The sequence below is a fragment of the Kickxella alabastrina genome (genome assembly GCF_025024165.1).
Source record: "Kickxella alabastrina strain RSA 675 chromosome Unknown BX661scaffold_8, whole genome shotgun sequence".
Classification (NCBI taxonomy): domain Eukaryota; kingdom Fungi; phylum Kickxellomycota; class Kickxellomycetes; order Kickxellales; family Kickxellaceae; genus Kickxella; species Kickxella alabastrina.
The window spans coordinates 262,795-499,325 of record NW_026251479.1 but is presented as its reverse complement, the minus strand read 5'-3'; the positions used below and the strand labels follow the sequence as shown (position 1 = coordinate 499,325).

Genomic DNA, 236,531 nt, shown 5'->3' with positions numbered 1-236,531 from the left:
AGCAGGCATAACAGGATTCCCGCCGATCAGCGTCCGCTGGCCGTTGCTGATTATGGAGGGGGCCGGCTGACTATGCTGAGGGTAGTGCTGGAGATTGGCATGCATAGGGGAAGAAGATGCGGGCTTTGAAAGTGACTGCACTATACCATCGATCTGCGCTGCATGCTGCTTGCCCCCTTTTGTAAGCAGATGGCGGAGGGCTGTGGGGATTCCAACAGAACTTGCGTTGCTAGTAGTGGTATCCATTGAGAGATCGCTTACTTTTAGTTGTTGTTCACCACCAAGTATAGTGGCAATATTGGAGATGAGGGAGTGCGCGCGCGTATATAATAAAATAAGTGTAAAAATAAAAAGTAAAAATACTGCAGCTGTTAATTGGGCCCCTTACCCTCGTGTAGGATCAAAATAGAAAAGAAAAATGCCGGTGATAATGTGAATACCAGGACAAATTGGCAGGGAGATCTCAGAAAAAAGTTAAAAATAAAAACAAGGGAGCGGTGTGGTGCAGTTATATAAAAACAGAATATGGACAAAAACGCGAGCACTTTACTAATGATGTCCGGTTTGTATTAGATATGAGCTGAAATATGTGTTTGTGGATAGGTGTGTTGAGAAGCTGCTTGGCAGTGTAGTGTGCAAGCGTGGGTATGTGCAAATGGCGAAATATAAGAAATTAATAACAAGAATGAGACTGATGGAACAGAAAAGTATGTGCGCGGACACAATGTAAAAAAATAAAAATACGGCGAAAAAATATATAATATATAAAAAATATGATAATACGAGATGCAGCCTTTTCGCAACTGTTCCTCGGCGAGTAGACTATATGTAAAAAAACAAAGAAAATTGATATTTTAAAAGTTAGCAAAACGAAAAACGAAAAATCCTCAAGTGCAGAGATTGAAATTGTATGCAAATCTGTAGACAAGGTATTTGGGAATAGTGAATAGTGATAAAAGAAAACATTGGAGCTCGACAGAAAACCAGCCGTCGTTATTATAGTTTTTTGTTTGGCCAGCAAACATGATTATTTCTGTCCATTGTGTTTTTCAGAGTTCACTCTTATTTTGAACCATTGACAAAAATAAAAATAAAACAAGGTTTGCGCGTGTCAGGCATAGTGGATTTGAACAAAACAAGAAGGCTGTTTCCAAAAAAAGCAATTGTAAAAGAGCCACTGCCTTTTTTCTCACAAAAACTGAACATATTCAAACAAGCACAAACACAATCGCAAATGACTGATTCCCTAGCACAAAAAGAGAACATTTAACGGAGTAAGCGGGAATGTCAAGGCAGTTTGCACAAGCCGACATGCAGACGGAAGAGTAAATAAACATCCAACAGCAATTGCAGCGACACAGCGAAAAAAAACATTGAGATGAAAATGCACCTGCCTCAAACTATAAATGCCAACAAAACGAGGTGCCCTGAGCAAGAGAAAGCAGACCAAAAACACAACAAAATGAAGCAAAATATATCCTAACACGGCATTGTTGTGCACAAGAGCATTCTTGTACGCATGAGTACGCACATGTCAGACGAACCAACAGATCCTAATATGCAACAACGGCAATAGGTGTGCAATTGCAACCGCATTCGTATTCGCTTGTCGCATTGTTCACGGCCTCAATAATTAAGACACTTTACCACCCAGCACGAGCTATGTTCGTATTATGATGCCGGTGGCTTAGTCAACTTTGCAGTTCGGATTATGCAATGGAACGCACTCTTCCTTAATTGCAAGTTGCCAACGTTGGGTGAACAGCGCGGATATGTGTTGTGTCTGGTATGTTCAAGCCACATATGCGGGAGGGAGAGATAATGCAGCTCGGCGTGTAGTATGCTGACTCGTACCTTTTTGGTGGCTAGCCAATTGTGAATAACGCTAGCAATGTTTGCCCTTTTATCAACGGTAATCCGTGTAGTAGGGGAGCCCCGAATGTGCCGCTTTACGACCGACAAGTGTTTTCGAAATCAACAAAAGATGGTTGATGTTAATGCTGATAAAAAATAATGACGATGGTTTAAATGACAAAAAAGATGGCAGTAAACTGTGGCGGTGTCAAGAGATTGTATACGAGTCTGTATGTATGAATAAAATAGAAGACACAAATAAACATGGGGACAGAAGAAGCGGGAGAGAAAATGAAAGCAAAAGTTTGACAAGCCAAATAAAATAAGGGTCTACTTTTTTTAGGGAAAGGGGATCATAAAAAATTAATGAAATATAAAATATCTGCTATAAAAAACAAAGTACTTGAAAAATTTTCAAGCTATTCCCAATTGCGGATACCCCCCATTTGCAGCGCCTAGTCCTATACTCTTTCAGAGGAAAGCCAGCAAGAGTATAGATGGGAGTATAATTTGGCACAATCGATTAGAATGCCAGTCGTGTAAATTGTTCCGCCGCTCGAGCGAGAAAGGCGCCAAAACAGTCAGCTCACTATTTGTTCATACTCTCACTGTCAACCAAGGAGAAAATAAGTGAATCGAGGTAGTACGTGCTTGGAAATAGTGCTAGTTATTAATTTACACTGGATTTGACTCCCTCCCCTTCCCCCAGCCAACATTTTTAAAAAATATTGGATGCTAGGGAGGGAACAAAGCACTGGGGAGGAAAACGGGGGACGCGCTAAGACTCGGCGACAACATTGGGTCCCAGCGCAAGAGGGGAAATAATAAAGCGGATCCACAAGCCCAAAAATCCACTACGCTGCAGGCGCGGCACTTGGTATTATTATTTTTCCTTTGCGTATTTATTTTACACTAGGCAGGAGGAGCGCGATCCTCGCTTTAAAGCACGTCGTCGATCTCGGACAACTTAAAAAGGGTTTTACGCGCCTAAAGAAAGCAGCACAGAAATAACGCGTCAGGCAAAATTTTTATCAATTGAAAATGCTGCATACGAAAATCGCCGGGAAACCTGTAGAAACATATTTTTAAAACAAGGCGCTTTGACGCCTTTGTGAAAAACTATCGTTTGTTGAGAATGACAAACAGCACTTTCATTATTTTTTTACATACACTTTCAGATCATATTGTCGTGTGTTCGAGCTATCTCCATTTTTGAGACCAATTTGCAACTTTAAAAAGCGTACTATACCGCCCGCTTTGCGGGCAAACATTGATGGCAAATTCGTTTTGCCCATTTGGGAGCCTTTGAGGACCAATTCCCACGGCCCAACACTATTTTGCATGCGAATAATGGCAGCAGGGCGCCAATGTTCAGATTTCAATAACAAATATTATTTACAGACACGAGTTTTTTTTGTTTGCTCCGTCATTTACCCTATTCCTTATTTATTGGAACATGATCTGCCTACCAAACTCTCGTGGCCTGATTCCCAAAAAGGATTACTTGCCATGCCCAATATCCGCGCGCAGATCCTCAATGGCACCCTTGGCTCCGAACACGCAGGTGTATACGCCCAACGCGATGACAGCGGCGCTGAGGACCCGCATGTGCCATTTCACATATCCCAGCCTTTCAGCTTCAGGTAGCAAACGATAGGGATCACGCACACCATCAGCGACGTGCTGAACGCGCCAACAAGTGCCATTACGCTACCAAAATACGGAATTCCTAGCGCAACGCCAGTCATCGCTGCAAAGAACATGGTGCGGAAGAGCACGCGATAAACGAGCTCCTTGACGCGGCCCAGCTGCTCACACGTGATTCCCAGCGCGTTTTCCAATTCAAAGGCGAATGATGCGGCGATGATCGGCGCTGCGAGAATTACGTGCAGCGAGATCAACACCTTGGCGGCCTTTGTTGCAGCGTTCTGGGGCAGGTTGTCGAGAAATGGGGACAGAACCTGGTCGCCAAAGGCCCAGTACCCAACTATGCCGACAAGCAGATATGTGCCGGTGACTGTGCCCATTGCGGAACCCAGAACAGCATTCCACTGCTTTGGCCGCCGCATGCTCGACTCAATCGAGGGCATCACTGATACGCCGCAGAATGCAAATGTTATTGTTGCCATTGCAATTGCAACACCAGGGCCATCGGCCACCCGGTGCACTGCCGGGCGGTGCTCCACTGGCACAGCGCCATTGGATCTGTATGGGTACATAAACGACAGGGTCACCGCTATGAGGATCGTGATGATGCTTGTGAGAAAACCAAATAACGACAGCAAAAAGGCCTCAGACATCTGCTTGAGGCTAATGCAGGCCAGCCACATGATTGTGGCGCAAATTACCTTCCACGCAGCCTCGCCGATGTCGTGGCCGCTGTCGCGCGTCAGCTGGTGGAAGTTTTGCCCGGACAATATAATGTAGTCGCCGACCACCCCGACAACGTATATGAGGAGAAATATGTAGATGACTGTGCGCCCGGGCGTGCCGAATGCAGCGTACCCGATCTGATTGAAGTTGCGCAGCTGCCCATTGTTAATCAAGTTGAGCGCCCGGATGACCAGCACGCTGGACAATGTTCCAACAAAGCTTCCAATGCCTATTAGGAGCAGGCCAATCCATCCCGACTGCTGAAGGGTTTTGGGGAGGTTCAGTGCCCCGACGCCGATTATCACGCAGATTATATTGAGATACGCTCCAACTGATGACCCAGTGCGCTTGGGCTGCCCTATCACAGCGATCTGCCCTGATCCATCCCCTCAGTCTTTGCCCTGGTATCTGTATGTAGTTCCTTGTCTGTGATTTTTGATGGCGTACATGACTCGGTGCTGAAAGATCGTGTAATTAGGTGCGACATGCTGGTATGCAGTGTGTGTGTTTATGGCCAAATGATTTAAAAAATAAAGTTGGTTATGTGTATAGAGAATAGTATGCAAATATCAAAAAGTAAAATTAACCTGTCAATTTGACTTTGTCTTTTCTATTTGTACAAATGCGCAAAGCTGGCGCAAATACTAGGGTTCAGCTAACGGCAATGACGAAAGAGGAATTGAAAGAACACGGGGGCGTTTGCTCTACTGGGCAGAAGCGCCTCGACTAAGGCCAATGACGGCAGCAAGACATGTGTGCGTAAAAAGTCACCTTGAAATAAAAAAGCCTCGCGTAGTAATCATGTTTCAGGCGTGGAAGTGTTCATAATTGAATGACGCGCCAACATAGTTCTAGGTCACCTCAACATTAGCGTGGGGAAAATAATACACGGTAGATGTGCATGTGGATTCCTTGAGCAAATTAAGTACACTAGCCGCTACCCCAGAATGCGCGCAAACAATGCCTAGTGTTCATGAATTGAGCAAGCATTGATAACTTGCGTTTACAAGGTGGGTTTCAGAACTTTCAAACAAACCTCGCCCAATGAATTTTACAGGGCACCTGTACCTGTATACCTGTACCTGTGAGATAAATGTGACGTACATTGTCCCTTTTGTGGCGTGGCAGCGGTGACGACAGCGGCTTTTAAAAGTCAAAATAATCATCTGAGCTCTAATTATCTTACCTGTAGCGTGATTCGCCGGAGACCACAGAGTGGCGATTTCGAAGGCATTTTCCATACTATTCGATTTTGATTTCGATCTGCAGGCTGCTGTCCCTTTCTTTTTGGGCCTTGGAAAGGCAGGCTGAGACCGCGTCCGTCTGGGGCGGCAGGCCTGCGCATCACCGCTTGGCAGGATTTCCCTGGCGCACTGTCTTGGCGCTGCTACTGCCATCAAAAGTTTTTTGTGGATGTTTGCGTTTGCGCTTGCGTTTGCGTTTGCAGCCCGACTCAGCCCGGTTTTGACTGCTTTCGCTAAACTGCTGGATTTTAAATTCTAGCCAACGCCGGCGGCATGCGCGCGAGCAGTAAAAAAGGAAACTGCAGCGATTTTCTGTCAAGCTTTGAAGAGTGTGTAAAGTCACATGCATAGCTATCGTGCTAATTTGGCTGTGCTTTATTTTTATTGTTTATTAATCGGAGCGGCCGCCCCCTTTAACATTGAGCTGTGATGCGCGTTTGAGTTTATTCTTGCAATAATTCCGCCATGCCTGTTCGGTTTGGCTTTGCCATTTTCCACCTTTGATTGCTTTGCATCTCGTTCCTCGTCGGTATATTTATCAATCATTGCCTCCCAACACACACCAGACCCTCTAGCCTGCTTGCTTTTTCGCTCTCACTCGTTTTCTTTTATTTATTCATTCGTATTCTATATTTATTTTGCTGCATTATTTTATTACACTTTATATTTGTCCATATCAACTCGCACACGCACACACCCTCTCTCTCTCCGTTCCATTCTCTCCATTTATCCTTCGCACACACACTCACGCGCGCACCCGCTTGTTATTCCCGCCTACGCTGAAGCTCACGCCCCTACCCAACCCCCACACAGTCACTCACACTCACACACTCACAGAATCACCAGCGTACTTGGTCCGAGTTTAGGCGCACTACAACCCCTCGCTTCAGCTTAAAAACACAATTGCCCAGTAGGTAAGATATACCATAATACAGCTCCCAAGAAAGGAACCGGCTCACATATGAGCATAATAAAATAACCAAGTAAAAATAAACACTGCTGGCCCTGGCCCTCCCTCCTCATGTTCCGCAAGTGGTTTGCGCACATATCCAGGCACTACTTTTAATTTTGGTGAATTTGCCTACTGCGCTCACTGCTGGCATATCCAGCTGCATTGTTGTTATTGTTTTAAAAATAAGCAAATGCCCATTGTGCTGGCTGCGCAAAGGGGGATGACTTGCGAATTTAGAGTGTGTTTTAGCTATTGGCCTCGCCGTTCTCTATTTTATCCAGCGCATATACTCAACCGCGGACCCAGCACTCTCGCAAATGTGTTATATGCGGGCTAGTGAAGAGATACTGGTAAATATAAGTAAAACCTCTTTTCAAATGCGTACATCCAGACAAGCCCAGCCCAGCCAAGCCAAGCAGAATACAATGGCATATGCACATATACTATTTCTCCATTTCCTAATTTGGGTGTCCCGCATATGCTCCGAGTACAATTCTTGCGCAAGCATATCGTATTTTGAACAATTCAATTGTCCGAATCACTCTTGTTATTCCTATTTGGCCTTCTTTTTTGCGTTGTTCCAGAAATCTGCTTACACCTCATATCTTCCTTTCTCTAAGCGGTCCCCGGTCCATACAACAAGCCTGTTCTACTACTTTTATGGGCGATAATTGCAGCTAGTGTACATTCATGATCGAGAGGGTGGGCGCCCAAGTTCGCTTGTCTTCCTTTTTCCGCATGTCTTATTTTTTGTTTACGCATTGGCTTTTGCTTTGTGCAGAGATAATACGCTGTCCCTACTTTTTTGAGTTACTTTTCTTTGGTGTCTGCCATCTTTGGCTGTTGTTTCTCTGAGTTCTTTTTTGCCTCTTTGTCTTTGCGAAACAATAGGCGTCGGGTCAGACACTCTTTCACTTTGATAGAGTCGCTTGGCGACACATCTTTATGCATTTACCAAGCGAAGAATCCCATTGATGGGTGTCTCAATACCCGCTCACCCGATCGCTCTACTCATATATTTTTGTTGTTTAATTTACTTTGGTATTTGCATAGCAATCGCGCCCACCAATGGACACCAACATAACCATACCATCAGCTCTGAGACAACTGTTAGCACGCGGAACACAGCAGCAGCAGCAGCAATACAACCCTACCGATAGCATCAGTCATTCTGATGCCATGTATAACACTCACAACCAGCATGTCATGCCCAACAAGCTCACCTCAACAAAAAGCACGAGCAACCTCAAATCTAGCAGCTCGTTGGGCGCGTGGCTGTCCAAATATAGTCTCCGGCCCGGCGGCCGCCAGTCAGCCAAAACGCCAACTGACTCCTCCGCAGCATCGAAGCCAACAGCAATGTTTCTGAAACACTAATGCCAGCGGGCCAACACTCTCGAAGCATCAGCGGCAGTGACCTCGCGTCCGCAGCCTACATCACCAGTGTTGAGACAAGGGAAGCAAACGGCAATGGCGGCTCGGGTGAGTTGCGAGTCGGTGGGCTGCGCATGGGCCGCAAGCGGTTCCTTGTATACCGTATCCAAGTGACCGGGCAAAGAGGCCAGTGGTGGGTTGCACGGCGGTACAGCGAGTTTCATGATCTGTTCCAGACCTTGCGGCGGCTTTTCCCGCAGCAGGCTCACCAGTGGAACGAGCTGTTTCCCAGCAAAAGGCTTATTTTGGGGCTCAGTAGCTCCGCAGACTCGGTCATGCAGCGGCGCGAGCGACTCAACCTCTTTTTGCGCACTCTGACCCAGGAGGGAGTGGTATGCCGGTGCTCGGTCATGCAGCAATTCCTGCACGACGACTCAATTGACGTGGATACGGTCCCACTGGCTGAGCGTGTGATAGCTGAGCGCGAGACACAAAAGCCAGGATTCGTGGGCTTGCAACCGTTGTTCCACACAACCCAGCAACAGCAACAACAAGCGACCAAACGGTCGATCAGCAGTGGCAGCGCACTGCCCGGCATAGACCACTCGGCGCTGTACTCCCAGTGGCATTTGCCGGTTCCTGAGAAGTGGCAAAGCGCAGCTCCAGTATCAGGAAAACGGGCGCGCGAGTCCATTGATCGCATGGTGTCGATGCCTTCATTTAAAGGCGTGACTGCGAGCCAGCCGCGCTTTGACTATTCAATACCAATGCCAACTCAGCCGATCCAGCCGCTCATGGGAAATCATGGCTACTATTCGCTGGGCGCAGCCACAGGTCGCGGAGTCCAACAGCAGAATCCGCCAGCCGCAGATCATATCCACATGCAACGCAAGGTATCCAACCCTCTTGAGTACGCTAGTGCCGAGAAGCGGCCAAATGACAACATGCCCCAGTCCATGCGCAAAAAATATGGTCTGCGCCGCAACCTTCAGTATCGCAGCGACCGAATCGTCACAGCAAATACTTCTGTCAGTGCCGACAGCTCTCACACGCAGTTCACACGCACTCCCAATACGGCGGCAACCTGATTCCCGGTGACAGCGACTATGTGATGGTTGACGACATTGATATTCAAACTGACGCTGAGCGCACCCTACGTGGCGGGAGCGTTGACAGTGACATTGACATGTCAGTTAGCAGGGGTGGCGGTCCAGGAAACGTGCGTGGACGCAGCATGGCGCCCCCCGTAGAGCGCCGCTCGGCGGCATTGGGAAGAATCGCAGAATGCCCAAAGAAGATCTGGCTGTCATTTCTATAAAAAACCAGGCGCGCAGTGGCAAGCGACATAACGCTGCAGCATACAGCCACCCTCAGAAGGACATCACTACCAATGGCACTGCTGATGACGACGACACCATCGACGCCGATGCCGACAGCATTAATCGTTCTTCGCCCGCCAATGGGTCGCATAAGGTCTCTCTTGATGACTTCCAGTTGCTCAGCATTATTGGCAAGGGCAGCTACGGCAAGGTCATGCTTGCCGCTACAAGGACACGGGCAAGGTCATGGCGATCAAGGTTATTTCAAAGTCCAAGCTCCGTGGCCGCCCCAACGAGATCCGTCGCGTCATGTCGGAGCGCAAGGTCCTCGAGCGCACTGTCGAGCACCCTTCCTTGTTGGCCTGCAGTGTGCGTTCCAGACCAAGGAAAAGCTGTTCTTCTGTCTGGACTATGTCAACGGTGGCGAGCTGTTCTTCCACCTGCAGCGCGAGCGCAGATTTGGCGAGAATCGCTCGCGGTTTTATGCAGCTGAGATTGCATCTGCTCTGTCCTATCTCCACAGTATGGACGTTGTCTACCGCGATCTAAAGCCCGAAAACTGTCTTTTGGACGCGCGTGGACATGTCCGCATAGTTGACTTTGGCCTGGCAAAGGAAGTCGGACCGGTGGTCTGGCGCACCGAGGGCTCTGCGTTGTACTCAGTCGAGGAGGGCGGCAAGACCGGTACCTTCTGTGGCACTCCTGAGTATCTTGCACCCGAGGTGCTGCTGCGCCAGCGCTATGGCAAGGAAGTTGACTGGTACTGCCTAGGCGCCGTTATTTACGAGATGCTGACAGGTTTGCCGCCGTTCTATCATCAGGATAATAACACCATGTATCAGCGTGTGCTCAGCGAAAACTTGCGCTTCCCAACATCGCTTCCACCTCCAGCGCCGTGCAACGGTGAAATGCATCCTGGAAGCGGAAATATTGCGAGCAATTCTATTGGCCGGTATGCGCAAGACTTCGTCTTCCAGATAATGAAGCGCGATCCGCAAGACCGACTTGGCCACGGCGTGTTTGGTACTGAAAACGTTAAACGTCATCCCTTCTTCCACGGAATAGACTGGGGCAAGATCTATCGCCAGGAGTACGCGCCGCCATTTGTGCCCAAGGTCAGCTCAATATTTGATCTCAGCAACATTGACCCCGAGTTCCGAAATGAGCCTATCCCCGAGTCCATCCTTGCCGAGGGCCAGATCGACCTTCTCGCTGAAACTGCCGAGGCCGAGCGCCAGACTGAGCTCGCCATGCAGGCAAAGCTAATGGCATTCCCTTCGCCAATGTCTAACCATGCGTCTAACCGCACGCTTGTTGACAACAGGGCCCAGGCCAGCTTGCTGCTAAATAATGAAAACATTATGGCGGCTATGTCTGCCGCTAGGCGCAACGCTGAGATGGACTCGACTATCGATGCCTTCCGAGGATTCTCCTTTGTATCGCCGTGGGTCGATGCTCCAGAGAACGATTAGTCGGAAAAACGTTACCATTTATCATTTTATCCTTTCCATTTTTATTATAAATATTCACATTACAAAGTTTAGTCTTCAACTCAAGTGGTTATAAAAAAGTTGTTCAAGTTGCTTTATTAATCACTTTATGAGGACAATGTAAATGTGGGCGAGGCTGTCTACCACCTAGGCGAAGCTCAGTCTGGACCGAAGTCTGACTCCAACCACATGCAGGAACTACAAAAACTAAAACAGCTAACGTAGCCCCCAGAACCAATAGGCTTTATTGTGTTGGGTTCGACCCTCTATCCTCACTGAACTCTGCCCTCTTCATCTTGCAGCGGTTCCAATTCTGACCAGGTTGTGATACGACTTTCTGAACTCCACAGTCTGTCCATGCATGGTCTGTGGCCACTTGGAGGTTTGTTATGCTAGTTGTTTTCATGTTAGCGGCGCTGGAGATGCCGCTCACTTGCCATAGCTTGTTATGATAATACAATGTATTATTTGATTACGAATAAATTATGTTTAAGGAATGGAAGTATATAGAAAATATATTTTGTTAAATGTGTATGTTCTATGAACAGATAAAAAGAATATAATGCTATGTATTTAATAAGGTGTATACTATGAGTGCTATGCACTGGAGAGGTAAAAAAATAATAACCATATAATGTGTCACTGTGTGACTAAAAGGATAAGCAGTATGGTGCAATTATACCTGGCTGCGCCCAGCTCCAGCAGAGCAACAACATCAATGAAGGCTGGTTGAACAGTTGATCCCAATCAACTAATACATTTCAAGCAAAAGCTAATGCTTGATTTAAGTATGCGCTTAATAATGAATAAACTTTTATTTTTGACATGGAGACAATAATGTTAGTTTGAAAAGACAAGTTCACATAGAAAGGGGTATTTAACCTTTTAAACATGCTGCATCCACTTATTGTAAAGAAAGTTTCACTCCAATTATAAAAGAAAAACAGCTTGGCTTCCTAGTTAAAAATAATAACTATGTATTGCTCATTTATTATAGTGACATAGATTCATTGAACCGATACAATCATTTGTTGCGCAGCCCAGGATATGGAAGTGGATGTTGAGCTTGAGAATCGCGAAACAGGTTTCCATCTGCATGCCGATTGATAGGGTATTGATTGGATTATGCAGGCGTAAATCAGGGAGGCATAATAATGACACCCGAATATGCTCCCATTTCGCGATGAATACGCGCGAGCGCACACATACGAAAGCCACAACATTGACTTGCCAAGATGCCGGTCTGCTCGCAGAAGAACCAGTTTTCGCCAACAGAGTGCACAACTGGCGAAGTGCACAACAAAGGCAACGAGATACATATATAAGATGAGGCCATCCCTAGTTCTACTTTTGATTCCCTTGATAATAAAAACTATAACAAAACCCAACCATACTTTTAATACTAGACAGTTGGTGCCCCCCCTCAAATCACAACAGTCCCAACTTCATTTGGACAAAGTAGTCAATGTTTATGCCATAGCTGATATTTTGAAGCATCTGCCCAATCTCAGACGTTTGGAAATAAAAATTTCAAGTGCCAGCGCCGCAGGAAATCAGAAACGTTTGCGATATACAAACACTGGAAAGCCCAGTCCAGCTCTAGCCACTAATCTTCAGACTCTTGTAATTAATAATTACAGACACTTTGAAGAAGGATATGTGGAAAGAGAATTGAGCATATTGCTTGTCCAGATTAGATCATTGCAATTACTTTGTGTTCCAGTCAATTTTATTGACCAAATGCTCGAACTTACAAAGTACTATGGCCAGGTTTATCCCCATGTAAAATCACTACAGGTTACCGAAACTAAAAATTCAAGCGGACATATTTGCAGACAATATTATGAATCAGATTCTGATGTGCCTTTATATTCCAATTTTAGTGATGATGGTGGTTTTTGATTCTTCTGACAATGATAATTCTAGTTATTAGGACTATGCATCTGTTTTAGGTAGAAAATAATTTAGTTTTTTAGATCGCGTGTATTAATAAATGCGTGTTTTAGACAATTAAAATATTAAAGATATACTTAACTTGTAGGCAAATATTCAGTGCTGGGGAGTTTACGGAATAATATGTGTGAGTTATTCTCATGTGGATGCACTGGGTACTGCTAAAGTTGATTCTGCGTTCTATTATGATTCCGAGACTGGTTTTAATTAGTACCAACACTGTTGGTATTCGTTGTTAAAAATATAATTCAATAAAAAAACCCAACAATTCACATAAATATATTTGCATACAGATTTCCAACGTGAATATAGACAATAAACACCACTACCCTTAAATTTTAATTTGTTCATGCAGCGCACAAAGCCCAGTGTGTATAAATATTTTATATCGTTCAAAAAAAGCTCAATTATTATGTTTCATCTTTTTTTAACTTTGCAAACTTTTGTATTATTCTATTGAATACCAAAAAAGGCGGAGCTGAGTGATGAGCTGAGCAAGTTTATTCCAAAAGATTTTGACAAAAAGAAAAGGCAACCAGCCAGGGTAGCATCAGCAGCGACGACACCAACAAAAAAAGAGACGACAAAATACGTTCAGGTTCACCGGCCCGAGATGAACCAACAATGGGCGCATCATTATCACTAGCAGAAACAGCAGCAGGAGCAGGTGGCCGCAACATGCGTGAATACAATTCTGGCGGTAGAAAAACCTCGCCAAATATTATGCCATGGCTTGCTCCAGTGCATAATGGAAGACTGCCTGCAAACCTTCAGGGCGACGGAACCAAGGTCAAGAATGGCGAAAAAGTATCATCAGCCAGATGAAAGTGGAATCGTGATACGACTGCAGTGCTAAACTTTCGCATAATCCTCAATGCCCTGCTTACAGGCAATCGTCCTCCCCGTTTCTTGCGCAATAATGCATCGCCAGAGTCGGCTGAAGCCGAGTCTACAGCGACACCCGAGACTTTGCTCAAGCCAAAGCCTAAGCCCAAGCGTGTGCACACGAGCCCATCTGCCCCAGCTTCTTCTCTTCAAAAGAAGCAGCGAGCTGGATAATATCGTCAACCATAGTGGTCTATTGCCACTAGTTTCTAAACACCTGTCAGTTGCTATGCAATGATGGCAAGGATGTCGATTTGCAGTATACTTGAAGTCTTATTCTTTTCTTATAGTGTAAATGGACCAGACATCGTCATTTATAGCGCAAGAAAGTGACGCGCATACTACTATCAATTAAGCGTGGTATTTTAATCGGCATGAGTGTGCAATCGCACTAAATTATAGCCTGATCGCGAATCAAGCACGTGTATTATTTTCAACGACGGAATCGGCGTAACCTGAGGCAAACACACATTTGCTTTTGTTTATACGCGCATCGTTTTACAGTGTTCAAGTACGCTTGTATTTTTTTGTGTTTTTCTTTGAAATTTCAACCAATTTATTCACTTTTTTAATACTCTTTTTTTTTTTTTTTTTTTTTTCTCGTTTAAAAAATTTAGAATTACTGAAAGAGTGGCGAGTCTGCCTTTTTTTATAACAAGGTAAGAACGGGCACGACGTACTGAACAAACAAGCCACAAACACTTACCACCCACTTTTTCATTTGTTGGCAAAACTAATTTTTTATTTATTAAATTTGCACTTTGAAGAAACAATTAGAAAATGTCAGACCTTGACGACTTTGAGGCAGACGCGGACGCAAGGCACAGTCCTACTCGGATAGCGACGAGGAGGGGTCCGACACGTTTGACACGCGCAGAAAGCACTACTCGGACGACGAAGAATCTGAAGATTCCGAGGACGACAATGACGACGAGCTGCGCCGCGACGGGTTTCTAGTCGATGACGACGAAGTCGAAGAAAACGTATCCGACGGGGAGGAGCGGCGGCAGCGGAGAAAGAAAAAGAAGCGCAGACACGTCGAGCACCCGGACAGTGACGATTTGCTGGACGACGAGGATCTGGCGCTGGTGGCCGAGAACACCAACCAGAGATACGAGAGTACAAGCCAGGCGCGCGAGAAGGGATCAAAGTTCAAAAGGCTCAAGCGTGGGCGCGGCAGACAGTCCGGTGGCGATGCCGAGGATGAGGATCTGAAGGCCGAGCTCGATGACCTAATTGACAATGGTAGCGACAATGGTGGCGGGTTCGACGAAGACGACGATGTCGATGATCTGGGGCTGTTTGGCAACGACGACAGCAGGCCAGGCAGGCGCAACGAGCGCGGCGGCGGCGGCGGTGGCGGCAGAAATGAAGGCCGCGGCAGAGCTGCGCGCGATATGTCGGACGAGGACGAGGACGACGACAACAACGACGACGCGAGAGGAAGGTCCGGCGGGCGGCGCTACGACGACGTGGTCGATGTGCCGCGGCGGTCGCGCGCAGAGGGCAGCGGCAAACGGCCCGCAACGGCAGCGGCGGGTGCGGCGGGTGCGGCTGGGCGCAGCGACTTTTTTGTCGACAACATCGAGAACATTGACGAGGACACGTGGATGGAGCTGCAGGACATCTTCGGCGATGGCGAAGAGTACGCGTTTGCCATGGACGCGCACCGGCAGCACGAGGAGGACGGGTACCGGGAGAAGACGCTGGCGGAGGTGTTCGAGCCAGCCGAGCTCGAGGCCAAGCTGATGACGCAGAGCGACGAGGACATCCGCACGCTGGACATTCCTGAGCGCATCCAGATGCGGCTGGGGGTCGGGCGCGAGGCGCTGCGGCCGCTGAGCGATGACGAGATTGAGGAGGAGACGCGTGGGTGGTGCGGCGGCTGCACGCGTGGATGTCGCAGCGCAACAGCAGCAGCAGCAGCGCCGACAACGAGGACGACCCGCAGCTGTTCCAGCAGGTCGACTTTGTCAGGGAGGAGTTCCTGGCGTCGGTGCTGTCGGTGCTGCGCCTGATGTCGCAGAACTTCTTCGAGGTGCCGTACATCGCGCGCCACATGCGCGACGCGTTCGTGACGCCCGTCGGGCGCTCGGACGGCTCCGGCGGCGAGGACGAGCGGCGCGAGTGGCTGGCGACCAACGACCTGTGGCGGCTGTCCGACTACGACCAGCAGTTCCGCGGGCTGCTGGCGTCGCGCCGCGCGGCTGAGCGGCTGATCGACCGCCTGGCGCGCGCGGGCCTGCTTGTGCCCGCCGACGAGCAGTACGCGCGCGAGACGCTCGAGGCGCCGGCCAGCGTCGAGGAGGTCAACGACGTCAGCGAGTGGCTGCAGGCGCGCTACGCCGGCGCGATCAGCACGCAGCAGCGGCGGACGCAGGAGGGCGGGCGCGCGCGCAAGCGCGACGGCGCGTGGGAGCAGATCCAGCGCGCGGGGCTCGACGCGTTCGTGGCGGCCAGCGGGCTGAGCGCGCGCCAGGTCGGCGACAACACCGTGCAGCCCGGCAGGCACACGCCGGCGCGCAGCAGCCGGGCGCCGCTGGACGTTGCGCGCTCGCTTGTCGGGCAGCACTTTGCGTCGGCCGAGTCGGCGCTGCGGGCGGGCCGCGCGGCCCTGGCGCAGGCGCTGGCGCTGGACCCGCAGGTGCGGCGCTTCGTGCGCGCATACTGCAGCGAGCACGCGTGCGTCGTGGCGCGCGCGACCGAGCGTGGGCGGCGCGAGATCAGCGACGAGGAGCACCCGGCGTTCGCCGTCAAGTTCCTCAAGCAGAAGCCCGTCGCGGCCTTCAGCGGCTCGGTGCAGTGGCTGGCGCTTGACAAGGCTGTGCGCGGCGGGCTGGTGCGCCGCGAGTTCTCGCTCACCGGCGAGAGCCGCTTCGACGCCCGCGACCCGACGCGCGACGCCGACGTGTTTGCTGCCGACGCCGAGCGCTCGGCGCGCGTGGTCGCCGGGCTGCTGGAGCAGTTTGCCAGCTCGGCCGCCGGCGACGACGCATGGGACGCCGAGCGTCGCGACGCGCTGTTTGCCGCAGTGCGCGACCACGTGCTGCCGCTCATCTGGCGCGAGACTGCGCAGCGGCTGGCGACGCAGGCCTTCGACGTTGTCGCCGACGCGTGCCGCCGCGCGCTGGAGCGCCGCATCGACATGCAGCCGCCGCGCACGCCGGGCATGGCCGAGGGCGCAGGCCCGCGCGTGGCCGTCGTTGCCGGCGGCGGCTTTGACGCGAGCTCGCGCGGCGCGCTGCGCGTCGCGGTGGTCGACGAGAACGGCTGCGTGCGCGCCGAGTTCAGCGCCGACTCGATGCGCGTCGACGGCGCCGGCATTGGCGGCGGGGGCAACGGCGTTGCGGCGCTGATGGACGCCATTTCCACGCACGCGGTCAACGTCGTCGCCGTCGCCGGCATGAGCCTGCAGACCCGCCGCCTGTTCGACGACGTCAACGCCGCCGTCACGGCGCACGGCGCCAATGTGCTTGTGACGTACGCCAGCGACGAGGTCGCGCGGCTGTGGTGCGACACCGCTGCGGCGCGCGAGGAGCTGCCGGCGCTGCGGCGCGAGGAGCGCTACTGCGTGGCTGTTGCGCGCACGCTGCAGGACGCGCCCGCCGCGTACGCGTCTCTGGGCGCGCGTGTGCTCAGCCTGCCGCTGCATTCTGCGCAGCGCGACGTGGACCAGGGCGCGCTGCTCGCCGTGGTCGAGCGCGCGTTCGTCAACGTTGTCAACCGCGTGGGCGTCGACGTCAACCGCGCAGCAGCCCATGCGCACCTGCAGCCGGCACTGGCCTTTGTCGCCGGCCTGGGCCCGCGCAAGGCGCAGGGCATCGTGGCGCGCATTGGCGGCGTCGACCGCGCGCTGGAGTCGCGCAACGATCTGATCATCCGCAACCTTATCACGCGCGACGTCTTTGTCAACTGCGTCGCTTTCCTGCGCGTGCGCCCGGCCACTGAGCCGCTCGATGCGACGCTCATCCACCCGGAGGACTACGACTTGGCCCGCAAGATGGCGCTCGACGCACTGGACATCGAGGATGACGCCGACGACGGCCGCTCCCGCCGCCGCTCCGACGCACCGTCGCGCTACGTCGCCGAGGTGATGCGCCGCGCGCCCGAGAAGCTCGATGAGCTTGAGCTGTCCAAGTACGCCGACGAGATCAACCGCCTGACGAAGACCCAGAAGCTCGAGACCCTCAAGTTCATCCGCAACGAGCTGCAGTCAAAGAACTCCGACCCGCGCCCCGAGTATGTGCAGCCGTCGGACGCCGATGTGCTGCACATGATGACGGGCGAGACCATCGGCGAGACGCTCAAGGAGGACGGCTCCTGCGTTGTGGCTGCCACGGTCATTCGCGTGCAGCCGCGCTTCGCCATTGCGCGCCTGGACTCGGGCCTTGAAGGCTTCATTGGCATCGCCAACGTGTCCGACCAGCGCATCGACGAGGTGTCGAGCGAGCTGGCGCCCGGCCAGGCCGTCGTTGCGCTGGTTAAGCGCATCGATCTTGAGAAGATGTCGCTGGACCTCTCCATTCGGCCGTCGGACGTGTCACAGGCCGTCGGGCGCCTGCGCCAGCCGCTGCCCGACGCCCATGCTGTCGACGTGTACTTTGACATGGATGCCGAGGCCGCCCTGCGCGAGCGCGCCAAGGCGCAGCAGAACAAGGCTTCGGCGCGCACCCGCAACATCCCTCATCCGCTCTTCAAGCCGCTGAATGCCCGCGAGGCCGAGCACTATTTGGCAGCACGTCCGCGCGGCGACTGCGTCATCCGGCCGTCGTCGCGCGGCGTCGACCACATTGCAGTGACGTGGAAGGTTGCCGAGGGGCTTTTCCAGCACATTGATGTGCGCGAGGAGGGCAAGCCCAGCGACGCAGCGCTCGGCCACACTTTTATTGTCGGCGACTCTGCGTACACCGATCTGGACGAGCTTGTAGCGCTGCATGTTGACCCCATTGCGCGCAAGCTGGACGAGGTTAAGCGGAGCCCCAAGTTCTACGACCCCGAGAACGACCCACTCTATGCTGCGGAGCCCGCCGACCATGTCTTGGGCCCCAACGATTTCACCGAGGACTACCGCAACCGCCGCCTGGCACTCTGGGACGCCCGTATCACTCGCCACCTTGACACCCTTGCTCAGAGCACTGGCCGCGGCGCCTACTGCATTTGCCTCAGCCTGTCCAAGCCCGGCGCCCTGCTGCTGGCCTTCAAGCCCACGCCGGCGTATCGCGGCATCACAAAGTGGACTGCGCGCGTTGAGCCTAACGAATACCGCCTGGGCGATCGTGGCCGGTACCCGGATATCAACGGTCTTATCATTGGCTTCAAGACCATGCAGATGAACCCACGGCGTTGCAGAAGAATAGCGCTTCGGCCAATGCGCGCGGTGAGTCATCGTCGCGTCGCGAGTCATCTTACCGCTCTTCTCACAATGCTGGCCCATCTTCGTCTAGTCGCTGGGGAGATAGGGAACAGCGGGATGCAGATGCAGATCGGTACAGAGACCGCGACAGCAGAGACAGAGGTCGTGATTATGACAGGGACCGTGATAGAGACAGGGACAGAGGCAGAGGCAGAGATGGTGATAGGGACAGAGCGAGAGACAGAGGCAGAGACCATGGCAGCAGGGATTACGACAGAGACCGGGACAGGACAGAGACAGAGACAGAGACAGGAACAGAGACAGGGATAGGTCGTCGCGCCACAACCACAATTCTGCTGCCAGTGGAGGTGGTGGAGGCAGTACCGGATGGGACGCTGCCCCTGCTGCGTCATCCTCATCTCACCGCCACTCTTCAAACACAGCATCCGCCAGTGGATGGAACATTTAAATTCATTTCCATATTTTATATTTATACTTTATACTTTATATTGAGTATCAGGCTTTTTTTCATTATATTTTTCATCTTGTTTACATTGAAAAAATTGATACTACTGCTACGATAACACCCAATCCCATCCATGCGTTGGCTTTAGCATTAGCGGATCCGTACATTTCCGGGTCCATTGTTGGAAGCATCGCCTGACCTTTGAGCTCTTTCTCCTCCTTCGATTTGAAGCTGTTTCTCTTCTCTCCCTTTGCCACACTGCTACGGCTTCCCTTATTTTTTGGTTCCACTGACTCCTCATCCGTCTCCACACGCCTTGCGCTCACAGTGTTTGATGCCTTGGGCTTGGCTTCCTTGGCCACTACAGTTGAACTCGCGGCCTCCTTGCCCTTTGGCGAAGACTTTGGCGGCAAAGGCTTTCCTGTGTTGCCACAGCTTTCTTATGTACAACTTCTTCCCTCTGCTCCTGCTTTTCACGTTGGCCGCCTTGCCATCGGATCCGTCCATATCAGCCTCATCCTCTTTTTCAGCCAACCTCTCGTCGATGTAACTGGCACAAACCAGGCGATATCTCTTGAGAGAGTTTCTGTAGGCTACTTTCCATGTGACGGTATTGCCGCAAAGTCCGAGGCATTTGATTTCGGCCTCATGGTAGGCGCAGGCGCGGTTGCCGCTGCTTTTACCAATGTCTTCAGGGATTCGGTTGATGCACATGTTGGTTACGTCGTCTTGGCTGCTGTCGCAGGCCTTGACATATTCGATGCCGTTATTGGAGGAGCCACCACTCTTGCCTTGGATAAAACTAAAGTTCAGAATAAAGATAAACAGAAAAAGTGGGGTTGATAATTGCCAGTACATATTTAAAAAAAAAAAAATTTAGTGCGGTTTATTCTTTGTTGTAGAAAAGAAAGTGTTAGTAAAGCTGTAAAAAATTGTGCTTAGTTATTTGAAAAATGCGTTAATTAAAGAGAAAGAAACTTTTTAAGCGTATGCATTATTTTTTCGTTGAAAATAAAAGTGTTTATGTTTCTAAATGAAAAGATAAACTTGAATGACTTTTTTTAATAATTGAAATTGATTGTACACGTTGAACATTTAGCATGGATTCGTTCCCCCACACATACCCCTTTTAACTTTATTTTAACCACCACCACCACCCTCCCCCCACACACTCTCGTTGTTTAAGTTAATTAGTTATGTTAGCTGGTCCATGCTTGTTTTGGTTTCACAAAGGTGCGTGGGCTAAAATAAGATTAATAAAATATATCATGAAAAGCGTGGCTTTTTTTGACGCACACGCTTTGAGAGAATTCAATATACAATGATGATGTATAATGTATAATTGATTTGATTTAATTTAATTGTTCATAAACATACTAAAGTCGTTACAAATACTTAAAATAACGCGCCAAATGGGTAGATTGCAAAGGCTAAAAAATTAAATTTAAAATAAAAAGTCGGTGTGGTCTTCAAGAAAAACAAGTTGCTGCTTCGTATTATAATAAAACTTTTAGTGTCATAATAAGAGGGTGGTGTGATGAGCACTAGTTGTCTAGTGTTAAAAATGTAGGTGTGATTTTATAAAAGGTTTTATTACTGATGTTTCTAAAATACTACTAGGGCCGGTCTCATCTTATATATTGCCTCGTCGCCTTTGTTGTGCACATTGTCAATTGTCGCTCCGTTGGTGAGAACTGGATCTTCTGCGAGCAGACCGGTATCTTGGCAAGTCAATGTTGTTTTCGTGCGTGTACGCTCATGCGTGTGCATTGCAAAATGGGGAGCATGTTTGAGCATCAATGTAATGCCTCCCTAATTTACGCCTGCATGATCCAATTAGTGTCCTATGATCAGCACGCAGGTGGAAACCTGTTTCGCGATTCTTGGCCTCAACATCCACTTCCATATCTTTAGTCTGTGTAACAATAGATACTGTAAAATAAAACTTGGTGCTTAAGCACAAAACTACACGTTAACTACACTAATTACTTGTATGTTTTAAAAAGGCATGCCTAGCAAATTGGTATGCACATTTATTTATCGTGTTATTGTGATAACATTATAATCCAGCTTGCCCTTAGCAATTGATCAATGGATCAATCATTGGTTGTTTTCTTAGCTGGACATGTGGGCATCACACTGGAATATAAATAGCAGAGTAATACGAGTAATTGGTGCTGTCATTCATTAGCATTGTTTTGGTTAAATAAATACTTCTTTGGTATACCAAACTCATTGCCGAACAAAGAGAGTATGCTACACTTTGAAAATAATTTTGAATTGCAACCAACCTACATTGATGGACTAGCCTGTCCAAGTTTTAATTGAACGTAGTGGTTGGAGTTAGCGGCTTGACTGGGCTTTTTCAGTTTTTCCTAATCTCAAAAACTTGAAAATCAAATGTTTCAAGTGCTAAAGTCGCAAAAAAATAGAGCTGTTTGCTATTAATAAGAAGTTGGATAAGCCAGCGGCACCACTTGCAGCAAACATTTAAACTATTTTAGTTGATAGTTACATACATTTTGAAGAAAATATATGGTGAAAAATTAACCATATTGACTGTCTAGATAAGATCGTTAAAGTTGTGATGCATTCCAATTGATATTGGCCATAACTTGAATAAAACAACAAAACAGTATGTAGGTGCGTTTACTCACAAAATTTTTTGAATAACAACGTCTTACTTTTAAGTGTAATAAAATATAAAATATATTTTATGCTGTTTTCCAATGCATATACATGTTTTTGTCAAAACTTATTTGTGACGTATAAACCATGTTTAGGCAAACAAATATCATTTGCATTATTTAATTAAGTAATTTGCAAACCGACAACGGTGAATGTTATTTTTTTGCATTGAATAAAATATTGATTTGGAAGGTTCATAATAGCAACTTATATACATACAAAGATGTCAAATCACCATGCATGCAATAGACGGATTGTAATTAAATCAACGATTTTTGATTTTTGATTTAATTAAATAGAATGTAAAAGTATTAAATGCGTGCAAAGAAAGTGGAAAAGCTTTTACAGAAAGTCAAGCTGCGGTCACTTAATATAAACAAGTCCTTTTGGTTATTGTAAAATAAAACCTTGGTTTTACATACAAAAAATTGCACATCAACTGCAGTACTCGTTGGTTTTCAAAAAAGCCTAGTAAATTGGTATGTACATTTCTTTTCTCCAGTCATCTTTATTATTCAATATATACTGTACGACTTTTAAAATATATCTACGCTTATTATGTCTATTGCCAACGCCAACGTCATTGCCAGTCGTTTGCTGTCCGATATCTTTGCCTGAGTTATTGCCTACGTTGTCGAGGAGCCTGCTTACTTGAAAATTGGAAATCACTTATTCCAATTTTGGCGGTCTGTCACAATTGGAGAGAAGCAGCAAAATCATTCGTGTATCGCACAGTCTATATTGAATACAAATATACAGCTCGGTATATTTTTAGTACCAATAAACAAAATACAAGCTGCTTTAATGTGTATAGTAACATTAAAGTGGCACATACCACGGGCAACATCAATTTGCAAAATAATTGCGTATCGACTTGGAGGATTTGTCGACAATGAATAACTTTATTAAAAAAGTGAAAACCATATTGCCAGAGAATTGCTTAAATGGTTCAAACATTACATCTCTGTATTACAAAGATAGGGAGCATTTTTTGATATCAAGAAGCATACCAGAATATCAGAAGCAGTCAAACAAGCTATCGCGCTTGTCATAAAAGACCTACCCAATATAACAAAGGTAAACATAGTTTCTAATTCAAAATCAACCTCAAGAACCAATGCCCATCAGTGTTTACATGATAATTATGTGAATCAGCTTGTATCATTCAAATGCAACTCAGGTGTTGACCTTTCTGAATATAGGCTTTCAAATATACTTTCAACTTTGTCTATCAGTTTCAAAAGCATGTCAAATTTGCTTTCAAGCATAAATACCGAAGCTCTCAGGAGATTGCATCTAACTAATATTAAAACCACATATACTTGGTTATACACTGACAGCCAAAATAAAACATACATGCCAAAGTTTCCCAATCTGACGGACTTGTAATTGGATTTTGATAAACGCGATCTTGCCCTAATCTACAATGGTGATGATAATTTCAAGAATTTTATGAATAAAATGTTCTTTTTTACGGATGGGAATGATTTTATCCAGTTACCAATACTTAAAAATTTGTTAGTTAATATTCCTCTAACCCTTCAAAGGATATTTGAAGACAACTTGACTTACCTATTTAAGATAGATAAAGATAAACCATCACGGATAAACATCGGCTGGATTACTCAATTGGCGGCCCAAAATAAAATAATTTATGTTACCAAAGCGTATGGGCCCGGGTGGGTAGACAAAAAATATCGATTTTGGAAAGATACCAAATTATATACCAGATAACAATTTGGTTGATATTAATCCGTATTTTAACAAATATATACTGCAGAATATTGGTGAAAATCTTTTGTTATATCCCAGCAGTATAGATACCTTCAGGTTGTGTGAACTCCAATTAAGTATGGTTGCTAATATTATCGAGATATCCAACATTATACAACATCTGCCAACTCTCACACATCTGGAAATAAGATGTTTCAAGTGCCAACGCCACAGAAAGCCAGAAACATTTGCCATATATGAATCATTAGAAAACCAGTCACATTTCTAGTTACGAAACTTCAACGCTTGACAATTAATTGTTACAGACATTTTGAAGAAAAATATGTGGTGAGATAATTAGGAATATTGGTTATCCAAATTAGATCACTGCAGTCGCTTTGTATTCCTAAAGAATTTATTAGTGGCGTATCTGAATGTGTAGAGCACTATGGTCAGCTTTATCCTTATATCAAGTCCTTAGAGATTACTAAAGTTGATTATAGGTTTGGTTTTGAGCCCGATTTTGAATCCAGATTTGATTCCGATTTGCATTCTGATTTTGAAACCGATAATGAATTCGTTTTTGAATCATATTAAAATTTTAATTTTGATACATTATACATTATACACTATTGGATTTAATATTGGTATTGGTTTTGATGTTGATATCGCTTAATTGACAATTTTAATTGCACGAAAGTGCTGTATTGTGTCAAGCAATGGGTGTTAGTGCAAACCGAGATTTTATTAGTACAGCTATTGCAATGAATTATTCTGTAAGCGCTACCCAGGTCTGGATAATTCCCAAACCCGCCACCCCTGGAATAAATTTTGTTATAGTGGCATGTAGCCAGGTATGAAATAGAGCCCATGACGAGCAAGGTGGCATAGTAGATAATGAGTCTCATTCATAATCTTTAGTATTTGTAATTTACTTGTTTTATATCTTGCAATCTGGGCAAACGAAATAAAAATCGTATTTTGCGCGCATTTCCCTTCACGTCCTCACCACCATCCCTCCCCCCCCCCAAAAAAAAAGTGATGTACCCAACTGCATAACATTTTTTAAAGTGTAAGCAACCGGAGGAGACCCGGCGGAGCAAGGATGCAGGCATTGTTTTTGGGCTTCATCATTATCGCCTTTATTACTTTCGGAATTCTATTTTCAGTAACTTTTCAATCTTTTAGGCTAATTCAGTTTGCACGTAAAATAAAAGTCACACATTTTCAGATACACTATAAGAAAAGAATGAGGCTACAAATATCCTGCAAACCGACATCCTTCCCCCATATAAAGTGTTTAGAACTAGTGGCAATAGACCACTATGGTTGACGATATTATCCAGCTCGCTGCTTCTTTTGAAGAGAAGAAGCTGGGGCAGATGGGCTCGTGTGCACACGCTTGGGCTTGGGCTTTGGCTTGAGCAAAGTCTCGGGTGTCGCTGTAGACTCGGCTCGGCTGACTCTGGCGATGCATTATTGCGCAAGAAACGGGGAGGACGATTGCCTGTAAGCAGGGCATTGAGGATTATGCAAAGTTTAGCACTGCAGTCGTATCACGATTCCACTTTCATCTGGCTGATGATACTTTTTCGCCATTCTTGATCTTGGTTCTGTCGGCCCTGAAGGTTTGCAGGCAGTCTTCCACTATGCACTGGAGCAAGCCATGTCATAATATTTGGCGAGGTTTTTCTACCGCCAGATTGTATTCACGCATGTTGCGGCCACCTGCTCCTGCTGCTGCTGCTGCGCAACCAACCATCGCGTATCCTCTGTCCGATTTTGCGCTCGATCTTGCCTCGCGACCAGCCGCTCAGCCTGACAATGTGCTTGAGATTATCGCAGGCTGGGTATTGATGTACTTGCTCCCGATTTTGCTCAGCTAGCTCATCCCACAGCTGCTGTTTCACCTTGCGGGAAATATTTCGCTTAGACCAGCTCTTTTCCTCCCCCATCACCGGATGGTATCATCAGACTGTGGACGATAGACACGCACTGGTTGCGACTCTGCTGTGCACTTTCTGTAAAAGATGCGGTGTCGGCGCAGTTGTGGTTGCAACAGGATCAGCAGCAGCGGTAGTTTGTTGTGGCTGCGACGGAATTGTATGAATATATTACATCGTCAATCGTCACGCTTAACCAATAGCCAAAGCACCAGTCAGACGCAAGCATTAAACACTTCCTTGCATCTTCAATAAGCTGGGCTTTCTGATATTTTAGGCTAAAACTGGGAGAAAAAAACGGTTTTTGAAAACGCCCCGCTTAAAAATCTGGAATTACGCTATAGATGCCTGGAAATTTCAAAATCCATTTTCAATAGTGCATCTCAAAAGAAGGAACAATTTCCCCCAATAAAAATTTTTAGGCTTGTTTTTTTCTTCATTTTTTTTGCTTCAGTGTACATGCAAGCATCGCCACACGTTTACTGGACTCACCTTTTTTCTTTTGACAACGCATTCAAAAATTTTATTATTTCTCTCTTAGTATCAGCACGTAAAAAAGGCTTAGCTAAAGTTGCAGCCTTCGAATTCAACTAAAATATATCTGCGCCACGTGTTTTAATTCTCCACACGACCTTTTTGAATCCACAAGCTTCTCATTCTGAATTCATAAAACGCAACACGCCCATTGGAATTTCTCATTTGCTTTTCTCTGCTTTTATTTCACATTTTTACTTTCATTTAAGTTATCCACACCACACATCACACACAACACACACAACTCTAAGATGAGCAGTTCTGAATCTGAAGATTGGGAATGTCCCCTCTGCATGGAAGAGATGGACATTGACGATCGCGGTTTCTTCCCTTGCGAATGTGGATATCAAGTAAGTTTTTACAGACTAGCCCGCGTGTAGGATTTACTTTAACAAGCGTTTTGCATTGCTTACGGTTTATTAAATTTGTTTAATGTTTATTTTGTAGATTTGTCGTTTCTGCCACAATCGAATCTCTGAGGACTACGGCGGGCGCTGTCCTGCCTGCCGCCGACTATACGCCGAGCAGACGCCGCGATGGAAACCAATATCACCAGCACAGTAAGTTCCAGCCCCTACAAACCTTGCCACGCGATCCATCAGTTTATTTTGTCAAACTTGTTAGAGGCAAAAAATTTATTTTGTGCTGCCGACTAATGACTTTTTTTACCCTTCTGCAATTCCAAATTCTTGCTGAAAACTTTTGCCTCTCCGTTAACGAAAGTAGGGTTGCCAAAATCAAAAATGAAAAGAAGGCAAAGGAGCGAGAAAAGCGAGAGATTGAGAGCAACAACCGAAGGCATCTGGCCAACGTCCGGGTGGTCCAAAAGAACCTGGTTTATGTCATTGGCCTCCCCACAAGCCTCTCGACCGAGGAGCATCTACGCAGTCAAGACTACTTTGGCCAGTTTGGTCGCATCAACAAGATTGTGATCAATCGCCGACAGACCGGAAGCAACTCGCATCACCCGACTGTCGGCGTGTACGTCACCTATGCTACTAAGGAGGACGCGACAAAGGCTATAAACGCCGTCGATGGGAGCATACTCGAAGGCCGGGTCCTCAGGGCCACCTTTGGGACCACCAAGTACTGCTCGTACTACCTGAGGAGCATACCGTGTCAGAATCCCGGCTGTATGTATTTGCACGAGCCAGGTGAGGAGGCTGACAGTTTTACCAAGGAGGATCTGGCAGCAAAGTAAGTCAACAACCAATTGTAATGCGAAAAAAGCGATCAAAATTTGCACGAAGCATATTTTATTATGGAAGCTCGCGATACCATTTATTAAAATTTTCGACTATTTCTATCCTTTGTCCTCTATTTGTAGCCGCGCCGGATTGCGCGAGGGTCACGAAGACGAGTTTGACCAAGAAGAGGAGCTTCATCAGCCCGTAGTCTGGTTGCCAACCACTCGCCCAACGCGCACCTGAGCACCGGGCGCGTGCAGGCTGTGCCTGCCGGCTCATTCCCAGGCTTCCAAAACAACCGCATACAGGCCACAACCCAACCATCATCATCTGCAGTGTCGTCAACGGCAGCTCCGCCCCTCAACCACCGGCGGCCGCGGCCTCTCGTGTGCGCAAGGCCTCCGAGATCAACGGATTGCGTCCCCGAAGTGTGGAGCCCCACAGCGCCGACAATGAGGCACACACTGGGTCGGCTCTTCCGGCCACGGCGTCCTGGGCTCGCGCGCCATGGCCAAAAAGCCGTCTGCCGAGTCTGCTGCAGACGCCAAGACTCGCAAGAGCGAGTCGAGCGGAGGCACAATGACATTGCGGATGATCCCCGCCTCTCGAGGAAAGTCAGCAAGCTTGTATCCACCTCCAAGCCTACCCCGACCTCAGCACCACCGCTGCTCGCTTCCACTGCCAGTGTATCGGCATCGTCGCTAGTGTCGCCTGTTTCCGGATCAACCGCAGGCCGTGACCGCTTAAAAGCTGGTGCCGCAGCGTCAGAATTGTTGACCTCCGCGTCTAGTACTGCACCGCCTGTGTCGCAGCAGCAGCAGCAGGCCCGCGAGAAGAAGCAGCAGACACGTAACCAACCCGCGCACAGCAGAAAGCAGCAGCAGCAGCAGCAGCTGCTGCTGCAGAGCTCACTGATCCGAGACAACCAGCGAGGAGAAGCCAGAACCGCGGCAAAGCAACCTACTAAGGGTGGCAGTAGCGGCGCAACAACCAGAAAGGCAGCAGCGGCCAATAAAGAGGCTACCAACGAGAAACGCGCGGCATCATCAACCTCTGAACCAAAGTCCAAGTCTGCACAAAAGGCAAGCGAGGCTGCCATGGTCGTGGCTACAACATCAGAGCCATGGCTGAGCAGCTTGAGGCGGAGGCGGAAGTGGCATCGTTAGCGGTAGCAACAGGGGTGCTTCACGAATCGAGGCAGCGGCATCACAGCAGTCAGATAATATCGACGAGCGAGGCCTGCCAACGGCTTAGCAGCAGAACAAGGCGAGAGCGCGCAGGGGGATGTCGTATCTGTGGCTCAAGACGACAACAACGGTGCGACAACGTCGGATTCTCTCAACGCGTTGGACAACGATTCGTCTCAGCTCAGCCACACGAGCAGCGCTCTTTCATTCCAGACCATCACCGACTCCCTATTTGCACAGCTTAATGCCAAGGTTTCAACACCTACAGGCACAACACTGCCGGGGTTTGCTAACGTCAGTAGCAGTGCCTACGATGTGAGCTATACTGGAGCAAGGATCGCCGCTGGGTTCCCCATCTCTGGCACTGATCCACTGCTTTTCCCGCCTTCTGCCGGTGCCGAGTCTGCGTCGTTGGCTGCATATGGGCGGATGAGCGGCAGCGGCGGCCCTCTGGACGCAGCGACGTCGCCCTTCAACTTGTTTGCCAGCAGCCAGTACTCGCAGTCACCACTCTCTGCACTGTTGACAGACCCTGCGTCTCTAGTTGGCGGTTCATCCCGGGACACTCCTATATCGGCGAACATTGGGGCCTCGTCGCGCCAGCGGTCTCGCTGGGACTTTGTTCAGGCTGACGAAGCAAGTGCTCAGGCTGAGCTTCAGTCCGTGCTTGGTCGCGGTGGCAGCAATAGCAACATTGGCCATCCCCAGGCTCAGGCCCCTGGAATGCCGGTCTTTACCTCATCGCGTGACCTGGGCATGTTTTCGACGCCTATCCAGGGCGACTACATGGGTGGACCCTGGGGTGGTCAGCACGCCGACTCTGCCACTGCCAACACAGCGCCGTTCCCGCCGCCGGGCTTTGGCGGAAGGAAGCTTACCGAGAGCAGCTTCCAGGCCGAGTTGCGGGCTCGGTCGCCGTTAATTCCCGGGGCGACGCCTGTTAGCAACGGCATTATTGGGGGGAGTACTGCTTCCAACATGCTGCTGTCGAGGCTGATAGGGTCGGCGGCTCCTGACTCGGGTGGCATGAGTAGCTCTGGAAATGACGATTCTGCGTCACCGTCAACCTTGCTTGGCGGGTACCTGTCTCAGCAGCAGCAGTCTCAGTCACAACAAGATCCTGCTATTCTGTCCTCTTATATGGCGGCTGCTGTCGCGGCTGCAGGGCCTCAGCAACAGCAGCAGCAGCAGCATGGCCAGGTTGGGCGCACCAGGACCGATCCCAATGTGCTCAACAGCCTTCTGGCCCGCTTGCATCTGGGCCAAGGTGATGGCGGCTTGCACTGTCGTCCATGGGCACACCGCAAGGCTCTGCTCTTTCTCACCAGGCATTTGGGTCTCGCGCGGGCCCTGCTCTTGGTGCAGGCTACCAGCAGCAGCAGCAACAACACCAACAGTACCAGCAACATCAGAACCATAATCATCAGCAGGGTGGCTCCATTCTTCCTCCAGGACTTATGCCCATGGGAGCACCTGGACTGGCGACATCGCCAGTGTACGGAGGGGCCAGTTTGGCGGCGGTTCCGGAATGGGTATTGGAATGAACATGAACATGGGCATGTCTATGGGGATGGGAATGGGAGCATCTGAAAGTCATATGATGAATCCGGAAACAACGGCAGTGTCGGCAACCGGTCCCAGCAGCATCAGCAACTACATCATATGCAGCAGCTCCAACAGCTCCAACAGTTGCAGCAACAGCAGCAGCAGTCGCTGATGATGCAGCGGATGTCACAGACGCCCATACTCAACGCAGGTCATCAGCCGAGCAGCAGCACCAGTGGCAACGGGTTTGTCGACCCGGCATCATGAACTTTGGGCGCATGAACGCGCTTAACAACCCTCCCTCGATGAGCAGCGCTATGCCAGGGTCGCCCGTGGGTCCTCCTCCGGGCATTGCTTCGCCGCCGTCTGGCGAGCTTTCTGTTGCAGCACAGCAGCAGATGCACTCGATGATGCTTTCGCGCAGCGCAAATAGCAGCGGGCGCTCGCGGTTCCTCAACCACTTTTCGGCCGAGACTGCCGGGGCCAAGGGTGCCACGGCCAACGCCGAGCAGGAGGCCGATGGCGGTAGCCAGCTCGCGCAAGATGCAGATCGGAAGAGCCAGTGGCTAGCAATGGGCCTGGTATGGCAAACGGCGTGCCACCCGGCCTGCCCACGACCGGTCTGTTCGGCGAGCTGCTTCGGCGGTCCAAGCATGATCTTGTTACAGGTGTTGGCACCACTGAAGCCCGATTCCATACCCGGTGAGCGAGGCGACAGGAGCAGCAAATTTGTCAGTGGGCGGATGATGCTCAGCGACATTGAGCACAGGCTGGATGTGGCCAGACGCGAGGCTCGCGAGCTGCAAGCTCAGCTGAGCACAGTCATTGGGCAGAACCAGTCGGTGATGTGGGCGCTAGCCAACAATGGCAATGCGGGGAGCAATACATCTGCGGGAGATGCAGCCCCATCCCACCATGCCCCTCACCCCTCGCATGGTGTCAGTTATACTGCAGGCAACATGTAGTCCTCCATCAGAGTGCGGGGGGTGAGTGTGGTAGTGGTTTTAGTGTGGGATTGGGATTATGTCTTGCAATGTTTTTGTTTTTCATTGCTGTGTGGGCCAAATAAATATTTTTAGGAATTTTAATTTTTCTTCCCATGTCTTTCTGCGACAATGCAGTGGTTGCTACGCTGGTCAAAAGCACACAAACAATGAAATGATAACGAAAACCAGAATGGAGCCGGAAACGCGCCAAAGGAAATTACTGCAGGTTTTTCTTGTTTACATATTCTCTTGTCAAGTGGTGGCTTTGCTTTTGACCTTGGCCTTTTGGCGCTTCCGATGATGTATCGAGATTAAGGCAACTTGATGCACACAAGCCATTCACTGATGCCAGCGCGGACATTGATAGCAAGCAGATGCAACATTTAAAAGAAAATTTTATAACAATTGTGCACACGTGGTTGTCATCTTTTTTTTGCAGTGGGCAATGTCGTTATTTTATCGTCATTAATGGATGTTGTTATCATCAATTCAGGACAAGGCAAGTGGCAATTCCGCAAATAATCCGAAGAGTGAAAGTTTGTTGGTTTTATTGTTTTTTGTCGCCATTGGTGGCTGATGAATATTTGGATATTTTTGTTTTGATGTTTGGCTATAACATCTGAGAGACCCAAGATGCAAATGCAAATGCGGTCACGAATAACAGTTGCTGCGCTACGGTAACAGCGGCGACGAGAGCAAACGACTGACAGGAATTAAAAAGAAATTAAAACCATGGCTTTCAGCGTACTGCGCGATAATTTTTTTATCTCGCTAAACTCTGGGAGTGGGTAGCTTTATTTTTTTCACACTTGATCATTCATGTGAGCGATGCAGCCAATCGGCAGCCGCAATGTAATTTTTTTTGCATTACATGCGACTCAGATGATACAAGCTGTGATTGGTTGAGCGGTTGGGGGGGGGGGGGGCTGGGCCATTTTTTCTTCTCTAGGACGGGGGCAGCGAATGGCATGGGTGGTGGGGGGGGAGCGACACAGAAAATTGAGTGATAAAAATGTCGACATTTTTTTTATCGAGAGCAAAATTCAACAGAGCTTGTATTAAAACACTCTTTTGCTTCACTTTTGAAATTTCACACTGCTTTTTTTTAACACTTTGAATTTCTCGCATTTTTGACCTCTTTTTCTCAAGTATCACCTTGTGATAATAAAAATTTTCTTTTTTCTATCCCTTCTCGAGATAGACAATAGTTTTAAAGCTTTTTTGTCCTTTCATTTTTCCTATCAAGTATCTCTATCCTCTGCCCTTTTTGAATACGCGTACTTGTGCCTTTTCTTTCTATTCTTACTTTTTAGCTCTTTTATTCTTATTTCTTTTTACCTTCCTCTCTTCTTTTCTTTTGCCTTGCTGCTTTTTGGCGGCAGAAATCTACCCAAGCTTATTAAGCACGGCTCTTTTTTTGGGTCTCCAAATGATCACAGGATCCTTTTTGCACCACCTTACATCCACAAAGCCGCCGTCTTTCACGACGTTATAAAGTCTTTTTTTCTACACTATTTTTCTTTGCCTTGGCACTATAGAAAGCTGCTCTATTTTTGTATTCTTTTTTATTTTATTCTACGTTTCATCCCCCTCCCCCCCTCTTCTCACCCTCCCCCTCTTTGTCTTTCCATCACCAGTCAGCAGCAGCAGCATTTCGTATAAGACATAAAGCAGAGTGCAAAGACGCTTCCTTTTTATTCTTTCTCTTTATATTTCACTATTTTTATATTTTTATTTCTTGTAACACTAGTGTCTACTTTATTACTTTTGACGCTTTCCCCCTCTACTTCTACTTTTCACCTTTTCACAAACCTTTTTTACGCTGCATGATAGATTGCGAGTTTAGCATGTCTCATTCACACCCAGTTCATGCGCCCAGGCGTTCAAATTCGATAGTCTCCATTCCAAAGACAGACTCGGTTGCATCATTCTCTTCACGGGCACCAAACAACAACCATCATCATAACAACGCGAACATTGCACCGCGCAAGGACAATGGCCGCCGGAACCAGCCTCAGAAACAGCATAAGCAAGGCAACCGCGGCAAGCAAAACAACTCCGACCAACGCACCAACACCGAAGACATCAAGTCCGAAGACGAAAGCCAGGTTGTGAGCAAGAGGCCCGGAAAAGGCAACGCTGCTCGCAACAACAACAACAAGCAGCAGGCTAAAGTTGTGATTCTGAACAGGAATGCTCCGCTTAGCGAGCAGCAGGCGTTGTTGGACAAGCTGGCTATGCCTACCCCACCAAGCTCAGCACCGCCGGTTGTGCAGAATGTGCGTACGCCCAGTAAGCGCGGCAATCGTCGTCGTAATAATAGTCCGCCGCATGAGGACGAGGCGATTATTTCGTCTTACTCGATGCCCTCGATGCCGGCTCCGGCTTTGGCTGCGGCGCAGCGCACGCCCCCTCGTCGCCCGAACAACAATAACAACAACAACCGCCAGCAGCAGCAGATGCTTGCGGGCATCAACCTCAACCTGTCGACTATCTATAGCCCGACGCCCCGTGGCGGAGCCAACCAAGGAATGCCTACGGGGGGACCCATGGCCAGCACGCCCACTCGCGGCGGCGGCAGCCCGTCCACCAAGTCCAACCACTACGCCGGCGCTTCCTTCAACAACTCGCCCGCGCCCAACACGCTGCCCCTACCGTCGTCATTCCGCTCTCCCACCAGCGGGCTCAACCCGGTATCCCCCAGCAGCCCATCCGCGGTAGTCGGCGGTACCCGCGACGAGGACGTTTTTGGCATGGGCTCTCCCATGTTTATCAACAGCGGGCCCATGAGTCCCGACCAGCTGCTTGCTCAGCAGCACCGGTATGCTCACTACCAGAGGCAGCAGCAACAGGCCGTTTCCATGTTCCCTGTGCACGGCAATGTCAATGTGGCGCTTAGCGAGCGCTCGCGGCAGCTGGAGAGCATGCTGCTCGGGGGCGATGCCTTTGGCCATGGCGGGGGTATGCAGCAGATGGGTGCGTTCTACGAGAGCCACTCGGCTGTGGACTTGACGCAGCCGGAGACTGATATGGCCAGTATGTTTCAGAAACTGCGCCTGATTAAGGAGATGTCTCAGAACAGGTCTTCGACCGTGTCGCCGCTGCCTAGCAATAGGGCACCGGCGTTCGCGCAGCAGCAGCAGCAACAGCTCACTGCTGTGCACTACGCTTAATTTTTAGTGTCTGCACTTTTTTCTTCCCTTGTTTAGGATGCGTGTGCACTGACTCCAATGACCTTTTATCTGCTTTCAGGGTACATTTCGGAGCTTTTTCTCTCTTTCTCTCTTTCTCTTTCTCTTTCTCTTTCTCTTTCTCTTCTTATTTTTGTTCTACACGCTCTCCTCTTGTGTGTGTAAGTGACGCACCTTGGAGAGCAAAAGGACGGGCGGATTTATTTTTTATTTTTGGCTGGATGTGTTTATTTTCTTTTATATGTTGTCTATGGGTGTATTTTTTGTATTTCTTTATTTTTTGGTTCACTTGACGGTGGAGGAAAAAAAATCAAATAGTGAGTGCGTTTTTTTTGTTGAAGGCTTTCCTTGTATTTTTACTCTGTATTCCTTTACTTCTTCTCTACACTTTTATCTCTCTATCTATCACTTTTTTTCCTCTTTTTTCTATCGTTCTTTAAACCATTATTCTTTTTTTCGACCTTGAAAAATCCACCCTCTTGCCCATTTTACTATTACAAACATTCCTCTCTGGCTCTTTTAAAAATACTTTTCTTTGGCTCTTCCCTCCTTTTCTCTATTTCTTCTTATTTCTTTAGTTCTCAACGCACACGACGCAAATACTTTTCAAAGTCTTTTTGTTTCCAAAGCAAAAGGGGGATTCCCTCCTCCTTTTTTATTGTTCTCTTGACAGGCTGCCATTTTTGTTGTTGTTTTTGGCAGCTTTTTTATCATCATTTTATTTTGCAATGGTTTGAACAAAATAAAAAACTATATGGCAGTGAAATTTTTGTAGTTTCTCGTTATTGTCATTTTAATTTGTTGTTATTATTGTTGTTGTGCGCGCATGCATTACAAAACACCAAAACACGCTATTATATCTAGCTTATATATATATATATATATATTTTAAAAGTAGTAATGTCTTTTTTTCACATTTACTCTTTTCAGTTCTATATTAGTATATCTTTTCAAAAAGTTTTTAAAATAAAATATTTGGGTTTTGACGTGTCTAATTAATGTTTATTGATACATTTAGAGAGATATACATTTGATACAATACATGTAAAAGCCCTTGTTTTTATTAATTCTACTCTGCGGGAACAGCGACTTTTTGAATACCCTGTTTGCTCTCTTCGTTCTCCGCGTCACCGTTGTCGTCTGATAAAGCAGCTCCATGGTTATTCGATTCCACATGCACTTTGGTTCCTTTCGCAGGACTCTTTCTCGTAGACGACGATATGGAGACTGCGCCAAGGGCATCAGCCAGCTCATCAGTCTCCCTCTCGCTCGCCATCAATGCCTCCAGCTCATTCTCCAGCTCATCATCATCCACAGCACCAGCACCAGCAGCATCCGCATCCGCATCCGCATCCATACCCAAGCGGCCATCAGCCAGTGCATCCTCAACCTCCTTAGCGTGCAACGACTCCTGCGCCCACTCAGCAAACACTTCCTCCACGTCCCCCACGTGCATCTCCTGATTCAACCCCCTCAAAGCCCTGGTTCCAGCCTCAAAAGCGGTCAAAATCTGTGCATCCGAATGAGTCTGCTCCAACTGCAGCAGCACGCGCTCCACATTATGCAATGAATCCAGACGTTTCGGCAGAATATCTCCAACAATGTGTCGCCGCAGGCGCAAGTTGGATAAGGCCAGGTTGCGGTGGTTGCGGGCGAGCGATTGGCGCACCTGTAGGTCCAGCTGGTCTACGCGCTCCTGCAGTTGATCAACCTGCTGGGAGAGCATCCGCTGGGTACTCGATACCTGGTAGACGCCACGGTCAGCTTCACTCACGGCAACGGCTTGGGCATGCCGGTGTGCGGCGAATTTTATAAGTATATTCGGCGACCCTCCTCCATGTATAGTGGCGGTGGTAATGTAGTGGAGGTCACGCAGCCGCTTGATCAGAATATCGGCGTCCAGCGCGGTCATTGGCGCAAAGCGAAGGCGGAACTCTTCTAGGCTCATCAGGTTGTCCGCTAGCGAGCCACCGGTGGGCCGCGCATACTGGATGTCCATAACGCGGCGCATAGCGGCCTCGACCAGCTGCGGCACCACCATCCACTGCGGCAGCCGGCCACTGCTGCTGCTGCTGCTGCTGGTGGTGGTGGTGGTGGTGCTGCTGCTGCTGCCAGCCACTGCCTGGTAGATTCTGGGGCCCAGCACCCGGCGCAAGGCCCACGCGGCGATCCTGCGCAAACCCGCCGGCGGCTCAAAAAACTCCGACATCGACACCAGGTCTCCGCGCCGCTGCATCTCGGCGACTATCGTGTCCAGCCCCGACGGGGTGTCCCCGCAGAAGCTGAGGCGCTGCGCCAGCGCACCGGTGTCCAGGCTGAGCGCCGAGGCGCCCGGCGGCGTCGAGAGGAGGCCGGCGCAGTTGGGCGAAAGTTGGGCGCTGCAGGCGAGCGGGAGGAGCGTCGACCAGAAGGCGTAGGCCTCGGCGTAGCTTTCGGGCTGATGCGGGTCGAGGTCCGAGTAGAGGAAGGCGCGGCGGTCGGGCGAATTGAGGTCGGCGAACGAGGCGAGAAACGACTGCATTGCGCAAAAAAGAATGAATGAATGAATGAATGAATGAATGAAACAAATAAATTAAAGAACGAGAAGGGGCGAATATGAAATTCAAAAGAGGAGAGGGGGAAGTTGATTAATTCTAGATTCTGGTGGGGGTTTGCGTTTAGATTTTGAAGGAGGGCGCCCCAGGCGCATGGCCGTCCGGCTGCTGCGTCACCGCTGTGGGCTCGGCAGCCTCGCGATCTGCCTTGCGCGGCGCTGCCGGCGTGTACCGTGCGCTGCGGCCGTGCAGGGCAACGAAGCTGCGCAGGGCGTCCGTGACGGGGTACCCGAGCGCCTGCATTTCCCGCAGGGCAGTCTGTGCGCGGGGGTCGCGGACACGCGCGCAGCGGCGCACCACAGCGGCGTACGTGCGCCAGGCAGGCACCATGGAGTGGGCCTTCATGGACTCCAAGTACACAAAGGCGTCCTCGTAGTTGAACTGGCCGAGGGACACCAGCACCATGGTCTCCAGCACACGCGCCGTCGGCTGCACGCCGGCGTCCAGCATCTGCGCCATGACGGCCTCGGCCACGGTCTTGTTGCTGGGGTGCACGCAGCCGCGCAGCACAGCAACGTACGACGCCGCCGACCGCTCAATGCCGAGCTCCGCATACCACGCGCCCAGCCGCGCCGCGGCCTCGGCCGCATGGCCGCCGAGCGCCAGCGCCAGCACCAGGGCATCCACCGTGACGGCGTCTGCGGCCAGCGGAGCGTCGGCCTCGCGCGCCTCGCGCACCAGCGCAAACACCGCGTCGACGGCGGCCACCGGCTGCGCAGCGAGCGCGCGCGCCAGGCTCCGCAGCGTCGCCGGCGTGCGGCCGACGCCCGACGAGCGCATGGCATGCAGGACGCGCAGCGCCGGCGCCCAGCGCGCGGCAGCCACCAGGGCATCGAGCAGCGGCTCCAGGTGGAACTCGGCCAGCGACAGGCCGCGCGCCTGCATGGCGCGCAGGATGTCCTCGGCCAGCGCCGCGTCGCCAGCACGCGCAGCCACGCGCAGCCCGGCCTCGCAGTCGCCCTCGGGCACCTGCGCGCCCAGGGCCTGCAGCGCGCGCCAGCAGGTGCTGAACGCCTCCAGGTGCAGGCCGCGGCCGGCGGCGTGCAGCAGCGCCAGCAGCGGCAGCGCGCCCAGGGACCCGCCGCGCTGCTGCGCGTCGCGCACGGTTTGGAGCGCCAGCGCGGGCTCGTCAATGTCCGCCAGGGCCTGCACCAGCGCGTCGGTGGCGGCGCGCGACGGCGCCGTGCCGCGGTGCTGCATTTCGCCCAGCACCGCGTATGCGTGCTCGGCCTGGCCGCCGCGCGCCAGCGCACTCACAAGCTGCTCGAAGAACACGTGGAACCGCGCGTCGTCGGCCGCCACGCCGGCACGCCGCATTTCCTCGCCGATGCCGTAGATGGCCGCCGGCTGCCGCGCGCCACCGGCCGCGCGCAGCGCCGTTGTGTATTGCGCCGCGAGCACCGGCGCCCCGGCCTCGCGCATCTGCCGCAGTACGCGGACGCAGGCGCTGCCGTCGTTCAGCTCGCTGAAGCCGGCGAGCAGCGCGCCAAAGTCGTCCGGCGACAGTGTTGCCGCTGCCGTGCCGGCGGTGCTTTCGCTGTGGAGCTGCCGCAGCTGCGCGCGCTGTGTCTCGTGGTGTTCCGTGAGTCAGCGGCCAGCCGCGCGCCGACGTCTTGGCCCTGCATGCGCGCATCCTGCGCCAGGTCTTTGGTGTGCTGGATCCGGTCGTGTGTGCTCGGGTGGATGATGCGGCGGACGCGGGCTGCGATACTGATTTCTCGCTGGCGCCACTGATCCCATCGTCCGTGAGCGTCAGTGGCGCCGCGTAGTGCCGCTGCGCTGTGGCGAGCACTGTGGGAATGCGCCGCGGAAGCCGCTGTGAGAGCCTGGCGAGCATCGGGAGTTTTCAGGGCCCTCGTGTGTTTTTTGTCTTTGGGGGCGTGCGAAAGCGATAGCAGGCGAGCGAGTAGAGAGAGAGATAGCAGGCGAGCGAGAAAGAGAGGCAAAGAGAGGCAAAAGAAAGAGATAACAGGCGAAAGGGGGAGGGAGAGAGAAAAAGAAGGAAAAGAGATCGCAGGCGAGGAGAGAGAGATCGCAGGCGAGAGAGAGAGAGATCGCAGGCAAGAGAGAGAGAGGGACGGAGCCAATCCAAATAAAAATGGGTGGGCAGCTTTTTCTTCTCATTTCCCCCTCCCAAACACACTCCTCCACATCCAAATTCACGCCTCATGCTCACGCTCGTTGTCGCCGCCGCAGCGCTCAACAACGGCATCGGCGTCAACAACGACCTGCCGTGGCGCCTGCCGACGGACCTGGCCTACTTCAACAACGTTACGCGCACAACCACCAGCACCACTGCCATCAACGCCTGCATCATGGGCCGGCGCACCTGGCTCTCGGTCCCGCGGCGCTTCCGGCCACTGGACAACCGCTACAACATCGTCATAACCCGCGACACGCACCTTCTGGACAAGGAGCTGCCGCCGAACTCCATTGCTCTGCCGTCCATTGCCAGCGCCCTCGCCCATATTGAGCAGATCAACAGCGGCCAAGTGCCCCTTGACGGGGGACTGCTGCGCATTGACAAGGTGTTTGTCTGCGGTGGCCGCGCTATCTACGAGGAGGCTATGGGGATGCCCGGGGTGTGCGCGTTTTGCTCACCAGCGTGCACTATGATGGCGCTGGTCGCTGCGATACCTTCTTCCCACCGATTGACCAGGCTGTGTTTGTGCCACAGACACATGCCAGCCTGGAGAAGCTCGTTGGATTCCCAGTGCCTGCTGGGGTGCAGACTGAGAATGGCATTAGCTTTGAGTTTCTGCTGTTCGAGAAGCAAGCCTAATACCAGCTTGATTATAGTAATCCGTAAATTTGCCTGCTCAGTGCAATCAACTATTTTTTCCAATATGATCCGCTGATTTCCCGCTTTAATCCTTTTTTTTACTGGTTGCGCTTGGATCACTGCTGCAAAAAAAAAAATCAAAATCAAAAATTTTTTCTGCCTTGTTGATTCAACATTCTAAATACACTGCTTAAAAAAACTAGCAGAAATAAAAAAAGCCTGGAAAAAATTGAAAAAAAAATTGCCTTGCCTAAAAAAAATACCACTATTTTTCTTTTTTTCTTCTTCTTTCAGTTCACGTTTTTTTTGTTGTTGTTGCTTTTTGTCTTTTTATTCTATTAAACACACCTTTATTAAATTCGATTTTTAAAAAAAAATGTCTGACGTTCTCACACACGTCCTCTACGAGTCGGCCTCGGGCTACGGTCTCTTCGAGGTCCAGCACGCCGAGAAGATCGGTTCCAAGCTGGCCGAGGTCCAGGCGACAATCAAGGATCTGGCAAAGTTTGGCAAGTACATCAAGCCCAAATCCTTTGTACCCTTCAAGAACGCCGCCGACGCACTGGAGAACATCAACGACGTCTCCGAGGGTATCTGCCACAGCAGCCTCGCCGCCTTCCTTCAGCTTAACCTCCCATCGGCTGACCAATCCCTTCTGGGTGTCAGTGACAAGAACCTTGCGGGTGCCATCAAGGCTGCTTCGGGGGTAAAGTGCTCGACGGAGGAGCTTGCGCAGGAGCTGATCCGCGGTGTGCGTCTGCATGCTGAGAAGATGATCACGCAGCTGAAGGTTGGCGATCTGGCGCGGGCGCAGCTCGGTTTGGGCCACGCGTACTCTCGCGCAAAGGTCAAGTTCAACGTTAACCGTTCGGACAACATGATCATCCAGGCTATTTCACTCCTGGATCAGCTCGATAAGGATCTGAACACCTTTGCGATGCGCGTGCGTGAATGGTACGGATGGCATTTCCCAGAGCTGGCCAAGATTGTTAGCGACCATTGCAAGTACGCACGTCTGGCCAAGGCAATCAAGAACAAGGCTACTTTGGGCGATGACTCTATTGATATGCTGACGGCGATTACCGAGGATGAGGTTGTTTCGCGCCAGATCGTCGATGCCGCACGCGCGTCGATGGGAACGGATATCTCGGATATTGATCTGCTCAACATTGAGTCGTTTGCATCCCGCGTTATCTCCCTCCAGGACTACCGCAAGAACCTGCACGAGTACTTGCTCAGCAAGATGAGCGCTGTCGCACCTAACCTTGCCGCTCTCATTGGTGATATTGTCGGTGCTCGTCTGATGCCCATGCTGGTTCCCTGACTAACCTTAGCAAGTACCCGGCGTCAACCGTGCAGATTCTCGGAGCTGAGAAGGCCCTGTTCCGCGCCCTCAAGACTAAGGGTAATACGCCCAAGTATGGTCTTATCTACAACTCTACTTTTATTGGCCGTGCCGGTACGAAGAACAAGGGTCGTATTTCGCGCTTCCTTGCAAACAAGGCGACTATTGCTTCCCGCATTGATTGCTTCTCGGATGCCCCGACGAACAAGTTCGGTGAGGCCTTGAGACTTCAGGTTGAGGATCGTCTGAACTTTTACGAGACTGGCGCCCAGCCGACGAAGAACAGCGACACTATGGAGAAGGTTCTGAAGGCTCTGGCGGATGCTGGTATTAATGATGACGAGATGGAGGTTGACAAGCCCAAGGCGTCCAAGAAGCGGGCAACCGCTGAGGAGACTGCTGAGACCCCCAAGAAGTCCAAGAAGGACAAGAAGGACAAGAAGTCTGACAAGACTGAGAAGAAGGAGAAGAAGGACAAGAAGAAGAAGTAAATTAAATCTTTACTTTCTGGCTTTTTTTTTAGTTTTATATGTTTCAATTTATTTTTATAAAATAACCTCCACCTTTTACACACACAAAAAATTATATATATATATATATCTACGTTTTTTTTACTTTCTACGCTTCATCTCAGGAACAGCCCCAGTGTCGCTTTGGTCTGATCCCGGCTCGCCGCCCTGGGTATCCTTGTTGTACGCAGTTGCAATAAACACTGGCTCCGCTTCCGCCACCCCAGCATATCTCAAGAGAACCTCCCTAGGATCCTCGTCCCTCAGAGTATCCTTCATGATTGACTTCATAAGATGCTGGGTCTCATTCACACCAATACTGCCACCATGACCATGACCATAGACCGGTTCTCCAGGCTTCAGCTTCGCCCTCTGCGCCTCCCGCCGCCGCTTCGCTCCCGCCGCAGACACTGGCGCATCTTCTCTGAAAAGGGGCAAAGCATGCGGTGTGATAATCTGCCCAGCGGCTACCTCGGCGTTATTGCGCCGAGATGAATTAGCCGACGGCCGTTTATTCGCGCACAAAGTCGCTCCGCCCTTAATCCCACCACATTCATCAATGTTGTTGTAGAAAATATGCGTTGATCCGGTGGAGGAGCTGGCGGCAATCTGGTTGAGCCGCGGGTGCCACAGGACATTAATAATGCTGCCCGAGTCTGGCACCGAAACCGTCCTTATAAGATCCAAAGTGCCTGTATCCAACACCGCCAACTTCGCCTCCATCTCCGCCTTCACTGCTCCCTGGCTGCTGCCAGCACTACTGGGCGGCGACCCTAGGCCGACGAGCAGGTGTCGGGCACTGGGGCTCAGTGCCATATCGGAGTCTTCGCCAGCCGCATACATTCCCGGGGCACATGCCAGAGGCTTAACGAGCATCCGCGTGTCCCAGAGTTTCACCATATGGTCGCTCCCACTGCGCGTCAACACACGCCTGGAGTCTGGCAAGAACCTGACCACTGTGGAGTCACCCGGCATATGCGCGGCATCCACCTGCTGCAATGGCCTCGTAGCCGAACCACCCCCTGCGGACCAAAGTGCCAAAGTACCATTAAACGCGGTTCCTAGGATGGCTCCATCCACAGAGTATACGCAGGAACTGACCACCAATCGACCACCAGCGGTGGTGCTTCCGGTTTTGCTCCGGCACACTATAACTTGCTCCTGGCCAGCTGCCACTTCGCTGTTCCACAGGCGCACGGTGGAGTCCGCAGCCGCCGATATGAATTTTGTCGAATCTCTTGGGTTCCAATCCACACAGGTCACGGGCGCCACATGCCCGGTGGTTCTTCGCATATCCCGGACGTACATATCGCCGCGCTTGAACTCCCGCACTTGCCGGCCGCCGCGGTCCAGTAATTTGGCCCTTGCATCTCCGCTGGAACACACCAAAAGGTGGGTGCCTGGGCGGCTGAACCGTGCCATGCGGATCTGCTGCCGCTGGCCTTCCTCATAGGGGTGTACGGTGCCGGTGGGATGCAGGGTGGAGTCCATCGAGGCAAAGTCCCAGAGGTGCAGCTGGCCCTGGTGCGTACCGCTGTAGAGGAGGTCTCCGGTGGAGTCCCAGGCGAGCGTAGAGACTGAGTGCTTGGATGTGGTGCTTGGGGTGAGCTGAATGTGGTGGCGGAGTGGAAGCAGGAGTGATGTGGATGCGTCACGGTCGCCATCAATATCACCGTCCGAGTGGGAGCGGATTGCACGGTGGGGGCGGATAATGCTGGGTTGCTTGCTGCTCCTTCTGTTGCTGCTTCTGCTGTTGGTTCATCTCGGGCTGGTGAACCTGAACGTATTTTGTCGACTCTTTCTTTTGTTGGTATCGCCGCTGCTGATGCTGCCCCGGTTGGTTGCTTTTTCTTTTTGCCAAAATCTTTTGGAATAAACTTGCTCAGTTCATCGCTCAGCCCCATCTTTCTTTTTGGTATTCAAAAGAATAATATAAAGGTTTGTAAAGTTAAAAAAAACAAAGATGAATATAATAATTGGATTGTTTTTAAACACTGAATAAAATATTTATACACACTGGTCTTTGCGCGCTGCATGAACAAATCAAACTTAAAGAGTAATGGGGCTTATAATGTTATATTCACGTGAGGAAAGCATATGCAAACTGAATAACATTTTAATTTCACTTTATTAAACATGTAGCCCAAGAAAAAATCAACACTTTACATAAACATGTAACATAGTAGAAAATCAATACTGACAGCGTTGGTACTAATTAAAACCAGTCTCGGAATCATAATAGAATGCAGAATCAACTTTAGTAGTATCCAGTGCATTCACATGAGAATAACACACCATATTATTCCGTAAACTCCCCAGCACTGAATATTTGCCTACAAATTAAGTATATCTTTAATATTTTAATTGTCTAAAACACGCATTTATTAATACCACGCGATCTAAAAAACTAAATTATTTTCTACCTAAAACCAGATGCATAGTCCTAATAACTAGAATTATCATTGTCAGAAGAATCAAAAACCACCATCATCACTAAAATTGGAATATAAAGGCACATCAGAATCTGATTCATAATATTGTCTGCAAATATGTCCGCTTGGATTTTTAGTTTCGGTAACCTGTAGTGATTTTACATGGGGATAAACCTGGCCATAGTACTTTGTAAGTTCGAGCATTTGGTCAATAAAATTGACTGGAACACAAAGTAATTGCAATGATCTAATCTGGACAAGCAATATGCTCAATTCTCTTTCCACATATCCTTCTTCAAAGTGTCTGTAATTATTAATTACAAGAGTCTGAAGATTAGTGGCTAGAGCTGGTACTGGGCTTTCCAGTGTTTCGTATATCGCAAACGTTTCTGATTTCCTGCGGCGCTGGCACTTGAAAATTTTTATTTCCAAACGTCTGAGATTGGGCAGATGCTTCAAAATATCAGTTATGGCATAAACATTGACTACTTTGTCCAAATAAAGCTCGGACAGACTGCTCCCGCTAATATTGGTTGGATACAATGAGAGGCATTTACCAATATTCCCCATTATTTCTCTGCTTAAGTATGGATTGCTAACAACCAGATGGTTCCCCTCTTTGTAGATAATATTATGTATTATTATTTTGTTTAACCGCCTGAATCCATACGCTATGGTGACAAAAATTATGTCATTCCAAACTTCATGATGGATTGAACCTGTATTTTCTTGTGGTAACACAAATCTAGTTTTGTGAGGTGGATGCAATGAGCTGTCTGCAAATAACTTTTCTAGGGTTACAGGAATATTAACCAGCAACACGTTTTCAAGCATTGGAAGCTGCATAAAATCCTCGCCATCCGTGAAAAAAAATGCTTTGTTTAAATAATTATTGCTAACATCATTCTTAAAATACAGCTTTAAATCTACCAGATTAGGAAATCTTGTTGTTTGTGTCTTATTTTCATTGTTGAAGTATGGCCAAGTAAATGTGTATGAAACGTTTTTTAATTGCAATATCCTGAGCGTATCAGTATTGATGCTTGAAATTACAGTTAATGGTATTTCATTTAAACAAACAGACAGTGTGGTCAGTGCACTTGAGAACTTACATTTGGGCACTTTGACACCAGAATTGCATTTGAATGACACAAGCTGGTTTGAAAATTTGTTAATTAGACATTGATGTACAATGGTTCCCGCTATCGAAGCAATGTTTGAAAATATATTAAGTTTTGTAACATTGGGCACACTTTTAGCAATCAAATCCATTGCTGGTTCAAGCAACTCGTACGTAAATAGCTCAAAAGTATACAAGCTGTCCTTGTAATATAAAGCCGTAATGTTTGACCAAGCATTGTTCTGAGCTGATAGTATTCCCTGCATTTTTTCGACAAAATTTCTCATCGATGACAAACACTCCATCTCGATATGTAATAGTTTTGCATATTTAAAGTTGCCCGTCATGTGTGCCAGTTTAATGTTACTATTCATACCACATACACTTGGTTTGTGTATACCTCCTACCCACATTCCAATTTCAGCGGGGCATTTAGAACTGATATATACAGTGCGATACACGAATGGTCTTGCAGCCTCTCTCCAGTTGTGACAGACCGCCAGATGAGGGAGAAGGGTTTTCCAACTGCTACTTATATCTGAAATTTTGACAAGGTATGGAAAAACTTGGGCAAATATATCTGACGGCAAACGACTAGCAATAATGTTGGCGTTAGCTTTGGTGCTAGACATAATAAGCGTAGGTGTATTTTAAAAGGTGTAAAATATATATTGAATAATAAAGATGACTGGAGAAAAGAAATGTACATACCAATTTGTTAGCCTTTTTTGAAAACCAACGAGTAATGCAATTGCTGTGCAATTTTTTGTATATAAATGCCAAGGTTTTATTTTACAATATCCATAAGGGTTTTATATTAAGTGGCCGTAGCTCGTTTTTTGCAAAGACAGCTCCGCTTTCTTTATATGTATTCATTGCTCTCCTCTCCCTTTTTTGTTGATTTAAATTATTTAATTTTAATGATTTAATTTTAAACTACATTTTTAAAGGTTTATTTTAGTATAGTCGAGGAATTATTTGAAAGGCTTTGTATGCCAGCATGTGCGGATAAGCCTTGCTATAGCGCTCTATAGATTTACTAACAGCATTATGTATGGTTTTTGGAACACTAATTGATTGAAAGCTTCCAATTTGGACAAGCAATATACCCAATTCTCTTGCCACATATCCTTCTTCAAAGTGTCTGTAATAATTAATTTGCAAGCTTTGCATTTTTGTGGGAATAGATGGCACTGGTTTGTCCAATTCTTTATAAATGGCAAATGTCTCAGGCTTTCTGCGGCGCTGGCACTTGAAGCACTTAATTTCAAAGTTGATGAGATTGGGCAGATGTTGCAAAATCTCAATAATTCCAGTGATACCAACTGTGACATCCAAATGAAGTTGGGACATACATCTTTCAAAATATATTTTTGTTATCTGGGATCCAAAGAACATCCCCAAATGCTGCACATTTTTTTTGTTTCGTCTGTGTTTCATATTAAGAAAACTAGGGCTTTTTTGTGGTCGTGGCCTCCCATTTAAACAGTAGTCTCTCCACTTGGGTCCATAGAGAATAGTGACATAAATTTCTATATTCTGAATTTCACGTTGGCCAACCCAGCTTGTGCTTTCATGCGGAAGCTTGAGTTTAACACCTTTGGTTATATATGGTGAATTGTTTTTGAGAACCTTTTCTAGTGTTACAGGATAATTTAGCAATAGTAAATTTTCAAGCTTTGGGAACTGAGGAAATTGAGGGAATCGCCCACTGGATGCAAATATATCATGGCTATATATATTGCTTTTGCCACTGGTATTGTTGTCATCCTCGCCAATTAATAAAGCAAATTTGGTATAATTCAACTCCATGTCAATCAAATTGTTAAAGTTGGTGATAAGTGGTGTGCCTTGGCTGTCAGTGAGGGGCCAAGTAAAATCATGTCGAATGTTCTTCAAATACAGTTTTTTCAAGGCCTCTGTATTTATACCCGAAATTAGAGAAGGGGTCATAATATTAGTATCGATATTCACCACTGTCAGTGAATCAGAAAACCCGCAGTCGGGAGCTTTGACAATAACATTGCACTTGAGCATTTTAAGCTGCTTTGCATATCCGTCGACTAAGCTTTGGTGCGCAAAAGTCGTTTCTGGGGAATTTTGCCGAGAATTTATTGTCAGCTTGGTAATACTGGGTGCACACGTTGTGACCAACAGCATTGCCCGCTTCATTAACCAATATTTAATGCACAGAGGATTGTCCAATTTGTCTTTGTAATACAACGATGTAACGTTTGACCAGTCTAAATGGCGAGTCTGAAATACCTCTTGCGCGTTCATAATTAGGCATCCCATTGATGATACCGTTTCCAAGTCTACGTTAAATTTTCTCACAAATTTAAAGTTATTTGTACTCCGTGCTAATTTAATGTTGCTGCGCATGAACACGATATTGCGATCAGTTTTTAGGTTCCATTCAACATATCGACTTGTTTGTTTGTATCCAATAAATGCTGTGCGATACACGACCGACCTTGCAGCTTCTCTCCATTGGTGACAGACCGCCAAAATTGGAAGGGTGAGCTTCCAACTATAAAAGTGTTTTGAGCAGTCGGCAATGTACGGAAGAATTCTGTCAAATATATCGGACGACACACGGCTGGTATATGAGTTGGCGTTGGCATCAGAGTTGGCATCAGACATAGCAACTATATAAGGATGTTATATAATAAATAAATAAATTGAAGTAGTGAAAAGAAAAATGGTAAGATAAAAAAGGGCTGACTGCAGTATGCTGAAAGAATGCGTGTCACTACAATAAACGAGCAGTGCATAATTATTATTTTATAATTGGAGTAAAACTTTCTTTACAATAAGGGGATGCGGCATGTTTAAAAGGTCACATCCCCCTTTCTATGTGAATTTGTATTGTCTTCTGCCAACTAATAATGTATTGTCCCCATGAAAAATTAAAAAAACGGCTATCAGTGTGCGCATGCTTATATTCTAACTAGTTTTTGCTTACTATTTATTAAATACATGTTCTAATTTCGTATATTTACAGACGTTAACTGGATTGTATACTTTTAAACACATTGTTCTTTGTATTAACCAAGTATTTAAGAATATTATAAATTAGAATTAAAATTAAAAACATGCAATTTTTGCATTAGTATAATTGACAATCTACTTTAGCCACCTCGATAATTTTAATGTGAGGAGACACATCACCATATTGTTTCATGATTATGTTTAAGCCATTAACAATATTGAACGGAACGCAGCACGACTTTAACGATTTTATCCGAACAATCAATGCGCTCAGCTTCTTCGCCACATATTCTTCTTCAAAGTACCTGTAATTATCAATTGAAAGAGTTTGAAGGTTCGATGCAAGTGGTGCCGCTGGTTTATCCAAAGTTTCATTAATAGCAAACAGCTCTGGCTTTTTGCGACTTTGGCACTTGAAACATTTGATTTTCAAGTTTTTGAGATTAGGCAAAAGCTGCAAAAGCTCGGTCAAGCCGCTAACTCCAACCACTACATTCAAGTAAAGCTTGGACAGGCTAGTCTCATCAATGTAGGTCGGTTGCAATCCAAAATTATTTCTAAAGTGCAGCATACTCTCTTTGTTCGGCAATGCGTTGGTTTCGACCATGCAGCTTTCTACATTATCAAGCGCTTCACCAAAGAGAGACCAATCTTTATTCACCCATCTGGGGCCGTACGCCTTGGTGACGCGAATGGGAATACCGCGCACATTAGTTTGGTGAGTCCATAGTGATTGCTCGTGAGGCAACAGATCTTTGATTTTCTTGAACTTTTTGGGAGAGTTGTTTTCGAGTAAAATACCCATGGTCGCAAACATATTTTTCAGCAGTAGGTTTTCAAGCTTTGGCAATCGCACATAGTACTCGCCACTCTTAAACACCGCGTATTTGTTCATATTGTTGATCTCATCGTCGCCATCGTCGTAGAAATGCCCGTTGCTAATAAAGTGAATATTCAGGTCTGTCACATTAGGTAGGTGAATCATTTGGGAGTCACTTTGGTTGTTCATGTTTGTCCACGTAAAGTCGTGCGGGACATCTGTAAAGCATAGTCTTTTGAGCGTTTCAGTGTTTATGCGCGAAATAATGGATGCCGAAGAATCGTTTATTTTAATGGATAGCGCAGTCAGTGCGTTTGAAAAGCCGCATTCGGGCGCCTGGACAACTGAATTACACTTGAAGTGATAAAGCCGACTCGCATACTTGTCGACCAAATGCTGATGAACTATCGTCTCTGCGATAGAATACGGGTTGGAAATTATTGTCAAGTTGGCGATTTGCGGCAAATTGTGTGAAATCCGCATCATTGCTTTTTCCATCGACATAAGCGTAGGGTACGAGCTATTGTTCAGATTGTCCTCGTAATGCAAGGTCGTGACGTTTGACCAGTCATATTTTTCAAACTGCATTATTTCTTGCAGATTATTAACAAAGCAATCCATTGCGTCGGTCGTGCACAGGTTGATTTGCAGCCTTTTGAAGTGTTTGAAGTTGTCCGTCATGTGTGCCAATTTGATGTTGTGAAACGTGTTTTTGATGTCATTTTCGAGCTCCTGGTGCAGTAGGTATGGGGCTTTCAAGGGCGTGTGCCCGATGTATGCAGTGTGGTACGCGGCTGGTATTGCAGCCTCTCTCCAGTTGTGGCAAACTCCCAAAATGGGCACAAGTAGCTTCCAATTTCTGATGTCCTTTGAGCACTCGGTGACATGCCACAAAATCATTTCTATCGCGACGGAAGGTAAACAGCTGATGTTGGCGTTGCTGATGGGTCGGTCTAGTGTAAGCATTTGTGTGGTTTTTGGTTGTTCCTCAAGACACCAATAGTCGTTTTTGATAGCTGAGTGAATAAAAGCAAATGGGTGCCAAAATAAGTGTAAAAAAATATATAGGACGAAAGAAAGAGGAATAGCAATACACCCACCACCACCCCTCATTCCCTCGTGAAAACAAAGCGGCTTTTTGCTTTGCAGGTGCCAAAGGTGAGTACTTCTTCATACTTGTCTGATCAGCAGACAGTTGTAAATATTTATTTTCATAGTATATAATGTCGCATAACCTGCGTAAATTATAAAACAAATAAAGGTGGAAAAATTATGAAAGTGTGTCGGCACCAAAAAAGAGCTTAAAGCTTGGAAGGAGAGCCGTCAACCTTGACGATGGAGTCGTAGCACAGCGTCGTCAAAAAATCATCGTAGCGGGTGCCGGTCATTTGGGAGCCCATGAACTTGACGGCCAGATCAAGTGTGGGATGGGTCTTGGCATCGAGCTTGGCGGCCTCCTCGTGCAGGACCTTGGCGGCATACTCGGGAGTAATAACCGTGCCGTCGGCGGTGCGAGCAGCATGGCGGACCCACTGGTAAAGCTGACTCCGGGAAATCTCCGCAGTGGCGGCATCCTCCATGAGGTTGTGGATGGGCACACAGCCGCTGCCGTTCAGCCAGTTGGCCATGTAGATGAGGCCGACCGAGATGTTGCCGCGGACGCCAGCCTCAGTGATCTTGCCGCCCTCGATGTTGGTGTTGAGCAGATCAGCGGCCTGAACCTGCACCTCCTCGCGGCGGATGTGGAACTGGTTGGACGACGCCATATTCTGGTCAAACTCCTCCAGGGCAATGGTCACCAGCGCCGGGTGCGCAACCCAAGTGCCGTCGTGGCCGGCCAGAACCTCACGGCGCTTGTCCGCACGCACCTTGTCCATGGCAGCCTGATTGGCCACGGCGTCGTTCTTGATCGGAATCTGGGCTGCCATGCCGCCCATGGCGTGGACGCCGCGCAGGTGGCAGGTTTTGATCAAAAGTCGCACGTAGGCATCCATGAAGGGCGACTTCATGGTCACATCCGCGCGGTCGGGCAGGATGAAGCGCGGGTCGTGGCGGAACTTCTTGATGACCGAAAAGATGTAGTCCCATCTGCCGCAGTTGAGGCCCGACGAGTGGTCGCGCAGCTCATAGATAATCTCGTCCATCTGGAATGCGGCGACGATAGTCTCAATGAGCACCGTGGCGCGGATGGTGCCGCGCGGGACGGCCAGCTCGTCCTGGGCGACGTTGAAGATGTCGTTCCATAGGCGCGCCTCAAGGTAGTGCTCCATCTTCGGCAGATAAAAGTACGGCCCGAAGCCAGCGGCGACCGAGGCCTTGGCGTTGTGGAAGAAGTACAGCGCAAAGTCAAAGATCGAGGCCGAGCAGCGCTCGCCGTCGACGAGCAAGTGCGCCTCCTCCATGTGCCAGCCGCGAGGACTAAATCAAGCAGCGTAAAACGCACAGAAAGATGCAAGCTTATCAATCAATAACCAAAAAGCTTATTTGTTCCCAGGATCGGGAGATAAAGGGTTGATGGCGTCACATGCGGTCAGACGTGAGTTTTTTTTATAAAAAGGCCTGTGACAGCGCAGTGGGCGCTGCGGGCGCAGATAAAAGCAAGCTCAACAGCGAAAAGCGTCGCGCACATGTGAAACAGCACACAAAACAATAGACTTACCGGACGATCAAAGTGGCGAGCTTGCCATCCGTGCGCAGCTTATACTCCTTGCCCTGGGCATTCGTGAAGGCAATGGTGCGGCGCACAGCATCGCGCATGTTGATCTGGCCGTCAACGAGATTGAACCAAGTCGGCGAGCTCGAGTCCTCGAAATCAGCCATGAACGTGCGGGCGGCCGAGTTCAGCGCATTGATAACCATCTTGCGGTCAACCGGGCCGGTGATCTCGACACGGCGGTCGACCAGGCCGGGAGCAGGGGCGGCCGCGCGCCATGTCAGGTTGTTGCGGATATGCGCGGTCTCGGGCAAAAAGTCCAGCGAGTCGCCGGCTTGGATGCCGCGGTACCGGTCCTCGCGCGCCTGGAGCAGTTGCTTGCGCGTGGGGTTGAACAGCCGGTGCAGCTTGGCCACGAATGTCAGCGCTTCGGGTGTCAGAATGTCGGCTTGGTCACCGACAACTTTGCCGAGCACCTGCACTCCGGAGACCTTTGACTGGAACATGGCTGAGTTGATTTGGCTGATGGATATGCTGGCTTGTGTTGGGAATAGAGATTTATGGAGAGGCGAATTGAAAAATACAGTGGCTTTTTTATTAGCGTGTGAGAATAAAAATCGATAAAGTGGAGAGAGGAGAGAAAGAAAAAACACCCGCATTCCTTTGGCTTTTTATATACGCGCGCTTCATCGTGGGTTTTCTTTTTCGGCGAACTCGGATTCAGCGGCGGTCGAGATAGCATCAGAAGGGAAAATAAATAACAGTTGACGCTTCTTTTTTTGCTTGACTTGGGCTTCGAGGCCTTCTATCGCTTCGTCTTCGTCTTCCTCACCATATCTATTTTTTCTGTTGCATCACGAGGATCGGGGAAAAAAAACACAGGCATATCAGCAACTGCCAAAAGAAAAAAGCGCATGTGGAAAATGCAATTGCACATGCTTGTTTGATGGTGACGATACTATATTTGTGCAGGCACAATCATATTGTGACTTGTTTTTTTCATTCCCATTTCCACACTTTAAAGGACACGCCAGAGATCGTAAAATCAGGGGGTGTGTGAATTAAAGAAAAAACCAATACTTTGCGGATCCCGCAGAAAAAGACCAATTCCATACACTTTATCGTACATTTCAAGTGCGAAAAAGGTATTATCTTCCTAGGTAGAAAACACTCGAGGTGCCATGTGTTATCTTCTTTTGTTTACCGTTTTTGGAGCTATTAGCGCAACTTTAAAGAAGGGAGGAGGTCTGTGCATTTGACCCGGTGGAACGGAGTTATCACTTGATCTGAGGCGGGGCCCCTTTCCACCGGGCAATGCATGTGATAATATTTCAAAAAATATAGTTGTTTCTAATTTGTATGTCCCTTTCAAAGAGGGTTATATTAGTTTATAATTTTCCTCCTGTACTATTCTGAATATCTACTATGCATTGTTGAATTGGCATAACGCAGATGCTTGCTAGTCTGATCTAAACTTTGGGATGATGTTAATAATACAGATACCATTTTTATAATAAGATAACCAAAATAAAGTTAGCCGCAACCATGGTTACTATATGTTACAAATAAAGTATAATAATCAACGAAGGATATTTATTTCTTCCAAGGAGAACAATAAAACCTTTTCATCGTTACTCTAATTGCCATGCACACAGTCCATTAATGCCAGCAAGGCGACATGTTTGTTTACACAACCTTAATGTGCCTTAACTGTGACATAATAAACATTAAAAATAAATAGAAATAGAAATATGAGAAAAGAGAAAAGAGAGAAAAGAGAGAAAGGGAGAAAAATTAACAACATAAAGTGCTTTTACACACACATGTACATTTATATACTAAAGGCCAGCAAATTCCTCACGCCCGTGATCTCGGCGTAACAGAGTTAGTCGCGCTGGCAGCAGACACTGGCTGCTCCGCGTCCGTAGACAGCGGTACCGGTGATGATGCCAAAGACGACGCCGACACAGGGCTGTTCCCACCAGCATTGCCCTCCTTCGAAGCCAGGTACTTCTCCACCTTGGTAATAAGGTGCTTTCCATACGTGAACTTGCGCAGCATCGCCATATGGTCCTGGATCTTGTCCAAGATTTGGTCACGCTGCTGGCCATCAACGACATCAAGCATCTTTTGCACAACGTAGTTCGCATACTGGTCCTTCATCATATTGACCAGGTTGCTCGTCCCGTCGCGCCGCACTGACATGACCTCCTCGATCAGCGCCTTGCGATCCTTGGGCTCGCCATAAGCGATGCACTTTTCGACGACATTGGAGGCAAACTTGTGCTTGCTCAGGTGCAGGACGTGGCCGCGCACGCGCGAGCACACGAGAATGCGGTCAACCGCCTTGCCGCGCTCCATGACGTGCTGGATAACATAGTTGCCGTACTGGTCCTGCACTAGGTTCGTCGTGAAGCGGTGCAGCTCCTCGAGCAGAGGGCGCGTCTGGCTCTCGCTGCAGTGCTCGAACATCCGCTGGATCACGCGGCAGCCATATGGGTGCGTCGCCAGTGTGTACACTTGTCCATGGAACGAGTCAATGATGAACCGGATTTTGTCGGCCGAGATGCGCTCAATGGCCTTTTGGATGACATGGTTGCCGTTTTGGTCCTTGACGCACTGGAGCACGTGGCCGTGCAGCTCGCGCACGATGCTGAGCTGTTGCTCCACCAAAACGTGCTCGAGGGCCTTTTGCACCACGCGGCACCCGTACATCTGCAGAGACAGCGTCAGAATATGGCCTTCCATCTGGTTCGCCAGCATGTGTCTTTGCGGCTGGCTGCCATGCTCAAACAGCTTTTGGATCACATAGTTTCCAAACACGTCCGTCATGAGCTGCCGCGCGCTCGGCAGTATCTCGCTGAATACCATCTGCGTGTCCTCTGGCGCCGCTGTTTCGAGCTTCAGCTGGATAAACCGCGACCCGTGCTGGTCGCAGCTGAATTCGACGATGTAATCACAGAAGTCCTTGAGTTCGTACTTGCGCGCCTTGTCGACACGGAACTCGTCAAGAATCGTGGTGCGCATGCCGGGCTCCGGCGAGGTGGCCGCCGCTGCAGCCGCAGTGCTATTGGATCCACCGCGGGCTTTCGGCGCGCTTGTTACCGGTTGAGCGCTCATAGTAGACGGAGGGGGCGTATTGTACATCGCTGCATCACGCCCGGCCAGCATATTCTGCTGCTGCTGCTGTTGTTGCTGCTGCTGCTGCTTCTGAGGCAGCGGCTGCTGATGCTGCTGTTGTCTATGTTGGTTAGCATGCGCATGATGGTGCTGCTTCGGATGTTGCTGATGTTGCTGCGGGGTGTGCGTCTGTGATTGGATGCGGTAGCTCGAGTGGTGCTGCTGCTGTTGTCCAGGTGTGTTCTGCCCAGTTCCACCTTGCGATCTATGCGCATTGGCAACTCCAGCGCCAACCAGTCCATTGGCAGTGGGTCTCTGCGCAATAGGCTGAGGCAGCGAATACGCGCTCATGGGGCCAACGCCTCCGCCGCCACCACGCACGTATCTCCCGTTGTCATTGTAAGACTGCGCACGAGCAAACCCATGGGGGGACGCCCCATGGGCCAGCCCAACATTGTGCATCTGCGCTCCAGCCGTGCTGACTGGGCCGCCGCTATACAGCGCGTTGCGGTCCGTGGCAATGTTGTCGACAAAGGGCGAGCCACCAACCGCAGGGCCCATATGCTGGCCATTGTGCAGGCGCAGCTGGGACTGCAGCGGCATGTTACTGTTGTACAGTCTATGCTGCTGTTGCTGAGCCTGTTGCTGCAGCTGTTGAGCCTGCTGCTGGTGATGATGGTACTGAAAATGTTGTTGGTGTTGTTGTTGGTGCTGGTTTGTAAACTCCCAGTGGTCACTGACACTGCTCATCGGACCAGAAGCACGCGCCGAAACAGAGCCATCTGTGTCGCCAAATATATCATGGGTCCCACGAAGCTCAGCGCTGCGGATCCCACGGCTGCTGTCGTCTCCAAGCCGCAGGCTGCGGAGACGGTAGTTGAGATCGTCGGCAGCGCCCATCTGAGCGCCCGACACGCCCAGCGGACCCGCGTTCAAAGACCCAGCGTGGTTATAGGCCATAAAACCATTATCATGAAGGAGTGCCCCAGATGCCTGCTGCTGGTTAGCACCAATATCCATGCCTCCCCATATACCCGAGGCGCCAGTCGCGCCAACGTGGGGGCCAGAGACAGTGGCAGCGGCCGTGGCGGCGTTTCGCGGCGGAGTGGACGAGGCGCGCTGAAGACCGTCCAAACGTGCAGCATGGCGAGCAGCCCAAAGCGACTGGCCTGGCGCACCTGACGGCTGCCCAGGCGGAGAGCCAACTGACATACCAAATATGTCGATCTGCGAGCGGTGACGGCCAAAATCGTCGTCTTCCTCTTGGTCCAACAGTGAGTTGAGAATCATGCCGACATTGTGCAACTGCGTGTTGCTCGAGGGCAGTACAGTACTATGCGAGCGGCTGGGAGGCACTACCGAGGGCAAGCGCACAGGCATCCCAAGAATGCCGGTGTCCGACAGAAGCCCCGAGGGGGAGATGAGCGAGGGGTTTCTGTTGGGCGCAGATGCAGATAGCGTCGAAAAGGCAGAGGCAGAGGCCGGGGTGAGTTGGCCGCTGCCCAAAATGCCGCCCTCGAACGAGTGCGGGGCGCCCACAGTGTTGCTGTCGGTCGACACTTGGCGCTGGAGCGGCGTGTTGGGTGGCCGCACGCGCATGCCCGAGGGGTCGAGAATGGCTGGCGAGGGAGTGCGTGGAAAGTCAGTTTGGATAATGTCAACAAGCTGGCGGCGGGAAAGAGGAATTCCGCCTGAGGTTTCTCCAAAAGACGACGCGCCACCATTGGCATTGCTGCTGCTGTGACCGCCGTTGTCAAGACCCAGCCTTCCCAGAGCCATTGGCTGGTAACCAGCGGGCCTGCCATTGCCAACTGCACTTAAAGATGAGTCGGTCTATAAGGAGGAGAGAAAATAGAAGGTTGTGATAATAGTTAGTACAGATTATGCTGACCATGAGCGCTGTGGCGCATGTGCTGCGCTAGAGCAAAATAACTTAATGGCTGGGCTGCAGCCACGCAATCGTGCATCAGGAAGTGCATCGTCAATCAGGTTGGCCAGATATTAATTAAAAACTGGCATTTTACTATAGCAGTGTCAGCTGCGTCAGCTGTGGCAACAGTGGCACAATTACAATTGAAAGCACCTGTTGGTCGATTTTTTTGTTGACATACCTGCTCCAACAAATTCGACCAGTCGTCGTCAATAGAACTGGCGAAGGTCTGCAGGCCCATGGCCGTGGCGGGCGTTGTCGGCTTGTTACCCGAGACCAGCAAGTCCCAGCTGTAGTCGTAAGATTCGGTGTTTGCAGAGACAGCGGCCGCGGACTGAGAGACGTTGGGCTGATAATGCAGGGCTTGATTCGATAGCCGGATAGGAGCGGCGTCCCAGTGACCTTGGAATCTGCTTTGGCGCTTGTTGCTTCCGCTGCTATTGTCGTTACGCGCCTGATCATTGCTGCCTGTGCTGGCTGTCCCGGAACTCTCGTTTAAACGGGACATCGTGTACTGATATTAAGGATATACCAGGTGAGATACTGATGCGTTGTGTCTTGGATTGTAGAGAAACACGGGCGGGGAGGAGAAAGAAAAAGGCAAAACAACAGAATGTAAACGGACAGAGTAACTAAACGTTTATCGAAGAAAAGAAAAATGAGCTAGGCCAACCTCACGAAATACGTGCGATATAGTTGTGTATAAAAAAAGGCTGCTGCTAAAACAAGTAGAATACAGAGAGTAAAGCCAAATAAAATCTAAAAGAGAATATCACTACAAAGTAGAACGCAGTAGAGAGAAGAGTAGAAAATATTGCGAGATTAGCAAACTTGCAGCTGAACACGAAATTGGGTTAACAATAAAATGAAAATTCCAGTACAAAAATAGGCAAGTAAAGGAGTGTCCACGCAGACAGTATTTCCAGAAGCACATTCGACTTGGGCTGGCGGGAATGTCGAAAGAAGCGCGTAATTTGAACAGATGGGTCTTTGCTATGCAAGTGGGGTGTATGTGTGTATGTGTGATTGTGTGTTTATGTGTTTGTATGCGTAAAAATGGGGCAGTCCAAGATCCTGAATCGTCTGAATTTAAAGTTGTGCAGGTGTGCCGATGCTGCGTGTTTAACTCATAAATTCAAAATGCCGCAGCTGCTGGGCCTGAATGTCCAAGCCAGAGGGCGGGAAGTACCGCAGTAATAGGCAGAGCTGCCCCCGCACTCGAGCCAGCATATTCGTGTCCTTGTCCCTTGCCCTGAAGGCAGGCGCATTTGTGTGTGACGAGTGTCTTACCTTGGGCTTGGTCTTTGAGGAGGTATGTGCTTTGAGTAAGGCTTTTGCTTCTTCAAGAAGCTAAAGTGAAAAAGATATAAAGAAAGTGAAAGGTGCGTAGCTGTGAATCTGCTAAATGCGTCTATGTACAAAAAGAAGAAAATAAAGTGCAAATAAAGATAAAAAACCAATGTCGCAGGAAACGAAGAAGACAATAAAACAAAACCCTAAACTGTCGGTGATGGTCGTTTCAAAACAGAGAATAAATTGAGAGGATGCTTTAGTGTATTATTCAGCGCTCCTAGATTTTAGTCTTTTTGAGAGGGAAAAAAACAGGACATGCAAATGCGTACGCATGCACTCGTGTATTTTAATGGCCAAAAAACGGCTGGGGATTTTTTATGAAAACACAGGTCTCTAGCAAAATTCAGCCGAGCTTGGAAAAGCAGCACTAGATTCAATGCCAACGCTGGGCAAGCAGCACGCCTGCAAGGAGATGGAGTGCAGCGGTGCGCACATTCGTCTTGTTCGCCAGAATCCGGAACGCAAGTGTGGATTTGCAACACCCCCAATCCGAAAGACACATCTGAGCTGAGCTGAGCTGAGCTGAGCCGAGCTTAACTATACTGAGCTAAACTGAGCTAAACTGAGCTAAACTGGACTGAGCTGAGCTGGAAATGTACTTTGAAAAAGGAGAAACATCACAGGCCGATTCTTTGTCCAAAAAATAGCTCTAGAAACAAAGGGGCCGTGATTTTTTGCCATCTCTTTTTGCTACTCAAGCCAAAAGACGTACAAAGCGTGGACAAGAGCCACGCATGATAGTTTTGTAACAAGCTCTTTTGTTTTCAGCTGTGCTCGCTCTTTTTGAACTCATTCCGCGCTTTTGTATTCTTAGTATCATTTCCTCTTTCTTCTGTACATAGACCGCCATTATGCTTCTAGCCCCCTGTATTCTATATCTATAGCTAGCCCAGACAGCAAAATACACGTTCATACTTCACCTCCACACAAACACACCAACACCAACACGGACACCAACACAGACACAGACGCAGACGCAGACACAAACACAAACACAAACACAAATACAAATGTCCAAAAAAATAGAGTGCTACTTTTCCGCTATCGAAACAGCAACGGCAACAGCAGCAGCAACCACAACCGCAACCGCAACGGCAGCTGGAACCGCTTTGCCGTGGGATGTCAGCCTGGCGCACAACATCCTGCGGTCGTGCCATACATTATTCAGGGAGCTCGAGCGGATACAGCTCGGCGTCATGGACGGAACTACGGCAGTATCGGTCTGCGGCACCGAGTGGACTGCTACTGAGGCGCATGTCGACGACATGCTTGCAGTGCTGCAGAGCACGCAGGAGAAACGCGAGGCCCGGCGCCTGGTTCGCGCAAGCCGCCAGACCATCGGGTCGATGCGCGTCTGCGTGCAGACACTGGCGGCCAGCACAGAGCTGCAGGCGGCCAGCGCAAGCGCAGTGCAGGCGACGGTTATGGCACTGAGCGCGGCGGCGGCGCAGATCCACATGAACGAGGCCAGGGAGGAGAAGGGCGAGGCGCAGGCCCAGCCCAACCCGTCTGTTGCCGATGCTGTGCGGGCTGCGGGCTCGCTGGCCGAGCAGCTGCGGATATTCACCCGCGTGTCGCAGCAATCGTGGGCGGCCACGCGTTCGCAGCTGGCGCATGCGCCCTCGATACCGTCGCCGCTGGCCTTGGGCAGTGCGCCGCAGCACCGGCGCTGGGTCTCGGAGGACATCGAGACCGAGACGGACTCGACCCCCAACACATTCGCCGGGACACCCGAGCCGCTGCACTCGCGCAACCGCTCGGACAGCCGCCTGCAAATCGGGAATGCTGTGTTGCCGAGGACCAAGCAGGTGCGCTTCCTGGCGCGCACGCCGCCGAGTGCTGAGCCCGCGCCGGCAATTGACCAGGCGCACTTGGCTGACTTTGCGCTGGCGCTGTCTGCCTTTGAAAAGGCCGTCGCGGCGCTGGCCGAAGAGCGTGGCGACATCGGGCCACATACGCCGGCTGTGCGCGCCCTAGTCACAGCGTTTGTGCAGCTGTCGCGCCTTGCCTCGTCGACCGGCATGGTCCGCCACTTTGACCGTCCAGCGCTGGCGCTGTTCAAGACCACCACTCAGGCTGTCAAGCTGCTCATGCCACAGAAATCATAGTTGATCGCGTGTTTGATTCCTGCTTAATCTGATCCTGGCGCCCTTCCACTTTTGTGTGCTAAAAAAATTTTGTTTATCCCCTCTGCCACCAGTCTGGCGAACAAAAGCGTGGAATTCATGCAGTCACTGCTTGCTCAGTGTATTTTCTCTCCATGCGTGAGCTTGAAGCAAGCGAGCAGGCTGCTGTTTCTGCCACCACCAACAAAAAAATTCAAAGTCTTCAAGCCCTTTTGTCGCAAAAAAAGAGCGAATTTGAGATTTATTGCAAAGCCCAACCATTCGCTTAACCAATTCCTTTCTCTTTTTTTTTCGTACAGCCAGTTGTCTTTTTCTTTTTCTTTTTTTGTCTGCCGATTCTTTAATTTCACTTTTTTATTTATCTGCATCCCTTTTTGTTCATTTCAGAGCACCTATTTGTAATTACGAGGATTTATTAGACGGCTTTTTCACAACGCTCGCCTCTCTCTTTTTCCTAGCCACCCATCTCGCCCCTTTGGATTAAAGCAACAAATAACAAAATGGTAAGGGACAAGCCAATTCGAGCCCATATGGATTCAGCAGATACAAAATTCATCATGCTCGAGTAAGATATATTATTTGACAGCTACCGGACGCTAAATTCAACCTTTCTTTCACTTTTTTCAACCGTTTTATATTGCTTTCTGTAGAGACCTATTCTTCTTCAGGGCCATACACGTGCGCTGACGCAGGTCAAGTACAACCCCGACGGCGACCTGCTCATGACAGTGTCAAAGGACAACGTAGCCAATCTGTGGTACTCGCACAACGGTGAGCTCGTTGGCACCTACGAGGGCCACCAGGGTAGCATCTGGAGCATCGACTGCAACAACGCCACCACGCTGATTGTCACCGGTGCGGCCGACAACACTGCACGGCTGTGGCATGCTGAGACCGGCAAGGAGCTGCACAAATGGGACTTGCCCACGGCCATCAAGCGCATCGAGTTCTCGCACGACGACCGCTACGTGCTGATGGTCACTGAGGAGCGCATGGGTTACAAGAGCGGAATCTATGTGTTTGCCATTGACAATAGCATGCCGGAGCAGAGCAACGAGCCCGTGGTTATCCTCAGGCCATCACCGTCCAAGGCTACTGTGGCCGCATGGAGCTACCTGGACAAGTACATTGTTGCTGGCCACGAGGACGGCTCTCTGACGCTGTACGACTGGGCGAACGAGGAGATTGTGCGCCGTGCATCCGATGCCCACACCGAGCGGGTCACCGATATGCAGATGTGGAAGGACGGCTCGTACTTTATTACCAGCAGCAAGGACAAGACCGCTCGTCTGTTCGAGACCACCACGCTGACCCCCACGAAGGTGTACAAGGCCGATACTGGAATCAACAGCGCTGCCATGACCCCTACCCAGGACCTGGTTGTTCTTGGTGGTGGCCAGGACTCCAGCCAGGTCACAACTACGTCGTCGCGCCAGGGCAAGTTCGAGTCGCGCTTCTACCACAAGATCTTCGAGGACGAGGTCGGTCGCGTCAAGGGTCACTTCGGTCCCATCAACAGTCTGGCTGTCCAGCCTGACGGAAAGGCCTTTGCCTCCGGTGGTGAGGATGGTTATGTGCGCGTGCACCACTTTGATGTCGACTACTTCAAGTTCAAGTACGATTACTGATCTTGTCTTGGTTTCATTTTCTTTACCCCTCCCTGATCCTTCAATCGCCTCGATAGCGGCTTGTAGTAGCATAAGTTGGGCTTTTATTTTATAAAAAAAGAAAGCCAATAAGTAGTCTAACCCAAACTTTCGGACTTGATACAAGAATAAAAAATATTTATTTTCCCCAAAACTTCTCATCTCGATACTCTAGCGAGATGAGAAACAAGTGTTTGTCTTTGTGTATGTGTGGTTATAATTTTGTTATGCTCTCAAGGGCGTGGGGCAAGATACAACGCCGCCACCTGCACTCTTTCTCTTCACATTTTTTATTTTTATTTTCTCTTTTAATATTGTTTTATTCTTTTTTTGCCAAATGACGAACACTAGCGAATTCACCAACGCGAGCCAGGACACCGCCGCTCTGGTTGATGCTATCCCCCACTTTGCCTTCGATGTCAAGCACGACTCGTTGTTCGACGACTCCAAGCTGCTCCTGACAAAAGTATTCCCTGAATGGTCCGCCGACGAGCTGACCTTTAACCAATGCAAGGATGGAATTACCAACAAACGTAAGTTCCAAACAAGAGTGATCAAAACGCAAGTTTTTCCCTCCGTGGCCCTTCTCGATGAAGAAACATTAATCCCCGAAACAATAGCTCTCTTGGCGCAATATGTTGTCACTAACACTGCGGATATAAGCCCGATGCTTTTTTCTTTTTTTCTTTTTCGTTCTACGCCTCCATATAGTGATTCAGTGCACAAACAAGAGCAAGGATATCACTGTACTTATTCGCGCCTACGGCAAACACACTGAAGTCATCATTGACCGCAGCCAGGAGCTCATTGTAAGTGTCTTGAACTGTCCTAAAGTCCATTTGCCATGTTTTGTTATTGTGGCAGTGGTGGGCAGCACACAACTACAAAAAACCCTGGCTTTCACCTTTTTTATTCACACGCCTCTGGGGCACGCTGATTTGAAAGGATGTTTGATTTGTCGTACGTGACACACATGTACAGTCTTTTAATGCCAATTGATACTCAATTTATAACAGCCATATGTTCATTTCCTTTGTTTGCCATATGGCTTGCTGCTCTCCTGATAGAACATGGCTGGGTTGACCCGTCTTGGCATGTGCCCGCCATTGTACGCCCGGTTTAACAACGGCCTGGTCTACGGCTTCATCCCAGGAACTGTCGCGAAGCCCGAGGAAATGGGCAATGATCTGTGGGCGCCGCTTATTGCCAGAAAGCTCGCCGAATGGGGCCAGGTGCAGCTCCCAGGCGACCACTCCCCACAGCTCTTCCCCATCATCCGCCGGTGGATGAATGACATCCCGGCCAATTACGCCAGCGAGCGCGACAATGCAATTTTCCACAAGCATTTCAAAATCCAAGACCTCATTGCCGAATGCGATCAGCTCGACGCTATTCTGACCAAGCTCGATTCCCCAGTGGTGTTCTCCCACAACGATCTCTTGTCTGGAAACGTCATCATGGCCGAGTCTAAAGACGAGGTGTTCTTTATTGACTATGAGTACGCTATGTACAATTACCGCGGCTTTGATATTGCCAATCATTTCAACGAGTATGCTGGTTTTGAGTGCGACTATGGCAGGTATCCGGGGAAGGAGGCACAGCTTGCGTGGTTCAAGACGTATTTGGACCATATTGCGTTGGATTCAGGTTCTGGTGCGCTGGAGGCGATGTACACGGAGGTCAGTCTTTTCCAGCTGGCGTCGCACTTTTATTGGGGTATTTGGGCGCTGGTTCAGGCCGATATCTCGGACATTGACTTTGACTACATGGATTACGCCAGGCTGAGGTTTGAGCAGTACTACAGGGTCAAGACGCGGGTGCTGGTATGATATTATTTTACTTGCACTTTATATTTGTTAGATTTTTTCAATTGCATATTATATTACAAACACGAGATATGCGCAATTGTCATAATTATAACTTTTTAATCGCACATGTGGCTGGATTGTTGTATCACAATGATCAATCATTTTTATTTTGCACATTTAGCATTTCATAGCTATCAATCACTTTCCACAAACAAACAAACAAAAAATACATACCCTCAACATATTTTGTTATTTTATTTTGTATATTGATACAAGATAGCCCAGCTCCATCTCCAAAGCTGAAAACCTCCCACCATCTTTCTTTATATCCTCTCTATGTACCTGTTTTATTGACAAATGGTCGCCATAACAAACTTTGCAGACTTTAACATCTGGGTCAGGATTATGCGGAACTCTTCGAACGCACCCAGCCACAGTTTCGAGCTAGGATCCGGTGCAGTCTACTCGTGGAGTTTTGGCACCAACGACATATGTCTTATTTCATTGTTCATGCGGCACGGCATGTGTGCCCTCGAAGTGGTTGAAACCACCGATGGGGTTGAGGTGTATGGCAAGCACAAAGTGTTGCACAAGAGAAAGAGCAAAATGGGCGCGTACGAGGTGATCAGAAAGCACGTTTTCTCTTTGTGTATGGAGAAGAAACTGCTTTCGTGCTGGAGGCTTGATCCACGCGTGGTTTGGGAATTCGCAATGGACAAGGGCGTTGTGTTATGCATGAAGTGAAATCCAAAGTAAAATAAAAAATACATTATATTTCCTTTTTTACAAAGCCCAAGTTTCAAGTGTCGCGTTAAATTTCCATGGAAAAAAGATACGTAAATAAATGTTTATATACACGAGTAACATGCCAAATATATTTTTTTTAAAAAAATTAATTGAAACTACTCATTAAAACACTCGATGGGCGCCAGATCTGCACATAGCCGATGCCATTGCCCTCGCCAGTCTCCGAAGATCCGATTGTATACCTGTACTCCCACTCCGGATGCCATTCAAAACCCGACACAGTCGTCTGGTGCGCCTGGTGGGTGAACAGAGGGATTTTTTGCGACTCTGGCCTAATTTGGTAAATATGTACATTGCTCCCACTCGAGCAGGAAAACACTTTGGGGTCATGGGGGCACACCCTGATGCGATTAGCAATGGAGCTGGCTGGGACCTTGAACCGATTGATGAAATTCACGGCTTTGTTGCCACCCACAAAGCGGGTATCCATCTGCTCAATATACCCGTCGCTGGTGCCGACCAGGATTCCATGACTGTCCATGGTCTCGATGCTGTGGATTATGCCGCGGTGGGGGGTTGACAGCCGATTGATGAAAGGCAGGCGGAAATCAATCATCGAGAGGCCCTTTGAGGAGTCGCCGACATACACACAGGCATCATTGGGGGCTATTTTCAGCGCCGTAATCGACATATTCATGGTTCCATCCTTTTGCGCATTGTGAAACCTCCGCGTGTCATTATATCGCCACATATAATTGGACGAGCCGGCCTTCCACACCCCGACTTCGCCGTGCATTGAGTTCGCCACAACATAGTCGCGGCCGATGTCAAAAATGCTGTCAATATCGTCGAGCAAAACGAGTGTTGCCTTTTGCTTGTATGAGGCTGCGTCGATCACTATGATATTGTTCATCGAGCACGCAAACAGGATGCGGCCGTGGTCGTGGAGTTTCAGCGAAACTACAGGGCATGCTTGGTCGTCCTTGTTTGCAACAACCAGGACCTTGTTGACCTCGCTGGACTTGAATATGTCGACTGGGGTCTGCATGCATTCCGTGGGCGAGCGTGCTGGAAAATCAATGGGGCACTGGACAATCAGCGATTTCGAAGAGTCCGAGAGCTGTCGTTGGAACTTCCAGTTGTTGATTACGTCCACGGAGCTTCCATTGCCCTGCACCATGTGTAAGTCCAGCCGGCTGCGTTTCTTGCTGGGACACCAGGTCATCGAGAGACAATGTGATCCAAACACTTCTTCAGTAGGGGGTTTCTGTGAGTAAAAGAACTGGTAGCCGAAGGGCGTTTTGGCGCGCCACTCGGGCATAGCCGTAAAGTCCACCACAGGCTCACCTCGGTGCTGTTTCTCTGGGCTGCGTACGGGCACTTTGGGCTTGAATGTCATTTTGCTGCTGTCGCCGCTCTTGCGCAGCGCTGCCAATCTAAAGTCGGTGGGCTGCGGCTTTGGGCGCCCCAGCCCTGCTGATTTGCGCGCCACGCATGTGGTCTTGCGCCGGTCAACCCTGTGATGCGTTGGGCTCAGATCCTGCACAGGGCTTGCGCTGCCAATCGGTCGGCCGTGCTTGCTGTCCGCCCACCGGTTTTCTGACGGCTGCTGCTGCCGCTGCTGCTGCAACGGCGGCGACGCGGATGACCGTGGCATGGGCGATGGCTCCGGCGATATCAACGACGACATCATCGAGGACATCAATGGAGACGAATGCTCCTTCGAGGACAGCGCGTCGAGATACGAATAGGACAAGCCAAGTTTGGTCAACGGCGAGGAGGAGGAGGAGGAGAAGGAGGAGCAGCATCCGGACCATGTGTCTGGGATTACTATTTTGCTCGGTGTAAAGTAAGGTAGCCCTGGGATAAGGCGTTCAGCTGCCACTGCCGCTGCTTCTGCAATTGTTTCTTCTGATGTTAATATTTGCTGCGGAGCAAATAAAGGCGCGCTTGCCAGTTGGTTGTCTGTCTGTGCCGGCAGTAATGTGCACGATTGACCTGTATTTGTCGTACTCAGCACGTATTGTGGCAAGGAAGGCATTGGCTCGGCCGGCGCCCGCGGCTTCGAAACGGGTAATAAAAGTGAAGAGGTTGGTGAAGCCAATAAAGGAGACAGCGGCGGCGACGGTGACGACAAAGTAGCCGGGGCATTATTGACTAACGAAGTGTGTGAATATGTTTGCAACGCCAATTGCACAGGTGCCTGTAACCTGTTGCTGTCAAATACGTTTTCGTTATCATCGCTGTCGCTATCCAAAACAATGATCTCAGTATCTTTGCGCGTGGGATCATTCAGCGCGCGCGTTTCGCGAGCATGCGTTCTTGTTCCAAGTTTTTTACTGCTGCTGTTGTTGTTACTAATTTTGTCGACGGAGTCCTCTGTGTCGCTGTCCAAAACAATAATTTCAATGTTTTCGCTAGTGACGACTGCCGGCAGGCCATTCCTTAGGATGCGGGGTTTGGTCCCTGTTGTGTTGATAGTTTTGTTTGTCATTTGCCGTTTTGTCCGGTTTCGTGACAAGTCGATCGCGTGGAGCTCGGTCGCTTCAGGCGGGAAGCGGCTCCCGTGTAGCAGAATGAAGGAAATTTAAAATAAAAGTTGAGGTTGAAAGAGTAAATAAGGTTAAATTTAACAGAACAAAAAAATAATATAAAGAAATGCAGTAAGAGAAAAATACAAGCGAAATAAGAAGAAAAAGATCAAGTGTATTATAATTTATTTATTCTTTGGTGTCCTGCCATCCGAATTTTGATCAAACGCTGTTTCGGCCCAAATATTGGGATATAAAAATAGGGTTTCTTCCAACCCACCAAGCTGCCTTCTCGGGTAATGTAAACACACGTTTATGTCCCGAAAAGAGAAAAATAAAGAGAGAGAACTTTATATTGCATTTTGAAGACATTAAACCATTTCCTAATATTGCAGCTTTTTGAAGCGAATATTAACACATTAAAGCAGATACTTCCTCTTGCCACTTTTTCCAAGCCAAATGTTTTTTTTTTTAAAAAAAAAAAAGAAACTACTTTGAAAATGTATTTGGACCTGTGGAACACTTAACATAAAGAATAAGAAATAATAAAAGAAGAGAGGAGAAGAGAGAAGGCCTGAGATAATTACAGATCCACTCAAAGCTCCATGCACAAGAAAAAACCCAATATACTTCGTCTTTACTCAGTTTCCATTGCCTCTCCTTCCTCCATCAAGTCCAAATACGCGCGAGTATCCTCACCATCCAAAATAGTCATCTTTGTATCCTTTCCAACAAACCCGATCGACGTATTCATAGTATCCAGCAACTTCCCCTGCTGCAACGTATCCCTAAGGGCCTTCAACCCCTGGACCACCAGTTCCTTCAAGGACATATCCTGGAAGCTCTCAAAATTTCTCTCCAAAATAGTCCTTGCTGACTGCGACCTCGACCCAATGCTATAGGCAAAGTACTCAGAAACAATACCCGAAGGATTAAACTCATACAGGTGAGGTCCGGTATCATCGTGGCCGATTACAAGGAGTCCAACGCCGTATGGCCGCCGTCCATAGTCTTGCGTGTTGGTTTGCGCTTTGTCGCCGATTAAATGCACAGCACGACCGATGGCCAACGGCCGGTTGTACACCATCTTGGACCGCATAGCCTCCGTGCGAAGATGGTTGCTGAGAACACGCGCATCGGATGTCAGTCCCGCCAAAGCTATGCCCATGTGGTCATCAATGCAAATGAGCTTCTTCTGATATGACGCCAGCTCATTGGGAGACCGCTACAAAAAAAAGAACAAAAGAAGTGGAGGGGGTGTAAAAAATAAAAATAATAAGGACAGGCTTGTTAAAAGCTGTAGTTTCACGCGGTAACAATTGAAATCTCTGAAATATTCACACTCTTCTCTCATCCTCCAAATTTCAAATGAAAATAAAACCAAGTATATCTTACCTTAGCTGCCACAATGACAACATGGTCCTTCGACCTTAGCCCGACAACAGCCGAGCCCTGCTTGACGGCTTCCGACGCATACTCCACCTGGAAAATGCGGCCCTGAGGACTCCACGTCGACGAGTCATTATCGTACTGATTGCGGAACATTGTGTGTTTAGTTTAATTGAAATTGGTTTTTTTTTTTTGCTGAAAGTGGATTTGAAACAACAAGAAATAAAAAGGTGAGAAAAAGGAGCTTGCAAGAGAGCTAAGCTCCAAATTGACAAATGGCTTTTTGCACGGGCGTAAAAAAATGCAATTATTTTCACAATGATTACGTTTCATTTTGGCATGACGCGCGTCCTCTTGGCCCCCCCCCCTCCCTTGGCCTAAATCACAAAACTATTTTTTTTGGCCGATTAACGCACGTGATTTAGGCCAAGGGAGGCGGCTATTTTCGAATACAAAAAACGAACATGTTAAATTAAAATTATGGACTCAAGAAAAAAACAAAAGACCCACTGGTAAATAAAGAAAAAGCATAGATGATGAAAAAAGGAAAAGGAAAGGAAAGCTCGCCTTTGGCCACTGGCAAAAAAACGAAAGAAAAAAGAAATGAAGGGGGGGGGAGCAGTTTACTGAATGGACACGAATATGTTCAAAGTACCGATTGAGCTGTCATCCATTTTGGCGGCATTGGCAGACTCAAAGGCCATTTGCACATCTTCGTCTGAGCCAATCATGACCATATCGCCGTCCTCGTCTTGGTACCGCATGCGGATGTTCAGTAGCGGTGCGGACAAAATATCAGTTTCCAGGCCACTGGTGATGCCCACATGCGGGCCAGCGCAGATCTTGATCTTCCTGTCGACGCGGTCGACCAGCTCCTTGTACAGCATTTCATGCCGGGCAATGACCACGTAGATATCGTTGTGGAAGTGCACCTTGACCTTGACGACCTTTGCCGGTGATGTCGGCTGCTGGTTGATGTTCAGCGTGCTGGAAACCGAGGGCACGGGCGTGCCGACGTTAGACATTGCTGATATTGCGCTCTGCGGGTAGGCAGATCCGCCGGGAGACACGGGCGAGATCGACGATGAGAAGGCCGTTGGCATTGGCGAGCTGATGTGGATTGTGCCTGGCGCCTTGTGCGAGTGCATCTTGCCTAGGGTGTCCCCGTCGGCGCGGTGGAACGGCGGTACGGGCATGGGCGGCACATCGCCGTTGATGTTGTTGCTGTAGTAGCCGCCGTTGCTGGGCATCGGGCTTGTCCGGCTGCGGCTGATGGCGTCGGGGACGTCGCCAAAGCTGCTGCCGCTATTGGGCGGGCGCTTGTTGAACGTAGAGATTGTTGCCGAGCGCTCAACCCCTTCTGTCAGCTCGTCCTGGTAGTCGCCTGCAAGCTTCTTGGCGTTGTTGCGGTTGCGCGCGACGCTGCCGTCGTAGGTCTTGCGGTACGCCAGCGCGCTCTGCGCTTTTTCGTGCTGCATGGCCGCTGTCAGGCTCGAGCCCTCCGAGTACCTGCCGCGGCGAGCCGGGCTGACCTCGTCCTCGCTGTCGTAGTCGTTGGCGGCAGCGCCTGTCGAGCGCAGTGCTTGGGCAGCGTTGGCGTTGGACAGCTGCTCAGCTACCGACGCTCTCTCCTTTGTGCGTGCAATGAGCTTCTCCATCGTGGTCTTCCACAGCCTCAGCTGGTCCTCGGACCGGCACGACAGGCTAAAGTTCTCCATAACAACGTCGCGCCAGTAGATTGTCAGGCCTAGCTGGCCCTCCCGACAAGTGTGGACGACGCTGTGGATGCTGAAGAGGAAGATGCGGCCCTTGAGCTGCAGCGCGTTGGACTTGTGCTTTTGGCTGCGCTTCTTCTCCTTCTCGGTCACCTCCTTGCAGCAGATCAGGATGTTCTCAAACAGGTATATGAGGAGCTCGCGCTCGACGCCCGTGGTTGACATAACAAAGCTGTCGTGCAGGTAGAGCTCGCCAAAGGTCGAGATTGAGTAGCCCTTCCAGTCCTCGACGCGGTCCTCGAGGTCACTGACCATAGACATGTTGCCCTCCTTGCGCGAGGCCTCGTTGACCTGCTCGACAATGCTGTTTACGGCTGCGATTCCCTCGCGTAGCTCTATGTGGATGGGTGTGCCCTTTTCGTAGAACTTTGCCAGCTCTTCCAGGATCATCGGGTATTTGCAGAGGCGCTGGACGGGCTTGATCAGCATCGATGGCAGCTCGTAGTGCGGATCGATTATGTGAGAGAGAGCCTATTGAACGAACAAACAGTATAATTGCAAGCATTTAGTCGATGTGCATTTGAACAGATGAATGGATGAATGGATGAATGGATGAATGGACAATAGACATGTGCGTTCTCGCAGTAAACAATAGGGAGTGTTTTCTTTGCAGACCAGTCTTTGAGTGGCAATACGTGGTACGTGCAAAGGCATCTGTCAAAACGCATGTCCCACCTACTAGCATTGCTGAAATAACAAAACAAATCCTTTTTTTCAAAACATACCTTTAGAGCTTCTTGCTCGGTTATGCACAACTTGGTTGCGCGCGTGTAGTTAGCGCAGTACGGCTCGTAGACCATAAAACCCTCCTTCATCGACACAAAGAGCTCGCCGAAATGCTGCTCTTCGGGTGACTTTGGCACATAGGGCTCTATGCCGACCAGGAAGCGCCGCTGAAAGTCGACTATCGAGTTGAGGTTGGCGAATATGTACCGGATTGTGTCGCTGGATATGATGTTCTTTCTCTGTAGCTCGTCCATGTATCCCTACAGGTATTTCATAGCAAAAAGTATATGAGCATACGTGCGCGGCGCCATTAGCAGAATTGCGACTTGCACAAAGCGAGCAAGGCAAGGCGGACGATGCTAGCCATCGGCATATGTGTGTGGAAAAAACAATGCGGAATCTGTAATAGGCGTTTTTCTTTCTCTCTCTCTCTCTCTCTCTATCGAGAAAGAGGTGGAATTCTTGAAATGCAAGCACGGCAAAGGGATTAACTTGGGTCTCATTAACAATGAGCAAATCCCTCTCCCTCCCCACTTCCCAGAAGCCAAAAGCTGAGGGGCTGGGCACGCTTGCGCCGAACAAAACAGAACAGCTCCATTTCGCCAGGCACTCTGCCCAGGCGTCCAAAAAATAGCTGGCCCGCAAATTGCGTGCAAGGCAAGCAGAATGGAATGGCGCTGGCCGGGCCCAATTTGCTCTTGACGCCCAGGCGCAACAGAAAAAAGGCTCTAAGCAGCAGGGCATCAGATGCAATGCAGCGGCAAACCTGGGCTTTTTGCGGGAATCGAAAGGGGGTAAGGTAGTAGTAGGTGGACGGACGATGCAAGGACGGACGATGCAAGAGACATGCATATTATGGTCAACCGCCCCACGTGAATCCATGTCTGTGCATACTGCACAGCAATTGGCAGACACACAGACATTGGTAGGCACAGAATAAAACAGCAAGGCTTCTAAAAGCATCCGCACGCATTTTCCAGAATAAAAAAGCGAATAAGCGATAGTGCAACTTACCTGCAATAATTCCAAGTCCTGCACGTATTTGCGCTCAGTCTCGACAAACTCCTTGACGACTCTTTCGCGGTTATCCTGCGGCGGGCCGAGCTGGGCCTCAGCAAACTTTGCGGACGGCTTTTCCGCAATACGGTCGGTGTCCAGCAGCCCACGGCTCTGCACGGCATCGACCACGATTTCAATTGTCTTTAGCACCTTGACGAATGAATTTGTGTCATCCTTGAACAATTCCGAAATTGTAAACAGGTCCTCGTCCCGCACAGCCTGGGTCTCCTTGCAGGCCTTGACAAAGCGGTATACGCGTTCTTTGCGCTGCCTCAAAATATTCTTTGTCTCGTCCAGGCTGGTGTCCAGGAGCTCGGACGGATGCAAGGCGTTGTAGATGACACACAGGCTAGTGCCCTGGCGGAACGTGTCCCAGAGTAGCTGAATGGGGTTGAGATAGGGGGCGCCCTCCTTCATGTCGCGAGCGCCGTCGTCGAACATGGCTGTCATATATGGCTCGAACCCATCGATGCATGCCAGTTTGTCCAAAAGGTTGATGCTTTTTTGGTATATAGAGGTCGCCGGCGTGTTGCGATTTAGAATTGACTCGAGGTTCTGGGAGGGATTGCTGGTCTCCATTACTGGGATGCCCATTCCAGGCGCAGTGCGGCGCGAAAGCTCCATTTGTATAAGGCGCTAACTCTGTCTAATAAAAATAACGAGCTGGTAGCTGCACTACTCGTGCCTTTGGTACTGCTTATTAATGACAATGACGTCTTTTTAATGCTGCTTCTGTTGATGCTGTTGATGCTGTTGTTGGACCAAGCGGGCGGACAACTAAATAAAAAATTAAGCAGCTTTTTGGGATGAAATAAGAAAAAAAATAGTGGGAAAATGTCTACGCTATCAGACAGGAGGAGTGAGAAAAATAAGAGAAAAGCAAGTATGAAATTCAAGAACAAATGATATTAAAGAGAAAAAAAGAAAGCGAGAAAGCGGTACACTTTTATGTTTTTACAAACCCGGCTGGCCAATAAAACAAAAAAGCGTGAAAATGAAGCTGATGACAAAGTGACAAAAAAATTGAAAAGACAAAAAGGGGGGGAGAATTTCCAATTTATCAGCCTCCGCTTGTTTGGGCACAGAAATAAGCACAACTCTTTAATTTTGCTCGAAGCTAGAAATGGAGCCACGTGAGTGGTTTTTGCTTGTGCCCATTTTGGTTCATTTTGCTATTGTCCTGTCCAAAGGCAAAAAAATAAAAAAAATAAAAAATCATTTTTCTTGTATATTTTATTCTCGCACTCTTTCCATGGCCAAACAAATAAAGTGAAAATCTCTTGCTTGTGTCGGATGTGGTATTCACAAGCATCCATTCCATTTCCGCACACCCATGGCATGGCCTGCCCCCGCAGCTCCGCCAAACAATCATGATTGTGCCCAAGCGGACGGAACCAATGAGCCAGATGCGCCAATGCGCCAATGCGCTAAAGTCAGTGGGGCCACAGTGGACCAATGAAGATTGAATAGTAAATCAGTCAGCCAGGCCAGCCAACACCAAACCGCCTTTATTTTTCTCATGCCTCTTGGCCCAGGTCGATCAGCCGCTGCGCAATGAGCTCGATAGCAACAGCATTGCAGTCGCCCTTAGGGATGATCACATCTGCCCAGCGCTTAGTCGGCCACACAAACTCCTCGAACGACGGCTTAGCCACGTACAAATAGTGGTCTAAAAACGCCTTCAGCTCTGCAGCCTGCGGCCCCCGCATGACCTCGCGCACCTGCCTGCCAAGCCGAGTATCGCTGTCAACATCCAAAAACACCATCATATCCATGAACGCGCGCACCTCGCGCACAAACAGCACGAGGATGCCCTCGACCAGGACAACTCTCGGCCGCGGCTCAACCGCCTGCCACCCGGTGCGCCGCTTCTCTGTCCTGTCCCACACCGGCAGCTGCACAGCATTGCCGCGCGCAAGCCGCGCCATTACGCTCTGCAGCAGGTCCCAGTCGAAGGACTCTGGGTGGTCAAAGTTGATCTGCTCGCGGCCCTCCGCCTGCAGAGCTTGGTCAGCCGCAGACAGCTCGTGGTGGAAGTCGTCTAGGTGCAGGTGCACGACGCGCGATGCCAGGTCTGTGTGCCCGCGCTGCTGTACCCTGTCGATGATGTTTCGGCACGTGTGCTCTTTGCCGGAACCACGCCCGCCGCCAATGCCAATGAACATGGGCTGCTGCAACGCCCGTGTATCGGCGTCGGCGTCGGCGTCGGTGCTGGTGCCCTGTGCAATGGCGCTTCGCGGCGGGGTGGCCGTGCCTGTGCCTGCGAATATGACAGGCACCCGAAAGGGCACTGCTGCCGGCGAGTTTATCACGCAGTCAGAGTGCACTTTGGCGAACTTCTTTACTGGTTGCTGTGCCATGGGGGAGATATATAACTACAGGCGTCCAATTTCGAAATGGGGTGTGGCTGCGTGTGTGGAAAAATAAATATTAGAAAAGAAACAAAACAAGCAAACCCGATCCTCGGCGTTGGCTGCTTTTTTATACCTGGGCCAGCTCGCACGCATGCACTGCCCGCACGCATGCATGTGAGATGAAGGCTCTGTGAAGGGAAAAGTGACAGAACAATCACACGGCCTCGCTGCTGCGCTCCTGATCACCAGCAAGTAGCAGGCAGCAATAACATATTTAATAAACGTGCCAGCCTCACGTGTGGCCAAGCGTGTAACCGGGCCAAAACACGGCGTTCTCGCAATCGATAGCGCAGTTAATCCTTGTCTGCTGACGCGCAGCGGTGTCGCTTGCCGCCATCGCTGGCCGCCGCCGCCGCCACCGCCACGGTCCTCGGAGCGACGCTCTTCTTGTGCTTCTTGTCGCTCTTTCCGCGCTTCTCCTCTTTATCTTTTTTTTGTATTTGGCCAAGTAGTATGCGGCCATCGGGTCTTCGGGATCGATCCCGCCGCCCGCATCATCTCCTCGTCCTCCTCATTCTCCTCCCTTTCTTCAAGCGCCAGTTTCTCCGGCGCAGCATTCATGATGCGCTCCGCAGGCACCTCCTCGTCCTTTCCAGCCCCAGGCTGCCTGTAATTCTGACATGATCGACGCGCAAGACCCTGTCCAGCACCTTGGCGCCATTGAGGTTGTCCACGGCAAGAACAGTCGACCTTGGTCCTCGTACTGGAGGAACCCGTATCCTTTGGATTTCCCGTATCCTTGTCGCGCACAAGGTTGATGTTAATGACTTCACCGAACTGCGAGAAAACGCAGATGACGTCGCCCTCGGTTAGCCCGAACGGGAGCCCGCCGATGAAGATGTATGCGCTGTCTTTGTACTCGTCATGCCAGGACGCTGTGGTCCCGAGACGCGACTCTGTTTCGTTGATTCGCCGGATTTCCTGCACGACATTCATGAGAGGCGAGTGCAGATAAAAATGTGGACGCGAAAAAAAAGTTGGAGAGGAAGGTGTGTTGAGCCTATTGAAAGCCTCCCCCATTCAAACAATGCCACCCAAGTGAGGTTGCCAGGGCGGCTGTGCAAACATTTGCAGACTTGTGGGAGAACTGTAAAGGTCACTTGACGTTATTCTTATTTATTCAATTACCAAGAGAGAACCCCCCCTCCCCCACAGAACTAATAGATAAAAATACGAGTGATGTACTGTAATGCAATATAAAGCACCAGCAGCAAAGTGGTTTTCTAAACTATGAAAAAACCAACATTGTGTTTGAAAGGTACTTGTACAATACCTTTCAAAGATTTTATTAGTTCTTTTCTGTTACCCACGTCAATTAATGAATCTGAATTGAGCTCAAACTCCTTCACATACGACCCTATTGTCCGAAAATTGTTAAAAAATCACATCTTTGCTGCCTGCTTTGCATCCAAAAAGAGAATGGTAATCGGCCAGCAGTCCAATGTTTAACGTTATGCTTTCAAAAATGACTCCAACAATCCGATCATCCTCAATGTATCCGGACAATTGGCACGACATGCCCAATTCGCGCTGTAAAAATTTGAGATACATCATTTTATTGTCTAGTAAATAATATATATATATATATAAGTGAAGAAAATACTAGGAGAAGAAAAAGCTATCAATAAGCAAAGAAGCAAAATAAGTAAAGCTCCAACATTTGCCAATTCAGTCAATATGTTCATATAGTGTTGAGAACCCCTCAGGGGGCCGCAATCCAGGCCAGCAACCCGGACTGAGAGCCGCAGGCGCGTACAGATGCATCGGAAAGATGTGGGACGTCACCCAACGTCCTGATCCAACCACATTGATTGTGAAGCCATGTGGTGTTCATGATTGAACCTGTTTTTGCCAGATCTTGATGATATTAGAAATTGATGCAATTTCGAGGTGCATCAAAATAGCATTTGTTTTGCTATTGGCATTTTCTTTTGATGTTTGTATACATGTGTGTGGTACAGGAGATCCCGTGCACACTATCATAGTTTAGTTTTAATATATATAAGGTGCTCCCACCATGAGAATGAGAACACCTTAGTTTTCTAATAAATATTTTATTCCCTATTTTAGCAGTGTTCTTTGTAACTGCTTAGTTGACATTTCTCGTGATTTTCGCCCTCAGCATCTATCTCCATATCCTCGGGCTGCGTAACATAATCATATCCGAGTAATAAATAAATATGTATAAATTATTGGTGATAGAGCAGCTATAAACTCTGTTAAGAATAAGAATAAGAATAATAAACTAAAAGTAAAAGTAAAAGCAAGAGTGGAAAATTAATTGGTATTTATAATTTTCAATATCTGCTGCCAGGTAAAGTTGCACAACATTACTGTGTTAAATAAAAGAAAATTGGCTTTCGGGGGCTGTTTCTATGTTGTCTGAAAAACGTTGAATTTATTCATATCAATAAAACAGCTAAAGGTATTGACTGCCTTTTTATTTAATATTTGACTGTCTGTTTATTCGTCTCAGAATTGTAAAAGTAAAGAAAATTTAAATAAAAACTTGACATTCTGCTTAATTTTCTGCTTAATTTTCTTTATTTATTAAAAATAGCGTGCAAGAGAGTAAATAGATACATTATGTGAACTATAGAAAAGTAAAAACTAGAGGTGATAAATGAGACCGAATGCCTACCGCGCTACTTGCCCGTCATGGGCTCTATTGCAGACATGGCTACATGCCCCTATAACAAAAATTATTCTAGAGGCGGCATGGTTGGGTTCTTCAGACCTGGGTCTAATTTCCTGGTGGTGGAAGTGTCTTCCAGGGTGTTAGTCAACAAGCTAGCGTATATACCCCCCATACACCAACTGTGCACCAGTAAAATATACTCTTAAAACATATTAATTTCACGCCTACTAATAGTCATCCTCTTCATCTGCCGAATGATTAAAATGAGTAGGACTACAAAAGTAGTCGTGCATCAATAGCTCTCTTGCTTGTATGTATGTAATAGTAAGCAACATTGTCATGATTTTTATTAAGTGCATATCAAACCTTTGCTACAATAATATCATCGTAACAAATGTGTATATTACCACATTGGTTCCATTTAACTTTAGTAGGACTCAAGTATTTATCAATTGTAATAAGTTATACAGTTTTAAACAAAATAAAGTTGTTTTAAAAGTGAAAACTAAAGGTAACAACCAAGCCTTTCACACCTGCATGTTTTATTACATATTCGTATACTTCTTTGGCCATTTGTTTTCCTGAAATTATCGTTACTTTTTCAACATTAAACGCTTTAGCCCAAGTAGAATGAAATTTTGATTTATCATTATCTTTTTTCATTAACGGTTAATTTATTTCCCACGACTCAATTAATGTGTTTATTTTGCGCTAATACATCCTTTCTAACATTGGATTGTGACGGACCTGATGATGGCGACAATTTTTTTTATCTGCTTCCGACTTATTTTTTAACAAAATTTTCGTAAAGGTCTTAGGCATTTTTGAGTAATAAATGAATGAATTATAGCAATAATATAGTAGCTATGAATCATTTAAAAGTGAAGAAAAAAGTAAAATAAAAAGTGCGAGGACGGAAGATTAGTTGGCATATATATATATACTGGCGATTAGCTGCTGCCAGATAAATTTTGCGCTACATTTTCCTGTAGTGAAAAAGGCAAATAAGCTATTAATAGCTATTTGTATGTAATATGCAATACTTTTTTATTGTTGAGCAGCCTGATGATATGGAAGTGGATGTTGACGAAGACTCGTTTCACGATTATTAACCTCAACATGCCAATTAACAGGGCATTGATAGTACCATACAAGATCAAATCAGGGGACACAAATAATGACACCCTGATATATCTCTTCTTTCCATAATGCATATGCTTGAACGCGCATATGCGAAGACCATAGCCTTGAAACGCCAAAACATCCATCTACCTACAGAATAGCCAGTTTTTACCAATGGGGTGCAGAATTGGTAAAGTGCACAATAAAGGCAACAAGATACATATACAAGATGAGGCTGGCCCTAGTTCTACTTTTGGTTCCATTGATAATAAAAACTTTCATAAATCAACCAAACATACTTTTAACACTAGGCAGCTAGTGCTTCGCCCAAATCGCCACCCTCTTATTATAACATTATAAATAATCCCCAAATAAGGAATAGTTAAAAGGGGCTTGACTGCCTTTATAATTTAATGTAAGTTTTAAATCAATAGACAAAAAGGTAATTATGAGTCCTTACTTCTTCACCCTCATCAAGTAAGTCAGCAAGTCGACAGCAGTAACAACATGCACGGGCTTGAACGCCACGCGGTCTTCATCAATGGACAGGCGCTCGGTGACAATACCAGCGATATTGTTTTCGAAAAAGTGCTCGAGCTCGCCCAGGGGAGTCTCAGGGGTAATCTCGCGGAACTTCTTTGACGAACCGCCGCCCGTCTGGAAGCGGAACATAACGTCGGCCACTTTGCCGTTCGAGTTGACACGGCCGGTGGTGACAAGAGAAAGAACATTACCGAGGGTGACGATTCCGCGCAGGATGCCGCGGCTGCTAATGACAGGGAGCTGGTCAAAGCCATTGTCCTTCATCAGCTCCACAGCCTCCAAAACTGGGGTGTCCATCCCAATGACCACAGCGCGATTAAGCTTGAGGTCCTTGACGCGGGCTCCGGTCCACATGGCATCGCGCTCGTTGCGCTTACGGATCTCCTCGTCCTTATCCAAGAAATCATGCTTCTTCATCCAGTCGTCGTTGAGGAAGCGCGTCATGTAGTTGCGCACGGAATCCGGCAAGATGGTGACAACACGCTTGCCAGGGCCCAGGCCGCGCGCAGCTTCAATCGCAGCCCATACGGCGCCGCCCGAGGACCCGCCGCACAGGATGCCTTCTTCGCGGATGAGGCGGCGCGCCATGGTGAACGAAGGCTTGTCGGTAATCTTGATCCAGTGATCGACCAGCGACCGGTCGAGGGTCTCGGGGATGAAATCGTAGCCGATTCCTTCGACAAAGTAAACCCCGGTGGTCGCGTTGTTCAGGCTCTCGGGCTGCGCCAAAATGGAGCCAATAGGGTCGACGCCGACAATGATGCACTCGGGGCAACGTTCCTTGATTCTGCGAGCGATGCCGCTAAGGGTGCCTCCGGTGCCGGCTCCGCACACGAGCATGTCGAGCTGGTTGTTGCACGAGCGCAGGATCTCCTCAGCGGTGCTGTCGTAGTGGGCCACAGGGTTGTACGGGCTGGTGTACTGGCCGAGGATAATAGAGTTGGGGATTTCCTTGTGCAGCCTGTTGGCGACGCTAATGTGCGACTGTGGCGAGTCCCAGGCGGCCTCCGTCGGAGTGCGAATAATCTGGGCGCCGAGCGCGCGCAGGACATCGACCTTCTCCTGCGACATCTTCTCGGGCAGCGTGATAATGCACTTGTATCCCTTGACTGCGCAGGCCAAGGCAAGGCCAATGCCGGTGTTTCCCGAGGTAGCCTCGATGATGGTGAATCCAGGCTTGATCAGGCCGTCAGCCTCGGCCTCTTCGAGAATACGATGGGCAATGCGGTCCTTGACAGAGCCGCCGGCATTAAAGTACTCGCATTTGGCCAGCAGCTCGCACTGGAGCCCCTCGCTTGCGGCAATGCGGTTCAGCCTGACAAGAGGCGTGTTGCCAATATGATCCAGAATGCTGTCGAGAATGACGGGCTCGGGCTGTCTAAAAGAACAAGGTTGAAAAGCGTAGATGTGTAGTCGAGTTAGCTGGCGTATAAACAGAGCTTTTTTCCCACCCTTTTTATTATAAGCTACTATATATTTTTGCGAGTGTAACTTTGGGTTGGCACGTACAGCTCGCGGTGGCGGTGTGGGCGGTTGCCAGGGGCAACATCGCAGGTGCAGGACATTTCGTAGTCGGCCATTTGTAATTTGTAATTTGCAATTTGTGATAAGCGGCTGTCAAGTAGTTGAAAGTGAATAAAAAGAAAGAAAATATTAGGGTTGAAAAAAAGAGAGAGAAAACGACTCGCATGTTCAACAATAGAATATGGTGGATTAACATCAGGAATGGAGCGTGGGATTTATGCGCGCCGCCCAGGAATTTTCATGTCAGGAGCAAGATAAATGGAAATAGCGTGCGCAGTGGGGGTGGAATTGACGGCAAATCTCCCATCTGCTCATGCGACGATTTCCTCTGGTGTGCCTGCAGCAAACGGCACGCTTCTGGGCGAGCGCACACTGACGCTGACATCGCGCAATGCGCCCTCAACAGCGCGGCCCAGGGCAAACACAGGCGCGCCGTTGACGCACACCACCGGCATGCCGGCCAGCACAGGCGGCAGCGGCAGCGGCAGCCGGCACTCCCCTTTCAGCCAATGGCGGTGGGCCTCGATGGGCGCATGCCACTGGCGCATGGCATCATCCAGCGAATGCACGCTCCAACTACGATTGCCCGCCCCGGCTGATCCATCCCGGTGATCCACGGTGATCAGCAGCCGCCCGTTGTCCCACAGTGCCGAGCCGCCCAGCGCCACGCCCGCGACGGCGGCGATTTCCGCAGAGCGCGGCGGCTGGCGGCACAGAAGCCAGCCGCGCTTGGTCGTTGGCGGCAGCAGCGTGACGCCGCCGGTCGTGCACCCAACGTTGCCCGCAATGGCGCGCGCGAACGTGTCCAGGTGCGCGAGCTCCGGCGGCGCAGCGCTGCAGCCGACCCAGCCGACAGCCGCTGCCAGCAGCCGCTCGCGCAGCGCAGGGTTCGCCGCCCAGCGCGGCACGCCGGCGCAGCCCGTGTCCGCGCTGGCGCTCAGCTCCACGGTGCCCGTCGGTGCGTCGAAGCGCGCGGCTGAGCGCAGAAGCTCGGCCAGGCGCAAATTAATAAACGCACGGTGGCGCTGCATGGCGGCGCAGACGCGCAGCAGCGCCGGCGCAGCAATGGGCGAGCGCGGCTCGAGCTCGCGCGCAGCGATGGCACGGCGCAGGGCGTTGCGGCGGAAGTCCGCACTGGCATTGCTTGGGTCCTCGTGCCACGGGATGCGCTCGCGACGGCACAGTGCGTACAGCTGCGGCTTGGCGATGCCCAGCAGCGGCCGCACGACCACCTGGGCATCCTGGCCACGCGCGGTTGGCAGCGGCGCCTGCAGCGGCATGGCAGCTAGCCCGTAGACGCCGCTGTGCCGCAGCAGCCGCAGCAGAAACGTCTCTGCCTGGTCGCCGCCGTGGTGCCCAGTGATCACACAAGAGATGCCCTGCTGGCAGCATGCCTGCGACAGCTCGGCGTACCGCTGCGCGCGCGCTGCCTCCTCCAGCCGCTGCGCCGGTGGGTACGCCGCCCAGTGCAGCGCGCGCGTCTCGTGTGTGATCCCCAGCTGCCGCATGTAGCGCTCGACGGCGGCGGCCTCACTGGCGCTCTCGGCGCGCAGCCGGTGGTCCACTGTCACTGCATGGCAGTTGTGCGCGCCGGCTGCCTGGCTGACCACGAATGCCAGCGCCATGCTGTCTGCGCCGCCCGACACCGCGAGCACTAAAACCAAAGATAAATGTAAATTAGATCCTGCCAAATTGATCTGATCCGCATGAAATCCTCCGTGTTCAGCTTCATTTTTCTACTTACGCAGTCGCTGGTCGTTAAGCCTGAGCCGTTTGAGCACGGACCGCACGTGCGAGACCACTTGTGTTGTTGCCGAATCCATGCGTAGCCGTTATTTCGCAAGCTTGTTTGTGACGTGTGAATGTGAGTGCGCGAGTGCCTGAGCGCCTGAGTGCCTGAGTGTCTGAGCAAGTGCGTGAGTGCGTGAGTGTGCGTGTTGGATGCTGAAAAGTATTTGCTTGTTACTCTGCGTTACGATGGTCGCGCAGCAGCCGCTCGCCCCCACATGATGAAATTTGACCATATTAAATGAAAACCGAACAAAACCCCTTGTGGGGATCAAATGATGACTCAAAGCCTCACCCTATAGGCAAGGTTGTCTCCTACATGGTGTTTTCTTCTGCCGCCCCGCCTCCTCCGCGTCACTTTCTCGCTCCACTTATGCCCTGGCAGCCATTTTCGCCAAACTTGCTCGAGTTAGAGTAATGTCACGTGAATTGCCCCTAAAAACCGCCGCCGCACCATTAATACCTGCACCGCAAAAAAAAATTCACAAGAAAAATTTACATCCACCTTCTCCTTCCTCCTCACTTTTAGTTTTTCCCTCTACTTTTCATACCACAATAAAAACAGCACCGCCCAATTCCCGAGTCAATGGACATCAATATGGACATCAATATGGATGTCAAAATGGAGGCCGCCTCAACCAAACCGCTGCCGTCAGCCGCCGCCTATGGTCTGCCCGACGACGAGATCATGGCTGAGATCCCTGTTTTTCTGACACACAAGCTGTCCAAAAACCTCCACCTGCTGCAATACCCGCAGAGCCCTAACCAGGTCAAACCCGGGCAGCTCGTCCCCAGCGTAGCGCGGATCAAGCCGATCCACGGCCAAATAGAAATGGACATGCCGCTGGATGTCCAAAGCCCCATGTACAACACCGAGCGCGGCCGCGAACTGGGCGCCGGCCTATCGGATAACGGCCGACTGTTGGATATCCAGACCTTGGTTTCAGTCGACATCCCTAAGAGCAGCAACTACTTGGCTGCCGTGGTTCACAGTGGTGAGCTGCATTTGACACCTATGGAGAAGGTAACGCAGCTGAGGCCTAGCTTGAAGTACCTGGATAAGGTTGCGGAGAAAATAAAGGCTGCGAGTAAATTGGATGATGACGAGGATGATGAAGAGAAGGAGGCCAAGGCGCAGACTGTACAGGTTACTGTGAGGACTGCAGAGGCTGAGGAGGCCTTGCGCCAGCAGCAGAATTCCATCGCATTTATGCAGCAGAGACTTGAGGAGGAGCCGTGGTCGAAGCTGTCGTATTTTGATGTTGGAACAGAGGAGTCGACTTCGGTGAGCCAGAGGCTGGTCGCTAGCAACCGCGAGGATCTGCTGTGCAAATCCACCCCCGACGAGTACCTGACCGCCATTATTGGCAACATGAATCCCAACGTGTAATAAATGAAAAATATATTTTTTTAAACCGTAAAATATAAAGATATCCCTTGAAGAAAAGAAATAAAAACTGGCTGCTTTGTTTTTAGCTTTTTTTTAGTTTTCCCACTTGTTTGCCGGTTTACTCGGTGCTGGCCTTTGCCTTGGACAGCCACTCGGTGGGGAACGGCATCTTGTGCTTGTACCCATGGTACGCAAAGTCCAGGGGCACATCAGCAAACATATCGTCCTTCTTCTTGGCCTCAGCGATCAGCTCCACTAGGGTATCTGCCAGCTTCTTCTTATTCAGCAGCGAAGTGGCCTCCCTATTTTCCGACATCTTCAGCTCATCCGTCTGCGGATTATACCTGACACCAACCAACAACAAAAACTTATGCAACTCTGCACCCTTCAACCCCAACTTGGCCACCTGCAAGCGCAAAACAACCTTACGATCCTGCGCCAACACCTTATCCCCATAGTAACTGAGCTCTCAAACTTCAAAAAATGCGTATCCGCCTGTGGCGGTTTAAACGCCTTGGCATGTTGTGCCAGCGTTGGGTGTTCGAACTTCATCATACGAACGTATTTGCGTACGTCGCGGATGCTTTCGAGGAACAGGTGTCCGTAGGTATGGTGGTCGTCGTATTCCCAGTCCTCCATATGCTCCATGTCGTAGGCACGGTCTTGCTCGTCGTAGATTTCCGCATGTTCTTTGCGATTCTTGATTGCGTGTGCTTTGAAATTCACCTTTTTCTTGTTCCGTCCGGTCAAAGAAACACTGCTGGCATGGAGTGCCCGGTAGCCTTGTGTGACCTGCTGTTGCTGCTGTTGAGTGAGCCGAAGACTACGTGCAAGTACCGAGCTCATAATTTCTCTATGTCCCCGTTTAGAGAAACTGTATGGTTTTTATCGTTTATAAGTGAAATTGGAATTAATAGACAGTTAAAGAAAAAACAATGAATTGAATTGAATTAAACTTTGAAATTGAGAAATTCAATTTTTTTATCTTCTACGATTGATTGCAGTTGAAGCTGTCCCTTTCAAAACCATCCGTGATCACACATAAATGATTATAATTTCTTTTAATCTGATCAACCAAAAACCAACAAGCTCCCAACAGAAATGGCAGTGTAAAAATAGTGACAAAATGAAAACCCATGTTCAATTTAATGCTTTTCATTTTTTTTCTTTTCAAAGCTCTTGTGCAATATCAAAACAGAAACATTCCCTTTTTTGTTGTCGCCGCTTCAGCTATTTGACTTTCTGAGTAATTGCTTATAAATACCATTGCGCCTATTCTTTCAAATTGGATCTCCTTGGTATTGTCCAACGTATTGCGGGCTTTCTCTGACACCAAAAAAAACATGCATATGATGGAGATCACCCTTCTTTCCTCTTCAGCCGCTCTGGGAAGCCGTAAAGCAGATTGTGCTGCGTATCTGTTGTTTGTTGTTTGTTTGTTTTATGATTAGTTGACTCGCGCGTCTTGATGTGATGTGCGTGTGGTGTGATATGGTGTGGCTGAAAATTTGCATCTGTCAATATGATATCGGGCAAGAAGAACATGAAAATATGTAGGCAAAATGTTATAAATACTAGCATATAAGGAATTTCCTCCATCTATCCATTTGATATTATCCTTTATTTTTAAAACAATTTTTACTTTTTCATTTACGTTCTCACTAATTCAAATTTTATTTATTCTGACAATGATTATTCTGAACTTCTTGCCAAGTAACATTCACATAATGTTTTTCCACAAACACGCTGACACAACCTATCACTGGTTCAACGTAGCGCCAAATGAAGAGAAATTCTTTCCAGCCAAGATCTTCACTGAAGAAAAAGTCCTCGCAATACTAATCAGTGACCACGGCATCTGTCTATGCCCCTATAACAGCCTATCCGGGATACTCCAAGTAAATATAAACTACAGGGTTGCTTGTATTTGCGTAGATACTTTTAATAACTTGACGTTTAATGATTTTTATGAGTTTTCTGACAGAGTTTTGATGAGTTCGTTTGTGCAGTGGGGGTGTGACCCACAGAAGGTTTTAGCGGCGGCAGCTGCCCAGGGAATTGGACTGCGCTTTACTTAATCTTTTTTAAATATAATGTTCTGTTTTTTAATAAATAAATGCCTTGAGCTGGTCTCGTAATTATACACACCCGCGCACAAAGTATAGTGCACCTTTTTTTTGTATGTCTGGCTTTTATTTTTGCAGCAGATTTTATAAAAAGGAAAATTGAGCAATGTCAGTAAATATTTAAAAAGAAAAAAGGGAAAAAAGAAAAGAAAAATTTCTTTATACAATACATTATCAAAAAATTGCAAAGCTGCCAAGTTTGCATTAAAGTTTATTGCTTTTTAGTGCTAAAAGTTTTTGCGAATATGAAACCAATAAGCAACACCGCCTGAAAAAATTGTTTGGTTTTTCTTTTTCTAAATTTTACAACTATTATTATTTTTTATTTTTATTTTTATTACATATTTATATTTATATTTAACCCATGTCAGGCCGCGCAAATACGCCAACATCCAACCGGCCCCCAAACACTGCCACAGATGCAAACAACGCCTCGAGTCCCCGAATAAGTTCAAGAGCCAGAAATGCTTCAAGCCCTGCACCCAACAATGCAAGAACAAACACGCCGCCGAACATGGAACAAAATATGGCACCAGGCTACAATTACGGAGACAACTACAACAATGGGACAAATCCTGGCTATACCAATATGGGCTACTACATGAACCCACAGAATAACAACCCAGCGAATGAAGATTACCTGCCTGGATCGTTACAAAACATGAATGCTCCTTCAGAAGGCTATGTGCCTGGGTATTACCAAATGGCCGATATGGGCACCATCCCTGGCTATTATTATGATAGCAATGGCAATGCAATTCCTGGAAATTACAATGGTCCTGGCTACTATGTGCCAACCACAAACGCCCCAGTGTTGGTTCTGGTTCTGGAGCCAATGCTACTCTGGATTATGACCCAAGCCACTTAGCCCACCAAGCAGGAGCTCGATGCCAGCCAATAGTGGCATGCAGGGTTATTTTGCCCCACAGGATGGCAGTATTCAAATGCCGAATTTGGCATATTACCCTAGAAACAGTGCGCCAATGTTCCAAGGGTTTGTTGTGCCAAATACACCAATGCTCCTGTTTATGCTATGCCATATGCTCCAGACATGCCTGGTTCAGCTGCACCCAGACATTGTATGCCCCCAGTTCTGCTACGCCAAGCACATTGTATGACCCCAGCTCGGCACACCAAGCACCCAATTTGCACCTGGCTTGGCAGTGCCAAATACTTTAGCTGTGCCTGGCTCTGCTGCATCAGACATTCACTTTTCCGAAATTCTGCCGCTGTGAATAGTCCAGTATTCCACAGTCCCGGTATACCAAATACTCCAGTTTTCCGGAGTTCTGCTTCAGTTCACAGCTTATCTTTCCGTAACTCTGCTGCATCACACACTTCAACTTTACGTAACTCTGTTGCATCACACACATCAACTTTACGTAACTCTGACACAGTAAACAGTCCGGCCACACCTGGCTCAGCAGTACCACATACACCAGCTGAACCCAGCTCGGCTGTATCTCGCTCATCACTTTTTCGTAATACTGCTATGCCAAATACTCCTAATTTCCGCAGTTCTGCCACACCAAGTATGCACAGTATCCCAATTCTGTGTATCACACACTTCATCTTTACGTAACTCTGTTGCATCACACACATCAACTTTACGTAACTCTGACACAGTAAACAGCCCGGCCACACCTGGCTCAGCAGTACCACATACACCAGCTGAACCCAGCTCGGCTGTATCTCGCTATCGCTTTTTCGTAATACTGCTATGCCAAATACTCCTAATTTCCGCAGTTCTGCCACACCAAGTATGCACAGTATCCCAATTCTGTGTATCACACACTTCATCTTTACGTAACTCTGTTGCATCAACACATCAACTTTCGTAACTCTGACCAGTAAACAGCCGGCCACACCTGGCTCAGCAGTACCACATACACCAGCTGAACCCAGCTCGGCTGTATCTCGCTCATCGCTTTTTCGTAATACTGCTATGCCAAATACTCCTAATTTCCGCAGTTCTGGCCACACCAAGTATGCACAGTACCCGTAATTCTGCTGTTCCAGGTACTCCATCCATGCCTGGCTCTACTGTTTCTAGAACACTGGATGAACCCAGTTCTGCTTGCCTAGCTCTGCCATGCCCAGCTCCCTGTCTGGGTCAAACTCCAATGCTTCTTTACCAAGCACACCAGTTGCCACTGGCCCTGTAGGGCCATTCACTCCAATGATTCCAATGTTTGCAACCACACCAACATTATCAGAAACTCCCATGTTTGTAGGAACTCCAGTATTTTCGTCTCCTGCAGACACTCCATTCATGCCAATGATGCGGATACTGCAAATTCTGTAATGCAAAGTGGAACATCCACAACCTCAACCCCAAGGACTCTAGAGCTCCCCCAGCCTACACCTGATCCAAGTGATTCTGCCCCTATTACAGGAAGTATTCAGACTCCAGGTGAAACTGATATCATGCTACTCTGCCAGACTCTACCTAACGTCCAATATATATTTGGGACCAACACAGCTGGAAATCCAGCAGAACAGTGCCGCTTACCAGTGAAGAACAGGAGTTTGCTGACTGGCGCAAAGTAAAAATGACACTCATCAAGGAACTCGAAAAAGGAGGTGTTATCATGATAGTGGATTTGCCGGACCATGCTCGCATTGCACAGGAGACTGGCGCCACAGCTGTTATGGTTATTGAAAGTAAAGTGACTCCTAATACATAGACAGCGAATGACAGCACCACAATATTCCAAAAAGTCGTAGATATTGTGGCACTCCCTGTTATTGCCCAAGTTCGATTAGGCCACACCATGGAGCTAGGGCTATGGAGAAGCTGGGTGTAAATTTGATGATGAATGCTCAGATCTAATTGCAGTCAATGCAACTAATCAAATCGACAAGGTAAAATTTACCACTCCATTTATGTGCTCTGCTGAAGACTGCCCACTGCGTGAAAAGAATCAAAGAGGGAGCATCAATATCTACAGTAAGGCCGAGAGAGATAGCGGGGATCCAACGGATGCTGTTGGTATTATCAATGTATACAGACAAATAAAACTGCTAAGAATTCGTCAGAAGCCGAAATTGACGATATGCTCAAAAGAAGGGGTGGATTAGCTATACTCAACCAAATCATACAGCTCAACCGCTTGCCCGTACCGTTTTTTGCCTCTGGAGGAATTACCACGCCTGTAGATGTGGCGCATGTTCGGCGTGCCGGGTGCGATGGAGTCATCGCCAGCACTATAATCTTCAATGGCTTGGATCCTGTCAAGCGCGCTGCTGCTATTGTCAGCGCGTGCAAAAATTTCAACGACAACAAGCTTATAGGTGAGCTGTCGAAGGACTTTAAGCAGGTACAAAGAGAAGAATGAAGCTTTTAATGAATTGAATACATTATATTGAACAAAAATTTGCTAGTGGAAAAATATGTGAAAATATAAAAAAAACTTTCAAGCATTGGTATTCATCGCCACAGGCGCTGCAGTAGTCGCGGGCTCAGGCGCAGGTATTGAAACCGACTTGGGAGCGTCGGTGGGGGCACCGGGTACCGATGTCTTGCTGTTCGCTGGCAACGACTTGCCTGCATTGGCAACAGGAGACTCAGTTGCAACCTTGGATACAAGCTCGCGAGCAGGGTGGAATGTCTCACCCTTGACCGGAGCCACAGCCGCACTCGCTTGTGCTGTCGCCACCGCATCCTCTGTCGCAGCCGCTGCATCTTCGTCGGCATGGCGAGCAGAAAGCTCTCCGACCGTCACGCCCGCAGCCGTTGGCAGAGCATTAGGGGCGTTGGTGGTTGCCGTGGCAGAGGCAGCCACAGCATCCTGGGCGTTGCGCAGAGTGCCGCCGATAACATGCTGCTCGGGCGAGAGCGGCTTGGAGGTGACCGAGATGATAGCGTTGATCCAGTGGTTGACGTATACCGGGTCAGAGGCGCGGAAGACATACTTTGACCGGCCAATCACCTTGTCGCTGATAACCACCTGGAACGTCCGCGTGTCGTCCAGCAGCACAACAGAGCATTCGGCCAGATGGAAGGTCATCTCTGGGTTCTTTTCCAGAAGATCGCTCTGTTCCGAGAAGCAGTGGAGATAACCCAGTTTGGTCAGCACGACATAAGACGGGTGGAACTTCTTGATAAGCCCCTTTTCGCGCTCCAACGCGCCCTCCAGCAAAACTGTCGTGGCTCGCTGTTGCGGTACATATACTCGTAGTCGGGAAGCGCCGAGTTGCCAGTGAGGCCCATAGGGGACTGCAGTACGGGACCAAAGTGCATGTCGAAAGACTGGGACTCCGAATGAGCATCGAACTTCTCTATGTACTGGAGGCAGTGCTTAATGGCATCCCGGTTGCTCTGGTTGCCAGACTGCTCGCGGTTAAGCGTAGCCAAATGATATCGCGCAGACGCTCGGTCAGCGACACCTCCCAGCGAGATAGGCGCACACGCTCGGCCTGCACAGCCTTGTACAGCGCATTCTCCAGATCAGCCTGCTTTGTCAGTTCGCGGCGGACCTGCTGCTGGATAAGCCAGGCGTCATGGGTGCGGTGCTTCTTTTTGTACGCCTCAACTGCATGTACAAGCTTCTCCTTGTACTCCTCGACCTCTTTGGCCTGCTTACGAAGCCGGCGGTAAATGGGGTCCAGGTGGTCGACATACACTTTCAGACTGTCCTTGATGTCTACGCGCAGTGCCTCGAGACGATCCAGTGTGTCATTATCAATCTCCTGCGCAAGCAATGCATGTTGTGCGGCATACATGCGGTGAACGTCCCTCAGGTTCATGGCCAGCTGCTGAATGCCCATGCGCTCGATTCCAGAGAAACAGTTGTCGCTCTTCAGCGGGACGTCAAACTCCTCCATGGCCCTGTCCATCGCCTTCTTGAATGTCTTCTCGGCGGACGCGACAGCCTCAAAGTATTTGGAAAACTCCTTGACCAGTTGCTTCCACGAGTTCAGTCTGTAGACGATAATGTCTTCCTGGGTCGCCGACCCGGCCATGGCCACTCGGCCGCTGACGTCGGACGGGAGCGACGGCAGAACTGGGGGATGCTGCTGCTGCAAATAAGCAACGTTGGGGTCAGCCAGAGCAGCCTTCGTGTCTCCGAGGCTGCGCACATTCTCAAATCCAGCCGGGGGAACAGCAGGCGGAGAGACAGAGTTCCTGGCGGTGGCAGCGTCGGTGGGCTCTTGGTAGTGCGTCTGGCCGGCAGAGTCAATAAGGTTACCAATAGGCATACGCTCCTTCTTCAGGCGAATGCTCTTGAGCCGTCTGGTAGCGCTAGAAAAACCCATTTATTGTGTATAGTAGTTGGTAATGCAGAGAAAGCAAATAAAAAGAAAAGGTGATTAAATGATATTTTGTATGTAGAATAATAGCTGAGGAAAAGAAAAGGTGGGAATATATTGGAATGCAATTGAATGGAGCAAAAGTCGACAAACAAACCCGCCAAAGCCATTCCAAACGCAAACAAACTTGGATTGTCTTTTGCCTGAAAAGGATAAAAACGATGATGCAAACAGGACTTGTAAATCACATGTCCATTTATAGATTTTGATAAAATGAACAAATAGACTAAAAATGATATATGGCAACTGCAGCGAAAGACATGCATGTGATCAGCCCTAGGCGGCCCATCGGATCATACCTGCGATGAACTATATCGGTACTCTATATTTCAATAAACCGCTTTGCAAGCATTTTGGCGTCTGTCGGCTCGCAGCAATGAGCTGCTAGATATTTAAATTAACAATAGTTACAAGTTGAATGTGCATACATAGTATTAATTGATCCAATCAACTGATCAGTCAGCTTTCATTGTTATTGTTAATCTGCCAGAGCTGAATGCAGCCAGGAATATCACACCACATTGCTTATCCTTTTAGTCACAGTGACACACACACATAGTTGCTTTTCCTTACCTCTCCAGTGCATAGCACTCATAGTATATACCTTATTAAATACATAGCATTATACTATATATATCCTGTTCATAGACGTACATATTTCAACACACCTCATATATTCATTTTATATTTAGCTAACCACTACATTAAAATTTTTGTTATTCGAGTATAGAATTTGCAAAAATCATGGCAGCGACTCCCAATGCAAAGCACCATGCAACAACATTGCCCGACTTATTGTAAATGCGAGCAGTTGGCAGCATGCCATTCAGTGAAACCATGCACATCATGCCAGCAGTTATCCCAAACGCAGCGCCAAATATGGCTGGTAGCCGGGTGTCTTTGCCAGATTGTCCTCCTGTGCTGCCCACGACCAGCATACCCAGCGCAGCGCCAAGTGCAGGGGGGATAGCGCCCATCAAGGCCGCCACGATAAATGCCATATGCCGCGCCCGGTCGCCAAGTACAGCGGGAGGCCAACATCAGGCCCTCAGGCAGGTTGTGAAAGAAAAGTGAGGCTGCCACAGAGAGCCCCAGCTTGGGCGACGCTTGGCGTGATAAAAATATGATCAGGCCTCAGGGATCTTGTGCAGTGCTATAGCCACGGCGGTCTGCAAGCCGACGTGCATTAGTAGCCGGTGGTGTTTGCTGCTGATTTGCGAAGTGGTGCTGTCATTGGATCTCAAAAATTGTACCTCGGGCTCTATCTCTCTTCTGGAACACTCATGCAGATGGTGGTGGTGATTTTTTCTTCCGAGTGTTTGGCCATGGCCGTGACCGTGATTGTGTTCGTGTTCGTGTTCGTGTTCGTGTGTGTGGTTGCAGTGGTCAATAGAGGGTTCCACACTATGGGCAGCTATCGACCTATTGGGGATGTCGTCATCACCGCAGCTAGCGACGCTAGGGCTCGAGTACATATGCAGGTGCGAGTGCGAATGGTGGCGATGATCCAGGGCGGCCGATCCGTGGTTGTGGTCAGCGTGTATGGAGTACACGCTGTGACTATGGTGCTAGTGCGCGGATCCGTGCAGTATGTATACTAGCGTCCGCAGTTGAGCTCGCATCTGCATGCGCATGCACATGGATGTGCGGATACAACGGTGTAATGTGGCAGTGCTCAGGGCTAAAGCAGTTTGGCTTGACGCAGGCATACTCGCATAAGCTTGTGTCTTTCTCGAAGTGCAGCTGCTGTGGGAATGAGCTGGCTCGCTCAGACTACATTCCACGATGTGGTGACAATTCTGGACAGTCCCGCTGCTTCGCGACAGCAGCGGCTGCCGTTCGGCGTCATTATGGCAGATGGGTCTACCATCCAGAATATTTGCGGATAATGCGTCCGGTCATCACCGATGCTCCCCTCGTGCAAGTGAAGCTCCGGTTGGGCTCGGTGGGTGCGAGGCGCACGTGTGTTTGATGGGCGAATCTTGCGGAGTCAGATACGTCACCAGCCGCGCAAGCAGCAAATTGAGATGCGCCCCGGTGACGAACAAGATGGCTACCATGGCACCCGGGTATTTTGCGCGAGAGGCCAATTTGTCAGTTCCGACAGATATTCCATTGACTCTTTCGTCAGAACACGATGCTGGTGTATGCCATTATGCCTGAAGCGCCGGCCAGCAGTGCTGACAGCACGGTATGCGAATCGAGGATGTTGAAGCTGCTGGGAGCTCCCAGCGCGTGCAGAAGCGGATCAAGATAGAGTGTCGCGCCTATTTATTAATGAATTTTCGATATATGAAGGGGTTGGGTATGATTTAGTAAATGTGCGCGTGTTGATTCAACAGAGCGCCACGGAATACATGCGGAATAAGTAGCTAGCAGAGGTGTTCTGGTGACATATCACGGCCAAATGCCCCATGCTCCACATGCAAATGTGGGCAACGCAGGGAAAAAAAACAAGGCTTGAGCAAGTTACCCAATGCATCTATATACAGGGTGCCGCAAAATAGCCTGCTTCACCTGCATCTAGCTTTTACATGAGAACAAAACTGAATTGTCTTTACAGTTGTTATAAAAAATACAATAAGGACAAGGGACAGGGCGCATTTTGTATATGCGCTATGTCAAAAAATACTTGCCTCCAAGTGCGATGCCAAGCCCGACGTCATGGCAAACAGCCAGGCTTGCTGTGTTGAATAATCGCCCATTGTCCGAGATGTGTCGATCGTCTAAGCGCCCTGCTCAAGGTCTCGCTGGTCAAAGAATAATTAAAATAAAGAGACTGCCGCAGCCTTTCGTGGACGAGAGCCTTTTGAATAACAATGAAAAAGCGTGGGTGAGAGAGATAGAGAGAGAGAGACGAACAGAATGAATGATGCTTATGCTTGTTTGTGCTGTGGCCAGGATGAAAATACAAGAATAAAACTGAAAAATAAAGAATAAAAAGGCAAAATAAAAAAGAAGAGAAAGGAAAAGAAATAAAAGAAAAGATGAGGCCGATTTCCAAACTGGAATGCTCTCCCAATGCCAAATCGCACAGTGTATTCTCAAAAAAACAATACTTTTTATAAATGCTCGCTGTATGCGCATGGTAAATGGGGAAAGCAAAAGCGAGGCCTGCGAACGAAACAAAAAATTGTGAACTGCTGACTCTTCAGAAATAAAGGCACACCTTCACTGTTCCAGCCAAATAGCGTAAAATTATGTCCAATCCCATTGCATGCAGGCCTTGCACCCGAAAGCGTTGAAAATGCTTAATCGCTCAGGGTGATAACCGGTGAGGTCGCAAACTTTTCAGAAAGAAAGTAAAAAAATTGTGAAGCCACCCCTTTATCTGCGCTTTGTTTATTACGTTGCCCTCCTCTCCCCAATTCCCCCTCCCCTTTCCCGCGGCTTGGATTTCACAGCCTCGAACAGAAAAACAAGGCAGTAAACAATTTGTCAAATATTTTGAATGGATAAAGGCAGCAGTCCGCACATAGCGCCGAGAGCCACACATTTATATTAAAAAACAAACTTCCAAAATGAAGATTAGATTAATAAAAGTGAGGCTTGATAACAAAATGAATAACGACAAAATTTTAACCAGAGATAATATTGGAACAAAAAAGATAAAGATAACAGTTGCTGAACTCACTTTGGAGTCTCGCAGGCGGCGCACTTTTTGCAGATGACGCGTTGGATACCAGGCAAGTGGAACACTTCCACTCACCGTCCTTCAGCGCCGGCATCTTGAATCCGCTCTGCGCCCACATATTGGGAACTGCAGCCGGAGCAAAAGGCGCAGCAGGTTTTTTCAAAACGTCTAGGTCAAAGCTGAAGACAGGCAGCTGGGAGACATCAACGCTGCCAGCATTTTGCTTGGCCAAATCCACTGAAGACTGCACAGCAGCCAGAGCCGGGGCAGCAGAAGTAATCGCAGAGGCAGCGGCAGACTCCGACGCTGGCTTGGGAGACTCGCATGCGGCGCACTTGGATACATCCTTGTTTTTGATGTCGCAAACGGTGCACTTCCACTCGCCATCCTTCAAAGTTGGCATTTTGAAACCACTCTGTGCCCAGAGGTTAGGCGCAGCAGCCGGAGCCGGGGCAGCAGAAGTAATCGCAGGGGCAGCGGCAGACGCCGGCGCTGGCTTGGGAGACTCGCATGCGGCGCACTTGGATACATCCTTGTTTTTGATGTCGCAAACGGTGCACTTCCACTCGCCATCCTTCAAAGTTGGCATTTTGAAACCACTCTGTGCCCAGAGGTTAGGCGCAGCAGCCGGAGCCGGGGCAGCAGAAGTAATCGCAGAGGCAGCGGCAGACGCCGACGCTGGCTTGGGAGACTCGCATGCGGCGCACTTGGATACATCCTTGTTTTTGATGTTGCAAACGGTGCACTTCCACTCGCCATCCTTCAAAGTTGGCATTTTGAAACCACTCTGTGCCCAGAGGTTAGGCGCAGCAGCCGGAGCCGGGGCAGCAGAAGTAATCGCAGGGGCAGCGGCAGACGCCGGCGCTGGCTTGGGAGACTCGCATGCGGCGCACTTGGATACATCCTTGTTTTTGATGTCGCAAACGGTGCACTTCCATTCGCCATCCTTCAAAGTTGGCATTTTGAAACCACTCTGTGCCCAAAGGTTAGGCGCAGCAGCCGGAGCCGGGGCAGCAGAAGTAATCGCAGGGGCAGCGGTTGGCACAGACATTGGCTTTGCAGCAGTAGTTGGTTTTGATGCCTCGCAAACCACGCATCTGGTAGCAGAAGGTGGACTCATCGAATCACACATGCCACACTCCCACTCACCAGCGTCCATCGATATCGGCTTAGGCCTAAATCCGCCAAATCCCCTCAAAACAGCATTAGCAGAATCTGCGCTATTCTCAATGGTAAATTCAAAACCAGGCAGCTGCAAGGCATCAAGTCTGGCAGCACTCTGCTTCGCCTGATCGTCGGTCAAATTTTTTGCCGCCGAACATGCAGGGAGACTGAAGTTGTAGATCGGCAGCTGTACCTCGCTGACCGCCAGCGCAGCAGCTCTGGCCGAACGAACCGGCGGAACAGGAACCTTGGCAGACACCTTGGTGGGTGTCTCCACGATGCGCTCAGCGATGGCCGCCGCCACGGGTGCCGTCGCCTCGGTCAGTGCAGGCTTGAGCGAGAACAATGGTTTCTCCGAGCCACCCTTCGGCGCCGACACAGATGGAGCCTGCTGCTGCAACTTGGTAGCGACGGGCGGTTCTGGAGCCTTAGCGAAAAGTCTCGAGATTTGGAGCGCAGAAGGCGACTCCTTGGGCAAATCAATCTTAGCTGTGTCCTTCTTAGCCACAGCATCGGTCTTTGAGACACTTTCGGCGGGCTGCTTCTTTGCGGCCGTCGCCAATTTGGCCTGGATCTCTGCAGGCGCAGCCGACTGGATGGACTCCATCAGGGATTTAGCACCGGCAGCCGACGCGTCCGCACGCTTTTTCGCAGGGGAAGCGGTCACAGGAGGGGCGGAAGCCTTGGCCAGGCGCTCACTGAGCGGTAAAAGCACGCGACGCTTTACCTGCACTGTGCTCGGATGCGTGCGAAGGGACTGTGGGCTGGCCAAGTCATACGGGTTGATGGTGTCTGAAGGTCAAAAGCCACCTGCGAGCGCGTGGGCGGCGCAGGAGTATCGCCAATGATGTCCAGAATCTTCTGCGCCGTGATGCTGCTTTTCTGCGTCGTGTCGGACGGCACAGTGCCCGGCGGTGAGGCAAAACCGGGGCGGACGGCGCGCTGCGCGAGACGGTAAAGGCGTAGGGGATGCTGCGGGATCCGTAGCCTGAGCCGTAGTACAGCGATGGCCTTTTGCGCAACAACCGGCCTGTGGCGCGCCTGGGGCTACGGCGCGATTCAAGCCCCAGAGACTGCGCCGTAATCAGTGGCTTCTTCGCGTGGACCTTCGACTTCGGTGGCGACGACACCAGGACCGGGCTGACTGCAGCCTGCGTTTCCGGCGCATGTCGCCGCGCGCTGCGCAGACTGCGCATGCTCCGGCCGGTTGCCGAAATGTCGACAAACGACAGCGGCACGAATGGCGCGGCTGGAGCTGCGCGCTGATGTTCACCGTGTGCTTGGGCGACCGCGGGGATTGCATAAACCGGCGTCGGGCCTTGGCGGGATGCTCGTCAGTGTCGCTCTCGCTTTCGTCCATGACGTGCTTCCGCAACTGCAGAGGAGGCGGCTGCGTGGCCTGCAGGCGGTCGCTGAATAAGGAGTGCATGCTGAATGGCCACCAGCTGCGCGACGATAGCGAGGTGGGGGCGGACTGCAGCTGCGGCGTAATACCTTCCATTGCTGGCCCGGCCTCAGACTCGGCCTCAGAGGTCGCCGACGCCCTCTCATCGGTGTCTGGCTCGACTCGGCACTGCTGTGTTGTCTTCGCTATCCAAAACAACGACCTCGACTTCCTCTGCCTCCTCTTCCTCATCATCCACCTCGGACGGCTCCTCTGCCTCGACAATCTCTTGCGATTCACTAGACTCTTGGGGCTCGTCAATCTCCTCGGGCAGCACGACCTCGGCATCCTCAATTTCAGACTCAGACTCCTCGATCACCGAACTTCGATAGACTGGTCCCCGCTGTCAATCGGCTCAGTCAGCAGTTGTGCCTCCAGCTCAGCCGCAGACTCGGGCAGAGGCGTCTCAACACGCCCTGACACGGGCAAGGGTGGGCTAACGTCTCCTGCAGAAATGGTCATGACCTCCTCCTGCTCATCAATAGGCTCCATATTCTCCTGCAAGATCTCCTCCTCGTCATCGTCGGCCGTGGAGCTGCTGGGCTCGAAATCGCAGTCTTCTTCGCTGTCTTCGTCTTCAAAATAGGCAGCTTCTTCAACCACGGAATCGATTGAACAGCGGGCTCAACAGACTCAACGGGTGAAACAGACGCAATGGGCGTTTCCGGAGCAGGCGAGTCCGGCGTGTGGCTGGTCTCAGGTTCCTTGCCCTTGCCCTTGCCGCTGATGGTAGCTGCGCTGGCCTTGGGCTGTATGAGCCCCTGGGCGTAATGTATGGGTTGGGCTGGAGCTTGGTCGGCCGGAAGATACCGGTTGTGCGCTCCTCGGCCAGCCTGCGCGCAGTCTCGAAAACTGACTCGTATTGGGCTTGACCTCCTCAACCACGGCCGTTCTGGTCGCCAGTGTTTCAGGGGCCAGCTCAACCTCAACATCAACCTCGGAAGCGGGAGTTTCCTGCTCCAGCACAGCCTCGGTCTCAATCGCAGAAGGAGACAGTACAAGGGGTTCCTCCAAATCTTCCTCCGCTGCTGCTGCTTGCGCTGCAGCGGCTACTGCTGCAGCATCAGCTGCCTTCTTTGCCTCCTCCTTCTCTTCCTCCTCATCTGCCAGCCTCTTTTCCTCAATTTCCGCGGCTATTCTCTGCTCATCAGCCAGCTGCTCGCGCAAAGCGGCGGTTTCGCGATCCACGGTTCTCCAGGGCACAGAAAACATGTCATTGGAAGATCTGCAGCGACTGCGACCACCCAGGAGGAGAGGTTGGCTGAGTTGCCGGTATATTCCCAATACGCGTTCGGTCAGTGTCTTGGCGTGGCAATTTGTGGCGCTCGGGCGCGCGTATGGCGCGTATCGCCGCGGCCTCTTGTCAACGCGTTGTTTGCCCGTAGTTGTTGTCATTGAGTGGTATATGTTTGGTAATAATAAAAAAGGGGAAAAAGAAGATTTGTGATTAAAATTGCGAATAAATTGAAAAAGGGAGAAAAGCTGAAGAAAAAAGATTCGGAACGCGAAAAGGAAAAATGAATAATTATCGTGAAAATGTTAGGGTTCCAAAAATTTTTTGCAACCTTTCACCCCCCCCCAAACCCTGTCCTCCCAGCGGAAAAAAATTCAGCTGACGAAGCATTTGCAGCACTGAAAAAATAATGACTACCTCTGGCAAAAGGTTTTAATGCCACTTTCAAGGGTTTCTTCAAATGAATTTGATAATCCTCACTGTAATAAATTCTCAACGTTTGAAGTCAGTGACGAAATTAAACATTCCGACATTCCGTTCAATTTGTTATTTTTCATCGGCCGCACAAATAGTGCTCGCTTTTTATTTTTATTTCGTGCATCTCTCTTTTTTCTCTTTTTTTGTTAACGTCATTTGATTCAATTATTTTTCTTTTCTACTCTTAAGTTTTCTTTAACCTTGCATAAATAACAGAGTAAAAAAGGACAATGCAGCTCGCCTTCGTTTCACCAGGATGTGCACTCTGTTGCCAGGTTCTCTCAGTATTCGGCATAGTATTCCTGGTCATTCTGGGCTTTCTATTCACAGCCGAGGTGAAGGAGCTGACAGGCTCGACAGAAGACCCAGTTAACCCGAAGGAGGTCGGACACGCGTGCTTCGTCGCCGCCGCCATTTACGCCGCTTTCTTCTTGTGCTGCTCGTGTCAGCAGATGGTTCGTCAGAGCGACATACGGCGAGCAAGACGTCTCTGAGAATATATCGACATACAGACATACAAACCCACATGGTAGCATTAGCTGCTGTACATGTTTGTTTATTTCTTTTATTGGAAATGTGGTATGGGCTCAGCTCCGACGTTACCCGCCAGACTCTCGTAACCCTTGTCCCCTTTTCTCTTCATACATTTTTAATCAAAATTGTGTTTCATTCATTTATTCATAAAAATTCAATCGCACATATGAACCAAAAACTATGCGTGAGGCAAATGTCTAGTTCTTGGAGAGCTTCACAGCCAGCCAGACGCAGAAGAGGGCGGTGACGAATCCGCCGCCAACGGCTGTGGGCACCAGGTACTTTTCGGGAATACCCAGGGGGCCGAGGGCCTCGCCACTAGCTAGCGCAGAGGTATCCGCCTTCTCCTCCTCCTTCTCGTCAATATACACCAGCGCTCTGGGATTGATCTGGAGCACAACGCGTCCTTTACCATCGCGATTAGCCAAATCAATGGCATCAGCCAAGTCCGAAGCACCAGTAATGTGCACGAAATCGCCCTCGTCGTCGACATATGCCAGACCGGACTCGTCAACAATGATCTGTGCCTCTCGCACTCCCTCGGACAAGAGTTTATTGACGCACGCTGTGCGCACAAAGTCGAGGTCCGTGGAGGGCGCCGTGAAGCGATGGGTCTTGCCTGACGGTGTCTTCAGCTTGAACACGTAGTGGCCGTCAGGAGCGCCCGGCAGCTGCGCCTGCGACTGCTGCATGGAGCCAGAGCCGGTCACCGAGGGGCAGGCACACCGTGCTGGCTGAACATGGTCTGGCTGCCCAGGTTAGAGTACGCCTGCTGCGCGGCGTTAAAGTGGCCGGGCATCTGCATCATCTGCTGCTGCATTTGCTGCTGCATCTGGAGCTGCTGCGCCTGCTGCATCATCATCATTTGGCTGTTGTACGCGGCGTACTGGGCGGCGTTGGGATCCGGGTACCCGTAGCCGTAGATCTCCTGCTCGCCGACGCGCGAGTTGACTGCCGAGTGGATGTCCTCGATCATCGATGCTGACTCATTCGGGTACACCTCGGACGCGAGGCGCGCGGTGCCGTCGACGAAGGACGGCGCGCCCTGGCTATACGCGCCCACCTGCGAGTGATGTATAGTGTCGCTGATGGTCGACGCGGGGCCGCCGAGCTCCGGCGGCAGCGTGCCGCTGAAAAGCGCGACCACATGGGGCCGCCGGCGGCATTGAGGTCCTCGTTGCCGCTGCCCTGGATGGACTTCATCTGCTCCAACGTAGCGTAGCACAGGCGCAGCACGTCGACCAGGCCCATAATCTCGCCGGCCTCGTCGACGACCGGTAAGTTGAGGTAGTGGCGCTCGTACATGCGCTTGAGCGCGTCGATCAGCGATGTCGTCGGCAGCACAGTGTCTGGGTGCGGTGTCATGACGCGCACGACGCTGCAGGTGCGCGGGTCGAGGCCGGCGGCGATGACGCGCAGCACAATGTCCTTGCTTGTGAAGATGCCGGCAATGTTGCCGGTGTCTTCGTCGACCACTAGGCTGGCAGTGACGCGGTGCGCGCGCATCAGCCGCGCAATCTCCATAACGGGCGTCTTGGGGCTGACAATGACCGGGTCGTTGCCGTCTAGCACTGTGGTCATGTCGGGGAAGCTCATGCGCTCGCGCAGCGTGCTGGCAAAGTTGAGCATCTGCGCCGACTGGCCGCTCCACTCCTTCTCGACGCCCTCGATGGCCGCGTACAAGGCCTTGGACGACTTGTGCGCGCGCTCCATCTTGTCCAGCGCCTCGTACATGCAGCGGATGACGTCCAGCAACCCGACAACGTCGCCCTCCTCGTTGCACACCGGCAGATGCCGGAACCCACGTGCAACCATCGTGTTGAGTGCGTCTGTCGCCGGCGTGTCGCTGGTTACGCACAGCGGGTCGCGCGTCGCAATGTCGCGCACGTGCGTTGTCCTGGCGTCCAGGCCCTCGGCCACGACGCGGAATGCCACGTCCTTGGCTGTGAAGATGCCTGCAAGCCGCTCCTCGTCGTCGACCACGAGCACGCTGTCTGCACGCTTTGCCGCCATCAGCTGCGCTGCCTCGGTAATCGAGATACCATCACGCACTGTCAGCGCTGGCGCTGGCCGCAGCGCTGCCACTGTGCCGGCTGCCACGGCCGGCCCACGCTTGCGTCCGGCTGCACCTGAGCTGCCTGCCCCTGCGCCCGAGTTCTGCGGTGCGTCGGCGGCGGCGGCGGCGGCCCTTTGTCTGTTTTGGTTCATCTTTTTGTTGAGGTCGGTTTCTGCCTTTTTGCGGATATTCTACAAACACAGCGGTGCAATAGTGCGCGGGCAGAGGGGGTGGCGGTATTAGTGTATAGCGCAAAAATGTATGGAAAACACGAGATAGAGGGAAGACGCATTGGACGGCAGAATTACTGCCGTCTTGCCGAATTCTGCCCAAGCCCTGGCTGCGAATTTGCCCTGTAAATTACCTCGTCCCTGCGAGTCTGTCGTTTCCTTGCTTGCTCGGATGCGTTTGGAGTTTGATTCGGCGTCGAGCTCATCATTACAAAACCAAATGAAAAGGGAACCTGAAAAAGGAAAGGCAATTTGTGTGAGTGAAAAAAATTATATGTATTTGAGGGCGGAAAAGATACAAGAAAAATAGAATACAGTTGTGAATGGCTGGCTGAGCATGTTTTTGTTTTGCACCAGTTTTTTGTATTTTGTATTTTGGCTGCATGCATATCCCGTGATCCCGGTGCCTTTCATTTCATATGGCATTCATGTGAGAACACAGAAGAGTAAATGCATATTTCCTTCCAATAAAACTCAAACCCGAAGCCCTCGTTTGCCCCCCCTTAAATATCTGAAAAGCTACTGCTGTCTTTGAGGCTCAAAATGGACAATGAGTCGGCGCGGTGCATCGCTGACCGATCGCATTCAGGCTGCTCGCACTCAGGCCGACCACACGGGCCATGCTCACTCGCAGCCACCCCCCTCCTTTCGTTCTTCTCGCGCAATCGGTCGGACAGCACATGGCGGACACTTGGATTGACAAACAATGCAATGGCCAGCAGAATAGACTGCAGCCCGAGCAATACAACGTTGAGATACTCCAGCACCATATACGGACGCTGCTTGTAATGGTGGATGGAAATCAGAATGAGGTTGAGCCATAGCGACACGATTGGAGTTATAGGGAACCAGATGATATTCCACATTGACTGACTGAGCATATGCTGTTTCCCGTGAACGCTGGCTGCCATTGACATGCCGTAGTATTGAGAGGACGCGCGCATAACCGTTTTGGTCCGGCGCCTGGTGCGGATAATGTATATTGCGACGGTTGAGACGCTGATGATGCCAACAATTCCAGGAAGATACTGCCAGACAATGACCGTAAAGACAATATATAGATATTCCTTGTTTTCCCAGTTCTTTCCCAGTAGGCAATAGGATGTTTTACCAAAGACGCTGGGCGGGAGAATTATAAATGGCAAGGTTGGCAGGATGGACAGGCCCACGCCCAGCGAGATCAGCAATACCCTCGGCCATCGCTTTGTAGGCGAAACCTTGTGAATGACAACAAGCTGCAAGTACACCACAGCGTAAATGGTCAGGTTCACCGGCAAAACTCCTGTTACGTTATTGAGGAACAGCAGCACCCGACATCCAAAGTCGGATCTAATCCGAACAAATACCACTATTGGGCGAATCACAAATCGCATGCAGTTGATGATCTGTGCCATTAGAATCACGCGGAATATGGAGCTGCGCCAGACATGCGGCCGCATGTATACAACCGCCAACCCGTAGACAAACGCCAGGAGCGAGACGCTCGCTGATATGACATATATTGATATGGAGAATGACCGCATCCTCGGCCCTGCGTATGCTGGCAGCGGTCCATAGGCGACATCTTCGTCTACCATAGGCCTATTGGAAATAGTTTGCTTGATGCTGGCCCAGTGGCATCGCACCTTGCTCTCGCTTTCTCCCTTTTGTAATTGCAAGCGGAAAATGCCTGATTCCTGGTCCTGAAGCGGTCGCGGCAATAGAGCTGAAGTGAAAATAAATACAATACGATGGAAATATACAATAAAATAAAAATAAAAAGTGAAAGAAATACTACATTGAGTGACAGTAATATAAATGACGGATGGCGAATGATTAGACGACGATGAGTGTGCATGCCGCAGCCATCCCTTGCAGCGAGCATCCGCCTGGTTAATCATTTCCAAAATACTTGGGGTTATTTAAAAACTAAACCAATAAACACAACAACGCGCAATATTCCAATCGATTGCATAATTTCAATGTCAGCCACCGCCTTAACCGCATTGGTGTCTAGGCACGCAGCTATCACCCGATTGCATTTGCACTTACAAATTAACCGTGCATAGTCAACGCCCATCATATTCACCAAGCAAGCCCGTCTGGCTTTGCGCCACCAATTCTTGCGCTCTCCCTCACCCCAGCACTGCACCGCACTGGCTAGCATCGCTCAAAAATTTTGTACAGATCAGGCACGTCGACAAGTTGCACAAGCGTGTTCTCAGTGAGCATCGCATTGGGAGCCCAAAATGACGACCCCTTCAGCGAAGGAAAAATGCGATGCTCGACAACCATGCGGTAGTTGTCCTTTGAGCCCTGCGGATCGCTTGCAAGCGGCGGCTCCAGCGCGTAGAGCGTAGCCAGTACGTTGATAAATGTGCGGAAAAATTGCTGCTCGTCGTTCCAATCGACCCCAAATGTTGCACTATGCAAAAACAACGGCAATTTGTCATAGTCCGGCGAGTAGTCGCGCACAACCATTGGCAGCGACTCCAGGCACCCATCCTCACTCACGCGAATATGAAAGTACTCATCAAGCATAGCACTGCTATCGACAAACCGCTGGGACACCTGGTCGGCGGTACTTTCGGCATTGGCGGCGCCACTGAGCTCGTGTGCTGCCACCAACGCCAGCTCGCGGATCGATGGCGCCGGCTTCAAATAGAGACGACCGTAGTTCATAAAATCAAACAGGATGCGGTGGTGGAACAAGTGGTAACTAATCTTGCAATAGTCGACCATATACAGCCGCGTCTGGTGCTGGATCAGCGCCCGTCGGTCATCAACAAACCCGACAAAGGAGTGCTCGTTGAAGATCTGCGTGATCTCCGCATGCGCATGCCGTTGCAACTCTTTGCGCAGGCCCAGAATGCTGGTCAGCCGCACCTCCACACGCGGCTCCTTCTCGACTGCGGCAAATGACTTTCCTCCCTGGCCGGCCGGTAGCTCCGAAACGTCTGATGAGACTTGGCTCTGAAGACTTGGCGCACTGACGCTGCCCATGCTGTCGTCGATAGTAAGCTGTCGTGGAGTACTACTTGCAAGCAATGGCTCGTCATTTTCAGAGGCCACGCCCAAGTTTAACACCGGCGCTGATCTAAGGTGGGCGTTTTGAACGGCAAGCTCAGACAAGTCGTCCAGCTGCTTTGGCGGACTATTTTTGGCATGCAACGGCGAGATCTGCAATGGCGCGTGTCTAGGTGTCGTTCTAGTCGGCGTAACACTAAAATCAGACTCGATCGTGCCCTGCACGCGGTTGCGCCGGATCGACGGCGACAGCCCAAACGAAAACGAGTCTAGAGACAGCGTCTTGTAGTCTGTCCGCACCGCTCGGTTCACTGGTATCTTATGCGATCCGGAACAACATTCTGAGGCATACGGCTGGTGGATCGCAGAAGACTTTGAGTCAAGCCATTCAGTCTTCCAGAACCGGGCTGAGAATGGGCTTTTCTGGAGTCATTTCGCCCATATCAGTTATCTGGCTGTCGGGCTGACCACGGGGGTTTTGAGCACGGAATCTTCCAGTGGACATTGGTGTTACTAACCGAGGACAGAGTCGAGGCATCACGAACAAGCATACCGACACCAAGGTCTTTGCCGAGCGAGCTCTGCACAGCAAAGCTGCGGCTGCTGTTCGTGCTCACAAGTTTGCTGTGCATGCATTCGACGATAGCACTTGTGACTCTGTCCTCGTTGAGAAACCTGACCTCGCGCTTCGTCGGATGCACGTTGACATCGACGTTCTCGGGCTTGATGCGCAAATCCAAATACACAAACGGGCGTGATGCTTTTGGCAAGATACTGCTGTACAAGGACTCGACCGCCCGTTTGATCGGGGTGTTGTCAACCAGCCGATGATTGATGAACAAAATAAACACTGATTTATGCATTTCGTGCGCCGCACTCGACACATGCCCGGAGAATGATATCTCCAGGTCTGCATCCTCGTGCTTTATTTCAACCAGCGATCCACCGATCTTACCGCCAAATATCTGCCGGATATTGCTAATTGTGCTTGCGCCCTGCTGTGTGCTCAAGTCGCCTTGGGCGTGCCCATTTTGCGGCACGTAAAGGCAACCCCTGAATTGTGAATGGCATACCGGCTGGCGACCTCGAAAATGCGGTTGTACTCATCGCGCGTGTTTTTCAGCGCGCTCTTGCGAGATGGAATATTATAAAACAGGTCCTCAGCTGTGATAACAGTTCCATTGTTCCCCGCACACGGCTCTGGGTCGCTGCTACCTCCCGGCTTTGCCGGCACAAGCTTTCCGTCAGCATAGTTTGCCTTGTACGCGCAGTCAGACTCTGCCTGTTTAGTTGTTATGCTCAGGTGAGACACGTGGCTAATGCTGGCCAGCGCTTCGCCGCGGAACCCATATGTTTGAATAGCGACAGATCCTCGTACACTTTGAGCTTACTAGTTGTGAATCGCTCGCACACCAGCGGCAGGTCCTCAGTGCGGATCCCGTGCCCGTTGTCCTGGATCTGCAGCAGCTTTATCCCGCCGTCTTTGACGCTAATTGTGATAGATGTAGCCCCAGCGTCTAATGAGTTTTCTATAAGCTCCTTCAGCGCGTTCGAGGGCCGGTTGATGATTTCGCCTGCCGCAATTCGGTTAATGACTGATTCGTCTAGCTTCCGAATTGGCGCTGGCTTTCGTGCAGTCGTTGAATTTGTGTCGGACATTGCGGATGAAAAATGTGTTGTGATAACTTATTAAGAAAAAACAAAGAAAAGGAGCTAATAATTGAGCACTTTGCGCTAGGCAGTTCGCGTAGCTTAGTGTAAGTCGAGAGCTTGATGCCAAGCTGCGCATACACATGTAATTGAATTTCTTGATTTGATTGTGATTTGATCGTGCCAAGATTTTGATTTAAATTGCAACAATATCGCATATCCGGTCGGATCTTGAAAATGCGTTTCACGGCGCTGAAAAGCATTAAAAATTAAAAATTAAAATAAAAAGCAAGTGTATAACAACCTAACTCGAAGACAACTCAACCAAAACATTGCTCATTAGCATTTCATAATGTTTTGGAATTTGATTAATGGGTAGTGGTATGTTGTGAGAGGGGTGGTGTATGGAGCACTACTGTGGTAGTGTTAGAAAGATGGGATGCTTTATAATTGGGTTTTAATACCAATGTTTCTAAAGTGCTACCAGCGCCGACCTCGTTTCTTATATTCTTATATGTGTGTCTCGTTGCCTTTGTTGTGCACTCCGTTGGCGAAAACTGGTTCTTCTGCGAGCAGCCCGGTATCTTGGCATTTCAATGTTGTGGTCTTCGTATATGCGCGCTCGTGCGTGTGCGTTATAAATCAGGAAGTGTATTTGGATGGCATACTAGTCCTCCTATTTACTCCCATGGTCCAATATGTGCCCTATCAATCGACATGCGGACAGAAACCTGTTTCACGATTCTCAGCCTCAATATCCACTTCCATGTCCTCGGGCTGCGCAACAACAGCAATCATTATAGGGTTGTGAATGGGAATTTGGAGACCAGAGCACAGCATTTAGATTGTCTTGAATCAATGTTTCTCATTTCAACTTTTTGTTTTATGTAAATATATATGTCACGGTTTAGGTACATGGCTTTGCATGTTGCCTTACTGAGATTAATTGATTACCGCGTGGCAATTAAGAAATAATAAGTTTATATTATAGTTTATTTATATGCCAAGGAGAACATATAAAAGGTGAGCTATCGAGCAGCCAGGAATTTCTCTCCTTGGAAAAAAGAAATATCCTTTTTTGATTTATACCCCTTTGTAACATATATTATATACACAGATGCAATTGTTTGATATATAAACAGGGTGTGACTTTTTCCAATGTATTTGAGAAAATGTACAGAAGGGATCAAATTGTTGTAGACAGATATAATATTGCTGTGATACTTGACTGTTCGTTTTGGTTTAAAAGTACAATTAATATCATATTGTCCAATAATATACATTATTTTTTAGTGTCAGCTATATATGTAAAATATTTCTTATGTTTAAATATATCATTTAAACCATCCCCCAACAAGCTGCAGCATCCATGCCACAGTCTTGACATGTCTCAGCAACCCGCACAATTTACGTTTCTGACCAATCCCCGATTGGGTGCGTCACAACTGGTATAGTGCATTGGCAAGCATAGAAACTTTAAATTAGTATGCCCGAGAAATCAACGATCGCCACCTTGCATTTTGGCCAAGCTGAGAAACAGAATAACCTAAACTCTCTTTTCTTTTTCTTCTCTCAATTTTTTTGCACATAAATATTTATCTTTTTTATTTTTTTTGTATTTTCACCATGGTTCATTTCAAGATCGCTGATTTGTCCAAGCCGGGCACGATTGACCTGACCGACGGCACCAAAACAATCACTGTATCCTACCAGCCCCACCTACTCAGCGCTTGCATGTGTGCTAATTGCAAGGCAATAAAGGCTAAGGCGGAAGAAGCCAAAAAGGCCGAGGAGGCCAAGAAGGCTGAGGAGAAGAAGAAGCAGCAGGCTGCACTTTTTGCATCAAATATAATGTGCTGCCACGGTCATCACAAGTAGGGCCTGAGCGCGCAATGCACATTTCTCTCTCTTGTAGTATCATTTACATTTTATTTAGTAAAATAAATTGTTGAAACAGGGTATGTATATATATTGAACTAATGTATAGCAGCCTATACGTACACATCCTATGCCTCTCGCCGCGCACGAAGGATGTCTTCATCGGAAGGAATGTTATAGACGGCTCTCGCCAAGTCGTCAAACTCGATGGTCCCAAACCACGGCGAGGCCATGCTCTGTGTTGTCTTGCGGTCGAGATGCGACTGGCGTGTTGTCAGGTCGTCGATGTATTGTGCTTCGCTTATGTCACACGTGTCGAGGGCAAACGAGACGCACGGCCGCATGTAATCATTGATAGCTTTGCTATACTCACCCCTATAACAGTAAAAAAGGCAAAAAAAAGCGAACAAACAAACGAACAAACGTACAAACAAACGTGCAAGTAATTAGAAAAGGCGAAAATGGGGGTAATAGACACAGTAACAGACAATGGTACATCGTCTACTATTTTACAAGCACACACACTTACCCTTGCAGAATCCAATTGGTGCTCATCGCAAAACGGCAATGCAGACTTGTGGAGCTTAGGGTCAGTAGCTAACCATTGGCCTAGGAGACGAATAGAGCTGAGGACTAGCTCAGGACTGACGTCCATCATCTCCTTTCGTCGCCCATCCGTTCCCGAAAATCAACCAAAAAGCCGATGGCTGCTTGCGACAGTTTTTGCACTTCGACATCAACTCGTAGATGGCGTCCTCGTCCACATCGGCGGATTCGCTCTGGGCATCCAGCCACTGACCGATCCACTCGAGCCAGCCAGCGGCAATCTCGGCGCACGTTGGAAACTTCCACCCCAGACGTGTCCTTGCCCGCTCCGATCTTTGCACTGAATCCTCTGGTTCATGCTGACAGGACGGCTGATCATCATCGTATCAATAGATGCCTGTCCTTCGATGCACGCCAGTCGCAGCACTAGCTCAGCATCCTTTTGCCGAGTGGGTTCAGAGTCAGGGCCCACCAATGTGACGTCAGCCTTGCTTAAAAATGTGTGATTGGGCCACAGCCTCACCAAGTGAGAATACAAGACCAGCGCCTGGTCAGCGTACTTGCTGGTCTCTGATTTTTGTCTCAGCACCCAGATGCAACCGCTGCTAATATTTGCAATGATCAACGAGCATGAAACCGTGTTGTCAATGGCTGTGGCATCCTCAGAATCAATAGGCTCAAGGGAGCTTGCGAGCACGCCCATCAGCTCAAATTTCAGTGCACCCTGCATCGTTCCAAATGCAGAGGCAATGTGTGCAACCAGGTAGTTCCAGCCGCTTGCAAACTGTGCTACGTTGTCTTGTGCATGAATAAATGCGGAAGACCGGTTGAGTGCAAAATCAACCACTTCCAATGCGCCGATATTTCGATGCCCATGTTGACGCGGCAATTGCCTCCACAAATGACTCGGGCTGCTCCAGTATTCTCCGAATGCAGCATCCAACGCTAATATTTTGCACAGTGCTTGTGTAGCCTCTGCCGAAACATTAGCAACACCTAGCACGGCCACTTTGTATAGTGTGGGGATGCGGTCAACCATTTTTGCCTGCTGGGCAATCGCGCTGTGCGAAGCAAAGACAGCAATGACGGCAACAGCAATGCCGAGCATGGGCGACTCACCGCTTGTATCAGTGTCCAAATCGCTTGACTTTTGACCAGTCGCTTCATCCCCGTTCGCAGCAACCGCTCTAGAAATTTATGTCCATGGCCTCGAATATATAGCCCAACGATTTGCTGTCCTGCACGTCAACGATCCTGGGCACCAAAAGAAGCCCCGCCAGCTTCTCGTCGTCGGTCGACCGCTTGGACAAGAGCTGCGCGCACTTTTCAAGCTGCTGCTGTTTTTCCATGGTACACCAATGTCAAAAGCTATAAAATATTAAAGACAAAGTAGTAAACTGAGATAAAAAAGCTTACAGTCGCTTGAACAAGAATACCGCTCCGCCCAACTCCCAGTGGCAGCTGCATCGGCACGTATGCAGAAATAATAGGCAATTGTCACGTGTATTTGATCCCTTGATTCGTCTTATTGCCATTTGCACGGATCAAGTGATTTTTCTCTTAAATTTTTTTGTTCCATCCTTTTTTTTGGAGCTTTAACAAGACGCACACGGAAGAAAAAATTTTTAACCTCTGTTTCGGCGCAGTTACTCGGCCAAATAGTCTTTATTTTAAATTCATATTCACATTATAATACCCTCCTTTTCACAGTAATGGTCAAGAAATTCATTGACAAGAAGAAGGCGACGACTTACAAGCTCGTATACCGGTCGCAGGAGGACCCTCTGGCCTTCGAGGAGGGTACCACAGAGCGCGTATTTGTAGCGGTTGGTGGCAAGGATGAGCTCAAGGCATCCAAGGGCAAGCAGCCCGAGGATCAAACACTGGAACAGAGTATTCGTGACTCAGGCTCACTGGCATCACGAAGAAGATATGGAGGATGAGGAGGCGGGGAAGGCCGCGTGTACGGTATTTACCTCGATGATCGCGAATACGATTACACCAAGCACTTGCGGCCGGTTGGCTCTGGCGGAGGCATTCTGCTGGAGGCTGCAGCGAAGAAGGAGAAGTTTAGCGGCATTCAGATCATGGACGTGGACGAGGACGATGATGGCGTTGGAGCAAGCGGTTTGATTCCGATTCAGGCGCAGCCTTCGGCTCACCGTATGGACATTAAAAGTGCAGCATTTCCCACTGGTCTGCAGCCATCTATGAATACCAATCTGCGCGAGGTCTGGAAGCCCTGGATGAGGAGGATGTGGAGGAGTTTGACGACGATTTCTTTGACAGGCTCAACTCGAACGAGCTGCCCTCCGACGCCGAGGAGAACGAATCTGACGACGGCTACCATGGAGGCAAGTTTGGGCGCTTTGGCGACGAGGATGACGAGGATGGTGAGGGCTTTGACCCCAATGATGTTTTTGCCCAGGTCAGAAGGATGAAGGCGCGCCAGAGGCAGCAGGATTCGGACGACGACGAGAATAATGGTCCTCTGGATCCGAGGCGGTGACTGGCGTGGCACGCGCACAGCCAGCACTGGTCTGTCCATGTCTTCGTCGGCGATGTACCGCAACGAAAAGCTGACGCTTCTGGACGAGCACTTTGATCGCGTTGAGGCCATGTACGAGCACGAGGACACGGACAGCGAAGACGAGCGGTATGACGAGAACGGCCACCATATTGATGAGTATGACGCTGACGGCAATCTAAAGTCTATCAGTACACGCCCTGACTTTGCGGATGTCATGGATGAGTTCCTTTCGGAATACGAGCTCACTGGAAAGAAATTGCAGGTTGTTGTCGAGGGCGGCTCAGGAGCCGGTAAGCTGGACACCTACCGCGACGCCTTTTTAGATGCCACAAAGCCGAAGGACCAGAGCAAACAAGATGTAGTTGCGGCCGGAATGCGCATTACGGAGGAGGATAATGCGAGGCCCACGAGGTCGAGGAGGCGTACTTTGACAATTTGTTCAAGGAGAAGGAGGCACCCCTTGGGATTGCCAGACCATCCTGAGCACTTACTCGACGCTGGACAACCACCCCGCCACCATTTACGTCGAAAAGACACCCAAGATCAGAGTCAGCCGCAAGACCGGCTTCCCCATGGTCGAGAGTGCTGCCGCCGACAACAATAACAATGAGGGAACAATAGCGACGAGGAAGATGTGCCTAGGGAGAACAAGGGCCAGGCGCGGTCGAAAGCGGAGACCAGCGAGGAGAAGCGCGCTCGCAAGAAGCAGATCCAGGAGGAGAAGCGCAACCGGAGAGATGAGAGGAATGATACCCGTAGTGCCTTTGCCGAGAAGCGGGACCGCAAGATGCAGTCCAAGAAGGATCGTGCGCAGTATGTCATTCGCTTGGACTAGATCACATTCATATTTCCATTCCCTTGTTCAAAAAAGTTTAGCTTTGTTTTTTATTGAGACAAAGGCATTCAAGCGTCGAAAAAAACCCTACAAATCTTACGCCCACGCCTGATTGGTGAGCTTTCTACGGACCATGGGACCGCCGAGCATGCACCCGACCGCCAGAGCAGTGTGGTGACGACCAAATTAACCTTGCTAAATGAGGGCGAAAGCTGGTCGAAAGTGCCCGAGGGGCTTGTGCGGGTGAAGAACAGATCAAGGCCAAAAGAAGCCACCAGCGACGTGCTCTCGAGGTGCGTCGGCGCCGACTTGATGTGCGTGATTCCAGCGACAGTGTTGTAGTGCGAGAGGACGCGCTTGGGGTCCAGGGGCAAAGGCGCCGCGTAGGGGATCAGTCCCTCAGCCTGCTCATCCTTCGTGGGCGCTCTCTTCGGGCGGCGGGGGTCGAACATCTGGTCGGGTAGGCCCAGCAGCTTGCTCGACGCAAGCCCGAACAGCACGTCGCGCGTGGTGATGTGGCTGCCGGTGCGCGTGGTGCCGAGCGCCGTCGCGGGCTCAGGCGAGGTGTAGGCGGTGGTGACAACGTGGGGCAGAAGCAGGTCGAAGCTCGAAAACACTTTGCTCTTCTCGCGCGTGTCAGGCTTATCGCTCTCAAACAAGTCGGCGACCACAGTTATGTAGCTGCGCACAGACTCTGAGCGAATGGGGGAGCCGGCAATCTCGGGGATGCCCTCCTGCCAGAATTGGTAGATGACGCGATTTTCAGTTTGGATCGCCAGGAACGGCTGCTTCTCTGTGACCTTCCCCTTCTCGTGGACGGCCGAGTACAGAAGATGGCCAGACACGCGGTCGACAAAGTATATGCCAATCCACCAGCCTCGCTGAGGCGTGTGGCAAGCGTGACCAAGTGCGGGTTGAGGTACTTGTAGAGCACGCTGCGGTCGCCGAGCACGCGGCCAAGCAGGGCAGTGCTCTGAGCGCCATTGTAGCCGGTGGCGCTGATCAGGGTCTCCGCGTTGGGGAGCTCAAAGTCCCATTGCTTGCTGGCAGCGAATGCTGAGCCCGTGGTCCAGGCAAGGAGCTCCGACAAATCGGCTGGGCATTCTGCACGGAAGCCGCTCAGCTGCGTACTGCCTGCGTTGTCTCCGAGGTCAAAGAAGACTGGGTCGGAGATAGAGCAGAAGGCATTGGCTGTATCTGCAGTGGATGGCCAAATATTGAGCTGGGGCTGCGCCTCGGAGGCATATGACACAAATCCAAGCAGCTGCTGGTTAGTGACCGGGTCGACAGCCGGAAGCTCAAAGACCTTGACGTGGCTGAAGGGCATGAGATTGAAGGCGTTTTCGTCGATGAGTTCGCCAGTCAGGGCGTTGAGCACAACAACGAGAGAGTTTCCGTCGGCGTTGCGGCCAACGACCGTGACCAGAGGCGGAGAGTCGGACAGGGGCTGGCTGCGACGAGTGACAAAGACGTTCTCAACAGCCACTGGAGTGCCGTTGTCAGTCAGGAAACGGGTCCACGAGCGTGATCCCTCCTTCGTGCTGAGAGCTGCGACGATGCCGGTAGACGTACCAAAGATCGACAGCTTGTGGAAGCCAAAGTGGTCGCCGACAGTGATGGGCGTCTTTGGCGCCAGGGACTCGGCAACCGACCGAGATGCCGGATCCGAGCTGTTGGCGCCGGAGAAAAGGTCGAAGGCTCCAAACCCAGAGGCAACCCATGATGCGGCCGACTTGAAAGTCTCGACCCAGCGCAGTATATAGCGGGTGACAGGTGAGCTCAGCACGCTCGGATCAGTAGCCTTGGCGACATACTCGGCGGATGAGACGGGCGCGGGCAGCTCCAAAAACACCATATCGGTGGCATGGGCCAGAGACTCGTCGCGGAACCACAGGGCTCGGTGCCTCCGGGAGCGAGGGCCGCGATGAGACCACCGCTGGTCTGGACCAGCACGCGCAGCTCGCCGTTGGTGTAGTAGAGCGATGCGGACGTGACAGGGCCGTACATGCCCTTGTCATAGACAAACTCGCCGGTATGCGTGGGTGTCTTTTGTCGTATACCGGCGCCAGGACACATCACCTGCGGTGCGAACTGCGAGCACTGCGCGCTCGGACTGGTTGTCGCTGCTCTTTGCTGAGACAGAGACGCCGGAGCCGGCAATGACTGCGTCGTCTGAGCGGAACCCACAATCTTGCGCATCTCGAGCTTATCGCCAGTACGGTACATCTCAACAACCACAGTCTTGGCCTTGCCGTCCTTGATGTAGTTCATGGCAAAGCGTGGCCTATCTGCGTTGAGCCCCGGGTCGGTGTCGATTTCGTGGAGGGTGGATGTCAGCATGTCTGGGGGCATGAGCTCGGTTTGCACAATCTTTGCGTGGTACATCTCCCATTCGGGATCGGTCATTCCGAGCCGGTGGATCTGCCAGACAATGTTCTTCTCCTCGCGCCAGACAACATAGCTGCCGTACTCCTTGGACTCCAGAACCACGAGCCGGTTGTTGTCCAAAGTCTGGTCAGAAGCCACCTGGTACTTTCTCACAATGGTACCAGTTTTCAGGTCAACCTCGATCACCTGCAGCTTGGCCTTGGGGTTCTTCTTGGTGGGCCTCGCGTTGCCAATAACAAAGCAACCTTGTTCTCAACTACAATCCTCTTGTACGTGCCTGTTGCGTTAAGCGCCAGTTCCCAAACAGGAGTGCTCTGGTTCGGGTGAGCCGCACAAACGAATCGCCAGCCACAGCCACTACGTCCTTGCTTCCAACTAGGAACTCGGCCGTCCCGCTGCCATTCCGGTAGTTGGCGTCAGCTGGCTGGAAGAATTCCCAGGCGAGGCTGCCGCTGTCCGCGTCCCACACGCGCACATGGGTCTTGTTGGTCCCTGAGAGCGTCAATGCCTGGCCGTCGCGCAGCTTGAGCGCCTTAATGGGCTCATCGGCGTCAAAGATCTGCCGCCAGGTTATCTCTCCGTTGTCGGGGTTGAGCGACGCGAGGGTGTTGCGGCTGGTGATCGCGAAGATGCCGTGCTTGAATCCTTGTTCGTGTAGGGCATAATCTTCGTGGGCATGCCTATCTGTGCGCGATGCCAGTCGATGCGCCCGGCTTCGTCTGGGAACAGACCATGGGCCACCTGGCCCAGGCTGGAAACTGCCAGGCAACGCTGAGGGCGACCTTTGATAGTGAAATGCCGCCGAGCATTGCGTGCTGATATATGGGTGACTGTTGTACCACTTGGGTTGGTGTTATATGCAGTCAGTCGAATAAGCGTGCTTTGAATTATTCGAGAGGCGCAAATGTAAGTTTAGTTTCGCCCTGCGAATGAGCAGGATGTCGGATTTAGCAAAGGAGCGCTGTAAAATATGGCTGAAAAATAGAAAAGCTGAATAAGAAACTATTTGTTTTGCACCCGAACCATGAGTAAAAAAAGAACGGTTGATTGAAAAAGACAAAGCCGGATAAAGATGCACTCAAAATTGGTGTGTGTGTGCGGAGCGCAATTAAAAAAAGCAACAAAGACGTGGCAGCTTGTAACAAGCCTTGGACCATCATCAGATTTTATTTTTTTTACTTATTTAGTTTCTGCGCTTATGTGTGTTGTGTAGATAAAATCTGTTAAAACTCCACCGCATTTTTTTCTTTGCTCGTTGCAATTCGGCATTCAGTTTATTATAAATTCATTTTTTTCATACCTTTTCCCTTGGTCCCTCATCCGCCGGACGCTAAAAATAAACAGACACCGCATAGACAGGGAGAAGAGCAGCCGGCATATACAAGCTAGCAGCACTTTACACAATAACAAAAAAACCATATGAGACTGCTACCTTCTCTAGGAATATGTCTTGCGCTGGGCGGTGCCTGGCTGAAAGCTGTAGATGCAAAGTCAGCAACCGGAGACCGTGTACTAGTCCTAGTGCCAACAACCGAGTCCGCAAAACAGTACACGCACTTTCTCGGCACCCTCGAAACACGCGGCTTTGACATCTCAGTGAGGGCAGCCTCAAACTCATCCGTGGCTCTGCACCTGGATGGAGAGCGCCTGTATGACCACGCGATTCTCCTGTCGCCAGCAGCCAAAAAGTTTGGATCCGACCTGACAGCTCACAATTTATTCGGTTCGTTGATGATGGCGGAAACCTGCTTGTGGCCGCGTCCAGCGAGCTCAGTGATTTCCACCGCAAGCTTGGCGCGCAGTTCGGTGTTGAGTTTGAGAAGCGCGGGAGCCGGGCTATTGACCACGTCAGTCATTTGAGCGAGAATGGCTCTGATGATCACTCGGTTGTTGCTGCCCACCGGTTCTTCGGAGTGCCCGCTGTGCTGCCCTCACTTTTGGCGGAAAGAATCCGGTACTGTACTCTACAGGGGCATTGCTCACAAATACGAGGCCAAGAACCCGCTGCTTGTGCCCGTGTTGGTTGGATCACCACCACATACTCAGGAAATGCTGCCACGGGCGGTGACAGCGATAACAAGGCTCTGAGTCCCATGGATACACCATTGAGCGGCAAGGCACTTGGTTTGGTCAGCGTGTTCCAGACACGCAGCAATGCCCGCGTGGCGTTCTCCGGCAGCACAGAGCTGTTTTCCGATCCCTGATGAAGAAGCGCGGCAGCAGCAACACACAGTTTGTTGCCGAGGTCTCAAAATGGGTTCTGCAGGAAAAGTCTGTTTTGCGCGAAACCGGACACCGCCACCACCTGTTGTCGACCGGCGAGAAGCCTGAATACTATCGGATTGGTAACGAGATGGTGTACGAGATTGATCTCTCAGTGTACCGCGATGACGCCTGGCATCCGTATGTGGCCAATGACGTGCAGTTTGAAGCCATCATGCTTGACCCCTATGTTCGTTTGACTTTGAACCGCACACTGTCGACTGACTCCAAATCACCGATGGCGACGTACCGCGGTGATATCAAGCTTCCAGATAGATACGGCACGTTCACTTTCCGTGTTAATTACAAGCGCACCGGATACTCCAACGTTGATGTCAAGGACACTGTTGCCATTTGGCCGCTGCGTCACGATGAGTATCCGCGCTTCCTCACGGCCGCGTACCCGTACTACACTAGTTCCTTTGTGATGATCATCGGGTTCCTGGCGCTCAGCGCCGCATGGTTGTGGAACGCTGAACCCAGGGCCAAGGCCAATATCAAGGACGAGGGGAAGACCAAGGCCAAGAACAAGACAAAGCAGTCCGCCACATCAAAGCCAAAGTCAAACTAAAAAAATTACAATGAATTAAACACCATCCAACTACAAATATTGTCTTCTGCACTTTTTATATTCGACCAAATACAATTGTTTTGACAACAAAGGCAAGTGTCTATTTAGAAGAGAAATGAATGAAATAAATTTTAAAAAAAACAAATGGTCTGCCATACAAAGCATCAATAAATAAAAACTGTCTGCACAAATGCCTAATGAATGTGGTAGCAGTTCCTGCATTCTTTGAGGCTGGGTTTGAATGGGTTCTTCTCAAAGTCGTCGCAGCCGCACGCACAAACACACACCGACTCGTTGGGCATCGGGGCAGGCATCGCAGGCACATTGCTACCAGTGCGATGATGAGTGCGTGCCGCCGGCATGCGCAACTCATTTGGAGTTGTCTGCGAGCGGTGCGCAGTAGGAGCTCTCGACAGAAGTGGTGGCGGGATATCAGATTCGCTGCAATCCTCGGTGTAGTTAGTTGGGAACAAGCCAGGCTGGCCTCCTCCGGTAACAACGCCTTGTCCCGAGCCCGAGTGGACAAGCTTGCCGTACCACCAGCCGTCATCAACATGCTCAGTTACCTCAACAATGTCGCCCTTCTCCATGGCCAGCTCACCAACCTCGTTGGCGTTGAACTTGTAGATGGCACGCCTAAGAACACGAGCGGCGGGACGGGCAGGAGTCGGAGGTGGCGGCGCGTGTCGGCGCGGGGCCACGGTCGGCGCAGCCTTGCGCATCATTGGGCTAATATCGCTCTGCACGCGGGCAAACTGTGGAGGCTGGCGTGCGGCACTGTCGTGGCTGCCCGAAGACTCAAACGGCGACATGGCGCGCTGTGATCCGAGCTCGTCGCTGGTGTCGCTGAACTGCGTGCTGCCATTGCGGTGGTGCGAAAGAGCACCCCTGGCTGATGCAGTGCGTGACAGGGATGTTGCGAGTTTGACTGCTGCAAAGACTGGTTCCGAATGGAATAGGGATGCGACCAGAAACGCTGCCGTCGTTGCTCTTCAGGGTCATTGCAGATCGCCGGGAACTCAGCGAGTTGCTCATTGCGCTGCGATCGGCGACCAAGCGCTTGGCCTTGAGATTCTCCTCAAAGACACTGCGCAAGCGCTCCAGTTGCTCACTACAGCTTCTGTGGTAGGCAGCCTGCGCCTCGTAAAAGCTGTAAAGCTCGACCAGGTGATCGTGGTCGCTGTCCTTTATGTCCAGCATGCGCCGGGTGACGTCCTCGTACGTGTCATCGTAGCGGACCTGGGCTGTCCGCACATCATCTTCGAGCGCGATGTTCTCTTTGCGTGACTTTTGCAACTTGCTCTGCTTAGACTCAAAGTCGCTGCGGCGCACATCAAGCTTCTTTTGCAGCGACTGGTACTCTTTAAACTCGTCAATGCTGCGCTGCAGGCTCGACACCCACCCGTCCTTGGTGGAATTGATGAACTGGATCTTGAGGTCGTTCAGCCGCTCCTCAACCTGTCCGAACTGCTCGATGACCTGGCCTATTATGAATCGAATGATCGATTAAAGTGGTTGGTAGTGTGATTAGGAACTTCGTTTAAAATTGTACTCCGATGCGATTCTCTTTTCCTCCACACAAGCATGCGGCGATAAAGTGGCAAATAAAAACCAGCGCTGTGTGGTTGCGGGGGGGGGGGGGGGAAGACCGCGCAGAGAAAATAAAGCGTACAAGCAGGCAGGGAGATGCTGCAAAATTTGGCCCAGAATACCAAACAAAAAAAGCAGCGCTGCGCTTTCTGAAAAAAGAAGAAAAAAAGAAGCCCCTTTGCACAGACACTTTTTAAACTAGAAATGATCATGCAGTGAGAAGCAGCAGCAAGATCAACAAACAGTGCGGTAGATCTTCATAAAATAAAATTACTTACCATACTTGGATTCTGACGGAAGACTGGCACCCAGACGGAACATGGACGAGCCCAGGTTTTCGAGCAAAAATAACTTTTGCTTGGAATTATCGCTCGAGTCCTTTTTCTTCAACAAGTGGTTGGTGTACAGGATCAAAGCTGCTTGGATGTTTTCGGTACCCACCTGCCTACTATCAATCTCCTGTTGCAGATCTCTGAACTCGTCGTTGGAATCGCCTTTGGTTGAGCTGTCTAGGCCCAGCAGCTCGTTGGTTTTCTACAGGATATGGTTGAGCCATGAAACAAAGTTGCAAAAACAGCATTAGTATTTCACTCTTTTCCAGTTGCAGACAAACGGACGGACACAGCACAGACAGCAACAGCAGCATTAGTTACAAAAAAGGCATGCAATAGTGTGCAGCCAAGAGAGGGACAAGTTTGTTCAGAACCTGATCCCAACCGCCGCCGCCGTCGCCACTATTGCCACTTGGTTGACCGTGAATACAAGTGTGTGCGTGCGTGTTTTATAATAAGGATTCATCACTGCAGTTGATACGTTACCAGGCCGAGCTTGCCCATGCCACGCTTCAGAGTGGCAGCCATAGTCGAAGGAGTATGGAAAAGTACAGTGTCAGTTGGAGAAGAGTTTTTAAATAATAGAGAAGCAAAGAAAGAGAAAATAGCTGAGGTGTGAGAGAAGTAAAGAGACGAGCAGAAGAGGTCAAGGAGACGAAACAGCTGTGTATCGGCTTTATCACCACTGCGTTTATAGAGATAAAATAAAAAGAGGCGAAAGCAATAATCAATACAAGCGGTAAAATAAAGGAAAGAAAAAGTAAAAAAAAGGTAAAAGACAAAAAGCCGTTTTCAAAAGAAAAAGGACAAGTCTAAACATTGCTATATATAAAGAAAGCCCCCCATATCCTGGCAATAAAGTTTACGTATGAAAAATTGTTTTTTCATTCATTAGGACTCGGGGACAACATGCGATGTTGAATGCTTGTTTGCTTTTTTCCTCGGTTCCGCATGGTTCAACCCCCCTTGTTATTGTTTCTCATTAGGCAAATGCGGGACTATTTTACGGAGAACCCGATGACGAAAGTGCTCTCTTTTATTTTTATTTTATTTTTGCGAAAAGTTGAGATTACCACGCTCACGCTCACGTACACACGCACACTCACGCTCTCTGTAGACTGAGTAATTTAACATCATAACTCTCCTATACCTAAAAAACACGGGGGAATATTGTTCTGGTGATGGATCCAGCTACTCACCCGTGTCATTACTATAGGTTTTTTTATTAAAAAATAGAGACAAAGGAAGCGAGATTCAAGATTCGAAACCTATTGTCCGTTTGAGCACTGCGTCACAATGGCCCATGTATGCATTCCTCAAGAGTACAGCAAATCCTACGCTTGGAAGGACCCGGGTTCACTCACTCATTCTCTTGACTTTATTTTCTTCTAACGTATGAAACAAAAAAATCGCACTGAAAAGAAAAGGATAGAAAAATAATATTAGGAAAAGGGGATGAGAGAGAGAGAAAAAAGTCAATATGCGGAATGTGAGTGCAACACTGTCGCCGTCTAAGCCAAAACAAAAACAAAATAAAACAAAGCAAATAGGCAAGCCATTTCTTATGTCCGCGACTACATGCCTCAGAGGAAATATTGGCCACCAATGCCGCCGCTGCCACCGCCTCCCATCGATCCGGGTATCCGCGGCGGCACAATTCTCTCCTTATCAGGCACAGCCTGGAAGATCTGGAACGAGTCATCAGTGACATCCAAGTCCTCTTCAATCCTGAGTATGCTAGCTACGTTGCCGCACCGATAACAGTAGTTCGGAGCACTCCACACAGTGACGAGGTTGCGCTCGGGAAACATAAACTTATATCCTTCTTGCACAAGCTGATGGGCGCGCGCCAGCAGCGTCAGACCATTGACGTGGTTGAACTCCTCGGTGACCCGGGCACCAAACAGCCACCCGGCACCGCGCGGGCTCACCGCCCAGCTGTCAATATCTTCGGGATCTGACCACATCAGGTCGCAGAAGGGCCCCTCATGTGGAATCTCCTGGCACCTCTGAATCGTCCGCATCTGGTCCAACGTCCGCAAATCTGGCGACAGTCCTCCGTGCACACACAGGACCCGCCCATCCACTATGGCCGCCAGAGTCAAGTAGTCAAACACCTGACAGCAGTACTTCCACACATTGGCGTTACCGTACTTCATATTGCACTCATCATAGAACCCATACACTTGTGTGATTTGCCGGCTCTCGTGGTTGCCACGCAGGAGCGTGATTTTGTCCGGCCACTGCGCCTTCAGGCACATGAGCAGCGTGAACGTCTCTAAGCTGTAGTACCCGCGGTCGACAAAGTCGCCCATAAAAATGTAGTTTGTCTCGGGTGGCTCGCCGCCTACGCGCAGCAGCTTCAGCACGTCGTAGAATTGCCCGTGGATATCGCCGCACACCGTCACCGGCGACTGCACTGGTTGGACGTTCGACTCTTCCATCAGAAGCTCCTTGACGCGCTCACAGAGTTTCTTCACGTCCGCTTCAGAAAGACAGTCGCATTTGCGGACGGTCTCAAGCCATTCAACAGGTCCGGCCATGGTTCTTACTCTAATTTTTTATTATGTTGACCGCGTGCTCCTGACTGCTTGTGTTTACGATTAAAAAGGACCTCGTCAAAAATGGATTCTAGTTTAGATTGGACGCGTAAATAAAATACAAATTTACAAGTAAAGGAATGCAAATCAAAGCAAGGGAAAATTGGCGAGAGAGAGAGAGAAAGAGAGAGAGAAAAATAAATAGTACCAATTTGCTTTCTTGAAGCTCCTAAATTATGTTTTTTTGAGCGGCAGGACCGCCACTACGCAAAGGTTATTCAAAAAGTTTAATAAAAATCGGGCAGACCAACAACAGTGTCCCATTTTCCTCGTGATTCAAACATTTGTTTTTGATTTGCATAATTTCAAAGTCAAACCTGCAAAAAAAATAGGTGTAACTTATTTTGATTTTTTGCCAAAGACTTTAATTCACGAATATATAAATATATTACAAGGCTCAGAAAGTTCTATTCCAAACTCGCAAAATCCCTAATTCTGAAAACGACAGAACCCTGTACCATTTAACAAAGATGTCTGCAATAATAAAGTTGGCCAAATTTTATGGCAACTTTAAAGCCTTGTATTTTTATCATAACCAAGAAAGTCTATAAACTGCCTTTTAAAAAAGCGCAGTCATGCTTTCTTAATTTTCTGTTTTGCCTGGAGGGGGTACCCTTTATTATTTAAGTATATTGTATTAACTTGGTTGATTTCATTAACCCAATCAGATAGAACAGAGGTCAAGTAGTCGATGCTGGGGCGATTAAAAATATATAGCTTATAAAGTTTATCCAATACCCGTTTCACAACTTTCTAAACACAAGCAATACACTAGTAAAATGTATTTCGGAATTTCCAGCCGTTTATAGCAAAATTTCAGATTTTTAAGCAGGGGTTTCCAAAAACCCGTTTCCCCTAGTTTTTTTAGCCTAAATATCAGAAAGTCCAAAATTTTGAAAATGCAGGGAAGTATTTAAGGTTTGCGTCTGACTGATGCTTTGGTTATGGGTTAAGTCTGACGCTTGACGATGTAGTTTTATATTCATCCAATTCTGTTGCAGCCGCAACCGCTGCCGCTGCCAATTCTGTCACAGCAGCTGCGGAATAGGCTGGCTGAGTGAACTCGTAAGCAGTACATCAATATCCAGTCTGCCGATAATCTCGAGCACATTGTCAGGCTGAGCGGCTGGTCGCAGGGTAAGATCGAGCGCAAAATCAGACAGAGGATGTACACAAGTTGGCCGGCAGCAGCAGCAAGCAGCAGTAGAAACAACAGCAGCAGCAGCAGCAGCAGGTGGCCGCAACAGGGTTAATACAGTTCCAGCAGTAGAAAAACCTCGCCATATTTTATGACACAGCTTGCTCCAGTGCACAATGGAAGACTGCCTGGAAACCTTTAGGGCTGACGGAACCAAAATCAAGGATGGCGAAAAAGTGCCATCAGGCAGACGGAAGTAGAATCGCGACATGGCTATGGTGCTAAACTTTCGCATCATTATTAATGCCCTGCCTAAAGGCAAAGCGTCCTCCCCATTTCTTGCGCAAAAAGGCATCGTCAGAGTCGGGTGAAGCAAGTCTACAGCGACGCCCGGGACTTTGATCAAGCCAAAGCCCAAGACCAAGTGTGTGCGCAAGAAGCAATCTGAATTGGAAGGATGTCGATTTGCAGGATACTTGTAGTCTCATTGTTTTATTTTAGTATAGCGATCATCACTTAAAATTAAAATCCAATGTTTTGCATTAAATTTTTTTGGGCGTTTAAAGATAGCATGGAGAAAACAAAGAAAGGGAAATTAATAAAAAAAAGATAGGGGAGAATAGTTTTAGATAGAGGAAAAATATAATCTGTGCAATGGGAAAAAATAAAAAAAGTACTGTTGTGTTGTTGAATCAGAGTTCGACTAATACTATCAGAGTCAAATTAAGGAGGAGTTGGTAGAAGGGCGGGTGTTGTGGCGGGGGGAAAGAGAAAAATAAACAGACTCTAACGAAGCCAATTATTTATTTCCGGTCAACAGGGGATCAACGAGGTTATCGACTGTGCCTTCTTGAGCAAAAATTCCTGGGTCAGCAGTTCCTCCATCGTCGCGCGGCTCTGGACGTCGACGCACAGGCACTCAGCCAAAAAGCCCTTAAGCTCCCGGCTCAGCGTCTCTGGGTGCTTAAGCGCCGGCGTGCCATTGGTAGCAATAAGATAGAGCGCCTTGAGCGGCTCTTCGTCAAGGTAAGGCGGCTCACTCTCGATCATTTCAATAACCATGATGCCCAGCGACCAGACGTCGACCTTGGGGCCATAGGGTTTCTGCTTGACCACCTCGGGGGCCATCCAGTAGGGGGTACCGACCATTGTTGCGCGCTTGCTGCGTTGCTCCGAGAGCTTGGCGCAGAATCCAAAATCGGTGATCTTCACCTGGCCGTCCTCGCCCAGCACACGTTGTCCGATTTGATGTCGCGGTGGATAATGTCCTGCTTATGCAGATGGTTGAGCCCCGGCATACCTCGCGACATACGGTGGCGATCTGCATCTCATCCAACTTGTTGTTGTCAATGACATCGGTCAGCGCACCGCCCTCCATGTACTCCATGACCACCCAGAGATCGGCCGAGTTTATCAGGAAGGACTCGATGTAGTTGACAATATTGGCGTGCCGAGACTCCTTCATGACCAGGATCTCGTTGACCAGCAGCTCCTTCCGCGGCTGCTTAGACAAATCCATCTGCTTAATCGCCACCAGTTCTCCATTCCTAATCGACCTGGCCATGTACACGTTCCGGATGCGCCCTGTCCGATCTTCTTACCTTGCTGTACAGCACCTTGGATCATCCCGGGACACAATCGTGCGCAGCTTGGACATGATCTGCGACTCGGTCAGCGTCGACAGGCGGACGTCCTTCTTGGGCTTTGGTGGCGGCACAATGTCGGACTTGCCAACGAGGGCGGCCAGCGCATCCTCTTTGGCTTTGGACTGTGTCTTGGTCATCTGCGCGCGGCCACCATCGCCAGCCGAAGAGGTCACGGCGCTTTCGTTTTGCCGCCACGATGATGACGACAAGTTGGCGCCGTTGCCGTTGCTGTTTCCGCCAATGGGAATGGACGTCTTGTTGTGACCCGTGAGGTGCGCAACGGACACGGACTGCCGCTTGGGCCCGGTGGTGCTACCGTTTAAGGTCATTGAGCTGCCGCTGCCGCTGCTGGTGCTAACCCTGCTCACAGACATGTTGCCCAACCCGTCTGTCACCTGTTTCCGCAGCTGTGCCTCCTTGATGGCATCGGCCTGTTCTTGGAATGCTAAAGTTCGACGGCATCTCAGGCTTCGCAGGGGGTAACGGCTTGTTAGAACCGCCGGGCGCATATCTCTACAGTATGAATGCACGTGTAAGCAAAAAATACAAATGGGTCATTGTCGTTTAGCTGATGTCTGTTCCGTTTTTTTGTATTGGATGTAGAAACCCCTCAGTGTAGGCTGTTGTGTCTTTCGAATCCACAAACCAAACCCGTCGATGAAATTTTGGACCAAGATCAGTCTATTATCGTGTCCGAAAGGCTGCAGTGACGGCCAAAACTTTAGGAGGACGACGAAGCAAAGGTTTAAAAGATAAACTGGACGCTGTGCAAACACTCAATCGGACAGAAAATGCGCCCCTCTTAGGTCATAGTCACCGTCATAAAGAGCACACACACAAAGCGAAACAGCAGTAAAAAAACACACAGCAAATGCTTACGAAAAAACTTACCGAATAGGCGCTGTCTCCGGACAGATCTGGGGGCGAAATCCGCGACGAGCCGTTTCCGACAAGCCCGGCCATCTTGTTGGTCGAGACAGACACGCCCGCGTTCCCATCGGCAGTGTTCTTTGTGTAAAACTCTAGCACGTCCAGAACAGCCTGCGGATTCTGGGCATAATCCTGCTGCGTAATGTTGGACGACTGCAATAGCTTGGCCCATTTGTCAGGTAGCCCGATGAACATTCCGCTGACTGGGTCAAAGTCGACGTGCACCTGGTGGTGGAAGTTGGACGGCGGCGAGACTCCGCTCAGAAGAGGGCACTTCTCGTATATCGAGTCCAGCCACGAGTACAGGTCGTCGTCGCTGGCGCATGGATGTAGTAGTCGCGCTCCTTTGTTTTGATTTCAATGCAATACGACTTTAGTTCAGACCGGTTTACGCCCTGCACCTCCTTGAGAAAGATCAGGGCGGTGGCTTGGACTGCTTTCTATGGTGCACAAAAAGACAAACAATCAAGCAAACAAAGCGATTTAATAAATGGTTTTGTCGTTGAGAGGACGCACTGTTTGGGCACTTTGGGCAGCCAGGCACAGATAATGTATGATAATAGGAGCACACTACACCTACTCAAAAGGGCACTGCTGAGCGCCAGAGCACCCGAGAAAGCGTGTGCATTGGTGGCTAACCAAGCACGTGCATCTGCTTATTTGGCGCATACATTTGCATAAATGCCAGCCTGTTTTTTTTCTCAGGAACGGAGATGCGCGAAATGGAGTGAGATGGAGCAAGGGGGGGTGCGTTATGTGTGCGCTCGGAAAGAAAAATCTGCCTCGTTTTGTGCATGGCAGTAATAGCAAATATAAACTGGAAAAGCTTGCAGCGGCCCTAGTAAAAAAAAAGAAAATAGCAACGCAAAAAAACATTTTTCTCTTTGTCGTGACAAGGAAAACAGGAAAGAGGGAGAAAAGGGGGGACAAGGCAGTTGCGAGCTATATCGCAGCAGACCAGGTTAACCGGGCCGGCCGGCCAGTCCTATAATAAAAATAGCATCGGGCTAGAAAATGATAAAAAAATAGCGTGCGCCGCCTCCCATCGGGACCTGCTCTCTTGGCCAGAGCCGTGCTTGAGCTGGCGAGCGGGTCCAGAACTTTGAGAAAAAAGAAGCGGAGGAGCCAGACGACACTGCAAAACGAAAACGCGTGTAGTTGTTCTGTTTGTTGCTCGGCCAAGTACGATCCCCCTCTCAAGTGACAGCTTCAGAGGCGAACGAACGCGCACCAAACCATGCCCAAGCGCCTTTTATTCGCAAGAAAAAGCGCTCAAACAACAACAAAAAAAGATGTACCAATTTTGTGGAAAATCCCCTTGCGCCGGTGGTGTGGAGACAGAGACATAGAGACACGGAGACAGAGAAAGAGTGATATACTAAGGAGGCTAGTAAACAAAACATACCTCGTTTTTGTGAAAGGAAAGCGTGCTTCGCTTCAGTACCGCCCATCGCCTAGACCACATCCACGATTCCTTCAACGAAATGTAACCGTTCTTGTAAATCCCACTGGAGCTGTCCATTTCCACAAAACAAGCCGGAGGGTTTGTATCGAAACGAAAGTTTTTTATATAAACACCTAGGTCGGTTCCGCGTGTGTGCGTTGCTAGTCTTTTTTAAATTGACGTTCCGCTATTCGTATGAGTGTTTTTTAACGTGCTATTCAAAAAATTGCCAGCCAACAATAAGAAAAAGAGTAGAAAGAGCGAGCGAGTGATTGTACGCGTTGTTGTTGGCTGAAGAAATCTAAATTAAATATAAAATAAAAACCGGTGCCAAAACCTAAAGCAGAAGAAAAGTAGGAGAGAGAAAGAACTTGAGCGACGTGTTTTTTAAAAAGAGGAAATATAAGATGCTGGGAATTAGAAGCAGATGAGCAAAAAGGGATAATAAAATAAGAAAACGCAATGTTCGAGAGATGTGCTGGCAGTTGGAAATAATAGAGAAGTACAAAAAAAAGAGCAGACAAAAGAGTAAAAATAGACGAGAAATTTTTGAGGGGCCCTTCTTCCTGGCAAAAGTTCTTTCTAGCAACTTATTTATAGAGACCATTAACAACAGAAGATACAACCCAGCTAAGGTTTTTGGCCCTAAATCTGTATGCTACTTCTTGAGGCCGGCTATATGCGCAAAAGCCGCAAAGACTTAAAGCACAAAGTCTGTCTGAAAAGCCCATCTAACGCAGGCTTATGTAGGCTTGGCAAATGCTCCCCCATGTCTTTTTCTTTTTCGCTATCTTGGACATTGCCAGGCAATTTTCTTTTTGCAAAGACGACTGTTTAAATGGCCTGATATGGCCAGAGCCAGAAGTGCTCAACTGACAGAGTATGCGTTGCAATAGAAAAAACCGACTTTTAGGCCAGTGTTCCATATGGTATGGCAGGACCGGTCCGTGTCCAAATAAAAACACGAGAGAAAATAGGTCCATTGAGTGAGATATAAAGCAAGTAAAAAACAAAACCTAAAGTTGATGAATAAGACGAGTGTTCACCACATCACCTTGCCCTCATGGGCTCTATTGCAGAACCCTAGCCACATGGCCCTATAACAAATCAAACCCAAACGCAGGGTTTTATTGTAAACGAAATGCATAAGTGGTCCCCGAGACGGTCAGCACAAAACCTTAAACCGTACTACGCTTTTTCCCTTTCCGCTTTTATTTTTTTGCATACAAAATACCTTTTTTTACTCGTCCGAATACAAATATCGCCTCTATCTGCAATATGAATACTGATATGAACAGCGCCCGGGCTGCCGTTTGGTACGCCGTCGCCCAGCTGTGCGACGAAGATGGTAACAATAACACGCGCACATTGATATGTCCTTTTCTTTCTCTTTCACATTGAAATTGATATTTTCAGCGCCGAATTTGTATGGCCTATTCATATGTAGAGTCGAAAACAGGCACAAAGTTCTCACCGACATTTGTCGATGCCCTGAGCCACGTCGTATTCTCGCAAGCAGGTAAGTGCCTAAAATTAAAGCAAAATAAGGGAGTTGCGAGAGGGAGGGATGGGTGATTTGCACACGCTAAACAACCTACCTAAAAAGGCCAATGTTTACTTTACCACCAAAATGGACCCCATCCCCCTGGCTTGACCAATGTCTTTGTAGAAACCATGGGCGCGGATCTCGAATGCTTTGCAAAGCACGCTAAGCGGGCAAAGATCTCCGTGGACGACGTAAAGGTAAACCTCACTTATTATTTACTATTTTCTGCTGGCGCGAGGTCGTCAGAGCTGTCTTGAGGGTATTGAACATCCCGAATTGCAATAACGGCGTCTTGTAATGGCACATATTAACCCAAACTAAGCACTTGAACACCGCTTTTTATCTGGACTACAAAATAGCTGTGCGCACGCAGGAACGAACATTTGGTAGGTGCTACGTGTGAGGGTCTGATCCTTGTTGGGGTTTGAAACAAAGTGCGTCTTTTTTTGAGGCAGGCAAATGAGGGTGTATTTCTAATCTATCTTTCTATACTTCCTCTTTTTTGTAGCTCGAGCTTCTTGCTGGCAAGGCCGAGCCCGGCAAAGCAAGCACCAAGAACGCCCAGAGCGCCCAGCATACCACTGACAACGAGAGGTCATAATCATAATCAATTTCATTTTTAAAATTAAGATTAAAAGTTAATTCTGCCACGGCAGATATTCGAGCCACAGTAGCAATCAAAGCTCACAGTGCCCTCGTCGCTCGCAGACGGACTATAGCCAAAGGTCAACTCCTCACCCGAGTCAATGTCCCTGGTGGAAAAGAAAGCCAGGCGGTGCAAGCGCGGATCCCGATGTTCAATAAACACCTGCCTGATCTCCATGTTCGGATCGCAAGAGTGGTTGAAAAAATGCGAAATGTTTCCGTACGTTTTCGCATCAATTGAAAAATCAGCGCTCGCGCCGTACGTGTACGCCATGTCAAGATCAAACAGATACGTGAGGCCGGCGGCCGTATCCTCAGAGCCGCGCTTCTCGGCTCCTCAAAGGTGATGACTTCGCCGACGTACTCAGCGATGAACGTGCCTTTGCCAATAAACTGAGCGGCGCGTACGCCCCAGCCTTTGAACAGGGACCGGTATATTTCGAATTTGGTTTTGGAGCCCCATTGGACAACGCGCGTCGAGCAGTTGTCGCCGCACTTGCATTTGGGCCCGCATTCCATTAGGGGCACATGGCGGTCAACTTGTACCTTGCCATTGGCATCATAGTAGCTCTCGCGCACGCAGACGCAGTTATTTCCGCATTCGCCAACGCACTCGCAGAAGTGCAATGGAGTGCATGGGCGTGGGATATCATCCGAGTAGATGTTCTTGTCAATGTATGTAAAGTTTTCAGGGCAGCCAATATCGTCGACCGTGTTGGTGATGGATATGAATTCTGCCTCGGTTTCCGGCAGCAGCATGTTGAATTTGCTCAGGTCGGCCTTGTTCTGGGCTCGGGACTGCAGGTACTCCTCGACAGAGGCTGGTGGTCCGAGAGATTGTCCTTTGAGAGCCATTGTGTGTTGTTGAGGCCGTAGCCTACCACTTGTACGTTGAACATGTGTATGTTATTGACTAATGCGTCGGACAGTATCTTTACGATCTTGGGATCCAGATCATCATCCGACTGGTATGTGTCGTTGTATGAGGGTGTTTTGTCCTCTAACTTTTTTCTCTGTTTCTCTCATTCGGTTAAACTGTGTCGATGCAGAGCGTGTTACCCTCTTTGCAATTGTCTTTTTCGGCCCACGCTTTGACATTTAGAGACTTGAATTGAACGCGCACTAAATAGTAAAGAAACGGAAAATAAACAAAAATAAATAAAAGGCCACAAAGGGCTTCTTTTTCGCCATCTTTCTTTTGCATATTTTGCGTGCGCAAAATCAACAGTAAAATCGCGCAAACAGCCAATGCCCAGCCCTCCACCTCTCTCTCCTCTCATTTTTATTTTTTTCATATTTTATTTTTATTCTTCAATCTGGATCCCAATCCTCGGACAATAATTTCGAAAGGACATAGACGAACCGCCACCACCTATTCGAATAAAAAGACGGCTTAGCTCTTACCAGGCACACGCAAACATAAACATACACCTTATCAAGAACGCGAACAGCAAGGATCTCTCCTCTCTTCACCAACTGAGACTTATTAGATACCATGTCCGACCCACTAAAGGAAATCGATGATTCTATTTACAACGATGACACCACGCTGAACACCACAGGCGGGACATACGACGCCTACGACCCCTACCAGACCGACAACCAGTGGCTGTACAACGATACGCAGACGCTGCAGATCCCGCAGGGTGGCGAGTCGGCGGGTAATGCTGCTGCTGCTACTGCTGCCGACAAGGGCAATGCTGCCAACTCTGCTGGCGGATATCTAGCAACGACAACGCTGCCAACGGAAATGACAGCAACAACAACAGCAGCAGCAATGTGCCTCAGACAGTGTCTCGCAACAAGGACGAGGGGTAAGTTGGGTTGAGCCTATTTTTTTCTCTTGTATCTTTGATGCCTTGTAAAAACCTTTCCTGTTTTTTTATCTTTTTTCTTTTGCATGCTGTGTACATATTTTTTGGGTTTTCATTTTCATTTGTTTCGAGTTTTTCATTACTGTTATTTTTTTGGTACTGTATAATTGATTCAAAACTTGCTACTAAAGAGAAGATAAATCACAAAAAGCCTTGGTTCTTGACGTTGCCTTTGGACGGCTGCTCTCATTTATTTGTGCGCACACCCTATTCTGTGCAGTTATTTTCCATCCCTTTCAATTTTCGTCGGTTTTATTTTCTAACATTTTTTATTTTTCTTTCGCGTATACTTTTTTCACTCCCTTTCTCTTGATTGAAACATCTCTCATTACCATTGTCATTCTCTCATCACCTCGCCCTACTCCTCCTTGCACTTGATCGAAACTGATTCATCGCCAGTAGCAAGCTGTTTGTTGGTGGTCTGAGCTGGGAGACGGACGAGAACAGGCTGCGCGAGTATTTCTCCAAGTATGGAACCATCATTGACTGCTCGATCATGCGCGACCAGACCACAGGGCGCCCCCGCGGCTTTGGATTTGTGACCTTTGAGAATATCGACGGAGTCAACGCCGTGCTCCAGGAGCCCACCCACACGGTGGACGGCAAGCAGATTGACCCGAAACATGCAATTCCGCGCGACAACCAAGTGTCGCAGGGCCGCAACAACTACTCCGGCGGACAACAGTCTCATGGAGGAAGTGTTGGAAACTACAACGCCAACAGTGGCGGGGACGGCGGCTATGGCAACAACAACAGCAACGGCGGCGGCCGCAACTCGTATGAGGATCCGACAAAGGATATGCGCGGCGAGAAGGTCTTTGTCGGCGGCCTGCCCCCTCGGCAACAGACGCTGATTTGAACTCAGGGTTCGCCGAGTTTGGCGTCATCACGGAGACCAAGCTGATGATGGACCGAGAGACCGGCAGATCGCGCGGCTACGGGTTCCTGCAGTTTGAGACGGAAGATGCGGCGATGCAGGCTGTCAAGATTGGAAACTCGGGTGATGGCATCATGATCCACGGCAAGCGCGTCGACGTCAAGCCCGCCGTGCGCAAGAAGCCCAGCCCAATGATGGGTGGCATGCCCGGCGCGCAGGGCAACTCGTACGGCATGATGGCAGGCATGCCCGGCTACGGCATGATGGGCATGGGTATGATGGGCATGCCCGGCTACAGCATGATGGGCATGCCTGGGTACGGCATGATGGGCGCCGGTGGGGCTGCCAGCGGCATGGACTACTCAGCGGCGATGAACTACGGCGGGTACTACGGAAACATGGCCGGTTCTATGGCGGCGGTGTCCAGGGTGACAGCTCGGGAGCCGTCGCGGGTGCCGACGGCTCTGCTGCTGCTGCTGGCGGCGGTCCAGCGGGTACTACGGCCAGATGAACATGCCTGGGGCGTACTACGGCGGCGCAGGCGCCGATGGATCGGCCATTGCTGACGGCCAGGGCGATGGCTCTGGTGGCAAGGGCGGCGACCAGTCGGGCTCCGGATACTATGACCAGAAGCAGAGCGGCGGAACGCTTAGTGGCGGGTACAACAAGAGCGCCGGGCGGCAGCACGATGGCCGCGGCAACCAGGACCGCATGGCCGTGATTCCGGCGGCCATCGCTCTTCATCGCGTCGCTATGATGGTGGGGGCGGCAGGGCCAACGATGGCGGAAACATGGGTGGGAGATCGGACAGGGATCGCCCGCGCGGTGACAACAGCGGCAATGCTGGTAACAGCGGCAGCCGGACTCGCGATGACTACCGGGGTCGAGGGGCGCTGGTGCTCGGCCTAGCCGCGACCGTGACGGCCCTGTGCGCGGATCCCACGGCGCGTCATCGTCTCGCAAGCCTGGCTACAACCCCTATTGATCGACCCTCTCTTGTTTTCGTCCTTATCGATTTTTTTTACTCTTCTCGTCTATCATACTGGCTTGTTTTATTTTTTGTTGTGAATAAATAAATAAATTCATTTGCCTTGCTTTTTTTTACTACACTCTTGTTTCAAGTTTTTTAACAGGAAAAATGCAACAAATAAAAATACAACTTGTATTTGTATTGTATTCAACTTTACAAGACGTTTCCTACGTGTCGTTCTGCGGTCCATTGCTTCCGCCGCCGCCACCACCATACTGCACAGTGACATAAGGCCCAAACCAGCGCTCGTAGCGCGCGCGCAAGCGGCGTACCTTGCGCCGGTGCTTATGCTCGTCATCTTCGTACTCCTCAATAGCATTTGCATTTGAGCCATTGACACCAGTAGAACCATTGGTTCCATTAGATCCGTTCGCGTCCATTGCTGGGCCTACAGAGGCACTGCTCGGGGGGAAAAGCTCCAAATGCGACTCATCGACGTCGTCGCCATGGCCCTCGGCCAGAATCTGGTTGGTCATCAGGTTAGCGCAACGCTCGAGACACAATGGCGGCTCAACAGTCACACTTGGGTTGATCTCCATGGAAAACATAAGGTCCGCGAGATGCAGCGTGGATTTGCTCTGGTACAGGCGGTCGCGCAGGCGCAGCCCACCAGTGGTTGGGCGCGAGTCCAGTGAAGCTCCATTGGCTGGAAAAGAAACTGCCGAGTTTTCATTGTCAGTGATAACACGAGCGTTGCTGACAGGAATTCCCAGGGCGCGGTTCGATCGCGATTTGTAAATCATATTGGACACAACGTTTTTCAAGTGACAGTCCAACGCGTACAGCAACAGTTCGCCGGAATCGCGCGTTACGCCGCCAGGCAGCCCCTGCTCCAAAGCAATGGCAACCATGCGGTAGCTCAGTGACTCGATATCAGGCGTAGACTTTGTGTCGTAGACCAGCGGCGCTGTAATGCCCTTGGCAATATCCATAGCGTATGACTGTGGTAGCTGCGACGCTGGTAATGGTAACACAACTGGTTTCATCGACCGAATCGCAGTATGCGCCTCTTCGGGGGTAATATCGGGCTTTTTCAATAATGTCTTTATCGCTCGCCTCTCAGCCTTATTCAAAGATTTGACCAGCTCCTTGACGTAGCGCCATTTGGGATCCTCCAAGAGCGCCTTTATGCTGCGTCGACTCCCGCGCCCATCGCTACCGACCAACTCGGCCTCATCCTCCAGCTTGCGCTTCTTATTGCCCTCAAATCCCTCGCTGCGCTCTCCCTCTGGTGGTGCAACCCCGCTTTGCGCATTGTGGATTGTGGCCAAGATAAACTGGTTGTGCAGTGATGCCTTTTCGCCAGATAAATATAGGTACGCGTAAAAGTCAAATTCTTGCCGATTGAGCTTGCCCTGGACAAAATCACGCAGGGCTGACCAGTAAAGAGGTCCGTCGTCGCCTAGTGCTTCAGCCAATTGCTCCTTAAGCTGTGTGAGCTGGTACCGCTCCTCTGCCTTGGCTGCCGCTGCGCTAACATTCGCCTGTGGTTGGTGCCAGACCAATTGGGCTTGCATGCTTGTTTTTGTTGGTAAATAGCCCTTTGCGCTCTTTGAGTGCCCGACCAGATAAGGATTTTATTCAAAGTTAGTTGCAAGTGTAAATTCTGAGCGATGGATTGGGGGAGAGTAATAGTCGAAATACAAATAAAATACAAAATGCACAGAAATGCCTTTCAATGAGAGCAAGGAAAAAAATACAAAACATGCGCGCTTGCAAATTAATGCTTAACCATCACGGCCCTCAAACCCACACGACAAGTGAAATGTCGATTTTCTCAAAATCGTCATTCGAGTCGAGTCGAGTCGAGGTGCTATTTTGCTGATCTAAAACCCAGCCATTTTACAAAGAGCGTCGGTGTTCAGGATCGTGGCGCACTGCTGGCGCAAATGCAGCAAATTGGCCGAAGTGCTTTCCAAACCAGAAAGTGGGCGCCTGGCGTATTGCAGCGACTCCGAAGGAGCCATGAGAAATACAGGTAATTCGATATTGTCTGTCGTCACTGCCAGACTCAACTGGCAAACAAAAAGCCCGATAGCCCGACGATGGCTATGAGCTGGGCCGCAAACTCATCACTCATCACTCATCACTCACCACTGCGCCTTTAGCAGCTGAAAGTTTGAACTTGAAAACCCACGGCAAACAATAGCCCCACGGGACATTGGGCATTGTTGATTGCACAAGGAAGCAAAGGGGATTGGACGAAAAAGAACGCGGTGGAAGTTTTTCTTCTGCTTTCGCACCTCAAGCCCGCGCCCGTGTTGTTGCGCATCTGTTGGATCGCCACTATTTTGTAAAGGCAAATTTGGGAAATTGAGTTTCTGCATGGACGACTCCGCTTGATGGTGGTTGGCTGGAAATGGCCGTTGGGGAGGAGCGGAGGGAGGAGAGGAAAAGTCATGGTTCCCAAATGGGACGAAGCACAGGGGATTAACATCAACGCTGGTACTCATACACAACAGGCAGCTCGGGGCATTATTCTGTTTTTCCGTTTGGCCGGCCACCACTTTGCTCTTGCTTTTGCTAGCAGGGGCAATTGGGCAAAGTGCAATGTGCCAGGCTTCATGAAGAGGTATCAAAAAGAATGCGCAGAACGCGCATTCATTCTTGCAGAATAACATGCCATTTGCGCCCCCTCCTGTGCATGGCCCATGTGCAGTCAGGGCTGTAGGAGGAAAACAACGATAAATGCCCCGCCGCCCACGTCGTCATATGTTGTCGCCAAAAGGGCAAAGGAAAAAGACAGGAAAGCGATCAAAGCAAGAGTGGGATGAGCAAAACAAAAAAAGCAAAGCAATGCGGTATCCGGAGTAGGGGGAGGGGGTAAAAAAGAACCCAAAGATTAGTGAAATCGATCCACGCTGGTGCACATTCCGCCCCTCCTCCTCTGCGCCAAATATATGCCAAAGCGCTCAGTGACCATATGCGCAATCGGCTGGGACTCCTTACTGCCCTCCTATTTCCATGAAAGTGCCCCCCTCTTTCCCTCGAGCAAGCATTTGGATGTTGCCTGTTGTGAGGACGCGAGGAATCTTATATAAAGGGCATGCTCGAGCCGGCCCCCCTGAACATTCTCGCTTCACTTTACACTTGTCTTCAACTTCAACTTTATCCATTCTTTTTTGTCTAAGGTAAAATGGCATCTTATTCCGCCTATTAGCACATACCGCAACTATATCACATTCGCACATTCGCATATTGGTATCTAACACTACTCTTTTGCCTGTTTTTTATTTTACCTGCCTTGTGCGTCTAGAATTTAACCCCAGGTTTTCACACAACAAATACATCATATCATGTCTGTCATCAAGGTCGGTATTAACGGTTTCGGTCGCATCGGTCGCCTCGTCTTCCGCGCTGCCCTCACCAACCCCAACGTCCAGGTCGTTGCCATCAACGATCCCTTCATGAAGGTCGACTACATGAGCTACATGCTCCGCTTCGACTCGACCCACGGACGCGTCGGCGCCCAGGTCACTGTCGAAGACGGCAAGCTCGTTGTCAATGGCCATGCTGTCGATGTGTATGCTGAGCGCAACCCCGAGCAGATCCCCTGGGGCCAGTCCGGCGCTGTCTACGTTGTCGAGTCCACCGGTGTCTTCACCACCAAGGAGAAGGCCGGCCTCCACTTGAAGGGTGGTGCCAAGCGCGTCATCATCTCGGCGCCCTCCAGCGACGCCCCCATGTACGTGTGCGGTGTCAACCTCGACAAGTACAACCCCGCCCAGGACACCGTTATCTCGAACGCCTCCTGCACCACCAACTGCCTTGCCCCCCTGGCCAAGGTCCTGCACAACGAGTTCGGAATTATTGAGGGTCTGATGACCACCTGCCACGCCGTCACTGCCACCCAGAAGACCGTCGACAGCCCGTCCGAGCGCGACTGGCGTGCTGGCCGCGGTGCTGGCCAGAACATCATCCCCGCCGCCACTGGTGCCGCTAAGGCCGTCGGCAAGGTTATCCCCGAGCTGGCTGGCAAGCTCACCGGCATGTCTCTGCGTGTGCCCGTCCCCGATGTGTCGATCGTCGATCTGACCGTCCGCCTCGAGAAGGGCGCCTCGTACGACGAGATCATCGCCGTCATCAAGAAGCACGCTGACACTGACCTCAAGGGCATTCTCGGCTACACCGACGAGGAGGTCGTCTCGCAGGACTTCTGCGGCGACGCCCACTCCTCGATTGTCGATATCAAGGCCGGTATTGCTCTCAACGACAACTTTGTCAAGCTGCTTTCGTGGTACGATAACGAGTTTGGCTACTCGCAGCGCGTCGTCGATTTGATCGAGTTCGTCGCCAGCAAGGAGTAAATTTTTATTTTCTTTGTCTCCCCAATCTCTACGTAATTTTATTTTCAACCTTTTGAACAATCAGCTGTATTGTGTGTCGAAAAAAAGTTTTGCGCCCCGCAAAAATCTGCGTGCGGACCACAATATGTCCACAATATTGCTTGTTCGCTGCCATTTATTAACACGTGGTCCTTATAATTGAAGGAAAATCGGAACGAAAAAAAAGCAAATGTGTGAAAGTTCGCACGGGCCACCCTTCCTTATCTTCGATTGCCACTCAGCCTGGATTCCTTTCCGCAAGCAATCGCTGCAGCATACCGTTCCGAAACATCCCGCGTTATCAAGAATCGTGTCTGTGTTCGCATTTAAACATTCGCACGCTCATCTTATATCTCCGCGTCATATTGGCATTCCGATTGTCGATAAATTATTTTGTCTCAGCAAGCACAAGCACAAGCACAAGCACAGCCAAAAAATTGAAAACCACCGCATATCTGCACATTTGCACCCCTTTTACAGTCAAAGGACAACTATCTAAGGGATATTCGGACTGCTGCAAGCAGTCATATACTGCTCTTCTGCCATTTGCACAAGATGGAGTCCAAGAGCTGGGTTACATCATGCGACACAAACCCATTTGGATCACTGAGATGATCGACGACGCGGACCAAATTATGTTTCAGCTCACCGCCACGGCGAACCAGCACAATCGATACCACCGAGGCATCAGCGAATCCACACTCATCGGCAGACACGCGCAGAAACACGGTCTCTGCAAATCCGGCCGCCAGCGCACGCTCAATCGACTCTGACCTCCTCGAGGCGGCGCTGGAATTAACCAAGATAACTACTACAACGCAGTCCCCAGACTGTGCCCACTCGTCAACAATGTCTACGTACTCGTCAGGCGTTGCATCCCTCAGCGCGCCCATACCATTTTTTCGGCGGCATGGATGAGCTTACATATGCGTTTGTTCTGGTACTCGGCAATAAATTTGTTGTCGTTTTCGGTGCTGGATAACAAAGCTGTGCCGCCGGCAGGCTGCTCGTCTTGCTTAGTCCATATGGTGCGGTTGCTGGCATCAATAATGTTGTGCTGGGTGGCACTTGTGTATGCAAACTTTGTCGCAATTTAATTATTGACCGCTAATTTGTGCTTCTCTGCTGTGCGGCACGCGCGCATTCCTTTTTCCCTCACCTAATAAAAAGTTAGTCAGCGCCACTTTGCAAATCATTGCCATGAAATGCTGGCTCCAACGTGCTCGTGCAATGTGGCCACAGATATAATTAGTTTGCAGAATATGGGTATCAAAAGGTCATTTCAATAATATTTAAAATATGCCAAAAAAACAAGAGCAAAACTAGGGAGATAAAGAGAGTGAAAAATTAATGGGAAAAATGAATGCAAATGCGCATTAAGATTTCCTCAGGCTGAATGCTTCCAGCCATCCAGCCATCCAGCCAGCCAAAGAAAGTTTAAATTTGCTCGTCATACTGTGCGCACAGTTTGCAGTTAGTGCGCCAAAATTGAGTTGTTCCTGCTGTTGTGGCCCATGCAGCTCACATTCAAAAAAACATCTGCAGCACGCCCATGATAAGATCTGTAATTGATGCTGGTAACTGTGCCCATAGGCGAATCAGCGTTTATCTAAATTACTGGCGTGTTCCCCATCACAAGGCCAGGCGGACGCCTTACAAACGACTGTGTCGAGGAATTGGCCCAGCTCTCGTAGGCATCATCAAAGTGCTCTATGGATTCGGCTAAGTGCCCGTTGGAAGCCTCTGTCTGTGTCATGTACTCAGCCCCAATGTGCTCGTTGCGATGCATTGTGCCCCGGTACTCCAGCTCATGAATGGACCAGTCAACAAGAACCTGTGTTTGCTCATCCGATCGCTGTGTGATAATGTTGTGATTTATCAGGCGCCTCTTGTACAGATCATTGTTGTGCAACTGCTGGTTGACCTTGGGCAGCGCGCGTTTCAGGGAGGCAGCAATGGCTGTGGAACTGCGGTCCCACTCATTGTACTTGGCCAGTATCCCGCTAATCTTGCTGCTGAAATCGGCAAGCTCATCCTCCAAATCTTTGTTGACCTTTGCTGCCCTCGAAATTCGGCGCTCAAATTATGAAATGCGTGTCTGGCTCTGGTTGAGTAAAGAATTGGTGTTGTTTATTTTAGTCTCCAAAGCTTTGCTGGCATTTGCTGCTATCTAAATGCGGCTCTCAATGCTCAAAATGTGCCTTTGACTCTGATTGTGCAAAGAATTCACATCTTGCAATTAAGCGCGCAAATCTGCGTTTTTGTTTTTCACGCGCGTGTTGTCTGCCTCTACCTCGGCCAACTGGGCGTTGATACCAGCAAATGTCCCCGAAATCAGCACAAGCGTCCTCGAGCTGCTTGCAAAGGGTATTGGCAATATCGTTGGCGGCAGCAACCTTGGCCTGGATGGATCTTAGTTTGGCCTCGGGTCTCCTGCACTTGTTCTCAACCATCGTTGCGTGAGCGTAAGAAATTGAGCGCTGCTTGTAGTACAGGTCAACTTTTTTCTGGGATTCCAAATCTGCTTCGTTCAGCTTCTTCATCAAAATGGTGGCGTTGGCATTGGCGACATCCAACTGTGCGCAGATGTTTTTATTTTTGGATCTGAAGTCCTCGGCAGTGGTGGTGGCTGCTGCAATGTCGGCCCTAAGCTTCCTGTTCTGGACACAAAGACCACTGTTATCGGCAGCAACTGCTTTCAACTTTATGCGAAGCGCCTTAATATTGCGGTGCATCTGCTTTAGCTGGTTGTCAGATACAGCACTGGCGGAAGTAGAGCTAGCAGCGACGGCGACGGTAGTAGTGGTGACTGCAGTCACAGACTAATAACGAAATGCATTATGACCGGAAGGCAGCTGGAGAAGCCTTATGTTCTCAAGTCTTGCCTTGGACAAGTTGTCCATTAACACGCTTATTGTTTTGGCAGAACCCTTGCAGTGCTCCTTACATCTGTAGCGTGCGTTGGCGGAATCTATCGTCCTGCGTCGGATATCAGCGTCTTTCTTCGATACAGCGTATCTTTTTGCACAATTCTAAACACAGGTCGCTAATAGTTACCTTTGCTTCTATGCAGGATGAGCAGAGAAAGCAATATGGCTTAAATGTAGGAAGGTTTAGAGAGGAAACACTTGTGCTGGTGGAAGAAAAGGAAGAAGAGTCGTTCATTTTTATACGAGAGTGCAAAATGGATATAATAAATCAAAATGTAATAGAGAGTGAATTTCAAATTGTAAGGTAACCTGTGATAACCAAATTATGTTAGTGCTAATGTTAATACAACGGCGAAAGCGATGGTGATAGTGAGAACTAATTGCGAAAGTGAATATCAAAAGAAAATTTAATAAAAATTGAAAAAAAGAGTTAAAGTAAACAAAGCTGAACGACTGCCGCCATTTTATATTATTTTTATAGGAGCGAAGCCACTAATTTTCTTGAACCAAAAAAATTCTCGCACAAGCGCATGTTTGGCTTGTGTGACCAAAGGATTACGCAAACCATGCGACTTAAGGTATTTCCTACTTGGATCAGCTTATTTTGGCCTACCTTTTTTATTCAGTGATTATCAACACCTGCATGCTTATAATTATACTTTTCTAATACTTACATGTACTCTTTTTGAGCTCAGACCACTTGTCTTTGTAGGTAACCATCTATTGGCGCCCAAATATGAAAATGCCCCATATAACCACTAAATAGTATAAGCCTGTACATTGTCGGGCCTATCCATGAATGCTACACAATTGAATTGGACAAGCAGATGCACTCTTATTTCATCGCCGCATATTCTGTAGAAACGGCTACTTCCGCGTATAAGCATTGCCAAAGAAATAATTCAGGAACCATAAAAATAGTCGGGACATCGTCTTGGATTAATAACCCAAAACTTTTGTTACATCGCAATATGATAATGTGCCTGTGACATCAATTATTAAAATGACACGTGACAATTGCAATTGTGAAATTGCGATTTCTATTTTCACTGTTGATAATTTTATTGGTTGATGGCGATCAACTGATTAACCAGTCTTGGCTGTTTAGCAACACAAACAATAAGTCACACAGTGACCAAAGCAATATGCTTTTCTACTCTTCACCTTTCACAGTGCATAGCACTTATTTATTAAATATACTTTATATCATTATAGTTTATCTACACGTTCATAGCACGTTCCTATATTCCAACAATAATGCTCTAGTTATCAGTTTTATTCAAACGGTTTATGAGAACAGTGTAATGGAATATACAATAGTTAGAAAAAGTATTAATATTAACGGGACATTATTGTGTTGGATCTAATTCTCTATTTTTTCTTACATCTCTCTTTATATTGCTGCGGCTCCAGATTCTGACTAGCTTGCGATATGCCTTTCTGAGCTCTGATTTCTGCCCCCACATGGTCAGTGACCACTTGTGCGTCCCACTTGTGCGCTTCTCCAAGGGCTACTTTATACTTATACACTGTTACCGAGTTGCCTGCAATATTTGCAATGATTTATTTTTTGCAATCTGCGCGAAACAGATACTTGGATATTCATTTACAGAGATAATCAGTGAGCCCAAAGCAAATTAACAACGTCACAAGTGTTTCTTGACTAATCTTGGAGGCAATAAGAAGCATATTAAATGTTTTTCAAGCTAATTTTAATTTGTTTTCATTTTAAATTTCATCTAACAAGTTTCAGTATATACACAAAAATTTATTAGTTTGTATTGTTATGTAAGAGGGGGTGGGGAGCACCACTGTAATAGTATTAAAAGAATGGGTGTGAAATTATAAATATTTTATTACTAGTGTTTCTAAAGTGTTATTATCGCCAGCCTCGCCTTATATATATCTCCTTGTCCTTGTGGCACTCACTGGCAGTCGTGTGCTCCGTTCGCGAGAACTGGTCCTTATGAAAGGAACCCGGGTTTCTGATATGGTATAATTGGCATGTCTGTATTCTTGCGCCCAGCACATCCATTTTGGGTCAGGCAGTATGTCCGGATGTCAGTTGTGGCGCCTAATTTGATCACCTGTAATTTGGTCCATATAAGATCCATCTGTGAGCTGACGAGAATCTGTCTCATGGTTTTCGCCCTCAGCGTCTACCTCCATATCCTCGGGCTGCATAACAGCATTATACGCTCAAAAACGCTGACTCTAGTAATGAGCCGAGCGCAGTGAAAAATAAGAAATTGGCGATGGACTGAATGTGTAGCCTAGAGTTGCATCGGCAAGCATGTCAAAGTGCCCAGCAGCTCAAAAATGATAAAGAAACGTGTAATGAGTATAATCTAGTGGCTGTTATATAGTGCCAAAAATTTGTTTGTTTGATTTTCCCACACTTCCTACCTTTTTAGCTCCCTACCTCTATGCCTTTGTATTGCCTGTTTTTTATTTTTTTTATTTTTTTTATGAGTTGCATCTACAACATCACAAGCTGATCAGACTTGTAATGATTGCTGTGCCGCCATGTATTTAATAATAAATTTAATAAAACCCCGAAAACATTTTACAATGTTTCAAGGCCCATGGGCACTCATCTTTTTTGTTTATTCTTTTTTGTTTGTTCTTTTTTTGTTCTGTTCTTGTTTTTTTTGTTTGTTCTGTTCTTTTTTTTTTGTTCAGGCAATACATTAGCAAGGAGGGCGGGTAGCAGCAAAGGGAAGAGTGGGTAATGAGGAGACGAAATATGAAGATAAGGGCTGGTTGTATGACAAAAGGGGATTTGACGTGGAAAGCCAGTGAGTGTGTGTTCAAACATCCCCTGGCATAAGTTGTGTTTTGAAAGTGAAAATGTGGACTGTAGATTTTCCGAGCGAAGGGCTGGTTATTGAAAAGTCAAGAGGAGGTAAGTGATATCCGCGGTCGCTGGTGGTATATTCCATATAAAAACATGGTGCGTAAAGTGTAATTGGTAAGCAGTGTTATAACAAATTGTGTTGGGGATGAGAAACCAAAGAAATGTCTTGGGAAGTGGACGCTCTATTTATATGAAACCTGGCATTCAAATGGGTGGATGAGAAAGGCAGCTAAAACAGACCTATCATTTAGAAAAAGAGATGGAAAATAAAAAATACAGCGAGTTATTCGTTTTTCACCAGCCTAAAATAATTTTCCCATGTTTTTTTGCACCAAGAGGCGTGTATTTTGGTAATTAAACAAGCCCAAACTGCCAAAAATAGTAGCAAGATATATCTCCATGTGCTTGAAAAATGTAAACATTGCATCATTTTGATTCCAACATTGCATTGTTTATGCCGTGAAATAAAGTGAAAATGATTTTGATATTTGCAAAAATACAAACATGCATTCGGCCATTTTTGCAAGACAAACAATGATATCTTTTTTTGGGAGGGGGGCAGATTTTGTTCCGAAAATTTACATGTATATTTAGAGAACCTGGGTAAGAGGGCCAACTTGAAACATAAACACTTGGTATTTGCTACAAATGATATTAATCAAAGGATGCTATTTATTTCTTCCAAAGATAATAATTATTGGCTGCCCGACAGCCATTCCTTATATGCTCTTCTTGGCATGTAAATAAACTAACAAAACGTATCATCATTGCTCTGATTGCCACATGAGTAATCAATCAATCTCAGTAAGGCAACATGCAAAGCCATGTGCCTTAACTGTGACATATCATTGGAGTCAATTCACACATTGATTTGGATAGCATTGGATGTCAGTGCTTTAAAAGCATGTTCACAAAATGATGAATCATTTCCAGCAATGACATGTACAGGATGCTGCTTCCATTATTGCTAAAATTCCATGTATAAATAAGACATGGTTTCTCGAATATTCAGTTGGTAGTTCTTTAGGCACTCTTGTTCCTTTTTTTACTCATGACCGCAAACATCTTTACTTTATTTACCAGCAACCATCATTTTTATCATTTTCAACATGTAGCTCTTCTCATTCACCACTCTTGCCCTGATTGCCGTTGCTGCCACTGCTGCCGTGTGTGCTGACGCTTATGTCGACACCATTTTTTGGCAGTTTTGAGGTGTTTCATTACCCGAAGCAAGCCTCTCGGTGCACAAAAAAAGTGCAAAACATATTTCAGGCTGGCAGAACACAAAGAAACCCACTGCATTTTTATTTTTCCATCTCTTTTTTTCAACTGGCAGGGCTTTTTTGCTGCCCTTTTTCATCTATTTGCATGTCTCATTTCATATAAAAAGGCGCCCACTTTCCAAAATATTTTTTGGTTCCCTACCTCCCAACAACCACCACTTCCTCTAAAATACTACCACCTTTTTTCTAATACACACATTTTCCTAACATTAGGGTATCACAACTACAGTACACGCGCACACACAGCAGCATCAGCTTTGACTTCGACTTCAACATGGATTATTGGTTCACAATACACAACTTTTGTGGAAGGGGATCAGACACATACAACAGTTCTCGCACAGCATCATCCATTGTACTACATTGGCCCATATATTATATCCGCCGTCTGCCACAGCCACAGCCACAGCCACGCTCATTCGCGGATCACAGAAAAAATAATGTGTGTCTAGTAAACACTTGGTAAGATATCTGCAACTGGTCTCATCAATGTCATGTCTGGGGGTATATACGAGTGTCAAAAAAACACCTAACAAAAACCTGGAGATAAAATAGACCCATGGTTTTTAATAAAAATCGGGCCGGTTCCATTCCGTAAGACCCGTAACTGTGGTATATACGGGGGCCCACAGAACATTTGTTCAATATGAATCCGGCTGGTGACACGCCTAAGACCTGAAATCAGAGGCAGCGGAATAGGAGAAGGGCTGGGTTTACCCATATACCTTCTCCAGATTGCCAGCGTCTGGATGGGCTCCTCACAAAATCACAACGCGGGCATGGCTAGAAAGAGTAGCGCATGTACCAAACCCAAAGACATGACAACCAGTTGCAAATATCTTCGAGCGTCCAACGACATTTTGCACTCGAAGCTCTATGAGCTCTAAACAGCTATCATTTGCGCGGCAATTCTTTTTAGATGGCACTACTTTTAACTGTGCTAATTTTTGTCTTTGCCGTTCATCATGGCAGAAAATAAAACCACTGTACATACCACACCTAAAATTTCCATTGAAAAATACAACTACAAAAATTGTACTGAAAAAGCCAAGAGAATGAATTTTGTAAATATCGCTCGAAAAATTCAGATAATATTAGAATAATAAATTGCATAATTTCAGTTTGCATGCACTTTTGCAGCCACTGATTTAGTCTGTGTTTTAGTTGATCATGTGCAACAGCCATTGAACACGAATACATGTACAACTATTGGGCACTTGTCCATGTTAATCTGTGTTGTGCTTAATTTGCTGTTTAGTTGATAAGAGAGCGTTGGTAAAAATAAATATAAAATAAGAGATGACAGCAAGCATACAAACAATGTGGCTGTATTGACATTCGCTTGGGATTGCGATTGGTATTGGAGACCATTGCAGCAAAAAGCTATCGCAGCAAAAAATGCTTCAGCTTTTTGTTAAGAAAAAACAGGATATATTGGAGTGTACAGCTAATGATACATTCAATTAGGAGCTATTCATTAGGATTGAGATGGGCATACAACCCATTTATACAGCCTGCTCTGCAAAATCGAATCTAGTGCAGCTCAAAAATAGCAACGTTAATGTAATGCTGCGCAGCCTGAAGACATGGAAGTTGATGTTGAGGTTGAGAATCGTAAAACAAGTTTCGATCTGCATGCCGATTGATAGGACACTAATTGGATCATGCAGGCGTAAATTAGGGAGGCATTACATTGATGCCCAAACATGCTTCCCATTTTGCAATGCACACGCATGAGCGTACACGCACGAAAACCACAACATTGACTTGCCAAGATACCGGTCTGCTCGCAGAAAATCCAGTTCTTGCCAACGGAGCGCACAATTGACAATGTGCACAACAAAGGCGACAAGGCACATATATAGGACAAGGCGGGCGCTAGTAACATTTTATAAAAGTTAGTAATAAAACTTCATAAAATCGCCCCTACTTTTCCAACACTATACAACTAGTGCTTTTCACACCCCCTCTTACATAGCATTATTACAAAAGAAATCAAAAGTATAATTAAAGTCGGGTTTGGCACACGCATATATATGTGTGTGTGCCATCCTCGACCCTGCCCTGTCTTACACACTAGCCGTTATAATCACTAATGCCGAGTACTGACTTTTCTGCAAGCAGCTCAAATATTGAGTGTTTTGGTGTTGCAATCTTTGTGTATGCGTGCATGTTATAAAAGGGCGATCATATTTGGATAATATTATTGAATCCCTGGTCTAATACTCTATAATCTTCTTTGCCTATCAGTCGGCATGCAAAAGAAAAACAGTCACTTGAATCTCAATCTCAACATTCACATCCATGTTATTTGGCTGTGTAACATTGTGTGTAAAGTCTAAAAAGGTTGTTTCAATAAAAGCCAAGTTGGGCAGAACAAAATAAAACAGAATAAATAAAACCAATTAAGTAAAGAATACATATTAGAAATAAATAAATAAATGGCTGTAAATATATCCATTCATTCTAAGCCAAGAGGAGGGAGTAGATGCGAGTGTCATAAAACTATTTTTCTAACAAGAGCCGAGAGTGTGTAATGCACAAATTATGCGAATGCTTATTAAAATGTTTGCCCCAATAGCTCCTGAACTGTAACACCCATTTAAAACAAGTGTATGTATTTATCTCCAGTGCTCTTGTGGTTTTCATGTTTCTCCCAGGTCTTCCCAGGTGCTGGACCACCGCGAGGTGCTGTAATTAGTGCCACTCTGATTTATTTAAATGTTATATATGTTGTCGTACTCTATAAAAATGTGGGGCTAAATTAATATATTTAAGTATCAAAAGTTACTTTAGGAACTGAAAAGGGGGCAGTGCTGTGTGGGCAGTGCTGTAAACATAATGGTGCTCCTTGGTGTCAGCCAGCAACAACAGAAATATGTATAGCGGCCATGAGGGCAATCTTGATTATTGAAAAAGGAAGATAGTGGCTTGAAATGTGTGTTGGGCACCACATATGTATCCATTTTTATTTTAGGCACTGTAGGTCGGCAAATTGCACAGGCTGTTGAGGTTTCTTTTTTCCAGACTTTGAATTAAACTGAGTATATTGTTAGAAACTAGTTTTACAGCGTTGTAGTTGACTTTCCCTGTAATACCCAATTCCTAACTGGTCTATTAGCCATTAAGGTCCCTTCATGGATACATTAAATTGCCTTTGTTGCATGTGCGTTTTGCTAGTTTTAAAGCTTCATGACATGAAATACCCTATTGTCGTCTGATTAGTGGGCCTTTGTGGACAAGGTAGCCGCTATCATTGGTTTTGTTGCATGTTCCAGAGCATTTCACTTATTGACCCCATTCAGGCTTAATAACGGTCATCCAAATTATTATTTGCGTGCTTTGAAACAAAACATTGTTTAATGTCTTATCCAACGCTTATCTTGCTGTTTGTGCGGCCTTGGCTTGTTTTTACCTTGTATTTTTAAACAAAACTTGAACACACCTGGCGCACTAGTCTCGCTTTTGCTGCTCAGAACACCCCCATGTCACTGAGCAAAGTTCATTGCTGCTGAAATGTGCTATATGTTTTATTTACTTTTACTACATATTTGTCTGCCTCCTTGTCCTTTTGGCAATGCTTCTCAGCCCTCCTCTTGCTGGGTTTGCACTTGTTTTTATTTTTGGCTGGTCAGTTTCCAGATTCTATACTTTTGCGGTACATGCGGCCTCATACTTTCCAATTTTAAAGTAGTGTTGTGCTAGCAAAAAGCGCATTGTTGCTGGTCAATTAATAATAATTTTAATACTAAAGTAATAAATAAATGAAAAATGCGGAAGAGAAAAGAAAAAGGTTTTTTTGCTCATGCGCTGATTGATCGCTGCTTTATTCGTGGGTTTTACGCAACGAGCCAGCTGCTCCAGTGCTTAAATAATTAGCTTGTTTATTTTAACTAGCCACTGTGGGTGTTTTGTTTGTATGTAGCCAGTGTTTTAGACTTTGAGGTTTTTAGACTGCTAATGTACTTTTAGGCCATTTTACAGCGTATACACGCTGAATAGTGCCACTGAGTGACAATAAAACGCCTGCACCGTTGCAGCTTGTCTTTAATGGGCAAATAAAGTACACAAAAAAAAGGGTTTTGACTCTTTGTCCCTACCACAAAAAATATTTTTTTGTTTAATACTCTCACCGGCTTATTTTTCAGTCACAAAATACTTTAACCCTAATAAAGTACACACGGCTGTTTTTCTGTTTTTTACCAACAGCTTCCATACTATGTTTGGACAGTAAAATTAACCTTTAAAAAAGCGTAAAGATATAGAAAAAAGTTGAATAAGTGAAAAAAATTTATGACAACTAAAGAAACAAAAACACCTGCAAAAAACAAGTTTAAAAATAGGGCAGTGCCTTTTCTTCAAACAGCGGCCATTTTGACAAAAGTGCATACTTATTTATTGTCGCTTATTAACTATTCTGTCAAATTTGTTGCCAAAAAAGAAGGACCAAAAAAGCAGATAAACACGACAAACGCGACATACAAATACAAGCAAGCAGTTGCTTGAAACCGTTATTCTCTCTTTTTTCCTCACCTATTTTTAAGTCATTGAAATCAAAAATCAAAAAATGCTTTTTGCCACCTCTTATTTTGCGTGCTCTGCTGACACTCACATTTCTTGTATCCAACGGAAACTGCACCAACGCCATGCACTGAGCTGCCGTCCTACGGCAACATAAACTTTGCCTGGGTGGATTTGATTGAGCCAGGTTTTCTGGTAGTTGGGTTTGTGGTGCTGTCTTTTTACTTACCTTTATTGTTTGGCCAGGGCTCCCAAGGCTATTCCAACTACCACCATACCTGGTGGTATTTTTGCTGTTGTTAAACCCAGTGCTCTTGGTGTAGCCACTGCACACAATGAAATCGATTCTGCTGCCACATCCGCCTTGCAGCTTGTGGTCAGACAACATGTTTATTTGGCACCACTTGTTTATTCTAAGCTGCATGCTCTCTGGCTGCTGTTTCCATTTGTTGTAAAAGCTGCTTTTCAGTGCCACTTGTTCTTTCTGAGGAGTGCACTTGCTGGCCACTGCTTGTTGCCCTGCACTTTGGGACAATGATGTTTGCTAGCCAGCAGCATTATTAAATGCCTGCCAATGTTACTTGATGCTGCTGGCCAACGCAGGCATACAGTGCTTATTGTTTTGATTCAATGTGAAATTCCACCTGAGGCAGATCATATATTCAAACTGTCCAATGAGCCGCCCGTGGAGCTTCCTGTGGAGTTGCTTACAGAGCCACCTGCCGAGCTGCCTACTGAGAGACCTACTTGACTGCCAACTGAGTTGCTGTTTGCATTTAGCAAATAGCCCAGTTTTACTGCACCACTAATTTTTGGATGACAGCTTGTTGTATCCAATTTGCTGATCAGTGGTGGGAATTTGGTCATTGCTACCACACTTGTTAGCAACCCTTGGCATGGGTTTGCTAACTTTATTTGAGGTTGTCATGCAATCACTATGCATGCAAATGCCTCAGATATTGTCCAGGGAGAGATAAATGCCACAGTTGGCTTCTGAACTCGATGCTGCTACAACCAAGGTTTGTTGCTGTATATTGTTTGCTATAAATGATGCTATGCATGTTTTCAGCCTGCTTTCATACCCCTGTTTATTGTTTAATACATCTTCTCTTTAATATATTTAGAGGCATTGGCTGCCTCATCATACATACCAATGCTTAATTATGTCTGCTTCACTCGTTCACTGTAACTGAAGTGGCTGGTAAGGTGCTCTATCAGAAGAAGGCTTTCCTATCTTGTCTCCAAACCTAACACCAGTGACAGACTCCATAGCCTGTTGGGAGCAACCACCATTAAGTAGTCTTGCACGTGTTTGATGCATGAGTCAGTGCCAATGAAACATTTGGGATTAAGGGTATTTTCCACTTTAGACAGGGGTGTTTAATTAGACAGTTAATCTTGTGATGGCACACAACTTGCAGACATGTGTAGTTTCGAAAATTGGTTAGAGCATACTTGTTCAGTTGTTTATTGTAGCTTAACTTTTTTGTGACAATATATTCTTTATAAAATTTGATACTTGATTAAAATTGTTTAAAAATAAGAATAATTGCCATTGTATTATGCTGAAGTTGTATTAAACAAAAAGAAAAATGGGTGAATGCAAAAAATGGAAAAATACATGTTACAAAAGGGTATAAATCAAAAAAGATATTTATTTTTTCTAGGGAAAAGAATCCCTGGCTGCCCGACAGTCCTTTTATATCTTCTTTTTGGCATATAAATAAACTATAATAAAAACTTGTCATCATTTATTAATTGTCACATGCATAATCAATTAATCTCAGTAAGGCAATATGCAAAGCCATGTGCCTAAACTGTGACATACATCTACCTTAAAAAGTAAAAAACCTGCTTGTTATAATTATTTGCGAGCATACACGTTTGAGAAAGCTTAAATTATTAAGAAAAATATGGCTGTACGCAAAGCGTTTGAATAGGTATGCTCCCAGTGGCGGTGAGAATCTGATGTGCCAATGAATTGGGTTGATGTGCACGCATGCTTGGCTAGATAGTTTGCTTTTCTATTACCTGGGACACAGCTATGGCCTATTACCCAAAATAGTAGCGTGCCTGCTCTGCAGTACTAACAACATGGGCACACATAAGTGGATAGGTGCACTATTTCAGACTTGGTGTTTCTGTGTTGTACGTATTTTATGTCCAAGAGCTCCTGTACCAGCCTTATCTCTGCGTGCAAACTAATAAAAATGTGTCATTATTGTCCCAGGAGGACACTATGGCAACCATTGTATTAAGCGTCAAAAGCTCTGCAGTAATCAACAGGAGTGATTTTGGTGGCTCTTCCCTATATAACAGCCTATGGTTGTTCTTTATTACTCGTGGCTAAGGATACAATGCTTGCAAAAAATATTGGCAGCTACTCAAAAATATTTATTTACGAGCCGCTCAAGTACACTGATGTCTAACGCATGGCACGTATATTTGTGCTTTTCTGACCAAAACACATCTTGCAGCTTTTGCTACCTAATCGCTAGTGCCTTTGCCCTGCCTGTGATAAAGTTGGGGCATGTCAATTGGCTATTATAGTAATATTTGTCTATAATTTTATGCGCTGTAGCATGTGTTTGTAATCTAGCCGCCTACTACAATGCGCTTGCAATTTGCCATTTACTCCAGTATTTTCCTAAAGTGCATCAAATTGACCAGTATCAAATGCTTTTCTGTCAGCCATTCTGGTTTTCGCGTCCAAACTTATGGCAATGCACTGGACCTATTCTGCTATGCAATATAGATTTTATATAATGCTGTCACAATGATTGGGCTCAACTGGGTCGGCGAGGTATGTCAACGGGTGTCTAAAATTCTTGACAGATACCTTTTTCTAATCCTTTATCTGGCAGTGTGGCAAAACGTCAAGGTGCTATAAACGTCTATGTGGCTGAATGATTGGGGTATTGTACCCACTGCATGGCGATGGGGAATTCTGGCAATATGAAGGTGTTGGAACATGCCTCATGCCCGTCTTATTTGAAAGTGCCCCGATTAAGATGTTGGAAAGTATATATTTATAACCATATAATTCTTAATAAACAGCAAGCAAAAAAGCAAAAAATATAGCGAACCCCCGAATGCTTGCATAGATGTATATTAGCTTTTCTGTCTTAAATACAAATCATATGGTGTTGACTAGTGCGAGCAAGTGTTTTAGACAAAACTCCCTACATATGCACCGTCCTTATAAGTTTTTAACACCGTCTCTGCGCTGCGCCTAACACACTGCCGCGGCAAACTTTAAGATACGTACAGTCAAAATAGAAAGATAGGGTGAGTCTGTGTGTGGATGTGTGCTTTGGTAACCGCTCTATGCGCCGTTGTGCGTCCGTCTGATGACATGCGCTGCTGTATAATATAAAAATAAAAATATTTATTTGAACAAGAAAGAATAATGGTGAAACAAAAAAGTAGATTAGCTTGCGAATGCAAGTGCAAGTGCAAGCGCAAGCGCAAATACTTTTCATTCACAGACTTTTATTGTCTGGGTGTGGGCAGTTAAAACAATCCGAGTTTATTTTCCCGCCCTCACAACAGCCATTATAACGATTGAATTTTATTATATTATTTTCACAGCTACACTGCTTGAATGACGAATTTAAGTGTGAATCCTTTGTTTACGATAGGTTGTATGGATAGAGTTGATTTAAAAGAGCTATGAGGCTCTATTAGGATAATAATAATTTAATTATCTGCGATTAATCAAATCAACCAGCTGATCCGCTAAATAACAATGTATGCTTGTATAGGCCTGAGTTTTATAAAGCTCCATGAAAGCGGTACTTTTTATCCACGTTATTGCATTTTTATATTAACTATTAACTATTTACTATAATGTATTATAACTTTTTTGCAACTAATACTGTGTGTATGTGTGGTACCCATACATCCCTTTTTAATTTACATTTCTGGTATTTGTGATGAAGACCATGTTTCCAGTTGTTACGTTATAAATATATATGTTAAATAAAAATGAACTAAAAGAAAGCTAAGGAATAAACAGCCTCTACTGTTTATATTCATTAGTATTTATGTGTGCGTATGAATTCCCGCATATCCAATAGGGAATTAACTAGCGATTGATTCATTAATCAATCGCTGGAGACAAGCCGCAATTCCTTGTATCACACTCAGGCTGCACTGAGACTGGGTCTAATGGCGGCACCCACACTCGACATGCTACTTTGGCACCCAGATCAACAGATATTTGGTAGCGCCAGACGGCAAAGGCAAATGCACTACCAAAAAAGATTGCATGTTTGAACAGCAAACTACCAAGAGGACCGCGCGCAGGAGTACAGCACTCACCAGTTGGAGAAAATAAAAGTGTTTTGAGGTTAAGGAGCAGGAGATTATGATTTGATTGGAAAGTTGGCTGACTAACCATTTAGGAATGGACCAATAGATAGATGTCTTGGTCAAAAGCAGTCTGTGAAAGAAGCATATTTGTAATTTTTTATAGATATGCTGGACACATCCATGAAGTCGCCACTGACAGCCCTGTGCATGCCCTTACACTAAAGCAGCACTTGCAATATGTGACCATGGCCGACGCACTGGTGTGCAATAAGCCCAGCTGTGGCCACATTGCCCCCACATGCATGCTGAGGGTTATCCTACTGATGGAAGCTCCAACGTCAGCGCCAGCTGCTCGAACCACAAATCCAACGACAAAAGTATGCGCCTTGCCCTGGATTAACCTCAATATATGCGCGCAGCTTGGCGCACCAAATAACCAGTCGCTTGGTACTTTGACAATGCGGCACTGCGTGAGGAGAGCTGATTGTCAGCTACAATGTGGCAATAGTAGCGGTTGAGCTTTAAAAGATACGGATGCATGTCATTCGGCAGCCATGCGAGGGTCTATTTGGCTTGAACCTTAACCCAAACAAAAAACCTGTGCTGGTAGGTGCAGCCAGCCTAAGCGCAAAAGACTGCGTATATGCGCTTTAAAATTTTGGAATATAGGAACGTTCTATGAACGTGTAGATAAACTATAATGATATAAAGTATATTTAATAAATAAGTGCTATGCACTGTGAAAGATAAAGAAAATAATAAGTCACACAGTGACCAAGCATATGCTTTCTAGTGTTGCTAAACAGCCAAGACCGGTTAATCATTTGATCACCATCAACCAATAAAAATACAATACAGTTTTGCAAATCAATAGAAAACTATGTTTACCAATCAGCCAGGCATCCAATCACGACTTTGTGCCCAAATGATTGCCAGGACAGCACCGAATTTCCCACCAATCGAACAGAAACACAAAAAACCCTGTTCATCGTGCTCTTTTTTGGGATCATGAAAAATTGTGGCGTCGACAAAAATAAAAATTAAAACAAACAAAACACTATATGACATGATATGACATAAAAGGCGGCTGGCAGTCAGCGCAGCATTTCTCTTTCTCTTTCTCCTCTTTTTCATTGAATCTTCACATTCACTACGAAGCTATATAAAAGAAAGAGAAGTTTGCATGTATTTGCGCCGTTTAAAATTCATTTGTTTGCTCTAACTGTAAACCAATTCATACTCGAAATTACTGTTTCTATTCGAAAATAATAGTTATTCAGTTATTTTGTCATCTCTTTCTTTCTTTGACTTTTTTCTTGTCAGCATTTACTTGTCGTTAAAATGACTATCGAGTTTACAAACACAATGCGCAACCTGCGCACCACTCTGCGCTCTGTCACCAGACACACGCCTGCCCGCAGCACTAGTCCACGCAAGCTGATGCGCCGCCTGCGCACTTCCCGAGCCAAGGCTGAGCAGTTTGACTCGCCCAGCCCTGAGTCTGCACACACCAGGGTTGCATTCATCCAGGAAGACGCCAGGTCCTCACACTCCAAAGTTGAAATTGATTCCTACCATGGTGAGCTCACAGCTGCGCAGGATGCAGCCGAGTACACCCATGCTGCAATTTATCTTGTACAGGCTGAGCCTAAACCGAGCAGACTGAGGATATTTTTTGCGCGCCGAGTTGGCCGATGCTAGGGAGAAGCTGAGGGTCAGATAATTGGATGTTCAGCGCCTGGAGCTCCGGCTTAAGCAAAAGACCAGTGAGGCAGCAGAAATCAGCTGCAAACTAAACATAACCAACCACATGCTTGCAGAATTAGCTTTAAAGAATGAGCGTTTGAGACCAAGGTGGAAGCGGCAGAAACGTGGCACATGGAAGTTCATGATCTTGGCGAGTCTCGCCTTCTAGCAAGGTCGCTTGCTTACAGCAAAAAAATACTCACCGACAGCAATAACGCGCTTACTAATATCAACAAGGAGCTTTACAAACAACTAATAATCGAGGAAAGAAAGGTTAAGGTTCTGCGTTTTGATTTGGTCAATCTTGACCGTGAGTTGAAGAATACCGACTGTAAGCTGGAAGTCACTGAGCAGAAACTCAACGAATCCGACCAGAAGCGTGAAGCCGCCGAGAATCACGCGCAGGCTATTGAGTTGCAGACGGTGGAGCTGATGGATCTTGCACAGCAGGATTTTGATGAGCTCTACGACAAACTGGAGCATATCAAGTATGTTGTAAATTCGACATATCTGGTGGAAGTTGCTCGTTAGTTCCTTGGCCAGCCTACTGGAAATCTCGATACTATTAACGAGAGCGATGCCGATGGCCGGTACTTTTACGACAATCACTATGTCCAGCCAATAGACATGATTGAGCTGATGTCCAGTACTTTGACGACGGTTCTGCGTTCATTTGGACAGCGCGATTGATGCTATCTACACAGTTGATTCTGATTCTGATAACCAGCAGCAGAAGCTGTCTGTACCAGGCGTTATTTGCTTGCGCAAGCGCATGCGCACCATTTAACTGGCGTGAGACGCTGTTTGGTTTGCCACGGACATACCACTGTAACTACTGTATATTATTTGACAACCACACCCTACTCCCATTTATCTTTTTTAAACGGCTCTAGCTTTCAGCCTCCCTAGTTGAATCGCATCCTGCATTTTTCTTTTACTTTGTTTTCTTTTTCTCCCTTTTCCCTTTTTGTATTAACGACAAACAATTATCAATTACACACGACCGTGCATAATTTGTAAACTGTCATAATGTTTTTTAGTCTCAGCAACCACAAGTACAACCAAAAAATTGAAAACCGCTGCATACTGCACATTTGCGCCCCTTTTACAGTCAAAGGACAACTATCTAAGGGATATTCGGACTGCTGCAAGCAGTCATATACTGTTTTTCTGTTACTTGCGCAAGATGGAGTCCAAGAGCCGGGTTACATCATGCGACACAAACCCATTTGGATCACTGAGATGATCGACGACGCGGACCAAATTATGTTTCAGCTCACCGCCACGGTAAACCAGCACAATCGGTACCACCGAGGCATCAACAAATCCGCATTCCTTGGCAGACACGCGCAGAAACACGCCTCTGCAAATCCGGCCGCCAGCGCACGCACAAACGACTCGAACCTCCTCGAGGCTGCGCTGGCATTAACTAAGACAACTACAACGCAGTCCCCAGACTGTGCCCGCTCGTCAACAATGTCTACGTACTCGTCAGGCGTTGCATCCCTCAGCGCGCCCATGCCATTTTTCTCGGCGACATGGGCGAGCTCACATATGCGTTTGTTTCGGTACTCGGCAATAAATTTATCGTCATCGTCCTCGCTGTTGGATAGCAGGTCTGTGTCGCTGGCAGGCTGCTCGTCTTGCTTAGTCCATATGGTGCGGTGCTGGCATCAACAATGTTGCGCTGGGCAGCGCTCGTGTACGCAGACTTTGCCGCTGCCATTTTTATTTCATGCTGCTGCCACTGATCAAGCTGTTTATGCCGGTAGTCAGCAATAACGCCCTTGACGCCGGTCTGAGGCCCGTCATGAACCACAGACGGTGCAATGCAGCTGCTGTGTCGCTGGTATTTTCTATAGGCAAAGGTGCATCGTCATTTTCACGTGCTCGGGCGCGCTCAAACACATCCTCGTCGTTGGGCATGCTGCTACACTGCTGCAAGAACTGCTGTTCGATACTTGCCATTGTAATTAATGTAAATGTAAATATAAATGAGAGTGTGATTGTGATTATGAATTTGAGTTTTAATTTGAGCGTAAGGCGTTCGATGGTTGACTTCCTATGGCAATGCATAAATGTATAAAATTGGCCGCACCCGCATTTCGAGTAAAGATTAGTGGATGCACCAGGATACGTTGTGGGATTTATAACAATGACAAAAAACAATACAACAACTTTAGGGTTTGCATTTTATTTATTTTATATCTCGATAAATGCATTTATTTTCTCTCATTCGAAAAAAGCGAGTACGATAAAAAAAGACTCGTGATAAGTAAGCAACTAGAATTTGATGCGTTGATAAAAAACGTTTACACATTGCTTAGAAAAAATAGATCCATAGATCCGCTTGTTCGTTTGATAAAGCCTGTCCTATATTAAACAACTGAGGGATATAATTGCCATTATATATAGATAAATCAATCCGTGCGCTGCCTGCGGGGGTGAGTAGCCGCAGCAGTGTTTCCTATTTGGTTTTGCACCGGTTGCTTGCTGCTGAGTTTCTGCCAAATGATTGCACTGAATTTCCTACCTCTTCCATAAGATGCCAATGTGTGGTGCCCAACACACATTCCAAGCCATTATCTTTCTTTTCAAGCATCAAATTGCCATCATGGCCGCTATACACATTTATGTTATTGCTGGCTAACATCAAGGAACACCATGCTGTTTACAGCGTTGCCCACACAGCGGTGCCCCCTTTTTTCAGTTCCAAAAGTAATTTTTAAGACGAATATATTAATTTAAACCCACATTTTTATAGAGCACAAGTGCATAAACACAATCTCGAAGGCTATTCCGCAGACTGAAGATTTGCTACAGTAAAATTATTGTTATATTTGGCAACATCATACACAGAAAGGAAGCAATAATATAATAGTACCACCTGATCCCTTTTCGGAAATGGTAAAACCAATTATGCAAGAGCACACATTTGAGCAAGATAAACGTGCTAATTGCTCACATTTCCGCCATCGAGAAAGCTCACAGCGGCGCGACAATGTATTTTCACCCTCACAAAAATACTGCAACGAGAATAAAGTGCGTGGCTGAGCGTGGGTGTGGCACTGTTTCATACCTTTGTGAAATGAGGCAATTCTTACTCCGCCCAAATTTCCCCTTGTCCTGCTAGGCCCAGACGCAAATATTGTTATAATTTGTGCACATAATGTCGATTGGGGGCATGCGATCGCAAATGACCCCGTGTTATTAAAAAAAGCATTTATTTTTTGTTTATTCCATTCACTCCATCTTTACTTTTCACTTTTGAATACATCATAGAATTTACACTTATCAAGAATGTCCGATTTCAAAACCGCAACCAACCTCACTAAGGACTCCAAGGAGCATGGAACCGCTGACTACGCCACCACATTCAAGGTCAAGACTGGACTTGCTCAGATGCTCAAGGGTGGTGTGATTATGGACGTTGTCAACGCCGAGCAGGCGCGCATCGCCGAAGAGGCCGGTGCCTGTGCTGTCATGGCCCTCGAGCGCGTGCCCGCCGATATCCGCAAGGACGGCGGTGTCGCACGCATGTCTGACCCGCAGATGATCCGCGAGATTATCGAGGCTGTCACTATCCCGGTCATGGCCAAGGTGCGCATCGGCCACTTTGTGAGGCCCAGATCATTGAGGCTATCGGCGTCGACTACATCGACGAGAGTGAGGTCTTGACCCTTGCCGACGAGACCTACCACATCGACAAGCACGACTACAAGATTCCCTTTGTCTGCGGTGCGCGCAACCTGGGCGAGGCCCTGCGTCGTATCTCGGAGGGTGCCGCGATGATCCGCACAAAGGGTGAGGCCGGAACCGGTGATGTTATCCAGGCTGTCAAGCACATGCGCACAATGAACGACCAGATCCGCCATGCCACTTCATTGGACAAGATGGAGCTGTATAACTACGCCAAGGAGCTCGGCGTCTCGATTGATCTATTGCGCGAGGTCGCTCGTCTTGGCCGTCTGCCCGTCGTCAACTTTGCTGCCGGCGGTGTTGCCACTCCTGCTGATGCCGCGTTAATGATGCAGCTTGGATGTGACGGTGTATTTGTTGGATCGGGTATTTTCAAGAGCGGAGACCCGGCCAAGCGCGCTCGCGCCATTGTCAAGGCTGTTACTCATTTCAGGGACGCCAAGCTGCTGGCTGAGGTCTCTGAGAACCTGGGCGAGGCCATGGTCGGCATCAACTGCAGCTCGCTGGCTGAGAGCGAGCGGCTGGAAAAGCGCGGTCACTAATTTGCAATTAGCAGCAGTCTTATTTGGTTTTATCAAATCAGTCAGACATATTGATCATCCATCTCGCTTCCAAATGTATTGGCTGATGCTGCCAATTGCAAGCAAATGCAGATCGAATGTTGCACATTATTGCGTCAATAGTTTTGTTATCATTATCATACAAAGCAATAATGTTTGGATTTTGCAATACTAATGTGTTTACCGCGATGTGCGCTGGGAACCCATTAAAATCGAACTATTATAAACGTTCACTCATTTGCGTTCTTAAACCAGTATAAAGATGGATATGAGTTATTTTATTTTGAGAAAGTAAAAGGAATTATTATTATTTTTGAAATGGCGAACTACAAAATAACACTTTGATAACGTCTGGTTTATGAATTTTTATCTAGGCTGCGACAAGCACTACTACTGGCATGATATAGCTCCTGGACAAGAATCGTATTTTGTGATGAACACAGCTCTAGATGTCAAATGTCTAGCGATAATAGTTGGTATTCGCGGCATATGCGTTTGCGAGCCATACACCAAATCCGGATCACTTGTAATCCACAATAACCATTTGGTTGCTAATATGCGCGAAGAGATGTTTGGCTACTGTAAAGTGTGGGCACCCATGAATTCTCTATATTAATAGATATAGATCTGATCTGCTTGTGGAAGTGCGATTTCGAAAGAATGGCCAAATCAGCGCAGGAAAAAGGGTTTGCCGTGATAGATTTTATTATTGATTAATTAACTCTTACAAATAAATTAGTTTTGTTTATTGCATATTGAAATGGTTAATGGATGTTTGCAACCTATTTTTAAAGTTGGAATTACTCATGTTCAGCGCAAATTTGTGCGCAGTATAAATATTAAAGGCTTAATCTGCTTGCAAATCTAAAAATCACAGATTATCTCACTTTGTGGGTTGATTGTTGAGCTTTTGCCTTTTTCGATTTTGCTTTCTTGCTTTCTTTCTTGCTTGCTTTTGAATTAGTCTATTTTTCCAACTCTTATTTCGCTTCGCGTACATACACAAATAATTGCGACGCAAGAGTAAGTTTGGAATTGGGAATAGGCAACTTGGTTTTTGAGAGTGGGATGAGTGCATTCTCTACGAAATTCAGGTTTACAATGGAAGCTCGACGGCGGCACGGCAAAACGGAATCGGCGGAAATTTAGAGACAAAGACTAATCGCAAACAAAAAGCATTGGGTATACCTCGTTTCTTCTGTCACTCATTTATTCGTTCGTTCATTTCTATTTTTTTGTAGTGGCCAAGAAACCCAAGTCGAGAAACATTTTGGTCCGCCTTATCAGCACTGCAGGCACTGGGTTCACATACGTCAAGCAGAGGCCCCGCACGGCTGCTTTCCGTTTGTCGATGATGAAGTTTGATCCGCGCGTCAACCAGCATGTGCTGTTCATGGAGCACAAGATCAAGTAATTTTCTCTTTTTGACTACTTATGGCGTACATGTAGTAATTTCCACTCTCTTTCCCTCACTTCAACAAACAAAATAAGGTCACAAGTAAGCAAACCTTTTTCTTTACCAAAGTGTGGAGTGCGTATTAAAACGGAATTAAATTAGTTTAAAATTGGAGTGCTTCATTATCTGACAGTGTCCAGAACAGAGTTGGCCACATAGCTGAATCCCAGGAATGCTGTGGCAGGATCAATGTCGTCTCCAGCCTTGGCTGCATCATTTTTGTTCGCATTAGCAATATTGCAAGCTGTAGTCGGGATGTGGTCGGTAATAGCAACTGCAGGGTACCTGTCACGGCCAGCAGTACTGTCGAGCTGCTTGGCTTCGTCAGAAACATTGTCCATATCGGGATCAAGAAGGCTCCCGCGCACAATGGAAGTCGCGAGCTCCTCGGCGGTAAACTCGGTGGCAAAGTTGCTCACGTCGCAGTCGCTCGCGACGACCGGAACTATGGGCGGCGTAAACGACGCGTGGTCCTCTCAAGCCGCTCCCAGTCGATCTTGCGGAAGAACCTGTGCTTTTCAGCTCAGCAATGCCCTTGGGGCCATACCCAATGCGCTGGGCGGGATTCTTGCGCAAAAGGCGGATAATGAGGTCCTTAGCGTCGGGCGTCATGTAGTTGGGGTACTTGACTTTGGTCTTGGATATGTTCTTTGAAATCTGCGCGGGCGCCCTGCCCTTGAATGGCACAGCTCCCGTGAGCATCTCATAGAGCAGGATTCCCAGGGACCACCAGTCCACGCTGAACTCATAAGCGGTCGACAGCTCCAGAACCTCGGGCGCCATGTATGATGGCGTGCCGCAAAATGTGCTCGTGCGACCGTCCTTCCCGAGCGCTGTCTTTGACAGGCCAAAGTCGGTCAGAACAAGGTGACCATGCTTGTCGAGCAGGCAGTTTTCGGGCTTGATATCGCGGAACACGATCCCAAGTTTGTGCAGGTGCGCCAGGGCTAGAACGAGCTCCGCAGCGTAGAATACGGCCTGGTCCTCCGAAAAGATGCGCTCGTTGGCCATATGTGTGAACAGCTCGCCGCCGGCCACGTACTCCATGATCAAGTAGAGCTTGGAGTTGCTCTGGAACGCATAGTAGAGCTTGACAATGAATGGGTGCTGCACTTCCGAGAGAATAGACCTTTCGGTCATGGTGAAGGTGATCTGGCGCCGCTTCAGCAGAATAGACGCCTTGCGCAGAACCTTCATCGCGTAGTACTTGTGCGTCAGCTTGTGCTGGACAAGGTACACCTTGCCGTATCTACAGTTACAAAAGTGGATTGGATTTAGGTGCAGTTCGCTCCAATGCGCAGTGCCGGATTCAAGCGGGGCGAGGATATGTGGGGAATGTGGGGGAAACTTCGATTGGCGGCGTCGCAGTAAAACGCAGTTGAAAAAGCCAAGCGAGACCGCGGCTGCGCACAATGCGACACAAATTAAAGAAGCATAAAACGAGTTAGCTGTAGATTGCAGGGCTATTTTACTTACCCTCCTTTCCCAATCAACTTTAGCACGGTAAAGTTATTGATAGTAACTTTGCAGTGCTTCGAGGGCTGCGACTCCTGGTCAGCCGAGTTGTCCATTGCGCTGCCGCTGCCGCATACGCGAATGCCTTCATCGCGGGCTTCTGCGCCAGAATCGTCGCTACCACAGTCGCTGTCACTGTTGACAAAGTCCTCGTCGAGGGGGACCTCGACATCCTCGTTGTCGGCCATGTCTTCGTAATCTGAGTCCATGTGAATTCCGTCGAGCTGGTTCTCGAGCATGTTCAGCGTCCTGGCCGAAATGCTGGGCCGGCGACGGGGCACAGCCTGGGACTCTGAGCGAGACCCTGCCAGCTGGGACCCGGGACGCGACAGCGTGAGTGACGGGAGCACAATAGGCGATTGCGCCAGCTTTGGCGGCCTGTAATGGGGGCTTCCTCCTCGAGCTCCATGTCAAATATCATTGTGGCGAATGCGCTGTAGGGGTGTGGTGTTGGTAGTTTTACTTTGTTGCTGTTTGATGGTGTTGTATCTTCAAAGTCACCGCGTGTGCTTGAGCTGAAGCTGCGTCAAGAAAGCGAGCAGAAACGATGAGTGGGGCGCCAAGCAGAGTGTTGGCGGGTTATCTTTCGCTGCTTCTACTATGTATAGATCCTGATTATGTTGATGTCGTTGCCGTCGTCGTCGGTGTGGTTGTGGCTGTACTTGCGGCAGGGCCTGTGAGTGTTGTTTTGGCTTGGGGCGTGCGAGTCAATTCGGCGAATAAACATTTGTTGTGCGAGAGGTTAAAGTGTGTTAATTTAAACCGAACAGTTAATAATTTTTGTAGAAAAAAGGGTTGGGCAGGTCAGGTGGAAGTCGTGAATAAAAGGAGAAAGCAAAGCACACGCCAGTCTGTGCCCCCAACTTTTTCTTTCGCTTTGCGCCGTGTCACAAAAACACAATACAGTTGCGATGAAAACCATTCAGAAACCCCACGAATAAGTAAATGGGAGCGATCGGCTTCATCTAGCTGCCATTGGCTAATCTACATCACAGCCACAAACACTCAGTGGGACTGTTTTTTTTGGACATAAGCCAGATCAATTGATTGCGCGCGATTAAGCCCAGCTTTTTTTTGCATTGTCGCAGCAAAAAAAAAAGTCTGCGCACAGCATCAAAAGGAAGCATTGCTCGCTGCTCGTTGTTCCTGCCATCTTGTCTTTCTAAAGTTTACCTAGTGTTCTTATTATTCATCATTTAACCAGTACATAGCATATTTTTCTTACGACTTTAGAGCAATTTTCGTCTCGTTGTTTATCTGTTTAATATCTCTCATCCAACAGCATCATCATTTGCTAGCCTGTCCCGTCCACACTCACTACACAAGTACACACAAAGTCATTGACACATCTGCTTTTTCTTAACAATGGCACCCTCAATCGACCCCAAGGCTCTCGCCGCCCTCTCCATCGACCACACCGCCGACTCTGTCGTTGACGCCAAGAAGGTCAAAAAGGAAAAGAAGGACAAATCCGACAAGAAGGAGAAGAAGGACAAGAAGGAAAAGTCTGACAAGAAGGAAAAGAAGGACAAGAAGGAGAAGACCGACAAGAAGCGCAAGCACAAGTCTACCTCCGGCTCCGAGGAGTCCGAGTCTGAGACTGAACCCAAGCCCACCAAGAAGGCCCACACCAAAACGGCCGACGCTCCCGTCACTCAGGCCACGGAGGTCGAGGTCGAGGCTGTCAACGAGCTCAGTGTCAACAACTTCCCCCTGTCGGAACAGACCAAGGTTGCTCTGCGCAAGCGTGGCATTGAGGCGCTGTTCCCCATTCAGGCCAACACGTTGGTTCCGATTATCGAGGGATTCGATGTTCTTGGCCGCGCCCGCACAGGTACCGGAAAGACCCTGGCGTTTTCGCTGCCCATGATTGAGCTTATGCTCAAGTCGACCGACCACTGCAGCGCGACCGTCAGCCGCGTGCAATCGTGCTGGCGCCCACGCGCGAGTTGGCCAAGCAGGTTGCCAACGAGATCGAGTTGACCACCACCAAGTTACCGTCGTCACCGTGTATGGTGGAACCTCCATCTACGACCAGCAGCACAAGCTGCGCAACGGTGTTGACTTTGTCGTCGGCACCCTGGCCGTGTCATTGATCTGATTGACCGCGGCAACCTGGTTCTGAGCAACATTCAGTTTATCTGTCTCGACGAGGCCGACCAGATGCTGGACATTGGTTTTAAGGATGATATGGAGAAGGTACTTCGTTGCGTGCAGGAGCAGCGCGCCGGTGGCCAGTACAGACGCTGCTGTTTCGGCCACTCTTCCAGAGTGGGTCAACCAGATTGCGCGCGACTTCATGAAGCCCGACCACAAGAAGATTGATCTGATCGGTTCCCAGGCTCTCAAGACCAGTGAGACCGTTGCCTATAAGGCTGTGGTCACGCCGTGGAAGACTCGCCACGACATTGTCTGCGACATGGTTGCTGTATACGGCAAGGCCGGACGCTGCATCATCTTTACTGAGACCAAGGCCGATGCCAACAAGTTGTCTACGTCGACCAAGTTCACGAATGGCGCGCAGGCGCTGCACGGCGACATCCCGCAGGCGCAGCGCGAGCAGACGCTGCAGGGCTTCCGTAACGGAACTCTGCGCGTGCTTATCTGCACGGACGTCGCAGCGCGCGGCCTTGACATTCCCGAGGTCGACCTTGTCATCAACACCGACCCCCCCAAGGACGCTGAGACCTTTATCCACCGCAGTGGCCGTACCGGTCGCGCTGGCCGCTCAGGCGTGTGTATCACTTGCTTTGGCCCCCAGGAGATGTGGTGGCCCGAGTACATCCGCAAGCGCGCCGGTGTCAACTGCGAGATGATCCAGCCTCCCCAGGCCAACGACATCATCCAGACCACCGGCCTCGAGTCAGCCAAGGTTATCGAGAAGTGCTCGGCCTCGGCCGTCGACCTGTTTATGGCCACGGCCACCGAGCTGGCCGACAGCGCCTTTGGAGGCAACGCTGTGCGCGCGCTGTCCGCTGCGCTGGCCCACATCTCGGGCTACAGCCAGGGCATCCCGTGCCGCAGCTTGATGACCGGCGAAGCCGACCGTGTGACGATGATCATGCATACGGACGAGCCTGTCAACACTTGGGGTTATGTGCGCGGCGCCATGGTCCGCCACACCCCCGGCCTCGAGGACAAGGACATGAACTCCTTCCGCATTGGCGCTGGTCGCACGTCGGTTGTCTTTGACATTATGAGCCACCTGATTGAGGAACGCCGAGTCGACGCTGCCGATGAGAACGCCGGCACCGTCATTGTTGTCAAGGGCATGGAGTGGAAGCCCAGCGCAACGGCATGCGTCTGGAGACCTGCCAAGCCCTGCCCGAGTTCGAGGACAACGACGTTGTCACCGGTCGCTCGATCAGCAGCAGCTACGGCGGTCGCGGTGGCGGCCGCGGTGGAGGTCGTGGTCGTGGAGGCTTTGGTCGCGGCGGCGGCGGCTTCGGCGGCCGCGGTGGAAGCGGTGGTCGTGGAGGCTTTGGCGGCAGGGGTCGCGGCAGGGGTGGCTACTAAGCCAGCATTGACTTCTTTGCTTTGCTCAAATTCCTAGTCTAGTCTGCAGCTCAAATCATGAATTGAAAACGTGGCTTAATTGTACACCTTATTCTGTCTCTTGCTGTGTTCCAGCCATTCACTCATTTTTCCAGTTAAATTTTCTTCAAAAATGCACATATCACACAATTACATTTATGTTCGCTCTTTATTTCTATACAGGCGTACATGGGGCTGAAAAGTGGACAAATTAATACTAAGTAGTCGACCTGAATTGCCGAATGTTCATTCAACTGGCGTGATCCTGCCAGTCACCATTCTCACAATGTGACAAACGCAACTTTTCCGCATTGCTCTTTATTGCCTCTGCCCCCAATACTCCGCAGATACTGACGTTCAAGCGAACGGAAAGACTTGCGCTTTACAAGCCAGGAGGCGAGAATTAATGTCCCGCCTCAGCTGGAGACTTCAACTTCACACACAGCAAAAATTGAACGAGTGTCCAGTCGTATTCGCACAGATACAAAACGTGGGCGTATTTTGTGGCAAATACTCGCACAACCTGCCATTTTAGACGTATAAAAAGAAAAATGGAAAACATGATAGAAAAACAACAAAGTCACAATGGAGACTTTTTGCTACCCCTTCCGCATCTGCTCCCTCAAGTAAGCGCTCACATTTGCCTTGTTATTATGTGCATGCTTCGGGAATTTATTGTCATTGGCTTATATTGCCTTGTTTTTGTGCGCACGTTTCCTAATGCTTGGAGCGGCGCGCCCTTTTACGCTTATTTCTCTCGTTCCAAGTCTCGCTGAATTTTCATTTTCTACATGTTTGTATTAAGCAAAATGAATTAGTTTGTTGTGCCAAGATGCCGCATCTGTCTACAATTTGGCACTGCTTTCCTCCCTTTTACCATCCCACTAGGGAAAAAAATGTGTACAATGCGCTTACATTGTATAAACCCCGTGTAAGAAAGCGTCCTTTTTACGCTTTCTTTTTTTTTTGCTGGTACAAATTGTTGGCAACATCACTTTGCCTTATCACCTTTGTAACAAAAAAAAAAGAATGAACAAAACGTGAGAAGATACTATTGAAAAATAGGAGAATGTAAAGCATAATTATATCCAATTTATTTATCACTTTACATTAAATTATAAAATAACCATTCCCTGCTCAATCTTGGCTGTTCCCGCTTTTTTTCCTAACGATAAACCACAATTTCTTGTTAATAAATAATTTTTTACACATACACACCACCAATTATTCAAATATTTTTATAGCATTTTCATTTTTGATATTTACAGGGACTGTTCATATTATTAATTATTAATATATACAACGTCTCCTTTATTACCTCCGCCTGTTTGTCCGAGCTGTTTTGTTAACAGTCAGAAGCAGAAAGTTTGCATATTGTTGGAGGGCCCAACATAATAATAACAGGGAAAATTAAAAATACACCCACCATCATCGTTTTCTCTTTCCCAAACTACACAAACACTCATTAGTCTGTGTCTATGTCACGCCGACAATGTACAAACCTTCACACAACATACAGTCTGTCCCTGCCAGTGCTTTCCATTTGAAAGCCGACCGGCAGCACTCTTATAACTATAACACATAAGCATGCCAAACCTGGGGCCTCTGCAGCAGCCATTCCATTGCCAGTGGCAAAACATTATGATGGCAGCTACAGCAAAGATAATAGCGGAAAGTATAATACACAGGAGGCAAATGCACAAGCAAGTTGCCCAATATAGCTACCATCGGTGTGAGGAAGGATTCAGCACTTATTATTTACAAAACAATAACAATGTTTCACAGCACCCATTGCAGAAGCAGCAGGGCCAGCAGCACTACAGCAAACCACTGATACCGCCAACACCGTTGTCTCAGCAGCAAGCAGCAACAAAACGCCGCCATCACTTGAGCTTCCCGATGAGTACTGTCACTAACTTTATCAACAGCGCATGTTGCCCTTGACCCAGCCCAATTTCAGCCCCAGACTCAGCCCAAGACTCAACCCCAGGCTAAAGTGACCAAATATGACTACGGGAATCCAGGCAGCACACCGTATCCATACTACAACGATTCTCCGCCGCCTGACTACATGAATAATGGCAATACACATTACCCCACCTCGCGCCCCAAACAGTATGCTGCACAGAGAAAACCCCAGAGTCAAAGCACGCAGCCAAGCAACAAGCGCAGCTCAAACCAATACCAGTACCAGTACCAGGGGCAGCAGCAGCAACAACAAGGCCAGGAATTCTCTATTCATCAGAACTATGACAATTACCAGACGATTTCGCACAAGCGGAGCCCCAGTCAGGGTAATTTGCAATCAACTGGACACAACCACCATCATAGTCTGTCACCTAGCATGGCAGCCGTTTCGAAAGCATACACGCTCTTGTCTCTGCCTGTGGCGGGCGCACTTGCAAGTACGATTGCAAAATCCACAAAGAAGCCAGGGAAAAGAGTGACGTTTGCCGACCCCATTACCGAGTACCAAAATATGCCCGTGCCCAACTCGACATTGGCGCCAGTCAAAACTTATATCCCAGGCACTTCGATCCTCAAGAAGAGCTCGCTGTCGCAGGAGGCTTCTGCTACCGAGTATGGAGGCATCAGCGGCAAAAGTAATAGCGATGGGTTGTTGGCCTACGAGAAAGACAAGTCGTCTGGGGGGCTGTGCAATGATGAGTTCTGTTACAGCTGTTCGAGGCACAGAAATACAACCAGAATAAGCAGAGTTCTGGCCGCAAGCGCAATGTCAGCGAGAGCCACTATGTGGCCGACGGGAGCATGTGCGGCGACGGTTGTGATTGCCAATGGGAGGACTTGCGCAGAAACTCGAGCTATGAGCAAAACATGTATTCCTCCGGTAATCCCTACAGGTATGACAAATTATTCTCGTGTCCATGGAGCACATGCCACTCAATGAGCAGTATCCGTACTGTTGAATATAGTGGTATCCCACTGTACGCTTGCACTTGAATATGTTTGGGCCAGCGCCAAATTATATTGCATGTGCGCGTTGTAGTCCTCTGTATATTTTTCCTTTATCCTCCAACCCACATACACACCCACATTATACACACCTCTAGCTTTCTTTACCTACTACTACCACCACCCCCTACATGCTAATATTAAATTTTCTCGCCAACTATTTTTCATTTTTTTGCAGCACCTTTATTTCATTTTGTCTTTTGTCTTTTTATCTTTGAGACTTTAGTTGCCTTTTACTTTGTATTTTTCCTTGTTCACTTCTGTTTTTATAATATAAAACGGTTGCATTGCACCAATTACAACTATTGATTGGATGTGTGCGCGTGAGTATAAAAGCAGAACATGCCATGTGTAATAAAAACAAATTACTTATAAACAAAAAAATTAAGTGTAAAAAATAAAGTGCCCCAACATATTTCCACATGTCATCGCATGGTCATATGTGCTTGTAGTGGACATGCTGATGCGATGTGCATATGACTCTCATGGGTGACGAGTTGCAGTCTGCACAACGCATTATAAAAATTAAATAGCCTCAAAGTCCTCATCATTGGCTGCATCTGCGTCCTCGTCCTCAGACCACATAATGTCTGCCATGATGTCATCCGTCTGGCGGTGCAGCGCAGCAAGCCCAGTCAGCGTCTCGAGATAGCTGTATCCCTCCGGCACATTGGCCGCATCTTCATCCACATCGACAGCACAGTGCGGGGCGTCCTCAGCAACCAGTGTGTTGTTGAAGGCGCGCAACAAAAAGTCAAAGCCGTACTGGCGGTATGCGTCCAGCACTTTGGGCGAGCAAGCCGTGCACATATTGGACGATTGGCCGACAATGGTGTGCTGGCGGAAGGCGCGCAGGTATCCGCGAATCTGGTGCGGCGGCACGCCAAAGACGCCCTGGGAGGCAGAGTCGGGGTCGTCTTCAGCAGCAGGCGCCGGGGCGTGGGCGCCGAGCGGGTGCTGAATGATGGCGGTCAGCAGCTCGACGGCAGTGCCTGAGGCAATGGGCGCCAGGCCTGGGCGCGTAACGGTGCACTGCTGGTCGAGCGTGCGGTCGGTCAGTGAGTCTGTCGGTGCGACAACGTCGTTGCAGAAATAGCAACCCAGGCGCGCGCCGGCGGCGTCTTCGGTAGAGTGCACGCCGTGGCGCATAGCTACAAACGAGTCAAATCCCAGTGCAACGCAGATGACAATCTTGCTGTGCAGTGCGCCGAGCAGCGACGGCAGCCAGCGGCTCTCGCGGCTGTCAGTCAGCAGGAACACGACGTCGTGTGCTCTAATAAGGCCCTCGAGCTGCGTGACGGCCGCACGCACAGAGTCAATCTCAGCCGGCGCCACAGCATGGCCGGGCATCGGGATGCTCATCTGCACACCGGATGCGTCGACATTGGGAAAAATACGGCGCATGGCTTCAGCTGCCGCAGCTGCCTTTGGCTTTCCGCCGTCCAGGCTGTCAGCAAAGTCGTACAACGGCTGGCGCGCCGGGTTGGAGAATGACACGCGGCCGTTGTCAACAAACGTAATGGTGCGCACGCCCCAGGCAAGCAGCGCGCGTGCCGTGTATGCTCCTAGTGTACCGGAACCCACCAGCAGGGCGCGAGTGCCGGCAACCTTGGCCAGGTCGACAGATGGCGCCAGGCGCCACCGCATGAGCTGCAGATTCAGGTCCAGTGCCGACTCGGCCAGCAGCACAGGGTCCATTGCTGCCGAGAGGTCGGCCACGCGCGGTGCCAGGCGGTCGCGCTCGTTGCGCTCCCAGCCGCTGACCTGCCTGTCGGCCTTCACCTCCGTTGCCGCCGTCACGTTGATATCAACAACAATACTCTCTGCCACGGCGTCGCGCAGGCACAGGACGCGCATCTTCGAGACATCCGCGTGCGTGTATCGCAGCCACGCCAGCAGGTTGCGCAGTGGCCATCCGGGTCGCGTAGCATGGCTGCTCGGGTCGACGAACGCCAGCATTGTCTCACCGCCGTCGGAATTGCTAAACGCCTGCTCCCACTCTCCCAGAGAATACAGGCGCCACGGCTCCCCGGCCTTGTACCGCGCAAGAAACGCCCCTGTGGCGCTGGCAAACTCGCTTGTCTTGTGTAGCGAGTCGATGTCTGCATTGCTGCCAACAAACGACGCAATGGGGGTGACCGCATCGGCCGTATCCGCCGGGTCGGCTGTGACTGCGGGAAAGCCGAACCAGTGGTAGAAGCGGTACTTTTTTAGGTCGGCAAATGACAGCAGCACAAACGGCCACAACAGCTGCGGCTCCTCAGTCGCGCGGCCGCTGTGGATCGCATCGAGGACCTCTCCGCCAACGCCCCGGAGCAGCTCGCCCTTGTCGCTCTTTTTGAACTCTTCAATCGTGTTTGTGTTGTACAGGTGCCCGCTGACGCTGGCTCCCAACTGCGAGCTGATGGCGCTGTCTGTAGTCCATGCATCCTGGCTGACGCGCAGACGGGCGGGCACTGCCAGCCGCTGGACCTCTGCTCCGGCCGCGTTATTCCGCACCGCGTGGCGCCGTCCGCCCGTAAACTCACCCCGGATAGTTGTTCGTGCCGTGTCGAGCTGCGCCGAGTGCAGCTTGTGATGACCAAGCTTTGACCAGAACTCGGGTTCGACTGTCGAGCTGAAAGGCTCAAACTGGACAATTCGTGACATTAAATGTGTATTTATTTATTTTTTGCTTTGGAAAAACAATAGTACGGGTTTATGTAAGAAAAATCTTTAAAAACTGTTCTGAAAGGAAAAGGGCGTGCGCGGCAAAGGGACGAGCTCTGTCGCCACTTCGCAAAGAACGACAATCGGATCATGCAAGCGCGCTGTATCAATTAAAGCACAATTAAAGCACAATTAAAGCATAATTACAGCAAAAAAAGATGTTTGCTTCAAACTTGTCAGCCACTTAAACTATACATGTGCCTTTTCAATTAGTTGCTAATTCCCACTTGTGACAAGCACGCGGCTGATCTCACTTTAACCCGCGCTTGCTAATGCAACAAAAAACAAGCTTGAATGTAAATAAGTAAATGTGTGTGTTGAAAACTGAATAGAAAAATGAAAAATGTCAACTCGATGGAAACCGTGAGCACCCGGCCTCACTTTTTCGTCTCCTCTTCCTCCTCCACGTACTCGGGGTTCTTCTTCAAGATGACAAAGCCCTCGAGCACATTGGTCAGCGGGATGTACTTGTCTGTCGCTATCTCGGAGCGCTCCGCGTGGCCAAGCAGCACCGGCGTCTCGTGCGCCTGGAATCCAGTGATAGTCTTGGGCCTTCCAACTTGGCCGACCGCATCGACTGCCTGGCCGACACGCACGCTAGTGCTGATGGCCTCGAGCTCCTCGTTGAATGTAATGAGGAAGCGCGGGTACATGGCGCGCACCAGGTAGTACAGCAAAAAGTGCGAGTCCGTCAGGATCAGCTTCTCAGCGTTGGTCATCGCTACGATCGGGATCAGAAGCCAGCCAGTGCAGTGTGCGACAGCAGCGACCGGTCGTGGTGGTACGGGTTGACCGTCAGCGTGCCCTTGCCCATGTGCAGCAGACCCTGTGAAATGCGCACAGTGAACAAGATGTCAGTGTCCTTGTGGTAGTATGTCGCCAGCTGCCGCAAGAGCTGCGCCAGGCGCGCGTTGTTGGTTCCGGCGCCGACGATACCCATTGCAAAGACCGCGCTGGTCGCCACCGCCTTGTCGTTGTCGTGCGAGTACTTGTTTAGCGTGTCGAGCACGCCGACGAGCGGGTTGGACGCGCACACAATGGCCATGGCCAGAGGCACGGTGCGCCGCACAACCGGGTCGCCGTATTGCATCAAGTGGTCAAATGTGCGCAGCGACATCTCCGACCCGACAGTCTCGCCCATCGAAATGAGCGCCACTCCGAGCACTGCAAACGCCTGTGGCAGCTGGTCCTCCTTGTCGCCGAGGTGCTCGGCGCAGATGTGCAGCATCTTCTGCACCTCCAGCACGTTGCCCGTGCCCGTGTAAGCGCACACCTGCATCATGATCGATGCCTGCTGGCCGATCGGGTGCGTGACGACCTTGAGCGTCTCGAGGATCGTGTCGTATTTGTCCTGCGTGCCCACGTACAGCAGGCCCAGGCCAAGAGCCATAAACCGCGCGTACTTGTGGTTGAGCTCCGTATCGACGCGCTCCATCATCGCCTGCAGAATACTCGACGACACGTCGATGTCGCCCGACCCGATGCACACCAGGCCCGCCGACAACGCCGCAATCGAGGACAGATCTATGGTGATGTCGGTGTCGCTGATGATCGGCAGCAGGAGCTCGACAATGTCCTCGCGGTTGGTGCCCGCGTACGCCATGCCGATACCGGTAATCGCCGCCAGCCTGATAATTGCCGGCTTGCTCTCATCCGTAATGTAGTCCGCCAGCAGCGCCTTTGCCGAGTCCGTCTCGTCGTGTACGCCCGATGTGAGCATGCCAATGGCCAGAATCGAGCCCGCCTTGATTGAGTTGTCCTCAGACTCGAGGAATTTGTCAATCTGGTTGAGACCCACCTCGACGTCCCACAGCATGATCATGCCCAGCGACGCTGTGGCGCTAAGCATGCCCAGATCCTTGTTCTTGTAGATCCACTCGAGCCCGCTGGTGCTTGTGGTCATCAGCTTGTCGGTTCCGTAGCCCGCGTTGACGAACGCGTTGACAAACGTTGAGGCGAGGTTGTGCCGCGCCGACTCCAGTGTTGTGTCAACGTTGGAGTTCTCCAGGTGCGACTTGTAAATATCCTCAGGCGACTTGGGGTCGAGAAGCTCGAGGTCGCGGGCCAGGTTGAGGTAGCTCTTCGACAACCCCGAGTTGTACATGCACGCCAACAGCTCTTCGTCGTCGTCCTCAATGAGCTCGGGCATGTGCACCTGCTGGCGCGCCATGATAAACGCAAGTTGCGCCTTCTCAAGGCGCGTGGTGCAGCTTTCCCAGTCCTCCTTAATCATGTCATTCTGCCCGAGCCTGATCGACAGCGGCAGGCTCTGCGACGGCTTGCCGAATTTGTGGTAGATCCGGCGGGCCGTTTTCAGGAACCCCAGGTCCGACGGCGGTGCAAGCAGCGGAGAGCAGCTAATCATGTACAGGCACACGCGCTCAAACGTATCCTTTGTGACAAAGTTCTCGATGAGCTCCTGCTGACCCAGCTCCTCAAGCAGATCGACGGCGTCGGCCTCCGCGTTGTGCTGCATGAAGAAAGGCACAATCTCCTGGGCCACTTTGACCAGGTAGTCTGTGTCCTCGCCGCTGTCCTCCTCGACCTTGATGGCATACTCCTCGCCGACCTCCATGGCCAGATGCCGCACGTACTCGTGCCCCCACTCGGAAATACCATCGTTCTCTAGCCCGGCCAGAAGCCTGTACCTTAAGCAGTCCCGCTTGCTGTCCCGGTCGTACGCCATGCCCAGCAGCGACAAAATGCTGGCCAGTGCCTTTTTATTATTTTCGTCCATCCACTGGTCAAACAGCTCGCCCAGTGTCTCGTAGTGCACCTTCAAGTACTTTAGTGGCTTGGGCACCGATGTCATCGACCCTGTTGTCGACCGGATAACGGTGTTTAGGTTCTCAAGCGCTGAGCGATGAATGTCGACCGACGACTCCTACGGCAACAGTTCAAAATAGAAAGTGGCAAAAAGTATGTGTGATGAACAGAATGTCCTAGCTATCCCAGCCCATTGATTGTCTGTCAGCACAGCAGCAGCACTGAATCGCTTTGAATTTGGTGCAGACTGTGTGCAAATGCTTTGATTATTACCTTTAGCCTCTCCACGATCATCTCGAGCTCGCTGACAAGCTGCTGGTCCTCCTCAGACTACATAAAATTAAAAATTGAACATTGTAAACCTTGCGTTAGTGGATGTCTGACAACGTACTGCGATTCAATTCAACACACTCAATAGTCGTCGCGGCGCACAATACCGCATTGTTGTTTATAATGTTGGCGACAAATTTTATTGTCGTCCGAAATCTTACCAGCTCATCCTTCTCACCCTTATCCTTGTTTTTGGTGATTTTCTCAGTGGCGGTCTTCGAGTTGAGCACGTCGTCGCTCGCGGCGGGAGAATCCTTCTTTTCAACCATAGTAGTTAAGCGGGTGGCAATAGATTTGGTAAATTTGTAGTAAATGTAAAGAAAAATCGATATTAAATCGAAAACAATAAAATAACAATAATGTCTTCTAAAATAAAAAATGCGAGAGAGCGGGAAAAGCACAGAGACCAAGCATGTCGTTAATAAAAAAGCCATGGTTAATAACGGCGCCTGTCATCGTTGCACTTTTCTCGTACTGCTAATGCATTACGTACACAGTCATACAAATGCGACCATTGATCAGATGGATGTGGATTAGCAGATCACGAAAAGCTTAGCAGTGGAGTCAGTTAAGAGTAGCATTAGCGGTGCGGCATACAACTAAACCCTGGTACTATCTCTTTCTTAAACTTATCAATTATCAATTATATATACGAAATGATTATGTTTTACATAGTAACGAAAATGGGAGTACAGAAAAAATGACTGATAAGCAAGCAACTATAATTTGGTGTGCTGGATAAAAAAACGTCCACACATCGCTTAGAGAAAATAGATCCATAGATCCACTTGTTTAATACAGGACAGGCTTTATCAAACGAACAACTGACAGATATAATTGCATTATATATAGATAAATACATCCGTGCGCTGCCTACAGGGATGAGTAGCTGCAGCAGTGTTGCCTCTTTGGTTTTGCACCCGGTTGCTTGCTGCTGAGTTTCTGCCAAATGATTGCACTTTGTTAACACTTTTTGCCAGAGGCAGGAAATTCACTTTACCTTTTAATAAAATGTAAAGGTTACACTGCAGTTCGGGGGTTTGTTACAGCATATTTACAACTGATTCAGGCTTTAAACGATTATGCGCTCGTGCCTTCAGTCCTACACATACAGTGATGAATAAACTAGCGCTCAATCAAGGCAGCCAATGGGAGCTGGCAATATGGCCATCACGTGCAGTGCTTGTGTGCAATGGCACCGTCATCTGCAAAAGGCAGTGTAGGCAAAGCGTTTCAGCTAATTTAAATTTCGCGTCCTTTTCTTTTTTCTTAACTATTTTATTTTGCATTCGCTCTCTTCTACTACCTTTTTTCCATCTAATTGCACTTCCAATGTCAGCATACAGCGCGCATGGCGCAAACAGCAATAGGTTGCGACACCACACAGGCGGCAACGGCGGCTATCCAAACACACCCAACCCATTCCAGCAGTATGAGCAGGAGAACGACCCCAACGGCAAGGACTCGCGGCTGAAGAACAAGATAATAATGCTTAAGGAGGTGAGCATAAGTATTGGCGACGAGATACGCGACCAAAACCAGTTTTTGACAACTGTGGGCGATGACATGGAGAGCATGGGCGGGCGGCTCAAGGCCACAATGAGGCACTTCAACGACATGTTGGCGCGGCAAGGGTGCGGGCCATTTTTCTACCTGACAATATTTGCCATTGCCGTGTTTGTCTTCTTGTACATGTATTTGAAAGCGCGGTAGAAATATACACTTTAAAAATGGACAAAGATGTGTATTTAATGATTAATCGAGGATATTTTGAAAGGGGAAAAAGCTGATGCTGAAAATTATTGAAATGACGCTCAGTTGGCAGCCTCAGCCTTGGTGGTGTGCTTTGACATAAACTCAAAGAAGGAAAACTGGCTCGGGTCGGTGCCGTACTCGTAAACAAAGTGCGACGCGAGGTAGGCACCAAAGATAGCCTTGAGGTAGTTCAGGGGGACGCGCTCGAGGACGGTGTCAAGCCCAAGCTCCTTGAGCAGACGGGCCGGCAGGGCCTCCTGCATAATGAGGCGGCGAAGGGCAATGTTGTTCCACAGGTCGGTGCTCTCAAGGCTCTTGCGGAGCTCGACAATGGCAACCGACAGCTCATCTGAGAGTATGCTCTTGGGCTTACCCGTGCGCTTGGACTCGTTCCAGAGGCACTCAAACTCGCGTGCGGCGTTGGCCTCGATAAACTTTTGCACATCCGAGACGTACTCCTGGTAGAAGGAGGGCAGAGTGCCATCGGCCTGCTTGCACATCAGGCGGCCGAACTCGGCGTCCGTGAAGGACAGCGCGGCGAGGACTTCGAGCGACGACGAAGTGACACCGCCCTTGTTGGCTGAGGCGTCCTTGAACAGGTGCACTCCGGCCTTCTCCAGGCGCAGGCGCGCATCCTGCGTGAAGAAGAGGTTGGCGCCCTCGACGACGTACTTGAAGCGAGGAGTGCCCTCGGCATCAAACAGCAAGCCGATGTTGTTAATGTCGATGGACTCGGGACGGCCACCGCAGGGGACAAAGAAGTCGGCGGCAGCCAACTTGTTAAGGTGGAAAACGTTGCGGAACGACAGACCATCCTGGACGAGCGTGCCGTTGGGCAAAGTCACCTGGAAGTCGTCAACCAGCACGCGGAAACCCTCGGGGCTGAGTTTGGAGGTGTCAAAGTGCTGGATCATCTGGCGCGCCAGAGCCAGGCGCGTGAGCTCCTCGCGGTTAATGCCGTGGGGATCGTAGAGCACACCGCTGCCGTCGACAACGGCAGTGGTGCGGTCGTTGCTGATCTTGATCTCGTTGGAGCCCAGGTCGCCGTCGGGGCCGCCGGTCTGCAGTTTGGTGCACGCAGACTCGTCGAGGTTCAACTGGCGAATGATGCCCAGGACGTACTGGTGCACGGAGCGCGTGGTCATGCCGTACGTGTCGTGGGGGATACCGCCCAGGGTCTGGCTCTTGCCTGTGGTGAAGGCCTTCCAGAATGGAGCGCCGCGCTTGCGAGCGTGCTGGCTAGCCCAGTCCATGTAGCCGGCAGTGCCCTCATCGGGGCCAAAGAACAGGATCTCGTCGCGGCCGAGGCGGTCGACCAGGCGGTTCTTGATGCCCGGCGACTGGCCAACCAGCAGAAGATCGAGCATGGCGTCGACGTACTTCTCAAAGGCAATAAACGCCTTGTCCTGGGACTCGATGCCAAGCAGGATCGTGCCCTTGGAGCCGCCCTCAGGGATGTCTTTGTTCTTGCGGTGCTGCGTCGACGCCAGCGAGTAGTTCTCGTCAAACAACGTGCGCTGGTTGATCGAAAACGCCTCGGCGTTGCGCGAGCGTACAATGCGGATTCCGCCACGGGCGACATCCTGGAAGCGCACGTGGAAGCCGCGGAACTCGTTACCGATGACCAGGAACAGGCCGTAAGGCTTGACAGGGTACTCGATTGCCGGCAGGAAGCTCGGGTCCATGCGGAACGAGAGCGCAACCTTGGTTGGCTGGTAAAAGTTGGTCTTGAGCACATTCTCGTTGAAGTCGAGCAGCGCGCGCATCACCATTGCGTCATGCTCGTTAGTCGTGACGCGTGCGATCTTGACGCGCAGGTCCTCGGTGCTCAGGGGCACGGTGTCCTGTAGCCGCTGAGCTGACAGTGACACGTGCAGATCGTTATTCAACTCGCTGACCAGGCGCTTGGCGCTGGTGGTGGGCGACGCGGTGTTAATATGGTGCACCTGTGCAAAGTGGGCGTACAGGTCCTTGAGCAGCTCGCGGTGGCGCAACAGGATGTCGAGTATCAGCTCGCGTGTGAAAGTCTCCTGGCGTAGGCGCTTCTTGAGCTTGGCGAGCACCTCAACGGCGGTCGCGTCAGTCGGGTTGAGGATCTCAACGAGCGTTGCGTACTCGTTGCCCAGGCGGTTGAGGAAGTGCTGGGCGAAGATCCACACGGTGTAGCCATACACGGTCTCCTGCACGGACAGCTCGCCGGTCTTGAACAGGTTCTGGAACGGTGTGTTGGGGATGCAGAACAGCAGACTGGCTTCCTTCTTGATCTGGTTGACGTTGTCCTCGATTGACGTCGGCGAGGTTGCGGGGCTGAGCACGGGCGATGCGCTGCTGGTGTTGGTGCCCGAGCTGGGGCCCGAGCTCGCAGCCAGGCGCTTGGCGTGGGAGGCCAGGTCGAGGTACAGGCTGATGACAGTCACGCCGTTGGAGAACTGCTCGACGTACTTGCGCGACGAGTACATGCTGTAGTAGTGGTACAGGTCGGACAGCGCTGAGAAGTAGCCCTGTGTGCTGCGCTGGCGGTAGCCGATGACAATGCGGTGTTCGCCGCTGGGCAGCTCGTCCGAGACGATGACCGGACCGGTGCGGGTGAGAACCTTGGAGACCACGCTGCCGTACAGATCGAGCACACTGGGCGTGGCCTTGGCCAAAAAGGTGCGGTCAGACACTTGGTTGATGTCGTTGACGGCGTCGCCCTGTGGGTCGGGGTTGACGAACTCGCAGGCGTTGACAAAGTACGTACGCAGCGACGCGTCGAGGCTCTTGGAGACCTTGCCACGCGAGCGGTATGACTCAACGCGGTATGCCTTCTCGGCCACGCTGATATCCAGGTACTCGGTGTCAATCCTACAAAAAAGATTGAGTAAATTTTATGATGGTGATCATGGTTAGTGATAAGCAAGAATACTGTGTGTATGTGGAGTGATAGTTGGGATCGGACAAAATGGGGCGAGAGACACATACAGGCAACTGCCGCCACCATCGCTCCCCAAGCATTGAGGGCAGCCCTGAAGTGCTGCGGCGATGGGCAGAGAGATAACAAGATCAAATGCTAAATAAGAAAACTGCTACTGCATATGAGGCTGATAAACCGTCACTTGCGGATTATTAATGACAAAGCATGGTACTTGATGGCAGCCGATAAGCAAAATGTGATTATGCAGAAGCGTGAAATGCGAAATCTCTGACGCATCGTAGCCAATCGCCCAAATCAGCAAGTTGTTTTTTCTAAATCTTACTTCCCCCACGCAGCCGGAACAATGTAATAAATGTATCGCGTGCATGTTTTTGTTGCCAACGGATATTATGCAATGAAAAATATTACTACTCAGGCATGGCGCACTACCACATATTGTAGTATCGCGGTTGCGTGTCGCGCGGTTTGATCTGCAACGATAGCAACGATTTATAGTGTGCGTGTGCATTTGATATTTGCGCTTTGCAAACCATGGCAAGCAAGGCAGATTGTGGGTAAAAAATAAAAGTACCCGGCGGATGCGAGAAATAAATGAATATAGAAACTTACATCTTTTCGAAATTGTCGCCGTCAGTCTTGGAAATGCCGGGTGTCGAATTGTGAATGAACATGGCGCTGTTCTCGTGGCGGGTAGCGAGGGAGACGCTGATCGATTTGCCCATCTTGTTGCTGGACAGCTCGGAGCCGTATATCGCCGTGATGTGCTCGGCGACAGTGCTAGGCTCCTCACGCATGAAGTACATATCATCGAGGCCCAGGACGTCGTAGAACCAGGCAACCTCGCCCTCAATGGCGTGGCTGGGAATCTCGCCCTCTTTCTCAAGGATGCCGCAGACCTGGACGCGGTGCTCTTGCTTGCCCGAGTACACATTGTCGGTGTAGCCGCTGTGGTTAATGGCAGCCGAAAATTCAGAGGTGGTCATGGCTAGCTGTGATATGGGTATGTGTGATAGAAGTATAAAATTAAAAATAAATGTGGTGGTAGTAATGGTTGTTTGCGTATAAACAAGGTATGCTTTGAAAAGTTGGAGGATGGGCCGGAGAGGTGCCTTTTTTATACAATTTACATATTTATTTGTCGTTCGCAGCAGCAATGGCAAAAGCAATGGCAACATCAGAAAACCCGCTCGCACACAGACAAGGCAAGATGTCGGCAAAGAAAAGTAAACAGGGGGAAGAGGGGCGGCGGCCTTGTGGTAACTGGCCTGTATGATGCCAGCCAGCGTTGCTGAGAATGAAAAATAAAAATAAATGTTTTACCACCACCTGGGAAGCAAACCCTGGCCTCAAGCAGTGCTGGCCAATAGCTCTGCTGCTGCTGGTGTGGCTCTGGCAGGTGAATTGAGAATTGTGAGTGGAAGTGCATTCAGAAATTCAAAAATAAAATAAGGGGGGTGGGTAGATCAACCCGCCAGAGAAGGGAGGGGGGTATGTAGTCGGAGAAATTCTTTTTTTGGATGCAGCCTTTCAAACTAAATTAGCATTTGCCTAAGCAAAAACATCAACTGGCGCGGGGAAAAGCTGAATTTGTTTCGAGTTCCCTGAGAAAATAAAACATGCCAGCCGCCAATCTGCTGGTCTGTGCACAGAGCACCAAACAGAAGCAAATAGAATGCAGGATGCCTGGCCATTGTGGATCACTGCTCATTTGCTCTTGCCTTGTCGGTGTGCACTGTCAAACATGATATCTGCAGATCCACCCGCCACCTAGTCCGAAAAAGCAATCGCTGCGTTTGAGCAAAATTTCCTGCTCTTCCAGGAGGCAGCGGAAAATGGCGGCCCTCAGTCCGCTCAGCGCAATTCGCAAATGTCTTCGTTCACCGAGCCAAAAAATAGGCAATAAAAGTATACAGACGCAGCACGGGCAGCCTTTGTGTCGAGCGCAAACGCAGTAGAACAATGGGCTGAGTTGGTCAGTAGTTGCAATCCGCGAGCAGTGCTGAGTCGTTTGTTCGCTGCTGCTGTTGCTGTTGCTGTTGCTGTTGCTGGCTGTCACAACTAATCACTTTGCCACATGTTGACGCGATGGGCGGAGAAAAGGTGGTCGGTGCGCTGCATTTTTCGCATCAATAAAGCAATTTAAAAGCGCGATTGCGGGCTTAATTTGGGCATCTGCCGCCGGGAGCTGCACAAAGGGGTGTGCGGAAATGGGAGCGCTGGCAGCTGGCAGCTGGCCCATGCATTTTTCGCAATTCCATTGGGCACTCATACTTCCACGCACGTGCCATGGCCATTTGGAAGCGCTTTTTGCGTGCGAAAGTGGCGGTAAAAGTTTGTTGGGTCTTTGTTTTGATGTTGGCAGCATAGGCAGCAAGCGGCAAAGGTGAAATACAAGGTTTAATGTCTATGCAAATTCGCTGCTTGGATTGCCTCATTTGGGTGTGTAAAATTTGCAACATCTGCCTTTCTTTGCGCCTTCGTTCTTCTCGGCGCTCTGCCTCCCCAAAATGCCTTTCTGCGCGGAGAAAAGCAATCACAAACAAGGAACTTGGTTTGTGGAAGTTGCAATGGCCTGTGCTCACACGTTTGCGCTAAAATTTCCCAGTACATTATGCGCATTTCCTAGAAACAAGGAGAGGGAGGGGTTGGTGCATGTCCAAAAGAAGGTGTCACATTAATCTCTAGCCGTCAGCTGAGAACTGGCGCGCAACTCGGCAGCTGGCAGCGGCGCGCGCACGAGCCCCTTCTTTCCCACGGGTGGTCCAACGCAATTTCTTTTCAAGGATATTTGCGCCAATGCCGCTGCCAACCAAATGTCTTTATTCGTGTTTTTTGTAATTCCAAATACTCGACGTGGAAATTGTTTGCACCGCTTTACTGTCTGTCCTATTTGAGGAATATTAATAAAGCGCATTCCGTACATTTCTGGCGTCATTTTGTTTGAGAATTTTGCAATAACAAATAATTATCACCAACGCAATGGCAAAGGCGTTTTATAATTTAACGAGTGCTGCCACTATTGCATTTGGTCGTTCGTGCAATAAATAAACACAATGATTCAAAAAAGTATTCACACTATGTACAAGAAATAAAACAATATACAGTACAATCGTTTTTATGTTGTTTCACCCTCCAATTTACACTTTCGCTGTCATCTAGACAGTAATTGAGAAATGCTGATAGCAAATGCAACAGGTTGTTTAGAGCCACAGCGGCCTGGCAATAGCCTAGTAAAAATTCTTGCCTGAGGCTCTTGCTTTTGCTCTTAATGGTCATTGCAAACAATGCGCAGCTGGATCTTTTTTTATAAAAAGGCTACTTCTAGCGCATCTGCAGCTCACGTAGAAACATCTTTCGACGAGAATATCGGACAAAGTTGCAAAGCAAGGGAAAAACACATACCCCGTATTGGAAACCCAGCCCAGAGAAGGCTCACGTGCCGAGTTGCCGCATTGTGCTACTCCTCCCATTTTGTGCGAGTATGATCTGGGAGCATGGAGTGCACAAAGGCGGATTGCGCTTATGTTTGATCAAGACATGTGTCGTGATCAGATCAGTTGATTGGCTGATCTGCTTGAGTCAGTTCAAAGAACCACCTCATTTTGCTGTGTTCGGCTGTGTCTCTGGAAAGTGGCTCTAAAAGAGACAATGTGAATGGAACACCAAGTTTGTATACTTTATTTAAAAGTCTGGTTCTGAAGCTATGCCAAATGCCAAGCCCGTAAATCTACCACATCAGGCGGCGACGCAACCGGTTGAGTCTGATCAAGCGCTTCTTGTAGCCCATCTTCTCCCACTCCTTGTCAGCCTGGCGCTGGATAGCCTCCCTCCTCGACTTGGGGGCCGGGGCAAGCATCAGCACGACCTGCGCGGGGACCTCAAACTTCTTCGCCAGCTTTGACACAGTCCAGTGCGCCGGATCCTCGTTGCGCAGCTTGAACATCGCATGCTTCAGCTCGTCTGTCAATGGCTTCCTTGTCGCCGGCTTGTACTCGCGCACGGGCGGAGGGAGGTCCGCCAGGCTGATCTCTGGCATCGTCTTGGGGACGCGCGACACAAAGATGCTGCCGTCATCGAGCTTTTCTGTGTAGTGCACGTTGGTTCCCAGCGACTTTCTGGCTGCTGCCGAGCTCATTGCTGCTGTCTGTTGCAGGCACGCGCTGCTTGTCCGGAGAACACGGGTAAATAGGGAAAGGGTGTTGCTCATTGTCTCGATGCCAGGCAATATGCAAATTTTTGAGGCTGGAACCGATTATTAAAGAGTGGGAAAATAATAAAGTTGCGATTGAGAAATTGAGAAATTGAAAAAGCCTGAGGGGTTTTTTTTAGCAGTGCGCATTTCCATTATCTTACTTGGGTGTGAAAAATGCACGCCTTTGATCCGCCTCGATTTACTCTAATTCACAGATCAAAAATTGCTAGCCAAAAAAAAAGATGGTTAGCACGTGCAACTTTCGTTCGCTGAGATTTCAGCAGATTGTCACAAAAATTTACATCAGACAGCTGCAAAAAAATGGCGTGGGAGAAGAGCTTGATCAGTTTTTTTATATTTAAAAATAGCCTTTTGGTTGTTCGTGTCCTTCCAATCCTCAATTTTGAAATTCTCAACACTGTAAAATGAAAAACATTGTTCTGCTGAACGGCTCATCGCACCCGCAGCTGGCCAAGAAGATCAGCGAGTGCCTCGGCGTGGAGCTGTCATCGTGCACGCTGGGCAAGTTTTCGAATCAGGAGACCAATGTCGAAATCAAGTCGTCGGTGCGTGAGAAGCATGTATATATCATCCAGAGCGGCTGTGGGCGCGTCAATGACAACGTCATTGAGCTGTTTATTCTCATTCAGGCGTGCCGCATGGGTAGCGCCAAGCGCATCACGGTGGTCACCCCGCTGTTCCCCTACTCACGGCAGTCAGAGAAGTCGCAGAGGAAGCGCCTTCCACAGCACCAGATTGGCTCTGAGATTATGAACTCGCTGACGCAGCACAGCGGGTCCAGCCCATCATTGCCCCAGGGCTCGTTTGCCCAGAGCTTCATGGGCATGAGCATGGGCGAGAGCGGATACCGTCAGTGGTGCGCTCGCGCCGGCACGCTGGTCGCCAACCTGCTGCAGGCTGCGGGCGCCGACCACCTCATTGCAATGGACCTGCACGACCCGCAGTACCAGGGCTTTTTCCAGATCCCGGTCGACCTGATCTACGCCGAGCCGTGCATCATCCAGTGGATCCGCAGCGAAATCCCCAACTGGCGGCAGGCTGTGGTTGTGTCTCCGGACGCCGGCGGCGCAAAGCGCGCGACGTCGATCTGCAACAAGCTTAATCTGGACTTTGCGCTCATCCACAAGGAGGATTTGGCAAACACCAAGGAGAGCATGGGGCTTGTTGGCGAGGTGCAGGGCCGCCCGACCATCATCCTCGACGACATGATTGACAGCGGAAGCACCATCGGCCTGGCGTCGGAGATTCTCAAGCGCCATGGCGCAACTGAGATCTACGCAATTGCCGTGCATGGAGTATTCTCGGGCCCTGCTTTGGAGATTATCAACAGGTCTCCAGTGACGGCCGTCGCCTGCACAAACACTGTCCCGCAGGAGGAGTTCAGGAACAAGTGCCCCAAGCTCAAGACCATCGACATTGCACCGATGCTCGGCGAGATCATCAGACGCACGTTCTACGGCGAGTCTGTGAGCCAGCTTTTTGTCCACGATGAGCAGGCATAGTAGCTATATACTTTTATTTTTATCTAAATCACACGAGCTTTTTGTTTTTAAAATTTTCTATTGCGCCTACTCTGGCTTGATCTGCCGCCAGAGCCCGGCATCTGGGTTTCCGGCGAGCACAGCGGCGATGGCCGGGACAAAAGCCTTGTCCAGGGCCAGCCTCTCGCCCACAGACACGGGTGTGATCTGCTGCACGCACGGCTTGAGCGCTCCAGTGTCTTCGCTCGCTGTGAACGCAAAGCGGAAGCTAAAGACACCAAAGTTGCAGCCGTCGCTCGAATCAATGCTCAACATCATACGGATAATGTCGGCGATGATGTCCTCCATCTCCTGGCCAAACTGGCCAAATGTGCCCGGCCCGAGCTTCGTGTCAAGGTAGTGCGCAAATGCGGACTCTGAAATCTCCGATTCTTCAGCCTCGATTTGGTACGGCTCGGGCTTGTTGTCGCGCTGCTGGATGGGGGTCGCATAGAGCCAAGTGTTTTTCGCCCACACGTACAGGCCGTTGTCGGGAGTCAGCAGCACAATCTTTTCGGCCGCGTGGAGCTGGTCAGCAGAGATCGCCGACGGGGTGCACCTCAGGGCGGACGTGTAGCCGACGTCGACGTGGCGCACGGCCGTGGCCCAGTTGTTGGTGATGATCTTTTGCGAGCGCACGTTTGGAATGGCCTGGTCGTTGGTCAGCAGCCACCAGCTGTTGCCGTCCATCAGCGCCGCGCCGATAAACTCGCAGATCTGGCTCTTCAAGTGGTACCCAGGGCGCAGCCAGCTCTGCATGCCGATAATACCCTGGAAGGCTATGATTGTGTTTTCGGTCGAGAAGAAGACGCTGTTCAGCGGGTGCTGGTTGCTCTGCTTGCTGCTGTGGGGGACGTCATCAAAAACAACGTCAGCGTCATCCGCACTCTCCACCAGCACCAGGCCGGCTTCCTTGATGGCCTTCTCAGCGTCTGGCGAGGCGCCCTGCACAAACACATTCTTGATCTGGTGCTTGGGAACCGGGAGGCTGGCAAGGTTGGCTCTGACTGCGTTCTTGGCGGTCTCCACCAAGCTCTCGCGCATGCGCTCGAACGCGTCAAGCGCAAACTGCGTGGGCTCTGGGAAAATAGCCTGCAGGTATCCCTGGCGCTGGTTGGCGTCCTTGAGCCACGGGGGGCAGTAGTCGCGCGTAAGGGCCTCGCTCTCCTGGATCGTCTTGATCGGCCACATGATGCTGAACGGTGTCATCTGGCCGTGCGGGTCAAGGTAAAGGAGTGGGAGGCAGCGGACGTTCGGGTCGCTGCTGTGGCTGATCGACAGACCGACCTCGTCCTGGATGTACCAGTTGGTGCGCTTGACAATCGACTGGTCTGCATTTTGAGCAAGAAAATCATATCCCTGGAAGTAATGCCATAGATCGCTGAACACGCGCAGCAGGTGCTTCCTGTGCACAAATGGGTTGATGTGCGTCTCGCCCACAAGGGCCTCGGGCCAGTACCCGGCGGCCTCCTTCACCAGAGACACGACGAGCATGCCGCCTTCAACGGTCCACGTAGCCTCATCGACAGAAGTAGCGGCGTGCAGGTCACCGCCAAGTACCTCGTTGCCGCCAACGGTGACCTTGAGGTGGCGTGGCGCAAACGTGCATTTGATATCGCTGGCAGAGACAGAGGGGCCCACGGGAACTCGGATGTCAATGCCGTCAAGCTTGCCGCTGCTGGGATCGAGCATGTACTGCGAGCAGTTGTACTTGCGCGTTCTCCATTCAGTGGGCTTGCTTGCGCCTTCGTCGTCATCATCATCGTCGCCACCGCCAAGCTGTCTTTTGATCTGGTCCTGGATCGACTGCTGCCCACTGTTGGCTTCTCCAGGCTTTTCGTTTCCAGCAATGATGGCCTCAATAATGTCACCTCCGGTCTTTTTCAGTAGCTCCCGGGCCTTCTCTTCGCTGACGCCAGTCTGCGACACCACAACGGGTACGTTGACCTCCATCGCAGAGTCAAACGACTCCGTGTTGGGCATAGCGAGAACCTTCTCCTGGGGCTCAAACACGCCCGTCAGGGCCTCCATGCGATCCAACAGGCCGGGAACAGTCTCAAGCTCACTGATCGCTTGGTCGATGGTGGTCGTCCACGCGTGGTCGATCAAAAACACGTCGCTCAATGCGTCCAGGTTTCCCTGGCCCAGGACGAGCGTATGGTCGGTCAAACTACCGGTTCTGCCCTCGCTGGCCTCAGTGTTGGTGCGCGCGTTGTCATCGCCAAAGATCACATGCTGGCCAATGTCGAATTTCTCGGCAGCAAGCTTATTGTACAGCACCTGCCACAGGTGCTTGGGCAGGCCCAGGGACTCGAGCTGCTGCTTGTGCGCGGCCTCGAACTGGCTGTACTGCACCATAAATGTGCTGCTTGCCGCGTCGACTGAGGGAATGTTTGTGTTTCCACTGCTTGCCATGGTTACAAACTGAATCGTTAGCGAGTATAAAGCGAGTTCTAAAAAATTGAATAAAAAAAATGGAAGAAGAAAAGACAAGCAAATGGAAGCGTTCAAATTGTTGGGCAAGAAAAACCACACCTAATTTTTTTGTGTGGCACCCATTGACAGGATCAGGAGTGGGGGAGCAATAATAGCACTGAAATGTGGTGTGATCTGATCGTAGTCCCCCGCACCAAAAAAAAAGCCAGCCTTGGCATTTAAATGCAGTTCCTCTCCATTCATCCCGACATGTCGCGCTTGCGACCGCGCTGACGCACGTCCTCCAACCGCCTCAAGATCGGCTCGGCCGCAGAGTCCTCAGCGCCATATGCCTCTAGCACCGACGCAAAGAGTCGCTCCGAGTTGGGGTGGGTGCTGATGAAGGCACGCTCAAGGACATACAGATCAACTGCCTTGTCCTCAGCACTGACAGAAATCTGGCTCAACCCAAAGTCAATAAGCACCATCTCGCCCTGGTCGTCAATGATAATATTAGAGGTCGTCAAGTCGCCGTGGATAATGTTGTTGGAGTGCATCTTGAACAGAATCATTCCAACAACCGTCATCAACTGCCTCTCCTCTTGCTCATTGCTATTGTCAAATATCCACTCCTTGAGAGTCGGGCCTGCGACGTACTCCATGTACAGCGTCGCTGTGTCCTTGTCCACGCGGATGATCTCGGGCACACGGATATTGTGCTCCAAGCACCGCTTGAGACTCCGTGCCTCCTGGTTGAGACGCCCGCGAGTCAGCTTGCGGTCCAAGTCAGGGTGGCGGTACTTTTTTGAAAAGCGCTGCTTGGCGATAACTGCTCTGCCGGATAGCTCGGTCTTGTACACCCGGGCCTCAGCGCCCTGGCGAATAAGCACCTGTTCTGCCATAGTTTCTAAATAAAGGAGACTATGTGTGAGAGTATAATGAGAAGGTGAAAATGAAAATGAAAATGAAGAGAGAAGAGAGAAGCAATGTTAATATGAATTTTTTTCTTCTTCCTCTTTCAAGTTTGGTCGATCGCAAAGCGGCATCAAAAAAATACTGCATGCTCAATCGGATGAATTGCGAAGAAATGGGAGCTTGTCAGCACCCGTTGTTGCGGGCTCACCGCGCCCATCAGCCGGGCAATTAGACCCAGGCCTGGATATCTCTCAACCATGCTGCCCCTAGAATAATTTTTCGTTATAGGGGCATGTACCAAGGTTCTGCAATAGAAGAGCCCATGGTGGGCAAGGTAGACAATCAGACTTGATCATCAACTTTAATTTGTGTCTTTTTACTTGTTTCATATGTTACAAAATGATATAATTAATGAATGAATGATCTATACGTGCTTGGCATATAAATAAGTTGGAATAAGAAATTTTCATCATTACTCTGATTGTTATGCACGTGCGCAGTCCACTAATTTCAGAAGGCTACATATATTTAAAAAGGATGTACAGGTAGGTCAAATAATTTTGTCAGATCTTCTTGTCCACTGCGCTTCCCTCGATGCTGCGCAGCTTGAGGAAGACGTCGCAGCCGAACCTCTCCATGGAAACAATATCGAGTGATCCACCAAAGTAGGTCGCATAGAGGCGCGCCATGGGCAGACCAAAGCCAAGTCCAGCAATGGGGCCGCCAACGCCCTGCTGCAGGGCAATATTTGCCTGCATAGACATGACAGAAGAGGACGAGGACGAGGACGAGGACGAGGATGAGGACGAGTCCTCGTCGTCGGCAGACTGCATGGATGACCACGAGTACTCAAAGATATTGCGCAGGTTGTCCTTTGATATTCCCCCGCCTTGGTCGCGGATGCGCACGCCAATGTATCCGGCGCCCTTTGTGATTGTAATCTGGATGGGCGGGTGGGCCGAGCGCTGGGTCTGTGCGGAAAAGTCGACGGTGGCGCGGAAGGCGTTCTTAAGCAGCTCGCACGTGATGTACTCAAAGTGCGACGGAATGTAGCTGAAGGCCTCGTGGGTGTCGCCGTCGATGACAAAGGCCGGGGCAGTGCCGTAGTGGATGTCGCACATGTTCTGCACCATGCGCGCACACTGGTCCATCATGCGCGCAGGCAGCAGGCGCGTATGGATGGCGCCGACCCAGTGACGGTCGTCGTCGTCGTCGTCGTCGTCGTTCTTATTGTCTGTGGGCTTCCTTTTCTTCTGCAGCTCGTGGTCGGCGCGGAACTGATATGATAATGCGACGTGGTGCTCGCCGATGACGCGCAGGCCGATGCGCGAGCGGATCAGGTCGCTGATGAAGGCCGTGCGGGCCTCGCGCGCCATATACTGCTTGCACTCGAGGAAGCCCTGCGCGATGGTCGGGATAACGTCGGCCAGCACATGGGTCTGGCGCTCCAGCGCACGCGTAAACTCCCACTCGGCGTCTGGGTCGGCAATGGGCGCAAAGGCGTGCAGGCGGTCAAAGGCCTCGTAGTACTGGGCGTAGACGCGCGCAATGTGTGGGTTGGTGCCGACGATGAACGGCAGGTTGTGGAACGAGATGACGCGCTTGGCCAGCCGCACTGGCAGCTCGGCCTGGGTGTACGCGGCGGAGTCCAGGATGTTGGCGCGCGACAGCGGCAGCCGCCGGTGCTTGAGCAGCTGGCCGATGCTGACGGGGTTGATTTTCTGCGACGCATACTTGTAGACCAGCGTCTCGTCGTAGTGCGACTTGAGGGAGGACGCGGGCGCGGACGTGGTGTAGGCGGAGAAGGCGCGGCGCAGGGGGCGGGAGGGCGCGCCGAGCATGTGGTGAATTGAACTGGGCTGAAATGAAATGAACTGGGCTGGATTGAGCTAGGCTGAATTGAACTGGGCTGGATTGAGCTAGGCTGAATTGAACTGGGCTGAAGTGAATTGGAGTGAACTGGGCTGAAGTGAATTGGAGTGAATTGGAGTGAATTGGAGTGAATTGGAATGAATCGAAGCGGAGTGAATTGGAATGAATCGAAGCGGAGTGAATTGGAATGAATCGAATTGAAAAGGGGTCAAATTGTACAAAGAGAAGGGGAAAAGTGAATTTTAGATCTTGGTCTCTTTCAGGCTCAGCCCTCCAGTGCATGCGCCTGCATCGGGATGGCCAGGGCCTCGTCGTCGCGCACAACGGCCTCGTGCACGGCGCCGCGGAACAGGTAGCGCACAAACAGCGCCTTGGGCGCACCAAAGGCCGGGTCGTAGAAGCCCGGCAGGAAGCGCTTGCTGGCGCCGCCCGCCACGACCAGCTGGTCGCCGGCCACCAGCGCAGCCAGCGGCAGCGTGACGTCGCAGGCGCGCGGCTCGTCAGCGTACAGCAGCGCAGCAGCCGACTGCGCAGCCCCGTCGACCGCAGCGGCGGCGGCGTTGCAGTTCTCGGCCGGCAGCGCAAAGGGCAGGTCGCCGTACAGCGCGCGCTCGATGACCAGGCCGCCGGCCGCGCGGGCCTGTGCGCGCGCCCGCTCGGCGTGCGGCGCCATCAGCCGCGCGGCCTCCTCGGCGTGGCGGCGCTGGCGGTGCAGCTGCGCGCGCTGCTCGTCGCGCAGGTCGGCGATCTGCTGCCGCACCAGGCGGCGGCGGCGCGGCGCCAGCACGGCCAAGTGCAGCGCGAGCGCGGCAACGATGGGCGCGGCGGCGGCGGCCAGCACCACGGCCATGTCCAGCGCAGGCGTCAGCAGCAGCGGCAGCCGCAGCCGGTGGCCCAGCCGCCGCACCGACAGCGTCGCCGTCACGCCGGCCGCCAGCCCAAAGTCGACGCGCCAGCCGACGCGCGTCCACGCGCTGGCGTCGGCGCGCAGCCCGACCGACGCCGACACGTCGGCCAGCCCGCGCGGCGTCGTGACGGCCGTGACGCCGGCCGTCAGCGCAAAGTGCGCGTCGACGCGGCGCGTGCAGCGGACGCTGGCGTGCGACTGGGCGCGCGCGGCCGCGACCTCGACGGCGTAGTCGGTGCGCGCGCCGCGCGAGCCCTGCAGCGACAGCGCCACGCCGCTGGGCTCGCGGCCTGGGAGCGGCGCCGCGTACTGGCTGCCGGTGCGCACGGTCAGCGCGCCGACGGTCGTGGGCGTCAGCGCGCGGCCCAGCGTCACAGTGGCGGCGGGCGCGCTGCGCGGGCGCAGCGCGACGCGCGTGGTGGCAAAGGCGCCGTGCGGCAGCTGGTGGACGGCGTCGACCGTGGCGGCGTACGGCGGCAGCGCCGGCGCGCTGACGGACACCCACGAGCCGCCGCCGGCTGCCGCCGCCGATGGGGACGCGGTGCCCAGCGCGCGGCGCAGCGTGGCGACGACGTTGCCCGAGCCGCGGCCCTGGCGCGCAAACATGTTGGCGGCGACGACCAGCGCGGTCGACTCGGACAGCGTCGAGGTGAACGAGTGCGACACGGCCAGCGACTCGACGGCGGCGCGGCCGCGCGTGAAGCGCACGACGGGCGCGGCTTCGGACTTCGACTGCACCCACTGCTCGATGTCCTCGGTGCGCCGCCGCCGCGCCTCGCGCTCAAAGTGCGCGTGCAGGTCGCGCGCCGACTGCACCTTGTGGCCGACGGCGCGCGCGATCGGCACGCCGGCCTCGCCCAGCGCGTCGTACGCCGCGCGCGTCGCGTCGTCCGACAGAACCTCGTGCGCGCGCTGGATGCCGTGGAAGTGCCGCTGCGCCCACTGCCGCTGCTCGGCCGCCGTGTGGCGGTCGGGGTGGAACACGCGGCTCAGCCGCTTGTACGCGTCGTTGATGGCTGCGGCCGACGCCGTGCGCGGCACGTTGAGCACAGCGTAGTAGTCGGCGCCGGAGTCTTCGGCGTTGCGCAGCAGGTCGTGGAGGGCGTCCTCGTCGGGGTCTGTGAGCTGCTGGTTCATGTTGAGGGGAATTTGGAATTGGAATTGGAATTGGATTGGAATTGGAATTGGATTGGAATTGGATTGGATTTGGATTGGATTTGGATTTGAATTGGAATTTGAACTATAATTGGAATTGAATTTGGAATTGAATTGGAACTGTGACTCCAACTCCACCTCCCACTCCACCTCCAACCCCAACCCCAACCCCAGCTCGATTCGCATAACCCTAAACTCGCCACCGACCATCCCAGCCCCGCCCCCTCGCCTTTGCTCACCGCTGATCCGCTTTGATCGCCGCCGCGATCGCCGCCGCGATCACCGCTGCGCACCGCCACACGTCCGCGTAGCTGTTGTACAGCGGCGCCGGCGCAATGCGGATGCAGCTGGGCTTGCGCTCGTCGCACACGACGCCGGCGGCCGCCAGCGCGGAAAACACCGCGGCGAACGCGTCGGCGTCGTCGAACACCACCGACAGCTGCGCGCCGCGCTGCGCCGGGTCGCAGGGCGTGATGATGCGCGCGCGCACCAGCGCCGGCTGCAGCAGCCGCTCCAGCAGCGCCGTCAGCCGCTCGGACTTTGCGCGCAGCCGCGCCATGCCGCCGGCGCGCGCAAAGACCTGCAGCGACCCCAGCAGCGCGGCGGCGGCCAGCACCGGCGTGTTGCTGACCTCGAAGCCGGCGGCGCCGGCGGCCGGCGCGAAGGCGTTGGTCATGTCGAAGCGCGTGGCGGCGTCGTGGCCCCACCAGCCCTTGAGCCGCGGGTGGTCGGCGCCATGGCGCTCGTGCACGAAGAAGCCGGCCACGCCGCCTGGGCCGGCGTTGAGGTACTTGTACGTGCACCAGCACGCAAAGTCGGCGCCCCACGCGTGCAGCTGCAGCGCGACGTTGCCGGCCGCGTGCGCCAGGTCCCAGCCGACCACGCAGCCGGCCGCGCGCGCCGCCGCCGTGATGCGCGCCATGTCGAAGGCCTGGCCCGTGTAGTACTGCACGCCGCTGAGCAGCACCACGGCGATCTCGCTGCCGCGCTCGGCCAGCAGCGCCAGCACGTCGTCGGTGCGCAGCACCAGCTCGCCCGCGCGCGGCTCGGCCAGCAGCACGGCGCCGGCGCCCAGCCCGTGCCACTGCGCCTGCGACTCGGCCGCGTAGTGGTCCGACGGGAACGCGTGCGCCTCGAGCAGGATGCGCGTGCGCTGCGCGTGCGGCCGGTAGAACGCCGCCAGCAGCAGGTGCAGCGCCGACGTCAGCGACGCCATGACGCCGACCTCGCGCGCGCCGGCCCCCACCAGCGGCGCCATCAGCTCGACGACGCGCTCGCGGTACGCGACCCACGCGCGCCCGTGCGAGTGGCGGTGGTGGCCGACGACGCCGCGCCGCGCCCACTCGTCCAGCTCCTCGCCGACCAGCTGCCGCGCGCGCCGCGGCATGAGCCCGAGCGAGTTGCCTGCCAAGTAGGTGCAGGCGGCGGCGGGGTGGACGTGGTTGTGGTTGGAGCCAGACTCCGAGTCGGAGTCCGACCCAGAGCCAGAGCCAGGGCCAGGGCCAGAGCCGGCGATGTCGCCCACTGTCGGGATGCTAAACTCGTCGCGCAGCTCGCGCAGCTCGTCCCGCGCGTCCAGCGCCAGCGCGAGCGCCTCGCTGTCGATGGCCAGCCCTGTTTCGGCCGCAACGGCGGCGATGTAGTCCATTGCAAAGATGCGACGCTTGAAGGTGCGCGGTGCGGCGATTGAAGGTGTGCGGTGCGGTGCGGTGCGGTGCGGTGCGGTGCGGTGCGGTGCGGTGCGGTGCGGTGCGGTGCGGTGTGGCCAGGTGAAGTGAAGCCAGGTGAGGTGAAGCCAGGTGAGGTGAAGCCAGGTGAGGTGAAGCCAGGTGAGGTGAAGCCAGGTGAGGTGAAGTTGCGTGAAGCTGGGTGACGTTGGGTGAGTGAGTGAGTGGGTGGGTGAGTGAGTGGGTGGGTGAGTGAGTGGGTGGGTGGGTGGGTGAAAGAAAGAAAGAAAGAAAGAAAGAAAGAAAGAAAGAAAGAAAGGGCTTCGCCTCCATTTCCTCACACTTTCGCTTTGGGTCTCGGCTTGCAGATAACATGCGCCGATTGCCACGCAGCCTAAGCCTAACACTAAATTTATTCATCATCCATTTCATTTATCTTTGATTGCCTGGCCCCTCACCGCGCCATTGCACTGTCGCCATCGCCGTCCGTCCGCGCGCGCTTGGCACCCGGCTGCCCATCGCCACCGCCACCGCCACCGCCACCGCCACTGCCACCGCCACCGCCACCGCTGTTGCCGTCGCCGCAGCTCAGCACCACCGACACCGCCGCCCGGTGCGTCGCCACCCGCGTGAAGCCGTGCACCAGCACCGCGCGCGCATTGGAGCTGACGCACCGCTTCGTCAGGTCCGCGTTGAGCTGCACGGCGTCGCCCAAATGGACAACGTCGTACGGCGAGCGCAGGCCAAACGCCTGGCGCGCCGCGCTGGTCACCACCACTCCGCGGCCGCGCGTCACTCGCACCAGCGCCGCCGCATTGCTGACCCACTGCTGCCGCACGGCCGCGTCGGCTGCCAGCGCCGCATCGTATGCAATCTCAAAGGCAATGCCCAGCGCCAGCGCCTGGCCGACGGTCTTGTGCTTTGCGAAGAACCCCCAGCGCGCGCCCATCGCCAGCGAGATGACGTCGACGCCGTCCCACGACCCGTTGCTGGCCGCGTACAGAAGCTTCTCGGACACCGGCCGCACCGCCACGATGTCGTAGTCGCCGGCCGCCGACCCGCTGCCGCTGCACGACAGGCTGTGCCCGTGCGCCGCATCGCTGATCACCGCCGTGACGCGCCGCACCACTCGGATGCTGCCGCGCCCCACCTGCCCCGTGGCCCGCCAGTCTGAGATACGCCTGCCTGTCGCCGTGCTCCAGCTTAGCTGCGCGCCTGCGATCGCCGGCATGCCGCGCCACACGCCCAGGTGCTCGCTCGTCAGCCGCCCTTGGATCGTCTGGTTCACCGCCACCACGCCGTACCCCAGGTCGCGCGCCTGCGAGATCGCCTGCGCCACCTGCGCCCACTCGCTGCACTCAGCTGCGCGTTCGCCCTTCCGGCCGATTCGGGAAGCGCAATGTTCAGGTCGTAAAACATGCTAATAACAATAACTAAATCGAAAACACAGTGGGTGTGTATAAAAATGTATTTGATACCTTTTTGTTTTTTTTTGGTAATTGCAAGATCAATCCCAAATGATTTCTTTAGAAAAATTCACTGCTAAACTCAAATACCCCCGACTTGGCCGTCTCGGCATAATGGGTTTGCACGCGGCCCCGTCTACATCCACCAGCCCCAACCCAATCTCACCCTTCTCACCATTATCTCTCCTCGACATCCATGGCCCCCTCATCATCCCCCTCCTCCTCCGCATCCTCACCCTCCTCATCGTCGCGCGGCAGTGCCGCCGCCACTATTTCCACCAGCTGCTCCAGGTCCTCCGCGCCGAACCGCTCACCACACTCCTCGATGATAAAGTGAAACTCAACCAGCGTCTTTGGACGCAAATTAATGATCTGCAAAATCTCAGCCTTCGTCAGCTCATACTCCTCCAGCTGCCTCTTCAGCTCCGAGATCTGCTCCACCGATTGCGTTGTGCACGCCGTGTTGTTGAGATACTGCAGAGCCTCGAACTTTAGCGTTGTGACATTCTCTGGATACCGCCCTTGTCCCGATGACTGCTGTGCCTTGTGCCGCTCGTCCTCCTCCTGCAAAACCAACAGCACCTCGTAGTTGGTAAGCAGCGCCTCCTGCCGGTTTATGACCTCCATTATATGAATGAGAACGAGTTGGATAAGAAAATATTTTATGTGTTTGAAATGTTTTCTGTCACAAAAAAAAAAACCCACAAACCCAACAAACGAAATCAGCTGTCATCACTACCCTCTCCGCCAACCCCCCTCCCCACCTCCCATCTTATGGTTATTTTTTTCAAACATGCATTTCTTCGGAATATATTTTTTATAAACTCAATTTTATAGTTTGTGTATTATAAATATTATCAATATTCGAGAGAAGTAAAACCTCCTACGGATCGTCCACCCTAGTACACACCGCACTGCTCACAGCTCCACCCGCAGATCATCGCGCTTTGGCACGATAATTGGATGCAACTGCGCCAAATACGTCAGCCCCCACATCAAATAGCAACTTGCAAACGAAAGAATAGTACACGTCCGCCACAGAGTCGGATCCGTCTTGCTCCGGAACATAAATAGTGCCCCAAAGCATATGCCAACTGTAAGAACTCCAATCCAGAATACCAATGCTCCCCCATGATTACTATGAAATTCAATCTGAATAGCTTACGCGCTCCTAGCTTTGCTTTTTTGTGTGTGTTTAATAATAAAAAGAAAAATACACTCAAATGTAGGTATGCAATAGCGCTAAAGTACAAAATATTAATCAAGTTAAATGAATAATCCCTGTTGAATTAAACAGAACTGAAAGTTGAAAAAGGTTTGAATTTAAATTGCCTTTTGGTTTGGCAACGCTTCGCATACAAAAACTCACACAAATGCAAGCATGCACAAACAACACACACACACACACACACACACACACACACACTGTTTATAGAAAGAATGAATGAAAAAGGTGGCTCGGGTTGTCAGCCATACGGCTCGCCGAGCTGCTCTGTGAATGAAAAAATACAATCCCAATCAATCGAATCCAAATCTTGCTTTCGCTTCGTGGCTCAAAAAATGTTTGCATTTAAATCTTACACCACTGGTATTTCTTCCCCATCGGTTTTATTTATTTTTATTTTTCGCTCTGCGAATCAATTCTTTTTTAATTTGACCAAACCATGATTTCTCCCAAACTCTCGCGTCGCGAGAGCGAGACCAATACCAACGACGGCAGCGGCAGCGACAATGACAACGACAACGACAATAACTCTCCGTCCAAACGCTTCAAGGCTGAATTATCCCGCATGAACAACAACAACAACAATGGGCGATCCTCGCCGCCTGTGAGCATCCTCAAAGACGGCCCCATCCTGAAATCGGCATCCCAGACACCACCAATGACCGTCGCAAGAGCCGCAAGTCCGTCGGAAGACGCGTCAGCTTCGCACGCACAGCCCACGTGCGCATGTTCGATATCCCCGAGGACAAGCGCTTGGCCACACCTCAGGGCATCAACACCTTCACCATGCCCGACATATCCTCGCAAGCCGGCATTGTCGGATTCAACCTGGGCGCCATACCCGCCATCGAAGAAGTGTCCATGACCAGCAATGAGAGCTTTGACGTTTCTGTCCGCCAGTCTGATCCCTCCGACTCTACACACAGTAGTGATATCTCATTCAACAACGCCGCCCAACAGCAATCTGCCATACTGCTTCTGGTGCCGGCTCTTTCAACAGTAACAACAGCCTTGCCAACATGCTTGGCGATGACGATGACGATGACGACGAGAACAGCGATGTCAGCGACGACAACGACCTAGATGATGACGCTGCTGTCACCATGGAGCTCACAGGTACCGTTGACATGGGCGCCATCAACGACTACGGCAGTGAAGACAACGACGAAGATGACGATGACGAAGATGGTGATGTTGGAACTGAGGATAATCGCCCAACAACCAGTCCCACAAGCAATATCAGCAGCCGGTTGCGCCCACCGGTTTTTTCTGGATCAACCGACACAGATAACTTCTTGAACATGCTCCTGCAAGAAAGCTCAAACGCCCAGCAAACCAGCCTGCTGGAAAACATCATGTCCCAGTTTAATCGACCAGAATATCAGCACGCTGTTTAACCAAGAACAAACTCAGAGCCTGGACCACACCCAGAATCTTACCTTCCAAAACACAATGGATATGGACTTTACGCGCGTAGCTGCTGCTAGAGACGAGAACCATGGCGATGAGATAGAAAACACCATCCACGTTGTCGACGAGAACGACAGTCATGACAACGGCGAAGACAATGATGATGTTGTTGGTGATGAAGATGATAACGACGATGACGACGAAGAGAGCATCGGCTATGATGATGCTGTCACAATGGAGCTCACCGGAATTGTGGGCAGGGAGTCTGAGTCCCCAGAGCTGCCAGTTGGGCACGTCCTGCAGCAGGAAACTGCCTCTAACGCGCTCCGAAACTACAACGCTAGCACGCCATTCAGAACGCCGACTGGTCCCGGCTATCTCAGCCAACAACCGACCATATCTGGATCTCTCATGGACATAATGGGCTCGATTTTAGACAACAGCCCAGGCATATCAAACACTGTGAGCCAATTTCATCACAGCTCACCTCGCCACGCTCAGTCGCCAAACCGTACGTTGCCCCGAATCGCCCTACCGCACCACGCTCTCAGGCTGCACCAGACACACCAAGCCCTATCACGCCTGTCAATGGCAAAGACGCTGGCTTGGCCGCGCTTTTTTCTCGATTTACGGCAACCACTGAGTCACCATTTTATTCACCGGCGGCAGCGCTCCCATAGCGGCAGCAGCAGCAGCACCGGTAGCAGAACTGACAGAGGCGGGACTAGTAAAGACAGAAGCACAGGCAGCGGCTGAAGAAGTGATAATGGCTAAAGCAACTGTAATGACTAAAGCAACAGTGGCAGCAGGAATTCAGGCAGCGACTGAAGCGGTGGAAATGACCGAAGCTGCGGCGGCAGCTGAGGCACATACGATGGCAAAGGCACAAGCAGCGGCGGAGACACAGACGGTGGCGGAAGTTGCGACAGAGGCACAAGCAGCGGCTGAAGAAGCGGCAATGGTAGAGGCGGCGGCGGCGGCGGCAGATGCACAAGCAGCAACAAAGACACAGTCGGCGGCTGAGACACGGGCAGCAGAAGCAGCAGCAGCAGCGCAGGCTCTGGCTGCCATCAGCCCCCGGGCCAGGAGTTCAAAGGCCGCCAATAAAACACCCAGCCAGCGCCTGCCGCGCTCTCGGAGACGCTCCAGCCAAATCCATGTCGCGCAGGCGCTTTCTACCCTGGCCAAGGAAGAAGAGGAGAAAGAGGAGTGTGTCGCGGCAGCTTACCCCACTGCCTCAGAGGAGGAGGGCCTTATTGAGCAGGTTCCTAAGGCCGAGCCTGTGTTTGAGCTGGACCACTCCCACCGACCCCTGCACATGTGCAGCCGCCATTTCCGCTTAAGCCTGGACAGCCCTCGCTCGTCGAGATGGCCAAGGCTGGGCTCGTGTTTTCTATCTTCCAGGCATATCAGAAGCAGAGCGGGCTGCCAACCATTTCGCCCGGGCCGCACAGTTGTCCACATGTGCTGCCAAGCTTGAGCCTTTGTTCACAAGGCCAAACTCAACGCGCGGCTTGAGTATTGCACAGCCATGTCCAGCCTGTTTGAAGCCGACAGTGCAGTCAGCCAGGCCGCCGATACCCACCCCACAGACTTTTCCCAGACGGTGTTGTTCTTTGAAGAGCAGAACGAGCTGCTAGCGCAGTACAAGGATGAGCTCATCCTGCGCGTAGCCAAGGCCAAGCAGCGTTGCTCGCAGGACGCGCCAGGCGAGGACACAGGCAGACTGGCTAGCGAGATAAAGGAGCTCAGAGCCAAGCTCGCCAAGGCCAGGCATGAGCGCGAGGCCGCCGGCGCAGCCGCCGAAGCCCTCAATGGCCAAATCAAGGCAATCAAGGCAACCAAGTCGTCCTTTGGCCGCCAGGTCACCGAGAAGAAGGGCGTGCAAAACATTTTGCTGGCCATCAACGGACTCCAGCTGGCCGATGTCGCCGAGAACCGGTGCGAGTTTGTCTACGACACGTTCTCCAAAGTGCACCTTGACACGGCTGCGGAGTTTACATCGCTGCACCCTGAGATCGATTGGAGTGCAATCATCCGCGACAGCATCGACTCGACCAAGCTGAACACACGCCAGTACGCCATATCCGTCATGAAGACCAACTCGATCATCAAGGAGCTGCTGGAAGACGTGAAGCGCGTTAAACGCCGGACGTTTGTCGAAATTTTGTACAATGGTGGTATCCAAGTTCGCATGCAGTTTTTCTCCAAAGACCGCCGCTTGCGTTTCTATTTGCATGTGCCGCTGGCGACCATTGATGCTTACCGACCATTCACAGGGATAATCAGCCAACTGGATAACAGAGGTTGTCTATGGAAATGTGGATGGTGCCAGGTTCAAGAAGTGTCTGCACGCTGCACGCATCAGCCCCGAGGCGCCGCTGCTTTCGATTTACAGCCACATCGAAAACTCGCTGGGTGCATTTTAGTCGACTCATTGCTTTTTTAGTATTGAATATCAGAAAAATAATCTAAACTAAATAATGCTTTTATTGGCTGTTTTTTGGTGTATATTTTGGTCAGAATATCCGCAGCAATATGCTTTTTCCCAAAATAGCTCGCTGCGCGCCATCAAGGACCAATGCCTGTGCTTCCTTCCATCCTTGACTTTTTTTTTTTACTTGTTTAGACCACTCAATCAACCCACACACCAATTTTTTTCTGTCAATCATGGTCAGGGCTGTCAGGGGTATCCTTATCGAATGCGACCCCGATGCTCGCGAAATTCTCCTCCTCCTCAACGCCCGCGATAAGTTTATCATTGAAGACCTCGACTCAACGCACCTCTTCATAAACTCGACGCACCTCGACCGCATCCAGTATGAGCTCGATAAGGAGCTGGAAAAGAATGCGTACGAGGTCGAAAAACCCGTGTAAGCCAAGGGAAACCACCCGAGAAAACAATCGAATATCGGAATAAATATTTAAGCACGTTTATTTTTTTTAAAATATATAAAATACAAACGCTTCGGCTCCTCAATGAATGAACGAGAGATCTGCTGATATGACCACCAAACGGCCCCCTCGCACCCGACAATCAACTGCTGCTCGCTGGCCCCACTCCACGCAACAGAGCACCCACACGCGGAAGTTCAAACTGCCGAACAACTCCCAGCGTCTGCCAGTCGAACACCGCTACGCGGGAGTCCGAGCTCACACACGCACCATACCGGCCATCCCTTGTCACTGCAATGTCGCGAAGATGGTGCACCAGCTTGCGCGTGCGCAGGTGCCTCCCATTGAGGTTGTACACATGCAATGCCGCGACCTCGCTGCATTCGTATCGCTTGAATCATCGCCACTACCCCAGCACTAGCACAACTGTTGGTGTCCTGGCTTGATACTCGTGCCGGATCAAGCTTGTCCCTGTTCTCCTAACATTGGCCGATCCAGAGACGCTGTAGCATAGCACTAGCCCCGCAGAACTCACCAGCACACGCTCGATTCGGGAATACCGCTCCAGCTGCCCAGCGATCGCCGGAATGCTGTCGTCGACACACACCCCGTCAGCTGGCACTGGTATCAGGGTGCGCAGGTACTGCCCGCTCCGGGCCGCCCACAGTATCATTGTCCCATCGGCCGAAGCGCTAGCTACTGTATCGTGGTCAGAATTGATAGACACATCCAACACTGCCGCGTCGTGCCCATGCAACACGTGCTGCAGACTCCATCTTCCACAACGCCCGCTGTTACCACCACTGCCAAACGCACCAGCAGGCATATGTCCATTCCCGCGTTGGCGCCGCCAATGCCAATGCCTCCCGAATAAGCTGCCATGCTAGTATGTCCAATTTCGGGGTTCATTGGGTCGGCCAGCCAGAGGCAAACATCAAGGGTACAGATGCGATGATGCTACAACTGATCCATTGCCGACAGCAAAACTTGAATCGGCTCCCGGTCCAAATAGATTGCCGCCCCTAAATCCATGCCTAGAATAGACACCGTTCCCTGGCTTGATCCGACAACCGCGCAGGTGCCGCTCTCGCCAACAGATACACACGTCAGCTCGTCGGGCATATATACACATGACACAGCATTGACAGAGTCCAACAGCCGTGCTGCTAACGGGATAAAGACGCTTGGCGGCGCTGACATTACAGCCGAGCCATCTCTGGCTGATGATGTTCCTGCATCCAATCCTCCGCCCGCCACGTTGACAGACCGCGTTCATTGCCACCGCTGTGGCTATTACCGCTGCTACTATGTGCGCCTCCTCCAAACAACCCCGAAAACGGACGCGCAGGAGGCACACCCTTTGGCTTGCCCGCTGCATTGCTGGAATCTACGCCATGACCGGCATGCCTGCTCCCGACATCGCGCCTACCACTGCGCCTGCAAATGCATTAGTCATGCTTGTGTTGTGACTCGACGTAGTCATCGCGCTCACCAGTGCTGATCTCTGCAAGGGATCTGCCCCCAGGCCCTCGCGCTCGCCGGCAATACGCGTGCAGCGGACGGTTCTGTCAGCATGCACGCAGCTCACAAGCAACTCGGGCATGTTGGGAACCACTGCATACGCTCCAGGCCGCCAGTGGCACGTGCCCGCGCTGGCTGTTGCTTGGGGGGCAGGCGGCTGCCAGAACGCAGTGACCCTCCACTAATGGCTCGACTGTTAGCTGGAACTTGTAGTCGCTGCTGGTAAACAGCGTCAGTTGGTGCACAGACACGCGGCCTGACGCATCGACAACAGTGATGGTCTCCTTTGACATCCGACGCTTGGACTCACTGAGTCCACCTGCATCTGCCGCCATAGTAGAGGCCAGCAGAGCCGAGGCTGGCAGGCACGCATCCGCGCTGGGCCATGGGATGTACTGGGCTGCCAGATTGTTGGCGCTTTGGCCCAGAGTCACCCGCTGGGGGCTGCCGACAAAGGTGATGTCGCAGCTCGATGCCTGCAAAACAAATTGCTTTACCTGCCCGCTGGAGCTGGTTAATGGCGTGTATAGTGGCGGAGGCAAGTGTGCGTGGCGCGGCAGATGCGGCGAGACAAACAGCTGTGTTGGAGTTTGTCCGAAATAATTGATTTGGCTCTCAACGCTCGCGCGCTCGACCGGGTCCTGAATGGCATCCAAGTTGACGGCACCCTCGTACGTCAGGTAGTAGAACACATTGTGCGCCTTGGCCGCCTCTGGCCCACGCTGCTTGTAACCAAATATAAGATCGACCCACTTGTGCAGGTTTGCCGAAACGTACTCGGACTCGAGCGCCTGGCGGTTGATGCTCACAAACTCCTCGGGCGTCGATGCCCAGGGCGGCAACTGCACATCTCCCAGACGCGTGCCGTCTTGCTTCTTGCCCAGGTCGATTCCGTTATGATTGACCAGGAACTCGGGCATATAGAAGAATTCTGGGACAAGCTCCTTTACGTCACCGGGACCCGTCATGCATGAATTCCACGCATCGCTTATCGAATGGAACTGGCGGTCGGCATGGTCAAATTTGCCGCTCTGTAAAGCAACGTGGACTGAAACAAAGGGCTCGAGACGGATCAAGTAGTAAGCCACAGATGCGGCGGACGAGTAGTGCGTTCCATAGTGGAACTTTTTAATGTTCCCGCTTGGATCCTCAAACGAATCGTACCTCTCAATGAAATGGCTCAGCCGCTTGGCATTTAGCGCGCCTATGGGCCGCGACAGGTCGCGGTATATCTTCGGATCACTCAGGTCCAGCCACTTGCTGGTGTAGTTGCTGATAATCCAGGGGAATACTGGGTACTGCGACAAGTCGCTGTAGGACCGTCCTGCAACTGTGTTAAGCGCCATGATGTAGTCAAAGTTGCTCATCTCGCCATGCTGCCAGCGCTCGGTCACTTCAATCGGCTCAACAGCGCTGGCGGCGACCGCACATCCGACAGTGCCAGCCCACTGTTGACCGCTGGCAGCGATGATAGCTTCCAGATCAGTTGCATCAGTCCCTTCTTGTTAGGCACATTGAAGAACACCGATGTGCGATCTCGGAAAAAGACCTCGACGGCCGAGCTACGTAGCATGTACCGCCGCAGATGCACCTGCTGGATATCTGCTAGCAGCCACGTGAAATCACGGTTGAGCTCGGCATGGATTACACGGGGCATTGCATTGCTGTTGTCGGTGCAAGTCTCGGCTAGGTTTGCAGCAGCATTTTGAGCACGGGCGCGCTTGCCGCTGCTACTGCCCATGCCTGTCCTGCTGCTGGTTGAACTGTCCGAACCTCGAAGACAAGCTTCTCCGCTTCTGTCGCGCTCGACTGTGAATCGCAGCTGCGAGTGAGTAAGCTCGATGCGACCACACACACCAGTGAGCATGATGATCCTCTCGCCTGCAACACTGAAATGAGCCCTGCTAGGATCAACAGTTGCCGCAGCTACCACCCCAAGGTCCTCAGACGTGACTATACTCCACTCCTCATCACCATCGATGCTCCTGCCATCGCCCGTTCCAGAGATGCTCAGCGACAAGCGCAGAATCCCCTCATCGCTGTCAAAAAGCTCCTTGTCGGACTGAGGCTGCCTTTTGTTCGCTCCTCGCTGGCTGGTGCGATCGCGCCGATTCGCAGCCACATAATGGTCCTCGTAATGCGCGTTCCTGATCAGGCGACGGCGCATGCGATGGCTGTTCTCAGCAATATCCAGCATCCACCGCCGCGTGCTTGGCACCGGCAGCGTCGCTGAATGGCTTCCAGAGCGCCAAGGCCCACGCGGGGCCGATAGTGCCCGCAGCCTGTGGCGCCACCGGCGGGTCCAATGTCCAAACTTCGTGCTACTCACCCCATCAGCCTTCACGCGTGTAGTTTCCTCCGCCTCAATTGGCAGTGTGTTGCTAGCAACGCTCGTCTGGGCGCTCTTGGTCGCACGGACTTGCGCCGAGTCTGTCTTGTGCGACTGCACAAGGAGCTCTCGCAGAATGCCTGAAAATCTGCTCAGGGAAGAAGCGGCTTGCCTCATCTCGTCCTCCTCCATGCTGCGCATTGCTGGCATAAGCCTGACGCGGTAAAAGTCCTGCCACTCACGCAACTGCAACAGATGGGCAAACTGGTGGCGACTGCTCGGACACTCGCCACTTTGCCGGCCGTCAGTGGTGACTGTGGATATGAAAATTCGGGGGCAGATGCTCTGCAGGTACACAGAGTAGCACTGGAAAACGATGAGGTACATATCTCCAATGCGGTCCCTAACTTCAGCTTGGTTGCTGCTGCTTCCGTTGTTGGTAACGGATCTTCGGAGACGGTCTGATCTTCGGTAAACATGTAGGCCTCGTGTATGTACCCAAGTGTGGCAAACGCCAGGTGCGATATGGAGCAAGTACCCCGGCAAACATTCCCCGAGGCGAAGCTGGTTTCTGAAGACCGCGGACCAGCCCTCATCGAGGGATGCTGTTCCAAGAGGCGAATCAAAAGTGACAGGCTCTCCTCAACTCGCTGCATGTTCATGCTGCGCACTCCCGAAAGCACCAGCCGCAGGATCTCTCCGCACATCGGCATCTTCAGACTTGCCTCGTATTCGCTCAGCTGCAGCATAAATTCGGCCAGGTCGCGTGTCAGCTCGGGCGTGTCGTCCCAGGGGCTATTCTGGCTTCGGTACACGGTGTCACGCTCGCCGTAAAATTTTGCATCACATTGGGTGCTGGGCCTGAAGAAGGAGCCTTGAGCTGCTCGTGGTAGTAGGCGACGTACTCCTGGAACTGGCGATAGTTTAGCAGCGTGTCGAGCACATTTGACGCAAATGCCGCCAGGTTCTGCGGCAGCACCCATTCGCTGGTGTGGACCCCACCTGCCGGCTCCATCACTGGCGATAATTGGCTGCGCGCCCGGGCGATAACGCGCGAAAAGAGCTGGACGGCCAAAGGCACTGATCCTGTTGGTGTATGTGCCCAAAGCATGACAATCGAGCGGTGCAGGTGGTCGGCGTAGTTGGTGCGGCTGCGGAACTGACTCCACACGACCGTTTGGATCAGACTGGTAGCTGCCTGGAACCATTCAACCGCGAGCCCCATGAGCTCTGCCTTAGCCTGAATGGCAAACGACTCCTCGCTATAGTCTTGGTCATTACTCTCACCACCGTCGATACTGTCATTGAACTTTGACCTGCGGATCTGGCTGCTACGCCGCTGGATCCACGCCTTGCGAGCCTTATCGTGGCCAACCGCAAGTCCCTGTGTGTGGTGGTCCAGTGTAGTGTGTGGAAGAAGTTCAAGTTGGTTTGACGCTCTTGTGTACGCGTCAGCCAGCCGCTCTGACCTGCTTCCGGCATCTTCCAGAATGACATCGCCTCTGTCGGAGATATATCCGCTGAGTACAACAGCAAGGATTAGATGACTCAGTAGGGAGATATGGGACGCGTGTATACATTCGTAGTTGGCCGGTTCATCGTCTAAAAGCCGGTGCAAGTCGGACATGACCACAACCCGAATTGCTGGATCGGTGCTCGATGCACAAGAGAGCTCCATGATCACAGACCACGCTTCGCCCACTTGGATCAACCGGGACGGTAGCGGCCCGACAAAGGACTCATGGGCCTCAACAGACGCGTTGTCAGCAGTGTACACGGGATCGGAAAGACCCTGCGGCATTGACAGATTGCGAACATGGTGTGCTCGCCTGCTTACTGGCACTCCAGCCGATGAACCTTTGGCGGGGAGTGCAATGTTGATGCTGGCCAACAACGAAACGTGGTCTCTCAGTGCCAATGAAAGAAGGGACCGGTACAGCGCGGGCGTAAGGGCCCTCTTTGTGCGCACGAGCGCTAGCACACGCGCAATGTCTTCCGGCTCGACGACAACTGGAATTCGGCCGCGCAAGCTATTTGTGATCCGGCTTGTAGTGCTCTCCTGCTCGCGCGATGCGACAGACATAGTCAGTAACAATACAACAATGTTGATTGCTTCGGCCGCCATCCTGTCGTCGTCGCATTCGATGATGTGGCACAGCACATCAAACCCGTGCACAGTCATCAGCTTTGATGCGAGGCTACCGGCATTGGGCGACCCGTCGGCCAGGCAGCGGAACAGCAGCTGCAGAACCTCCTTTGTGTGCTCGGTGTCTCTGTTGCACGCGTACAGCAGATGGCGGGCAAGATTGGCGACGTCGGCCTTTGTGGGATCCGGAATCTGGGCGCTTCGTGCACCTGGTGTGCTGTGGTCGTCAGACGTGGACAGGAACAGTTCCAGCGTGTGCAGCAGCGCCCGGCGCAACTGCTTAACCTCAACGCGCGTCAAAGCGGGGAACCCAGGGATTTCGCCGCTCAAGTCATCGTCGGCGTTGTCTGCAAATCCAAGACCATCATCGCTACTGGCAACAAAGCTAACGCTGCTAGCCAACGCGCGGTCGCCATCAATTGGGGAAGGCGAGCTGTAGCGAGTGGTGGCCTCGTTAACTAGCACGGATGCTCGCGTAGAAAGCGGCCGGCCTGAAGCCCGCGCCTTACTCTGCTGCTGCTGCTGTTGTTGCTGTGAGATGTGCTGCGAAGAGTCGTATGGATAATAATTAAATAGCGCATAGAGGATCCAGCGTACCCCAAGAGCATTTTCACCAGCACTGAATGCAGAGCCTGGGCTGCCATTGCTAATACCCGAGGATGCATTGCAGCGCCTGCCCGCTCGGTCTCCGCGCCGCCCTAGACACAGTGCGCGATGCACCTCCTTCAGGTAAAGCAACTGGGTTGCTACATCTGCGCGCCTCCAAATCTCAAAGTTCAAAATTAGGTCGTGCTGAACCTGGCTCCAAAGCTGCGAAGTGCCTGGATATGACGTTGGAAGCAGACCGCCTTGCTCGTCAAGCGCAGTCTGGAAGGCCTGCATCGCTCTCAGGGCGGCCATGGTGAGATGAGCCTCGGGGTCTCGCAACTGTTGCTGAAGCGTGCGCCCGATAAGGCCCACCAAATTCAAGGCGCGAACCCCCATCAAGTGCCACGGATGACCCCGAACTAGATCGCGTAGCCAGTAAAAGTAGGATGGCAGGGGTGCGCAGTCTAGCGTGCGCTGGTCAAAAGCGCTTTCTTCGGAGCCGAGTGGGCCTTCTTTCGCCGGCGGGCTGGCCGAGCCAATCCAGTCCAAGTGGTACAAGAGAACCAGGGTCACCTCTAGCCCGCCCAGCGAATGGAGTGCCCTGTGGACTCCCGTTGCAGTCACCGAAAGCACGTCGCCGTGCATCTGCCAAGGCTCAGCAGCCTCTACAAGGCGCGCTCTGGCCTCGGCATTCTCCCAAGTGCTGGGCACCTGGCTGGCCTGGCCCAGGGGTATAGCCCCCGCCGCAACGTTGGCAGCCAAACTCGCAGTGCTGCTGCCGGTGATATTTTTGCGAACAATGGACTGGCTTATACCGATCGGGCTCAAATCTAGACATATGCTGCGATCAGTGGCATCGGGAACGAGGCACGCAATAAGTCTGCTGCTCAGATCGCTGGTGCGGAACATTGTTGCCAGGTCTTCGCCGAGCGTATCCGAGAGTGACGCAGCGGCTGGTTTCGCGCATGTTTGGTTCAGCGCCGCGATGGATACCGACGGATCGAATGCCTGGGACTTGCGCAGCTGTGAGGAGTGCGCCGGCCCTAAGTGGTGCAGTAACTCGACTCGGTGCTTTTCAGGGGGCCGTCGAACATGCGAATTGCCGATATGCGACCCGAAAAATAATGTGACCAGTGCCCGGCGATCCGCCAACAAGGCACGCTTGGTAGGCTGAATGGTCTATGAATGGGATCGAGCTCTTGTGAGCCAGCACCCCGTCCACGTATATGTGCAGGTTGGACGAGCCAAACGGCGACCAGCCGCGCTTGGGCGGTGCATAGCATACTGCCAGCAAATGCCAGCGCCCGGCGTCACCGAGCCCTCGGCGCACTTTAGACTGTGACTTATGCCGCCCGCCATAACTCGCATTTCTATGCCCTGCGAGACATAGTCGTGTGAGATCACCAGCTCATTACCGCTCGTAGCTGGAAGACAGAGCACCGTTGCAAGGGTGGGCCGCGGTTCATCTCCGCCGCTGAGAAGCATCGACAGGGCATCTGCCAGACGCTTTCGGCTGCCTGCTCTGGGCGCATTCAACGACGACAGTGTGCTGAAGGATTGCTTGGCCAGCAGATGGTTGTGGTCGTTGCGCGCCACAATTTTGTCTGGGTGGATCCATGCTGCAAAGGTAAATCCGCGCTCAGGAATGCGGCGAAAGTGCGGCGTTTGGATCGACGCCGGCCGGCCATCAAACTGAAATAGCTGGCGCCGCCTGGGCACCGCGCACATCGCATTAACACCAGCGATAGCATGCGTCTGACCATGGCTGTGTATTCGGTAATCTCGTCGGGCTCGAGAGCCAAGGCGTGCCCGTCATCCAGTGGCCCTGGCCCAGAGACCAGCGTCCGAAACACCAGCTTTAGATCTGATGCGCATGTAGACATCCGCATCACTGAACCAGCATGCGTCCCAGACTCTTTGTGTAGCCCACAGCACAGGCATGCCGGTCCTGGCGACTCAACGATACTTCTGATAGCTCGGTGAGCAGCAGCTGCATTCGCTCGATGTAGTGGCGGACCAGGCCCCCCTGCGACCAATACCATTGCGCGCGACTACTCTCCTCGCACCAGCTGGCAACAAAGCGCAGCGCTGGTATGCGCTCAGCCACGGACATCTTGAAACACAGTTGTCGCTGTAGCAATCCAGTTGTGGTCGATCCTAAGCAAGCCCAGCGCCCGACAGTTGATGGATCCATCGATCCGGATAGCAGTGCCAAAACCCCGCGCATCACTGGCACCGGGACACAGATCCATGCCGAATTATGCGCGCCACGCACGAGTGCACGGTTTGGTAGCCAGAAATTTCGGAAAACGCACCAGTATATCTCGAAGAGCCGTGTATTAGAAAGGCAATCAGACGGATCGTCTCGCCGATCAAATCGCCGATATGCTCACCAACATCGGATCTACTGTCAGAAAGCGCCAAGCTCTGTTCGTCGGCAAAGCTGGAGAACACTGAAGACTCGATGGATGGTGACTCGGATCCAAAGTGGCCACTAGCTGCATCAGACCAAAAGATCGTCCATTGTGCTGCCGCGCATTACGAACGACCGGATATCTTCGCAGCTCTTTGGTTGACCAAGGGTCAGGGCCGCTCTCTCCAATGACTCGCGGTAGTGCGCAATAAATCTGGCGTGCTGTTGGACGGCTGCTGTTCTGCTGAGATCTCTGGTACCAACCACTGCAAAACAGCAGTGGACCACAGCAGCGCTGTTGAATTCCGCTCTTGCGCTGTGATTTCGGTCGCTCCTACACCAACATCGACATTGATATCGACAGCATTACTACCACTGAGCGCACTGACAATGTGCCAGGATAAGAACGTGGTAGCCAAATACTTGGAAAACTGAGCCACTTCAGGGATTTTACTTGACCCAGTTCGGTAAGCACAGACAAGCAGCTTATTGTTTCTGATGAGCACTGCTGCCTCTGGATGGCCGAGTGGCACGTCTGCCAAACAATGCAGAACTGGCCCGGATCTGCCGCGTCGCTGGCATGCAAGGACACCAGGCTATCATCGGTGCTGCGTGTGCCATCTGCAGACTCGGCAACCGATGATTGTACCAAAAACATGATCATGGCTGTCAGCTGCTCGCCCAGCACATGCGATTCGCTGGCGCCCTACTCTCTGAGATGTCCCAACCAGTCTCCTCAGGCAAACTAACTACAGAAAGATCGCCAATGCTCTGCGTGATAATCCCAGGCGAGCCCAGGCTGTCGCTTTTCTTGATGACACGGTCCATATGATAGAGCGCGGTAATAATAAAGCCGGCACATTGCGTTTCATGAAGCAGCGAGCGGAAGTGGCTGACATCACTCCAGCTGACCAGCGCCAGCCCCTGAGCTGCAAATAATGCCGACAAGCTAGCCACAGAATCGGCGTGCAATGACAAGCGCATTGCTAGTGCGGAAATGGAGCTAACCATCCTGCTGAAAATCAATTTGCATGCGTGCGGCTCGAGAATGCTGCGCCTGTTGGTTTCGGACGAGCCGCTGGACGCAGACCTGGTGAGTAGCCACCCACACAGAGTAAACAGTCGCTGAAGCACGCCTGACGTGGGCTGCATATCTGTGCTCGAGTCGCCAGCTGAAGCTAAAGCCGATACAGGGCCTGCAGATATCGCTGCCAACGAGAGCAGCCTGTCCCACACTTCGATGCTCATGCCAACAAATATGGAGCGCACGATGGCTGGCTGCAGCGGCAGGCGCCAAACATTCCACAAAAACCGCACGTACTCGAGGACAAAAAGCTGCACGTGCCTCAGCTCGCCGCCATCGCGACGGCATCAGGCTGCCCGCTGCTCTGATCCATCGTTCGGTATACAGCTGTATATGCCAAAAACAGCCGGTGCACCTCCGCAAGGCTGTGCCGGATAAACGGGGGGACTGACGCCTGGTCGACAGACTGCGCCAGTAAAGCGACCAGTGTGTCAGAGAGCGCCGCAGCCGTGTGTCGGGAACATTGATGTCGCCGGTATCCTCTACATAACTCTTCAGATCGCAGCTCTCAATGTGCCAACCTTTGCCTGCTCGTGAATCCCTACGTGGCACTGCAAATTGGCAAAGGCGCCTTCTATCGACACAGCCCGGTCTGTCGAGAAAATGGCGTCCAAGCTCTCCCTATCTGCGCTGAGACAGCTGAAATCGGCATGGCCGCTTCAGGGAGCACAAACGCATTGTATAATCGCAAGCACTCTGATGATTGTGACGATATAGCGTCCCAAAGACCGTTGATGCGCCCACGGATTGCGCTGGAGCGCCATCCAGAAAGCTTTGGGTACCGAAGCTCAAGCACAACCAGAAGTCGCCATGCGACGTATGCCTCGTCAATGTGGAGCCACAGCAGCGTAGGCGCAATTGCCTCTAAGACTCCCAGCTGCTGGGCCTGCTGGCTGTCGATCCGGCCGGACACCAGTATGCTACCTGTAGCGCAGCACAGCGCGACTATGGCTGGGCTAAAATACGCGCGTGAGGGCGCAGTCTCTAGTCGCCGCCATATACAGAGTAGCTCTGCCAAAATTCCCTCGGACGCCTCTTGCACGTCGACCACGCTAAAGTCAGAGATAGACTCTACTACGGTCGCATTGCGCAGTGCTCGGAAATTGCTTGTCAGGATCAAAAATACCGACACACAAGTGCATTATATGCTGAAATAGCACACATGTATCCTCCTGCTCGCTGTTCGACGTGTGCCTGCCTGTGCGACTCGGCCCCCGCCGCGGCAGCCTCTGCGAAGCACGCTTCCCCAATCAAGCGTGCGAATATCGTCGACAAGCAAGACGTCCTGATTATCTTCGTGTGTATTTTCGCTGAGCAGGTCGACTCTGCCCTCGCGCATGGCTGCCAGCGCCTCGAAAATGCACAGCAGGATACCGTGGTGGAGCAGCACCCTTCTGTTTTCGGAATTTGAGCTAAGCCAAACGACAAACTGGACCAGCACGAATGTACGTTCTGAATGCGTGCATGCGTGTGCAATGCTGTTGCGCTGGTCTCTGGATGCGGACCAGTCCTTAAGCGACATGTCCAGTGCAGCACACGACACCATGGTCACTCGTGAAGGCAGGATAGAGCAAACGCTTTCGCCGATCAGCCCATGCTTGGCAGTGCGCTTGTCTGGCGCCTTGGCTTTATCGATTTGCATGAACTCGGACTGCCCAAGCACTGCCACGAGCAGCTATATTGTTAGAGGCAAAATGTGCGTATGAGATATCAGCCACATGTGTCGTCAGACTACCCTTTGTTGGGATCCAGCAGTGTGTCGAGCTCCTCAATCTATATTGTGCTTACCTGCCAGTCGTCGTCCTTGGTTATACTCCATGTGGCGTGCTTTATTCTGTTGTATAATGCGGAAGTGTCAATGCTCTGCCCGCCAGACGCCTCGCTGGTCAGGCGCTGGCAATGAACACAGTCCGAGGAACCCCGTCCATGACTCGGTGCCGCGGCAGCTGCTGACATGGCTTCGTTTCTAATGAGACGGGTGGAATGTAATGCAGAGTGCAGGTTGAGCTGAGGTCGTGCGAATGTACCACCAAATTGTTAGCAAAACCAAAGCGTTGGAAATAATATATGTATGTATGTAAAGACGGATAATAGCTTGTGTGCTTCAGAGTGAGGACAAGGTTGAAATGGAAAATTCGATTTAAAAATGAGAGATAATTTAAAGGTATAAGCAGGGTAAAGGAAAAAAGAGAGTGAGTGACGGAGATGTTGCTGATGGTGATGATGGAAGCAGCAACAACAGCAAAAAAGTGAATGTTTATGCGCGCAGAATAGTATGAGCACATGCCGCCCCTCTTTGGGCGTGTGTTGCCGACGCCCTACTTGTGAAAGATTACACTGTAACAAATCCCCGACCATTGAGAAGACCTTGAAAGTGTGTTTACCCACTTGCTTTTACATTTCGTTAAAAGGTAGGGAAAAGGCAGTACCCATTCATAAGCACTTAGCAGGGGATTAAGGTCTGCTGAACCCGAGTCTACAGCGACGCCCGAGAATTTCACCAAGCTAATGTCCAAGCCCAGGCATCTCTTTGCAAAAAGCAGCGCAATGATTAATATCCTCAGTCATATTGGGCTATTTATTGCCTCTAGTTCCTAAGCATGTTCTGGGCTGCTATGCAATTACAATAGAAAAGATGTCGGTTTGCAGGATAATTTAATTTTTTAGATATTTGTACTTTCATTCTTTTCTTCAGTGTAAGCGCAGCAAAAGGCAGGTTCAGTCTCAATTAAGACGTAACCAGAACATATAATATTGACAAAACGCCCGCTACGCTAAATAACCTCATTTCATCTGAGCATCGCAAGGTTGAAGCGCTCCTTGGCCTGCTTGTATGCATCAATCAGCGTCTGCTCGTTGAGGTTAGACAGCGACATGTCAATTGTGTCGACGCCCCGCTTAGACACGTTGGAAGCGATGACGTTGCCATCAGTCTCGAGCACGATCCCGTCATCTATGGCCTCATCCAGGGCGAGCACAACCATGTCCAAGTTATCCAGAACCTTGCGCTTGGACAAGTCGTATTTCACCAGTTGGCACACTCCATCGTAGAAGCCCTGCAGCGCTGACAGCAGCAAAAGCTCGTTCTCCTCGGGGTCGCCGACCAAGTAAAAGTAGACGTCGTTGCTGTTTATAATAGAACTGTCTGCCCGTCGTAGAGAACAACCTGGGCGTTAGTCTTGCGCGTCTTTGCAAACAGCTCGCTTTCAAACTTCTTCTGTTCCTTAACGCTTCGGTAGCTCTGCTCAGCCTGCCCTCGTGTGTAGTACTTTGCAATTAGCCTGTTGCCATCGCCATCGAGGATGATCATGGCGCGAACCGTGTATAGCGACAGATTGGTCATTTTGAATTGAAAGAGTGAAATGTGAATATTATTGAAGCAAAAAAGAAACAAATTTGTCGAAATGGAAAAACGCACGCATTTACACAGGGCCTGTCAAAAGGGCACTGGCGTTAAATGAGTATGTCACGTGCATGCTTGACCAATCGGCATGCCCCAGCAGGCCCCCACTACTTTGTCCGCCATTAGCAGAAGTGGATATTGGCGTCGTGGAAGGCCGACAGCATCCTGAGGAAGTCAACGCCGTCCATCTTAGCCGCACGCGTGTCAGAGAAGCTCAGCTGCTCGAGCACGCCCAGCACCTTGGTCTTGATGTCAAAGTCGGGCTCAATCATCAACTCGTTGGAGGCGCAGAACGTCTTGTAGTTGTCCTCGAGCATCTGCATGGTCGCGGTCGACTTGAAGTTGGCGGCCAGCGTCTTGTTCTTGCGCGAAAAAGCGATGCGCACCATGCCGTCCCATTCCTCAAAGTCAACGGGAGGCGGCGGGTCCAGTGGCTCGATGCGCACGACGCTGCTCTCGACTTTGGGCGGAGGCTTAAAGTTGTTTTTGCCAACCTTCATCACCAGCGCAACCTTGGCATACAACTGGCAATTGACGACAGCCGCCCGTACTGCGAGTCGCCCGGCCGCGCGATCAGCCGCAGCGAGAACTCGTGCTGGAACATCAGCACGGCACATCTGAAGATCGGCCGGTGGAAGAGCAGCTTGAACGTCAGTGGCGAGGAGATCTGGTACGGCGTGTTAGAGATACACACGTCGAAGAAAGGCAGCGTCTGTTTCATTACGTCGCCGTGGATGATCTCCAGCTTGTGCTGGAATGGCCCGCCCTGCACGCGCTTTGTCAGCTCGGCCGCCAGTCGGGCATCAGCCTCACATGCAATCACCCGCTTCGCCTGCTCAAGGATTTTCACCGTCAAATTACCAGTTCCCGGGCCGACCTCGAGCACGGTGTCTGTCTGCTTCAGCCGCGCCTTGTCGACAATGCCCTGCGAAACCAGTGGGTTGATAAGAATGTGTTGGCCCAGATCCTTGTTGAACATTGGGCCAAAATGCCGTGAGCCCTCGCCGCTACTGCCCGCTGGCTTCTTTGCGAGCCGCTGCGACATATCGTACGGGGAGCTGATTGTCTTTGGTTTGATCACGGCATTGGCTGCCGACTCCTGTGTGCGCTTGCGCAGCTGCTGTGTTGTAATCTTTGGCATGTCGATACGTGGCTTCTGAGCTTGCTAAAAGAAATAAAGACAGTTAGAGAAAGACGAACACTGCAGACGAGAGAAGAAACGCCACGCGTGGCAAGACCACCAAAGAGAAACATAGGTGCAGTTTTTTTTGGCACTATAACAAGAGGAAAAAAATATGTCCAAAATCAGTTATGTCTGATCACAATAGTGTGATCTGATCAGGCTTGTCTTTTCAATTATGTGTGTGAAATTTTGGTCAACAAAAACACGTCGTTCGTTTTTGAGTTGTGCTTTGCCTTGGTTTGCCTCTTTAGATTTTTTTTGCATTTTCATCATCCTGTTCCGGCGAGCGAGCGAGCGAGCACCCCTTTACTAACCACACATACACGATCCAACAACGAGTGCTTCCCATTATACGCATGCCCAGCATCAAGGGCAACAGCAACAAGGCCCGCCCGAAACAGACGCAGCGACAGCCGCACCCGCACCTGCACCCGCAGCCACAATCGCAGTCACCAGCAGAATCGATAGATGAGCAGGATGTGACTTTAAACCAAATGATATCGCTCATTGTGTCTCCGATTCCGCGGCTTGAAAGGGAACGGCACCCGCGCCTTACCAAAACGGACTATGAAGGAATTGTCGCCAGATGCCAGCAACTAGAGCGCCGAGTGTTTCCAAAGGCAGAGGCAATGGATCTTGGCAAAGAGCTGCACAAACCAAACCAGTTTCTGTTTGTTGTCTTAAAGTTTCAACATGCTGCACTCTCTACCGCCACCTCGCCCTGCTTCCAGCTTGTAGCATACGGTGTGTTGGCGCTCAGCAAAATTGATTGCACGGCAAGGATATCTAAAATGTGCACTGACCCTTGCTTTAGGAGGCAGGGAGCGGGCAAGCTTTTGCTATGCAGCATGCTGGCGGCCCTTGGAAGCAATCAGGTGCCCGATCCTGCCATTTCGTCATTATTTTTTCACCCAGGCTCCGGATTCCAGATGAATGTCTATACCGCGCAGCTTCATGTGGACAGCGACAGACATGATGCAGTCGGGCTATATTCCCAGTGCGGATTTGTCACTAAAGCCAAGATTCGCGACTACTATTCGGTTGGCCGCGATGCACTGCTAATGACAGCCGCTGTGTCTCTGACTTCTGAGCATGAATGAAAATACAAAATGGCGGGGCAACAGAATAGCGGGATGGCAGGATGGCAGGATGGCTGTGCTTTTCCACGTGCTTATACCCGTAAGTGACTGTATATCCATAGCCAGTATATTAATTTTTTTGTATATTGCCGACCCACCAACAAAAAAATATTTGTCCGACAGCACCAGCTTACTGACTAACGGGTATTTGTAATAACGCGCGCATCTCTATCAAGGTTACCTCTACGCTTTCGCCTTTTTCTGTTTTTAAAATTAAAATTTTTGTTTATATTTTGAGCAACCATACTTTCTTAAGGCAGAAAAGCTCGCCACACCCGCATAACAGCAGCTACGATGTCTACAATCGGATTGCCAATGGCGACCAAGCGGTCGTCACGATTTAAGCGCTTCTCGTGGAACAAAGCCAAGGATGGCACCTATCCGCCACTTGCCAAACACAGAGTCACTGCAGTTACCAGCAGTGCCCACACTAGCTCACAGGCATTTTCTCCAACGACGGCGGCCATGACCACAGTCACGACCGCTCCTGCCGCCTTAGTTTTGACAGAAGCTGCGGAAAGTCTGAATACAACACTGCATACGACCCAGAACACTAAGCAAACGCAGCGCTTGTCTGTGAAAGTATCATCTATCGACACAACTCCCATTCCGCCATACGAGTACGAGTCCCAGAAAACAAGCGCCATGCGACTGAAAACAGAACTAACATTGGAATTTCAAATACAACAGTCTCTGCGAAGGAATGCTTACCCGTGTCAGCATGCAACCGCCAAAGCTTGCTGCGACAGAGGCTGCGCCAGCGAAAAGGAACAGTGGAAAACAGCACACGAAGAAACGCAAGGTAACTTCTTTTTTATATTGATGGCGAAATGTATGTGTGTATGTATGTGTTTCAGCCTGGTAACATGTCTACACCATTAACCCAACTGTGTATATGTGTGCGTTGATGGGCCATGTTTGTTCTTGTAGGGTGTCTACCTCGGGCCCTCTTGGGATGACGGTGCAGGGAAGCTTCCGACGTTCTCAACTGTCGATGATATGGACTTTGACGCGTTGCTTTCGCAAATGGTAAGACAACTAAACCCTGAAAGAGCTTGTAAAATACGGGAGAAAGGACCCATCATACCACTGTGCTGTTGAATCTCCCCGGCTATTGTGCCTGGATGCTAGGGTTCTTGTCGGTTGGGCGACAATATGAATAATGGCGAGTACTAACAATTCGACTCCTATTTTTACTTTACAAACAAATTGATGCGAGCTCTGTACTCAATAGCAAACGCAACAGAGTAGCAAGCAAGATTCCGTGCCAAAGCGGAAGAAAAAAGAATCATCGCCAAGTGAAACCTTGCCAGAGCTGGCGGCACCCTTGACCAAAAGTTAACCATACTATTTTTATTTTTTATTTGAATAATACGGATATTTGCTTGTTTTTTGGTATATATGTAAGGGTTTAAAGATGATAATATTGGCGCTGCCATAAAGTCTGCACACGGCTCAAAACAGAATCCGCTCGCATTGCGATGCCATATGTACATGGTCGATTGCGAGACCGCTAGCATTCAAACACCCAATAGCACGCACTCTCCTATCAGCACGAGCAACAGCAGTGGCACTTTTCTTTCGGCGGTGCTGGCGCAGGTGCGGGTGGCGCAGGAGCGGGAGCGGGTGGCTTGCTGCACTTCTTTTGCGCAATACAAAAGTCACATGTGCCGCACGAGTTGCAGGTTATTCCCACAACTAAAACGCCGTCCTTGTCCTTGACTCCGGGGACGAAGGCCTTGGGGTACCATTTCAGGTGCTGCTCTCTCTCAGCCATCTCTTGGAAGAATCCGCCTTGTTTCCAGACTGCCATGCTGTGTAATGAGTGGGTGCGCCTATTGGATCAAAAGATGAGTAAAGCTGTGAGCGGCGAGAGGATTTCCAGACGAAAAGATGAATAAAGTGAAACTAAAGCTGAAGCGATAAGCACACGAATAATAAATAGATGGATTGGTCAATGAATTAATGAATGAAGTAGGTAACGGAGAGGAGGAAAAGAGAGATTTAACGTAAAAAATTCGAGCTGGTTTGCACTCCCATTTTTTATTCACGCTGTTTTTTTTTGTTTTTTTTTGGTATAGTACGCTCTGGCATGCATGGGATTTTTGAGTGTTGTGCCTTCTCTGCACAAAATAGTAGTGTTGTATTTCGGTTTTTTGCCTTCCCCATTTGACGCCCAGAAAGACAGGACTCGTTGCAACTAACCGCTTTGTGCGAACGAGCTGCAAAGCGGCCAACTGAGTTAAAAATGCAGGATTACCAGTTCTAATCACGGTGTATATCCCCTATCCTGGCTTGTTGAGCCAAGATAGGCAGAGATAACTGAGCTGAGCTGATCTGCTTTTGTAAGAACATGTTAGCATAAGGCTCTCGACAAGGCGGCATATAGGTATTGTAAAGAAAAATATAATTATTTTGCTGCGCAAAAAAATAGTGCTATCTGCTTTCTTTTGCTTACTGTCACACCCTCAGAAACACATACATTTTGCGTGCCAAAAAGAGACATCCTTTACAATTACCTGTGACATGCGCTACGTTATTGTCATTTTGCGCAAGCATTGCATGTAAAACTTGTGTGCAACGCTTTAAATTTAAATTTACATATATATGGTCGAATTAAGTGTCCAGTGATACGTACTACGTGCATATTTGGCAAAATCAACATGTTTTTTCATTCTGCAGCCTCTAATTTCAAATAGAAAATAATAGTTTTGGCCAAACCACGCGGCAAGTGCATGACATTCACGCTTAGTGTCAATTATGCGGCCGTAATAAAAATAAAATTGACGACAGATGTGATCTGTCATTTAAACTTGTTTACCATTATCATTTACTCTCGTGATGGCATTTTCTTGATACGAACAATTAGATGCAACCGATATTAAATAGTGTAAATATTTTTTATTTTCCAGGATAGACAAATTACAAATATGGAGAAGACAAAAGAATGTGAAGAAAAGGAATTCCGGGAGCTGAAATCAAGTCCCGGAGCTGTAAACCACCCACTGGGACGCGCAGCGCTCATAATAGGGGGCGTTGTATGGCAACATATGAGCCATATACGCCAATGCCTACAGAGAAAGCAGCGACGTGCCAGATCAGGCAGCCACCACCACCGCCCGATTAATGGTGGTGATGGCAGCAGCAGTGGGCATGGGCGTGGGTGTGGACGTGGAAGGCTTCCTTCCGCTTCTCATCCTCAGCCCTCTTTGCGGCGCGAATAGCCACGCAGTTGGTGCAAATGCAGACGTCAATATTATGCTGGACGCTATTGACAGTAATAGTGGCTGAGCCATTGGTGAGGTCAAAGGCGCCGGTCTTTGTAAAGTCGTAGTAAAAGTGGCTCATGGTTGACGTGGATTTATATCGAAGCGATCTGGGATTCTGTGTTGTATTTTATGGGGTTGGGTTGGACTGAAATGGATCTTGAAACTGAAGACAGCTATCGAGACTTCCAGATATATAATATAGAGCACAATGAATGTGGATCACAGGCGGAAGAGGGAGAAATAAATAATTAAAAAAGAAAAGGAAAAGGAAAAGTGTGAGTTGGGTGGTGTGAGAAAAGAGAGCTGAATGACAGGGGAAAGAATTCGGTCAGTCTTTATACTCCAAACTTGTCTAGTAAAATCATGTAACAGAATATGACACCAAGCAGCAAAAGTAACAATAAATCCCCAAAGGGATGGGGAGTGGGGGTGGTAAGGGGATGGTAAGGGGGGGTGTGCTTTTAGGAAAGATAGAGTGTCGCTTTGTAAATAGAAAATTGGAATTGGAGTTGGGTCAAAAAAAGAAAAAGAATCCCACTATTTTTTAGCCTGCGCCGCCATTTTTGCTGATGATGCCTACAAAGGCTGCTGACAAGTTGGCCGCACCTCCGCGACGCTTTCCGTTTCCTTTGCTGCATCTGGCACTTTCTGTACTTTGTTTCATATTTGCCATCCTTGCTTCTGCTGCTTCTGGTGTTATTGCTGCCGTAAGTCTTAGAGTGCGATTGCTTACGCTAAAATGTTAGCATGACGAGGCGCAATGGCCCTTGACATGAGAATGCATCGCCCGTATGCCATGCTGCGGCCCTGGCTGCGGTATTTAAAGGCAAAAAAGTAGAGGCATTTTAAGCCCCGCGTAAACAATGAAAAATTAACAACTTTACAAATCAATAAATGCGTCAAAAAAAGCCCAATTGTTTTCTGAAAAAGAGTGCGACTATATCCAGATTTGGCAACTGTTGGCCCACCCTATTTTGGGGATTTGCCAAGGAAACATTGTCGCTCATTTTTTTATTTTCTGTCTTTGCAAAAAGACAGACAATTTGGTTCTTTGGAGGCGGCGTAGCTTTGAAACAGTGGCAGTTTGTTGTTTGCAGACGTGCGCCTGCGCGTCAATTTTGGCGAGCAACTGCGGGGATGCAGGGTGTGCATCAGCGGCCTTAATGACTTGAAAGTCGGTACCTTTAAAGGGTACGATTGCCACGTCTGCGGTATTTTTTCACATCGAACAATGCTCTGGTCTGATTCCCAGGCTTAGGCCTTGGCTTGGCTTTCTTTGGTGTTTCTACTTTGTGTGAATACGTTTTCATTCTAATCATTTTCATTCATGCTTTGCAATTGTGCCGCCAATGGTATACTTGGCTTAGATATCCTTGTGTGTATGTGTGTCGAGCGCACACTGACGTGCTGCATCTATTTTTTTGACGCGGCTGCACATCAGCGCACCTGTGCATGCTCGCATATGAGAGGCACAAAATATGTGAAAAATGAACAATTAACCCGTTCATATCACATTAAATGTAAGTCGCAAGAATATATTTCTTGTCTAAAAATGTACATATTATTGGCATATCCGCCTTTAATTGTATGTTGGCCAGCCGTCCTCGTTCTCACACTGCTTCTTGTGCCGCACCACGTACACAACCAGATTTATTTGCCAAATAATGGCACAAGAATAATGTGTCTGGTTGTAAAAAAAACATATTGGCGAGTTTTGAAATCCAGAAAGCAGCAGCAACAATTGGTGCAGCAGCATGGATCTTTTGTTTGGTGGATAAGATTTATACAGATATGGATAAGAGATACTAAGAAAATAATGTTAGCTAACGGTAAAAATGGAGCGAAGGCTGTGGCCAGGAATGACAGGGCGGCAGCTGGATATTTTGTTTGATTCCTGTGAGTTAATCCGGATAAAATATGCAGATGTGCATATCTTGCTGTTGTTTTTGGACCCTGCAGCTGCCGGCTCAACTGGCACTTAATATAACAAACCATGCCAAATCGGGATGACAATCATCGATTCAGCCGGCTTAAAGAGAGAGAGGATGAAGATAAATGAGGATGAGGATCATGCAAAGTCCGGCTTTAATGGCGCCAGGCCATTTAGGAGCTTTACAGCAAGTTAGCAAAGTTGCTGAAGAAGCTGCCGCTGTAGCAGGGAACTTCACGGCGGTAGTTGTTGAAGGGGCTCCACGTCGACGCAAACGGCGACGGGTTGCACATGACGACGTGTGCGGGGGGCTTCGGCTTGCAAGCGTCGCAGGGGCACTTGGCAGCTTTGGCCTTGGCCTCCTCAGCCGCCTTTACGCAGGTGGCACATGCGCAGGCCTTCTTTGCGTCCTCGGCCTTCTTGCACTCGGCGCAGGGGCATTTCTTCTGGGCCTCTTCGGCGGCCTTCTTGCACTCGGCACAGGCGCACTTCTTCTTGGCCTCCTCGGCGTCCTTGGCCGCCTTTATGCAGAATTCGCACGGGCACTTTTTGGCGTTATCGGCGGCCTTTGCAGCGGCCACACAGGCGGCGCAGGGGCACTTCTTGGCCTCCTCGGCCTTCTTGCACTCGACGCAAGCACAGGTCTTCTTGGCATCATTGGCCTTCTTGCAGTCGGCACAGGCACAGGTCTTCTTGGCGGCAGCTGCCTTGCACTCGGCGCATTCACAGGCCAACTTGGCCTCCGCGGCTTCTTGGCCTCGGCAGCCTTGCAGGCGGAGCACGCGCACTTGGCCTCAGCGGCCTTCGCGGCCTTAAAGCACGTCTCGCAGGGGCACTTGGCAGCTTTGGCCTTGGCATCCTCAGCAGCCTTCACACAGGTGATGCAGGCGCAGTTAAAGGCCTGCTTTTTTGCCTTCTCTGCGTCGACGCACGCCTGGCACTTGCAGGTTCGGCCTTCTTAGTGGCAGCGCACTTGGAGAAGATGTATGTCTGATCCTTGTTCGAGAGGTTAATTGGCAGGTTGACCCACTCGTCGCCGTCGCACGTGTAGGTAGGCACCGGGACGCCGTTGGGTGTGTCAAAGTAGGGGGACTTCTTGAGGCAGTAGGTCATTGTTTGATGTTTTTGTTGTTGTGTGTGGTTAAGATTGCGTGTTGCTGTGGTGTGTGGATTTTGTGTTTTGAACAGCAGTAGCAATGAATGAGTACTGCAGTGAGTGGACGGATATGCTAAATGGGCGCGGTGTGATGCGATGCTGGTGGCAGTAATGTAAGAGCTGATTGTGAGAGTTGAAAAATAAAGAATGAAGAATAGAGAGAAACAAAGTGTGCAGCGAGAAGTGAATGTCCCGACAAGCGACCTATATACCCGAGGGTATGTGAATGCAACAAGAGGCGTTTCAATGACAGTTAGCGAAGTGGAGCGATGAATTGAATTAAAATAATATGCACAAAGTCAAAATAAAAAGCAACGCGACTTTAATACATGCAATGACTGTTGTTTCTGCGTTTTCTTGAGTGCTAATTATAAAAAGGCAGTGGGATACTCCCTCAAAGCATGGGCAGCCAGGATAATTAATCCTTTTAATTTCCTTTTGACAATGAATTCAATTTTGTAGGCGGTTGCTTTTTAATTTCAAAGGAAGACGCCTATCCATTAGGCAAATAAGGTCGATTAAAAGGAATCAGATATGTTGTGCGGTGCGCCCGGCTGGTGAGGTGTGATGCCAAGATGTGTCCTGTAGAAGCTATGTATAGTGGCGTCATTTTAAAATGGGAAGCGCGAGAAATGTCGAGGGCCTCAAGTTGTTTTATACAACATCTCTTTGTATCATTGCGCGCCACGCGCATTTTTGGCCCAGACTGCAAAAAATAAGGAGACAATGGCAAAGCCAAAAGCAAATGCAGAGCATAATAAAGTGGAGATAATTTAAAAATAAAAGCACTGCCAGGACATGGGGCGTAGAAAGCTGTGGTCTGTGGCAATGTGCAGTAATATTCGATAATTGCATGTGCATATGATGTGACGATGCGCGCCAATGCAGGATGTATGAATTTAATGGATTGCTGATGACGACCATCGAAAGATGGGTTACATGCGGTTGAGAAGCAGCCCAAGCATGTAGGCAGATGGGCGGTTATTTTGAGTGGTGTTGCTTTGAGTAGCTGAAGAGTGGGAAAGGACATATGCGGCAGGCGCAGTTGCCTGGAGCACCGAACAAATATACATGTGTACTCGTCGGCAAGACATACGTTACCTGTTGATAGTGCAGTGGCAGTTGTAGTCCTTGGTGATAAAACGGGCGGTGTGATGCGTAGCCGGGTCTAATATGTGAAAGCAAGAGTGGAGGTGGAATGTGTATCCTATGTGAGAGCAGGTGGTTGTGTGTGCTGGTGTACAACGCGATAGGGCGGAGCTATTGAAAATAGACAAAGATATTGGAAGTGTTGATGTGGATGGAGCTAGTTGAAGTGTTGATGGAAAGCAAGGCGGGCGTGGCACTCGAGGAATGAGGTCGCCGTTTTATACATTCCGGCACTTGCGCCGCAACAGGTGAGTGTGCGGTGTGTTTTTTGTCTATCGGGTGTCTACAGCCTTTGAACGAGTATTGCTTTGTTTTGTGTTGTGTTGTGTTTTGTTGAGATGGCTATGTCACTGCAATTACACAACAATAGTTTCCTTGCCTCGTTAAAATTCCCCAAAGCGTGCACACTGGGTCTGGCGCTGTGATTCAAAGCCATTTTCCATTATCTATGCTGTTCTTTCCTGCCAGTGCGAATTTGGTGGTTGCGTGTGACTTGCGTGTGTATTCGAAGTTTGGCTGCATGCGGACGAATGCGTGCACGTGCATAATAATATGGACCCTCCAACCTTAGGCGGCGGCCAGCGATAGTGTCACAGAAATGGAGGTTTTGGGGGGGGGGGGCAGTGACCTGCGAGTGAATTTGTCGTTGCATTAATTTGCAAAGTGAACCGCAGAAAACAGCTGGGCGCGGGCCAAATGCAGCTAGTATGGCTAGTAACCTGTGCTAGCGCTATTTCTTGTTGCTGCCCGTGAATTCTGAATGTCACAGCTCGTATTGCCCTGCCACTTTGGAGTGGCTGCTGGCCTGTCACTTTTTTTACTTTCGCTTTCACTTTTTTTGCAGGCACTATCGTTCCAAGCCGAGCTCTGCAGGTGCCAATCCCCGCCTGCCTTCCTTTCCATCAGCGTTCTTTTTTCAACCCCCATTATTATTGTTTTAATTGTACTTTTGCGCGATGGAGGCCTTGGTGGCCCTATTTGCAAATGGAACACACTGCTGAGGACACGAGACTACGAACGGAGAATACTGGCAAGCGCTGGCAGCGGCTTGATTTGGACGCTTCCCAGGCCCATTGTTGGGCGAAGGATGCCTGCCCCGTCCCCCCAACTCCAACTGGCCATCTGCATTGATGTCGCTTCATTATTGCACGCAATTAATACGCACACATACTATACCACGCAGTGTTTGAAGTTGCTGAATTGTTCATAAAGTTTTAAGTTGCCCGCTCACCGGCACGGAGTCCTTTTTGGGCGTGTGTTTGTTCTTCAAATCGTGGTGCCAGTCAATAGCAGGCGGGGGAGCCTTGTCGTTTCTCCACTCATCCTCACCTGCCTTGCATTCCACGCATTTGCGACTACAGCCACACACGGCCCACACACAAGCTTAATGTCGAGACACTCTTTCCGCGTCTCTGCCCTCGGGTAAGCTGTCACTATATACGCCGCAGCATGCATTATTTTTAAAGGCAATGTTCTTGCTCTACTATAAGTACCCATTTGTGACTACGTGTATATGTACAGGCATGCGTATATATATAAGCGGAGCTTACGCGGCCGCCAGCCGATATGCACAAAGCGGCCGCGCGCACGGTGTACTATGTTCAGAAGCACGTATATTGCTTGCATGTTTGGCTCTGCAGTTGGAATAGCGGTGACACAACTGCCCAGAATGCCGCTTCAAAGCGTTGGGTCTGGCCAACACCGAGAAAGCTCACGCTCAATAAAGCATCTCTTCCAGCAAACTCAGTGAAAATATGTACGGGCAAGGCAGGGTCGGCCCAGGTGCATTCTGCAGGCACCTGCTCCCATTGTCCAGCTCGTGCGAGAATTGTATTTGTTACTGTATATTGGATTGGGCTTGTCAAACTCAGTGGTGAGAGGCGGATGCGCGCTCAGATGCCATTGTCGCCATGTAAATTTATTTTCTATTTTCTATTTCTATTTCTGCGTGCCATTGTTGTTTCCTCCCGGATCATTGTTGTACTTTGTAGGCTGGAAGCTGGAAGCTGGCTGCTGAGCGGTGAGGACGCAAGCACTGCGTACAAGACTATGCACGTGGTTTTATCATGAGCACAACGCAAAAATGCAGGACGAACCCATCAGCGCATAATCGCGCAGCTCCTGCTAATAGGACAAGAATGAACCGCCAGCGTGTAAAATTAAACTGGAGGAAAAGGGGCATAGGATTTGCGCGCGCTCCAGTCTATGGGGGAAATCAGCGTGGTCGCCATAGTGCAGCCCGTTTCTTGATGAAATCGGGGGCATTACATTCCTGTATAACTCCGAAAGGTCGGCCGACTCTGGCCGCAACCGGACATAATTGGTACACTTTTTGGTGCTTTCGGTGGTACCAATTGCGCCAAATAAACGTGCTCATGCGTATTTTTCCGGGTCTAAAGTATTTTATTTCGGTTGTGGGCTTCTGCTTTACGAGGGATTGCGATTGGGATTGCGATTGCCAGAGATCTCCCATACGCACCACTCCGCTTGTATATCTGGTATGAAATCACCCTTACAAGGCGCTAGCTGTATCGGAATACTGAGTCTTGAGGTGAATGGGCTGTGTGTCACCCCCAAACAAAACACCGTGTGGGGGTGAGCGCATTTTGGGCAACTACACTCTACCTTGCGCGTTCATATCCAAAAAGACACTGGCATATTTTTTTGTGTCCAGACACTCACTGCTGCTGCTGCCGCATGCGCTTCACTGGCCCCAAATGCCACTCATGCATCTTTCTTACAAAGAGAAAAATGGAAAGGAAAGGGGAAATACAAGCATGTGCATATTGCCTTCCCCTTAATGTAATATATATGACAGAGATCTGAGGTTGAATATTGTTATACATATTCTCATTCGCCGGATAAAAGCAAGCGCGCTTTTTGCTCTAGCAAAAATGACCGCTGGATCCGCAATGGCGCAAATAAAAACACCAACACACGTAAAAACGAGTTTTAAATCGAGTTCCAAATCACAATACAATGATCGATTAATTACAATATAATTATGATATTTGCATAATCATTGCACTTGTATTGTACCTCAAATCCCGGGTGGCCTACGCGCACAATTACAGCCAATTGGCATAATTCATGCGCTTGTCGCCGATTTTTTTAAAACCCCCCCGCGCTAGGTTTGGTCACCAGGTCGCATGGCCGATGTGTGACTGTTGGGAGAAAACTGCGGCTGTGCACACAAAAATGTTGTCAGCAGAATTCTTGAGATGGGAGGCTTTCACTAAATTGTATTTCTCCTAACAAAGCACATCTTGTAGAAAATGCCCTGATTTAAGCTGGAATAACCAATTAAATAAGCAAAATATGTATAGGGATGCATTTCTGCTAGCTGCGTCTAGCAGGTGATTTTCTTTTTCTTTATTTAGTTGACGCGATATGCAAAGCATTTCATTTTGCAGGCGCATGCATGTTCATATTTCTGGCGATGACAATAACAATTGGTATAAAAACATATTTGTAATCATATATGAAAATGAAAAAGATGGGTAATGAGCAATAGTAATGAGTAATGTATAAACCGCGCAATGCCTTTTTGTGGTGGAACAAAAATATTTCTCACTGCGAACTTAAGATTACAGCAGACTCACCATCTGGTCAAGCAAATATATATACACTTGCCATTGGTTGGGCTATGTTAGCGCTGCTTAGTGGAAGCAGCCATGATAGCCACCACGATGGCCGTAATGGTTGTGGCAACCATAGTTGCTGTAGTGCATGCTATAAACTATATGGTTTCCGTTATCGTCGTGGGACATGCTGCAGTGGCTCACGTTGGGCTTTTCTACATTGGACAAGTTTTCGGTGCTCAGGCGTGGTCGCGAAGATACCCAATGTATTGGTCCTTAGTCATATGGTACTTGGCAAAATTAGCATCGTCCTCCTCCTTACCGCCGCCTTGTACGCTGCAAAAAGTTCTGTGCACGGCTTGTAAATGCGGTCGTTGCTATTGTTCAGCTCTTTGTAAGCCCTCCTCTTAGGCTCCGTGCACGCAACCACTGGAGCACACCCGGAAATGGTGTAATGGTATTGGCCGGCATAGGTTGGAACCTGGATGTTGTAGTATCCAGGGTTGGTGTTGTTGGTGTTGCAGACTCTCCAACTCATTGTGGATATTACGGATGTGTGCTGGCTTGTTGGCTTGCTTGATAGATAGGTGATTACAATATGACTAATAGAATGCGACTTATAAATGCAAAAAAGATACCAGAAAATAGAAAATAAAATGCAGGACTGGATATTTAAAATTGAGTTGAAATGAAATGTGAATGAAGGAAAATGTCTCAACGCCAGAGATGCACTTTTTATAACATTCATAGGCCCACTTTTGGCAGGAATACTAGCAAGATGAGGAGTAGAATTGACAATTATTTTTCAGCGTTTAGTCACCTATCATTAACGAGGAATCTCTTACGCCAAGCTCCAAGAGCAAGTAAAGCCAGCGTGTTCATTTAAAGCATTGTTTATTCTGTCTTTTTGCCATTTTTATTCTTTTTACAAGGTACCTCGTGAGACATCTGCTGGAAATATAAAAAACAATGGACATGGAGGGGGTGGCAAATGTGAGTAAATAATAAACGACTAAGGAATTGCACATGCTTGAGATGGTACCCTCTGCCATTTCCCTCACTCATTTTTTTCTTGGCTATTTTATTTTCGGAAACAGGCGCCTTTAAGTTAATTGAATAGACAAAATTTCTATTTCTATTCTCTTATTTAAAGGGTTTATTGTGCTTTTTTAAAATTAATTTTAAAAGGTAAAAGGAGAGAAAGGGTACGCAGCATGCAGCCATTCTTTGCCCGACTTTGCTTGTATGTCATGCATTCTTTAATTTTACTTTTTATTTATTTCTCTCATTTTACAAGTCGATATCATCATGATTTAAAAGAAACCACTGAATAATAGAAAATAATAATTGAGCTTAAAAAGTGTGCTTTTTATTATCCAAGAATTTGAGCTTTCACTTGTAGATATTGAATTTTCAGTGCATTATTATACTTTTTTTTGCATTTTCACGTTTTGGTGTGTTTGGCCATGCACACTTTGCAGTGCGAGGCGGTGGGTGCGGGTGTCGTGCGCTTTCCACTTCTTGGTAAAGCATATATTTTAAGGAAAAAACGACACTCCCGCTCTCACCACTCCTACTAACATTGCATTTGTGTCATTATTCCTCTATATGCACCACCAATGTCCTGTTGTACAATAATATCAAACAAAAACATTAATTCCAACATGTGCTCATTTTTCTAGTTGGCGAGCAAGTCAGCGCAAACACAAGACTTTAACATGCTGCGCAGCACCTATTCGACTGAGCTGTAACGTCCCAATCCTCTGATCTAAAGTCCCGCGTGCCAGACATGCATCCCAACATTTCAAAGTCTGCATAGTGTATCAGCCGATTAGAAAACAATTTTCACTGCTGTACACTGGCACTCAACAGCACAAATAAATGTAGTTTGGCGTCATCAGAACTGACGCTGATAGTTGGTTTTCTGCACTTGCAATGCCCCCGAGTTGCAATGGCTCGTCATAAATTGCAGTTTTATTGTTTAGCACATTTCAAAAAGTACCGCGGTTTATTGTCTAAAGATACCATGTACTCGGGAGGAATTTTATTATATCCTGGCCTATGAATACAGTCAGTTGGGGTAGAGTGAAAAACGAACCGGCATGGAATACTATTGTCACTTTTTACACTGCCGATCGGCCAAAGGAATAAGGGGGAAAGCTATATTTGCAAAGCGTGACCATGTCTGCCAGCTGCTAAATGTGAGCAAATGCAACACCCTGCCTTATTGGCATGCCTGAGGCATGCACAATGTATATATGCATACTGGCCTTTAAAGGCACCTACGCTGCACCACACGCACGCCAGGACTGGCAATGACAATAGCAGCTCTATCAAATAGCACTACTGTGCGGTTATTATTATTATTATTGCAGTTGGCTTTGAGATTGGAATTAAAGGGATATGGTAAGCTATTGATTTTCTAGAGCTTGGCGCAGGTCCCTTGGCGGCCTTGAGAACAGACTCCAGCTTGAGCGCCAGCATCACGTTGCCCTTGGACTTAAGCTTGCCCGACATGAAGGCACCCTGCCCTGTGAGCTTTCCTGAAGCCAGGTCGACAAAGTCAGAATCTTTGAGGATCAAGGTGACACCAGCTGTCTTTTTGTTATCAGCAGCAGTCCCAGAAAGAACAATATCTGTGGCACTTGTTCCAGGCTTAAGATTGAGAACCCACGACTTGATGCCCTCGGGCCCATTGAGGTCGATCTGGAAGACTGCGTTGGTGGTTTTGAGAGTCGCCTCGCGCTTGGCAGCGTCCCAGCAAATGCATTAAGTATTTGAGCGATGATCAGACTGCCCTCGTATCCTTTGACTACAAGGTCTTTGGCCGAGGGGGAGCCGGTAACGTCAGCATCAGAAGAAGAAGGGGCAGCATCAGCAGCGGCAGAAACTGCTACAGGCTTAGTGACATCGGCAGGGGCAGGGGCAGCGCAGCAATATTCTCGGCCAGCTTCTTGAAGCGCTTGAGCGTGGGTTCGAGCTTCATCCCGAGCATCATGTTGCCCTTGATTTTGACCTTGCCGCTCATAAACTCGGCAGCAGCGGTGGTCTTACCCTCGATTATCCTGACAAGGTTGTCGTCGGTGATGATTATAGTGATGTCAGGCTTGGGCTGGCCCTTGGCGGCATCGGCCTCGGTTGCGGCATTGGTGACCTTTCCGACATGCTTCAAATCAATAACAAAATAATGCTTCTTGCCCTGGGTGTTGGTCACTTCGAATGCATACACTGCCTTGGTTTTGTTCACTTCATTCTTGCGGTCTTCGCGGAGAGTGTCGTGAGAACGCTGGTTAGCTGGTCAAAGGCGGCGCTGAAAATAAACCCTTCGACTGACATTGTCGCTGTGTTTATGTGTTGATGCCAAATGAAGTGTGCAGTGTGCAGTGTGCAGTGTATAAAGCAAAAAGGGGAGAATAAAATTAACAATGTAGTAATGGCAGCGTTGAAAAGAAGAAAGGAGGGAATGTCGGGCCCGCTGGCTCTGACGGCTGAGCGCTTTATATTGCAAAGACAAAGGAGGCGCTTGCAGTGCGCAATATTCAATTGGGGCAAGGCAGCAGAGCTTGAAAGCGGGGCTTGATTTGCGACTGAACCCCCATTCCACCCATGCGTCCGCGCGCCCTTGTCGCAGCAAGGCTCGTAAAAAAACAAATGCTGCAAAAGATGCACGTGTGAAAGAAAAGGCAGACCTGCCCTTTTCACATGCCTGGTTGGGCGGCGACTCGCAGAATACAAGCAGTGATAAAGGCACCAACACGTGCTATTTGAGAAAAAGCGCAGAAGGACTTGTGGCAACGTGGCAACATGCCTCGGCGTACCAACCTCCTATACTGTGGTGGTCTGGATAAATAGGATCCAGAGAGTAAATGGGTACATTGGATAGACAGAGGCTAAGGCTCCGCAGACCAGCTGCCCAAAAGTAAAACGGTGGGAGACAGGCTAAATATTGAAGACGATTGTGATGAATACAAAAATGGGAAATTCTAAATGCGGTGTCCGACTCAGCACAGCAGTCACCGCTCATCAGATCTCTTGGACCCTCTGGTGGCTCGAAAGTCCTCGGTGTTCTCTCGGCTGCGCTCGAAGCCTTGTTCTGTACGTCTCGGACCTTTCAGTACGCTCAAAATTCCTCGATGTTCCATTTGCCTCAGACCTTACGGACCGCTCAAACTTCCTTGGCGTTCTATTTTCCTCAGACCTTATGGACCGCTCAAACGTCCTCGGGCCCCACTTGCCTCAGACCTTTAAATCCACCGTCTCGCTCAGCCATGCGCGTCTCCTGCTTGAAGGTGCTAAGCTGGTCCTTGCGTTCTGCTCCCGCTTCTCGATGTGCTCGTCGGACGGGCGGAACTTTGACTTTAGGATGCGCCTGATCGTCTCCTGCGACACCTTAAACTGCTCCGACAGCCGCTGCATGGTCCATACCTCTGGGAACTCGGCATTGAGCAAGCGGATCTTTTCCATGCTGGACGCGGCTATTTTCTTCGTTGGGTCCCATTGGTCGCCGCCGTGCTTGAGTTTGAGCTCGATCTTGCGCCGCTGCCACCCAGCCAGGGATGAGTCCTTCAGCTCTCATGCAGCCGCTCCTTTGCAGCGCTGGTCTGCTGCCATTTGTCCTTGGCCTGCAGTGCCTTTGGCGTCAGTGTGACAGCTGCATCGCCGCTGCCGTCGGCTGGCTGATGGTCCTTGCCGCCGCCAGGAGACTTGTCGATTTTCACAAACCCGCCGCGCTTTTTGCACCTGCGTTGGCCCCTGTTTTCCGCGGGTTAGCTGGGACGTTTTGTTCTCCTCATGAAGCTTCTGCTCCAGCCACGACTTGTCCTTTGGCTGCTTTGGGCTGATCCGGTGCAAAACCGACTTTCCAGCCATTGAACATGCCACTGGCGCGGTTGTGAAAAGCGCGTGCTGCTGCTGATTCTGGAATCCAAGTCTCGCCACCTGCAAGACGAACTTTGAAATGCAATGCCTCTGCATTATGCACTGTGTAAAGGCGAGGGCTGGCTGTAAACAAGAAATATGCTGTAAGAAAAGATAAAATGTTTCACTCGTTGGATTTGCGTGCAATGAGTGGCAGGTAAAAAAAAATGAACATGGAAAATTAGATAAAAGAAAAAGAAAACAGGATGTGAAAAAACATGGAACAAACACAAATTTGTAACAAGGCTTGAATAACCACTGCAATAAAAAATGATCCGAAGAGGCGAAAGGAAAAATGAGCCGTTGATTCTGAGCAGATCTGAGATTGTTGCTTGATTTTGGCAGGCTCGGAACTTAAAGTGCAATATGGCTGGCAACAAGCCGCCGCTGGTGTTGATGGCATCAGCCGCGCGCTGGAGCTTGGCGCGGGGTGCAATCATAATGTCTTCAAATGGCGCGGCTGCGCAACATCGATAAAGTCGTTTGTTTTAAGCACTAGCAGCTCGAAGAACACTTGACGGCGTCTTTGCGCCGCACGCCCTTGGTGACACCCATGTATGAGAGTGCAGCTGCGGGTGCGGCGGCGTCAGAAGTCACAATGCCCTCCGCCCTACAGGCCGTGTCCAGAATGTGGATCGCGCAAATGGTGCTCTTACTGTTCCTGGCGTCGCTGATCTCGCTGGTCTCTCCAGTCTTGCCCGTCTCACTGCCGACTGGAGGCGCATCAAATAGGCTGATGCCAACGCTGCTGCCTCGCTGCGCTTCAGCCTCGCGCTGGAAGCTCTCTTCTTCCATCCTCTTCAGCTGTTCAAACGAATTGTTGGCCAGCAGCTGCTCAGTATACGGCTGCTGCGCGGCCATATTGGCGCTAGTGCCGAATGTGACCTCCTTGTCGCTGTCTCGGTCATTGTCTCTGCCATCACTGCCATATTCCAACCTGAATCCGTCATCGTCGCTCGCGTACTCGGGAACAAGAGACTCTCGGCGTCCATGTAAATACTGTCAGCGTTGTCGGCAGCGCTAATATACTAGCATCCATCTCATCGAGGCGCAGTGCAGCATTGGCATCCGCATCGAAGCTATGCCCACTCGGCGGCGCAAACAACGCCGCAAATGGCGCATTGTCACTGCCACTACCAGCAGTGTCCAAAAACCGCATTGCAACGGATAGCGAGCTCATGTCCTCCAGCCTGCGGCCTTGGTCGGCGGTAAATAGGTTGGCACGCGGACAATGTCTGAGCAGTCGTGCAAGCGGCCTCGAATCTCGTCGGGGGAAAGTGAGGTGGCCTCATTGGCAACCAGGTCGGACAAGTTCAGGCGACGCCTCTTGCTGAGACGCTCTGGATGCGCGCCGGCTACAAGGACCTCGGCCTCGGCCGCTTGCAGAGCAGCCTCCTGCGTGCTAGGGACCATTGAGACATCACCAAGTCCACTGGCCATTTCCAAGGCGTCGTTGTCGCCCCCAAAGTGCCACTCCTCGCCATCTCTTATTCCAGCGCCCAAATCCTCTCTTGTGATGTCCATCGGCTCGCTCAGTTGGCCTTGACCGCCAATTTTGCTTCTGAGTGGCGAGAGAAGGTCCGACTGCATGCCAAACGTGCTCTCGTCAAGACCCAGCATGGCATCGCGGCCAAGCTCGGGCTCAAACGCGCTAGTGTTGAGCCGGGCGCCTGGCGTGGCAGGCTGCTGCCCAGGCGGCGAGAAAACAAAGTCGTCGTCCAGGTCAAGCCTGAAGTCGTCGTCACGACCCAAAAGGTCCTCCTCGCCAAGATCCAGGTCGTTCGCCGAGCCGATCCCGCGCGCGACCATCGATATGTCAAACGACTGCTCGGCCAGCGTGATGTCCTGGATGCGCGATGTGTTCAGGGCTGATGCGCCCGCGCCAATTCCGTCTGTGCCGAGCATACGCGTCGAGGACGGGAGCAGCACGTCAAATTCGGTCAGCGCCTCGGGAAGCGTAATTGCGTTGTGTGTGGCCACCATCGCGTCGGATGTAATGTCGGCGGCACCGGGCCTGAATGCCATTTTGATCCGGATCAGGGCCTCGTTGCAGTCCTCCAACAGGTACCGCGCCTTGCGCGCGTATATGCGCGCCACGCCCAACAACAACTGCCCTGACAGCCGCAGCGCCAGGGGTGGACCTTGGTCCTGACCTATGATTGCGCCAACCGAGCTTGGAATACTGGCCTGCAGCAGCTGTGCCTTTGTGAGCTTGCGCTCCAGGTGGGAGGCTAGCCACACTTTGGCCAACGGCCCCTTCTTAGAAAGTATGGCCTCAGCGTAAAACATGGATTATCAAACGCTGCGTCCAATAGCAACAAGGTGCAGTTCGCGGGCCGTGTATGTGCAAGTAAAAAATGAGACAAAGCTCTGCTGGTACGCTTCCGATGCGCTTTTAGTGTGTGGTAATATTAGCTTTGGTACTTCAATTTGCGCTCCTGCAGGGCACTTTTAACTCGAAGAGGCTTGACAGGACTGAGCTCAAGTGTGAATCCAGAATCGAGTGGGCTCAAAGACAAATAAATAATGAGCAAAAGAAAAGAGTGATTCTAGCTTGTGCTTCGCAATTCGCCAAAAAGTAGGTTTTGAAAAGTGGAGGTGAAGAGAAATTCCAGAGTCAACCCGCAGTCGGGCCCAGCTTCAAGTAGGATGCATTTTTGGGACTGAACGCGTCCTCGCACATTTTGCTCTTATTTTGCTTGACGCGTGCGGCGAGCAAAACGCGCGCAAACAGGTCTCTATGGCCTGGCAGCCAATGGAATGTCAGATAAATTTGGATCACGTGAAATGCTATATACTGGCTGGCCGCACGTACGCATGCACACAAGCTCTGCGGTGTGCTTTGCTGTGTTCTGCCGTGCAGACAAGCAGCCAGGCAGGCAGACACTGACAAAATAAGCAATAAAGATAGCCCTTTTTTAAGTTTTCAATTGAAATTATTATTGGTCGTGTTGTACTTTTCAATACAGAACAATAACAAATGACAAATGCCAATAAGCAAAATTTTAATAAATGCCGGTTCTGCATCCATGCGTGTGCATATGTACAAGAACACCAGAAAATGAGCTGGTGCTGACGACAGAAAATGATTGGTCGCAGTGCATCTATGCAGTAGATATGAGGTTTGTAAGATATTGCGTTTTCCACACTTTTTAGCTCTTGGAATTAAAATTGTAATTGTAATAACAGTACACACAGTGCGCCAAAATTAAACAAATTATTTTCAAACTATAAAATTGATGTTTTACTTTCCGCTTGGTGTGACCCGATTAGGCGAATGAATACACTTTGTATATTTGCACTGCCCAAATAAAACAAGCCGTTTGCCCTGCTAAGTTTGAGGCTTTGGTACGCATGCTGCAATTTGGAATTTCAAACTGGGTTGCAATGAGAAGACAAGACAAGACAAGACAGCTGATGTAGTGAAAAGCACGAGATGATGCTTAATAGGCATTGTCTCCTGATGTGCATTAAATAACAGACATAAACACAAGTAAAATATGAAAATTGCACACACAGCCAAGTTGCAATGCGTTGAAGAAAAACGAGTAATTTTATGTGATGTAGGTGTGTACATATTTGCATCTATGTCAGTGTATTTATTGTTTATTGTTAAATTTCACTGTTCATTGTTCACTGCTCAATTTCATTATTTCATTTTTCAGTTTAATGTATTTATTATTAATTTAAGGAAGATGCAATACGAATAATTAATAAATGAATGAGCGAGTGTATGCAGCGTGCTCTCTGCATACATATCTTTATTCTTGACAATTGCCACATAGATTAATTAAAGCAGTTTGTGTGCATGGTGATGTTTGGTTTGCATTATTTAATAAAATTTAACGGTGGATGCTCCTTTGTCGGGGGTTTTGACTTGCGGATTTTAAGCTTTTCGCTTTACGCATCAAACTTGAATTTTATTTTTTCAACTCCTTGCTTCCATTACTCTTTATTCTACATACGCCATGCATATGTTAAAATGCTCACGTGTAATATGAATGCGAGTGGAATAAATTGATTTGAATATTTAAAAATAAATTAAAAGGCGATAGATAATGTTTTGTTTGTATTTCTGGTCAATCGTCTCGGCTTCTAAAATCTCGGCCCAAATAATCGAATTGCATATGTTGCGCTCACATAAAAAACAGTACAGCGGACAAATTCCGTAGGCATTCGCAGTTAGATGTAAAGTTTAAATAGAGTGGAGGTAGTAGCTGAGCATGTCTAATTG

General features: G+C 49.9%; 93 protein-coding genes across 93 annotated transcripts; 39 read left to right on the top strand and 54 right to left on the bottom strand.

Annotated features, from left to right (window-relative positions):
* Positions 1 to 3,012: 3,012 nt before the first annotated feature.
* On the bottom strand, positions 3,013 to 4,802 carry BX661DRAFT_181043 (transmembrane amino acid transporter protein-domain-containing protein). Its single transcript, XM_051535606.1, is given in 12 exon segments — positions 3,013 to 3,448; positions 3,475 to 3,491; positions 3,507 to 3,564; positions 3,577 to 3,782; positions 3,816 to 3,871; positions 3,890 to 4,059; positions 4,072 to 4,110; positions 4,132 to 4,164; positions 4,183 to 4,382; positions 4,419 to 4,487; positions 4,533 to 4,585; positions 4,675 to 4,802. 12 exon segments carry the CDS (start codon positions 4,712 to 4,714, stop codon positions 3,355 to 3,357), a joined length of 1,035 nt encoding a protein of 344 aa, XP_051392516.1. The 5' UTR covers positions 4,715 to 4,802; the 3' UTR covers positions 3,013 to 3,354.
* A 4,234-nt stretch (positions 4,803 to 9,036) lies between these two features.
* On the top strand, positions 9,037 to 10,675 carry BX661DRAFT_96885 (kinase-like domain-containing protein). Its single transcript, XM_051539632.1, has one exon. It carries the CDS (start codon positions 9,188 to 9,190, stop codon positions 10,586 to 10,588), a length of 1,401 nt encoding a protein of 466 aa, XP_051392515.1. The 5' UTR covers positions 9,037 to 9,187; the 3' UTR covers positions 10,589 to 10,675.
* A 938-nt stretch (positions 10,676 to 11,613) lies between these two features.
* On the bottom strand, positions 11,614 to 11,937 carry BX661DRAFT_181039 (uncharacterized protein; the record flags this gene model as incomplete). Its single annotated transcript, XM_051535605.1, has 2 exons — positions 11,816 to 11,937; positions 11,614 to 11,776 (listed from the first exon to the last, which is right to left on the bottom strand). Exons 1-2 carry the CDS (start codon positions 11,923 to 11,925, stop codon positions 11,614 to 11,616), a joined length of 273 nt encoding a protein of 90 aa, XP_051392514.1. The 5' UTR covers positions 11,926 to 11,937.
* Positions 11,938 to 13,183: 1,246 nt separating this feature from the next.
* BX661DRAFT_197764 (uncharacterized protein) lies at positions 13,184 to 19,127 on the top strand (the record flags this gene model as incomplete). The annotated part of the gene is made up of 5 exons (XM_051538167.1): positions 13,184 to 13,259; positions 13,302 to 13,348; positions 13,508 to 13,558; positions 14,266 to 15,320; positions 15,359 to 19,127. 5 exons carry the CDS (start codon positions 13,184 to 13,186, stop codon positions 19,125 to 19,127), a joined length of 4,998 nt encoding a protein of 1,665 aa, XP_051392513.1.
* A 306-nt stretch (positions 19,128 to 19,433) lies between these two features.
* BX661DRAFT_181034 (uncharacterized protein) lies at positions 19,434 to 20,197 on the top strand (the record flags this gene model as incomplete). Its single annotated transcript, XM_051535604.1, has 1 exon — positions 19,434 to 20,197. A coding segment is annotated over one exon (408 nt), but the record flags the coding sequence as incomplete, so codon positions are not given.
* A 6,195-nt stretch (positions 20,198 to 26,392) lies between these two features.
* Positions 26,393 to 27,571, top strand: BX661DRAFT_170401 (RING/Ubox like zinc-binding domain-containing protein; the record flags this gene model as incomplete). Its single annotated transcript, XM_051533618.1, has 4 exons — positions 26,393 to 26,491; positions 26,589 to 26,701; positions 26,868 to 27,338; positions 27,469 to 27,571. 4 exons carry the CDS (start codon positions 26,393 to 26,395, stop codon positions 27,569 to 27,571), a joined length of 786 nt encoding a protein of 261 aa, XP_051392511.1.
* A 1,115-nt stretch (positions 27,572 to 28,686) lies between these two features.
* BX661DRAFT_96825 (uncharacterized protein) lies at positions 28,687 to 30,214 on the top strand. Its single transcript, XM_051539630.1, has one exon. It carries the CDS (start codon positions 28,945 to 28,947, stop codon positions 30,103 to 30,105), a length of 1,161 nt encoding a protein of 386 aa, XP_051392510.1. The 5' UTR covers positions 28,687 to 28,944; the 3' UTR covers positions 30,106 to 30,214.
* BX661DRAFT_96826 (uncharacterized protein) lies at positions 30,215 to 31,219 on the top strand. The gene has a single exon (XM_051539631.1). It carries the CDS (start codon positions 30,324 to 30,326, stop codon positions 31,023 to 31,025), a length of 702 nt encoding a protein of 233 aa, XP_051392509.1. The 5' UTR covers positions 30,215 to 30,323; the 3' UTR covers positions 31,026 to 31,219.
* Positions 31,220 to 32,893: 1,674 nt separating this feature from the next.
* Positions 32,894 to 34,219, top strand: BX661DRAFT_170399 (uncharacterized protein; the record flags this gene model as incomplete). Its single annotated transcript, XM_051533617.1, has 1 exon — positions 32,894 to 34,219. One exon carries the CDS (start codon positions 32,894 to 32,896, stop codon positions 34,217 to 34,219), a length of 1,326 nt encoding a protein of 441 aa, XP_051392508.1.
* Positions 34,220 to 35,306: 1,087 nt separating this feature from the next.
* BX661DRAFT_197761 (uncharacterized protein) lies at positions 35,307 to 36,758 on the bottom strand (the record flags this gene model as incomplete). Its single annotated transcript, XM_051538166.1, has 1 exon — positions 35,307 to 36,758. The coding sequence occupies one exon, from the start codon at positions 36,756 to 36,758 to the stop codon at positions 35,307 to 35,309; it is 1,452 nt and encodes a 483-aa protein (XP_051392507.1).
* Positions 36,759 to 36,798: 40 nt separating this feature from the next.
* On the bottom strand, positions 36,799 to 37,552 carry BX661DRAFT_181018 (uncharacterized protein). The gene has a single exon (XM_051535603.1). The coding sequence runs from the start codon at positions 37,288 to 37,290 to the stop codon at positions 36,895 to 36,897; it is 396 nt and encodes a 131-aa protein (XP_051392506.1). The 5' UTR covers positions 37,291 to 37,552; the 3' UTR covers positions 36,799 to 36,894.
* Position 37,553: 1 nt separating this feature from the next.
* On the top strand, positions 37,554 to 38,909 carry BX661DRAFT_181017 (uncharacterized protein; the record flags this gene model as incomplete). The annotated part of the gene is made up of 2 exons (XM_051535602.1): positions 37,554 to 38,838; positions 38,859 to 38,909. A coding segment is annotated over exon 1 (797 nt), but the record flags the coding sequence as incomplete, so codon positions are not given.
* BX661DRAFT_96802 (dihydrofolate reductase-like domain-containing protein) lies at positions 38,867 to 39,803 on the top strand. Its single transcript, XM_051539629.1, has one exon. The coding sequence runs from the start codon at positions 39,000 to 39,002 to the stop codon at positions 39,687 to 39,689; it is 690 nt and encodes a 229-aa protein (XP_051392504.1). The 5' UTR covers positions 38,867 to 38,999; the 3' UTR covers positions 39,690 to 39,803.
* Positions 39,804 to 39,989: 186 nt separating this feature from the next.
* BX661DRAFT_181015 (uncharacterized protein) lies at positions 39,990 to 41,449 on the top strand (the record flags this gene model as incomplete). Its single annotated transcript, XM_051535601.1, has 2 exons — positions 39,990 to 40,928; positions 40,952 to 41,449. 2 exons carry the CDS (start codon positions 39,990 to 39,992, stop codon positions 41,447 to 41,449), a joined length of 1,437 nt encoding a protein of 478 aa, XP_051392503.1.
* An 80-nt stretch (positions 41,450 to 41,529) lies between these two features.
* On the bottom strand, positions 41,530 to 43,433 carry BX661DRAFT_181014 (WD40-repeat-containing domain protein). The gene is made up of 2 exons (XM_051535600.1): positions 43,264 to 43,433; positions 41,530 to 43,189 (listed from the first exon to the last, which is right to left on the bottom strand). The coding sequence occupies exons 1-2, from the start codon at positions 43,369 to 43,371 to the stop codon at positions 41,570 to 41,572; spliced, it is 1,728 nt and encodes a 575-aa protein (XP_051392502.1). The 5' UTR covers positions 43,372 to 43,433; the 3' UTR covers positions 41,530 to 41,569.
* Positions 43,434 to 43,820: 387 nt separating this feature from the next.
* Positions 43,821 to 45,758, bottom strand: BX661DRAFT_96773 (uncharacterized protein). The gene has a single exon (XM_051539628.1). The coding sequence runs from the start codon at positions 45,649 to 45,651 to the stop codon at positions 43,942 to 43,944; it is 1,710 nt and encodes a 569-aa protein (XP_051392501.1). The 5' UTR covers positions 45,652 to 45,758; the 3' UTR covers positions 43,821 to 43,941.
* An 892-nt stretch (positions 45,759 to 46,650) lies between these two features.
* Positions 46,651 to 47,698, top strand: BX661DRAFT_181011 (uncharacterized protein). The gene has a single exon (XM_051535599.1). It carries the CDS (start codon positions 46,830 to 46,832, stop codon positions 47,235 to 47,237), a length of 408 nt encoding a protein of 135 aa, XP_051392500.1. The 5' UTR covers positions 46,651 to 46,829; the 3' UTR covers positions 47,238 to 47,698.
* Positions 47,699 to 47,752: 54 nt separating this feature from the next.
* Positions 47,753 to 49,987, bottom strand: BX661DRAFT_96752 (uncharacterized protein). Its single transcript, XM_051539627.1, has one exon. The coding sequence runs from the start codon at positions 49,941 to 49,943 to the stop codon at positions 48,129 to 48,131; it is 1,815 nt and encodes a 604-aa protein (XP_051392499.1). The 5' UTR covers positions 49,944 to 49,987; the 3' UTR covers positions 47,753 to 48,128.
* Positions 49,988 to 50,131: 144 nt separating this feature from the next.
* On the bottom strand, positions 50,132 to 51,989 carry BX661DRAFT_170393 (malate synthase A; the record flags this gene model as incomplete). Its single annotated transcript, XM_051533616.1, has 2 exons — positions 50,132 to 51,248; positions 51,490 to 51,989. 2 exons carry the CDS (start codon positions 51,987 to 51,989, stop codon positions 50,132 to 50,134), a joined length of 1,617 nt encoding a protein of 538 aa, XP_051392498.1.
* A 1,351-nt stretch (positions 51,990 to 53,340) lies between these two features.
* On the bottom strand, positions 53,341 to 54,510 carry BX661DRAFT_142275 (armadillo-type protein; the record flags this gene model as incomplete). Its single annotated transcript, XM_051532935.1, has 1 exon — positions 53,341 to 54,510. One exon carries the CDS (start codon positions 54,508 to 54,510, stop codon positions 53,341 to 53,343), a length of 1,170 nt encoding a protein of 389 aa, XP_051392497.1.
* A 4,386-nt stretch (positions 54,511 to 58,896) lies between these two features.
* BX661DRAFT_170391 (uncharacterized protein) lies at positions 58,897 to 59,994 on the top strand (the record flags this gene model as incomplete). Its single annotated transcript, XM_051533615.1, has 1 exon — positions 58,897 to 59,994. The coding sequence occupies one exon, from the start codon at positions 58,897 to 58,899 to the stop codon at positions 59,992 to 59,994; it is 1,098 nt and encodes a 365-aa protein (XP_051392496.1).
* Positions 59,995 to 60,492: 498 nt separating this feature from the next.
* Positions 60,493 to 61,812, top strand: BX661DRAFT_181005 (eukaryotic translation initiation factor 3 subunit I). The gene has a single exon (XM_051535598.1). It carries the CDS (start codon positions 60,735 to 60,737, stop codon positions 61,638 to 61,640), a length of 906 nt encoding a protein of 301 aa, XP_051392495.1. The 5' UTR covers positions 60,493 to 60,734; the 3' UTR covers positions 61,641 to 61,812.
* A 61-nt stretch (positions 61,813 to 61,873) lies between these two features.
* On the top strand, positions 61,874 to 63,578 carry BX661DRAFT_181003 (kinase-like domain-containing protein). Its single transcript, XM_051535597.1, has 3 exons — positions 61,874 to 62,191; positions 62,370 to 62,467; positions 62,726 to 63,578. Exons 1-3 carry the CDS (start codon positions 61,996 to 61,998, stop codon positions 63,485 to 63,487), a joined length of 1,056 nt encoding a protein of 351 aa, XP_051392494.1. The 5' UTR covers positions 61,874 to 61,995; the 3' UTR covers positions 63,488 to 63,578.
* Positions 63,579 to 64,331: 753 nt separating this feature from the next.
* On the bottom strand, positions 64,332 to 66,909 carry BX661DRAFT_181001 (WD40-repeat-containing domain protein). Its single transcript, XM_051535596.1, has one exon. The coding sequence runs from the start codon at positions 66,705 to 66,707 to the stop codon at positions 64,359 to 64,361; it is 2,349 nt and encodes a 782-aa protein (XP_051392493.1). The 5' UTR covers positions 66,708 to 66,909; the 3' UTR covers positions 64,332 to 64,358.
* A 280-nt stretch (positions 66,910 to 67,189) lies between these two features.
* Positions 67,190 to 68,559, bottom strand: BX661DRAFT_180999 (nucleophile aminohydrolase). Its single transcript, XM_051535595.1, has 2 exons — positions 68,140 to 68,559; positions 67,190 to 67,969 (listed from the first exon to the last, which is right to left on the bottom strand). Exons 1-2 carry the CDS (start codon positions 68,287 to 68,289, stop codon positions 67,382 to 67,384), a joined length of 738 nt encoding a protein of 245 aa, XP_051392492.1. The 5' UTR covers positions 68,290 to 68,559; the 3' UTR covers positions 67,190 to 67,381.
* On the bottom strand, positions 68,560 to 72,643 carry BX661DRAFT_180996 (uncharacterized protein). The gene is made up of 3 exons (XM_051535594.1): positions 71,649 to 72,643; positions 70,634 to 70,894; positions 68,560 to 70,379 (listed from the first exon to the last, which is right to left on the bottom strand). The coding sequence occupies exons 1-3, from the start codon at positions 72,315 to 72,317 to the stop codon at positions 68,757 to 68,759; spliced, it is 2,553 nt and encodes an 850-aa protein (XP_051392491.1). The 5' UTR covers positions 72,318 to 72,643; the 3' UTR covers positions 68,560 to 68,756.
* Positions 72,644 to 72,972: 329 nt separating this feature from the next.
* On the bottom strand, positions 72,973 to 74,123 carry BX661DRAFT_180995 (uridine kinase family-domain-containing protein). Its single transcript, XM_051535593.1, has one exon. The coding sequence runs from the start codon at positions 74,051 to 74,053 to the stop codon at positions 73,211 to 73,213; it is 843 nt and encodes a 280-aa protein (XP_051392490.1). The 5' UTR covers positions 74,054 to 74,123; the 3' UTR covers positions 72,973 to 73,210.
* Positions 74,124 to 74,400: 277 nt separating this feature from the next.
* On the bottom strand, positions 74,401 to 75,409 carry BX661DRAFT_180994 (uncharacterized protein; the record flags this gene model as incomplete). Its single annotated transcript, XM_051535592.1, is given in 4 exon segments — positions 74,401 to 74,433; positions 74,728 to 74,797; positions 74,812 to 74,845; positions 74,881 to 75,409. The coding sequence occupies 4 exon segments, from the start codon at positions 75,041 to 75,043 to the stop codon at positions 74,401 to 74,403; spliced, it is 300 nt and encodes a 99-aa protein (XP_051392489.1). The 5' UTR covers positions 75,044 to 75,409.
* A 2,834-nt stretch (positions 75,410 to 78,243) lies between these two features.
* On the bottom strand, positions 78,244 to 80,061 carry BX661DRAFT_180991 (cystathionine beta-synthase). The gene is made up of 2 exons (XM_051535591.1): positions 79,920 to 80,061; positions 78,244 to 79,788 (listed from the first exon to the last, which is right to left on the bottom strand). Exons 1-2 carry the CDS (start codon positions 79,988 to 79,990, stop codon positions 78,324 to 78,326), a joined length of 1,536 nt encoding a protein of 511 aa, XP_051392488.1. The 5' UTR covers positions 79,991 to 80,061; the 3' UTR covers positions 78,244 to 78,323.
* A 184-nt stretch (positions 80,062 to 80,245) lies between these two features.
* BX661DRAFT_220389 (PP-loop family-domain-containing protein) lies at positions 80,246 to 81,603 on the bottom strand (the record flags this gene model as incomplete). The annotated part of the gene is made up of 1 exon (XM_051538826.1): positions 80,246 to 81,603. The coding sequence occupies exon 1, from the start codon at positions 81,557 to 81,559 to the stop codon at positions 80,246 to 80,248; it is 1,314 nt and encodes a 437-aa protein (XP_051392487.1). The 5' UTR covers positions 81,560 to 81,603.
* Positions 81,604 to 81,911: 308 nt separating this feature from the next.
* On the top strand, positions 81,912 to 82,172 carry BX661DRAFT_180987 (uncharacterized protein; the record flags this gene model as incomplete). Its single annotated transcript, XM_051535590.1, has 1 exon — positions 81,912 to 82,172. A coding segment is annotated over exon 1 (172 nt), but the record flags the coding sequence as incomplete, so codon positions are not given.
* Positions 82,173 to 82,229: 57 nt separating this feature from the next.
* Positions 82,230 to 83,172, top strand: BX661DRAFT_180986 (DNA-directed RNA polymerase III subunit Rpc5). Its single transcript, XM_051535589.1, has one exon. It carries the CDS (start codon positions 82,309 to 82,311, stop codon positions 83,110 to 83,112), a length of 804 nt encoding a protein of 267 aa, XP_051392485.1. The 5' UTR covers positions 82,230 to 82,308; the 3' UTR covers positions 83,113 to 83,172.
* Positions 83,140 to 84,058, bottom strand: BX661DRAFT_180985 (mitochondrial ribosomal subunit protein-domain-containing protein). Its single transcript, XM_051535588.1, is given in 2 exon segments — positions 83,140 to 83,557; positions 83,575 to 84,058. 2 exon segments carry the CDS (start codon positions 83,956 to 83,958, stop codon positions 83,231 to 83,233), a joined length of 711 nt encoding a protein of 236 aa, XP_051392484.1. The 5' UTR covers positions 83,959 to 84,058; the 3' UTR covers positions 83,140 to 83,230.
* Positions 84,059 to 84,454: 396 nt separating this feature from the next.
* Positions 84,455 to 85,165, bottom strand: BX661DRAFT_180984 (uncharacterized protein). The gene has a single exon (XM_051535587.1). It carries the CDS (start codon positions 84,709 to 84,711, stop codon positions 84,472 to 84,474), a length of 240 nt encoding a protein of 79 aa, XP_051392483.1. The 5' UTR covers positions 84,712 to 85,165; the 3' UTR covers positions 84,455 to 84,471.
* Positions 85,166 to 85,602: 437 nt separating this feature from the next.
* On the top strand, positions 85,603 to 86,106 carry BX661DRAFT_170379 (uncharacterized protein; the record flags this gene model as incomplete). Its single annotated transcript, XM_051533614.1, has 1 exon — positions 85,603 to 86,106. The coding sequence occupies one exon, from the start codon at positions 85,603 to 85,605 to the stop codon at positions 86,104 to 86,106; it is 504 nt and encodes a 167-aa protein (XP_051392482.1).
* A 215-nt stretch (positions 86,107 to 86,321) lies between these two features.
* Positions 86,322 to 87,476, bottom strand: BX661DRAFT_96599 (uncharacterized protein). The gene has a single exon (XM_051539626.1). It carries the CDS (start codon positions 87,264 to 87,266, stop codon positions 86,538 to 86,540), a length of 729 nt encoding a protein of 242 aa, XP_051392481.1. The 5' UTR covers positions 87,267 to 87,476; the 3' UTR covers positions 86,322 to 86,537.
* A 743-nt stretch (positions 87,477 to 88,219) lies between these two features.
* Positions 88,220 to 88,578, top strand: BX661DRAFT_180978 (uncharacterized protein; the record flags this gene model as incomplete). Its single annotated transcript, XM_051535586.1, has 1 exon — positions 88,220 to 88,578. A coding segment is annotated over exon 1 (157 nt), but the record flags the coding sequence as incomplete, so codon positions are not given.
* An 11-nt stretch (positions 88,579 to 88,589) lies between these two features.
* BX661DRAFT_180977 (uncharacterized protein) lies at positions 88,590 to 90,597 on the bottom strand. Its single transcript, XM_051535585.1, has 3 exons — positions 89,628 to 90,597; positions 89,467 to 89,574; positions 88,590 to 89,395 (listed from the first exon to the last, which is right to left on the bottom strand). Exons 1-3 carry the CDS (start codon positions 90,495 to 90,497, stop codon positions 88,655 to 88,657), a joined length of 1,719 nt encoding a protein of 572 aa, XP_051392479.1. The 5' UTR covers positions 90,498 to 90,597; the 3' UTR covers positions 88,590 to 88,654.
* Positions 90,598 to 92,729: 2,132 nt separating this feature from the next.
* BX661DRAFT_180976 (uncharacterized protein) lies at positions 92,730 to 93,251 on the top strand. Its single transcript, XM_051535584.1, has one exon. The coding sequence runs from the start codon at positions 93,086 to 93,088 to the stop codon at positions 93,242 to 93,244; it is 159 nt and encodes a 52-aa protein (XP_051392478.1). The 5' UTR covers positions 92,730 to 93,085; the 3' UTR covers positions 93,245 to 93,251.
* Positions 93,252 to 98,498: 5,247 nt separating this feature from the next.
* Positions 98,499 to 99,180, top strand: BX661DRAFT_180970 (uncharacterized protein). Its single transcript, XM_051535583.1, has one exon. The coding sequence runs from the start codon at positions 98,735 to 98,737 to the stop codon at positions 98,996 to 98,998; it is 264 nt and encodes an 87-aa protein (XP_051392477.1). The 5' UTR covers positions 98,499 to 98,734; the 3' UTR covers positions 98,999 to 99,180.
* BX661DRAFT_180969 (uncharacterized protein) lies at positions 99,168 to 101,631 on the bottom strand. The gene is given in 4 exon segments (XM_051535582.1): positions 99,168 to 99,724; positions 99,763 to 100,168; positions 100,183 to 101,285; positions 101,459 to 101,631. 4 exon segments carry the CDS (start codon positions 101,531 to 101,533, stop codon positions 99,236 to 99,238), a joined length of 2,073 nt encoding a protein of 690 aa, XP_051392476.1. The 5' UTR covers positions 101,534 to 101,631; the 3' UTR covers positions 99,168 to 99,235.
* A 31-nt stretch (positions 101,632 to 101,662) lies between these two features.
* Positions 101,663 to 103,091, bottom strand: BX661DRAFT_180967 (uncharacterized protein). The gene has a single exon (XM_051535581.1). It carries the CDS (start codon positions 102,899 to 102,901, stop codon positions 101,828 to 101,830), a length of 1,074 nt encoding a protein of 357 aa, XP_051392475.1. The 5' UTR covers positions 102,902 to 103,091; the 3' UTR covers positions 101,663 to 101,827.
* BX661DRAFT_180966 (uncharacterized protein) lies at positions 103,056 to 106,028 on the bottom strand. The gene is given in 5 exon segments (XM_051535580.1): positions 103,056 to 104,684; positions 104,734 to 104,785; positions 104,799 to 105,335; positions 105,371 to 105,701; positions 105,722 to 106,028. The coding sequence occupies 5 exon segments, from the start codon at positions 105,987 to 105,989 to the stop codon at positions 103,464 to 103,466; spliced, it is 2,409 nt and encodes an 802-aa protein (XP_051392474.1). The 5' UTR covers positions 105,990 to 106,028; the 3' UTR covers positions 103,056 to 103,463.
* Positions 106,029 to 108,449: 2,421 nt separating this feature from the next.
* On the bottom strand, positions 108,450 to 109,812 carry BX661DRAFT_96545 (uncharacterized protein). The gene has a single exon (XM_051539625.1). It carries the CDS (start codon positions 109,510 to 109,512, stop codon positions 108,595 to 108,597), a length of 918 nt encoding a protein of 305 aa, XP_051392473.1. The 5' UTR covers positions 109,513 to 109,812; the 3' UTR covers positions 108,450 to 108,594.
* A 230-nt stretch (positions 109,813 to 110,042) lies between these two features.
* BX661DRAFT_180964 (Low temperature viability protein-domain-containing protein) lies at positions 110,043 to 111,798 on the top strand. Its single transcript, XM_051535579.1, is given in 6 exon segments — positions 110,043 to 110,297; positions 110,361 to 110,635; positions 110,656 to 110,890; positions 110,907 to 111,356; positions 111,388 to 111,516; positions 111,546 to 111,798. The coding sequence occupies 6 exon segments, from the start codon at positions 110,117 to 110,119 to the stop codon at positions 111,767 to 111,769; spliced, it is 1,494 nt and encodes a 497-aa protein (XP_051392472.1). The 5' UTR covers positions 110,043 to 110,116; the 3' UTR covers positions 111,770 to 111,798.
* A 14-nt stretch (positions 111,799 to 111,812) lies between these two features.
* On the bottom strand, positions 111,813 to 115,274 carry BX661DRAFT_180963 (uncharacterized protein). The gene is given in 16 exon segments (XM_051535578.1): positions 111,813 to 111,893; positions 111,929 to 112,288; positions 112,459 to 112,864; positions 112,880 to 113,036; positions 113,049 to 113,216; positions 113,235 to 113,317; positions 113,342 to 113,501; positions 113,517 to 113,609; positions 113,622 to 113,665; positions 113,701 to 113,815; positions 113,844 to 113,941; positions 113,953 to 114,377; positions 114,395 to 114,471; positions 114,492 to 114,802; positions 114,889 to 114,928; positions 114,940 to 115,274. 16 exon segments carry the CDS (start codon positions 114,964 to 114,966, stop codon positions 111,866 to 111,868), a joined length of 2,592 nt encoding a protein of 863 aa, XP_051392471.1. The 5' UTR covers positions 114,967 to 115,274; the 3' UTR covers positions 111,813 to 111,865.
* A 302-nt stretch (positions 115,275 to 115,576) lies between these two features.
* BX661DRAFT_197733 (Dolichyl-diphosphooligosaccharide--protein glycosyltransferase subunit WBP1) lies at positions 115,577 to 116,990 on the top strand (the record flags this gene model as incomplete). The annotated part of the gene is made up of 4 exons (XM_051538165.1): positions 115,577 to 115,827; positions 115,866 to 116,116; positions 116,150 to 116,345; positions 116,378 to 116,990. 4 exons carry the CDS (start codon positions 115,577 to 115,579, stop codon positions 116,988 to 116,990), a joined length of 1,311 nt encoding a protein of 436 aa, XP_051392470.1.
* Positions 116,991 to 117,076: 86 nt separating this feature from the next.
* BX661DRAFT_180959 (uncharacterized protein) lies at positions 117,077 to 119,682 on the bottom strand. Its single transcript, XM_051535577.1, is given in 4 exon segments — positions 117,077 to 117,918; positions 117,932 to 118,474; positions 118,859 to 119,114; positions 119,399 to 119,682. The coding sequence occupies 4 exon segments, from the start codon at positions 119,438 to 119,440 to the stop codon at positions 117,185 to 117,187; spliced, it is 1,575 nt and encodes a 524-aa protein (XP_051392469.1). The 5' UTR covers positions 119,441 to 119,682; the 3' UTR covers positions 117,077 to 117,184.
* A 675-nt stretch (positions 119,683 to 120,357) lies between these two features.
* Positions 120,358 to 121,678, bottom strand: BX661DRAFT_180957 (Metallo-dependent phosphatase-like protein). Its single transcript, XM_051535576.1, has one exon. The coding sequence runs from the start codon at positions 121,453 to 121,455 to the stop codon at positions 120,496 to 120,498; it is 960 nt and encodes a 319-aa protein (XP_051392468.1). The 5' UTR covers positions 121,456 to 121,678; the 3' UTR covers positions 120,358 to 120,495.
* Positions 121,679 to 122,381: 703 nt separating this feature from the next.
* On the bottom strand, positions 122,382 to 126,748 carry BX661DRAFT_193615 (kinase-like domain-containing protein; the record flags this gene model as incomplete). Its single annotated transcript, XM_051537795.1, is given in 10 exon segments — positions 122,382 to 122,448; positions 123,492 to 123,871; positions 123,886 to 123,918; positions 123,951 to 124,234; positions 124,262 to 124,550; positions 124,562 to 124,608; positions 124,943 to 124,977; positions 125,279 to 125,542; positions 125,596 to 125,666; positions 126,632 to 126,748. 10 exon segments carry the CDS (start codon positions 126,746 to 126,748, stop codon positions 122,382 to 122,384), a joined length of 1,587 nt encoding a protein of 528 aa, XP_051392467.1.
* A 1,123-nt stretch (positions 126,749 to 127,871) lies between these two features.
* Positions 127,872 to 128,880, top strand: BX661DRAFT_96370 (kinetochore component CENP-S-domain-containing protein). Its single transcript, XM_051539624.1, has 5 exons — positions 127,872 to 128,018; positions 128,118 to 128,189; positions 128,340 to 128,413; positions 128,576 to 128,602; positions 128,725 to 128,880. Exons 1-5 carry the CDS (start codon positions 127,949 to 127,951, stop codon positions 128,815 to 128,817), a joined length of 336 nt encoding a protein of 111 aa, XP_051392466.1. The 5' UTR covers positions 127,872 to 127,948; the 3' UTR covers positions 128,818 to 128,880.
* On the bottom strand, positions 128,848 to 129,716 carry BX661DRAFT_197728 (uncharacterized protein; the record flags this gene model as incomplete). Its single annotated transcript, XM_051538164.1, has 2 exons — positions 128,848 to 129,174; positions 129,213 to 129,716. 2 exons carry the CDS (start codon positions 129,714 to 129,716, stop codon positions 128,848 to 128,850), a joined length of 831 nt encoding a protein of 276 aa, XP_051392465.1.
* Positions 129,717 to 130,104: 388 nt separating this feature from the next.
* BX661DRAFT_180951 (uncharacterized protein) lies at positions 130,105 to 132,742 on the top strand (the record flags this gene model as incomplete). Its single annotated transcript, XM_051535575.1, has 7 exons — positions 130,105 to 130,522; positions 130,555 to 130,675; positions 131,138 to 131,549; positions 131,612 to 131,997; positions 132,104 to 132,264; positions 132,318 to 132,494; positions 132,735 to 132,742. Exons 1-7 carry the CDS (start codon positions 130,357 to 130,359, stop codon positions 132,740 to 132,742), a joined length of 1,431 nt encoding a protein of 476 aa, XP_051392464.1. The 5' UTR covers positions 130,105 to 130,356.
* Positions 132,735 to 134,343, bottom strand: BX661DRAFT_96349 (transcriptional regulator of RNA polII, SAGA, subunit-domain-containing protein). Its single transcript, XM_051539623.1, has one exon. It carries the CDS (start codon positions 134,157 to 134,159, stop codon positions 132,810 to 132,812), a length of 1,350 nt encoding a protein of 449 aa, XP_051392463.1. The 5' UTR covers positions 134,160 to 134,343; the 3' UTR covers positions 132,735 to 132,809.
* Positions 134,344 to 135,641: 1,298 nt separating this feature from the next.
* On the top strand, positions 135,642 to 137,035 carry BX661DRAFT_180947 (glyceraldehyde-3-phosphate dehydrogenase). Its single transcript, XM_051535574.1, has 2 exons — positions 135,642 to 135,773; positions 135,899 to 137,035. Exon 2 carries the CDS (start codon positions 135,939 to 135,941, stop codon positions 136,947 to 136,949), a length of 1,011 nt encoding a protein of 336 aa, XP_051392462.1. The 5' UTR covers positions 135,642 to 135,773; positions 135,899 to 135,938; the 3' UTR covers positions 136,950 to 137,035.
* A 442-nt stretch (positions 137,036 to 137,477) lies between these two features.
* BX661DRAFT_180945 (uncharacterized protein) lies at positions 137,478 to 138,290 on the bottom strand (the record flags this gene model as incomplete). The annotated part of the gene is made up of 1 exon (XM_051535573.1): positions 137,478 to 138,290. A coding segment is annotated over exon 1 (348 nt), but the record flags the coding sequence as incomplete, so codon positions are not given.
* Positions 138,291 to 147,518: 9,228 nt separating this feature from the next.
* Positions 147,519 to 147,788, top strand: BX661DRAFT_180918 (uncharacterized protein; the record flags this gene model as incomplete). Its single annotated transcript, XM_051535572.1, has 1 exon — positions 147,519 to 147,788. A coding segment is annotated over one exon (208 nt), but the record flags the coding sequence as incomplete, so codon positions are not given.
* A 3,546-nt stretch (positions 147,789 to 151,334) lies between these two features.
* Positions 151,335 to 153,272, top strand: BX661DRAFT_197723 (uncharacterized protein; the record flags this gene model as incomplete). The annotated part of the gene is made up of 4 exons (XM_051538163.1): positions 151,335 to 151,361; positions 152,719 to 152,783; positions 153,072 to 153,132; positions 153,183 to 153,272. The coding sequence occupies 4 exons, from the start codon at positions 151,335 to 151,337 to the stop codon at positions 153,270 to 153,272; spliced, it is 243 nt and encodes an 80-aa protein (XP_051392459.1).
* Positions 153,273 to 154,213: 941 nt separating this feature from the next.
* Positions 154,214 to 155,405, top strand: BX661DRAFT_197722 (uncharacterized protein; the record flags this gene model as incomplete). The annotated part of the gene is made up of 6 exons (XM_051538162.1): positions 154,214 to 154,482; positions 154,574 to 154,586; positions 154,617 to 154,638; positions 154,788 to 155,113; positions 155,150 to 155,259; positions 155,300 to 155,405. The coding sequence occupies 6 exons, from the start codon at positions 154,214 to 154,216 to the stop codon at positions 155,403 to 155,405; spliced, it is 846 nt and encodes a 281-aa protein (XP_051392458.1).
* An 87-nt stretch (positions 155,406 to 155,492) lies between these two features.
* On the bottom strand, positions 155,493 to 156,682 carry BX661DRAFT_223944 (uncharacterized protein). Its single transcript, XM_051538896.1, has 4 exons — positions 156,525 to 156,682; positions 156,297 to 156,474; positions 156,014 to 156,264; positions 155,493 to 155,981 (listed from the first exon to the last, which is right to left on the bottom strand). The coding sequence occupies exons 1-4, from the start codon at positions 156,584 to 156,586 to the stop codon at positions 155,792 to 155,794; spliced, it is 681 nt and encodes a 226-aa protein (XP_051392457.1). The 5' UTR covers positions 156,587 to 156,682; the 3' UTR covers positions 155,493 to 155,791.
* A 1,132-nt stretch (positions 156,683 to 157,814) lies between these two features.
* BX661DRAFT_180911 (pyridoxine biosynthesis protein-like protein) lies at positions 157,815 to 159,141 on the top strand. The gene is made up of 2 exons (XM_051535571.1): positions 157,815 to 158,218; positions 158,242 to 159,141. The coding sequence occupies exons 1-2, from the start codon at positions 157,919 to 157,921 to the stop codon at positions 158,857 to 158,859; spliced, it is 918 nt and encodes a 305-aa protein (XP_051392456.1). The 5' UTR covers positions 157,815 to 157,918; the 3' UTR covers positions 158,860 to 159,141.
* Positions 159,142 to 159,217: 76 nt separating this feature from the next.
* Positions 159,218 to 159,638, top strand: BX661DRAFT_180910 (uncharacterized protein). The gene is made up of 2 exons (XM_051535570.1): positions 159,218 to 159,458; positions 159,497 to 159,638. The coding sequence occupies exons 1-2, from the start codon at positions 159,236 to 159,238 to the stop codon at positions 159,592 to 159,594; spliced, it is 321 nt and encodes a 106-aa protein (XP_051392455.1). The 5' UTR covers positions 159,218 to 159,235; the 3' UTR covers positions 159,595 to 159,638.
* Positions 159,639 to 160,129: 491 nt separating this feature from the next.
* Positions 160,130 to 160,291, top strand: BX661DRAFT_142366 (uncharacterized protein; the record flags this gene model as incomplete). The annotated part of the gene is made up of 1 exon (XM_051532940.1): positions 160,130 to 160,291. A coding segment is annotated over one exon (162 nt), but the record flags the coding sequence as incomplete, so codon positions are not given.
* Positions 160,292 to 160,455: 164 nt separating this feature from the next.
* Positions 160,456 to 162,087, bottom strand: BX661DRAFT_170359 (kinase-like domain-containing protein; the record flags this gene model as incomplete). Its single annotated transcript, XM_051533613.1, has 3 exons — positions 160,456 to 160,778; positions 160,843 to 161,582; positions 161,810 to 162,087. The coding sequence occupies 3 exons, from the start codon at positions 162,085 to 162,087 to the stop codon at positions 160,456 to 160,458; spliced, it is 1,341 nt and encodes a 446-aa protein (XP_051392453.1).
* A 4,882-nt stretch (positions 162,088 to 166,969) lies between these two features.
* On the top strand, positions 166,970 to 168,343 carry BX661DRAFT_170357 (uncharacterized protein; the record flags this gene model as incomplete). The annotated part of the gene is made up of 4 exons (XM_051533612.1): positions 166,970 to 167,057; positions 167,311 to 167,985; positions 168,051 to 168,243; positions 168,316 to 168,343. The coding sequence occupies 4 exons, from the start codon at positions 166,970 to 166,972 to the stop codon at positions 168,341 to 168,343; spliced, it is 984 nt and encodes a 327-aa protein (XP_051392452.1).
* Positions 168,344 to 168,913: 570 nt separating this feature from the next.
* BX661DRAFT_134128 (uncharacterized protein) lies at positions 168,914 to 171,007 on the bottom strand (the record flags this gene model as incomplete). The annotated part of the gene is made up of 2 exons (XM_051532634.1): positions 168,914 to 169,015; positions 169,079 to 171,007. Coding segments are annotated over 2 exons (2,031 nt in total), but the record flags the coding sequence as incomplete, so codon positions are not given.
* Positions 171,008 to 171,441: 434 nt separating this feature from the next.
* On the bottom strand, positions 171,442 to 174,429 carry BX661DRAFT_193604 (armadillo-type protein; the record flags this gene model as incomplete). Its single annotated transcript, XM_051537794.1, has 4 exons — positions 171,442 to 171,765; positions 171,858 to 173,948; positions 174,104 to 174,160; positions 174,322 to 174,429. The coding sequence occupies 4 exons, from the start codon at positions 174,427 to 174,429 to the stop codon at positions 171,442 to 171,444; spliced, it is 2,580 nt and encodes an 859-aa protein (XP_051392450.1).
* A 1,063-nt stretch (positions 174,430 to 175,492) lies between these two features.
* BX661DRAFT_170354 (uncharacterized protein) lies at positions 175,493 to 175,873 on the top strand (the record flags this gene model as incomplete). The annotated part of the gene is made up of 1 exon (XM_051533611.1): positions 175,493 to 175,873. One exon carries the CDS (start codon positions 175,493 to 175,495, stop codon positions 175,871 to 175,873), a length of 381 nt encoding a protein of 126 aa, XP_051392449.1.
* A 101-nt stretch (positions 175,874 to 175,974) lies between these two features.
* On the bottom strand, positions 175,975 to 179,812 carry BX661DRAFT_142359 (Glutamate/Leucine/Phenylalanine/Valine dehydrogenase-domain-containing protein; the record flags this gene model as incomplete). Its single annotated transcript, XM_051532939.1, has 3 exons — positions 175,975 to 178,243; positions 178,316 to 178,759; positions 179,439 to 179,812. 3 exons carry the CDS (start codon positions 179,810 to 179,812, stop codon positions 175,975 to 175,977), a joined length of 3,087 nt encoding a protein of 1,028 aa, XP_051392448.1.
* Positions 179,813 to 182,556: 2,744 nt separating this feature from the next.
* Positions 182,557 to 182,964, bottom strand: BX661DRAFT_170352 (mitochondrial ribosomal protein subunit L20-domain-containing protein; the record flags this gene model as incomplete). Its single annotated transcript, XM_051533610.1, has 1 exon — positions 182,557 to 182,964. The coding sequence occupies one exon, from the start codon at positions 182,962 to 182,964 to the stop codon at positions 182,557 to 182,559; it is 408 nt and encodes a 135-aa protein (XP_051392447.1).
* Positions 182,965 to 183,373: 409 nt separating this feature from the next.
* BX661DRAFT_180893 (phosphoribosyltransferase-like protein) lies at positions 183,374 to 184,574 on the top strand. The gene has a single exon (XM_051535569.1). It carries the CDS (start codon positions 183,447 to 183,449, stop codon positions 184,542 to 184,544), a length of 1,098 nt encoding a protein of 365 aa, XP_051392446.1. The 5' UTR covers positions 183,374 to 183,446; the 3' UTR covers positions 184,545 to 184,574.
* Positions 184,575 to 187,125, bottom strand: BX661DRAFT_204752 (uncharacterized protein). Its single transcript, XM_051538572.1, has one exon. It carries the CDS (start codon positions 186,975 to 186,977, stop codon positions 184,611 to 184,613), a length of 2,367 nt encoding a protein of 788 aa, XP_051392445.1. The 5' UTR covers positions 186,978 to 187,125; the 3' UTR covers positions 184,575 to 184,610.
* A 112-nt stretch (positions 187,126 to 187,237) lies between these two features.
* On the bottom strand, positions 187,238 to 187,879 carry BX661DRAFT_170349 (Tp53rk protein-like protein; the record flags this gene model as incomplete). Its single annotated transcript, XM_051533609.1, has 1 exon — positions 187,238 to 187,879. One exon carries the CDS (start codon positions 187,877 to 187,879, stop codon positions 187,238 to 187,240), a length of 642 nt encoding a protein of 213 aa, XP_051392444.1.
* A 444-nt stretch (positions 187,880 to 188,323) lies between these two features.
* On the bottom strand, positions 188,324 to 189,886 carry BX661DRAFT_180889 (branched-chain alpha-ketoacid dehydrogenase kinase). The gene is given in 2 exon segments (XM_051535568.1): positions 188,324 to 188,675; positions 188,688 to 189,886. The coding sequence occupies 2 exon segments, from the start codon at positions 189,731 to 189,733 to the stop codon at positions 188,456 to 188,458; spliced, it is 1,266 nt and encodes a 421-aa protein (XP_051392443.1). The 5' UTR covers positions 189,734 to 189,886; the 3' UTR covers positions 188,324 to 188,455.
* A 67-nt stretch (positions 189,887 to 189,953) lies between these two features.
* On the bottom strand, positions 189,954 to 191,878 carry BX661DRAFT_223931 (uncharacterized protein). The gene has a single exon (XM_051538895.1). The coding sequence runs from the start codon at positions 191,806 to 191,808 to the stop codon at positions 190,030 to 190,032; it is 1,779 nt and encodes a 592-aa protein (XP_051392442.1). The 5' UTR covers positions 191,809 to 191,878; the 3' UTR covers positions 189,954 to 190,029.
* BX661DRAFT_180887 (pyridoxal phosphate-dependent transferase) lies at positions 191,823 to 193,509 on the bottom strand. Its single transcript, XM_051535567.1, is given in 3 exon segments — positions 191,823 to 191,843; positions 191,887 to 191,953; positions 191,965 to 193,509. 1 exon segment carries the CDS (start codon positions 193,472 to 193,474, stop codon positions 192,062 to 192,064), a length of 1,413 nt encoding a protein of 470 aa, XP_051392441.1. The 5' UTR covers positions 193,475 to 193,509; the 3' UTR covers positions 191,823 to 191,843; positions 191,887 to 191,953; positions 191,965 to 192,061.
* Positions 193,510 to 193,750: 241 nt separating this feature from the next.
* BX661DRAFT_180883 (RNase P subunit p30-domain-containing protein) lies at positions 193,751 to 195,072 on the bottom strand (the record flags this gene model as incomplete). Its single annotated transcript, XM_051535566.1, has 2 exons — positions 193,751 to 194,845; positions 195,050 to 195,072. The coding sequence occupies 2 exons, from the start codon at positions 195,070 to 195,072 to the stop codon at positions 193,948 to 193,950; spliced, it is 921 nt and encodes a 306-aa protein (XP_051392440.1). The 3' UTR covers positions 193,751 to 193,947.
* On the bottom strand, positions 194,993 to 195,752 carry BX661DRAFT_180882 (RNA polymerase Rpb4-domain-containing protein). The gene has a single exon (XM_051535565.1). The coding sequence runs from the start codon at positions 195,584 to 195,586 to the stop codon at positions 195,137 to 195,139; it is 450 nt and encodes a 149-aa protein (XP_051392439.1). The 5' UTR covers positions 195,587 to 195,752; the 3' UTR covers positions 194,993 to 195,136.
* A 125-nt stretch (positions 195,753 to 195,877) lies between these two features.
* Positions 195,878 to 196,027, bottom strand: BX661DRAFT_142434 (ATPase, V0 complex, subunit E1/e2; the record flags this gene model as incomplete). Its single annotated transcript, XM_051532944.1, has 1 exon — positions 195,878 to 196,027. One exon carries the CDS (start codon positions 196,025 to 196,027, stop codon positions 195,878 to 195,880), a length of 150 nt encoding a protein of 49 aa, XP_051392438.1.
* A 517-nt stretch (positions 196,028 to 196,544) lies between these two features.
* On the top strand, positions 196,545 to 197,087 carry BX661DRAFT_96108 (uncharacterized protein). The gene has a single exon (XM_051539622.1). The coding sequence runs from the start codon at positions 196,624 to 196,626 to the stop codon at positions 197,047 to 197,049; it is 426 nt and encodes a 141-aa protein (XP_051392437.1). The 5' UTR covers positions 196,545 to 196,623; the 3' UTR covers positions 197,050 to 197,087.
* A 1,944-nt stretch (positions 197,088 to 199,031) lies between these two features.
* On the top strand, positions 199,032 to 200,061 carry BX661DRAFT_96102 (uncharacterized protein). Its single transcript, XM_051539621.1, has one exon. It carries the CDS (start codon positions 199,126 to 199,128, stop codon positions 200,041 to 200,043), a length of 918 nt encoding a protein of 305 aa, XP_051392436.1. The 5' UTR covers positions 199,032 to 199,125; the 3' UTR covers positions 200,044 to 200,061.
* Positions 200,062 to 200,188: 127 nt separating this feature from the next.
* Positions 200,189 to 200,521, top strand: BX661DRAFT_180880 (TFIIH subunit TTDA/Tfb5). The gene has a single exon (XM_051535564.1). It carries the CDS (start codon positions 200,265 to 200,267, stop codon positions 200,469 to 200,471), a length of 207 nt encoding a protein of 68 aa, XP_051392435.1. The 5' UTR covers positions 200,189 to 200,264; the 3' UTR covers positions 200,472 to 200,521.
* A 131-nt stretch (positions 200,522 to 200,652) lies between these two features.
* BX661DRAFT_96066 (uncharacterized protein) lies at positions 200,653 to 201,417 on the bottom strand. Its single transcript, XM_051539620.1, has one exon. It carries the CDS (start codon positions 201,313 to 201,315, stop codon positions 200,896 to 200,898), a length of 420 nt encoding a protein of 139 aa, XP_051392434.1. The 5' UTR covers positions 201,316 to 201,417; the 3' UTR covers positions 200,653 to 200,895.
* A 1,775-nt stretch (positions 201,418 to 203,192) lies between these two features.
* BX661DRAFT_96063 (PH domain associated with Beige/BEACH-domain-containing protein) lies at positions 203,193 to 204,917 on the bottom strand. Its single transcript, XM_051539619.1, has one exon. The coding sequence runs from the start codon at positions 204,724 to 204,726 to the stop codon at positions 203,401 to 203,403; it is 1,326 nt and encodes a 441-aa protein (XP_051392433.1). The 5' UTR covers positions 204,727 to 204,917; the 3' UTR covers positions 203,193 to 203,400.
* BX661DRAFT_96062 (uncharacterized protein) lies at positions 204,918 to 208,117 on the bottom strand. Its single transcript, XM_051539618.1, has one exon. It carries the CDS (start codon positions 207,980 to 207,982, stop codon positions 205,109 to 205,111), a length of 2,874 nt encoding a protein of 957 aa, XP_051392432.1. The 5' UTR covers positions 207,983 to 208,117; the 3' UTR covers positions 204,918 to 205,108.
* Positions 208,118 to 211,711: 3,594 nt separating this feature from the next.
* Positions 211,712 to 212,526, bottom strand: BX661DRAFT_170344 (uncharacterized protein; the record flags this gene model as incomplete). Its single annotated transcript, XM_051533608.1, has 2 exons — positions 211,712 to 212,245; positions 212,359 to 212,526. The coding sequence occupies 2 exons, from the start codon at positions 212,524 to 212,526 to the stop codon at positions 211,712 to 211,714; spliced, it is 702 nt and encodes a 233-aa protein (XP_051392431.1).
* An 833-nt stretch (positions 212,527 to 213,359) lies between these two features.
* On the bottom strand, positions 213,360 to 213,913 carry BX661DRAFT_197704 (coatomer subunit zeta-1-like protein; the record flags this gene model as incomplete). The annotated part of the gene is made up of 2 exons (XM_051538161.1): positions 213,360 to 213,659; positions 213,713 to 213,913. 2 exons carry the CDS (start codon positions 213,911 to 213,913, stop codon positions 213,360 to 213,362), a joined length of 501 nt encoding a protein of 166 aa, XP_051392430.1.
* A 182-nt stretch (positions 213,914 to 214,095) lies between these two features.
* On the bottom strand, positions 214,096 to 215,018 carry BX661DRAFT_193597 (dimethyladenosine transferase; the record flags this gene model as incomplete). The annotated part of the gene is given in 3 exon segments (XM_051537793.1): positions 214,096 to 214,433; positions 214,496 to 214,685; positions 214,698 to 215,018. 3 exon segments carry the CDS (start codon positions 215,016 to 215,018, stop codon positions 214,096 to 214,098), a joined length of 849 nt encoding a protein of 282 aa, XP_051392429.1.
* Positions 215,019 to 215,377: 359 nt separating this feature from the next.
* On the top strand, positions 215,378 to 216,744 carry BX661DRAFT_96049 (uncharacterized protein). Its single transcript, XM_051539617.1, has 2 exons — positions 215,378 to 216,335; positions 216,556 to 216,744. Exon 1 carries the CDS (start codon positions 215,513 to 215,515, stop codon positions 216,254 to 216,256), a length of 744 nt encoding a protein of 247 aa, XP_051392428.1. The 5' UTR covers positions 215,378 to 215,512; the 3' UTR covers positions 216,257 to 216,335; positions 216,556 to 216,744.
* On the top strand, positions 216,418 to 217,668 carry BX661DRAFT_180874 (uncharacterized protein). The gene is made up of 3 exons (XM_051535563.1): positions 216,418 to 217,135; positions 217,226 to 217,324; positions 217,530 to 217,668. The coding sequence occupies exons 1-3, from the start codon at positions 216,590 to 216,592 to the stop codon at positions 217,635 to 217,637; spliced, it is 753 nt and encodes a 250-aa protein (XP_051392427.1). The 5' UTR covers positions 216,418 to 216,589; the 3' UTR covers positions 217,638 to 217,668.
* A 4,008-nt stretch (positions 217,669 to 221,676) lies between these two features.
* Positions 221,677 to 222,607, bottom strand: BX661DRAFT_197699 (uncharacterized protein; the record flags this gene model as incomplete). Its single annotated transcript, XM_051538160.1, has 3 exons — positions 221,677 to 222,197; positions 222,230 to 222,412; positions 222,436 to 222,607. 3 exons carry the CDS (start codon positions 222,605 to 222,607, stop codon positions 221,677 to 221,679), a joined length of 876 nt encoding a protein of 291 aa, XP_051392426.1.
* A 7,116-nt stretch (positions 222,608 to 229,723) lies between these two features.
* BX661DRAFT_142309 (SCP2 sterol-binding domain-containing protein) lies at positions 229,724 to 230,645 on the bottom strand (the record flags this gene model as incomplete). The annotated part of the gene is made up of 2 exons (XM_051532937.1): positions 229,724 to 230,035; positions 230,544 to 230,645. Coding segments are annotated over 2 exons (414 nt in total), but the record flags the coding sequence as incomplete, so codon positions are not given.
* Positions 230,646 to 233,397: 2,752 nt separating this feature from the next.
* On the bottom strand, positions 233,398 to 234,750 carry BX661DRAFT_95956 (Rec8 like protein-domain-containing protein). The gene has a single exon (XM_051539616.1). The coding sequence runs from the start codon at positions 234,584 to 234,586 to the stop codon at positions 233,474 to 233,476; it is 1,113 nt and encodes a 370-aa protein (XP_051392424.1). The 5' UTR covers positions 234,587 to 234,750; the 3' UTR covers positions 233,398 to 233,473.
* Between the last annotated feature and the right edge of the window lie 1,781 nt (positions 234,751 to 236,531).

What these genes read in the sequence shown, in the direction of transcription:
- BX661DRAFT_181043 (XM_051535606.1), bottom strand. Translation starts at nt 4,714, where the DNA reads ATGTCGCACCTAATTACACGATCTTTCAGCACCGAGTCAT. An exon ending in ATCTTTCAGCACCGAGTCAT is followed by an intron (nt 4,586 to 4,674) that starts GTACGCCATCAA and finishes TCGCTGTGATAG; the next exon opens with GGCAGCCCAAGCGCACTGGG. An exon ending in ACTGGGCCTTTGGCGACCAG is followed by an intron (nt 3,783 to 3,815) that starts GTTCTGTCCCCA and finishes AACCTGCCCCAG; the next exon opens with AACGCTGCAACAAAGGCCGC.
- BX661DRAFT_96885 (XM_051539632.1), top strand. Translation starts at nt 9,188, where the DNA reads ATGGCACTGCTGATGACGACGACACCATCGACGCCGATGCCGACAGCA.
- BX661DRAFT_96825 (XM_051539630.1), top strand. Translation starts at nt 28,945, where the DNA reads ATGAGCGGCAGCGGCGGCCCTCTGGACGCAGCGACGTCGCCCTTCAAC.
- BX661DRAFT_96826 (XM_051539631.1), top strand. Translation starts at nt 30,324, where the DNA reads ATGAACTTTGGGCGCATGAACGCGCTTAACAACCCTCCCTCGATGAGC.
- BX661DRAFT_181018 (XM_051535603.1), bottom strand. Translation starts at nt 37,290, where the DNA reads ATGGCGCAGATGCTGGACGCCGGCGTGCAGCCGACGGCGCGTGTGCTG.
- BX661DRAFT_96802 (XM_051539629.1), top strand. Translation starts at nt 39,000, where the DNA reads ATGCTCACGCTCGTTGTCGCCGCCGCAGCGCTCAACAACGGCATCGGC.
- BX661DRAFT_181014 (XM_051535600.1), bottom strand. Translation starts at nt 43,371, where the DNA reads ATGGGGCTGAGCGATGAACTGAGCAAGTTTATTCCAAAAGATTTTGGC. An exon ending in CGATACCAACAAAAGAAAGA is followed by an intron (nt 43,190 to 43,263) that starts GTCGACAAAATA and finishes AGGAGCAGCAAG; the next exon opens with CAACCCAGCATTATCCGCCC.
- BX661DRAFT_96773 (XM_051539628.1), bottom strand. Translation starts at nt 45,651, where the DNA reads ATGTCTAGCACCAAAGCTAACGCCAACATTATTGCTAGTCGTTTGCCG.
- BX661DRAFT_181011 (XM_051535599.1), top strand. Translation starts at nt 46,830, where the DNA reads ATGTCAATCAAATTGTTAAAGTTGGTGATAAGTGGTGTGCCTTGGCTG.
- BX661DRAFT_96752 (XM_051539627.1), bottom strand. Translation starts at nt 49,943, where the DNA reads ATGAGGGGTGGTGGTGGGTGTATTGCTATTCCTCTTTCTTTCGTCCTA.
- BX661DRAFT_181005 (XM_051535598.1), top strand. Translation starts at nt 60,735, where the DNA reads ATGACAGTGTCAAAGGACAACGTAGCCAATCTGTGGTACTCGCACAAC.
- BX661DRAFT_181003 (XM_051535597.1), top strand. Translation starts at nt 61,996, where the DNA reads ATGACGAACACTAGCGAATTCACCAACGCGAGCCAGGACACCGCCGCT. An exon ending in GGATGGAATTACCAACAAAC is followed by an intron (nt 62,192 to 62,369) that starts GTAAGTTCCAAA and finishes GCCTCCATATAG; the next exon opens with TGATTCAGTGCACAAACAAG. An exon ending in ACCGCAGCCAGGAGCTCATT is followed by an intron (nt 62,468 to 62,725) that starts GTAAGTGTCTTG and finishes CTCTCCTGATAG; the next exon opens with AACATGGCTGGGTTGACCCG.
- BX661DRAFT_181001 (XM_051535596.1), bottom strand. Translation starts at nt 66,707, where the DNA reads ATGACAAACAAAACTATCAACACAACAGGGACCAAACCCCGCATCCTA.
- BX661DRAFT_180999 (XM_051535595.1), bottom strand. Translation starts at nt 68,289, where the DNA reads ATGTTCCGCAATCAGTACGATAATGACTCGTCGACGTGGAGTCCTCAG. An exon ending in TTGTCATTGTGGCAGCTAAG is followed by an intron (nt 67,970 to 68,139) that starts GTAAGATATACT and finishes TTTTTTTTGTAG; the next exon opens with CGGTCTCCCAATGAGCTGGC.
- BX661DRAFT_180996 (XM_051535594.1), bottom strand. Translation starts at nt 72,317, where the DNA reads ATGGAGCTTTCGCGCCGCACTGCGCCTGGAATGGGCATCCCAGTAATG. An exon ending in AGGACTTGGAATTATTGCAG is followed by an intron (nt 70,895 to 71,648) that starts GTAAGTTGCACT and finishes AAATACCTGTAG; the next exon opens with GGATACATGGACGAGCTACA. An exon ending in CCGAGCAAGAAGCTCTAAAG is followed by an intron (nt 70,380 to 70,633) that starts GTATGTTTTGAA and finishes TTCGTTCAATAG; the next exon opens with GCTCTCTCTCACATAATCGA.
- BX661DRAFT_180995 (XM_051535593.1), bottom strand. Translation starts at nt 74,053, where the DNA reads ATGGCACAGCAACCAGTAAAGAAGTTCGCCAAAGTGCACTCTGACTGC.
- BX661DRAFT_180991 (XM_051535591.1), bottom strand. Translation starts at nt 79,990, where the DNA reads ATGGCCGACTACGAAATGTCCTGCACCTGCGATGTTGCCCCTGGCAAC. An exon ending in CCACACCGCCACCGCGAGCT is followed by an intron (nt 79,789 to 79,919) that starts GTACGTGCCAAC and finishes TTGTTCTTTTAG; the next exon opens with ACAGCCCGAGCCCGTCATTC.
- BX661DRAFT_180986 (XM_051535589.1), top strand. Translation starts at nt 82,309, where the DNA reads ATGGACATCAATATGGACATCAATATGGATGTCAAAATGGAGGCCGCC.
- BX661DRAFT_180985 (XM_051535588.1), bottom strand. Translation starts at nt 83,958, where the DNA reads ATGAGCTCGGTACTTGCACGTAGTCTTCGGCTCACTCAACAGCAGCAA.
- BX661DRAFT_180984 (XM_051535587.1), bottom strand. Translation starts at nt 84,711, where the DNA reads ATGGAGGAAATTCCTTATATGCTAGTATTTATAACATTTTGCCTACAT.
- BX661DRAFT_96599 (XM_051539626.1), bottom strand. Translation starts at nt 87,266, where the DNA reads ATGGAGTACCTGGAACAGCAGAATTACGGGTACTGTGCATACTTGGTG.
- BX661DRAFT_180977 (XM_051535585.1), bottom strand. Translation starts at nt 90,497, where the DNA reads ATGGGTTTTTCTAGCGCTACCAGACGGCTCAAGAGCATTCGCCTGAAG. An exon ending in TGCGCCTATCTCGCTGGGAG is followed by an intron (nt 89,575 to 89,627) that starts GTGTCGCTGACC and finishes CTTAACCGCGAG; the next exon opens with CAGTCTGGCAACCAGAGCAA. An exon ending in TCGACATGCACTTTGGTCCC is followed by an intron (nt 89,396 to 89,466) that starts GTACTGCAGTCC and finishes GTACCGCAACAG; the next exon opens with CGAGCCACGACAGTTTTGCT.
- BX661DRAFT_180976 (XM_051535584.1), top strand. Translation starts at nt 93,086, where the DNA reads ATGAGAACAAAACTGAATTGTCTTTACAGTTGTTATAAAAAATACAAT.
- BX661DRAFT_180970 (XM_051535583.1), top strand. Translation starts at nt 98,735, where the DNA reads ATGCAGCTCGCCTTCGTTTCACCAGGATGTGCACTCTGTTGCCAGGTT.
- BX661DRAFT_180969 (XM_051535582.1), bottom strand. Translation starts at nt 101,533, where the DNA reads ATGATGAGCTCGACGCCGAATCAAACTCCAAACGCATCCGAGCAAGCA. An exon ending in GACAGACTCGCAGGGACGAG is followed by an intron (nt 101,286 to 101,458) that starts GTAATTTACAGG and finishes CTGTGTTTGTAG; the next exon opens with AATATCCGCAAAAAGGCAGA. An exon ending in CCATGTTCAGCCAGCACGGT is followed by an intron (nt 99,725 to 99,762) that starts GTGCCTGCCCCT and finishes GGCTCCATGCAG; the next exon opens with CAGTCGCAGGCGCAGCTGCC.
- BX661DRAFT_180967 (XM_051535581.1), bottom strand. Translation starts at nt 102,901, where the DNA reads ATGGTAGACGAAGATGTCGCCTATGGACCGCTGCCAGCATACGCAGGG.
- BX661DRAFT_180966 (XM_051535580.1), bottom strand. Translation starts at nt 105,989, where the DNA reads ATGTCCGACACAAATTCAACGACTGCACGAAAGCCAGCGCCAATTCGG. An exon ending in AATTCAGGGGTTGCCTTTAC is followed by an intron (nt 105,336 to 105,370) that starts GTGCCGCAAAAT and finishes AGGCGACTTGAG; the next exon opens with CACACAGCAGGGCGCAAGCA. An exon ending in AAAAGCCCATTCTCAGCCCG is followed by an intron (nt 104,685 to 104,733) that starts GTTCTGGAAGAC and finishes GCGATCCACCAG; the next exon opens with CCGTATGCCTCAGAATGTTG.
- BX661DRAFT_96545 (XM_051539625.1), bottom strand. Translation starts at nt 109,512, where the DNA reads ATGCTCGGCATTGCTGTTGCCGTCATTGCTGTCTTTGCTTCGCACAGC.
- BX661DRAFT_180964 (XM_051535579.1), top strand. Translation starts at nt 110,117, where the DNA reads ATGGTCAAGAAATTCATTGACAAGAAGAAGGCGACGACTTACAAGCTC. An exon ending in GCCCACGAGGTCGAGGAGGC is followed by an intron (nt 111,357 to 111,387) that starts GTACTTTGACAA and finishes AAGGAGAAGGAG; the next exon opens with GCACCCCTTGGGATTGCCAG. An exon ending in CGGCTTCCCCATGGTCGAGA is followed by an intron (nt 111,517 to 111,545) that starts GTGCTGCCGCCG and finishes AATAACAATGAG; the next exon opens with GGAACAATAGCGACGAGGAA.
- BX661DRAFT_180963 (XM_051535578.1), bottom strand. Translation starts at nt 114,966, where the DNA reads ATGCTCGGCGGCATTTCACTATCAAAG. An exon ending in GCTGGTCCAGACCAGCGGTG is followed by an intron (nt 113,666 to 113,700) that starts GTCTCATCGCGG and finishes GGAGGCACCGAG; the next exon opens with CCCTGTGGTTCCGCGACGAG. An exon ending in GTCACCACACTGCTCTGGCG is followed by an intron (nt 111,894 to 111,928) that starts GTCGGGTGCATG and finishes CATGGTCCGTAG; the next exon opens with AAAGCTCACCAATCAGGCGT.
- BX661DRAFT_180959 (XM_051535577.1), bottom strand. Translation starts at nt 119,440, where the DNA reads ATGGCTGCCACTCTGAAGCGTGGCATGGGCAAGCTCGGCCTG. An exon ending in GCATGGGCAAGCTCGGCCTG is followed by an intron (nt 119,115 to 119,398) that starts GTAACGTATCAA and finishes CATATCCTGTAG; the next exon opens with AAAACCAACGAGCTGCTGGG. An exon ending in TCCGTCAGAATCCAAGTATG is followed by an intron (nt 118,475 to 118,858) that starts GTAAGTAATTTT and finishes GATTCATAATAG; the next exon opens with GCCAGGTCATCGAGCAGTTC.
- BX661DRAFT_180957 (XM_051535576.1), bottom strand. Translation starts at nt 121,455, where the DNA reads ATGGCCGGACCTGTTGAATGGCTTGAGACCGTCCGCAAATGCGACTGT.
- BX661DRAFT_96370 (XM_051539624.1), top strand. Translation starts at nt 127,949, where the DNA reads ATGAATACTGATATGAACAGCGCCCGGGCTGCCGTTTGGTACGCCGTC. An exon ending in CGTCGTATTCTCGCAAGCAG is followed by an intron (nt 128,190 to 128,339) that starts GTAAGTGCCTAA and finishes ATGTCTTTGTAG; the next exon opens with AAACCATGGGCGCGGATCTC. An exon ending in TCTCCGTGGACGACGTAAAG is followed by an intron (nt 128,414 to 128,575) that starts GTAAACCTCACT and finishes ACTACAAAATAG; the next exon opens with CTGTGCGCACGCAGGAACGA.
- BX661DRAFT_96349 (XM_051539623.1), bottom strand. Translation starts at nt 134,159, where the DNA reads ATGCAAGCCCAATTGGTCTGGCACCAACCACAGGCGAATGTTAGCGCA.
- BX661DRAFT_180947 (XM_051535574.1), top strand. Translation starts at nt 135,939, where the DNA reads ATGTCTGTCATCAAGGTCGGTATTAACGGTTTCGGTCGCATCGGTCGC.
- BX661DRAFT_223944 (XM_051538896.1), bottom strand. Translation starts at nt 156,586, where the DNA reads ATGGCAAGTATCGAACAGCAGTTCTTGCAGCAGTGTAGCAGCATGCCC. An exon ending in ATGCCCAACGACGAGGATGT is followed by an intron (nt 156,475 to 156,524) that starts GTTTGAGCGCGC and finishes CTTTGCCTATAG; the next exon opens with AAAATACCAGCGACACAGCA. An exon ending in GCCTCGAGGAGGTTCGAGTC is followed by an intron (nt 155,982 to 156,013) that starts GTTTGTGCGTGC and finishes CCGGATTTGCAG; the next exon opens with AGGCGTGTTTCTGCGCGTGT.
- BX661DRAFT_180911 (XM_051535571.1), top strand. Translation starts at nt 157,919, where the DNA reads ATGTCCGATTTCAAAACCGCAACCAACCTCACTAAGGACTCCAAGGAG.
- BX661DRAFT_180910 (XM_051535570.1), top strand. Translation starts at nt 159,236, where the DNA reads ATGAATTTTTATCTAGGCTGCGACAAGCACTACTACTGGCATGATATA. An exon ending in CGAAGAGATGTTTGGCTACT is followed by an intron (nt 159,459 to 159,496) that starts GTAAAGTGTGGG and finishes CTATATTAATAG; the next exon opens with ATATAGATCTGATCTGCTTG.
- BX661DRAFT_180893 (XM_051535569.1), top strand. Translation starts at nt 183,447, where the DNA reads ATGAAAAACATTGTTCTGCTGAACGGCTCATCGCACCCGCAGCTGGCC.
- BX661DRAFT_204752 (XM_051538572.1), bottom strand. Translation starts at nt 186,977, where the DNA reads ATGGCAAGCAGTGGAAACACAAACATTCCCTCAGTCGACGCGGCAAGC.
- BX661DRAFT_180889 (XM_051535568.1), bottom strand. Translation starts at nt 189,733, where the DNA reads ATGCTCGGCGCGCCCTCCCGCCCCCTGCGCCGCGCCTTCTCCGCCTAC.
- BX661DRAFT_223931 (XM_051538895.1), bottom strand. Translation starts at nt 191,808, where the DNA reads ATGAACCAGCAGCTCACAGACCCCGACGAGGACGCCCTCCACGACCTG.
- BX661DRAFT_180887 (XM_051535567.1), bottom strand. Translation starts at nt 193,474, where the DNA reads ATGGACTACATCGCCGCCGTTGCGGCCGAAACAGGGCTGGCCATCGAC.
- BX661DRAFT_180882 (XM_051535565.1), bottom strand. Translation starts at nt 195,586, where the DNA reads ATGGAGGTCATAAACCGGCAGGAGGCGCTGCTTACCAACTACGAGGTG.
- BX661DRAFT_96108 (XM_051539622.1), top strand. Translation starts at nt 196,624, where the DNA reads ATGATTTCTCCCAAACTCTCGCGTCGCGAGAGCGAGACCAATACCAAC.
- BX661DRAFT_96102 (XM_051539621.1), top strand. Translation starts at nt 199,126, where the DNA reads ATGTCCAGCCTGTTTGAAGCCGACAGTGCAGTCAGCCAGGCCGCCGAT.
- BX661DRAFT_180880 (XM_051535564.1), top strand. Translation starts at nt 200,265, where the DNA reads ATGGTCAGGGCTGTCAGGGGTATCCTTATCGAATGCGACCCCGATGCT.
- BX661DRAFT_96066 (XM_051539620.1), bottom strand. Translation starts at nt 201,315, where the DNA reads ATGCCTGCTGGTGCGTTTGGCAGTGGTGGTAACAGCGGGCGTTGTGGA.
- BX661DRAFT_96063 (XM_051539619.1), bottom strand. Translation starts at nt 204,726, where the DNA reads ATGTACCTCATCGTTTTCCAGTGCTACTCTGTGTACCTGCAGAGCATC.
- BX661DRAFT_96062 (XM_051539618.1), bottom strand. Translation starts at nt 207,982, where the DNA reads ATGTTCCGCACCAGCGATCTGAGCAGCAGACTTATTGCGTGCCTCGTT.
- BX661DRAFT_96049 (XM_051539617.1), top strand. Translation starts at nt 215,513, where the DNA reads ATGCCCAGCATCAAGGGCAACAGCAACAAGGCCCGCCCGAAACAGACG.
- BX661DRAFT_180874 (XM_051535563.1), top strand. Translation starts at nt 216,590, where the DNA reads ATGTCTACAATCGGATTGCCAATGGCGACCAAGCGGTCGTCACGATTT. An exon ending in TGATGGCGAAATGTATGTGT is followed by an intron (nt 217,136 to 217,225) that starts GTATGTATGTGT and finishes TTGTTCTTGTAG; the next exon opens with GGTGTCTACCTCGGGCCCTC. An exon ending in ACGCGTTGCTTTCGCAAATG is followed by an intron (nt 217,325 to 217,529) that starts GTAAGACAACTA and finishes TGTACTCAATAG; the next exon opens with CAAACGCAACAGAGTAGCAA.
- BX661DRAFT_95956 (XM_051539616.1), bottom strand. Translation starts at nt 234,586, where the DNA reads ATGTTTTACGCTGAGGCCATACTTTCTAAGAAGGGGCCGTTGGCCAAA.